This window comes from Podarcis raffonei, chromosome 8 (assembly GCF_027172205.1).
Source record: "Podarcis raffonei isolate rPodRaf1 chromosome 8, rPodRaf1.pri, whole genome shotgun sequence".
NCBI lineage: Eukaryota > Metazoa > Chordata > Lepidosauria > Squamata > Lacertidae > Podarcis > Podarcis raffonei.
Window position 1 is genome coordinate 18,986,848 of NC_070609.1, and position 276,134 is coordinate 19,262,981.

General features: G+C 45.0%; 9 protein-coding genes across 21 annotated transcripts; 8 read left to right on the forward strand and 1 right to left on the reverse strand.

The window, feature by feature from the left end:
• The first annotated feature begins 9,538 nt into the window (after window positions 1–9,538).
• On the forward strand, window positions 9,539–23,993 carry LOC128418565 (FXYD domain-containing ion transport regulator 5-like). Of its 3 annotated transcripts, none has more exons than XM_053398355.1 (10): window positions 9,539–9,756; window positions 12,484–12,541; window positions 15,527–15,601; window positions 17,766–17,840; window positions 19,059–19,136; window positions 19,270–19,317; window positions 20,097–20,138; window positions 21,944–22,018; window positions 22,688–22,733; window positions 23,648–23,993. In XM_053398355.1, the coding sequence occupies exons 1-10, from the start codon at window positions 9,709–9,711 to the stop codon at window positions 23,670–23,672; spliced, it is 570 nt and encodes a 189-aa protein (XP_053254330.1). In that variant the 5' UTR covers window positions 9,539–9,708; the 3' UTR covers window positions 23,673–23,993. The 3 variants fall into 3 exon arrangements, with proteins under 3 accessions (XP_053254330.1, XP_053254328.1, XP_053254329.1); XM_053398353.1 differs by lacking the exon at window positions 9,539–9,756 and adding an exon at window positions 9,954–10,059; XM_053398354.1 differs by lacking the exon at window positions 9,539–9,756 and adding an exon at window positions 9,954–10,059 and having other exon boundaries at window positions 19,062–19,136.
• Window positions 23,994–26,579: 2,586 nt separating this feature from the next.
• Window positions 26,580–39,115, forward strand: LOC128418563 (membrane-spanning 4-domains subfamily A member 4A-like). The gene is made up of 7 exons (XM_053398344.1): window positions 26,580–27,332; window positions 28,195–28,434; window positions 32,959–33,075; window positions 34,621–34,677; window positions 35,830–36,003; window positions 36,461–36,580; window positions 38,217–39,115. The coding sequence occupies exons 2-7, from the start codon at window positions 28,225–28,227 to the stop codon at window positions 38,301–38,303; spliced, it is 765 nt and encodes a 254-aa protein (XP_053254319.1). The 5' UTR covers window positions 26,580–27,332; window positions 28,195–28,224; the 3' UTR covers window positions 38,304–39,115.
• A 1,039-nt stretch (window positions 39,116–40,154) lies between these two features.
• On the forward strand, window positions 40,155–56,376 carry LOC128418564 (membrane-spanning 4-domains subfamily A member 4A-like). 7 transcript variants are annotated; one of them, XM_053398347.1, is made up of 9 exons: window positions 40,155–40,300; window positions 40,665–40,822; window positions 44,997–45,112; window positions 46,188–46,346; window positions 50,653–50,769; window positions 51,665–51,721; window positions 53,292–53,471; window positions 54,796–54,915; window positions 55,810–56,376. In XM_053398347.1, the coding sequence occupies exons 4-9, from the start codon at window positions 46,233–46,235 to the stop codon at window positions 55,888–55,890; spliced, it is 669 nt and encodes a 222-aa protein (XP_053254322.1). In that variant the 5' UTR covers window positions 40,155–40,300; window positions 40,665–40,822; window positions 44,997–45,112; window positions 46,188–46,232; the 3' UTR covers window positions 55,891–56,376. The 7 variants fall into 7 exon arrangements, with proteins under 7 accessions (XP_053254322.1, XP_053254320.1, XP_053254323.1 ...); XM_053398345.1 differs by having other exon boundaries at window positions 40,155–40,267; XM_053398348.1 differs by having other exon boundaries at window positions 40,155–40,267; window positions 40,668–40,822.
• A 3,970-nt stretch (window positions 56,377–60,346) lies between these two features.
• Window positions 60,347–69,444, forward strand: LOC128418566 (membrane-spanning 4-domains subfamily A member 4A-like). Of its 4 annotated transcripts, none has more exons than XM_053398359.1 (8): window positions 60,347–60,559; window positions 62,989–63,081; window positions 63,382–63,533; window positions 65,708–65,827; window positions 67,004–67,060; window positions 67,618–67,719; window positions 68,814–68,933; window positions 69,195–69,444. In XM_053398359.1, exons 3-8 carry the CDS (start codon window positions 63,417–63,419, stop codon window positions 69,273–69,275), a joined length of 597 nt encoding a protein of 198 aa, XP_053254334.1. In that variant the 5' UTR covers window positions 60,347–60,559; window positions 62,989–63,081; window positions 63,382–63,416; the 3' UTR covers window positions 69,276–69,444. The 4 variants fall into 4 exon arrangements, with proteins under 4 accessions (XP_053254334.1, XP_053254332.1, XP_053254333.1 ...); XM_053398357.1 differs by having other exon boundaries at window positions 60,348–60,559; window positions 63,362–63,533; XM_053398358.1 differs by lacking the exon at window positions 60,347–60,559 and adding an exon at window positions 60,599–60,756 and having other exon boundaries at window positions 63,362–63,533.
• Window positions 69,445–72,291: 2,847 nt separating this feature from the next.
• Window positions 72,292–83,236, reverse strand: LOC128418562 (alpha-tectorin-like). The gene is made up of 7 exons (XM_053398343.1): window positions 83,135–83,236; window positions 81,073–81,108; window positions 80,403–80,533; window positions 79,209–79,490; window positions 78,521–78,658; window positions 73,524–73,693; window positions 72,292–72,449 (listed from the first exon to the last, which is right to left on the reverse strand). The coding sequence occupies exons 1-7, from the start codon at window positions 83,169–83,171 to the stop codon at window positions 72,446–72,448; spliced, it is 798 nt and encodes a 265-aa protein (XP_053254318.1). The 5' UTR covers window positions 83,172–83,236; the 3' UTR covers window positions 72,292–72,445.
• Window positions 83,237–101,713: 18,477 nt separating this feature from the next.
• On the forward strand, window positions 101,714–119,513 carry LOC128418560 (IgGFc-binding protein-like). The gene is made up of 11 exons (XM_053398339.1): window positions 101,714–102,187; window positions 104,268–104,321; window positions 106,382–107,620; window positions 109,085–109,698; window positions 110,389–110,950; window positions 112,191–112,786; window positions 113,469–114,039; window positions 114,768–114,967; window positions 115,212–115,592; window positions 116,567–116,853; window positions 119,235–119,513. Exons 2-10 carry the CDS (start codon window positions 104,270–104,272, stop codon window positions 116,846–116,848), a joined length of 4,497 nt encoding a protein of 1,498 aa, XP_053254314.1. The 5' UTR covers window positions 101,714–102,187; window positions 104,268–104,269; the 3' UTR covers window positions 116,849–116,853; window positions 119,235–119,513.
• Window positions 119,514–125,375: 5,862 nt separating this feature from the next.
• LOC128419242 (IgGFc-binding protein-like) lies at window positions 125,376–187,136 on the forward strand. The gene is made up of 32 exons (XM_053399676.1): window positions 125,376–125,558; window positions 127,108–127,158; window positions 127,704–128,930; window positions 130,602–130,814; window positions 131,533–131,733; window positions 133,571–134,184; window positions 137,541–138,102; window positions 139,554–140,161; window positions 140,830–141,400; window positions 141,954–142,156; window positions 143,296–143,682; window positions 146,952–147,225; window positions 159,255–159,305; window positions 160,075–161,301; window positions 162,130–162,473; window positions 163,551–164,124; window positions 164,644–165,245; window positions 166,511–167,078; window positions 168,077–168,666; window positions 169,879–170,458; window positions 171,048–171,247; window positions 172,616–172,757; window positions 173,411–173,739; window positions 174,620–175,193; window positions 175,975–176,594; window positions 177,146–177,710; window positions 178,922–179,499; window positions 180,630–181,200; window positions 181,909–182,108; window positions 183,208–183,588; window positions 185,237–185,523; window positions 186,935–187,136. The coding sequence occupies exons 2-32, from the start codon at window positions 127,110–127,112 to the stop codon at window positions 186,942–186,944; spliced, it is 13,902 nt and encodes a 4,633-aa protein (XP_053255651.1). The 5' UTR covers window positions 125,376–125,558; window positions 127,108–127,109; the 3' UTR covers window positions 186,945–187,136.
• Window positions 187,137–195,321: 8,185 nt separating this feature from the next.
• On the forward strand, window positions 195,322–222,191 carry LOC128419247 (IgGFc-binding protein-like). Its single transcript, XM_053399690.1, has 17 exons — window positions 195,322–195,331; window positions 197,028–197,108; window positions 201,744–202,964; window positions 203,674–204,014; window positions 205,039–205,612; window positions 206,606–207,207; window positions 207,947–208,526; window positions 209,522–209,721; window positions 210,672–210,813; window positions 212,099–212,427; window positions 213,584–214,157; window positions 214,745–215,343; window positions 216,540–217,104; window positions 217,583–218,160; window positions 218,913–219,483; window positions 219,775–219,974; window positions 222,171–222,191. The coding sequence occupies exons 1-17, from the start codon at window positions 195,322–195,324 to the stop codon at window positions 222,189–222,191; spliced, it is 7,188 nt and encodes a 2,395-aa protein (XP_053255665.1).
• A 27,720-nt stretch (window positions 222,192–249,911) lies between these two features.
• On the forward strand, window positions 249,912–270,452 carry LOC128418559 (IgGFc-binding protein-like). 2 transcript variants are annotated; one of them, XM_053398335.1, is made up of 14 exons: window positions 249,912–250,148; window positions 252,354–252,419; window positions 253,355–254,626; window positions 255,410–255,738; window positions 256,736–257,417; window positions 258,484–259,085; window positions 259,593–260,154; window positions 262,178–262,773; window positions 262,858–263,428; window positions 264,533–264,732; window positions 265,793–266,173; window positions 267,192–267,478; window positions 269,304–269,339; window positions 269,948–270,452. In XM_053398335.1, the coding sequence occupies exons 2-13, from the start codon at window positions 252,377–252,379 to the stop codon at window positions 269,308–269,310; spliced, it is 5,532 nt and encodes a 1,843-aa protein (XP_053254310.1). In that variant the 5' UTR covers window positions 249,912–250,148; window positions 252,354–252,376; the 3' UTR covers window positions 269,311–269,339; window positions 269,948–270,452. The 2 variants fall into 2 exon arrangements, with proteins under 2 accessions (XP_053254310.1, XP_053254311.1); XM_053398336.1 differs by having other exon boundaries at window positions 258,487–259,085.
• The last annotated feature ends 5,682 nt before the right edge of the window (window positions 270,453–276,134 follow it).

Sequence of the window (276,134 nt, forward strand, 5' to 3'; positions counted from 1 at the left end):
TGAATGAGCAGCTGCCTGGGCCGCGGCCTGGTAAATTGCCATGATCAGAAGAAAGAGGAACAGAACACATACAGAAAGAGGCAAATTGAGAGGGTGCGTGTGGCTGCCGTGCTTCCAACAAGGGCCAATCCACACTTCCGCTTGTCCTGTGCCTAGAAAACAAGGATCTGAGCAGTTTCCTGCTTGTCCTGTACTTCCTAGGCACGGGTCTGTATGCAATTTGCCTAAAATAGAATAATAGAATTGTAGAGTCGGAAGGGACCCTTAGGGTCATCTAGTCCATCCCCCTGCAATGCTCCTGCAGGGAGCGAACCTCCAAGCTTGGCGTTATCAGCACCACGCTCAGCACCAACTGAGCGGTTTTGCCTTTGCCCTGCCGCTTAACCACTGAAAACCTGCTCTTTAGTGATAAATCAGAACAAACAGCAATCTGTGGGAGAACCCAATGGACATTTACTCCAGTTCAGCAGACAAGAGCAGGTTTTCCCAGAGGGGAGGGGAGTAGTGGGGCAAACAGAAATGTGGATGAGCCCTCAGTCTGTAAAAAAAACTGGATTCAGGGTCTGAGCCATGCCTCTAAATATATCCAGCGATGTGGGGCCTCCTCCCCTGAGATTGCAAGAAAAATGTGCTGCTCTCTTTAGCGACCAGGGAAAACACAGGGTCTCGCGTGCTTCCCTTTAGGTACCAATTTCCAACTATACTTGGGACTTTATATGATGGGAAGTAATTCACAAATCCAATAAAGCTAATGCTCCATATTCTGAATGATCTCACCTGCTGAGCCAGGCGTAGAAACCCACGTTGTGAATGCAGCCGTGGCTGCCAAGATAACGCGTACCGTAATTCCGGTGCTTTGGGGGAGTAGAAATATGAGATGCTGGTACACATATCTTGATAAAAGCGCCATGGGTGCCCACACACAAGAGTTGCCATGGGTAGCAAGAAAAGAAACGATGGGCAGGATTGTCATTTGGGTCCCCTTTAAAGGTACGAAAATAAGTCAAGCATAACATTTCACTTATTTCTATACACAAGGTTAAAATGAAAGCAAGGCTGATTGTATCACAATACGTTCCATCATGGTCAATTTTTTATTACAACCGGGGTGGAGAATATCACTTAATGCACTCTAAATACATGAATGCAAGTCACGAAAAGAAGCAAGCTGTGACCTTCGCATGTGGTACTCGTACGTAAACAGAAACAGCCCCCCCCCCCAAAAACCCAAACCTCTTTAAAAATCATATTAGTAGGAGGAGCATATGGAGAGTTGTTGATAACCAGTTCACTGATAAAAATTGCCATAGTGATTAATCCTATACAAGTACAGTGGTACCTCGGGTTACATACGCTCCAGGTTACAGACGCTTCAGGTTACAGACTCCGCTAACAGAGAAATAGTACCTTGAGTTAAGAACTTTGCTTCAGGATGAGAACAGAAATCGTGCTCTGGCGGCGCGGCGGCAGCAGGAGGCCCCATTAGTTAAAGCGGTGTTTCAGGTTAAGAACAGTTTCAGGTTAAGAACGGACCTCCGGAATGAATTAAGTACTTAACCCGAGGTACCACTGTAAATTCTCTAGTTCCCTATTTAATGAAACGAACTTTTTTGAGCCTTCTTGGAAGCAAAGCCCTCAGCCAAATCATCATGACCCAAACTTTCCCCAATTTTATGTTCAGCTGAAACCAATACTAATCCTGCTAGACATTCTCACAACGTTTTGGAGGGCTGTTAGAGGCAGTCCTTTGCTTGAAGATCTCCTCCATTTGAGGCCTGCCGAGCCCAAGACTAGTTTAAAAATAAGGAACCACCCAAAGGGGAGCAGAAGGGTCTTTGAAGTTTCCCATCCTGGTCAACAGACCAAAGAGGCAGGTGCAAACGTCCCCTGGTGCCCCCCCCCCCCGCTATGGCGAGATGCACTCTGCTTCTCCTGAAAGCACAGCCATTGTTTCTTAAATTTAAATATTTGCATGTAAATTACCACATGCAGATATTATGCAAATGGGCACTCTCTTTTGTCCTTGCGGCTGGTGATTCAAATCCTCATAATTGGCTACCCTAAGCACACAGCGTCCCCTTATCGGCTCAGCTGAATTTTGGAAGAAGGAAAACAGGCAGGGCTCTCTGTGTCCTTTCTGGGAAGAAGTTCCGGGCTTAAGGAGAAGCAAGAAAAAACGGGCAGATTCTTGTGGGCGACTTTTGCATTAAAAAAAATAAATGATGCCACACATATGGCGTCGCCAGATGACCTGTTCAGCGAGCATTCATGCATCCAGACAAATTCATTCTGATTTGCTTGCTGGGTTTTCATACATCTTTCTGTTAATCCTGCGCTCAATGCAATTTTAGTGCATTTACCCATTGCTGTGCATTGTTGCACACTGCAATTCTGTGCTGCTGTTTGGTTATTCTCACACTGGCTATGCCTGTTCTTTTTGTTTTCCTTGCACCATACAGTGGTACCTCGGGTTAAGTACTTAATTCTTTCCAGAGGTCTGTTCTTAACCTGAAATTGTTCTTAACCTGAAGCACCGCTTTAGCTAATGGGGCCTCCTGATGCCACTGCGCTGCCGGAGCACGATTTCTGTTCTTATCCTGAAGTAAAGTTCTTAACCCGAGGTAATATTTCTGGTTTAGCGGAGTCTTTAACTTGAAGCGTATGTAACCTGAGGTACCATGTATTTTCATTTCATTTTTTCGAAACCAGTCCTGGGACCATTCAGGAAAGGGGGGGGCAAAGGCAAGAGTGGGCGGAGCAACAGATTAAAATGTCAGCTTTGTACAGTAGGCAACTTTCTGTACACACACACACACACACACACACACACACACAGCTCTCTGCCTCCCATCCAGGCAAGCAAGAAGCATGGGGCACATTCCAGCCAGGCAAAAACACTCAAGGAGGGGCCAAAGCAGGGCCAGTGAGGGGTATGGCTTGGGAGCATCCTGAGGGCCAGGTAGTGGGGCTTGGAGGGCCACATCTATCTCCTGGGCCTGAGGTCTTCACCCCTGCTGTGTCCCCAAATGCTTCCTGCCCTACTGGCTTGCTGATCTCTGGTGCTGATATAGAAAGGGCTGCAGAAACTTCTGCCACATCAGGGAAGGGGAGCAATCAAAGGTGCCCTCGTAATGCATTTATACTCCCCAGAGCCAGCCCATCGATTAGGTAGGTTGAAGCACCCGCCTCAGATGGTGGAAATGCAAGTGTTTCACCTCAGGCGGAGAAATGGGATGGCCCCCCCCCCCCGTGCCCAGAGAAGTCCAGAAATAGGGATCAGATTCGGGGAGGAGGGGAGTGTCTTCCTTGCTGTAATAAAGATTTGTTCTGACTTTTAGCCACCAGAGGGCAGAACAACTCCAAAAAAGTTGGGAGTTACTCAAAACCTTATAAGAACACAATGAGGTGCCTTAAACACCATCGTATTATTCAATGTGCTTTTAACTAAAGTGCTTATGAAGTTGTCACGTGCCTTCCGATAGCAAAAGCACCCAATCTGGATCCCCCCCCACTGTTTTCCTGTGAATAATCAACACACACCACTGTGGGCTCCCCCCTCTCCCAAACACTATTTGCTGCAAAAGAACCCATACCTTCAAAAGGGGAAGAGATTTTCAGTGGGGAAACGGCACGGGGGGAAATGGCTAGCCCACTCAAATTCATGTGCTATGGGGCTATGTATCTAGTACATTCACCCTGATTTCCTTGCATGAAGCTCACACAGAAATTATACAATTCCTGGTTTGTATTGGGCATTTGTTCTGACTTGTTTGTGGAGAGGTTACACATCAGGGAGCCTTCATTCTAATCAGCCTGCACAGTGTTTATATATAGAATCATAAATAATATACAGTGGTACCTCGGGTTACAGACGCTTCAGGTTACAGACGCTTCAGGTTATAGACACTTCAGGTTACGGACTCCGCTAACCCAGAAATACTACATTGGGTTAAGAACTTTGTTTCAGGATGGGAACAGAAATCGTGCAGTGGCAGCATAGTGGAGGCGGGAGGCCCCATTAGCTAAAGTGGTGCTTCAGGTTAAGAACAGTTTCAGGTTAAGAACGGACCTCCAGAACGAATTATGGTAAGTACTTAACCTGAGGTACCACTGTAATTGTAGAATTGGAAGGAATCCTCAGAGTCATCTAGTCCAACCCCCTGCAATGCAGGAATCTCAGCTAAAGCATTGATGACAGATGGCCATCCAACCTCTGCTCAAAAACCTCCAAGGAAGGAGAGGCCACAGTCTTCTGAGGGAGACCATTCCACTGTCAAAAGCTCTTACCGTCAGAAAGATCTTCCTACCCTCCAGAGCAGGAGAAAACAAGCTTGCTTCATCCTCTATGTGGCAGATATCTAGCTTCATCCCTTGCTCATTGGTTGCAAAATAATGGGCTTGTGCGGGTAAACTGCAAGCAAATTTTGAAACAGGGCACAGTAGCAGAACCTTCCAATGAAACCTGAAACAATTTAGGGAGGAAAGGGGAGCCTGTGATCAGTGGCAGAACTTGATGTCTCCAGTTTCAGTGGCCTTTTCTGTGATCAACCTGTGGGTCCCTAGATGTTGTTGGACTACAACTCCCATCATCCCTAACCACTGGTCATGCTGGCTAGGAATGATGGGAGTTGTAGTCCAACAACATCTGGGGACCCACAGGTTGAGAAACACTGCGAGTGCTCCCGTAATTCCTGACCATTGTCTGCACTGTCTGGGGTTGATGGGAATTGGACTCCAGCAATATCTGGAGCGCCTAGGTTTCCCTTCCATTTGCATCATCAAGAGACTTTCAAATCAATCCAGTTGCCAAGAGGGTCCATTTCTCCGTTTCAAGGCAGGCTGGAAGATAGTGCACAAGTCATTTCTTTCTCTGGCCCCTTGTGCACTATACACTTTAAAATACCACTTTAAACATTTCCGGCTTCCCCCAAAGATTCCTGGGCACCATAGTTTGTGGCAGGTCCTGAGAGTTGTGGGGAGACCCCAGTGCCCACCTCCACTCCCCTGCCCAGCTACCATCCCCAGAGTGTGAAGAGAATAGTACTCTCTTCCTCACAACTCTCAGCACCCCCACAAACTACAATTCCAAGGATCCTTTGGGGGAAGAGGGGGAACTTGTCCGATTGGATCAGGGCTTCCTAAAGTTGGGTCTCCACCTGTTTTTGGACTACAATTCCCATCATCCACTGGTCCTGCTAGCTAAGGGTGATGGGAGTTGTAGTCCAAAACCAGCTGGAGACCCTGGTTTGGGAAACCTTGGTTTGGATCCTATCCCAAAAGCTTCCCCAGCCAAGACGCACCAACCTGGGCGAGTGCCGATTTCTTGGAGCAGAAGGCACCCCCGCCGACCTTTTCCGACCGCCGTGTTCTCGCCCGAAATCTCACCGCGGAGGGTCGCACGCTTCCTCCCGCCAGAGACCAGATCCTTTTCCGGGACAATCAAGAAGCCCAGAACCGGGAGAGCGGGTGATGGGTGGATCTCCAACTCTGGAAGTCCCGGGACTAGGAGGAGCAATACGCGCAAAGTTCTTCCGCGCCATTGGAGCTCCCCGCTAGGATAAGGGGGAGCGCTGCGGTGATGCAGCTTCCACATTCCCTTGTTTAAAGTCCTGGAACAACGAGGAGGGGAAGCGAGAGAGAGAGATCATAACCTGCAATAGGGGATCTGGCTTCCCAGCCGCGCTCTGAACCCATCGCAAGGAGCGGAATCTCGCTCCCTTTCCAGTGCAACCCCTTTGGCGACCTGCACCGGCGCCGGAGGTTGAGATCTTTCTCCTCGCCTTTCAGTCGCCCCGGAGGAGCACGTGGCGCTGCCTGGAAATTTGAGATGTCCTGTTTCGCTCTCCTCCGCCCCCACACTTCTTTCCTAGCCTCGGGCAGGAGCATCTATGCCTCTCTCTCCCCTTTACAGCTTTGTTTATTGGGTTACTTTTTTCCCAGGCAACACCAGATTCATGGGGTGCCGGAGTCTTTCTTGCAGGGAGGGCGGGATTGTGGCCCGAAAAAGCGTTGCTATACTACAATTCCCATCACCCCTGGTTATTGGCTTTGCTGGGTGGGGTTGCTGGGAGGGAGTTAGGGGCTCAGCAACAATGAGAGCGCAACAGGTCCCCCAAAGCTGCCGTTACATGCTGTGCCTCATTTATATTTAGTTATTTAGCAGATTCGTATCCCACACATTTAGGCTATATAACAGCAACATGCATACACGGGGGTAGCCGGGGGGGGCTGAGAGGTGCAGCTGCCCCCCCAATTATCAATAAGAATACATAGCTAACTGAAGTTCTGCCCCCTCCAAGCAAAAGGCCTGCCCCCTCCCACAAAACCCTGGCTGCGCCCATGCACACGCACACACACTCTGCCAAGGCAGTTTGCAACATACTGTATATAGATGGCACACAGATGTAAATAAATCAGGGGGCTATTTTGCCCACGAGATGGCGCCCTTTCCCATTCTGTGCTCAAAAGCCAACCCAGTTGACAATCGCAGTGGCAAGAGGATAGCAGCCCCCACTGCTTCGTTTTCAAGGGAACTTCTTCTCCCCCTCGGCTCTTGATGGCGGCCTGGACCCTGCGATCAATCGCTGACCCTGTCACTCGCACCCCCCTTGCTGCCGACCCCTTCCCACTGCAACCTGCTCGCATGCCCCTCCCCCCTCCTGCCTTTGTTGTCTTCCATCTCCTGCTCCTGGAGAGACACCGCACAGATCGCATGGACTGGAGCAGCCTGGGGAAGGTCACTGCACAGTGTCGGATCGGGGCAGCCTACCAGAAGGTTGCCCGGGTCTGTTTTGTGTCAGCTAGCTGCCAAACTGAGGACTGCCTCTGTCAAATACACCTGCAGCGAGATTTTGGGAAATGAGCCACAGCAGAGACTGCAGTGTCTTTATGATATATGGTTTATTTACACATTTCTAAAACCTGTAGAATTAACCTGTAGAGTTAAAGCTATGGTTTTCCCAGTAGCTATGGTTTTCCCAGTAGTGACGTATGGAAGTGTGAGCTGGACTATAAAGAAGGCTGATCGCCGAAGAATTTATGCTTTTGAATTATGGTGCTGGAGGAAACTCTTGAGAGTCCCATAGACTGCAAGAAGATCAAACCTATCCATTCTGAAGGAAATCAGCCCTGAGCGCTCACTAGAAGGACAGATCCTGAACCTGAGGCTCCAATACTTTGGCCACCTCATGAGAAGAGAAGACTCCCTGGAAAAGACCCTGATGTTGGGAAAGATTGAGGGCACAAGGAGAAGGGGACGACAGAGGACGGGATGGTTGGACAGTGTTCTCGAAGCTACCAGCATGAGTTTGAGCAAACTGTGGGAGGCTGTGGAAGACAGGAGTGCCTGGCGTGCTCTAGTCCATGGAGTCATGAAGAGTCAGACATGACTAAACGACTAAATAACAACAACAACAACTTGAGGCTATAATGGCAGGGTTCACAGCATGAACACCTCAAGAGGTTCTGGCTTCTCCCATTGCCACAGCAGCCATGGTCTTAAGCAGACCTCGGCCGTTGCTCTCAAACATTGCTATCTGCAGCACTCTGCTTATTAACTCTGTTGCAAACTCCTAATTGCAATCCTAAAACTCTAAACTAAAACACTTGCAATGTCTTTTAAGCCAACTCTCAGTTGAGGACTCTCCTTTGCAGATAAGGTTTGCCCTTGATCCTTTGTGTTGTCCTAACGGCTCATCCCCAGGCAATCGCTTCAAAAGGAAATTAGGCTGACTTAATTAGCTATTAAAACGTGATGATTCCCTAGGATTAAAGAGGTGTCTGATGCACAGCTTAATATACATGGGTCCATACCCTCCAATATTTCTCCAATGAAAATAGGGATGATCTATTTAATAATAATAGGGACACTGGTGGAGCTGTGGTCTAAACCACAGAGTCTAGGGCTTGCCGACCAGAAGGTCGGTGGTTCGAATCCCCGTGACAGGGTGAGCTCCCGTTGTTCGGTCCCAGCTCCTGCCAACCTAGCAGTTTGAAAGCACATCAAAGTGCAAGTAGATAAATAGGTACCACTCCGGCGGGAAGGTAAACTGCATTTCCGTGCGCTGCTCTGGTTCGCCAGAAGCGGCTTAGTCATGCTGAACGCATGACCTGGAAGCTGTACACTGGCTCCCTCGGCCAATAAAGCGAGATGAACACCGCAACCCCAGAGTCGTCCGTGACTGGACTTAATGGTCAAGGGTCCTTTACTTTTACCTTTTTAATAATAATAATAATAATAATAATAATAATAATAATAATAATAGCTCACCCATCTGACTGGGTTGCCCCAGCCAATCTGGGCGGCTTCCAACATACTGTATTTTTCTGTGTATAAGACTATATTTCCCCCACATTTCTAAAGTTTAAAATTGGGGGTCGTCTTATACACAGAATGTAGCAATTAATTATTTCTTAATTTTGGGCTCAAAAAATAGGAGTCATCTTATACATGGAGGCATGTTATACACAGAAAAATATGGTATACATAGAAAAACATAATAAAACATTAAACATTTTAAATCTTCCCTATACAGGACTGCCTTCAGATATCTTCTAAAGGTTGTACTGTACAGTGGTACCTCTGGATGCGAACGGGATCCGTTCCAGAGCCCCATTCACATCCTGAAGTGAACGCAACCCGCGTTCACGGGTCGCAATTTGCCACTTCCGCGCATGCGCGTGACGCCTTTTTGAGTGTCTGTGTATGTGCGAGCGGCGGAAACCGGAAGAACATGCTCCGTTACTTCCAGGTCGCCACGGAGCGCAACCCAAAAATGCTAAACCCGAAGTTACTTCAACCCGAGGTATGACTGTATAGTTATTATTTCCTTGGTTCAGGGGTTGCATAACTGCTTACCCTCCAACATTTCTCCAATGAAAATAGAGACCTCCTAAGTGGGACATTCCAGGATAAAATCAGAAACCGGGACGGCTTCTGTAAGTCCAGGACTGTCCCTTGAAACAGGGACACTTGGAGGGTCTGCGCATCTTGGTTAGATTCTAACATGAGTCTGACACACAGTTTTAACAAACAGACCTTAGTTAAATTCTAACTCTACCTTGATCAGGAATTTAGGGAGTCTTGCACCTACAAACTCATAGCAATACATAACTTGCTCAGTATTGCTTTCATTGACTGACAGAGGATTTCAGCCATGGGCCTCTCCTGTCCCAGCTGTGCCAGAAGTTGCCAGGGACCAAACCTGGGACCTTTGTTAGTTTTTCTATACTTTTCCTGCCACAAGTGTCCAACGCCCATTTCAAAAAAGAGAACCTAAGAATTTCTCTGCCAGGCTAACTGTTCTCAGTGTTCTCAAGTTCCTCTTTGAAACGTTCTGCCCCTCCAAGTTGGCACAATATTCTGGGCAAATTATGTGAATTAATGTCCGTGAAGGAGCCACGGCCTTTGTCTCACCGCTCTCCTAGCCGTGCAGAACAAAAAAATAAAAGTCTGGGTTGTGGTTTCTTTCGTTCCTCATTTGCTGCTCTGGGTTCGGTTACCGTGTCGTCATTTTACAGAGGAGCCTGTTACTTCTAAGGGAGTGCGCCATCAAAGTTTGAAACACACACACGCGCCGATGGACTCGACGTATATATACCCACACACTCAGAAATGTAAGAACACGTGCCCATGACTCACACCGCTCCCCAGGGCCAGGAAGTGGCAAGAGGAGGAAATGACTATTGGGGCCTTTCGCTCGCTTGCAGATGCCCGGCAAACGGAACGCCTGGTGGACTGTAGCATCCGCCATGAAGGTGAGTGATTCCCCCCCTCCAACTCTCCAGCATAGACCACCCAGCTCTCCCTTTTTTGTCATAAGAACCTTCTCTCCCCCTGCATCCTGTCTCTGGAACAATTTGCCGGCCAGAAAAAAATTCCTACCAGGGATTAACCCTTTGGGGTGTTGGAGTTGCCAGAAGAACCAGACCCTCTGGCTCAGGGGAAATGAAAGCCACATGGCAAAAAAAAACAAAAACAAAAAACCAGAGTCGGGAGGAAGGGAGATGGTCTCAGCGGTCAGCGAAAGTCTTGGGATTTATAGTCCAGAATCCGGACAGGCAAGCAGACACTTTTTCCTAGTTTTCACCAGCTTGCCTTTTTCATTCCATCCTTGTTTGGAAGGGTTTATTTTTTACAGAAAACTTCTTTGCTCTACGGACTTTGCCTTATATAGTTAGCAAGCTGCCTGTCTGTGTGGCCAGGGATGTCCGGCTTTCAAAGCCGTGGTTTTCAGAAGCAGAAGTCTGAGACCGGCCGGAAAGCATCAGACTTTTGGAGTTTTGGCATGTGTGCGTGCGTGACTGCGGGAGAGAAACAAACAAACAAAAAGAATTAGGTTTCCCTGAGACAAAGCTGAAAGCGTGGGGGAAGGTTGTCCGTTTTGGTGATGTTGGGACTACAGTGGATTGGAAAGGATCCAGGAGGAGAGGTTTCAAAAATAAACACCCCAAGCCAGGCTTGGGACGCAGATGGAGTGAGAGCCCCCCCCCAACTAGGTTTTTGGTAAACTCCCAATAGGCTCCTCTGTAGGACGTTGGCGGGCTGACAGCCCAGAGCTGCCTCCTCAGGCGGCTGCATCATGGCTCTCACATCCTTTGGAGCAGTGTGAGCACAAGCCACAAGGTCTTCGGCAGTTGGAGGGGAAATGCCTGTATATTTCCAGCTCCACAGACGGGATGTTGAGAGGCCTCAAAACCTCAGCAGAGCTTCTGAATTTAGAACAGTGGCGGACAACATGTAGGGTTCTTTCTCTCTCTGGGTGTGGTGCTTGTATTGTTGCTTTATTCCCTGAGGCCTTTTTATCAATTATTTTCAAAATAGTGGACGTGTGCCGTGGGACATTTCATTTGTATTTGGTGCTGCTGCAGTGAAATCTTAAAACTTGGGCAGGAGGGAGAGGTACCGGTAATTGAATTTGTTTATGCTGTTACAGGAGAATACATTTCCCCTATACTCTGTGGCTGTTTTACTGGGAGATCTAAATTGTTGTTATCATAGTCCCATATGTTAAAGTTTATATTGCTAAAGTTGCTAAAGTTTATTTTGATGTATCTACTTGTTATCAGTGCTGGTCTAAAATGTGAGGTTTTTTTATTTTTTTTAAAAACCTGTTTCTTTTGTAATGGACTTTTATATTTGTGGGCTGTTGTGAACCGCTTAGCGATTACAGTGGTACCTCAGGTTAAGTATTTAATGGAGGTCCATTCTTAACCTGAAACTGTTCTTAACCTGAAGCACCACTTTAGCTAATGGGGCCTCCTGCTGTCGCCGCGCCGCCAGAGCACAATTTCTGTTCTCATCCTGAAGCAAAGTTCTTAACCTGAAGCACTATTTCTGGGTTAGCAGAGTCTGTAACCTGAAGCGTATGTAACCTGAAACGTATGTAACCCGAGGTACCACTGTATCTTTGAAATATAAAGTGCTGTATAAATTAGCAGAGGAAAGAAATAACAAAAAATCAGTTTTAAACATGCACAAGATGGCATTTATTTGTTTAAAGAAACATATATACTCTGCTTTTCACTTCATCTGGGTCTCAAAGCAGGTTATACAGAATAAAAATGTAAGATCTACAAACTTCAAAACGTAGTTTGAAACGTTGGAGGAGCAAGCATCAGAACAACACTCATAGTGCAAAAACCTCCTGAAATAAAACAGTTCTAACTTGCTGCCTGAAAGTTAGTGGGGACAATTCTAATGTGAAATTATGAATGTGTACACACTCTCTCTTTAAAGCCTGTTTGAAGCACCTTCTTTCCCTCAAAGATTTCTGGCCACTGTAGTTTGCTAAGGGGTGCTGGGAGTTGCAACTCTGTGACTACGGTTAACTACAGTGCCCAGAACTCTTTGAAGGAAAGTACATCTTCCAAAGGCATTTTATAGGTATAGAGAATACACAGCATAATTTGCCTGTTAAGCCACTGCAACACTCAGGGGTGTATCGTTCCTCACCCCCGGTTGGTGGCTATATTTATCTCTGTTGTATGAAAAATAACGTGGGAGTTGATTTTAAGCTGGGGAAATGACAGAACCCTGAGTCTGATTCTATGGCGTAAAGAAGCTATGGCCATCAGTGAAAATAATGAAAATAAATGGCAATAGATCTAAAGAAGGTTGTGTGCTTTTTGTAGAATTAGATCCTGGTTCATTGGAATGCTAAATGCATAGTAGTAGTAGTAGCAGCAGTAGTAGCATTGAATCTTCTACAGTCCATCAATCAAGCCTCACCACAAGAGCAATGAACGCACGTGTCCAGACACATGCCTCTCAAACACTGGTATGGTTTCCTTGGCCTCTGTAAGGGTAATTGAGTCAGTGTTTTGTTGGCTGGGGGATCTGTGCATCAGTTCCAGCTGTGACTCTGTCCTGTTTTGGTTCACACAGTGGAGAAGCAGTTGCTACTCAGAGCATTCAGTGTTGGTGCTATGGGGCACAATCTGAACTAGGGTCACGATGGCTGAATTTGTGTCTGTCTTTTCCAGCTCTTTGTCTTTCTGCTGCTTGTCTGTGTGAGCCTCAGTGGTCCTGTAGATGCTCAAGGTAAGATTCTCCCTCTTCAGTGTGTTAGTCCAGGTGTGCATTCAAACTTCTGCCTCCATGACATTATCCAGTTGTGAGTTTACACCCCCAAAGTTCTCTATGAGCTGCAGCCTTTCCACCTTAGCACCTAGTGTCCTCTAGGTGTTTTGAACTACAGTTCCCACCATCCCCAACTAGTATGGCCAGAGAAGAAGGGAGCTGTGGTCCAACATTATATGGAGGGCATCAGATTGGGGAAGGCTGTCCTAGCAGAAATGCACAAGTCATCTGGAGTTATGGTTTAGCAAATCCATCATTTCTGCCCATTGCCTACATTGGTTGGGGCTTGTGGGAACTGAGGTCTAACAGCACCTACAGAGCACCCTGTTGCCTAACCCTGGTCTGGAGGCACAAGTGGCCTCCTAGAATATGGAAGCCATCCTTTCCCACTTTGCCCATCAGCTGGCAGATTTCAACATTAGCGCCACCCCTATCTTTTGGAGACAAATGACTGGGACATTTGGGCAAACGTAGCGAAGAAATACTGTTGTGAAATATTTCCCCCTGCCAATTAAAAATAATTATCCTCAAATAAGGCAAAACATATGCCGGCATTTCCGAGAATCCAGAAATGCCATGGCGACTGTTTCTCAGCCCAGTCATCCCTTCCTGCATGTGCTGCGGAGGCAGAGCAACAGACCCTCCAGCTGCTTGGGCGCTTTCAGTCGCTGCAAATTGCAACAAGCTGCTTAAGGGAACTGCCAAGAGCGACGACTTCCTCTAAGCTTAGCTTCCATTATCTGAATGTGTCAATAAAGGTGCTCCAAGCTAGGTTTGGGCCTTGAAGTAGGCACTGATCCTTCTGGAGGGACCTCCTCAGACGGTGCTCCTGGCGGTTTTCGAGTTCTGTAATCCAGGGTGAGGGAGAACAAAAGCTAATCTTCCCTCCCCCTCCCCTTTTTATGAAGATTACCTGCTCTGGATCCCACAGCTAATTCTCCCCTGGTCTCCTCGCTGGCCCAAATAGGACTCATTTAGCCAGCTAGCCCTGGTGGTCATCTAATGTTTATTGGATGGATTCCCCCTCTAAATTGATTTTTGAATTCTGAATTTATTGTCATTCATGTTTTATACTGTATTTTATGCTGTTTTTTGTTGCATCAATTAAGTGTTTTAAATTTGTTGTTAGCTGCCCTGAGCCCAGTTTTCTGAACTGGGAAGGGCAGGGTATAAATAAAAATTTATTTATTATTATTATTAAATAAATGACATGTGAGAACAAATCATTAAAGTTCAGGGAATGCCAATTGTGGGGTGTAACATAACTGAAGCAGTCAAATACAACATTTCCTGTTTGCCCAGAATGGACACACAGGAGAATGTTGCTCCAGCCAGGAGGACTTCCTGTCACACCTGTGTGACCAGGTAGATGGGTGTGACCCTGGCAGACCCTATAAAAGGGCTTGTCACGCAGCCATCTTCCTCTTTTGGCTGTTTTGCTCCTTTGCTTCTCTTTTGCTCTTTTACCATCTTCTGCTGGCTCTTAGCCAGCAGCAAGTGGCTCATCCTTTCAGAGGATGTAAGCCACAAGGTGGAAAGTCTGAGGCCTAGCTCAGACTTCTTTTCTCTACAACTGTAAATGTAACCACAAGATGAAGCCTGCCTTCAGGACAATACTGTGAACTGAATGTAAGCAAAGTTTACTGTTACCTTTAATGAAGACTGTTGTATTATTGTTTTAAGAGGGAAACATAAGAGGAAACTGACCAGGAACAATCCAGATTGGACAAACCAGACTGGATTGCTTAACTCAAATGATTCTCACAAATCCATCAGCTAGCTTCCAGCAATGTGCAAGGGAACATGCTCTGCTACTTACTCACAAACGTGAGTGAGGAGAGATAATATTTAAACAACATTTCTTCTCCTACCTTTCCTCAACATTCACACACCAATATGGTGCCTGTCTGAAGTTTGGGATTACATCTCCCATTAGTGCCCACCACTGGCCATGTTGGCTGATGGGGATTGTAGTCCAAAAATGTTGGATACCCCTGTTTTAGTTCTTAAGTTTTATCTTGTAGCTGTTACTTTATGTTACTTTATGCTATTTTGAAACCAATCAAGTGCCTTTATTTATTATCGTTGCAAAGTGTTTGCGGTGAGGAAAGCAGAGAGATGTAGTAATGCCTTGCCATGTTCAATTGCATGGGCTGACTTGAAAACATTGCTGAAAAACACGTGGAGGATCCAGACCGTGGCTGGCTTCTGCCTAGAGAGCAGGGAGAAGCTGGATTCAGTTTGCAATTAAAGGCAAACTTAACTGATTCATATTTTCTGAAGCAATATGGGACCCAAAACACAGCCATCTTTCAAAATTCACATTTCTCTTGATTTTGCAACGCAGTTTTCCAGCCAAGTATCATGTACAAAAATCTCAGCATAGAAGCCTGCTGGATGATATTGGGCCAGTCACTTAGTCTACCTCACAGGGCTGTTGCAAGGATAAAATGGACTGCAGGGGGTGGGAGAACCACTTCTGCGAGCTTCTTGCAGAAAGCCTGGGATAAACATGTACAAAAGAAATATTTTGCTGTTCATGCACGGAAAGGACTTCAACCCACTGCATTCTTGCTTTCATTCCAGCAAATGAAATGGATCTTGGGTTTGGATTTTGCTGAGAAGCATGCACTTTCAAACAAAAATTTGTGCATTTCCTTTTTGGTCGGTCATCAACAACTATAAGTCTGAAAACCAGTCTTTGTTTTGTTGAACGCAGCCCTTGGCCCTTAAGACTTTAGATTTTGCTTAAACTGATGTCAGCCAGTTGGTTGGACTCCAACTCCCATCATCCCTGACCTTTGGCCATGCTGACTGTGGATGATGGGAGTTGGAATTGAACAACATCTGGAGGGGCCCCAGATTCCCTAGCTATGCTGACACATCATCAGGCTAACTCTGCATGCTCAGAAGGATATTTATGCAAGCTTGTGGCTTTGGTTTCAGGTACCTCATCCCCACTTGTAGGGCAGGAGGCAGATGGCAATAGAACCACAACTGAGTCCTTTTTGCCTTCCACAGGTAAGTTTTGTTTGTTTAGTCATTTAGTCGTGTCCGACTCTTTGTGACCCCATGGACCAGAGCACACCAGGCACTCCTGTCTTCCACTGTCTCCCGCAGTTTGGTCAAACTCATGCTGCTAGCTTCGAGAACACTGTCCAACCATCTCATCCTCTGTCGTCCCCTTCTCCTTGTGCCCTCCATCTTTCCCAACATCAGGGTCTTTTCCAGGGAGTCTTCTCTTCTCATGAGGTGGCCAAAGTACTGGAGCCTCAGCTTCAGGATCTGTCCTTCCAGTGAGCACTCAGGGCTGATTTCCTTCAGAATGGATAGGTTTGATAGGATAGGACAGGTAAGTTTTACAGTTCTGCAAATGACTAGCCATACCTGGACCTTCCCAAAAGGCGTGGTGATGCATTCATAATGCAGCCAAACAAACAAACAAACAAACACCAAATCACTTTGCTGCCAACATCTGCCTGCCCCTTCAAAAGCACTTATGTTCTTTATTAGTTAAAGGTCAACAGTATCAGTTTTGAACCCCCTGCCCCTGGGAGGGAAATAAAGCTAATGTAGTATGTGTGACTTTGAACAGAGAAAAATAGCAGGCAGGGCAAGGGTTAAAGGCTCCCTCCTGATGCTCCTTCTCCATTCTAAAAGCTGCCCCCAAAGCTGCTTTTCATTTTATTAAAAATAAATAAATAAATGCAACCAACAATGGTGCAGTGTTGTAGTTTTAGACTTTTAACTAAATAGTCTTCTGAGGAGGACCAATGATCTTCTTCTTTTTCTTCTATTACATTTATTACCAGCCATTAAAGTCCCATCATATAAAAGAATAGATAAATAGATAAGGAGGAAGTGTAGGTGTTCATTTCAAGGGTTAAGCTAATACTTTATTGAAATATACTCAGAGTCGAGTGTGGATTTCATGCTCTTTATTCAGCTCATAGTAGTGAGGAATGGGGATGTTTCCCTGAACTGTCTGCTTTATATACATTATTTACATAACGGGCCCCACGTGATTGGCTAATTCCGGGATTCTCCTGTAGGCCAATCAGGATTCACTTCCACCTAGAGTTGGATTGGGTGGCTCCTGCGGACCAATCAGACTGCTGCATTCTGGATTCTATTGTTCTAGGACCAATCAGACTGCTGCAATTTGGATCCTATTCAACTCAGTACATAACATTTATATTAGAGCCGAAGGCAGGAAGGGTAGGGAGATGGCAAGTAATAAGAAACTTGACCTCCTTTACTGAGCACAGTAAGAGAAACTTGCTGTTCCCAAATAAATATAATGGCTTTACAAAGTATTGAAATGATTGACTATTTGGATTTTTCTGATGATCTTTGGTTAGAATTAATTTTATTGCTTATACTTGCTTTTATCATTTCATTACCTTGTATACATACCAAATGCAATTTACAATGTTTCCCCATCCTCCTAAAGTTTTGTGGGTTTTGTTTACATGTAAAGAAAGTGAAATTTGGAATGTTACAAGTCTTGGTTGCATAGCTGATTTGCACTTCAAGGGGGAAATACCTTGGTACGTTTTTTTTCAGTTGCTTGTCAACTTTGTTACGGCTGCTTGTTGATTCTTACTGTGGACTCGCAACTTGCAAAACATACCTAATTTATAACAGCATATATATTGTCGCATGCAACCCCAACTGGTTTCCTTAAAATGAGGGACAGTCTTTAGAAGACATGGTTTATTTACACATATCGACAACCTGAGCCTATGATGGAAGGGCTCATGGCATTAACACCCCAAGAAGATATTTCTTCTCCCATAGCTGAAACCTGGAATTCATGCAGAAAACAAATTGTAAGGTGTTGTGGAAATGTGGGAGACCTGAACTTAAGATTTGGAAAATAAGACACCAGGAGAACCTGAAAAATGCCATATTCGCCCATCCCATTGTCGCTGTGGGCCCGGTGGTTTTTGGAAGGTTCTTGAAACAGTATGAAAGTCTGCAGAACTTGTTTGGCCAGAGGCATAAATGGGATGTGTGTACAAACCACCAGCTTCAATCGGTTGTTATAAAGACATAGGAGTTCTGCCCTCCATGTTGACATCTGGCCACCTGCAATCGGTAGAAAGCAGTGTAGCACTCGAGGGAGAGGACTTGCAGATCTTTCTAACCCAACATTTCTTCTCTATATCCTGGTCTTCTATAGCAGAGGAGCCAGAGGCTGAAAATATGACGGCAAGCCCTCTGAATTTCCAGCAACGGGAGAATGCATCACTAAGGGGTATGTGGCTGAGATCATCCTTGGGTTGGAATCCTTCCATAATTCCATGGATATTTGTGCAAGATAAATAAGACAAGACCAGAACTTCTACCTGCAAATATTGTCAAATTTAAAAGGATGTTTAATTCCACCCTATTGGCATGAAGGATGACTGTGTGTGTGTATATATATATATATGTGTGTGTGTGTGTGTATGTATATATATATATATATATATATATGTTGCAATACAATAGTGCAATAGTGGTAGATTTATACTGGACCATCCACACATCATTCCAATTTATCAGTTGTGCTGTGGTGCTCACAAAACCTCCCTGCAAACAAATCAGAATGAATGTTCACTAAATACCCAATGAATGAATGTTCACTAAATACCCAACACCATCTAATCTCCCGGTAGCGAAATCAGGATGAATGTTCAATAAACCACTTGCCAGGAAGGGAAAATCTTAGACAACATTTATGCTTGTATGTTGCAACCGGGATGGGGGACTTGTGGCCCTCCTACAGATGTTGCAGGACTTCAACTCTCACCAGCCCCAGCCAGCATGGCCTGTGTTTGGGGATCATGGGAGTTGTAGTCCAACAACTGGTCAGGGTGGGTTCAGGCTCACCATTCCCACAGCCTGTGTGTGAGTTGTAAATCATACGTAATAGTGAAAATGGCCTACCCAAATTCTCCACCCTTGTCGTGAGCAGAGGGGGGACATTTCAGTCAGTAGAGAACGTGACTCTTAATCTCAGGGACATGGGTTCGAGCACGTTGGGCAAAAAGATTCCTGCATTGCAAGGGGTTGAGCTAGATGGCCCTTTGGGCCCCTTCCAACTTGACAATTCTCCACGGATGGGGCAGAATTCTCCCAACAGTTCAAACAACATTCCCACTCTGCCCCTGGCAACCTCTGTTTCTCAAGCCCATTGAAAAAGGCATAAGTCATTCTGCCCAATAGCTTTTGGGGTAGGGTGACCATTTAGCATTTGCTGGGCAAAGGGTCTTATGTTTTGCCAATGACTCACCATTATCAAACAAACCAGGCCATTATCAGACTTTTGCTTCTTCATGACCCACCCCCAGAGAGCCATTGCTAGTCTGGTCTCATGAGGAAGCTAGCAACATCAGAACTGGCAAGGAAAGTTGTAGGGCCAGGAGACTGAAATTATCTACAAGGGGATTTCATCCTAGCTCCAATGTAACACTCTTTTCTTAACATGCAGTAGAAGAGACGTCTGTAGCTGAAGTGGAGAAAACTAAAGGCATCACCCCTAGCAGTGTGAGCTTCACCAGTGCTGCAGGTGAGCATAAGAACCATGGACCACCCATGAGGGGAGGTGGGCAGAGAGAGGGAACAATCAGAAAGAGTTTGCTTTGCCACATCCAAAAGAATGGAACCAGCTCACCTGTCTCCTTCTGCGTTTTCTTTTCCAGAAGTTACCCAAGCTCAACAGCCATCTGTAGACCAGAGGAGGAGAACAGGTATGTAGAAGGCAAAAGACAAATCCATGTTCCGTGTACAGAAGTTGAGGGACTGGAAGATGAACCTTAATTCAACACCAACAACAGAATAGTGTCCTTTAAGTGAGGGCAGCAGGATAATTATGAGGGTGCAGGACAGGCTATGTGGCACAAACAGTTCCTGCCCCAACCAAAGGCTATGGCCAGTGGTTCAGGAAGGTGCCCTTTGCCAGTATTTGCTGCTTGAGCAGTCCCCTCATTCTGCTCTCCTGCCGTTAATCCCCATATTACAGGAATATAATTTTTAAGTACACAAACTTCTGCAAATATCAGGGATTTTGCCAAGACGAAACCAATGCCTTCAAGGAACTGCAGGCCAGCGGTGGGCAGGGCTGGAGTTAAAAGTGGGTAGGACCAGAAGCAAAAGTGGGCAGTCACTTGGTGTGACTCTCACTTCCGTACAGAAGGCTATATAGCCCAGCCACACAAAAGCTAGAGATTTCCTCATGCACTGCAAACACTTTTCTCCATCCTTCCACCAGGCAAGCAAGAGGCATTATCACATTTCAAGCACACATCTGAAGCAGACAAAAGTACTCATGCAGGGTGCAGCGCAGGGGTGGGGTGGGGTGTGGCCTAGGAGAGGGCCAGATTGAGGGGCTTGGAGGGGCACATTTAGCCTGTAGGTCTGAGTTTCCCCACCTCTGCTGTGGCAGGAGGAGCAAACATGACCTCTCCTTCCCCATAATGGCAAGCCAGGCTTATTTCTCAACTATCTCACATTCCTTCTTTTTTAACAGATGTTTGGAAGGTAGATTACCAAGAGAATGTTTTCCATTATGGTGAGTCTCAACAAGCTGGAAACAGACCATTGTGTTGCATGCCACCCCCATTTCCGAGTGGTGGGGATTCTAGGGGTTCCAGGTGCTAATCCAGGACTTGTGTTTCCTTTTGGGAATGAGGCATAGCAGAAACACTGGTGTCTTTATCATATATGGTTTGCTTACACATGTATACAACCTGAGCCTACACTGGAAGGGTTCACAGCATTAATAGCCCGGAAGGGTCTTGTTTCTCCCATAGCCACAGCCTTCGATTTAAACAGAAATGAAACATTTCCCTCTGATCCTCCCTCCAGTTTGTTGCTTTACTTCTAGGTTACATCACTGCAAACTCAACTCCAGACTCAGGCTTTGTCTTTCTAACTATCTCTGATATCACCCATTTGTCTTCTCGCAAAGAGCCTCCTTCTTTTGTTCTCTTAATGGCCCATCACCCAGGTGATCACCCCAGCACAGGAAGCCAGCCTGGCTTATATTTTAACACTTGCTGAATCCAGGGGTTAGAAGGATCTCGCAGACAGCCTACTTCCTCCCCCTCAAACTCATAACAATAGATACTTTTTCAGATACTTAAAAGGGGCTTTCAGTGAAAGTTGGTTTCTCCTGAGATGTTTACTCATCTCACTATTGTCATCCATTAAGAGGTAATGCAGACCTTCGCACCTTTGGAAAACTTGCACAACTCAACTGAACAGAGGAGACAGTGGGACAAAAGAAATAGGGGTGTACACCATAGGAAGAAGTGCTTCTCTCTTTTGAGCTCTCTTAAATTCCATTATCTGGTTGTGTACACAGTAGACCTTTGAAACACATTTGAGTACATTTCCGCGCCTCAGATAATTCTGGGTACCAGTTTGTCAAGAGTTGCTGGGAACTGCACCACTGTGAGAGATAAATTATGGTGCCCAGAATTCTTTGAGGGAAAGAATGTGCTTTCCTTAGAAGAATAGTTTGCACACAGCTGTAGCCAACATTCCCTGGTCACTGAGCATGCTCAGATTTCACTGGCCTGTTTAGGGTTTGCTCACCCCTACATTCTTTTTGTATTTATGGAAACCTTGGGGGTTCTCCCAAACCTCCTTGATCTTCTTGTTTGTGGCTAGAGCAGTTTTGGCTACTTAAAGAAACAACACTCATCTCCCAACTCTGGAAACAGAGTGAAGGAATGGCGATGTACCCATTCCTGTTTACACCCAGTGCACTCCAACTGCTACTTTGGCTTACATTGTGTGTACATCATTTCCCAAAAGAATAAGAGGTGTGCTGGCTGCAGATTAAACAGGAGTGTGTACACTGTTGCACATGGCTTTTTCAGGGGGAACTCACAGGAACTCAGTAGAACTAGGGAGGGTTTCATGGTGAGTTCCGGCACTTCTTTTTCTAGGGGGGAAAAAAGCACTGCTGTTGTACTATATTTTGGTTCCTTCCTGCTCCCCACCAGCTTTGATCCTAATTGAGAAAAAGAACAAGCTTGCTGTATTTTGAGCTGCTAATTTGTACACAGCTTTAGTGTGTACAGTGGCGCCTCGGGTTACATACTCTTCAGGTTACATACGCTTCAGGTTACAGACTCCGCTAACCCAGAAATAGTGCTTCAGGTTAAGAACGTTGCTTCAGGATGAGAACAGAAATCGTGCTCTGGCGGTGAGGTGGGAGCAGGAGGCCCCATTAGCTAAAGTGGTGCTTCAGGTTAAGAACAGTTTCAGGTTAAGTACGGAACTCTGGAACGAATTAAGTACTTAACCTGAGGTACCACTATACTTCAGGTTTGCATTAAATGCCTGCTTTTCTTAATACCCTTGCAGATTACTATTCCCTGCGCAAGGGGGGCTTGATAGCTGCTGCCATCCTCTTCATTCTTGGCATTCTCATTCTCACCTGTAAGTATGAGCAACTGGGATGAGTGGAGCTGCTTTGAGTTCTCTCCCTAAATGTGGGTGGCAAAAGAGTGGAGAAGTAGAAGAATAATTGTGCCTGGATATTCACATAATCGCCCCTCTCCTCTCCTCATCTGAGACTTTATTAAGGGCTCATCCACACTTTGCTTGTCCCAAGCCTAGAAAGCACAAGACCATGCAGTTTTCAGCATGTCCCATTCTTTCTAGACACAGGTCCAAGTGGTTTTCTGTTCACCCTGCTGCCTTCCCAGGGAAAACCTGCTCTTTACCACTGAATCGGAGCAAATATCAATCCACGGAAAACCTGGCTGACGTTTGCTTCGATTCAGCAGTAAAGAGCAGGTTTCCCGAGGGGAAAGTGGCGGGGGAAGTCGAAGTGTGGACAAGCCCTAAGTAATAAGTGCACGACTGATAACTGGGATCTGCAAAACTCAAAGCAAATCCTGCACTCAACAGCTGCTTAGAGGCACTGTGCTTCCTCCAGCCCTGCCCGCCCCCATGCTAATAGTATGTCTTTTGTATCTGGCAGCAGGATCTGGTAGATCTTAGGAGGGGGCTAGAGAGGGGAGGCTGAAGGACTGGGTTCAGAAAATGGGCCTTTACACTAGGAGGAAGAGTTCAGAAAACGGTTTGTTCTCTCTCTACTTTCAGGTGGGAAAAATGGAAAATCTCGATGCAGAGGGAAGAAGCGGACAAGGTGAGCGACGCCTTCCCACCCACCCATTCCTGTTTCCTTATCTCTAATTAATTCCATCTTTTGAAAGTCCAAATGCTGGAATATGAATGCAGCCCACGTATTTGTAATTAAGGTGTCACTATTTGTGGGAGGGATCAAAATGCATACTGGAACTTTGGGGCTGCCTACACACTAATCTTATATTTATCTAGATTGATTATGGATGTACAAGGGTGGTTGGGGCTACTTGATATGCATTTGAAAACTCTCCCCTTCATTAGGTTATCCAAGCCTTTTCTCCCTACCCATACCCCAGGTGAAAAAAGAAGAAACTGGTGATTGTCATCTTGTTCACTGGTCCACCAACGCTGTCATTGGTCGGGGGGGGGGGAGACACCCATCTCCCCGTTGCTGGAACCATCTGCATCTGGTTTTTTTAATGAACAGGAAGTGAAAAATCAATCTGCAACAAGCTTTTATTTTCAGAATGAAAGCAGTTTCTCAAGAAGCGCAAAGAAATCCGCAATCGATCTAGATTGTGCATGGATTTTGCAGCAAAGGCAAGCCCTCGGTCTCCATTGATTCTAGAATGAGTTGGCTTGGCCTGTCATTAGCTGTGGGGCAACCTAATGTTGGGCTCCCTGATTTCTGCTCCCCCAGTCCCAATGGACACCCATAAACACTGGGCGCAACATTATCTAACATTGCTGCACACAGATCAGAACAAAAGCTCGTTAAATAGCCAATGCCATCTCATCTCCCTGTAAACAAATCAGGAGGCATGTTCAATGAAATGGCTGCTTGACAGTGCCTGAACCTCTGCGTATGCTTTGTGCAAGCGAATCAGGATGAATACTCAGTAAATAAATCACCCCGAGGAGCCTAACGTGTATTCTCATATTCCTTGCCCTGATCCCTGTTTCCTTTCTTTACAGGAACTACGACGTGACACCAGCCTGAAGCCATCTCCTATCCTCTGGAGGACTGCACTGATTGGGAGGAGCAGGGCGGGGTGGGTGGGGCTGCTTTGATTGACAGACCTGCTTTGACAGATCGTAATGTAACCCGTTATCCCCCAATAGGGGAGCACTCCCTTAGCTCCCCCACCCCAAATCCATCCATCCTCTGCCTGACACATCCTGGTTTGTCCTCCATTTGCTCCCACAACCTCCGTCCATTTTTCTTGGCCTACAAGAAGTGTTGCCTTTTCTCGTGTTACAACTGCAACAAAAGTTGCGTTTTCATTACATTAAACCAGCCTCGCTGTAGAACAAGAACATTTGTGAATTCTTTGTACTTTCCCTTGTGCATCCTGAGGCTGGGGAGGGAGATGCTGCCTGTATCTGAGGGCCTGGCTGTCGACACTCCAGGCCAAGAAAAACCCTACGGTCCTCCATCTGCGCCAAGAAGTCTCAAATTCTGTACTTGCAATAAATTTTTGGCGTGGCTTGTTTTTTCTACATTTACTGGCTGTATTTGATTTCATGCTTTCGTTGGCATCTTATATGCAGCCATGTTCTAAGAGAAGTCATCGTGCCAGAGGGATATTGCTGCTCCCAGTGCCATGAACTGTCAGCAAAATATTCATGGTGTTGCAACTGGCTCCATTTACCTGTGAGGACCCAATTTCCTGGCTTTGTAAAGACCAACATTACACTGCTGCTGCTTTTTTGTTTGTTTTTTGTTCTTCGTAGAGAGAGAGAGAGATTTTTTAAAATAGTTTTTATTTGATTTTACAAATTGATTCACACAGATAATATTATTACAAGTATTAAAATTTGCATATGATTCTTCTGAATCTCAAGACTTCCCTCCTTCGTTCCGTGGGTTCTTTAAATAACTATATATATATTTTTAAAAACCTGTATATTATACGTCCATCAATTTACCATCCTCCATTATATCCAAAATCTCTGTATCATTGCAAGAGTTATTTAAAGCCTGCCAAAGAGTTCAAGTGTTTACAGTGGTCTTTCAAATGCAATATAAATTTGTTCCATTCCTTGCTGAAATTTTGATTCTCCTGATTTCTGATTTTCCCGGTTAATCTTGCCATCTCTGCATAGTCCAATAATTTCATCTGCCAGTCCGCCCTAGTAGGTAACTTGTCGTCTTTCCAACTATGGGCAAGAATCATCCTTGTGGTTGTTGTAGCGTACAAAAACAGTCTTTATAGTTCCTTCGGTATCTCTGCACCTATAATTCCTAACAAAAAGGCTTCTGGCTTTTTAACAAAAGTTATTTTAAACATTTGTTTTGCAGTTCATTATATATAATTTCCCAGAATTCCTTTATCACTTTACAGTTCCACCACATATGATAAAATATGCTGCTGCTGCTTATGTTTGTTTTCTTAATCACTTTTATTATTTATTCGCTTCCATTATCACTGCATTTGTATCCTCCCCAGAGCTCAAGGTGGCATCTAAATTATAACAACTATGTAAATCCCTGAGTGGGGATTTGAACCCTGGTCTCCTCCTTCTTCATCCAGCGCTCTAAACATTCAAGGCTGTGAACAAAGGAGCTGTAGAAAGAAGGCAACTGACTACCTGGGGGGTTTTTTGATGCAGGAAAATGCATCCATCATGACTGGAGCACTCCCTCTTGAGGCTGCTTGAGAAAGCACAACTTGAAAAATAGTGATAATTCCTTGCGAGAAGATGGGATATTTTGGTTACTTGACATCTTTTTGTCTCCCCCTGGTGGGAGCAAGAAAAGGAGAAAGGATTGGGAAGTTCTCAAGAAATATCTTGAGAATATTTGTTGTGATTTAAATTCTGTAATAGCCTTTGAATAACCTCTGTAAACAATTGGTACAAAAAGAGAATGATATAATTGTCTGTAATTTAATATTAAACAAATAGACAAATTTGTGCGATAGGTTTCAATAGAACAAAATATGGAAAAGATGGGAAGTCTGACACTTTGGAAGAAAATTTATTGTTAAAATGTTAGGGTTTTTTGTATCAGTTTATTGGTAACAATGAACTCAAGTTTATGTTGTACAGTTGTAAGTAAGTATAATAAAGCAAAATGAAATTGGAAAAGAAAAGAAAAGAAAAGAAAAGAGGAAAGGAAAAAGGTAGGATTTTAGCATACCCTTCGAAGTTAGTAGCAAAGGCGGGACTTTGTGCAGAAAATTTGCTCGCCTTTCTGCCTGTGAAAAGGGTAGGGTTTATTTTATTTTATTTTAAGAAGAATCTGTCCAAGTAAATCCATTCTTGACTCCCAAACTGGGAGGGGTAGTTAATGCCACAGAAGACAGAATCGGGATTCAAGATGACCTTAACTGATTGAAGAACTGGGCCAAACTAACTAAATGAATTTCAATAGGAACAAATGTTAAGTTTCTACACTTAGGCAGGAATAACCAGCTGCACAAATATAAGATGGGGATACCTGGAATGCCAGTAATGGGGTCTTAATAGACCACAAGCTTAACATGAGTCAACACAGCAGCAAAAAAGCTAATGCTATTCTAGGCTGCATCAACAAAAGTATAGTGTCCAGATCAAGGGAAGTAATAGTTCCACTCTATTCTGCTTTGGTCAGACCACACCTGGAATACTGTGTCCAGTTCTGGGCACCACAATTTAAGAAGGATGTTGACAAACTGGAACGTGTGCAGAGAAGGGTGACGAAGACGATCAAGGATCTGGAAACTAAGCCTTATGAGGAACAGTTGAGGGAGTTGGGTATGTTTAGCCTGGAAAGAAGGAAAGTGAGAGGAGATATGACAGCCATCTTCAAATATCCCAAAGACTGTCACATGGAAGAGGGGAAAAGCTTGTTTTCTCCTGTTCCAGAGGGCAGGATCTGAAGCAATGGCTTCAAATTACCAGAAGGGAGATTCTGACTAAACTTCTGACAGTAAGAGCTGTTTGACAGTGGAAGGGTCTCTCTCAGAAAGTGGTGGACTCTCCTTCATTGGAGGTTTTTAAGCAGAGGTTGGATGGCCATATGTCATGGATGCTTTAGCTGAGATTCCTGCGTTGCAGGGGGTTGGACTAGATGACCCTCAGGGTCCCTTCCAACTCTACAATTCTATGCTTCTAATGATAATAAGCACATTTATAAATTGCTACGCTGTGGTGTATTTGGTAAAAATGGAACAAAATATAGAAACACAGGCTCTAAATGCAATAAAATCAAGTTAAACTTTTTTTAAAAATCCCTACAAATGCCAGAAAAATGAAAAAATCAGATATAAAACTGATTTTGCACAAATGACTAGCTTGCATTTCGGGGAAAGCTTTCCTAAACCAAATATGTCTTCAGTAGGTGCCTAAGCACCATTATGCTCGGCCCCTGCCTGATTTTGGCTGGCAATTAATTCCAGAGAGCTGGAGCAGCAACACTAAAAGCCTCCATTCTCACACAGGCTAAGCGCGCCCCTGGGGCCATCCCTGTATCATCTACAAAGCCATTAAAGGCAGACGCTTAAATTCCCCAACTGCATGCTTTCAAGGGAGGTGGGTAAGATGTTGATCCTGTCTTTCTGTCTCTGCTGTTGCAACGCTCAGCCAGCAGCAGCCTATTTGGCCGAGGCAGCTCTTCAGCTCGCTCTCTTCGTGCAACCTCTCCAAGATCCGCGTCTGCTGACACGACCCGGAGGTGGTAAGGGAAGGGAACAGGGTGCCCAACGCTCAGGGCGCGCCGGGGTGCAATTTGTAGGGGTTTCGTCCCTGGCTTTTGCAAGATGAAGGAACTGTCTCCCGGATTCTCTTCCATAATCCAGCTTGCTTCTCAGCCCCATCTTCTGGCAAAAGGAGTAACGCACAGTTAAGGGAGGCGCTACAGAAGCCTTGGGGCTTATTAGGGGGAAAGTGGAAGGTGCCGGAGGCTGGGATTTGTGCCGGCTTTGAGGCGGGGGAGACGAAAGCCACGCCCTCCCTGTTCTCAAACATCCTGGGTTGCCAAGCAGCCGACTCACCCTTTGCGCAGCGTGTAGATTATTTGAGGCGCACTTTTTTAAATGATGGAAATGATGGACTTCCGCTTGTCCTGTGACTAGAAAGAATGGTTTCCCCCTTGCCCTGCTCCTTTCCCAGGGAAAACCGGCTCTTTAGCTCTAAATCAGAACACATTCATTGCTGGGGTTGGACTAGATGACCCTCGGGGTACCTTCCAACTCTGCAAATCTATGATTCTTTGAAAATGCAAATCCGTGGAAAACAAGGCAGGTGGGTGGGGTATAGTAGTAGTAGTAGTAGTAGTAGTAGTAGTAGTAGTAGTAGTAATTCATGTGGGCCAAGGAGGAAAGCTGGGACCTAGGTACAAATTGTTCTGGAAACATTTCCAGAAGCCCTTATGATGCAGTTTGCCTCTCCATCTGGAGAAAAGCTGAACCACTGCTTTTCTAGATCCAGGCTCTAAATACTCTGCCGCTTCCAAAATGTGACTTCACCATTTATTTCTGTGTGCCTTGCTCTCCTTTCCCACTCTATCCTTGCGTCTCTTTATCTTCTCTGTTTCCCAGAGAGGCAGTTAAGACGAGAAATTGGCCTCCATGGATCCAGGGGGCTCGAGAACTATTATTTCAACTCAGATCGTGCCCCACAAGCTTTCTGAGACACCCATAGGTCCAGAGGGCTCTGGAGCAGGGCCTCCGACTCAGATTGTGACCCAACAACCTCAGATTTTCTCCAGCGTTGGGGCCAGTCCTTCTCTGCAGAGGCCACTGAAGAAATTTTATGCCGGGGAGCCGCTGGCACTGGGGGTGAGTGCAAACAAACAGGAGCAGCAGTGTTTGAGTTCACCATGTCTGCCCTGTGCCAATAACTGTCTCTTTTGGGGGCTTTCTTCCCCAATCAGCTTGAGAGTGGTGCTTCTCAGACAGTATCCAGGGCACCTTTGGGTTCCTCTGGAGTAAGATCAGAATGGTGAATTAGCTTGCAGCACTGCTGAGAATGTGTAAAATTGGATTGTGGACCATCCAGATTTTGCTGGACCGGAACTTCCATTATTCTGGCCATTGGCCATGCTGACGGGCTGATGGGTGTCAGAGTCCAGCAATGTCTGGAGGGCTGCAGGTTCCCAGCCTTGACTTAATGGAAGGGAAGCATGTGCATCCCAACATGCAATGAGGGCACTGCTAAGAGGTGGGCTTGCCCATTCATGAAAAGGAACATTTTGGCACCAGCAGGGGGAATAGACCTCTGGCTTAGGGAATGGAGCCAATTATTCCCACTCCTTATAAGTTTTAGGGTTCCGTAAAGGGGTGGGGTGAGATTTGTGGGAACAGAGCTTGCAGAGTTATCTGTCTGTGGGGCAAAATACAGTGGTACCTCTGGTTGCGAAAGGGATCCGTTCCGGAGGCCCGTTTGCAACATGAGCAGAACACAACCCGCATCTGCGCAGGTTGCGATCCGCCGCTTCTGTGCATGCGCGTGACGTCATTTTGAGCGTCTGTGCATGTGTGAGTGGTGAAACCCGGAAGTAACCCTTTCCGGTACTTCTGGGTCGCTGTGGGATGCAACCTGCAGAGATTTAACCTGAAGCAAACGTAACAAGATAATAATAATAATTATAATAATAATAATTTATTATTTATACCCCGCCCATCTGGCTGGGCCTCCCCAGCCACTCTGGGCGGCTTCCATAAAAACCAAAAATACAGTAAAATATCACACGTTAAAAACTTCCCTGAACAGGGCTGCCTTAAGATGTCTTCTGAATGTCAGGTAGTTGTTTATCTCTTTGACATCTGCTGGAAGGGCATTCCACAGGGCGGGCGCCACTACCGAGAAGGCCCTCTGCCTGGTTCCCTGTAGCTTTGCTTCTCGCAATGAGGGAACCGCCAGAAGGCCCTCGGCGCTGGACCTCAGCGTCCGGGCAGAATGATGGGGGTGGAGACGCTCCTTCAGGTATACTGGACCGCGGCCGTTTAGGGCTTTAAAGGTCAGCACCAACACTTTGAATTGTGCTCGGAAACGTACTGGGAGCCAATGTAGGTCTTTCAAGACCGGTGTTATATGGTCTCGGCGGCTGCCCCCAGTCACCAGTCTAGCTGCTGCATTCTGGATTAGTTGTAGTTTCCGAGTCACCTTCAAAGGTAGCCCCACGTAGAGCGCATTGCAGTAATCCAAGCGGGAGATAACCAGAGCATGCACCACTCTGGCGAGACAGTCCGCAGGCAGATAGGGTCTCAGCCTACGTACCAGATGGAGCTGGTAAACAGCTGCCCTGGACACAGATTTGACCTGTGCCTCCATGGACAGCTGTGAGTCCAAAATGACTCCCAGGCTGCGCACCTGGTCCTTCAGGGGCACAGTTACCCCATTCAGGACCAGGGAATCCTCCACACCTGCCCGCCTCCTGTCCCCCAAAAACAGTACTTCTGTCTTGTCAGGATTCAACCTCAATCTGTTAGCCGCCATCCATCCTCCAACCGCCTCCAGACACTCACACAGGACCTTCACCGCCCTCACTGGTTCTGATTTAAAAGAGAGGTAGAGCTGGGTATCATCCGCATACTGATGAACACCCAGCCCAAACCTCCTGATGATCTCTCCCAGCGGCTGCATGTAAATGTTGAAAAGCATGGGGGAGAGGACAGAACCCTGAGGCACCCCACAAGTGAGAGCCCAGGGGTCTGAACACTCATCCCCCACCACCACTTTCTGAACACGGCCCAGGAGGAAGGAGCGGAACCACTGTATGACAGTGCCACCAGCTCCCAGCCCCTCAAGACGGTCCAGAAGGATGTTATGGTCGATGGTATCAAACGCCGCTGAGAGATCCAGCAGAACTAGGAAACAGCTCTCACCTTTGTCTCTAGCCCGCCGGAGATCATCAACCAGTGCGACCAAGGCAGTTTCAGTCCCATGATGAGGCCTGAACCCCGACTGGAAGGGATCCAAATGGTCCGCTTCTTCCAGGCGTGCCTGGAGTTGTTCGGCAACCGCTCGCTCAATCACCTTGCCCAAGAATGGAAGATTTGAGACTGGGCGATAGTTGGCCATCGTGGCCGCATCTAAAGATGGTTTTTTAAGAAGCGGTTTAATAACCGCCTCTTTCAGCGGGTCTGGGAAGGCTCCCTCACGGAGGGAAGCATTCACCACCCCACGAAGCCCATCGCCCAGTCCTTCCCGGCTAGCTTTTATAAGCCAGGATGGGCAAGGATCCAGGAGACAGGTGGTTGGTCTCACTCGTCCAAGCAGCCTGTCCACATCCTCGGAGGTAACAGATTGGAATTGATCCCACACAACTTGACTAGACAGAACTCTAGCACTCTCCCGCCCCGGCCCTGCTCCCACGGTGGAGTCGACTTCTTCCCGAATCTGAGCGATTTTATCTGCAAAAAACTTTGCAAAATCATTGCAGGAGAACATGTGGCCCATACTGGGCCCCGATGTTGCAGGTGGTTCCGCTAAATTGTGAACCACCTGAAAAAGTCTCCTGCTGCTGTTTTCTGCAGATGCAATAGAGGCGGCGAAGAAATTCTTCTTCGCCGTCGCTATCGCCACTTGGTAGGCTCGACGTTGAGCTCTAACCTGTGTCCGGTCAGATTCGGAATGAGTTATCCGCCACCGGCGCTCTAGCCGTCTCAACGATTGTTTCATTGCCCTCAGATCCGTGGAAAACCACGGGGCTGTCCGGGCTCCATGCAATCGGAGAGGGCGCTTCGGAGCCAAACAGTCAATAGCCCTGGTTAACTCCACATTCCAGCGGGCCACCAGGGAATCAGCTGAAAGGCCATCAACATGGGATAAAGCATCCCCTACCACTCTCTGGAAACCATTTGGATCCATTAAGTGGCGGGGGCGGACCATCCGAATTGGTCCCACCTCCCTGCAGAGGGGATGGGTCGCAGAGAAGTCCAGTTGCACCAGGAAGTGACTGTACTAAATTTGAAGGTTGGGGTGAAGCCCCATGAAAATATGCCTGTTCATGCAAGGGGGTGAGAGAACAAGGTGGAAGGCAAACAACATGGCTGTGCTCCTTTGCTTCCTTTGCCCAATATTCAGACTGTCAAATGCACAATCCTCAATTTGGTTTTCAATGTGTGCATTTTTTTTATTTGGTTTTGTCTATGGTGGCATTGCCCACAGCAGCTGGGGCAACCCAGTCTGATGGGCAGGGTACAAGTAATAAATCATCATCATTTCCCATGAAACATCCCAAAGCAATGGATAATAAAATCATCAGAAAAACAACAGCAGCAGCAGCAACAACAAAACATTTTAAAGCAATTCCAAATGCAATACAGATACAGTGGTACCTCGGGCTACAAACACTTCGGGTTACAGATGCTTCAGGTTACAGAGTCTGCTAACCCGGAAGTAGTACCTTGGGTTAAGAACTTTACCTCAGAATGAGAACAGAAATTGTGAGCTAGCGGCACGGCAGCAGCGGGAGGCCCCATTAGCTAAAGTGGTACCTCAGGTTAAGAACAGTTTCAGGTTAAGGACAGAGCTCCGGAACGAATTAAGTTCTTAACCCGAGGTACCACTGTAAAGGGTGCGGTGAGAATCTCATCCTAAAAGGTTTGTTTGAAAATGAAATTAAAAATTAAAAAAGGGAAATGAAGGTCCTCAGAAGCGCCTGAAAAGGCCCTAGGGATGGTGCCTGACTGATATTTAATGGGAGGAAGTTCCAAAGGGAAGTGCCATCACACTAAAGCTTTGATCTGTACATGATTTGGAAGATCTCCAGGTGTGATGGTACTCGCAGGAGCAGAATGCAGAATGCAGTGATTGGTTTGGTATATAATGGGCGGGGCAATCCTTTAGGTCTCCTGGTATCAGTACCTTGACTGTAGCCAAGCAGCTAATATGCCACTGGGACAATTGGTGAGCAATTGTTGTGTGAGCAAAGGCTGAGATGAACATCCACGTATCCACTGTGATAGGTAACAAAATGCATGAAACAGACCTAAGTTAAGGTGACCTGTGCAGGATCTGAATCTGTTTTCTTGCAGCAAATCAGATCATTTTCAGAGGGGCAGATGCATTAAAACTATTGCAGCAAAAACGAGAGTCTTGCGGCATTTGTAAGACACATTTATTACGGCACAAGACTTCCGTGGATTACACCCTATGCCATAATTAAAGTGTTGAGCCTTGAAGGTTCCACTAGTCAAAAAATGTTTCCGTATTTCAAAGGGGAAAATGTCACCCACCTCCCCACCCACCTGCTGAAGTTTATCATCATTTAGGGAACTTGTCATGGGCAAATTGTACTTATATCGTCAAGGATGAACAAGATCAGGGTAACATCATGCTTAATTCTCTCTTTGCAGATCACTCAGATACTCATAGGCATCACGGGAATGGCTTTTGGGCTTGTGATGAATGTGGCGTCTAATGACTTCTTGCTTTATGCAGTCATAATGACCCCGTATTGGACAGGAATCCCGGTAATTCTTCATATTTGAGCCTAAGAGAAGTTTGGCAGGATTCACCTTTGCTCTGTCAAATAATTCCTGTGCTAGTGCTGTGTTTTGAAACCTGCTTTCTGCTCCGCGTTTGCTGAATGGCTGCCCAAAGCAGGCAGGTCTAACTAAGGACATAGGAAGAGTGTGCTGGATCAGACCAAAAGTCTATCCAGTCCAGTGTCCTGTTTGCCACACTGGCCAAGGAGATGCCTCTGGGAAGCCTGTAAGCAGGTCATGGAGGCAATAGCTATTGGATACTTGAGTCCCAAACCATTAGGGCCCTAAGAACCAACACTTCGAACTGTGCTTGGTCATTGAACTCAGCCACATTAGTAAAGAAACAATGATTTGAATGTGCTGTAAACATGCCACACCAGATGGTGCCAGAGAGCAGGACATATTTAAATGCGATTTTCCATAGTTCCACCCCCCTTAGTTATACAGTGGTACCTTGGGTTACATACACTACAGGTTACAGACTCTGCTAACCCAGAAATAGTACCTCGGGTTAAGAACTTTGCTTCAGGATGAGAACAAAAATCGTGCTCCGGTGGCGTGGCGGCAGCAGGAGGCCCCATTAGCTAAAGTGGTGCTTCAGGTTAAGAACAGTTTCAGGTTAAGAACGGACCTCCGGAACGAATTAAGTACTTAACCCGAGGTACCACTGTAATGATCTAATTTTTGACTTATTTATAGCGTCCCCCTCCCCCCGTGTGTAGATCCACCCCAATATCCACCAATAATCCAGCATCAGAACATTCTCTCAGAACAGCTGATGTTTCTGCCAGGCTTTCACAAGCAGCCCAGTGTACATTGCATTGCTGTAGTTACCAGAGAGCATGGAAACAGTTGTTTTGTTGAACACAGACCCCTGATCTGAATGGGGAAATCTCCTGATTTATCGTATTTTTCACTCTATAAGACGCACCAGACCATAAGACGCACCTAGTTTTTGGAGGAGGAAAACAAGGAAAAAAAATATTCTGAATCTCAGAAGCCAGAGCAACAAGAGGGATCGCTGCGCAGCGACAGCAGCAATCCCTCTTGCTGTTCTGGCTTCTGTGATAGCTGCGCAGCCTGCATTCGCTCCATAAGACGCACACACACATTTGTCCTTACCTTTTAGGAGGGAAAAAGTGAGTCTTATAGAGCAAAAAATACGGTAAGTGGATCTGTTAACCCAAACAGGTCTCCTGGATTGAATGGCCTTTGTACGAGGGATGTCAGGTCAAGTATTAGTGATTTTCATTTGAAGAAAGTCAGATGATGCCCAATCTAACAGTTCTCTGATCAGAGGCGGAGCTAGCTGCTCTGGTACCCGGGGGCGGGGTGAGCATCCCAGGGGGGTGGCACGGCGATGTAACCCCCCCTTCAGGGATGACACCCAGGGCGGACTGCACCCACCGCACCCCCTTCCTCCGCCAGTGCCTTTGATTATGATCTAGTGGACAGAACCAGACAGTCAGTCCATTTGAGATTCGTTCATTGCCCCTTATCTCTCTCTGTCTCTCTGTCTGTCTCTTGCAGTACCTCATTTCAGGATCCCTGTCTGTGGCAGCTGCTAGCAACCCCAAGAAGCCGCTGGTGACTAACCTCTTATGGGGTGGTGTGATGTGAGGAGTCTGATGAAAAAGAAAGAGAGAATTTGTGACTTGTGTGGCTTGCCGTTTAAGGACATTTCCTAGACCTGGGGTTCTGAGGCTGCCTTGTAAAATGTAGTTCATTGCTTAGAGGTTGCTATCTTAATGGGGCCTGGCAACTGGGGTGGGCCAAAGAGACATGTTGGAGTGATACAGGTCAAGGATGGGGAATCTGTGCCCCCCCTCAATGTTGCTGGACTTTAACTGCCATCAGCCCCAGCCACTCATCAGGAGTGATGAGTGCTGCGTTGAGTGACAACATATTATCCTCCCCCACCGTGACATACATAACATCCAGAGATTGTTCCAGATAAAGACCCGTGTTCATGCATATGTAAATAGGCTGGCTATAGAAGAAAACCAGTTTAATGGGTTCAGGTGCCAAAAGATCTCCCCCAAGTTTTTATAAGCCAGAAACCAGAGGGATCTTCTTTGAAATCCTCCTGGCACACACAGAGAATGGGCCTGGGTTAAATACCTTAAGGCTTGGGTTCCCAACCTTTCTGGGGCCTGGGGACACATTTGAAAATCCAATAAATTGTCATGAACACCACAAAGTACCCATTTCACAGAAACACTGGTGATGCTCAGAATTCTGGCCCTAAACAACAACAACAATTTCATTATTTAGACCCCGCCCATCTGGCTGGGTTTCCCCAGCCACCCTGGGTGGCTTACAGCATGTCTACAAACACAATATTAGCATCAAGCATTAAAATCCTCCTGATACAGCGTTGCCTTCAGATGTCTTCTAAAAGTTGTGTAATCATTTATCTCCTTGGCATCTGAAGGGAGGGCATTCCGCAGGGAGGGTGCCACTACTGAGAAGGCCCTAAACAACAGCCAATGTACGTCTACCCTGCAAACAAATAAAACAGTGAGTGCAGGGGGAAACAGGCAGCCCTGTTCTGTCCCCCAGTGAACAATAGGCCAAATAACCTAACTGTAAAAAAAATACAATCTGGAAAGGACGGGGGCCTTGGCAGGTGTCTTGAGGGCACAGTGGGGACCTCATCTTGAAGGTTGTTCTTAAAGGGGCTCCTTCTCATCAGGGTCTTTGCCCAGACACACAATGGTTTTTCTTCTCCATCTGTAGGTGAAGAGCATGCTGGGATTGAATGTGGTGAGTGCCATAGCTGCTGGCCTTGGGATTATCATCCTTTCTTCATCTTTGGCTATTTCAGGCCTGGGGTCTCATGCCAGGTATTGGTGCAGGAACCTTGATACAAAACTGGCTCATAGGTGTTACGAAACCAAAGTCATCCCTGAGGTGAGGACACGTCCTGGCAAGATGATGATGGTGATGATGATGATGATGATGATGATGATGATGATGATGATATATTGATACCGTGCCCATCTGTCTGGGTTTCCCCAGGCACTCTGGGAGGCTCCCAACAGAATGTTAAAAATGAGATAAAACATCAAATATTACAAACTTCAGAACCACTTGCAGAACCATTTGTGCCCTGAAAGAAAGGTGCAAGGGGCCAAGGTGGAACAGCAAGCATTCAATATGGTGTTTCTAGTACAAAAACTCACAGGAACATGGCCGAGGAGCAAGCGGGGGATCAATGGAAGCTGGTCCATTAAGTGGAACAAAGCACTGGCCCACCAGCCTGACTTTACCCTCAGCCAGCCTTCACCTGCCTGCCTCCTTATTTACATAGATATATGTGGTAAAGAAGAGCAATTCCTTACGATCAGGACATATCTTTCATTCACAGAACATACTGTCTGGAATGATGGCTGTTCACCTGGCATTCACCATCCTCGAATTCTGCATCTCCATCTCCACTGCTGCCTTTGGGTGCAAGACGGTGTGCTTGAAAACCCACACAGAAACGGTAACATTTGAAAGGGAGTGGAATTTGGCAATCAAAGCAGACGAGTGGGGATTCTGGAGGTGGGATTGCTTGCTCTCCTGTCTCGTAAGGCGTAGGGGTGGTTGTCCAAATAGTATTCCACATCAGGGTTGCAATTCTTCATCTGGGATGCTCATAGAATTTATCCTTAGCTTCGCACTGCCAGCTTGCCACTGTGGAGAAGCTAGCATTTAACCAGAAATTAATGCCTTTATTCTCAGAACTGTGGAACTTAAATCCTCCCACCTGTACTCTGAGACGTGTGTCTATTTGCACACATTTTTGAAACAACAAGCGCTCAGTTAAAATGAAGGCATTTCAGATTGCACTTCCCAGTTCCTCATTGTAGGGGAAATAATATTTGAGCCAAACCTCTGAGTGAATGACTCCTCTGCAGGCAGCTTTCTAGGCTGTTGCCATTCTGGGCAATCAGTTGATTGTCAGGCTTGAACAGCTCCACATGCAGAGCTCTGCAAATCTTTGTGATCAGCTGATTGTCCAAGCAGGCAAAAATGGGTCACCTGACATTTTGACATCATGCCATTGACAGGTGGGTTACCTCGCTCACCTGTCAAATGGGGCGGGAGAGGTAAGGATGCAGTTTGTCACCCCTTTTTTAGCTCATAAAACTGCCTAGATAAGACTGATGGTGTGTGAGTAATGCTTAAAAAAAATGTTGAGGCCAGAAATGAGGTTCAACAACATTTCTGGTGTTCAGAGATGGGATGCCCTCCCTAGTCCCTTGCCTCTCCCCATGAATAGCAAAAATTATGGAAAACTGCATAATACTATGCAAAACCTAAGAAATTGTGCAACATTGTCATTCAGAATTTAGACCTTTTAGGGGGCAAAATGGCAGAGTCCATAGTCTGGATACCAGCTCTGAGATTTACACATGATGTCAACTATGATATTCAGGGCTGGCGGGTGACGGTGAGGTATTGGAGGACATAGCTATTTGTCATGCTTCAGAGAATCAGCTTCCTCTCCACCTTGGCAGTAGATGAGCAGAACAAAGGAAAAGGAGTCTTCTTACCACTTAGAAACTTTAATAATCACAGCGAGAGAACAAAAATCCCATCTCCTAGAAATGACAGTGCTCCCAATTAAGAATTCCACCCCCTTTCATCCCATGTCACTTCTACTTCTTGTAATCTGATCTTGCACCCTCTGTGCTTTGTGTGCTTTCTGCTCTGCCACTTTCTTAGCTCTTCTTGACCTTGGGCTGAGCGGAGGAATGCTTTCCAGAGACAGTGAATCTGTTAACTCTCTCCCCCCCCCCCAGTGTTTCTTCTCCTAGCTCTTCCCCATCCAGTATTTCCCAGCTTCTGCCTTCTGAACTATGTCCCTCTGCAAACCACTGTTCCAAATCTATACTGTCCTCCTGCTCTTGGGAAGATTCAGGATCTGGATCAGGAGCAGGGGGATGCTTCCACCATTCCTCCTCAGTGCAGCCCTCCTCAGCACAGTCCCTGACACTATTTGGGCTACGTAGCCTGCCCCTGCCCCTACTAAGCAGCCCTGTTATCCTCAGATAGTTTGCCAAACTCTGCCCCTTTATTCACAAGTTGAGCAGCAGACTGACACCCTCCCAGGCTGATTTTCTTCCTTTCTTCAGGTTGTGGTGGTTTACCAGAACACGATTCTGGACAGTGCTAATGCTGCCAATCTCCCGGCTTCTGGCAAGGATGCAGAGAACACCTGAATTGTCGCTTCCTCCATGCAATGGTTCTGGAGTCCTGCCTCAAAATCAAGAGCAGAAAGATTCAGACTTCTTCATCCCTGTACATAAATTCCAAACAGGCTTCTTAACAGATCTCCAATGAAAAGGATAACATGCCCAAGTCAACATATACCATGAACTATACAAAACAAGATAAATAGGCAAGGAGAACCCTGATGACAATGGGGAATGGCCTTGAGCCAGCAGAACTTTAAAATTTTGGATCAAAATCTAAACTTGGTGTGATATATGACATGCCTAAAGCCCAACTAGGGAGAAATGGGAATCTTTAAAATCAATTCATATCTACCAAAGGGATCTAGGCAAAAGTGGTTTTCTGTTTTGCAAGCTGTCTGGAACCCTTAGCAATTGACTTTTGATAGATTCTCAGTAGTGCTAATTACTGACATTACTAATCTGAAAATGGTAATTAAGAGGAATATACATAGTGTTACCTTGACGCTACTGCTATAATTTATAAAGTATCAATCGCAATTTCAGTGGGACACTTGGGTATGTTTCGTCTTCCAAATTCCATTGCAGGGAGGTGTTTTTTGAGGGTCACCATTGTTGAGAAGCCTTGCTCACAAACTGTTAATAAACCTATGACCCCAGTAAATTTGCTAATATGTCATTGCTGTCATTTCTTCTTTCTCTATGTTTGATACTAAAAAAAACCTGTAGATTTGACAGAGAGGATTTATTTCTGTATATGATTTTATTTATCCACTCAGATATTGTGAATAAGTTGCATATCATATCTTACTATATAATAAAATTGGAAGGTGTCACCACTCTGTTTTCATTGGCTGTTTTTCAAGATTCTAAAGGCAAGGGCAGCATGAGGTTGCTTTGAGAAAACATTGTGATGATGCAGGGTAGGGAGAGAATTGAGCCAGAGCAAATGAAAAAGTACTATATCTCTTAATTCTCGGGGTGCATTTATTCATTTCATAAAATCTATATATACTGCTTGACGGGTTTTTTGTTCTTTTTTAAAAAGTGGTATATGAAAGTGTGTTCACGTTACCACTTATTCCGCATCCAATGTTCTCCTGCTGTTGATTTTTGAAATCACATTCCCATCATGCTGGTTACAGTCATCATAGTGATCCTGTAGTTTCTTCACAAAGACTTCTGTCTGATCCTGTCTCTCTCTCTCTCCCCCCTCCCTCCACCTCAAAACATCAATCTGACTAGGAAACTGGATGCGGAGTAAACTGTGATGTGAACGCTTTCTAAGAATGGCATTTGAGTCAGGGGCAGACAGCTTCATGAAAAGGAGTTTTTTTTTGGGGGGGGCATTGCAGGGCCCAGAATCCAAAAAGGTCACACGGGTCAGGTGAAGCCATCCCCACTCCCCCTCTGATGTGAATAACACCGTGCAGATGCAGTTTTTAAAAAAGAAGCAGGGGGGTCCACGACCTTTTAAGCTGCTAACGTAAACAGTACCCTTAGAACCGGTTCGTTTGCAAAACTCCGTTCAGAGTTCTCCCACGCAGAAAGCCAGTCTCGTCCCCCCACCCATCTCCTCTTTTGAGCTGCTTTGTTTTCAGTGGGGCGGTGGGACCGTTGCTGCTGCTGCTGCTGCTGTCGTTGGGCATGTGGGAGCCGGCAACTTTTGCTGCGACCTGCCTCAAATTGCGCAGGGGTCGCCCTAATCCCTGGATGGGGATTTCCCTCCCACCCTCCACCTCCTGACCAGCTCCCGATTTACGATGCCGCCTACGATTTCTTCCGGCAACGAATCGGTTAATAATAATGCCCACTTGCCAGGAGGAATGTGCTGGCAGAAGAGTAGCAGCCGCAGCTTTTGCGCTCTGGGTTCTCCGCACACGTGACGTGTGCTTGACCATGGGCATCGCGGGCGGAGAAGCAGATCAGACCTCTCTTCTGTCAATCGCCCTCGTTCTCCGGTGGGGTCCGGCTCAGAGGAGGGCTGGGAGGTGCGTGCAAAGGGGGTGGGGGCTTGCGGAGCGGTGAGTCGGCTTTGCAGCTGGCAGCAGGGCTGGGGGTGGGTAAGCCCATCCCCGATTTCCCTTCTGCCGTCTGAATCCTCCCACCAGCCGGAGGAAAAAACGAGGACAGCATCTCTCCTCCTGCCCGTTTCTACACTTAGCCTTGCCAGGGGGAAATCTCTGGCCTCCCAGTTACCAGGACGACCAACACAGTTGCCAATTTTTTGTTCTGGCCCCTGTGACTTTGACCTTAACCATAGTTTTGTTGGTTTGCGATTCGTCGGCTTCTCCCCGCCCCCCTCTTCATTTTTACCCCATCGCTGTGATAAATCATTAGACCAGGGGTAGGACTGGAAGTGGAGACATTCAGATCATGTATCCACAGCAGAGGAACAACGGCTGGGAGGAGTGCAGAAGGCCATGGTGCACCTGTAGTAGCAGAATTGGACACCTTCATCTGACTCACCTGCAATGAAATAGGTCTCTGCTGTTTCGGTCTACAGCCACAGCAGGCGTTGTAACTCTCCAGCTTCATCCTCAAAGGTACACCCTTCCATTGTCTCCTGAGACAGATAGATGCCAACAACAGGAATGTCCAGGGATGATGGGAATCACCCACTCTTTGCTAGTCCTGCAGATGCAGCTGTCTTTGATGGCATCTTCCCCCCTCCCCAACAGAGATGATTGACCTGTGGCCCTCCAGGAGTTGATTGAACAAATAATCATAGAATTGTAGAGTTGGAAGGGGCCCTGAGGATCAATTAGTCCAGTCCCCTGAAATACAGGAATTTGCAGTTTGTCCCATATGGGGCTCGAACCTACAACCTTGCTGTCATCAGCACCATGCTCTACTAACTGAGCTCTCCAGGCTGAAGGCCATCAAACAATCCATTTCTATGCCACTTAATTTAGTAAAAAATATACCTATAAGCGATGTACAGAAAACGGAAGCAGCAACAGACAACTTAAGATATTACAAAAATGCAGTTACGTATAAAGGTAAAGCTAAAGGGACCCCTGACCATTAGGTCCAGTTACGGACGACTCTGGGGTTGCAGCGCTCATCTCGCTTTATTGGCTGAGGGAGCCGGCATACAGCTTCCAGGTCATGTGGCCAGCATGACTAAGCCGCTACTGGTGAACCAGAGCAGCGCACGGAAACGCTGTTTACCTTCTCGCTGGAGTGGTGCCTATTAATCTACTTGCACTTTGACGTGCTTTCGAACTGCTAGGTTGGCAGGAGCAGGGACTGAGCAATGGGAGCTCACCCCGTCGCAGGGATTTGAACGGCAGACCTTCTGATCGGCAAGTTACTAACATATATTCATTTTCCTTCTGACACACATCCTCTCTCTCAGCCTCCGGGTTCTCACTCAGGCTCCAGACAAACTCTCAGCTCACCCACAAGTCTCACAATGAGAATTGCTACTGGAAACAGTGGACCTCACCTTTCGCTCTCACCCTAGACTTGCATTTTTATGGGCAGTCCGAAGGTGGATGCTACTTCCTCAGCTGGCCCACAGCCGTGCCCCATTCAGCTGCACCCTTAACACCCAGTTCTAGGTGTGGCAGGTTTGTTTTTCAGGGAGTAAGAAGGATGGGAAGAGGGCCCCCTTCCACTCACAGCTCTTTCTTCCTCCAGTGTCCTATCCTCCTCCAGCTGCCTGCAGACTCTACCTGGCAAGTAATTTGCAGTGAGCACCAAGGCAGTTCTTACTAGCCCCATTTGTCTGGCTCACCTGTTGCTGGACTCCAGCTCTCCCCAGTCCCGGGCAACATGCTCATTGGTCAGGTGGGATGAAGGTTCTAGTCCAGCAGCACCTGAGGGGGGAGGGCAGACAGGAGCAGTTGCCCCAACCCTCAGATACAAGGACCAGTGGGATGACTCCCAGAAGCAGAGGGAAAATTCTTTTTTAAAATGTTTTTATTTATATTTTTCAAGTTTATAAAAGGTAAAGGTAAAGGGACCCCTGACCATTAGGTCCAGTCATGGATGACTCTGGGGTTGCGGCGCTCATCTTGCTTTACTGGCCGAGGGAGCCGGCGTACAGCTTCCGGGTCATGTGGCCAGCATGACTAAGCCGCTTCTGGCAAACTAGAGCAGCGCACGGAAATGCTGTTTACCTTCCCGCTGGAGCGGTACCTATTTATCTACTTGCACTTTGACGTGATTTCGAACTGCTAGGTTGGCAGGAGCAGGGACTGAGCAATGGGAGCTTACCCCATTGCGGGGATTCGAACCGCCAACCTTCTGATCGGCAAGTCCTAGGCTCTGTGGTTTAACCCACAGCGCCACCCATGTCCCCCTTTCAAGTTTATACATTTCATTAATTTTACAATCAATTTAACATTTCAAAATTTGACTTCCCTCCCCCTCTTTCTGAGGTTCCTTAAATTAATTTTTTAATGTCTTCTGCATGTCCAAATTCATTTAACTCGCTCATTTAATTATCTACTGTAAATAGATACTCTTATAAAACTACAGGATATTACAATAGCCCTGCTGATGTTTTTATCTATTTACAATTTGTTTGTAAATATTCAATAAGCCATTTCCATTCTTTCATAAACAATTTGGTATCTTGATTTCTTATTCTTCCAGTAAGTTTTTGCCATTTCTGCATATTCCATAAGTTTTTGTATCCATTCTTCCTTTACTGGGACACCTGCTTCTTTCCACTTGTGGGCAAGTAACATTCTTGCAGGGGGCAAATTCGTGGAGGGAGAGCTCTATCAATTGTTACTAACCACAATTGCTATACAGTGGTACCTCGGGTTAAGAACTTAATTCATTCCAGAGGTCCGTTCTTAACCTGAAATGGTTCTTAACCTGAAGCGTGCTTTTGCTAATGGGGCCTCCTGCTGCCGCTGCGCTGCTGGCGTACGATTTCCGTTCTTATCCTGGGGCAAAGTTCTTAACCTGGAGCAACCACTTCCTGGATAGCGGAGTTTGTAACCTGAAGCGTCTGTAACCCGAGGTACCACTGTAGTGGCAAAGCTTCTGAATACCAGTGGCTGGAAACCACAGGAGGGCGAAGTGCTCTTGTGCTTGAATCCTGCTCCCACCTGGTTGGCCACTGCAAGAGCAGGATGCTGGACCGGATAGGCCATTGGCCCAATACAACAGCCTCTTCTTATAACTGCCTTATACTGAGTCAGATGAGCAGAGACCAGAAGAGATTGCCAGTGGTTCTCAATGGGTTTCCGACAGGGATCTCTCAGCCTTACATGGAGTGGTCAAGGATTGAACCCGGGACATTCTGCGTATATTGCAGGGGGTTGGACTAGATGATCCTGGGGTCCCTTCCAACTCTACAGATCTATGATTCTGTGCAAAGCAGATGGCTCTACCACAATCGGAACAATTTTGCTTTGCCTCCCAAACTTGCTTCTCTCCCCCGACCCCATGTCCCTGGTTTCAGTTCTGCATTTCTAATGGAAAGTTGGTTGCAACATGACACACAGCTGGCACGATGCTATGTAAGCCCAGATTACACAAGAGTCCCGAATATAGTGTTGTGCACAAATTAACCTTCGCAATAATTTTACACATTGTTCTTTTCCCGGTAAAGAGGAAGAAGCTTCTAGTTCTGTTGGCTGAGACACACACACACACACACACACACAGAGAGAGAGAGAGAGAGAGAGAGAGAGAGAGAGAGAGAGAGAGAGAGACTGGGTGATGTGCTGCCAATAACAGCTGAAACCAGAAGGGTGGGTTCTCTCACATTTCCTGCAGCTGTGGAACAGGACCTCGGAGTCCCGAAGACCCTTTCTCCTTCCCACAACTGACAAAAACCAGAATGAATGATGCAAAATGCTGTGGGTGGGTGGCAAATCGTGCAAAATAAGGGAGACCCTTTTAGAAGTTACTGTTTCAATGAACTGGAGCAGCGAAAAGAGTGTTGCATCTTAATGTGATGCAGCTGGGATAGTTAAACAAGAGAAAAAGCCAGTGTCTGCTCATGTCCCATGAGGATATGTTTGCTTCAATAAGCAAGAGCCATTTTCAATCCAGTGCTAGGCCTGTGTAGAGCTTGTGTGAGGCTTGAGGTGGGGATCTTGCTAGAATAAAGTTATAAACTCAAACAAAAAAGCAGCTAGTCCCTAGCAGGGTCCTCCCAGCTGGCCTGGCCCTCCAAAGCCCAGTGCAAGTGTACCCACCTACCACCCCCTTGCACTTTTTGACATTAAGAGCTGTTCGACAGTGGAACAGACTCCCACAAGAGGTGGTGGACTGTCCTTCCTTGGAGGTTTTTAAGCAGAGGTTGGATAGCCATCTGTCCTGGTTGCTTTAGCTGAGATTCCTTCATTGCAGAGGGTTGGACTAGACCTTCCAGGTCTAAGATTCCATGATTATATTCTATGAAACCTGAACTGAGCAAAATCTGCCCTATTGCTCAACATCTGTCCGGATCTGGTCTGTAAGCTCCGAGGGGCTCACTTGGGACTTCCTTTTGAGTAGGCACCCATAGGACTGTGCCACCAGCTTCAGTCAAGCTGTGGGGCTGGCAGGCAAAGATAAGGAGCCAAAGCTGGTTGCCCTCGATGGCCCTTTTCATTTCTAAGAATTGCTGCCTTTGATGGAGCTTTTCATTTCCAAGAATTGCAAGTTTCTGGATGTGAGCTGCTGTATAGTTCTTTTGTCTCGTGCTAGGGGGAATGTTCCTCTGGGCTCCCTTTCACTTCCCTTTCCCCCCTTCTTCTTCTTCTTCAGGTTCAGTCCTGCTAGCTAACCAGCAGCCCACTTGGCCAGGCCTCCTTTTACACTGATCACAGCATTCCTGGTGTCCTATGACACAACTGGTGCTCCTGGATGCAATCCAGAAAGAGGTATGGGATCAGCTTGAGGGGTGTGTGTGTGTGTCAGCATTGTCAGGGTTGGCAAAACATTGCCTTGGCTGCAGGGGAGGCAGGTGGGTGGTTTTGCAAAGAGGAGTCTCTGCCCGCCCTGTTTGCTTCTTCATTTTGGATCCCAGAGAACTTAAACACCAGCTTGCTTTACTCCAGCTTCTGGTGTGTAGGATTGCATCCAAGTCAGAGCAATGCAGGTGCCTGGAAACAGAATGGGAGAGTTCCAAATCTGCAATATCGTAAAGCCTTTATCATTCAGCACCCCCTGCCCTCACCCCAAGCAGAATGAATATCCTGTTTTTGAGCATTAAGAGCAGAAGGAGGTTGGGCAGTTTGGACTCCCAAGTTTGCTTGGGAGCATAGCTGTCAACCGTCCCTTATTTGGCCGGAAACTCCCTTATCCCAGCACTGTGTCTCGCTGCTGTCCCTTATTGATGATGTCCCATAAAATTCCCGGGTTTCAAAGGAAGCAGCTCCTCTCCCTCCCTCCCTGCCGGCCAGGGAGGAGGGAGGCTCCAACTGTGTTGCCTGGCTGCGTTGCTCACCCAATAAGGAGTCTAAGAACGACGGGGGAAGGGTGGAGCTTGCATGCCTTGTGCTGATCAAATTGGCCGCGTTGCCTGGGGACTCGCCTTTGCTCAGTGCTTCCCAGCGGAGAGGTGACGGTGGTTTTCCTTGCTGCATCCCCTTTGCCGGGTTGCTGCGCTGTGGGAAACACTGCTTGAGGTTTTGTTTGGCTGCTGGCTGGGCTTTCTGCCTTTGGCTCGGAGGGACTCAGAAGTCAAACATACCTGTGCTTGGAAAATCCCTTATTTTGACTGCTGGTCCCTTATTTTCAAATCTGTAAGTTGACAGCTATGCTTGGGAGGAGAGTGCCAAGTTCAGTTGGTGCTCTCGTTATCACTGCTCTCCATTATAGGGAGAAAGAAAGCCACCCTTCAGGTTATTATTATTATTATTATTATTATTCCTCCAAAAGGGGGCAATAATTCACTCCCCGCTCTCCCTCTCTTATTTTATCTTTCTCCCTTTTGATCTCCTCTTCCCGACACAGTTGCTGTTTTGAAAGTCTACAGAAGCCCACTCCCCAAACACCATCATGGATTCAACTCTGACTGCGCCACCATGGCCCTCCTCCTTGAGGGATGAGTCTGATGCTTCTGTGCCAAAATCAGTGAAGAAGTTTTATCGGGGTGAGCCATTGGCACTGGGGGTGAGTACAAAATATAGTGGGGGGGGGGAGAGATCATATTTGAATATACAGTGGCTAGTTAATGACTGCCTGCCTCCTTTGGCAGTTCCTTCCGTATGCCATATCAGAAATCCTGCTGTTGTTGTATGAGTTGCTGTCTACACAAACATCTGCTGAGGTATTTTTTTTTTTTGCAATGTAACAAGCTTTATTAATAGTCTTACAATACATTACAGTGGATGTTCGCAACCCGCAGCAGTCGCAACCCGCGTCTGCTCACGCCTGAATCATAGAATCATAGAATCATAGAATCATAGAATCATAGAGTTGGAAGAGACCACAAGGGCCATCGAGTCCAGCCCCCTGCCAAGCAGGAAACACCATCAGAGCACTCCTGACATCTGGTTGTCAAGCCTCTGCTTAAAGACCTCCAAAGAAGGAGACTCCACCACACTCCTTGGCAGCAAATTCCACTGTCGAACAGCTCTTACTGTCAGGAAGTTCTTCCTAATGTTTAGGTGGAATCTTCTTTCTTGTAGTTTGGATCCATTGCTCCGTGTCCGCTTCTCTGGAGCAGCAGAAAACAACCTTTCTCCCTCCTCTATGTGACATCCTTTTATATATTTGAACATGGCTATCATATCACCCCTTAGCCTCCTCTTCTCCAGGCTGGGTTGCGATTCAGTGCTTGTGCGTATGCGCAAAGCATGATTTAGCGCTTTTGCGCATGTGCGATCACCGAAACCCGGAAGTAACCCATTCCAGTACTTCCGGGTTTCGGCGGTCCGCAACCCAAATAAACACAACCTGAAGCGTCTGTAACCCGAGGTATGACTGTACATATATATAGTATATCTCATAGAGTTGAGATTTCAATCATATACACGCGTGCGCGCACACACACAAAACATATACTTGTCTTTTCTTACATAGTTATAAACCTCAGGCTGTGTTTATGCTACTTTTTATGCGGTTATTAACAAAGATTATTAACAAAAATTAACATCTGCTGAGTTCTACGTGACATGCTCACAGGTAAATGGGGATTGGACTGCAGCCCACATGAACATTAAAAAGAAGAAGGAAGATATCGTTTTGACATAAGCCTTCCTTAATCCTGAGGCAACATAAAAGTTTATAGGATTCCCCACCCCTGCTTTTTTAAAATAAAAAATAATAATTATTGAACAAGCAGAGTCTTAAAATACATGCAATACCAGCAAACATAGAAATTATTGAGAGTATACATACAAAAGAACAAAAATAAAGCAAAAAAGAAAAAGGGAGGGAGAGAAAGAAAAAGGAAAGAAAGAAGAATAAAAGTATGAATAGAGTAAAAAACATAGTAATATCTCATATTTCAGTCAGCAAAGAAAAGAAACTTCCGACTATACCCATTGTACTAATTTTCAAATAAACTATTATTTACACAGTTACATAACATTGTTTTTTGTTAACTTAATTTAACTTTATCTAACATGTACTTTGTATTACAAGGCTCATTCAACATCTGTCAGAAAACTTTTACTATTGCAGTACCCTTTGAGATATTCCTTAATTATAAACCAACCCTTATTTACTTCTTGTATTGTGTTTCCTCTTATTGAGCCCGTTCTCCTTGCTAATTGTAAGTACTCTATCAATTTGGCTTGCCATTCGATCTTTGAGGGGATGGTGTCGCTTTTCCATTTGCTATTAAAATCCTTGTTGCAGTTGAGGCATACATGAATAGCCCCACCCCTGCTTTAAACGCAGAGATGTGGCACTATTTGGTCTATGTGGTTAAATACACATTGTGCATTTATGGGACAATGCAACACTACACTCTTCATTACTGCATTTTGATATTTTCTTGGAAGCTGCCCAGAGTGGCTGGGGAAGTCCAGTCAGATGGGCGGGGTATAAATTAATAATAATAATAATAATAATAATAATAATAATAATAATAATCTCATTTCAGAACAATCTCCCCTTGCTTCCCTTGCACACTGTTTTAGGGGGTTTTCCAGAACCCTTAGAGTCAATGGGGGATGTGGAGGGCGAGTGGGCAGGAGAAAACCCCATAGTATTAGTGGGAGTCCCTGCACTGGCTTCCACTAGCACCATTGCTCCCCCCCAAAAAAAAAATATCATGAGAAATGTAGTTTACCTCTCACAGAACAGCGTTAGGAACTGAGATATGAAAGCAAGGAACTAAATGGCACCTTAAACCTAGGTTATGGGCGCAACAATGAAATGCCTAGGTGCGCTTTTTTATAACAAGAATTCAAAGCCGAAGATGAACTGCAGCTAAAATTTTGTGCTCATTTTTCACATGGTCTAGTCCTTTTCCTTCCTCCCACCACCCTGATATTCTTAAGAGGGTCTCTTCCCCAGTCTTCAGAGAGCGCAGTATCTGAAAGTGGGGAGGCAGAAAAAGCTCCTCCTTTCCTTCCACTCTGCAGTTTTAATCCGATATCTTAGGCATGGTACTGTGCCCAGAGCTCAGAAACTGCTCATGCTAATGAAATTCCATGTCACGGAATGCGCCTAGAACAATGGGAGCTTTGAACACTGTCACAGAACTATAATTCCCTGCACTCTTCAACTTGGCTTCAAATGTATGGTGCTTCTTTATGCCGGAGCAAATAATCCTTCCATGTGACGAGTCAAACAAGAATCTGAGTCTGAGAAATGGGCTGGAAAGGTGCTCCACTGCAGTTGCTGTATATGTTGCTAATAATAATAATAATAATAATAATAATAATAATAATAATAATAATAATAATTCTGCCCTGACCCTGGTACATTTCGTTAAAAGGCCATGCTATGACCACAGTTACAGCTGACGACTGTCCACTGCTGCATAATGAAGCACAAAGGACTTAATGAAGCTTAAAAATACTGAAGGACAGGCAGGGGTCAAACTTAGGTCAAACACTGGTGGGTTTGTAGTGGACCTGTGACCTCAGTAACTGCCCCAGCAATTCAGCCAATATCTGGGACAGTCCTGTGCCTAACTTGGCAAAGCTTGTAAGAGCGCTCAGCCCTGCCACCCTGGCAATTAGACCAGTGCCTCTGTTTCCGTTTCTGAGCAGAAATTCCCTCCTCATCTCCCTGTTGTTTGCTTCACACAGCCACCAAACGCTTCCCTCCCTCCCTTTTTGGCTTGGGGGCAGCTGCTGCCAAGGGTGACCCTGCATGATTGCAAATTTGCATCTCCACCCCCCCCCATCTTCAAGGCTAACATCAGTACAGGGGGTAATTTGAAGCCTGGAGCCAGTAGGCAAACTAAGGCCCAGGGGCTGGATCCGGCCCAATCACCTTCTCAATCTGGTTCGCGGATGGTCACCATGTTTTTACATGAGTAGAATGTGTGCTTTTATTTTAAATGCATCTCTGGGTTATTTGTGGGGCATAGGAATTCATTCATTTCCCCCCCCAAAAAATATAGTCTGGCCTCCCACAAGGTCTGATGGACAGTGGACTGGCAACCTGTGTGTCTTAGTAAGCAACTTGTGATATTTTAAGGGTTTAGGATAAAAACCCAAGCTAGAATGAGTTGGCTCTGCCTGCCATTGGCTCTGTGCAAGGTTGGAATGGATGACTTTCAGGCTCCCTTCCAACTCTACGATTCTGTGATCCTGCCTGCACCTGCTGTGGCCTGTCCACCTTCTGCCCTACCAACCACCACACCCCAGAGCTGTCCTCGTGAGCCTGTTTATTTGCCTTCCCCGGTCTGATGTTTGAACTGCAACCACCAGGAAGTCCAAAAAATCTACTGCCTGTCTCCTCAGACTGAGTTCAGAGGGACTTCCTCCCAAGTAAGTGCATTGAGGATTGCAGACTTTGGTCCTGATTTCCCTGGCCATGAGCTGTTGGTGGCTCCTTTGAGCATTTCTGTTTTGTTCCAAAGACTCAAGACTACCTTACACGTTATCTTAAGTTTATCCAGTGGCAAACTTTGGCCTTTAAAATTTCAGTGTCGCCCAATGTCGTGCAATGCTAAAATTCAGCTCCCTGCTGCCTCTCATCTTCCATGGCTTGTTATTGTTGCAGCATCCTTTGCGGGCTGCCTCTGGTTTGGCCCTTGGAAGCTCTCAGTTGTAGATATGTGATGATTATAAGGATATTGCTGGAGTCCATTGATGTTTATAGGCACCCTGTAGGTTAGTTATCCTATGGGCAGCAAGCAGGTAGCAGCAGCAGAAGAAGATTCACGCCTCTTCTGCACCCCTTGGAGAAGGCATTCATGCCAGAAAAACATCAAGATCTGAAGTGATCTTTATTTGCTCTGTGGGTAGAAAGTGTGGTGATGCTAAAACCTGGTTTTATGTTTTCTTTGCAGATCACACAGATCCTCCTCGGAATCACGCACATTGCATTTGGAGCTGTGTTTAACCTAATGGACGATCACAGAGGATCTTACATTGCTATAGAACAACCACTCTGGGCTGGAATCTTGGTAATTCTACATATAATATCTCTCTGTGTTAACCCCCCCCCCCAGCAACATTAAAAAAGCAAAACAGTTCCTTCAGGATTCACCTGAGAGTAAGGCAGAGATGAAAATATCAGTGACCACATTATTACATGAGCACTGTTCCACAGCATTTGATATTTTCATTTACATATTCATTCGAAATAAGTTGGGTTTATGAAGCAATTCTATATCTTCCCACCACGCTGACGAAGAATTATACGAAACAGTAGTCAATATCCGGAATCACTGTTCTTCACTTCATTTAAAGGTTTTCAGAGACTTTGAGACTAAAGATTTCATTTTGGACTTGTTATGGTTTGAAGGAATTCTATAAAAGATTGACTAATGCGTATGTACATGGTCATTGTGTTGCCTAGACATTGCTGACGTTCTCTTTGCAACACAGGGGTTTGTTTGGTTACTTACCGGTACATCTTGCTTTCTAGGCAGGGACCCAATGAAGAAGCAGGCAGTGGCATCTGGTGCTCCACCCTCTCCCACTCTCTGTTGTTTGGTCCAATGTGACAGGTAGCTGGATGCAGCAGTGGTGAGGAGGAGGAGGTCCAGGGGCCTTGTTCCGACATGACCCCTGCTAAGATAAGAGCTCTTGGAAGATGCCTGAACTTGCCAACCCTTGATACCAACTATTGATGCCTGCCGTGTAAGGAAGTGTGCTGAGTTAGAGGCAGAGAGAGATTGGAAAAGGCCCACAATGGGGAACTGCAAACTACAAGAGCCTCCCTGCCACAGTGATTAGTGTGTTACACTAAGACTGGGAAACTGTGGTTTGCATTCAACTTACCGGTACCTTCTACATATGAGAAAATGCCTTGTAATCTTGTTCATTGTTTCTGTCTTCCTCTCCCATGTCTTACAGTACATCATTTCGGGATCTCTGTCTGTGGCAGCTGCCAGGAACCCCAAAGTGCCAATGGTAACTAATTTGTTTTCGGGCACACACATCTGTGTGACATGACGGGAGGTGAAGCACACAGTTGGTGACGTCTTCTGCTTGCCATTTAAGGCTCCCTCCTGGAATTCCTGGTCTGAAGCTATCATGCCCAACCTCATGCGTTTTCCCCGAGGAAGTTCTGTGGATTACTTTATGAGGTTTAGGAACTTGGCTCAGGTGAAGCGTCAGATTGGATTGACACAACGTTAGAAACGGAGGGGAAATTTGATTCAGTATGCACCAAAAGCTGAATGTATAAAATCGGCACTTTCTGAAATGATATGCATTTGAAAGCTACAGATATCCTTTTAAATCTGCACTTAGTTGAATTTTGCAATGCGCTTCTCCAACCACCCAGTGTTTAGGAAAATGCATTTATTAGGAGAATGTGCATAAAGATGAAGATATTAGGACATTGTCAGCTTTTCTATCGCACACAATGATTTCCCTCTACTCCATATTTTGGGTTCAACTACACACTTAAAAAAAGAAGTCCTGCCCCAATCTCAGACAACTCATAGCTGGTCAGCTGCAGCTGGTTAGAATCTGATAGTTTTTAACATTGTTTTAAAAAAATATTGTGGGATATTTCCAAAGCAAAGGATATCTACCCATATAAGTCCAAAGCTGAAATGGGTGCTATTGTCCCACAATGGAACCTGCCCTCCCCACCTCATGTGAAACTCAAGGGGTGGGGCTCTGCATCAGTGTATTGCGACACCATAGGATGTCCCCAGAAGCCCCATCTGTGTCCTGTTCTGGGCGCCACAATTTAAGAAGGATATTGACAAGCTGGAACATGTGCAGAGAAGGGCAACCAAGATGATCAAGGGTCTGGAAACCAAGTCTTTTGAGGGAGTTGGGTGTGTTTAGTCTGGATAAGAGGAGATATAATACCAGGCAGATTGTTGTTTAGTCGTTTAGTCGTGTCCGACTCTTCGTGACCCCATGGACCAGAGCACGCCAGGCATTCTTGTCTTCCACTGCCTGCCACAGTTTGGTCAAACTCATGCTGGTAGCTTCGAGAACACTGTCCAACCATCTCGTCCTCTGTCGTCCCCTTCTCCTTGTGCCCTCAATCTTTCCCAACATCAGGGTCTTTTCCAGGGAGTCTTGTCTTCTCATGAGGTGGCCAAAGTATTGGAGCGTCTCAGGGCTATTGTCACCATTGTAGAGGTCAACAGAGCTAGAATTGCTTAATGCAGGAGTAGTTAACCTAAGGTCCAGGGGCCCGATGCGGCCCAATTACCTTTTAAATTTGGCCCGCGGATGGTCCGGGTATCAGTGTGTTGTTACATGAGTAGAATGTGTCCTTTTATTTAAAATGCATCTCTGGGTTATTTGTGGGGCCTGCTTGGTGTTTTTACATGAGTAGGATGTATGCTTTTATTTTAAATGCATCTCTGGGTTATTTGTGGGGCATAGGAATTCGTTCTCTTTCCCCCCGCAAAATATAGTCCGGCCCACCACATGGTCTGAGGGACTCTTGGCTTAATTAAATAATGTTATATCATTGCTTAATGAAACAATGTTATATGTCACCCATTTTTAGGTGAAAGGCATGCTTGGAATGAACGTGGTGAGTTCTGTGGCAGCCAGCGTTGGAATTATGTCTCTCTGTTTCCAATTGGAATTTTACTCACCAGGATGGGAAGCAGAATACTTTTGCCATTATGAGTATTCAGGCAATACTACACTGTCAGAGTGCATTAAAACTCACATGCTCCCTTGGGTAAGTGCAGGTCTCACCAATACTGAGGGTGCTAGCAAACCGTTGTTATTTTGGGGCGATATTCCAGGAGCACCCCGGCCAATTGAGGTTGTACCATTAAAGTGGATTTAGAGTTCACAGGCCACAAACCCACTTCCTCCAAAGATGATACTTTGCAAGAAGGAAAGCAATGGATAAACGTACTGGGAAGTGTGGGGAAACGCTTGAGGCAAAGTTTGAGTGAATGCTGAATAAATGGCCAACATTGTCCAATCTCCCTGCAAAGGGAGGAGGAGGAGGGACACAGAACAGGGTGAAACAGGGTGCCTTAGCTCCTGGAGGGTCCTGTCCGTGAAGAGAGGAAGTAATTTGTGTCACTAATATAATCTCTCGTAATCATTAGCAGAAGTGAAACTAGGCTTTCTTTCACCCAGGTCAAAGACCCAGTTTGGCACACACAGACCCCACATGCATTTGTTTACACACACAGGCTGGGAGCCTCTGGTGGCTTCAAAAAACCTGGCTCACTGCCCTGTAGCTACAGCACTGGCTTTGAAATAACCAGAACAACAGATGGGGAATAGTGATTACTTTGATTTTGGAATTACGTACATTTGGTGCATTTTGCATTGTCCCAGCGACACTTAAGCAATTGCAAGACTTGTGGGTTCTTGAGGTAGGCAGCCAAGTTAGTCTGCTGCCCCCCCGGTGTCCGGGGGCACTGGGTATCTGTGTGCATTATTATTTTTGCTCTTGTATCCCACCTGATCACTAATAACAACAACAACAATAATAATAATTTATTATTTATACCCCGCCCATCTGACTGGGTTTCCCCAGCTACTCTGGGCGGCTTCCAACAAAACACTAAAATACAACAACCTATTAAACATTAAAAGCTTCCCTAAACAGGGCTGCCTTCAGAAGTCTTCTAAAAGTTTGGTAGTTATTTTTCTCTTTGACATCTGGTGGGAGGGCGTTCCCCAGGGTGGGTGCCACTACCGAGAAGGCCTTCTGCCTGGTTCCCTGTAACTTGGCTTCTCACAGGGAGGGAACTGCCAGAAGGCCCTCGGCGCTGGACCTCAGTGTTTGGGCAGAACGATGGAGGTGGAGACACTCGTTCAGGTCTCCAAGGAGCTCGCGGTGGTCTACATCCTCACAACAACCCTGTGGGGTTGAAGGGCTGGGCTGAAAGAGATGACTTGGCCAAAGGCACCTGGCAAGTGGGGATTTGAACCCCGGACTGCCAGGTCCTAGCCTGAGACTCTTTGAAATACACCTATAGACAAGCATACACCTTGCTGGAGGGTAATTCCCTTTGCTGGGCTCTCTGCTTCATCGACAGAACATGTTGTATGGAATCCTGGCTGTCTTCCTGGTATTCAACATCCTTGAGTTTTGCATCGCTATCTCCACCGCTGCGTTCGGGTGCAAGACTGTTTGCCAGGACAACTACACCGAAACGGTAACATTGAAAAGAGAGTGGGGTTTGGTAACCAGAGCAGGCAGAGATTCAGTGACAGGGTCCTAAAATAAGGGGTATTGTAGAATAACGATATTCCATGTTGGGGCTGGAAGTCTGCCTCTAAAACTCTTAGCTCATTGTTCCTGAAATATACTCAGAGTCCTGTAGTGATTTCATGCTCTTTATTGCAGCTTGTAAAACAGTGATTGAATTGCCCCCCAAACCTCAGGCTTTTATATACATTATTTACACAATGAGTCCCATCTGATTGGCTGATTCTGCTTCCCTCCTGGAGCCTGATTGGTCTTCTCCTGCAAGCCAATCAGTTGTTGCATTCTACGATCCTACCAGCCTAATTAACTTCTTCCTGGAGCCTGATTGGTCTTCTCCTGCAAGCCAATCAGTTGTTGTATTCTAGGATCCTACTTGCCTATTGTTCTAGGATCCAAGGTTAGTACATAACAGCTCCTAAGCTCCCATTGCAGTGTGAAACAGATGTATCTAGCTAGAGAGAATTGGTTTGCTGTCAGCACTATGGACTAGAAAACCACCTAGCAGCACCATCAAGATCCTGAAATACTCGGGGAACCTCCATGGATGCAAAAGGCTTCCTGCTGCAGATTGTTACCTTGAAGGCAGCTGAAACAGTGATGGAACTGAGGGCTGAGCTAGCAGACTCATCCTGACAGCCTCCCTAGGTGCTGATTGTGGGTGGAAGGGCTGTGGCTCAGTGATACAGCATCTGCTTTGCATCTAGGAGGTCCCAAGTCCAACCCCCCACAGCCCTTCCCTTATTTATCAAGAGCCAAACTTCGTTGTTGTTATTCAGAAGCTGAGCATCACAGTAAATGCACAGCAAGGCTGATTTTACTCTTGGAGTATTCTTTTCTGCAGGTTGTGGTGGTTTACCAGAATGCGACCCCAGGCGATGCTCTTGGTCTTCCAGCTGCTTGCAAGGATCCCGATTCCCCCTGATTTGCTTCCTCTTCCACCCTCCTTGACTGCAATCTCCTTCTGCAATGTTAAGAGCAAAAAAAGGATGAATGTGTACTTATGCGCCAAGCAGCTTTACTGGCTAGAACAAGATTGTTTTCGTAACCAGAGGAATACAATGGAACTATTTTGATAATGCGGCGTGGACATTTCTTTTTTGATAGAAGGGCAGCTTTGTAACTTTGAACTGACCTTTTAAAAGTAGATCAGGGGACTATAAGAAACCGGTCAATGGGAGCCCTTAAAACAAAAGGGGTCATTTTTAACAAATACAGTAGTAAAGATTTTCAAAACAAACTATAGCGAATGTTGCATTGCCTAACTATTCATCACCTGAGGGGAAGAAGAAGAAAGATTGCAAATAAGATGTGGGCTGATTGGACGAATAAATACCATTGAAATTGCACTAGATATCTTGCAGCAAGATATGAATGGGAAAAGGAAATATTATACGAATGTATTATGCTTTGTTCACTGTTTCTGGTCATCTGTTTTCAGATAGCTTTGTGTGTTCCCAGCATCTAACACAGGGATTCTGACATGCTAGAACAGAGGTGTGGAAGCTCTGGTCTGTAGGCTGATGTGGCCCACCAGAGCTTTGAATCTGGCCCTCAGGACTTTCCCCAGGCTACTCCTCCCCTCCTCTCTTCCTACATCACCCTCAGCGTCAGCCCGGCCTTGCAGAGTGTTTTTGTCTGGCTGGAATGTGACAGCAGGGGTCGGCAAGGCTTACCGGCCATGGGCCAGATGACTCTCGCAGAGATCCTCCATGGGCCGGACCGGTGTAGTGCGAGACCAGAAATCGCGTCTGTGCATGTCTGTGGCACCAGAAATAGCTTCTGCACATGCCCAGACACCGAAAACTATGCCTGCACAGAAGTGATTTTCGGCATCTGGGCATACGCAGAAGCTATTTCCGGCACCACGGACATGCCACAGACACGTTTCCGGTGTCTGGGCATGCGCAGAAGTGATTTCCGGAGCTGCGGAAGAGAGTCCCCACGCCATGCTGCACCGGTTTAGTGGAGCATGTGAGACTCATCGAGTGGGCAGCTCGGTTCAGGGGTTGCTCACAGGCCGGTTAAGCGACCCTCATGGGCCACTTCCGGCCCATGGGCCTTAGGTTGCCGACCTCTGCCTTGGAGCTTTGTTAGTGCCTCTTTTGGTGTGTGATCCCGTCTACACATGGACGCGGGTGGCGTTGTGGGTTAAACCACAGAGCCTAGGACTTGCCGATCAGAAGGTCAGCGGTTCGAATCCCTGCAACGGGGTCAGCTCCCGTTGCTCAGTCCCTGCTCCTGCCAACCTAGCAGTTTGAAAGCACATCAAAGTGCAAGTAGATAAATAGGTACTGCTCCGGCAGGAAGGTAAACGGTGTTTTCGTGTGCTGCTCTGGTTCACCAGAAGCGGCTTAGTCATGCTGGCCACATGACCCAGAAGCTGTATGCTGGCTCCCTCGGCCAATAAAGCGAGATGAGCACCACAACCCCAGAGTCGGTCACAACTGGACCTAATGGTCAGGGGTCCCTTTACCTTTACCCGTCTACACTATTTATTTAATGGAGCATAGTAGTGTTGTCTATTTGCAGTATGGTAGCGCTGCAGAGAGCTTGCTGGGGAGACCATGCATTAAAAAGGGACTCAAAAATAACTTAAACAAGGTTTTAACAACAATAACAAAAACAAAAACTCCTTATACACTAAATACATCAACAAACATGACCCAACCACCAACCCATCCCCCAGGGTAATGGGAGAGCTAGGTGCTGCTCCTTATATACTACACCCAATTGCTGACACAGCTTAATCAACACAACTCAGCAGCACCTGCTATGTTTCACAGCTGAAAAACTGGGTCTCGTTAGTTTGCTCTGGCCCTTGCTCTGGCCCCGTAAAGACATACACATCGGGTGGAACAATGATGAACCTTTACATTTAAAGAAACCATTCAACAAGTAGCACTTTGCAGCCTGCTACCACCATGCAAATATATTGTTCCCAAAGTTGGGTGCCCCTCTTTCTGCCTAGCAGTGGCAAAAGCCCATGGAGCCCAGGCACCCACACAGGGTCTATGTCCCTTTGGAGAATGGAAGATGCAGCAGAGACTGTTGTGGCTTTAAGAAATTTGCTTCATTCACCTATTTACACCTTCAGTGTGCATGGAGCTAGTCCAGATCTTATGGCACAGTCATTCCAAGAGGCATCAGTGCAAGCTGACTGCAGGCAGCCTCTCCTATGATCTACCTCTGCTCTCCCTACCACTTCTTCTTCCCCCAAACGCCCTCCCCTAGAGCGGTTACCCAGGCCACCTCCCAAATCCCCAGTCTCTGTTCACACCTGGAGCAAGAAGGAAAGGATTTCCTTGCATTGCTAATGTCCCTCGATTGCTGCCTATCATTCATAGCTCAGCCACAGGAATTCCTTTGCAGCTTGCATTCTCCTTTCATATCACAAATAACTGAAATCACAGTGTAGTGGAAAACACACAGGAAAAATGGAAGATTTCGTCTTGCACAGTCAACCCTTCCTGCGAGTCCTTGCTGGAGCACCCCTGCCCTTGAGGGAGGCCCAGCTGGGGTTCAATTGCCCAGATTAGGAAACCTAATCTGCACAGGTGGTGGCTCGGGAGACATCCAGCCCCATCTGCTTGGGGCAGGTACAAAGTAGTCAGAGAGGATAAGGATGATGGCCCAAATGCTGCTGAGGCTCCCTATGGCTGGATCTGGTGCTGTATGTGGGTGAAGTTCTGGTGGGGGAATTGTGTCTTTGGAATTGTTCCTTTGGGGTTATTTCTCAGTGTTATAGGGTTTTTTTATTGCTGTTTAAGAAGGTTTACTGTTTGGGTTTTGTTGTTGTTGTTCAGATAAAAATACCTTCCCCCTCATATATTTTCTACCAAAGATCCTTTTGAAGAACCTGCAGTGTTAACTGGCAAAACACCTAGCATTTATTAATTTCTAGGGCTTGCCTTAAATCTATAACAATATGGTAAATAAGATTAAGAAATTGGTCCCCAAATGCATGCTTGGGTCTGAGCTACAGTTCCCAGAGGGGTTTAAGCATCCATGCCTCATCCCAGAGAGCAGTGGTTAGGAGCTGTGTTGCCCACCCTCCTTGAGTGCCTTTGCCTGGCTCACAGCATATCTGATTGTAATAATTTTGGTAGCTTGACTGGATGGAGGATGGAGAAAGGGAGGTGTATGTGCACATGGAAAGCTCCAGCATTTGCAGGGCCACAAGGAAGTCTGCCCATTTTTGTGTCTGGCCCTGCCCACAGTGGGCAGGAGGCCCCTGGAAGATTCCCCACCATGAAATGCAGCCCTCAGGCTGAATAACATTGTGGGCTAAGTCCTAAGAACCAATCTGAGGTGGCTGTGTGGGAGCTTAGCAAATATTTTCTAAACATGTCCTCGGTAGGTATGTTGACATGACAGTCGTGCTGTTTCTTCTCTCTCCATGATTCTAAAATAACGCGGCAGCTTTGGCTTAGGAAATCTATTTAACTTACCCATGCATTCAGGACAGATCCTGAAGCTGAGGCTCCAATACTTTGGCCACCTCATGAGAAGAGAAGACTCCCTAGAAAAGACCCTGATGTTGGGAAAGATGGAGGGCACAAGGAGAAGGGGACGACAGAGGACGAGATGGTTGGACAGTGTTCTCGAAGCTACCAGCATGAGCTTGACCAAACTGCGGGAGGCAGTGGAAGACAGGAGTGCCTGGCGTGCTCTGGTCCAGGGGGTCACGAAGAGTCGGACACAACTAAAGGACTAAACAACAACAGCAACAACATGCACTTAAATAGGGTGAATAAGCTGCTATTACTAAGAAATGTTAATGTTGGGAATAGATACTATATCTACCTTCCTTCCTTTGTTCTGAATTATATTTGGAGTTTTAATCCCCTCATCCCATATAAAATCTAATACGACTTTCCCCCATTGGTTACAACACAACAGCGTTCTGACCACATTTTTAGATTTAAGCAGGAGGGTGCTATGTGCTCCCAAATAGCATAAGGGCATTGAATGTGGTCTTGTGCATGAAATACAGCTTCCTAAGAATATTGCCTTCTTTCTTTTTGAAAATGAAAAGGAAGCTTCTTGTTTTGTTGGCAGAGAGAGAGAGAGAGAGAGAAACTGGGTGGAGTGCAGCCAATACAGGAGGAATCTTCAGAAACCAGAAGGGTGGCTACTCTAACTTTCCTGTAGTTGGGGAACAGGACCTCAGAGTTCCGCAGACCCCTTTCCTCCCCACAGCTAACAAAACCGGACTAAACGATGCAAAATGGGGCGGGTAGGTGGCAAAATCTAGCAAAATAGGGGAGACCCTTATAACCCTTAAATGGACAAATGCAAAGTGCTTTGAATCTTGATGTGTTATGCAACTGGGAGAGAGTGGGGCGGATTCGGAGTATCCGGAGAGGAAACGTTGACGTGAACAAACAGAGCCAATTAAAAGCCCGCGTTCTCATCAAACTGGAATTCAGCAAAATCTAAACTGTTACCCAATATCTGTCCGCATCCATTTCTGCAAGCTCTAATGAGATCAGCTGACACTTCTTTCGAGTAGGCACCCCTAGGACTGCACCGTCAGGAAAGGAGCGGTAGCTGCGAGGCAAGAATTGCAAGCGAGATCTCTTTCTGAGCAGGTCCGTGATAAGTTCGCACTTCCCCCCATTTCCCGCCCGCCCCTCCCCTCCCCAATCTTCTCCCCAAAGTTCAGCCCCGCTAGTTAACCATCATCCCGTTTGGCCGGGACTCCTCTACCATCCCGCAGATCCCAGCGGCGCAGGGACGTCTTTTCGCGCTCTTGGGGCCAGAGGAGGCGAGGGATCCTTGCACCACGGTCTGTATTCTGCGTGACAGCCTTGACGGGTGGTTGCCTTTGCCTAGAGGGGAACCGGGTCCCAGCCAGAGGAACCAGCTCATTCCCACTCCTTTTTCTCCGAGGCAGAAGGAAGAACCTGTCGCTGAGGAGGAGGACGGGCAGTTTGGAGTCCCGGGTTAGCTGTCATGGGCGTAGCCAGGATTTATGTTAGCTTTGCCAAGTGCGCCTGCTGCTCTCAGTCTCTCCGCTCTCCTGCAAGGGAAGGGAGGGAGAACGTCTCCTGTTTCCGTCCCTCGCCATTGGGATGCCAATTTAGGACACTTCCAGCCTGCCACTATTTTCAGCTGTCGTAAATTTAGGGAAATCCCCAGCGCAATCCGAAACCCTCTGGTTCCTAACCCTGCTCATCCCGAGGGGCGGCGGCGTGTCTTTCTGCAGGATTGCTCCCTGCTGAGGTCCTTTGCAGCTGACCACTTGACTGAGAAATCATCCTGATTTGATGGCACAAAGTTTTCAGCCTGTCGTAAATTCAGCGCGAGCCGTTAAGGGTCACTTCTGAACGAGTCGTTTTATGGAGCACGAATCCTGATGCGTTTGCACAAAGCTCGCGCGCGAAGGTTAGGCAATGGCTGTCCGCGCACACACGACACTCTGCCCCGGATGGCATGGCACAACTGGGATCTGAAGCCGAGTGCGCAGCACGACTTCAACCCACCCTGCGTGAGATGCTAAAAGCAACACGAGCCATTGGTGCCCTCGCCGGACACCTCGCCGGACACATCTGAAAAGTTTTTATTTTTATTTTTTTAATAATCTGCAAGCCTATTCATTAGCCCCAATTGTTCCTGCCACACCAACCTCATTCAGCCTGAGAAAGAATTCTGTGGAACTCAAAAGTTTGCTCACAAACTTTGGGACATTTTGCTTGGTACAAAGTAACAAAGTTATTGCTATATTGTGGCGTTTGGATTCTCCCGTTCAGTTTCAAGGCACCTCCATTTCTCTTACTTTGGGAGCATAGCCCAGGTGTGCTGGGAAGTTGGCAGAACAACCAGGGATCCTCTGGATCCTACATCCCTGTGCGTCTTCCTCTAGGACAGCTCCCTAATTAGTTTATTCCCAGCTGACCTATTTCTCGAGATTTCATCCTGATTTGATTGCACCAACTTTTCAAAGGAGTCAGATGCCTGCTGTTTAGCAATCATTCCCACTCTCTTGTATGAACTCCCCACAAATAATTTTGCAGTTGTTACTCTGGACTTTCCAGTGCATTTTCCGCCACTTTCCTTACTGTGAAATGTAAGATTCTTATGATCTGAAATCAGTTTTCTTGTGCAAGCTTGCCAAACCCAGTTTAATTCCATTACTGAAACTTGCAAGTATGTCCTGGAAGCCCACCCAGAAAATAAGGACAGTCTGCAAGTGGTCAACAGAGTTGGGGTGTCCTTTGCTTCCCAAAGGGGGCAGTAATTCACACTCCCCCCTCTCCCTACCCTCTTTGTGGGAAATCCAGAAAGAGGAGTCAGCTTCAACATTTTCTGTTTGCTGGAATGGGCACTCAGAGAAATGTGGATCCAGCAGGGAGGACTTCTGGGCATAACTTACCTATATACTGTGATACTGATCACATCTGCATCTCTCACTTACTCCAGCTTGCTCACTTGCCATCGTCGTGCATCTTCTGCCACTGCATCTCTACTCTACAGAGATGTAGCGAGTTGTTGAGTCTGAAGTCCAAAGTCTCAGGACTCAGCTAGATTGGTAAAGAAAAAGCGATTTATATGTGTTGTATAGGCGATGCAATGTGGGTGGCGCTGTGGTCTAAACCACAAAGCCTAGGACTTGCCGATCAGAAGGTTGGCGGTTCGAATCCCCGCGACCTGTTGCTCGGTCCCTGCTTCTGCCAACCTAGCAGTTCGAAAGCACGTCAAAGTGCAAGTAGATTAATAGGCACCACTCCAGCGAGAAGGTAAACAGTGTTTCCGTGCGCTGCTCTGGTTCACCAGTAGCGGCTTAGTCATGCTGGCCACATGACCTGGAAGCTGTACGCTCCCTCGGCCAATGAAGCGAGATGAGCGGCACAACCCCAGAGTCGGTCATGACTGGACCTAATGGTCAGGGGTCCCTTTTTATAGGTCATATAACATTGTGCCACCAGATGGCGCTGTGTACTCCCGTTTATTTCTCTACCTGTTTTCCCTGTTTAAATTTACAAGGCCTTTAACTGAAACGCTCCTTTGATGTGTCTAGATTCGGCCTCAGACTCCATGGTCCTTTTGTACATACAAATGCACCTGTAACTGCAGCATAAGACTGCCTCCAGATTGCTACTGCATGTGAACTGTGAGTAAACTGTATTTTATTCAAAGAAGACTGGTTTTTTGTGTGCTGCTGTTGTTTTAAGGGGGATAAAAGGGGGAAACACCAGGAAAACCCAGTCTACACATCAAGGCATCCTGGATTGCTTCATCAAAAAGGCTGCAACAAGCTGAAGCAGCAGCTTCCTAATTTTGTCGCAAAAGGGGTGTGCTCTGCTAAACTCACAAACGAGTGTAAGGAAGGGTAATATATCCTTTCCTAATTTCTATACACATCCCCACACTATTTCCCTTGTCCCATTTAGATCTCCTCTTCCTGATACAGTTGCTGCTTTACAAAACCACTCCCCAAACGCCATCATGGATTCCAATCCGATCTCACCACTGACCCCCCGATCCTTCTCGAGAGATGAGTCAGATGCTTACATGCCAAAAGCAATGAAGAAGTTTTATCGGGGTGAGCCATTGGCACTGGGGGTGAGTATGGAATACAGGGGAAACCTAGAGGGTCTTTGTTCCCCTGCCTGTTCTATTTGAGCGCTCTCCCACTTCCTTCCCCATAACATTTTAGACCTGCCTATGCTTAGGCAACTGCAAAACCCTCTTCTCAGCTTCCCAGCCCTGCTTCTGAAGTCAGTTCTGTCTTCTCTTCTGCACCTTGTGTAGCCCCAGCTAACGTGGGAGTTGTAGTTCAGCAATGTCTGGAGTTTAGCATCCTACATTCTAATGCCTGATTGGTTTCAGCGAAATACATACTCATCTTTCTGAATGAAACCTTTGGATTTTTGAAGTGCTTAAATGTTGACTGCATCATGATCTATTCTATTCATTTTTTTAAAAAGTTCTATACTGTAGGAAGAAAATTCAGTTTGTATACATAGGAGTAAATCTCACTGAACTCAGTGGGAATGGCTTTTGAGTGGATGTGCGTAGAGTTGCGCAAGACAGGTCCCTATCTCCTGCCCTCCCACATACAAGTATTTTAAATAACATAAATAACTTAGGTTTGTCAGGGTCCCCAGGGAAGGCAGAACCACTGCTATGAGGAGACGGCTAGCCACACTCTTCCTGCCTTTCCTATGCCTATCCAAAGAGATTTTTAAAGAATTTGGGATGATACCTTGCATGGTGTAGTGGTTAAGAGCGGTGGACTCGTAATCTGGTGAACTGGGTTCGCTTCCCCACTCCTCCACATGCAGCTGCTGGGTGACCTTGGGCTAGTCAAACTTCTCTGAAGTCTCTCAGCCTCACTCACCTCACAGAGTGTTTGTTGTGGGAGAGGAAGGGAAAGGAGATGGTTATCCGCTTTGAGACTCCTTAAGGGGGAGTTAAAGGCAGGATATCAACTCCAAACTCCTCCTCCTCCTCCTCTTCTTCATCTGAGGTTCAGAATGCAGACTATATTCTCTGCCTCTTATTCTCTCTCTGGTGATATTCTGAAAAATAAGCAAGCGTCAACAGTTGCAGCAAGATGCATGTCTGCCATGTTCTGAGGACATGCAGCCCAGCAGTGCTGTTTTTCTAGAAAAATAACTTCCAGAACTCACCATGAACACCTCAGTTCCTATGAGTTTCCCTTGACAAAAAGCCCTGCAGCCGAGAAATAAACAACACTCCACGTACTCACAGCTTGCATGTTGAATGGCTGTGCGCAGCCATAACCCTGCCCGACATCTCTGCATGCATTGGTCTCCTTTGCTTCTTTCCCGGAGGCAAGACCTTGAGCATATCCAGTGCCGATTTACGTATAAGGTAAACAAGCTATAGCTCAGGGCCCCACTCTCCCCCCCCCCATTATACCGAAAGAAAGAAATACCGTCTTTTACACTCACTAAGTGTAACAGGGTACAAAGGTCTGCTGTCCCAATGAACAGTGTGGACTACTATGGGGATATTGATATTATATTAAAAATGCATTGTATTAACTACAATTGCATTTTACAGGTTAAAACACCTAATTTCATATTAATAAAGCTATTATTATTAGCAGTTTGCACCATATAATTATAATTATTAGCAGTTTGACCATATATTTACACCTATTATTACCGTATTTCATGTTATAGCAAGTTTCTAGAGACTAGATTATGAGTCTTTGCAAACTGTGTTTCTAAAGGAACTTTGGTTGTTTCCAAATGCCAATGTGTTTGCATTATTAAGTTTGTTATGAATAAATTTTTTTTAAGCTAGAGCTTAATAATTATTTCACTATTAATATACTTCTTCTTAATTGTATTTCATTATTAATATACTTCTTCTTGATTGTATTTCAGTTCAACAATTACTTTGATAAAATACATATTTTGTTATGTGCAAATGGCTTTAGATACCTATTAGGTCCATAAATTACCATATAGCATATATTCAACACAAAAAAATACCAGTGGCAAAGTGTTGTTGACAAAGGACAGCTGGACATATAAAGGGCCCCATTACCTTCATTAGCTTTGGGCCTCATCAAACCTAAATCTGGTCCTGAGCATAGCAATGGTTTACTATTGGATAGCATTGCATTGGCTCCACCCATTTAGGCCTTCAGCCCTGCTCACCTCAACATGTGCCCACCCCCACCATGTTTGAAGTAACTTTCAGTTGGTCTGCAGCTAGAATGTGTGGTGATAATGAGACCTGGTTTTATGCTGTCTTTGCAGATCACGCAGATACTCATCGGAATTATGCAAGTTGGCCTTGGAGCTGCCTTTCACACTGTGCCTTATTATTATTATTACCCTTACATTGTAATTGAAGTACCAATCTGGAGTGGAATCTTGGTAATCCAACACACATCTTTGTGTAAAAAAAGAAAAAGAAAAGTTCCTTTGGGATTCAGCTTAGACTAAGGGAGAGATGGAGAGGTTGGGAATGTCCCTGGGTGATTGGACTGCAACTCCCATCAGCCCCTGCCTGCCTGGATAAAGTTCAGGGGTGATTGGAGTTGTAGTTCAGCAAAATCTCTAGGGCTGAAGATCCCAAAGCTCTGCAACAGTTGAAGACCAGAAGGCAACACCGACCAAGGCTGAGCATCACTCAAAGATCCTACAACTGCTACTGTGTAAAGGGGGGGGGGCTCAGAATTATGCCTCGTGAATTAAGTGGAAAATAGAAGCCACTGGGGAGGGGGAAACCACACACCTGACCTGTGGGCAGAGAGTCAGTACTGCTTAATTGAGTGTGTGTTCTGGGGTGTTAGTGGCATGTGGGTGCAACACCAGGAGCACAGGATTGGCTCTGCACAGTGCCAATCTCCATACCACCTGACCTCACTCTCCCAGTAAGAGGCAGGGACTCCTTTGCCAGGAAATCGAGTACAGTCCTGCCACTTCCCACCAGGCACTACTATTGAGAAGTTCAGCTTTTTTGGGAGGGGGGATAGACAGTTTCTCGTCCTCAGGAGACATGAAGATGGCATGTATGTGGGATAGCTGGTGAAAATGTCAGAAGCTGAAGAATGGCTGAAGAGGTGTTCCAGTCATTATGGGATGGGGCTTCATTGTTCTGCATAGGCCTTTGCCCTTCCATATTGCTTGTGGAAGCTAACTGTCTGTGCAGCTTTGCACACCCTCGGATCCTATTTCAGAGTGTACATGCAGTGCTGACATGGGGCCTTGGAGGTGGTTGTGAAGGGGTGACCATTCTAGGGAGCAGGCAAGGCACAGCAACAGTGCCAGATCCAGCCTTGGACTCCCCTTGTGCCCTGGACCTCCTCCCTCAAAGAGTCCACCAGAGAGTCTGTTGGGCAGAATTTGTATGGACAAATGCTATGATAGTTATGGAGCTGTCCAGCAGAAAGGGTATCTTTGCTTCAGTACTTTTGCTTGAGAAACATCAAGTAATGCTCCATTAATATCGTTTTCTGTTTATGACCTAATGGACTGGAAGGCAAGATGTGAGAAAAATCCCTTGGAATCTTGTTCCCAGCTTCTGACTTCCTTTTCCTTCTCTTACAGTACATCATTTCAGGGTCCCTCTCTGTGGCAGCTGCCAGGAACCCCAAAATACCACTGGTAACTAATTTGCTTGTTGGGAAATTGCGATGAAAGATGGAGTGCAGAATTCATGGCGCCTGCTGCTTGCCATTTAAGGGTCCCTCCTAGAATTCCTGGTCTGAAGTTACCTTGTCCAACTTCATGCATTTTCCAGAGGAAGTTCTGTGTATCTCTTATGGGGTTTATCATCTCAACTCAAGAACCATATTGGTCTGCAGCTACCATGTCCAAAATCATGCATCAATTCAGATATGGCTGGTTAGAATCCAATAGTTATTTAACTCTATATATAGCTTGAATTTGTGAAACTCAAGGGGTGGTGCTCTGCCTCTGTGTATTATGACATTATTGGATGTCCCCAGAAGCCCGTTCTGCACTATACATTTAAAGCTGCATCAAAGCACTTTAGACAATTATGACTTCTCTCCAAAGACACATGAGAACTGTCATTCAGGATGTTAGGAGACCTCTATTCCCCTCACAGAATTACAGCTCCCGGGGAGGTTTATACCAGGCAGTTGCTTCAGGATTGCTCAATGAAGGCATGATATCTCATTGTTTGTCGCCACTGTTAGGTGAAAGGGATGCTGGGAATGAACGTCGTGAGTTCTGTAGCGGCCGGCATTGGAATCATTTTCCTCTGTTTTTCACTGGATAGCTACCATTTGCGTAGGCAGGTGAGAGAGCTGCAATGAGCATCATCCGAAAAAGTATAGTGGGTGTAATAAATCCCCATTGTTCCCTTGGGTAAGTGCTGGTCTCATCATAGGGAGGGCTCTTCCAGACTGTTGCTATTTTGGGGCGGGATTCCAGTTGCATCCTGGCAAATCCAGGTTGTGAGATTAAAGTGGATTCGATACGCCCTTGTGCAAGAAACACCACTCCCCTGCTGAAAACAGACCCTTTTTGGATAAGGAAAATGACTGGAAAATGCACCAGAAAGTGTGTTTAGACAACCTTGGCAGGACAGGATGGAAGGATGAACAGAGCAAGTCATGGTGTGAGCAGAGTGACGCTTTGACATAAACAGAGCAATTATGGGATTACTTGAATTGCTTAAGTCTGCTGCGTTTGGCTTTGACCAGGGGTCCCCAAACTAAGGCCCGCAGGCCGGATAAGGCCTGAGGGACTTGTTTATCCAGCCTGCAGAGACCCCCATCTCCCACTGCCATTGCCTGCTCTTACCAGTGCTGCGCTGCGCCACTGCCCACTTCCTGGTTGGAGGAGCACTGGGAATAGCTTGTGCACATGAGCAAGTGTTATTTGTGCATGTGCAAACGTTATTTCCGGCGCTCATCTGGGTCGGAGGAGGCCCGTGCACATGTGCACAAGCTATTTCTGGTGCTCCTCTGAGCCAGAAGTACACCAGAAATAACGTGTGCGCATGTGTATGGGCACGTGCTCCCCTGCCCTCTGGCCCGCTGTGCAATCAGCGCTGGAGACACCAGCCCAAGGCACAGTAAGTTTGCTGACCCCTGGCTTTGACTGAGGGTCTTTTAAGCAAGGGGAGCCCTTGAACACTTCAGGGGGGGCAGCCAAGTTAGGCAGCTCTGCCTGGTCTCCCAGTGTCCAAGGGGCACTCGGTGTCTGTGTGCATTATTATGTTGTTTTGTATCCTCACAACAACCCAAAGAGGCATCTGGTTGTCAGCAATGGGAACAGGGTGCTGGACTATCTGGTCCACTGGTCTGATTCAAACTCTGTTCTTCTCACATACACATTTATAACTGGATAATAATCCCCTTTGCCGGGCTCTCTGCTTCATTGACAGGGCATATTGTATGGAATCCTGCCTGTCTTCCTGGTATTCAACATCCTTGAGTTTTGCATCACTATTTCCACCGCTGCGTTCGGGTGCAAGACTGTTTGCCAGGACAACTACACCGAAACGGTAACACTGAAGAGAGTGGGGTTTGGTGACCATGGTAGACAAAGATATTCCGGGGTGGGGCCTGCTTCCTTGCTCCCCAAATAAGGTGTTTGTTGTCAAAACAGCATTTCACCTTGGGCCTAGAAGTCTCCCTCTAAGTTCAATGGTCTAGAGCTCATCCCTTAATACTGATAGCAAGCAGAGTTAGTTGCTCAGGAGCTGAGCAGCACTGTAAATGCACAGCAAGACTGATTTTTCTCCTGGGGTGTTCTTTTCCTGCAGGTTGTGGTGGTTTACCAGAACGTGAGCCCAGGCGACTCTGTTGCTCTTCCTGATGCTTGCAAGGATGCCAGATCTCTCTGACACTGTTCCTTCATCCCATCCTCCTTGACTGCCATTTCCAATGTTATGGGTAAAAAATACTAAATGTGCACTTAGGCACCAAGGAGGTTTCTTGGCTCATCCTAGATCATCTTTGAAGAAATCTATGTCTGTCATGACCCATACAAATAAAACACTGGGATTTTGATAAGGCAGTGTGGCCTGTTGTTTGTTGGGAAGACTGGCAACTTTTAACTTAAGAGCAACATTTTAAAAGTAGATCGGGGAAATGTAAGAAGCCAATCAATGGAAGCCCTGAAAATGAATAGGACCATTTTGAACAAAAATAATGAAAAAGATTTCCAAAAGAAACTGCAATGGATGCTCAGATTGCGAACGTGATCTGTGTGGGAGGCACATTCACAACCTGCAGCGTTCGCAATCCGCAGCGCCATGTTTGCACATGCGCGGGTCACAATTTGGTGTTTCTGTGCATGCGCAAAGCGCCGAAACCAGGAAGTAACCTGTTCCGGTATTTCTGGGTTTGGCATGGTGTACAACCCAAAAATGCGCAACCTGAGGCGTCTGTAACCCGAGGTATGACTTGACTGTATAGCAAATATAATGTTGCTGAACTAGGCCTTGCATGAGAATAAGAAAAAGAAAAACTGCAAACAGGATGTGGGTTGACTGGACCAATAAAGATCCCCCTAATTGCACTAGATATCTTTCAGCAAGATATGAATGCAAAACAAGAAATATTATATAACGATATTATACATTACTCAAAATTTCTGGTCTTCTGCTTTCATATAGCTTAGTGCATTTCCGGGGCTTCTGACATGCTAGAACAGAGGTGAGGAACATCTAGTCTGTAGCCTGATGTGGCCCCCCAGGGCTTTGAAACTGGCCCTCAGGAATTTTTCCAGGCTACTACCCTCCTCCTGCATCATGCCAGTCACCAGTCCTGCCTTGCAAGGTCTTTTTGCCTGGCTGAAATGTGTCTCTGAACTTCGATAATGCCTCTTATTTGCCTGGTGGGAGAAGTGTGTGGTCCCATCAGAACTATGCACTTAAAGCAGTATCACAGGACTTCAAACAATCATGGCTGCCCCTCAAGCACTGGTCTTCAGCTGATGGATTGGGACCCACTAGAACATCACAGTCTTATCCAAGTTGGTTTGCAACACGACCGGAGCACTACCACCATGTGAATATAGAGTAAAAGGTTAAGAATTGGGTCCCCAAGTGCATGTTTGGGTAGGGCTGCCATATATCTGGAAAATCCCAGAGGAGTCCTGAATTTGGTTCCTTTTGGGGGCAGTTTTTTAAAAAAATAAAACTGTAGCTAATGTCTGGGTTTGGGTGCTGTGTTGGTGGCGCAATTGGCGGTGGTGCGGGGGTTAGTCTGAACAACTTTTTGGGGTGGGCCTCCTAAGAAAAGCTCAACAAATTTGTGGTGGGGTCTGGATTTTTACCTTTTGAAATATGGGAAATCTATGTATGGGTTAAAAGCGAGACCTGGGTCTGGGTCTGAATGCTTGGACATGGAGTGTTAAAGTGTGGACTTCTGCCTGGGATGATCAGGGCAAAACGTTACCATCATTGCCTTGTGTAGCAACCAATCGAGATCACATGACGCCTCCCATTTCCCACAGTGTATTTCTCACCAGTACCCAGGCAGTGGCGCTGTTGCATCACAGATAGATTGTAGCTGGAACAAAATTTTAAAAATTCCTTCCAACAGCACCTTGTTGTTGTTTTGTCATTTAGTCGTGTCCGACTCTTCGTGATCCCATGGACCAGAGCACGCGATTTCTGGTGTCATGCTGTGCTGGCCTGGCCCACAGAGGATCTCTGCAGGAATGATCTGTCCCATGCCCAGTAAGCCTTGCTGACCCCTGTTGTAGGTGCTTCCATTCAGACCGTCACTATTTTGGGGTGGGATTCAATTACATAATGGCAAATGGAAGAAAAATATGGTATGTATTCGGCCACAGAATTAGAGTTGATGGGGAGGTCTTGTGCAACAAAGTGGTTCTCCGAAAGACTCTCTTTGCTAAGAAATAAGGATGAGTCACGGATCAGAGATGAGTGGAAGTGTTTTGAAGAGTATCTCAGAGGGTATAATAGTCACTTTAACCTACAAGTAGGAATGAACATGTGAGCAGCAGATAACATTAAATAGAGGAGGATTTGAGATGAAAATGGGTAGAATAATAGATTATGCAGCAGACAAAAGACTACCCAGAATGCCACGGAGAGATGGATTGGAAAGTCTGAGCATAAGAGATAATGATGAATATTGTTTGGTGTTTCTTTAACTTGCAAAAATGCATTATTATTATTATTATTATTATTATTATTATTGACAGCAACAACAGACTCTTTGCAGAGAACAGCAGCTGACAACATAATATCCGCCACTGGCTTTAAACATGTGAGGTGTGGCTCATTATTTATCTCATGCACCTCGTATCTGGTCTTTGCACAGCGGTTGCACATCCTGCTTAATCTTTACATGCTCTGCAATGTAAATGTTAGCACATTGGTGACTTTAAAACACACACAGAGGCCACACATCCAATTCAACTGGAGCAGAATGATTTGAGTTTGTGGATGCTGGTGTGGCTGACTCAGCACCTGGAACCAGTTTTCAAAGCCAGAGTTCATAACCTGGAAAGAACTGGGCCTTTCACACCCTGACTGGTGTTGTCTGCTCTGCATGACAGGCAGAAGCTCAATAGGTGCAGCTTCCCCATTACAGGGAAAAACTGCATAGCAGTGTCGAGAGGAAAGTGCCATGGTCTGGATTTCTGCTGCTGAGGCTGTTGCTGCTTGAGGCATCAGGGCACCGCCAGAAGAGTCTTTGCTTTCCACTGTGACAGTGAAGGGGGTCAAGGTTCAGAAGGCATGACTTTCATGTAAGATTAAGCCTCAACACCCTCTGTTCATCAAAGGCACACATGCACACACGCATGCACACTCACATTCCTGCATTTCTTGACTTCATAAAGCACGTTCTGCTCCAGTCACTCAGGAAACAGACAAAGGAGAGTAGCAACGAGAGCACAGCCATTTTATTGGTACGCCATAATCAGCCATGGCTCCAAGCCTAGAGGGGGCAGCAGAGGGATCTTTGCAAAGATTTGAGTACATCCTGTCTTGACACGGGTGGATGAGGAGGGGGCTCTCTTGAGTAGCAGGTGGTCTCATCTAGTGAAAAGAGACAGAAACATTTGTACTGAAAAGCAGGTCCCTACTCCTGCCCGTTTTAGCAACTTGCTAATTTTTTCTTAACAGCCTCTGCCACATATCCACCCACACATTATTAAGGGAACATTGTGACAGCTTGGAAGATTAAAACACAAGCCTAGAATGAGCATGTCACCAGCAGACGCAGCTTCCAGTATCCTTGTCCATAAAGAACAGTGCATGTGTGTAGGGATCTTTTAAAAAATGTAATACAGTGCCGGATTTATGTATAAGCTAAACAAGCTATAGCTTAGGGCCCCACTCTCTTGGGGACCCCCCCAAAAAAGTAAAGAAAAAAACACCTGGATGTACATTTCCAAAATATAAGATAAAAAAACCCAATAAAATAAAATCTACACACAGCAACAGTGTTTTGTGTTGTGTAGGCTCCTATGATGTAAGTAATGGGCCCCGCCTGCTAGCCTGCTCCCTAAAATGTCACTGGTTTTCTCATTTCTATATATATGGTGCCTACATTCTGCTATTTATAATTATTAGTAGTTTGCATCATATATTTACACCTATTATTATTTCATGTTATAGCAAGTTTCTAGAGACTAGATTATGAGTCTTTGTAAACTGAGTTTCTAAAGGAACTTTTGTTATTGCCAAATGCCAGTGTGTTTGCATTATTAAGTTTGTTATGAATAAAAAAATCATTTTAAGTTAGAGCTTAATAATTATTTCACTGTTAACATACTTCTTAATTGTATTTCACTATTAAAATGCTTCTTCTTAATTGTATTTCAGTTCAACAATTACTTTGATAAATTTTGTTATGTGCAAATGGCTTTAGATACCTATTAGGTCCACAAATTACCATATAGCATATATTCAACAAAAAACAAACAAACAAACAAAAAAACAGCGACAATTTGTTGACAAAGGACAACTGGACATATAAAGGGCCCCATTACCTTCAGTAGCTTAGGGCCTCATCAAACCTAAATCAGGCCCTGATGTAATATAAGTATTATTAAAACAATCCAAACAAAAACCACCCCTCTCAAAGGACAGGGGTCTGCTGGCACTTACTCCAAGCATTTGCTCTTCTCCGTTGTGTCTCCAATCACAATCTCATCCACTTGGAACACCCATCGCCCTGTAAACTGCACGTTGGTGGTTTGTGTGATATTGAGGACACTGGGGGTGCGTGATGCTGGGATGTTGTAAAAGTTTTTCATGTCTCCACTGTCAAATCCAGCCTAGGGAGTGAAGAAAGGAGAAAAGCAATGTAGTGTCCAGCCCCACAGCATAGGAAACATTCTGCTCAGTCTTGATCCCTTTCTGCATATTCATGTATGCGTGGAAATGTTTGGTTGACTTTAACTCCTAGTAAATTCACAAAAATGTATAAAACATGGACTTTAACTCCTAGTAAATTCGCAAAAATGTATAAAACATTGCTGGAAATGTAAGGAAAAAGAAAGCACCTTTTATCATATGTGGTGGAATTGTAAGGTAGCAAAAGGATTTTGGGAAACGGTATATAATGAGTTGAAAAAAAATATTTAAAATAACCTTTGTTAAAAAAGCCTGAAGCCTTCCTTTTAGGAATTCTAGGTGCTGAAATCCCAAAGGAGCAGAAAAGGCTATTTATGTATGTGGCCATGGCTGTGAGGATGTTACTGGCCCAGAGATGGAAAGAAGATAAAGTTCCTACCAGAGAAGAATGGTAGATGAAGTTAATGGACTATGCTGAAATGGCTAAAATGACTGGAAGAGTCAGAAATCAGGAAGACGAAAATTTCAATAAGAAATTGGGAAAATTTATAACTTATCTTAAAGACCATTGTAAACAGTTAAAGTCGTTAGTAGGATGGGAATATCACTTGTAGTTTAAGGTTGAATGCTGCACATAATGGAGAGGTAAAAGATTTGGATTATCATAAAATATGTGGGAGGAAAGGATTTATAATAGGACCCACCAAGGGGAGGATGGAAGTCCAGGAGATTCCTTGGAATCTTGTTTTTATGATTGATGTTTGATATATTTTTGTAAAATTTTAAGTTGAAAAACCAAATGTATATATATTTTTTAAAATGTTGGGTTTACCCCCTGCCGTTGCCTTTTCCCCGCCTCACGGCTCAGACGTACTACCCGTATGCATAAGAATGTAAGGTCAGTGGCTCATCAAGTCCAGCAAAATGTTATCACACTGGCCAACCAGATGTCTATGGGAAGCCAGCAAGCAGGTCCTAAGCACACAGCACCTGCAGTTCCCACAAACTGGTCTTTGGAAGCAAGAAGTGGAGGTAGAAAATAGCCATCAGGCTTAGGAGAGTTGCTGATGGCTTTGCTCTCCATCAGAGGCCAACTTGTGAAGGAGATTTGGAGGGGGGCGATGACGCATGCATGTGATGTCAGGATGTTGGAAGGAGCTAGGAGGTGGAGCTGAATGGCCTCACTGGCCAGTGGCTCCTCCTCTCTGGTGCTCAGCCTCCTCCTCCTCCTCTTCCGACTGCTGCCAGTGGCTGGGGGCTGCTTCCCCCCGCCTTCTCCTCCTCCTCCTCCTCCGCAGCAGGAGGAGAAGAGTCCCAACCAAAGAGGAGTGGCAGATTAAATTAATGGATTATGCTGAAATGACAAAATTTACTGGAAGAATAGGAAACCACGGAGAAACAACTTTTAATAAAGAATGGGGAAGATTCAAGGACTATCTGATAAACATCAAGCTCATTAGCAGGATTAATCTAAAACAACTGTTAAATAATAATAATATATAATAATAATTTATTATTTATACCCCGCCCATCTGGCTGGGTTTCTCCAGCCACTCTGGACAGCTTCTAACAGAATATTAAAATACAATAACCTATTAAACATTAAAAGCTTCCCTAAACAGGGCTACCTTCACATGTCTTTAAAAAGTCTGAGTGTTGTTTTTCTCTTTGACATCTGGTGGGAGGGCGTTCCACAGGGCGGGTGCCACTACCGAGAAGGCCCTCTGCCTGGTTCCCTGTAACTTGGCTTCTCATAGCGAGGGAACTACCAGAAGGCCCTTGGCACTGGACCTCAGTGTCCGGGCAGAACAATGGGGGTGGATATATTTGTTAAGGAAAACACAGGGAGTAACTAATAAATAGAATTAATTGGGAGGTGCAGTAATGAAAATTAAAGCATAAGAAACCACAGAAGGAGTGGGGAGGGAAGTCAAACGATGTGTTTTTATTGGAAAACTTATTTAATTTGTATGATTGTTAACAATTTCAGAAATTGAAAAATAAAATTTCTTTTATAAAAGGAGGAGGAGACACGACTGGCCTCCCTCGGCCCCTGAATTTTTTTTTAACAATTATTGAGGGGTCCTCAAAAGAGTGAGGATTAGACACTCTTTGAAAGCCATCAAAGCTGGTGGCCATCACTGCCTCAAACAGGGATAGAGAATCTGGAATGTCATGTTGAGCAGCTTGGAAGAAGGGCAGGACATATCTGTAAATAAGAACCACCCATGCTCCAGATCAGGGCAAATATCTGTGTGACGGCGGAATAACTGCAGCAGAATCTTCAAGAGTGGGTTTTTAGGTTTGTTTGTTTTTGCACTGGCAACTGAAAGCTGATTTAGCAATAGCCAGATGTGATTGTGTGGTTGCTGTGAAATAGCCCTAAAGCACGTTACAGCCACAGGAATATGGAACTAGCTGCAGAATTCGGTTACTGAGAATTTCAGCTTTCATTTAGAAAACATAGAAACACCACAAGCAAACCCTCAACTTCTCTTATTGTTCAATGCCTGCTTCCTGAAATTGTTCAAGCAAAGCTTTGCACATTTCAGAAGCTAGAAGCATTAATGAATCAGATTTCCAGCGATCAGAGGTCAGAAATGCCATGCCCTTGTTCCTTGTTCCTCCTTCGAGTTGCAGAAGCAGAATAAATGAAAAAGCAAAACCTTCAGAATAAATTCATGGATAAGGTAAAGCTAAAGGGACCCCTGACCATTAGGTCCAGTTGTGACCGACTCTGGGGTTGCAGCGCTCATCTTGCTTTATTGGCCAAGGGAGCCGGTGTACAGCTTCCGGGTCATGTGGCCAGCATGACTAAGCTGCTTCTGGAGATCCAGAGCAGCGCATGGAAACGCCATTTACCTTCCCACTGGAGTGGTACCTATTTATCTACTCGCACTTTGACGTGTTTTAAAACTGCTAGGTTGGCAGGAGCAGGGATCGAGCAACAGGAGCTCATCCTGTTGCAGGGATTTGAACTGCCGACCTTGTGATCAGCAAGTCCTAGGCTCCATGGTTTAACTCACAGCGCCACCCGTGTCCCATTCATCGATAAGAGGAGCATGCAATTTCCCTCATTCTGCGTAATTAAATTTGGGTTGTGGAATCCAAGTTCATTGCCACTGCATTTGGGGTGCAAAACAGTTACAGGAAAAGTAAAGCCCTGGCAGTAGAGACCCCTCCCTTGCCAAAAAACCCATCACAATGAAAATCCAGGACCTGCCCCCCAGATATCAGCAATTAGTGCTGGGCCAATCTTTGCCATAACTGCTGATATAACTGGAACAAAAATACAATAACACCTCCAATTTCTTTCCAGTTAGTGAGTTAATGGGCTGACATTCAGATAGTATTTTAAGACAGCCTTCCTTAACCTGGTGCCTTCCAGCTGCTTTTGGATCGCAACTCCCATCAGCCCTAGGCCACATGGCCAGTGATCAGGGGATGATGGGGGCTGTAGTCTAGTGGCACGTGGAGGACACCAAGTTGGCGGAAAGCTGCTGTAGGTTATGCATTGCACCTTACAGTACAATTTTGACTTTCATGAAATCACTCTGGATGGAAATATTGATCTGTTGGACTGTTCACATGGCAGTTTAACTCTGTACATGGATAGCCTGCTGTTTCTGATTTCAGCAAGGCAGCTTATACCCATCATCTGCAGGTGGTTTCTCCCATCTGATCGCTTACAAAGCCAGGCCTGCTTAAGAGCAGAATCGGCTCAGATGCATACAAAGCATATATGGATATCATGGTGAAGCATCCTTTGCAGGGAGTTGGGTCCCTTCCAACTCTACAATTCTATGATTCTAAAGTTAAACGCTAAGGGCTTAGCCACACCTCCGTTTTCTCCACTTCTGAATTGGAACAAATGGCAGGTTTCCCATGGATTGGTGTTTGTTCTGATTTAGTGCTAAATACAGGGGGGGGGGGTTTGGGGGGAAGCTTTGGGGCAAAGGCACTACCACTTGGACGCATGCCTAGAAAATGTGAGATAAGCAGAAAACAGCTCAGACCCATGCTTCCTAGGCATGGGAGAAGCAGGAATGCAGATGAGCTCTTAATCTGTCCATTAAGAAAAAGGGGGGGAACTGTCCCCCCCATTAATACTTAAGGGTTGTATCCAAGTCAAAGTCACTTGGCTGTATACTTGTTCCCCTGGCAAAATATTCTGCAGCAGCGGGAAGTTGTTGCACAAGAGAACACAGAAGCAAGTTGCTGGTAGTTTTATTGAGCAACAAGTTCTCACTAACGCAACTGTTTCACTGGAGTTCTCCCTTGTGTTGCGGAGTCCTCCATTGCACAGAATGAAAACTTGCCCACCTGCTTGTGCAGACAGAGAACATTGGATGCAATCCATAATGAGTATCCCAAACACCTTTTCTCACAAAACAAAATGTGGTTTTGTTTTAATCTCAGTTTAAAACATATACAGTGGTACCTCGGGTTTCAGACGCTTCAGGTTACAGACTCCGCTAACCCAGAAATAGCACCTCGGGTTAAGAACTTTGCTTCAGGATGAGAACAGAAATTGTGTAGCGGCAGCAGGAGCCCCCATTAGCTAAAGTGGTGCTTCAGGTTAAAAACAGTTTCAGGTTAAGAACGGACCTCCGGAAGCAATTAAGTTCTTAACCCGAGGTACCACTGTATCTTGATACTTTTGGTTTTGGCCAAAAGCTCTGGAGAAGCATGAAACCCAAAGGATGTTCTGACCCACATGTTGGTCTGGGAGGTGAGAGACCAGGTCAGTTTCATATCGGAATCTGCAAAGGTCAGATTCCCTCAGTGTTCCTATTCAGATCAAATACCTGTGCAGGGGTTCCCCCAAGGCCTGTCCTGGGGTGCCCACCACTTGCTATCCCGGTTGTCCACTGGATGTCGGCATAATTCAAAATGATGAAAGAGATTTCGTTATTGGTGGTCAAGACAGCCTGGAAAGTGTTGGTCTGCAGCAGAAAGAAAAGAGACATGGGACTGTGGAGCTACGGACAGCGCAAAGAGATGCAGCTCTGTCTCTGGGGCACACAAAGTAGGAGGGCTACATGGGGAAGTCTTCTTCATCAAGAGTGATAGGGAAATCATCTAGATTAGGGACAGAGGAACCTGCGGTTTTCCAGATGTTGGTGGCTGGAGTCCAACAACAGGTTCCCCATCCGTTCCTCTTGTTACCACATTTTCACATTGCATATTAAGGGTTAGGGCAGGGGAGGAACCTCAGACCCGGGGACTGAACGTTACAAACCTCTGACTTTTGTGTGGCTGTGTCATGGACTGGCTGGATGCAGAGGAATGGTGGGAGGCACCAGATGGGGAACCCCCAAGGCGAAAAGGGTCAGAGGGATGGTGGTGGGACAATGCTGAGTGGTCAGGGAGGGTAGAGGCATTTTTGGCAAGTGTTGCCCTTGTAAGTTTCATCTGCTGAAAGTCCCTTTTCTGCGCCACCCAGGGCCCTATCATCTCCTGCAGCTGGCTACTATAGGTCAGGGAGAGGCCTACCTTTTTTGAAGCACTTCCAAAGTAGGCAACACGGTCCCAGGTAGCAACCAAGGCCCAGACAGCCGTGAAAGACATCTCTGGGAAGTACTGGTTGATGTCTGCGGTACAGCGGCTAAGCACTGCAGAGTCCTGAGTCTGTCTCCAGAGGACATCCCCGCCTCTAGTATTGTCAACATCCCCCCAATAGGGGGCGACAAAGGGTGACCCTAAATCCAGCGGGAAAGGGTCGGGTGTGTACTGTGAGACATTCACACCAAAGGAGACCACCCCGTTGTTGTTGACCTGAAGAAAGGAGAGAGATACAGGTGTGAATGACAGCAGGTAGGTAGACTGAGAGATATAGGGTTGGTGTCATAGGAGCCAACTCCTAGAAGCTGAGGTCCCTTCAGCCCCCCATTAAAATATTTGAGGGGCTTAGGTAAAGGTAAAGGTACCCCTGCCAGTGCGGGCCAGTCGTGTCCAACTCTAGGGTTGTGCGCCCATCTCACTTAAGAGGCCGAGGGCCAGCGCTGTCCGGAGACACTTCCGGGTCACGTGGCCAGCGTGACGAAGCTGCTCTGGCAAGCCAGCACCAGCGCAGCACACGGAAACGCCGTTTACCTTCCCGCTATAAATCGGTACCTATTTATCTACTTGCACTTAGGGGTGCTTTCGAACTGCTAGGTGGGCAGGAGTTGGGACCGAAAGACGGGAGCTCACCCCGCCGCGGGGATTCGAACCGCCGACCATACGATCGGCAAGTCCTAGGCACTGAGGTTTTACCCACAGCGCCACCCGCGTCCCCAAAAGTTGATGGACATTGCCATTCAAATGGTGTGTGTGTGTGTATGTATGTGACATCATGTGATTTATCATGCAGGATGGGGCTTACTCCCCCCCCCCCAATATTTTATTCAAGTTGGCACCCCTTGTTGGTGTGATTGAACACCTGCCAACACTGACCTCAGAAATGAGGAGAATCAGTAGGTGGCAACAGTGATGGTGAGGAGGTAGAACCTTGCCGAAGGTTCCTTGAAACCTGGAACCATCAATGGATGGATGCACAGATGGACAACTAGATTAGATAGCAAGACTGAAGATGGGCCAGTACAAGGCAGCCTGCTAGATCTCAATGACAGGTGAGCAGAGTTCTGTACCACCTGCCCTTCTAGTCAAGAAACATGTAGACTGGGGCTTTGGCCAGGCATTACGTACGTAGAGTGAGCTGTACTTTTTGCCATAGAAGCTGAAGGGCACTGCAGTGATGATCTTTGTAGATGTCCCATCATCTGACTTGGGGTTCTTTGTGTCACCCTGTGCAGTCCCATAAGGGTACATCAATGATTCTAGAGGAGAAGGGAGCATCTTGTTAGAGCCCAAGCCAGCAACTCATTTTACAGAAGCCCCTTGGGGAGGAGGGAGGGCTATGTGTTTGGCCAGCCTCTCCTCCCTCTATCTGGGTCTGAGGCTGCATAAAGCGCACAAACATCTCCCAAAGGATCTTGGGAACTATGGTTTGTTAAGGGTGCTGGGAACTAGCTCTGCAAGGGGGTGAACTGCCATTCCTAGGATTCTTTGAGGGAAACCACGTGCTTTAACATACGGCATGTATACAGCCTGAATGTGTCCTTTATAAGAAAACGCTTAGGATCTCCCCCAGGATCAGGAAGCCTGCAAAATTCTCCTTCAAACCTTCCCACTGAACATGGGAATTGGGGGTGGAATCGGTGGGGGCGGAGGTCTTAAGGTGCCTGGAATCCTCCACCACACATTCTTGCAGTGTTTGGTGGAGTAATGCCTGAATGTTTTATAAGTGCACTGCCATTCATTTGTTCAAGGCAATTCCTCAGCCCAAATTCAGGCTCACGAGTCAAGTGGATCTTACCATTGGAGGCATCGGCTGGAGAGGTCAGGGTCGACCCTAAAGAGCAGCAAGAGAGAAACCATCAGATCTGTTCCATGTTTACAGGCATACACAGGGACAGAAAAGAGTTTTTAATGCAGATGCCAGAAGTGTTCCACTGAGTTTCAAATCGAGATTTGATCTAGGAGGTCTTAGCTGACCACAAGCTTAGCCTGAGTCAACAGGGTGATGCAGCAGCAAAAGAGAGAGAGAGAGAGAGAGAGAGAGAGAGAGAGAGAGAGAGAGCGCCAATGCTATCTAGATTGTACTGTGCTTCTGCTGGTGCATTTCCACCACCCTGACCTTTCTGCCCCCCTGTTCCTCCTCTTCCTCTCTCTGCTGGTAAACAGTAGCAATAAGATTGATGCCCTCACTACTGAATATGCTATTTCATCCAAGGCTTGCCAGAAGACAACGCAGCCATCTAGCCCTGTAACAAATCAGTGAAGCCCAAGCTACCCTGGCTGGCAAGAGAACATTCTCAGTGTACTTCACAACTGTGGGACATATGACTCAGATACCTAAAACATTGTCTCACCCCTTATATACCCAAACTAGCCTCTGTACTTTGCAGGAGAGGGCCTTTGCAAATATTATCTCATCAGGAAGCCCATCCCATAATAGTAAGGAATTGGTCTTTAGTGCAGTTTCGCCTACCTATTGGAACTCCCATCAGACAGATGATGTTGTTAATTGTCTTTTTGACCCTTCCTTTCCCAGCGAGATTTTTCAGTGGCTATTTCTACCGTGTCTTAATTTTGTGGTAAGAATGTACCTGTAAATTCTTACCATGGTTTTGAAATAGTGTTAATATATATTTATTATTGATGATGTTTTCGTGGTTAAACCTTTTGGGGATGTTGTATTGGAAGGGATAGCTCAGTCCATACAGTACGAGACTGTTAAACTCAGGACTGTAAATCTGAGCCCCACATTGAGCAAAAAGATTCCTGCGTTGCAGGGAGCTGGTGACCCTCGAAGCCCCTTCCAATGGTTCAATTCTATGATTCTATAAAATGAAATGATAAGAAGAGCCCCATCCTTCACAGGGTTTGAAGAAGACCTACCTTGATCAAATGATTTGATCTGAGACACAAAACTAGATGGGCTCGTCAGCAGGATCACGCCAGAGTGCCGAAAGTCCAGCACCTTGGATCAATCCTGCCGATGAGCACAACATGCCTTTCCATCCAGCACTGGTACTCTGGGCTCATGGAGAAAGGCAGCAGTCAGGAAGGCTGACGGACATTGAGAAGGCCCAGCCCCTTGCCCAGAGATTTTAAGGAGGCTAAAGACGCCTTGGCCCCCTGCGGGTGGGGCAAGGAAAGAACAACCAGGAGACTTGAAATGTGTTCCCAATAGTTCCATGAAAATCAGGGCTTGTATTCAAGTCCTTTTAAGTCTGGCTCCAATCGCAAGGCCATCTGGGATTGATTCCACACTCAGGAGCTTCTGATCAGAGCTCTGGAGTGGAGATGATCCCTGCCAAAAGCATGGCTTGAATTTAGTGCCAGCTTCTAGACCCACTCGGTGGTCGAGCCCCACTGGGATCAACTGGGATCCACCACACTGCAAAGGAAGAAATGTCTCACTGGACATTTTGGTGACCTTAGGTGTCTGTCATGCATTCCACCTGTCAAAGTGGCCCACCAAGGGTGGGGGAGCTAAGAAATTGGCCCACCGGGCTGAAAAAGTCCCTCACAACTTGGTTTCTGTACTCCTGATTTTGTACAATATCCCTACCCCACCCCCAGCCACTTCCACAATTGCTGCATTTCCTTTTTGTAAAATTGTTCTTCTCAAAATAAATTGATAATTATAAGTCACCTTGTCTATTTTTAACTGAAAAGCACGGCACAAACATTGAATGAAACAACAAGCTTTTAATATTCCTCCACACATTGTGAAGGTAGCTGTAGTAGACTGCTGACAGGTCAAGTCAACCCAAAACTGAACCTACTTTTACAATAAGATGAGGCTTGATCTGCCATTAATGGAGAAAACAGCCCAAAGCAAAGAGCTGGCTTCTGAGTCTCCTACTTACCCACTGCCAGCAGAAGGAAAACAGAGATAGTTTCCATCCTGGCTGCACCTTTGCCCTGGAACTGCAGTATCTTAAGCGTATTTCAGGTGCCTTCTATGCCTCCTCCAGCCAAGAAAGGATGTGTGGGGTGGATCTACACCTGATATTTATCTTGACCCTGCCTTCCACACCTAGCTTGACAAAAAGAGAACAAACAGTTCTCAGAAGGAAAGGGGACCTTAATCAAATAGCAGGCCGTTTCAACAGTCTAATCCTGCTGAATTTCTTTGCACAACTTTTTTTCGGGTGAGAAATGGGCCAACACCACAAAAGGCACAATAGTCTCCTGGGTGGAGTCGGAGTGGGGGTGGGTGGGATACGTCCACAATTGTGTGCATAGGCAAACAAACCTAGCACCAAGAATGTTCTAGGTGCTGCTCAGTGTGGCAAAATGATGCAGAGCATTTGAGCATCCGGTTTATTTTTGATGGGCAGAATAATGATGGGTGGTGAGGCAGTGTTTGGAACAGGGACGCCACACAAACTTACATTCCACCCCAGCTAAGTTTGGAGGCTTCACATATGGGTTATTTGAATGTGTTTTCCCAATTCTCTGACTTCCTCTATACTAATCTGCCCTGAACCACAGGTTTAGCAGGTGGCACTGTGGTCCAAACCACTGAGCCTCTTGGGCTTGCCGAACACAAGGTCAGCGGTTCAAATCCCCACGACAGGGTGAGCTCCTGCTGCTCCATCCCAGCTCCTGCCAACCTAGCAGTTTGAAAGCATGCCAGTGCAAGTAGATAAAAAGTTTCAGCTGCGGTGGGAAGTTACATGGTATTTCTGTGTGTTCTGATTTCCGTTACCGTTCCATTGTGCTAGAAGCAGTTTAGTCATGCTGGCCTCATGACGCAGAAAGCTGTCTGTGGACAAATGCCGGCTCCCTCGGCCTGAAGCGAGATGTGCGCCACAGCCCCATAGTTGCCTTTGACTGGACTTACCGGTAACTGTCCAGGGGTCCTTTACCTTTACCTTTTTTTAACCTAAACCATAGTGAAACCATACTCTCCAACATTTCTCCGGTGAAGATAGGGATATCCTATTCCACATCAGGAAGCTTCTCCTGAGTTTGATCTCGCTGCACACATACATGTCATATACATGTCACCTTGAGCCAATGACAACCTCTCTGCCTCCCTTACCTCGCAGGATTGTTGTAAAGAAAAGAATATGAAAGGAAAGGGATAATGCTCAACACCTTTGACAGATAAATGGAATGAAATAATTTTTTTAGCTGTAAGCTATATTGAGTCCCTGTCAGAGAAAAAGATGGAATGATGATGATGATGATGATTAATAATAATAATAATAATAATAATAATAATAATAATAATAATAGAAACTGGGAGAATGATCAGGAACAAACTAGAGAGTAAATCCTATTGAACTCAATGGGACTTAGTTCTGAGTAAAAATGCTTAGGATTGCTGTGTAAGCAGGCTGCCTAGTCTTTACGCAGTTACCTGGCAGTAAACTCCATTGAATACAGTTGGGCTTCCTTCTGAGTAGACAGTGTAAGGCTCCATTTACAATAAAGGAATCAACACTCCATGTGTTTCCTAAAAGATTGCTGGCCACTGAAAAATTGCAAATAGAGAATTTAAAGTGGATTGGTGACGTTTTCCTTCAAAATGATTGGAAGGGCTTTCTGCGCCAGCTTCACTATTTCCTTCATTCATTGGAAGTATTTTACTTTCAGTAGAAACAGGACTCCACTTTTGCACCTCTAAATACCACTTTTAATTGTTCTCCAAAACCTGGAGGGGAGGAAAAAGGAAAAAAAACGAGACATTCTGGGATGAAATCAGAAACCAGGATGGCTTCTGTAATTCCGGGACTGTCCCTGGAAAATAGGGACACTTGGAAGGGTATTGGTGAAACGTGAAAAACACGTTACCTCATTCACGTGCCAGAACATCTCCCAAATACTGGAGCAAAAGCGGATGACAATATCACTTCTGCTTTGAAAAAAGTCATGGACCTTTGTTCTTCTGCTACTGTAGACCCCACCGCCACTGTAGTACTGCAATGGAGTCAACATCCAAATGCAAAATGACCCTAAATTTACTAAAAAACACCCCCCCCAAACCCCATGCAAATTTGCAAAACAGCTGGCAGGTTTGGTAATGCAAAGAGTTTTATCTTTATTTATCATCAGCCTAGATCTTTACATTTGAGGATCCTGTCTAGTCGTTTCTATCATCTGGATCTGTTTGCCAGGAAAGCAAATTTGCCTGCTTTCTTTTCAAAAGAAAGAAAAATGAAGCTTGTTTGATCATGTCATCACATGTGTTGACACATTCTTAGTCATCAGTGAAGTTTTTGTCCTCATGTCTCACCTGACACCTGGACTTCAATCCCCAGCTTGTTCTTTGGTTAGCCCTTAATGCAAATTCAATTGAACACCATGAAAATCAGTGGACCTTATCTCAGCTGAGCCTCAAAACCTTTATGCTAATATTAACCAACATTTCCCTAATTCTTGCAAGGTGATAGATGTGCCTTTATCCCCCAAATGCCATGATGTCTCCTTGCCCGAGACATAGGAGGTTTTGCATGCCGAGAGTCCAGTAAATGACATCACCAGGTAGGGCTGAGGAAGATTCCTGTCAAAAACAGAGCTGCTACCAGTTGTGATGGAAAAGTTTGTTTTTTCTGGGCAGGTTGGTTCACCAAGCGTTTTCGTTTTCTTTTTCCCTGCCAGCAAATGGTTAACGAACGGCAGCTTATGATTGACCTGGGTTCCAGGAGGGGGAGTTGAAAAGGAGGAGATTTTGAGAGACAGTTTTGTAGGTTGGGAGAATAGGTTGGGAAATAGATAGAGTTGGTTCTGGGTAGAAACATCCACTCTGAGGAATATATCACAAGCTAGAGAAAGGAGTCTCTGAGCTTAGTGTGAAGGACAGTGTGTGGTGTCCTGTTAGAGAAATTAAAGGTAAAGGTAAAGGGACCCCTGACCATTAGGTCTAGTCGTGGCCGACTCTGGGGTTGCGGCGCTCATCTTACTTTACTGGCCAAGGGAGCCGACGTGCAGCTTCCGGGTCATGTGGCCAGCATGACTAAGCCGCTTCTGGCGAACCAGAGCAGTGCACGGAAACACCGTTTACCTTCCCGCTGGAGTGGTAGCTATTTATCTACTTGCACTTTGACGTGCTTTTGAACTGCTAGGTTGGCAGGAGCTGGGACCGAGCAACGGGAGCTCACCCCGTCGTGGAGATTCGAACCGCCGACCTTCTGATCAGCAAGTCCTAGGCTCTGTGGTTTAACCCACAGCGCATTAGGCCAGGAATTAACTGGAAGGCTGAGCCTGAGCCAGGAGAAGTAGAAGCTGGAAAGCTGGAAAGATACAATCTACTTATCATTCCAGTCAAGAGGGAAGAGATTCTTCTACAAAAAGAGAAGACTCCCAAACCAGTGATCCCTTGGGTCTCTTACTTGGAGTACTTCAGGAGTAGGGTTGTCTAAGGGGTGTATAACTGACAGGAAGTAACACCTTATTTAAGAACCAAAGTATTAAGTGGCAACAGCTGTGCAACAACTGAGAAAGCACTGAAGTGAAATAACATTATAATCTGAAGTATCCTATATTTTGCCCACTTGTGTCATAAACTTCTTTTGTTAAATAAACTATTTATTATTTATTTGATCAAATCCTGCCTGAGACTCCAAATTATTAAGTTTTCCCTCACACAAGTCCCTCACAAGATAATCTGGGGTACTTTGTGGGAATTGGTGGAATTGGTGTTCTGTGAGGTGGGTGCACTATATTTAAGTGAGGGCGGGCCCAAGGGTGCCAGGGGGAAAAGTGCCGTTGCACCAGTCAGTAGTAAAACCTGTAATTTCTCCACGGACCACTTGAAAAGTGTCTTGACAGATCTGCCTGTTGTAGCAATTGTGGCACACTCTGCTTGATGCTGTATGATCTTTAATGGTGTTTCTCTTTCTTCTTTTATTTCTTATGTTGCATTTTACCATATTTGCAATTTGAAAACCACATCCTTCAAATTGTAGGTAAACTTCATAGACATGCTTGCACCATATGCACCGCTACATATCAGGAACTGGGGAGGATGAATAGGTCCATTTTACAGAATCATAGAATTTTAGAGTTAGAAGGGATACCAAGGGTCATCTAGTCCAACCCTCTGCAATGCAGGAACCTAAAATGAATCATTCACGACAGATGGCCATCCAACCTCTGCTTAAAAACCTCCAAGGAAGGAGAGTCCACAAGATCCCAAGGGAAATGGTTCCACTGCCAAACAGCTTCTTGTAACCTGAAGCCATTGGTTCAAGTCCTACCCTCCAGAGAGGGAGAAAAGAAGCTTGTTCCCTCTTCCATGTGACAGTCTTTGAGATATTTGATATTTGAAGATGGCTATCATATCTCCTCTCAGTCTCCTCTTTTCCAGGCTAAACCTACCCAGCTCCTTCAAGTGCTCCTCATAAGGCTTGGTTTCCAGACCCCTGGCCATCTTGGTTGCCGTCCTCTGTACATGTTCCAGCTTGTCAACATCCTTCTTAAATTGTGGTGCCCAGAAGTGGACACAATATTCCAGATGTGGTCTGACTAAGGGAGAAGAGAGTGGTATTATTACTTTCCTTGATCTGGACACTATACTTCTGTTGATGCAGCCTAGAATAGCATTAGCTTTTTTTTTGCTGCTGCATCACACTGTTGACTCATGTGAAGCTTGTGGTCACCAAGACCCCTAGATCCTTTCACATGAACTGCCAGTAAGCCAGGTGTCCCCTCCTCTTATATTTTTGCAGTAGAGTTCCAGAAAAGTTGATCTTATAGGTCCTGTTTTGAGCAAAATCTCAAAATTGTCCCTATCTATAACCAGTGAAGGGACGCAGGTGGTGCTGTGGGTTAAACCACAGAGCCTAGGACTTGCCGATCAGAAGGTCGGCAGTTCAAATCCCCATGACAGGGTGAGCTCCCATTACTCGGTCCCTGCTCCTGCCAACCTAGCAGTTCGAAAGCACGTCAAAGTGCAAGTAGATAAATAGGTACCGCTGTGGCGGGAAGGTAAACGGCATTTCCGTGCACTGCTCTGGTTCGCCAGAAGCGGCTTAGTCATTTGGCCACATGACCCGGAAGCTGTACGCCGGCTCCTCGGCCAATAAAGCAAGATGAGCGCCGCAACCCCAGAGTCGGTCATTGTATTGTATTGTATTGAACTTTATTACGGCCATTGGCCCATCACACGACAGTTTCCCATACCAACATAATGTACTTAAAACTCCAAATTTAAAACCGCCAAAACTTACAAAAAACAGACAAGAACCAAAGCAAAACAAAAACAAAAGACCAACATCATACATTACAATAAATTTGTAACATAAACATCGCCCTCTACTCATAAATTAGTAGAAGACATCAATGGTGATATCACCTAATTACATCCTAAAACATAGATCATAGTTTAGAGGGATTATCCGAGCCGCACAGGAGTCCATTTCTCTTCTTTAGGGATAGAACACTGATCAAGAATCTGGCAACCATGAGTGATCTTAGGGGATCATCATCATTTAATAGATATCTCAGTTTGGCTTCATTCGTATCATCGGCAATTCCCTTTAGATATTGAGCAAGAAACTTGCTCCTGGCCGATGAATGAAATGCACAATCAAAAATTATGTGATGCAACGATTCCGGTGCCCCACAATTACAATCACATAAGAGCGATATCTGTCCATTGGAGAATCTATTTCTCAGCACGTTCGATGGGAAGGTGTTGAATCTTGCCTTTACAAAGGCATATCTATGAGCCGAAGAAGTTAAGGAATTCAAATAGTTTGGGAGCCTTAAGAGGGGTAATAAACCAAGGTTTAGAGGTGAGCAGGTACCATTGCCCAAGACCATTTTCTGCTGCAAGTCCATCTCCTCTAGTTTACAGGTTACTGTTCTTTTAGCTGGAACTATATCCTGCTCTAGTAATTTGGATGGGGAGATTCCCATTGCCGTAATTTTCAGTTGTAAATTTTTTACCCATGGGCTCTGGAAATCATCTCTCCACATGCATTGTATCAAGTACAAGTTTGGGAGATTGTGCCATAGAGATAACCAGTGACAAAGTATGTGCTTCCACAGAGCGTTTTCCAGGGATACAATATTAAGTTCCATGCGTAGCGCTGTATTACTTACACAGTTGGGCAGTTTCAATATCCCTCTTAAAAACTGATTTTGAATAACCTCTAGGTGGGATAAGTTGACAAAAGTCCCCCAAATTGAGATGGCATAAGCAATTGTCGGGATCACCTTGGCCTTGAAGACTTTCAACGCCGATGGGCCCCATCGGTGAAGAAAAATCGCAAGATCGCCAAGGAGATAGCTTTGGCTCTATTTGTAACATAGGCTACATGGGCCTTCCATCTAAGGTTATGTTGTAACCAAACTCCCAAGTATTGGAATCTATAGACTTGTTCGATGACTCTCCCATCAATTCTCCAATTATGGAGTTTCCGGCTTTTTGAGAAAATTAGAATTTTAGATTTCTCATAATTAATTGTAAGGGAATTTGCATTACAATATGATCCAAAATTTTTTAAGGCCCTCATAAGACCTACTCTAGAAAAAGAAAGGATGACTGCGTCATCCGCATATAGTAACAAAGGGCAGCGATAAAGTGCTAGGCGGGGTGCATGAATCCTTTCTTGAGCCTCTATTAGGGGAGTCCTCATGTCGCTTATGAACAAATTAAACAGGAATGGAGCCAATATACAACCCTGTCGGACACCTCTGTTAATGGGAATTGAATTGGTGAGATCGCCCTCCGGGGTGAGTCTCACTCTAGCCGCTGAGTTCTCATGGAGTTTGATTATTAGCCAGAGAAGCTTCTGTCGATGCCCCAGCGGGTGAGTTTTTCCCAGAGGATGCTCCTGGAGATACTATCGAATGCTGCCTTTAGGTCAATGAATGCCACACAGAGTTGGCCACCCTTTGGGGTGGAATATTTCCAGGCAAGATGCTGTAAAATTAGAATATGATTTATTGTTGACTGTTTTGGGCGGAATCCAGCTTGTTCGGGCCCAATTAATTTTTTCTCTTCGGCCCATTGAATAAGTCTGTTCAACAGGAAGCGGGCATACAGTTTCCCCACTATTGAGAGCAGACTGATATTTCTGTAATTCCCCGGGTTATCTGGTGAGCCCTTTTTGTGGATTGGAACGATAACAGCGTCCTTCCATACTTCCGGGATCATTCCAGAGTTGTTAACGTCATCGAAGATGGTTGCCAGGGCTTTGGCCCACCAGTCCGCGTGGTATTTTATAGCTTCTGCCGGGATCAGGTCTGGTCCAGGCGCTTTCCCTGTTTTAAGTTTAATGATCAAGTCATGGATGTCTTCCGGATCGGTGGGGGGCCAGAGGGGAAGCTGATCTTGAGATTCATCTCTTGTGTTAACAATACAGTCAGTTGTGGCAAAGTAGTTTTTTAAGTAAGATTCCCAAACCGGGGCAGGAGTAATAGTTAAAGGGTATCTTTTAGTTCTTTTATTTACCAGGAGCCAAAATTGTCTGGAGTTCCGTGATGATGAGGCTTCTATGATTGCCCGCCATTGATTCACTTAGTCATTTGGCCACATGACCCGGAAGCTGTACGCCGGCTCCTCGGCCAATAAAGCAAGATGAGCGCCGCAACCCCAGAGTCGGTCATAATTGGACTTAACGGTCAGGGGTCCCTTTACCCTTTACCTTTATAACCAGTAAAGGGGAAGTAATTAGTTTCAGTTTGCATTCAAAGGTGTATCTACCAGATTTCAATTTTTATATACCTTATGGCACTATTCCAGCAAGTCTCTCCTCTCTCCCGGCTGCTCCAAGTCCATTTTTTTTAATGTACTGTACTGAGGGACTTTGGGCCTACAGGAACGTTAATTTCAAACAACAAGCTTTTGCAGGCACTCTGTTCAGAAACAGACAAAATAAAAGTGAAAAGTAGCACAAATCAGAAGAATTCTGCAGATAGGCCAATTGCCTTTGGACTGCAGAACCAAAGGGAGACACACTCTGCCCTCTGCAAGTGACCAGGGCAGCAGGGGCCACTGGAGACCCAGCAATACAACTGCAAATAAAACATTTTAAATGTGTTTGTAAAGTGCATTATACAAATGTGACACTAGATGGTGATGGTGAGCTATTGCAAATTCAATATACAGTGGTACCTCGGGTTAAGTACTTAATTCGTTCTGGAGGTCCGTTCTTAACCTGAAACTGTTCTTAACCTGAAGCACCACTTTAGCTAATGGGGCCTCCTGCTGCTGCCACACCGCCGGAGCACGATTTTTGTTCTCATCCTGAAGCAAAGTTCTTAACCTGAGGTACTATTTCTGGGTTAGCGGAGTCTGTAACCTGAAGCGTATGTAACCCGAGGTACCACTGTATTTTTCAAAACTTTTTTTCAAAAAACATTTTCACAACGTTTTTTATATGTGACTAGATTCCTGGGACGTGGGTGGCGCTGTGGGTAAAAGCCTCAGCACCTAGGGCTTGCCGATCGAAAGGTCGGCGGTTCGAATCCCCGTGGCGGGGTGCGCTCCCGTCGCTCGGTCCCAGCGCCTGCCAACCTAGCAGTTCGAAAGCACCCCCGGGTGCAAGTAGATAAATAGGGACCGCTTACTAGCGGGAAGGTAAACGGCGTTCCGTGTGCTGCGCTGGCTCGCCAGATGCAGCTTTGTCACGCTGGCCACGTGACCCGGAAGTGTCTCCGGACAGCGCTGGCTCCTGGCCTCTAGAGTGAGATGAGCGCACAACCCTAGAGTCTGTCAAGACTGGCCCGTATGGGCAGGGGTACCTTTACCTTTACCTTTAGATTCCACCTGGGAGTCAGTGATAGGAGTCAACTCCAAGGGGCTCAGTCCTCTTTGCCCCAAATTGACTGTGCCAACCCCCCGCCCCAGCCTTCTCCTCTTCTGCATGGGAGTGCAGGTAAGACTCCCAATCAGCCACCTGCCTCCCTCTCTCTTGCCCCCACTCTTCTCCTCCCCTCAGGTGGCCTTTGCCTGGATCCGAAACCAAGGAGGGGAATTGGCTGCCGCCACCTGCTGGCATCTGGGCAGGAAGAGGAGGGGCAGTGTGTGGGCTGGCCTGCCATCATCTGAGCCCCCTGGATCAGCCCCTCAGCACTGAACCCAGCCCAGGAAACATCACCTCCTGTGCCCAGACCCCAACTGCTTGGGCCTAGAAGCACCAGACGAGGGAGGAAAGTGATGCAGCCTCCACCGGGCCGGGGGCCCTCTGGATTTGCTCTCTCCATCTTAACTTCCAGCGACCTTCTGGCTGGGGTGGTGGGATGGTAGCCCCCCCCCAATATTTAACTCAAATTGGTGCTACTGGAGCCAATATACCTCGGTTCCCAGGGAGAACATGCCAAAGGAGAGACTAAGATGTCCTGATCCATAGTTGGCTGGGAGTCATGAGAAACCATATGGAAGAAAGGTGGGATATAAATTTAAGATGTCACTTTTAAAAGGATCAGCTGCAAGGACCTTCTCTCTCTCTCTCTCTCTCTCTCTCTCTCTCTCTCTCTCTCTCTCCCCCTCCCTCCCTCTCTTTCTCTCTTTCTCTCTTTCTCTTTCTCTCTCTCTCCCTCTCTTTCTCTCTCTCTCTCTCTCTCTCTCTCTCCCCCCCCCAGTTCTGCTCTCGCTACCAGAAAACAAAACTTGATGGAAGAAGAGAAAGTGCATGCTAGTCCAGGGATGGGAACTCCTGACCTCTTTATCTAGTCATTTTGCATTCTGTCCAGACCCCTCCCTTCCCCAGACATGCTCTGTCCATCCTTGAGCTCTTTGGCCTTCATGGAATGTATCCTCGAATTATGATAAAGCCTCTTGCTTGCCCTGGCAGAGGATGGAGTGAAGTTAAGTGTGTGAAGGGAGAGAGAAAGCTCTGGCTTCTTCCTGGCTGGAACATAGCCCACTCCTCGAAGGGAAAAAAGTCCCATTCATTGTTTCACCCACTTTGCCTCTAGCCACACCACTGGGACCCCCCCTCAGTTTTTCATTTGGATCATGGGATGAAAAGTCCCCTCTCCCAATGCTCTAGTCTTTGCCCACAGCCAGAAGGCAAGCAAGACCTCCAGTATCAGAAGATGAGCCAAGTGGCCATATGGGGATATAAATGACTCCTTATAACGTCACCACTTTGTCAAGCTTATCTCTCCATCTTTCCCACCTGCTTCCTTTTCCTCCTGCGATTTCTGTGTTAACTTGCAAGCCTTTGTTCAGTCGGGTTGTCATGCTTGCCTCTTGCAGCAAAACCAACAGAGAGTCCTACAGCATTTGCGGGATGTGGGGCAGGGGAAAGAGAGTTGGTTTGGTTCGCATTTTTATGCAAATCTACCTAATCTGCACGTCTGGAAACAATATGAACTTAAACACAGCTATCTTTCGAGATATGAACAGGGAAACATTTTTGGTGGGATGCAGTTCTCCAAACAAAGAAAGCATATGCAAATAAGTATTTTGACTGGTGACCCCTATCCCTGCCAAGCCGTGCATGGGATTCCAGGGGTCTTGGCCCTCAACCAGGGACTGTGCTCCTTTAGAGAAATGAAGATGTGGTGGAGGCTGTCGTACCTTTAAGAAATAGGATTTATTCACGTAGTTACACCTGAGTTTAGACGGAGAGGAGTCCAGATCTTACAGCATGGTGTCTCAAGTGGGGTTTGTTCCCCACAGCAGTGCAGCACTGGAGTCCAAGGCATCTCTACCAGACAATCTTCAGCCAACCTGCCCAAAATGGATCTCAGTTGTTGCTCTCAACTCTTTTTCTTCCCAGCACACCTTCCGAATGACCTTCTTTTTCCTGCCACCTCACGCCCAGTTACTCTGACAACCTTCTAAACCCCCTATCTCTGTTCACACCTCAGGGCAAGGGCCCCCCCGCAAGGACAGTTCTTTGTATTGCCAATGGCCCTCAATGGCCCTATATTGTTTCTTAATGGGTCTAGCTTGGCCAGGTCATTTATTTTTTTTGCATAGGCTAGCCCAGGAATTCCTGCTTTCATTTCTCCCTTCACATCCCAAATAATCAAAATCCTACCATTTATTAATTTCTAGGGTTTAGGGCACCCCTGCAAACTTATAACAGTATATTAGGGGAAAGTGCACATAAAAATGCCTATATCCCTATTATATTAGGGGAACTTAGGTCAGATTGCAAAAAAGAAAAAAAAGGGAAGGGACAGATTTTTTTTTATAAAAAAAACAAATTTGTCAAAAAATGCTGACAAATTTCGGTGAGGACTTAGACTGAGAAATAAGAAAAACAAAAACTGACCTATTCCACTACCCCTAATGGCACCTTAAAAGACTGACAAAATTATCATGGTGTAAGCTTTCATTGAGTGCAGTGCATTTAATCAGTTGCATGAAGCACGATCCTGAATTGCAAAACAAGCGCACATATACAGTGTGCATGAAATGGTCAGAAGGCGATGAACTGCTGAAAAGTACAGATAGTGGTTATTACAGAAGTCTTCCTAAAAAGAAACGAAAAAACAGAAACTGTTACCATGAAATTGGAAGGGGGGTGAGAGACCTGCCCCCCCCCCCCAATGAGGCTTGCCTCTCCACACTATGAGGCAAAGGCAAAGAGCCTCTGCTGCACATGACCAAATGTAGCAATTCACTGATAAATGTGTCTATGTATTGGCTCAATGCGAAAACTTTAAAAATTCATAAGAAATCTGAAGTTATCTGAAGAAGTGTGCATGCACACGAAAGCTTATACCCCGAACAAACTTAGTTGGTCTCTAAGGTGCTACTGGACATTTTTTTTAAAAAAAATAAGAAATCACATCGTTGTGTCAATCATCTCAGTTCCAATGGCATTTAGGACCCAGGGAAGTGAGGTATAAGGGGAGGGGTGAGTGATCCCACCATAATCCCTGAGATGTACAGTCCCTTTGGCAGGGCCTTCCTAAGGAGTCATGTCCAGTGATATCCTGCCCCAAGAGTGTCAGGCGGACAACCATCTCAATCACAATGCCTACCCACCCCATGGTGAGATGAAGCCAGGAGAAGACAAAGGGGTGTATTTGACTTGACTCAGGGACCAGGGAATTGTAAATGATTTCCTTTGTACAGCGGTACCTTGGAAGTTGAATGGAATCCGTTCCAGAAGTCTGTTCGACTTCCAAAACATTTGGAAACCAATGCTCCTGCAGCCAATTGGAAGCCGCGAAGCTGCGTTTGGGTTCCAGATAAGGTCCGCAAACCGGAACAGTCACTTCTGGGTTTGCAACGTTCAGGAGCCAAAATGTTCAGCTCATAAGGCGTTCAAGATCCAAGGTACAACTGTACTGTGATGGAGTATGTGTGAAAGACTATATTTGAGTGACAGGGGTATGCCTGGATCTCAGGTTCTACATGAGACCATAGCTGTTCAGTGACATATCTATGATATCTTGAGGATGCTTTGGGAAATGTATTATGGAACTCCTTCCCAGGGGAAACCTGGCAGTCTTCCTCTTTAACTGCCTGCAGGAGAGCTGCCAAGACCTTTTTGTATTTGTCCAGGCTTCTGGAAGATACTTTAATGAAGGTTTTGCACTATGAACTGCTTTTTGCAGTATGGCACAGCAAGGACTGGGGAACATCCTCAGCCTGAGGGCTGTGTTTTCTCATGGGCAACGTTCTGGGTGTGTGTGGGCAATGGATGCAACTTTTAATGCCAGCCACGCAAGAGTTGGAGGCATCAATATGTGCAGCTATCCACGTAGGTAAGAGACACTATTACAATGGACACATTCCAGCCAAGCGAAAGAAATAGAGGCAGATAATGCACAATCAGTGAGGGAAGTGACTTGGGGAGAATCTTGAGAGCCAGAATGAGAGGCCTAGAAGGCTGCATAGGCACCCAAAGCCTGAAGCTTCTCACCCTTGCATTGGCCAGTGTGGTGGTGTGGTTAGAGTGTTGGGTTAGAACCTGGGAGTCCAGGGTTCAAATCCCCACTCAGCCATGAAGCTCCCTGGGTGACCCTGGGCCAGTCTCTGCCTCTCAGCCTAACCTACCTCACAGGGTTGCTGTGGGGATCAAATGAAGAGGGGGAGAACTATGTACGCCATATCAAGCTCCTTGGATGCAAGTTTAACACATCCAAAAACACACTACTTGCTTTTATGTAGTTTAATTATTGTTATGTGCTTTGGGGAGAGTCAGGCTGGGATACAAATTTAAATAATCATGCAACAATTAATCTTGATTTGAACTAACCATCCAGAACTTTGGCTTCAGGTCCCTGGTCTCTTCCTAAGAAATGGCAAAGGTTCCCGATAACGCAGTAGTCCTCTGAACTGGATATAGCACGTCCCCCAAACCACACCACACTTCTGAAGGTGTTGCACAATGCCAAAAACTGAATCAGCCCTTTTGCATGAGAGACATGGTCCCCTAAGACTGCTCCAGCCCCTTCACAGGGATTTGCACAAACTCTGATGTTGCAAGAGGCCAACGGAATCTGAAACATTTACTTGAACTACACAATGCCCTACGGTTCACCCTGCTGTTAAGTGCCATATGAAAACGTGCAAATTCATATTCTGTATTGCTTTCATCTGCAACCTCCGGTCCTGCACTGGCCTGCACTGCAGATGCTAATGAGAAGGTCAGCCTCCAATTTTGAAAAAATTAAGGATGATTAACAGAATATTTAGTTGCACAGCAGAGCTCTGAAGCAACAGTGGAAGAGGATTGATGGCCATCTCAGTCTTTGAGTCTGTCTCCCTCCTCCTCACATCTCCAGCAAATGAAACACTGCTAGGTCCATATGCACAGGCAAAGACAAGTAGGGACCACAATCAAAGCAGGTACCAGAAAATAGTTTAGTAACATAGGAAGCTGCCTTATACCCAGTCAGGCCATTAGTCCATCTGGCTCAGTATTGCTCACACTGACAGGGAGCAGCTCGTGTCAGGCGGAGTGTCTCTTTCCACCCTATGTGGTGATATCATGAATGGAACCTGGGACTTTCTGCATGCTAAGCATGCGCCTTGCCATGGAGAAGCACAACCGCAATCCATTGCAACACACTCCTGAAACGGACACCACAGTTCCCCAAAATGGAACCACAGGTCGAAATGAACCACCGCTGCCTAAAGTTGCTTCATCTCCACAATGTACAGTTCCCTAAAACCATGCCAGTCCTTTTCAAGCAATGGATTGAGCAACCCCCGATGTTGCAAAGAACTGAAATCAGAGGTGTTTTCCAATGCACACTGTGTCCTAGAGACTTGTGCCTATGCAAATCCAACCTCGCAATCTGCAGTAAAATGGCACAACTCTTTTATTGACATGTGCACAAATCTGGGGGGTGGGGCATGAATATATTGTCCTCCAGATCTTGTGGATGACAAGACCTGTCGTCCCTTACAATTGACCATGCTGGCTGGGGCCAGGGAGTGTTGTAGTTCAATAGATACCAAGGGGAGCTAGAAATTCCCGATTGGAACTTCCAAGAGGAGCCCATTGCTGCACAGTGCAGCTGATGCCCTGCTTTCATCAGGAATCTACAGTATGCTGCCACAGCTTGACTTCAAGCCAGGACTGCAAAGGCAGAATTTGGAGTGCAGCTGGAGTCCGCGTCTGATGCTTCCTTTGAAGTCGACTCACCTGATGTCAAGGCTTCAGGAGACCCTATCCCTCTCACGGTGGGATGCCAAGAAGCAGAAAAACAAGAAGAGTTCTTACCATGTAGTTTATTCAATATTCACAGAGAGAGAGAGATGAAGGAATGCTGCCTCTCTTAGATAATGGCGTTGGCCCAAGTATAGTCCCATCCCCTCCATCCCTCCTATTCTATGTCACCCCTGTGCCGGCTGATCTGTGCTTTCTGCCTCTCAGTTTTCTGTTCTATTACTCTCAAGGCACGCCTTGTTCTGGGGTGGGTGGGTCAGGAATGCTTTCAAGGGACACTGAGTCTGTTAGCTGTCTCTCCCCAGTGCTTCTTCTTCCTGCTGCTCTCCCAATATTTCCCAGCTCCTCCCCTCTGCAGCCTCTGAACTATGCCCTTCTGCAAACCACTGTTCTAAATCTATACCGTCCTCCTCTTCTCGGGAAGGTGCAGGGAGGGGGAGGGTGGTTCCCACCATTCCTCCTCAGTCCAACCCTTGACACCTGACACTATATGCATGGCATTGACAAATGGGTGACGCCATGCATAGCTAACAGAGGGTGAGCAGAAGCAGGGCTAGCTGTTCCAGCACCTGGAGTGGTGCACATGCTGTGCACCTGGGGGGGGGGCTAGCCATCTGTGGGGTTGGGGCTATCATCCCAGGGGGGCGCTGCCCATGGTGACCATCCTGGGGTGTGTGTGGTGATGTCACCCCGCTCAGGGATGACACCCGGGGCGGACCACACCCACTGCATCCCCTTCCTCTGCCAGTGAGGGTGGGCCAGTCTCCCATCAACTTGAGAGCAGGGTGGGAAAGTTCATTCCTGCAGTGTTGAATACCCTGTGAACCAGTGTGGTGTAGTGATTAAGAGCAGTGGACTCGTAATCTGGTGAACTGGGTTCGCTTCCCCGCTCCTCCACATGCAGCTGCTGGGTGACGTTGGGCTAGTCACACTTCTCTGAAATCTCTCAGCCTCACTCACCTCACAGAGTGTTTGTTGTGGGGGAGGAAGGGAAAGGAGATTGTTAGCCGCTTTGAGACTCCTTAGGGTAGTGATAAAGCGGGATATCAAGTCCAAACTCTTCTTCTTCTACCCTGCCCAGCAGCTGTTGTGCAGAGGCATCAAGGCCAATAGGTGCTGCTTCAGGGGTGGGGCATTGCGGAGAAAGGAGTCTCAAGTGGCATCAGGCAGGAAAAAGGAGAGGTCAGGCGGAAGAGAGCACCCTGCCTCCCATATCTAAAGCATCCACTGCCACCCGCCTCAACCCACCTCCAGAGAAGACACAACTGACCTTCTTGTGGTTTCTCCTTTCTTCCTAACTTCTCCTTCCTGCCTTATGAGAGTCCCAGATCACTCTGGGTACCCAGCCTGACCTATAGTGCTCAGTCTGAGTTGGCCAACACCCAGATCACCCCAAACCTGCCTGATTTGGTTCAGGCCTCGGGCAATTCCGGCGCACAGCTCTAATGGTTTGTTAAACGTATGGTCCCCCAACCCATCAAATGTACTGTGGAGAGCAGGAGGTTCAGTCCTGCTGGGTGCTGCTTTCCCAGTACATTCCCATCTGCCTGTGATGGAATGTGGCACTCAGGGTGAAAAAGAGTTCTGTACCCCTATATTAAGGTCATGCCCCCCCTGAAAAATGATGCACTATAACCCCCTCTTTCTGCACCTGACCCCGCACACATTTGTACTCAACCCCCATGGTGGGGAAAGGGAAACCCAGTAACATTGCAGATATATTTCCTGAGAAACTCCTGCTCCTTTTGTTTGCCAGGGGGAAAACAAAAGCTTTCCTATTAAGCAGCTGGGGAAATCCCCCACCAAGGACCACTTAAAGATTTGTACTCTAATCTCAACAACTGCTTTGTTGCACAAGAATTCCCCTTTGTTATTTTTCACCTCCAAAGTTCCTGCTTGCCCTTCATAAGAGCCCCTCTTCCATTTCCCACCCTCCCAGTCCAATCCCCACATTCCTATGTTCAAGAGATCTCGGCTGAGGTCCACTTCGCACCTCTTGAGCAACAGCTCCTTTCTACAGACTCTGGATCAAACCCGAAGGAGGCTGGTAAAAAAATATTTTTTCTTGGTTTCCATTAAGCTCCTCTCCCTCCCCTGTCTTTATTATTTCCCCACTGGTTGTTGGTTTTTTTTAAAACCATCTGCATGATCCATTTAAAGCGCACCCAGTGCACTTTTAAAGCACTTATTTTCCCCAGAGAATCTTGGGAATTGTAGTTTGCCAAGTGTGCTGGATATTGTAGCTTTGTGTTACTTCGGAATGCTCAACATGTCTTTTATTGCCTATATTGGCAATATGGTATGCATTCAGGTACTTGAAGTTCTAATCTGGTGCCTTGTTGCCCATTTGCTGTCCAGGAAATCTGAATTTTGCCCTGAAATTTTGCATAGATGAGATCACGTGTTAAGTGTACAGTACAGTGGTACCTCGGGTTACATACACTTCAGGTTACATACGCTTCAGGTTACAGACTCCACTAACCCAGAAATAGTACCTCAGGTTAAGAACTTTGCCTCAGGATGAGAACAGAAATCGTGCTACAGCGGCGTGGTGGCAGCGGGAGGCCCCATTAGTTAAAGTGGTGCTTCAGGTTAAGAACAGTTTCAGGTTAAGAATGGACCTCCAGAACGAATTAAGTACTTAACCCGAGGTACCACTGTATAGGACAGGACACGGCCCATGGCCAGAGATTATATGAGTTATAGTTGCAAACATCTGGAGTTGGAGAAAGCCAGTGAAAGGTGATATTAGGATTGTTTAGCCACCAGTGGGCACTTCAGTGACTCCCATGCATGCCTAGTGTGAGGGTGCAAAACAATGGCTAGTAGCTTCAAGTAGGCCTGTCTTGGTGTAAGGCAACTTCCTGGTTCACCAAAAGTTGAACTCAGTTCCCACTGTAATTGTTATGGTAAGTGAGTCATGACATAAGCCCCATATGTTGCAATGGGAACAAAGCTCAATGAACTTAGTGTGGATCTAGCCTGGAGCATTTACCAGTGTTGCTATGATCTCTCTTCTTTCAGGTGGCATTGTTTAGTTTCCTGTTTTGCACATGGAAGTGTGCAGGTTGACTACACACACACACACACACACACAGAGAGAGAGAGAGAGGGGGGGGGGTGGCCCTTATAAGAGGGTGGTGCTGAGGTCTAAACCACTGAGCCTCTTGGGCTTGCTGACCAGAAGGTCAGCGGTTCGAATCCCCATGATGGGGTGAGCTCCCATTGCTCAGTCCCTGCTCCTGCCAACCTGGCAGTTCAAAAGCACGTCAAAGTGCAAGTAGATAAATAGGTACCGCTCCAGCAGGAAGGTAAACGGCGTTTCCGTGCGCTGCTCTGGTTTGCTAGAAGCGGCTTAGTCATGCTGGCCACATGACCCGGAAGCTGTACACTGGCTCCCTCAGCCAATAAAGCGAGATGAGCGCCGCAACCCCAGAGTTGGCCACGACTGGACCTAATGGTCAGGAGTCCCTTTACCTTTAAACATACACAAGATCAGTTTTGGCCCCTGAAGATGTGTTTTGTGAGATGTTGGCCACCATGGTGAATGGTTTAGAATCTGCAACCACAGAAGACCTTGTTGTTGTTGTCATCGAATATATACCCTATGATATGCAGTGGCACTCTGGTTAAGAACTTAATTCGTTCCAGAGGTCCGTTCTTAACCTGAAACTGTTCTTAACCTGGAGGACCACTTTAGCTAATTGGGCCTCCTGCTGCCACCGTGCGATTTTTGTTCTCATCCTGAAGTAAAGTTCTTAACCCGAGGTACTATTTTTGGGTTAGCAGAGTCTGTAACCTGATGCGCATGTAACTCAAGGTACCCCTGTATTGTATTGGGATAAGCTTTCCAAGAGGTTGGCTGTTTAAATTAAAACTGAGCAGCTTATCTCTTGACAGGCTGCTGGCTCCTGGTACCCTTCTTCTGGAACAGAAGTGACTTCTTGAAGCTGGAATCACGCAGGGCCTGCATGTGTTTAGGTCAGACGGATGAGGTGGATGGAGGAGCAGAGAGGCGGTTCTTCAAGATCTTACAGTCAGGTGGAATCTGGAGGACTTCAGTCTTTCAAAACTCTCAAGCTGTTCTTGACAGTTGCATAAATCAATCAGAGGAGCCAGAAATACAGATTTATATAGTGGTAGCTCACCGTCTCTCGCTTGGCTCCTTTGGGAGGGAGAGTGGGGGAGAAAATCAAACAAAACAAACAGATAAAATAACTGCAGCTGCCTTCCTGGCACAGACAGAGCTTTCAGACCAGTTCTGTGGAATTTCACTTTTTGAGCCCTTCTCTCTATATAAAGGGGAACAGCAGCAGAGAAAGAGTTTTCCTCTCTCCTACCGCAAGCCAAGTTAGCATTGCTGAAAAGTGGAAGGTAAGAGGCTGCTTTGGATTCAGAGTGTTTTTATTGTGATCATTTTCCTCCATTTCTCCCCTATTATTCCTCTAAGGAGCTCAGGTGCCTTATTCTTCTCCATCGTCCCATTTTATCCTCACAGCAATCCTGTGGGTTTGGCAGAGTGAGTCTATGTAGGGGTGGATGAATCTGTCAATTTTGGTTTCTCTCAGTTTTCTGGTCTTCTCTTCTCCACATTTCTGCATCAGTGTGCAATTTCAGTTTATTTTTTTTAAGTTCCCATGAAAATTCGGCAGCATTTCAGTGCAATTTTTTATATGCCGTTTTGCATGCAGTTTCCCCATATATAATGCATTTTTGCATGTTATTTTCACTAATATATGCAATTTAATGCACAATTTCCCCTAACATATGCATTTTTTTATTACACTTTGCTTGGTTGGAGAACTTCAATGCAAAATTCAGAGGTACAAATTTCAACAGGGAGCTGTGATTTGATTATTTAGGGGAAGTGCAAATTAGGCAGGTTCACATCAAAAATAGGGCTGTACACTGGATTTGGCAGAAGTCTGAAGTCTGAAGCTTGAACTGAATCAGGCCAATTTGGTGAGATCTGTACTTTGGTCACATCAAACAGCCCCCTTGGCTGAGCCTCCCAGAGTGATTTGAGGCTGTCAAGGGTCAAGGCATTGGGCAGGAAGAAGGAAGTTTGGCTGTGCATGCCTGTTCAGTCAAAATGATTCTGTCTAGTCTTGCCCCAGTGAACAACTTCGTCACTGAATTCTGCACCAGCTGTTTTGACTAATAAATTTGCATCTGCCTTTAGTATGTCAACATAATAGAGCCTCTGCATGTTGTAAGGGGTCATTATGTACATAGAATTCCCCATTTTTTAGTTTGATTCTGTCTAGTATCTCTCTCTTTTGGAGTAGGAGTGGGTTAAGTCTCCAAGTAGATCTCTGTTTTGTTTCTAGTTGGTAGTGCAGGGTAGCGTCTAGTGTACTGGGGCCAGAGATTACTATTGGTTCCATTGAAACCTGCTTAATATTTGCAGTAAGATCCAATGAACTTATTAAATAACCAGTTCTATTATATGAGCTATTACGGTTTGAAAAGAAAGAAAAAGAATCCTCTAGTGGATTTAGCAAGGTTCAAAAGACATTCTGAATTACCTGGATTGTATACAGAGGAGCGCCTTAATTTCTCCCTCCAATCTAGTTTCCAATCTAGTGGCCAGTTCAAGTCTCCATCTGATAACAATTTGCCTTCCTAAAAGTCTTTTAAGGTATTTAACTGTCCTGAGCACACCCAGCTCTAGGAAGACAAATGGCTGGTAGTTAAATTCTTTAATTCTTTATCGACAAAGCATGAACTTACAGTAGCTCCTGATGTGCACTAAGCGCGCGCACACACACACAATGAACCACAAACACTTCTGGTACCTAAGTAGCTGTCGCACCTCCCTGGGCTTATGCTCTGAGCTGAAGTAATGGAGCAACAATTGGCCACTCCTACACTTACACTTAAGTGCCCTTGCCTGACCACCACCCACTTTTTAATAGAACCTCAAGCTACGCCAACTACAGCCAGCTGCAAAAGACAGACTGTCAGAATTAAAAGAACAGGGTGCTTACTGTATAAGCACATTATGAACCTAGGGATTTGTTTTCAGTACCTGAACTGAACCGAGCTCACAGTCCTTTCTGGTGGAAGTCCCCTCCTGGCTATCTTTCTTCATTTCAGCAGCCCAATTTAGGGATGGGTGGGAAATTATTTTGTTGTTGCTGTTAAGCAATCAGAAGACAGGAGCCCCTTGCCCTTCCGCTGCAAATCAGGCAGAGATCTACCTTTTTCGGTCCACTGCTGCTATATGGGCCTTTGGAGTTCTTGCAAGAAACAAAGTCCTTTTTCATCACTGCACCTCCATGCTGGGAAAAGCTGCTGCTGTTGATTTTTGTTATAGGTGCAGTGCCTACTTCAGCTCAAAGGTTATGTTTCTTCGAAAATCTCCATCATTACGACCATAGCTTTCTGAATCGAGAAGACCCCAGTCCTGAAATCATGTTTAATATTTATTCCAAAATTCCTTGTTTTGCAGCCATGGCGATGCTGAGGCTCCTTACCCTTCTGGCTGGTTTGATGCTCCTGAGCGGTGAGTAACTGGGATCAGATCCCTTTTCCTCTTCAGGTTATACATGCAATTATCAGTATGCATTGTTAGGCAGCACAGCGATGAGGAACCTGATCACGCTCCACATATTTACTAGACTACAACTCCCATCATCTCTCACCATTCACCATGCTGGCTGAGGCTGATGGGAATAGGAGTCCAGTAACATCTAGAGGGGGGCACAGGTTGCCTAGACCTAATGGCCAAATTACACCCCACATTAAATACAGTATTACACATTAACTCAGAAAAAAGCAAGCTATGACCTTCACTGCAATTAGTAAAAACAGATGCACCATAATGAGAATCAAAATATTTTGTAGAAAGAAGCAGTTTTATCGAGACGCCTCCCTCCCTACATCACCCTTATCTCTGCTGAACAGAATGCATTTGTTTAATCACTACCAGAATTCCGCAAATATTGTGAAATCTATTCTTCCACTGAAAACCTTTGAACAGTTTCCCAGCACTGAGTAATCCGCTGCAGCCGCTGGATGTACCTGAATCTGGCCACAACTTAAGCACATACAGCAGTGGCCTGTTTTCTTTACTTCACTTCCCATAAGCATTCCACAGTGATTTAACAATACAGTGGTACCTCAGGTTACATACGCTTCAGGTTACAGACTCCACTAACCCAGAAATAGTGCTTCAGGTTAAGTACTTTGCTTCAGGATAAGAACAGAAATCGTGCTCTGGTGGCGCAGCAGCAGCAGGAGGCCCCATTAGCTAAAGTGGCGCTTCAGGTTAAGTACAGTTTCAGGTTAAGTATGGAGCTCCAGAACGAATTAAGTACTTAACCTGAGGTACACTGTAAAGCTTCTTAGATTAGAAAGAAGCTGCGTATGGAGTGTTTTTCTGCACGCCTGAGATTCCTCCACACAGAGCACACAGCTGATTGCAACACTCTGCTATACGTCCAGAGCAGAGCTGAGGCGCAGCTGAAGTGTGTCAGACTTTCAATTCCACATCATGCACTTTTTTTAGAGGAAGAAATCACGAGGACACAATCTAGTCCGTCAATTCCCAGCCACCCCCCTTTTTTTTGCAAAAGGGGTGACCGACAATAGTACAAAAGCAATTAAAATATATATGCATTCCTCGCTTCAGCTGCTGGGTGTTTTCTCTCTCTCTCTTTTCTATAGCTTAGGAAACTGCACATAGAGCACTCATATTGCTCCTGCTTCTTTCTCATGTGCTGATGATGCACATACAGAACATTCATATCCAGATTGGGGATGCATTTATTTCTTAATCTGCACCCTATTTTTTAAAAAGACAAGCAACAACAACAATGCAATTTATAGCCTGCCTTTCACCAGCAGGTTCCAGGACAGGTTGCAAGAATCTAAAATTCAACATTAAAACAAACCAGGAACAGGCGAGTGCAACCAAGGGAAACAGAGATGTTTTTCCACATGCATTGGCTGCAAGAATGATTTCTCACAAATAGCAGGTTTCTTTTCCCTCCCCCCACCCTCTGCCCACATCAGTTGATGGGGAGGTGAGAAAGAATCACTTTTCCAGTCCCATGCTGGGCATTTTCCAAAGCACTGAGCATAGGGTTGGCAATGCCCCTTTCACTGCACTCCCCATGCGCATGGGCACTTCAGAACCCTGCGCAAGGGATTTTGACAGATGGGCAGGACCACTCACCTGCCAATGCTGATGTCATAATGACGTCATATGATTGGCATGTGGGTTTTCTCCGAATCCAAAGAATAGACTGAAAGAAAACCAAGCAGAACCAGGGAGGTTTTGCTGCAAAGCAGAATGTGGTGTCGTGGAGCAGATAGTAGGTCAAATGTTTTGGGCTTAAACCAAAGGTGGGGAGCCTGTTTCTTTTCAAATGCTGTTGGGCTCAAATTCCCATCCAAACCCAGACAGCATGTCTAATGGTCAGGGGCGATGGGAATTGCAGTCCAACAGCACCCCTGATATATAATAAGTTTTCTTCTCATCTGATTTCTTTTTTGCTTTGATATTTCATTGCTATCGTTTGCCAAAATCACTTTGTATATTTTATGTCCTAACCGCTTCAGGTCACGCTAGCGCAAGGTACTATGGGAAAAAATTTGTCACGGCCTTCATGCAAAATTTTGAGACGAGCCGAGCCTCCGAATCAAACTTTCAGCTGCTCCTCACTGGCCACCACAACCTGACTGAAGTAACTGTGTCAGTGAGTCGATCGGCCTTCCGGAAAAGTTATTCAGTTGCAGAAGGTGAAATGGTGCCTGTTCAGATCCCAGTGACTGCAGAGATGAAAGGCAGCACCACATTTGATCAGTCTGTTCTGATTCAGGCTGACAAGGACATTTCTGCTGTCTTACTGTACCGGAAGTTGTATTCCGTGGCAAGCACAGCTCTGTATCCATCCCATGAGCTTGGCACAACCTATTATGTCGTAACCCCGTCAAGTACCAGACCGCCCATCTACTTAAAAGAATTCGCAGTCATCGCTTCACAGTCTCCTGCCACAGTTCGTATTTACCTAAAAGGGAATGTGATCTTTGGTGGGACATCATACGTCGCGGGGACAAGAATCACAGTTTATCTCCGGGCATTCCAGGTTGCCCAGCTGCAAAGCTCAAATGATTTGTCGGGCACCAAGATCGAATCGTCAACACCCGTGGCCGTCTTGAGTGGGCATGTCTGTGTGGTGCAAAATTACCAGTGTGACCATGTTGTTGAGCAGCTGCTGCCGGTCTCCAGCTGGGGCAGCACCTTTGTCGTCCCCCCAGTGTTTTTCCAGACCAATAATGACATTGTGTATGTGGTGGCTTCCCAGGACACTCATGTTGACTATCAGCTGGGAGCACAGAAAGGCTCTCAAGACATGGTGGCTGGTGAAGTTAGGCAGTTTGAGATCCAGTTCCCTAATGCCTTTTACATCTCTGCTAATGCTGGGATCCAGGTCCTCTTCTTCTTCACTGGCCTCAAGTCGGGAAACACAGGCTATGACCCATTCCTCATCAACATCCCAGCCATAACAGCTTATGGCCTATCCTACCATGTTGATGGGATAAAGAATTTTGAGAACTATGTCGTTATCATAGCAAAAAGCTCTGAAACCCAGAGGATTACCCGAGATGAGACCGCTATCACAGGTGTTCAATGGAGAATGATTCCCAGCTCACCTTATTCATGGGCTGTATACAACTTGGGCCCCAGGCATCAGTCCATCTCTGTAGCACATCCTCAAACTCCTTTTGGCGTCTTGGTCTTTGGTGGCCGAAACTATGAAGGCTATGGCTTTGCTCCACCACCTTTTGTCTTATCAGGTAATTTAAGTTTCATGTTGGGTTTACATCCTATGTAGATGTATTGGGGTTGGTGGGGAACCAGTTTGCAAGGATAATTTCTCCAGGAGATCCTTAAACTGTATTTGCCACCCATCCAGTATAAGTTCCTTTTACAGATATCTCCTGTGCTATGGCCAATCATCTCTTTGCACAACACAGCCAATCATAAAGCATCACTATAGACAGGTCCCTTCCACATCTATCTCCATGCAGGGGTGAATGTGTATATTTGCGTCTCCTCCAGAAAAGCTCATCATAATCTGGCACTTCTTTCTTCTTGATTGCCTAACCGTAACATTGCAAATTTGTTTGTGTATTTAGAATAGTTTTTCTAAAATTTTACTTTTTAGGAAAAACTTGTCACATAGCAAATGTAGCATAAGGTAATTTAAAACATCATACTTAAAAAAACACCCCGAAATACATTAGAATTAGAAACAATAATCTGTCATAAAATCACAATTATCAACAGAATAAAAGCAGTAGCAGCTGCAAGCCAATAACCTGCTTAAAATCACTCCATAAAAGTGATATGTACCTCTAGGGCCCACTGAAAAATTTGTAGAGATCTCACTTGGAAGCAAATTCCACTGATGTGTGGCCATCACCAAGAAGACCCTGACACATATGCCTAGCAATTTTATTTCTGTCACAGGTGGGCACACAAATGAGTCCTCTGATACAGATGTATCAAAGCATACGTGACTCTCCAAAGTTCTTGGGATGGGAGTGTTTACAATAAGATTGCTTTTCCGTGATTTTATTTATTTGATGCATTTATATTCCACTTAATTCTTGGTATTTTGAAGCAGTATACGTAACAGCAACCATACTTAAAACGAAACCATAAAAGAATAGCAAATTATCAGAAGGGCCTGTGGGTAGCCATGTTGGCCTGACGTCCCATTTGGTGGTCCAATCACTTAATTCCAGGTCAGTTGACAATAAAACAACTCATTCCCTCCTTAAGTGCACTTATCTCAGGAAGCAGGTGCCTCTGGGGTCTAAACCACTGAGCCTCTTGGGCTTGCCGATCAGAAGGTTGGCGGTTCAAATCCCCACAATGGGATGAGCTCCTGTTGCTCTGTCCCAGCTCCTGCCAACCTAGTAGTTTGAAAGCACGCCAAAAAAGTGCAAGTAGATAAATAGGTACCGCTCCAGTGGAAAGGTAAATGGCGTTTCCGTGCGCTCTGGTTTCCGTCACGGTGTCTCGTTGCACCAGATGTGGTTCAGTCATGCTGGCCACATGACCCGGACAAACTCCGGCTCCCTTGGCCTGAAAGCTAGATGAGCGCCGGAACTCCATAGTCGCCTTTGACTGGACTTAACCATCCAGGGGTCGCTTACCTATTCCCTTTACTTATCTCAGTTAGCAAAGACATCTTGATAGACCTACAGGCCCGAGAAATGAATTGAATGGGTTTTAATCCTTGTTTCATTCAGATTCTGAACTGGCCCCAATATCCTGCCCTGAGAACAGCCACTACGAGTCCTGCGGAAATGCCTGCCCAGCCACCTGTTCTGACCGAACTGCTCCTGAAACGTGTGATGACACCTGTGTGCCGATCTGCCAGTGCGATGAGGGCTACATCCTCAGTGATGAAACATGCATCCCAGTGGAGAATTGCAACTGTACTCATAATGGCAAGATCTATGGTCCGGGAGAGGAATTTTGGACTGATGAAAGCTGCAGTAGTCGCTGCAAATGTAACCCCAGATTAGGGAGGGCTGTGTGCCTGCAGGATTCCTGTAAGGCCAGAGAGAGATGTGCCCTAGTTAATGGGAACTGGGACTGTCATACCATCAGCTATTCCACCTGCATAGGAACTGGAGACCCTCACTACACCACCTTTGATGGAAAGAGATTTGACTTCATGGGAACCTGCATTTATCAAATGGCCGGAGTCTGCTCCAAGGACCCCACTCTCACCCCGTTTTTGGTCACGGTGGAGAACAACAACCGAGGCAGCAAGGCGGTGTCCTTCACCAAAGTGGTGACACTAGAGGTTTATGGCATGACCATCAGCCTGAGCCAAGAACATCCACAGAAGATTAAGGTATATATGCTAGGCGACAAGAGGATATTGGGGGAACTGTTAATTACATACTTTGCTGTGAGAGGACCAGCTGGTACAAGGGTAGGGAGTCATTCATTCATTACCAATCATTCTCCTCCCTCCACCCTTGCAGACTCATTTCCATGGCAATAGTTTAGGGATGGGAGCTGAAGAATTACTCTGTGCTGAGTGGCTGCTATGTTATATCTCATACACATGCAATACTGGATGTCACTCAGCTCCTATCTAAAAGTGTCTCTGCAGCCAACTACACAGGGCCAAGAGGGGAAGAGGATGAGTGAGCAGGACTTTGCAGCTGCAATGCAGCTGAGTGGCTGAAATGGCAATGCTGTCTGGGCTGTAGGCAGGATAGCTACCACCCCTGGCATCTGGTGCAGAGCCTGACCCGAGGGGAGCACAGTAGAGGATTTAGGAAGAGATGGCCATGTCTGCCTAAAAGCTAGTGGAACATGGAGGCTCTACCTTCATACAATAGATTTCTGTTTTAACTGTCCATAGGAGAAATGTGTCCCCTTGTCCCCATAATTTTAGCCCTCTCATCTGGCAACTAATCTCTTTCACCAGCTTCAAAACCCTGTATAACACATTTCTACATATGTTCATCAGTTAATCACCATCCTTTTCTGATTTAACCGAAAATCCCTGGATGGTCACTTCCATGTTTTCCAGGTGAATGGAGTCTTTGTGGACCTGCCCTTCTCCTATGAAAATAGACTAAAGGTCTACATCAGTGGAGTCCATGGCTTCATCAAAACAGACTTTGATCTGAGAGTCAGCTTTGACTGGTACAGTTATGCCAGGGTCATTATTCCCAGCACTTACGCCAATGCTGTGTGCGGACTGTGTGGCAATGCCAACCAGGACCCCAGTGATGACTTTGCTATGAAGGATGGAGCTCAGACAACAGATGAAATCCAGTTTGCAGACAGCTGGAAGTTGAAGGAGGTCCCAGGATGCTCTGCAGAATGCATTGACTGCCCAGTATGCAGTGAGGCAGAGAAGCAGACCTACAAGGGGGACCAGTTCTGTGGGATCCTCAAGAGAAGGGATGGGCCGTTCAGGCAGTGCCACGAGACCATTGACCCAACACCTTACTTCGATGATTGTGTTTTCGACACCTGCCAATACAAGGGTCATCATAACACTCTCTGCAGTGCCATCAGTGCCTATGTGACAGCTTGCCAAGCTCTGGGCATTGAGGTTGGGAAATGGAGATCAGACTCTTTCTGCAGTAAGTATTACTTCCTGAATCTCAGTTTTATTTTTGCTCCAGAAATGAGTGTGGAAATCCTCTGTGCAGATATTCTGCACAGACAGAATGCATGGATTTCAGGGCATTTCAAGGGATCCAGACGACACCAGAAATTGGGCAAGCAGAATCATGCCGTTGCTCCTTCTACGTGGGGAGCTTTCTTCAAGTGGCTACTGTGAGAGCGGGGTAAAATTAATGGCTTGTCTAGCTCCCTAAGCTCTTGGAAAAGGACCGTAGCTCCACAGTAGAGCTTGTCCTTTATATAGAGAAGATCCCAGGTTCAATTCCCAGCATCTCCAGGTACCACTGGGGGAGAACCGTGCTTGAAATCCTAGAGTATTTTTGCCAGTCCGGGTAGACACTGCAGAGCTAGATGGATCAGTGGACTGGCTCATAGGAATGTAAGAAGAGCATGATGGAACCAGCCAATGGCCCATCCAGTCCAGCTTCCTGTTTTTGCAGTCATGCACCTATGGGACACTCTAAAGTAGGACTTGAATGCAATAGCATCTCCCCACTTGTGATTCCCGGCAATGTACACTGTCTCTGTGTCAGGGACTGGGCAGAGGAGAAATGGTGGAGACTACCACCCCCCCCAATCTCCCAGAACCCAGCAAGCCTTGAAAGTAGGAGAGCAAAGAGCTCAAAGACAGAGGGCATGTAGCAGCACCCATAGAAGTGACAAATGAGGAAGTGGGAGAGGTGGGGGGAGGGGGGAGATTCACTCAGGACAACAGCATTATCCAAGCGGCTGGGCTTTATAGCAGCTCTGTGTAATAGTGAAATAAAAAAGGACGGTAAGATACCTTTCCTTTCCGTTATACCTTCCTGAGCAGCCTGCTGGGAGCCGCTGACAGTATCCCAACACTCTGACAGTAGAGGTACAATAGAGCCACAGTGCTTAGTAGCCATGGCTTGGCAGATACGAGGCAGTTTGTATTACAGTCATACCTCGGGTTGAAGTAGCTTCAGGTTGAGCATTTCCAGGTTGCGCTCTGCGGTGACCCGGAAGTAACAGTGTGTGTTACTTCTGGGTTTTGCCGCTCGCGCATGCGCAGATGCTCAAAATGATGTCACGTGCATACACGGATTGCGTTCGCTTCAGGATGCGAACAGGGCTCTGGAACGGATCCTGTTCGCATCCAGAGGTACCACTGTATATTACAATGGTCAGGGGGAAAGAAAATAACACACCTCTCTACTCATTCTCTCCTTCCAGGCTTTTCCTGTCCACACAATTCCCACTATGAACTCTGTGGAAATGCCTGCTCTGATACATGTGGGAGCGTCTCCTCCCCAATAATGTGTGATGCTGCATGTACCGAAGGGTGTGCCTGTGATCCTGGATTCGTGCTCAGTGGAAATCAGTGCGTCCATCTTGCAGAGTGTGGCTGTGTGCACCAGGGCAGATACTACAAAAAGGGACAGGAGTTTTATCCCAGTAGCTCCTGCCAGGAGAAGTGCCGCTGCCTGGACAATGGAGCCACCAAGTGTCAGCAGTTCTCCTGTGGAGCGCATGAGGAGTGCAGGGTGGAGGACGGCATCCAAGGCTGTCACCCTGCAGGATATGGTACAGCTATAGCACTTGGTGACCCCCTTTATATTTCCTTTGATGGACAAAGCTTTCGCTTCCATGGCTCCTGCACTTACACTTTTGTCAAAGTCTGCAGCACAGACCCTCGGCTACAGAATTTCTCCATTTTGGTGGAGAACGAGAAGCTTGGAAATGGACACCTTGCTCAGATAAGGAAGGTTGTGGTCTCTGTTCATCAGCACACTATTGTCCTTGAAAGGGGAAGGAAATGGATAGCTATGGTATGTATGGGCCACTCATATCAGATTATTATTACTATTTGAAATAAAAGGGATGCGGATGGTGCTGAGGTCTAAACCACTGAGCCTCTTGGCTTGCTGATCGGAAGGTCAGCGGTTTGAATCCCTGCCATAGGGTGAGCTCCCTTTGCTCTGTCCCAGCTCCTGCCAACCTAGCAGTTCAAAAGTATACCAGTGCAAGTAGATAAATAGGCACCGCTCTGTCAGGAAGGTAAACAGTGTTTCTGTGTGCTCTGGTTTCCGTCACGGTGTCCCGTTGTGCCGAAGTGGTTTAGTCATGCTGGCCACATGACCCAGAAAGCTGTCTGTGGACAAACGCTGGCTCCCTTGGCCTGAAAGCGAAATGAACGCAACACCCCATTGTCGCCTTTGGCTGCACTCAACCGTCCAGGGGTCCTTTACCTTTTACCTATTATTTCAAATGAATAACATGTCCTTCTTATGCAAAGAGAGTCCAGGGCAGCTTGCAGTCATAAAATTACAGGAAAACCATTTGGTATAATAATTAAATTGCTTTTAAATAATGATGACATTTCTTTAGATCACTGGAATGAAAAACAGCATGTGCAAAAGGAGATGTGTGTCTTTTGTATATGTGTGTGCTTGAGAATTTGTGTGTGCTCAGAGCTGACCCTCATAAATATGCCTCTTTCTGCTGATGCAGGTGGATGAAGAATTCTGCACTTTGCCAGTGAATAGAGACGAGGGGAAACTCTGGATCACTCAGGAGGGGATCAGTATAATTCTTCAGGCGTCCTTTGGCCTCACAGTTCTTTATGATACCTCTTCCTATGTCCGTGTGTCTGTCCCCAGCACCTACCAGGGACACATGTGTGGTTTGGGTGGCAATTTCAATGGCGACGAGAGGGACGATTTCATGCTGCCTAGTGGGGAATCTGCACAAACGGTGGATGAGTTTGGGGCCTCCTGGCAGGTCCCTCTGGATGGTGCCATCTGCTCCAATGGCTGTGGTGAGGAATGCCCCACTTTTGATACAGTCCAGACAGCACCGTATGAGAGTGACGACTCCTGTGGAATGATCACGTCTGAGACAGGGCCATTCAAAGACTGCTCCTCATTAGTAAGCCCCTCAGATTACCTTGAGCAATGCCTGTATGACTTGACTGCGGCCAAAGGGGAGGAGGAGTATCTCTGCCGAAGCCTTCAAGCCTATGCAGCTGCGTGCCAGTCTGCTGGAGTCAAGATTGGAGCCTGGAGAACAAAGTCCTTCTGTCGTAAGTTGGATGAAAAGGTTTCTTCATCTCTGCCTTTTCGGTAGTGAGTCTCTCCAATACCCAAAGTAATATGAGCCTTTGATTGAGCTATGTTGGTTTCAGTGCTATGAGTTTACTTGTCTTTCTCTCCCACGTATCTTTCTATCCATGGAGAGGACACAAAATAGACGAGTATATTAAAACCCGATGTGAGGAATGTTCAGTTCTCAAGATGTTGCTGCACTACACCTCCCACCATCCCCGTGCATTGGCCATCCTTTCTGTGTCTGATGGGCATTGTAGTGGAGCGACATCTGGAGAAGGTTCCCCATCCCTGATAAGAAGCAACAAAGGAGAAAGGAAAAGTGAGAAACAGAGCTTTGAGTTTTGGAAGTCTAGAGACATCTTGAAGGGAATGCGTACCTCACTGGGTATCTGATGAGGGCAGTGGATTTCCAGCTTTTTACAAAGACTTTGCTGTCTCTGACTTCACCTATGCTTGACGTGCGTATTTGTAAAGAAACCCAACTATTATTTAAAAGCCATAAGTCTTTGGTGACCTCTCCTCCAAAGGAAACCTGCTGTTCCTGGAACTTCTCATAACTTGGTGAAGTGGTGTGTGCATGTATAACAACACAATACAGAGAATAGAAAATAGCTGAAAAGAAAACCTGCTTCTTAAGAAGACTCTTTCCTATTTTATGTAATGAAGAATGTCTGGTAAACATGGCTTTGATTTGTCTTCTCAGCCCTCACCTGCCCAGCCAACAGCCACTATGAGACTTGCACTGGATCTTGCGATTTCACCTGTGCCAGCTTGTCCACTGTTGTGCAGTGCTCAAAGAACTGCTTTGAAGGCTGCCAGTGCAATGATGGCTATGTGTCTGATGGGGATGCATGTGTGCCTATGAACAAATGCGGCTGTGTGCATAATGGTCTGTACATTAAGGTAAGGCCAGCTTTGCTGGTGGAGCATCATGAACGTTAAATGAAAATGGTGTGCCTGTGGTACAAGCATTTGCTGTAGTTAGATCACTGTCTCTTTCTATTCCTACATGTAGATCTTGGAAGGACAGCAGGCTAATTTTCACAAATAAATAAAATAAGCAACAACAAAAAAGCAGTGTATTTGAACGTTCAGACTCTTTTCCAGCTCTCACAGCTATGTCCCTTTGTCTGGGATTTCCCTACAGGTTGGAGAGGATATCTTCTCAAGCAACTGCACGGAAAAAATAACTTGCAATGCCACAGGTCAACTTGTTTATGAGAAAACCAGATGCCAGGCTGAAGAGATATGCACGCTTAGAAATGGAGTGCGCAGCTGTGAAAGCAAGGAATACCAGTGCAAACTCACTCCAGGAGCCCGACTCTCTACCTTCGATGGTGCTTCGCGCAAGTACCTCTGCAGTGGGGTTTATGACATTGCCACCGTTTGTGATGAAAGTGTCCCCTACTGGTTCAGGGTGTCAGTGAGCATCGGAAAGGACAGCGACGATGTCTTGGTAGTTGGGAGAGCGGTCCATGTTTTCTTCCAGAATGCATCCATCACTCTTAAAAGGGACCACAGGACATGGGTAAGAGAAAGTCAGGAGGAACAGTGTGTTAAGATCTGAGAGCCATTAGTAAAGTATTGGGCTCGATTGCTGTCCCCTCCCGTTCCTGCACAGCCAGGAAGAGGAATAAACCTTGATTCAGTTGTATGTCCTGCTGTGCCTGGCCTCTCATTATGTACTAATTGGGGATCAATATATTTTTGCTTAAGAAAAAGATTCTTGGCAATTGCAAAACATGCCAATTTCAAACAATGGATGATGAAGCTGGCTTGTTTAATGAATCTCAATTCCTGGTGAAAATTGCAGGTGAATTTATTCCTTCTCCTGAATGAATGTGGGAGAAGAGGGTAACACTTCAACATGAGGCTTAAAAGATCTGAGCACAGTTTAGCATTACATGGGAACTGGTCCAGTGTGGGAGGAATCTCCTGATAGTTTATGCCAGGGCTGTAGATTCAGAACCGCCGAGAAACCCTCGTTTTTTAAAGAAGCATTTCTTCTTCTTTATTGTAATCAAGTGTTGTGCTTGCTTCTTCATCCAATGCATGGACTGATGGGGCACCAGCAGATTCTGTGCCTCAGAGTTGCCCTATGATTCTGTGGAAGGATCTCTATCATTGACATTTGCTCTTTTGCTCTGCAGCAGTGTTAAAGCGAATCAATGGAGAGAATTCATAATCATATAAGACTTTTGTTCTCAGAACTTTTCATCTCATTTCTCCAAGACCAACTTCTGTGGGAATTCAAAGGCAGCATCCATTGGCAGTTTCTCTTCATTGTATTCATTTAATATTACCTGAGCTAGAGCATGCAACTTCTGTTTATTCATAACAGGCTCCAGTGTTTTTTGACTTCCAGTTGCAAAGTTTGACAGCCTCTGGGGTGTTCCATCTGATAGCATGTGGGGTTGTCATGGATTTTGGTTCTCAGGCTGCTGCTGGCTTCTGGCATTCACTCGGCGCCAGATCTCATGTCCCCTTCTTTATGTGTTCCAGGTAAATGGACGCCTGGTAAGGCTGCCATACAGGATTTCCCAAGCCATATCTGTGAGCGAAACTCAGGACGGGATCCTAATTAACCAGGCCTCTCAGGTGCAGGTTCACCTTCGCTCTGATGGGGAGGTGACAGTGGGAGTCAAGAAGACCCTCGCAGGAAAGCTGTGTGCCCCATGCGGAAACTTCAATGGGAACAGCTCTGATGACTTGAAGCTGCCCAATGGGATGGTTGAGACAAACATTGCTGAGCTCCTACATGCCTGGGAGGCCAAAGACTTCTAATATTAGTAAGATCGCTGTGACTGTTTGTTGTTGTTGTTGTTGTTGTTGTTGTTGTTGTTGTTGTTGTTATTATTATTATTATTATTATTATTATTTAATTGATATGCCACTTAATGCCAAGATGGCTTCAAAGAGATTTGCCAAACTTAGGCTGGATCTGCACTGACCTGTTTAATGTTACAGTGGTACCTCGGGTTACATATGCTTCAGGTTACATACGCATCAGGTTACAGACTCCGCTCACCCACAAATAGCACCTCGGGTTAAGAACTTTGCTTCAGGATGAGAACAGAAATCGTGCTCTGGCAGTGCGGTGGCAGCGGGAGGCCCCATTAGCTACAGTGTGCTTCAAGTTAAGAACAGTTTCAGGTTAAGAACGGACCTCCGGAACGAATTAAGTACTTAACCCGAGGTACCATTGTATTAGAATGATTTTAGATATGTCGTTCTAAAACATCACAGGGCACACTTGTAAATTAAAGCATTTTTAACCCCTTTTTTTGGTCAAAACACTGTCTCCCTACTGCTGGTTGCCGGTTGCTCTGCAGTGCCTTCCGGTGTCGCATTTTAATAGCACATTATGAACATTAAAAGTAGGACATCACATGTCCATATACATCATCAAAACCCTTCCTTAATGTGAAAAACCACGAGTGTAGATCTGCCCATAAGAACCTACATTGTACTGCATCATTAAAATAAAGAATAATTAAAAATACACTGTAATTAAAACCTAAAAGAAAAAAAATCCCATTAAATATAAATGTCCATTTATCTTTAGATAAATGTGCTAATCATGGACATTTATAATTAACGGGATGTTTCTTTCTTTTTGGTTTTAATTACGGTGTAATTAATTATTCTTTATTTTAATGATGCATGATTAGCATATGCATACCCGCTAAGTGTCCAGGAAAAAACAGGACATCCCATTTGTTGTGGAAGATCGCAAAAGCCATTTTGGGTGCTGTGATCTCCCATGCTTTCATGTTGCGCTCTCATGCAGCATCCCAAAATGCGCTCTGGAAAAGCACTTTTTCCAGGGTGAGGTTGCGGCAAGGGTCAAGTGACTCACCTGGGAGCGTGTCCCGGAAGATGTGTGTCCTGGTTTTTGAAATGAAAAAAATGAACAGTATGCATATGCAGCGAGGCAAACACATTAAAACAACGCAGCAATTAAAGCAGGAGGCCCAGGCAAAGAGATCAAGGGAATGCCGGTGTAAACAGGTGTATTTTGAAAAGCTGGCAAAGTGCCAGTACAATTGGGTCTGTCGTATTTAAGCAGGGAGTTCATTCCACAATGCCAATGCAGCCAGTGAAACCCACCTCTTAGTCACCACAAGCTGATAATTACTGGGCTAGACAAGTTCCATTTGTTGATCTTAATTCCCTTAATGGGCAACAGAGGGGAAGGACTGAGCCACAATTACCTTTTGCCTTGTGCTTTCCAGGTACAGCTCTGTGCTTTAAAGCTCCAAGTCTGAGTGCGCTCTCTCTCTCTCTCTCTCTCTCTCTCTCTCTCTCTCTCTCTCGCCCCAGAACCTTTCCTGCTTTCACCCATCCATCATCTACTGGAGGAGGCTGTTTCATAGCCCAAGCCTAGTCATGTTTATTCAGAATGATTTCAGCTGGAGTTGCTTTCACATATGTATGTTTAGAGTGGCAGAGCTTGCACATCACAATACGTCTGAATTTCTGGCTTGTTGTGGTTTAGATCAAAAAGAGGATGTGGGTGCCCATGGCCCAGTCACTCCTGCTTTGCTTTTCCACTGGTGAGAATGGGGTAAACCAGCCAGAAAATCTGGGCTTCCTATTAACGTTCAAATCAGGGATTGTGGTTTGTTGCTCCCACACTTAGTAAGAGAATGGCAAGTCATGGTTTGTGTTTGGCTAGTGGTTGTGGCTTACTGGAGAACAACAAACGATGACAGATGAATTGGATGTTATAGGAAGTCAAAGTTTCCTGGTTTATTTATCCTGCTCAAGCCAGCAGAGGGTAAAGTTGGAGCAATTGGGCACCAGAACACCACTTGCTCACAATATACTATGATGTGTAATGTCTCTCCTGCATTGGTTTCTACAGCCACAATGTATTCCCCTGGGAGTGGGCCCAGCCAGTGCTCATTGGCCAGCTGGGCCTGACCCCTAGCAAATGTCCACAGGTTATTGGTTGGCAGCCCCATTTTAGCCCACCCAGCTGCCAGATTACTAGCCTGGCCCGTGGTCTGGTCCAAACACTGCCCACCTTCAAAGGTGTGCAGACATGTCAGCATAAAGACAACCTTTGCTTTTGGGCAGTATAAGCCAAAACAGTATAGGCAGTGTAAGCCAGTGTATAGGATCAAGCTGTAAGCCTTTTAAAATCTCCTTTCTTTGTGAACTCCAGAACCGCTGCATCCTGGAATGATTCCATGCGCATTTCCCACCCTCTTCTCTGACCTGGACCTATCTCCTGAGTCCAACACACGAAGCAGAGTGAAGGGACGCCATTTTGTTCAGTGTAATCACAGGAGCAGTGAAATTATTCTAAACCAGTAAACATCACATTCTTGCTCGCCTCAGCCCCCTGGATGCTGCTGTATGGAAAAGAAGATTATTAACGCTCCTGCAAACCGAAGAAGAAAATATCAGAAGCCATAAAGTTCTCAAACTGTGAACTTAACAGCCATCTTGTCCCAAGAGCATCATTTCTGGAACATTACGGCATTTCAAGGGCAATAGCAAATATCTGAATGCAATAAAGGGAAAAGTTAGCCTCCAAACAACAGAAGTAAAATTGTCTGGAGCTATTAGTAGCAGTGCAGAAAACTGCAAAGACTTTTAATGTTTTGTATTTTTTTAAAAAAATAATTGTTATTTGATTTTACAAATTCATTCACATCCAAAATCAAAAATAATGAAAATTAAACAAGATTCTTCTGAATCTCGGGACTTCCCCCCTCCCCTCCAGGGGTTCTTTGGTTAACTTTTTCAACTGCATACCATAAATCCTCCTAATTTTCAGGCTTCCATTGTATCCAAAGTCTATGTAACATTACAAAAGTCCTTTAAGACCTTCCAAAGAGTTCAAATGTTTACAGTGGTCTGTCAAATATAGTGTAAATTTCTCCCATTCTTTGTTGAAGTTTAGATCCTCCTGGTTTCTGATTTTCCCAGTCATTCTCGCCATCTCTGCATAGTCCAGTAGTTTAGTCTGCCAATCCACTCTGTAGGGAACTTGTCTTTTCAACTTTGGGGTCATCTTGGGGCCCCAAGGCCTTCAGCCGCTTTGCTCTGATTTTCCACAAAAATAACCCATGACAGCAAATTGCCTGCTAAATAATTACCACTGTTTGTAAATAGGCTGTATTTCCATTCAAAAAAACATTGCTAAAAACTTAATCATTTTTATTAACTGTATTTGCATACAAGAAACGACAGATAGATTTAAAAGGTGTTTTAGTTTCAGAAGATGCATGGACCTCAAAAGAGGTATTCCCTTCCATCTGGGAGAAGCAGGCAGACCTCTGCTGAGGCAATGCCTGCCACCCATAGATTTATTGGACTTAGATTAAAAATAATTAACATTTTAAACTCTTTTTTTTAATGGCATGATTAATTGGAGGCACATTCTTAATTCAACAAATGTGTTGTGAATACCTCCACATGTGGTCGGAGTGCCCCAAAATCCAACTCTTCCGGCCATCAATCAAGAAATATGCAAAATAACTAAGCAAGTATTAGAAATCACCCCAGAACTGGCCCTACTAAACATCCCACTCACATCACAAAGAGCTCATAACCCACCCACTCTCAGCACCCAGAAGCATCATATGCAGACACTGGAGAGACCTGTCAGGAGTAAGCATGGATCAATGGTATCACATAGTATGGGAAACAGCCTTATTAGAAAAACTAACCAACAAACTGAAACTGCCACAGGGACAAATAGACAAGACAACAACAAGAAACTGCCAACAGCATACAAATCAATCTGGCTAAACTGATCCAAACACACACACACACGAAAACAAATTTTACTACAGCCAATCAAAGACAACCAACCACACTCTAGGCCTAGGCCACCCTCAACCTCTCTCATCACCAAAGAAATACAACAAGCGAATAGTAAAGAGAATCCACACAAGTGACGCTGACACAAAACACCACACATACACTAAGTAGAATAGAAACATTGCCACCGACCCCACCCAACTCTCATTCCCCCTCCACCTCTTTCCCCCTTTTCTTCCTAATGTAACACTAATGTCTCACAGCAAATGAAACTGATCTGTAGAAAATGCAACTTGAAAAAAGAGACAAATGCACGTACTTTTGTAAACTAAGAAATCTTTAATAAAAATATATTAAAAACAAACAAACAAATATGTTGTGAAGTGTTGTGTAGATCCCAAATTGTTGTTTCGAATGCCAGTCCTATTCAGTACATGCCCATTGAAGTTAATGGACATGACTAACTTTTAGATCCTTTAATTCCAGTGGGTCTACTCCAATTTCTAATAGCAAGACCAGACACCTTCATCTGTCCCAGCTGCAATAAAGAATATATCCCCTGTATTGGTCCAGTGTTTTGTCCAACTATGCTTTCCTTGCCTGTTGTGATCCTACTTAGGGTGACTCAACTCAGCCCTACTGAATGTGACTCTGCTTTTCTGGATGAGACCCCTGTCCTTCTAGCAAGTGAGGATGTTGATAGACATAATTTCCTTTCCACTCTGTAGTCATCACTTGCAGCACTGCTACTGTGCATCTTCCACAAAAGCAGTGCTATTTTTCTAGAAAAAGGGGTGCCGGAACTCACCAAGAACGCCTCCCTTGTTCCCTCTCTCTCTCTCTCTCTCTCTCTCTCTCTCTCTCTCTCTTTATTTTTTTAAAATAATTTTTATTAATTTTTCATTAATAACAATCCAGTGGAGGCCACATGAATACAATGCCAAATCATGCCAAATCACAATACAACCAAAAGTGCCAATTAAACAGTTCCGAATGACACATTTTTGGATGACTTCCTGTGTTCCGTCTATCAGTAGTTGATGTTATTCCTTGATCCTGTGCCAATTCTCTTAATTAGTCCAAGTTCCACAATTCTGATCTTACTCCTTTGTTCTAGCATCCACTGTTGTAATGACTATTGACTGTATTTTTATAAATGCATATCCATTAACTTGCAGAGGAAATTTATATCCTGTAGCTTTGTGAAATATTTCTTCACCTTCTTCTTTGCTTCATGTTGCAACCAGTCAACTTTCTTCAACATTGCCCCTCCTTTGAGAACTCATTTATAAGTACGCCATAACTTCTCCATTTTGCTTTGAAACCGAAAGCAATCCAGGGCCCAGCCGAGACTTCTGTACCACTTCCAGTGTTTATCTCCTTGTATCTTCTAACAAGCTGGCATCTCACCAAAACTGTAATAAATCAGAACTAGAGCTCTCTTTGGGTGGCGCTGAGCCTAGGGCTTGCTGATCAGAAGATCAGAAGATCGGCGGTTCGAATCCCTGCGACGGGGTGAGCTCCCGCTGATTGATCCCTGCTCCTGCCAACCTAGCAGTTCGAAAGCATGTCAAAGTGCAAGTAGATAAACAGGTACCGCTCTGGTGGGAAGGTAAACGGTGTTTCCGTGTGCTGCTCTGGTTCACCAGAAACGGCTTAGTCATGCTGGCCACATTACCTGGAAGCTGTACGCCGGCTCCCTTGGCCAGTAAAGCTAGATGAGCGCCGCAACCCAGAGTCGTCCACGGCGGCACCTAACGGTGAGGGGTCCCTTTACCTTTTAGAGCTCTCTTAAGTTGGCAATGTTTACAAGTCATCACAGAATTTCACACAGTCTGTTCTTTCAAGCATTCTGTAAAGAAAACCATAAGTTCTTGTTAAATCCCTCTGTGTTCCATAGATAGCTGTAATCCATTAGTAATTTCACTCCGTTAATTGATCATTTTTCATTGAAGGCTTGCCGATTCATAGCACAAAAGCTCAACAAAGGGTCCCCTTGCTCTCCAGATCAAAACCTTGGCACTCAGTGGCTGATTCATTTCACAGGTTATCTTTCTCTTTCTTCCAAAACACATCTGTTTCTGAAGTCCAAATTCAGATATATCTTAGAAGAAACAGATACGTCTGCTCATGGCAACCACATTGGGGATGCATACATGCATTCACTCTGCATCCCTGCCCCCACATTCCATCGGAGTGAGAGGCAGTTATCGAATGATCTGCAAGAGAAAGCTCTCCCCCCCCGACCTGGGAGGGGGGGCTTGCAAGGATAATTACTCCCAAATTATCCTTAATTAACTGCATGGCTGGCATCTGCTACCATGGGATTGGCAGTTTGCCATGGCGGCTGCGCCAGAAGCCCTCCCTTGTTCTCTTATAATGGCAATGGTGCCCACCCGAGAGGTGCCAGAACTTAAGTTCAGGCTGAAAAAAAGCCCTGCACAAAAGCCCTGTTATTTGTCTTACATAATTATGGAAGTTCCTTTGTAATTACCTTATCAAAGTCCATTCAATGAAAAGAAAGGCAATGCAAATGGGGAAAATACATAATCAATTATATATCACTTTCAGACTCAAAGCGACAGCAGCAGCAAGCACCAGTCATGTCTGCTGGATTGATTTCTCTTCCAGCTATCACCCATCATTTTCTTTATAAGCTGCTTTCCCATCGCTAAAGCTATGTTGAAGGTGGCTTACAGCAGAAAAAGATTTACATAATTACAAAAGTAGCCATAAAATAAATAAGACACAGCAAAATCGAACCATTTCCATATAAATCATAACAACACTTAAAAATAAAATAATATATATAAATAACAACAATATATCAATAACTCCCTCAATAATACCCCAGGCCAAGAGTCTGTTGAGCAACCTCAGCTTTTGTAGCTGCAGTCAGTCAATGCCCTGCCCTCCCAGACCAGGTGAGAAAAGGCTAGCAAGGCAGGGAACAGATCTTCCAGGACTTGCAGCTAGGATGGTTGATGGATATAGGATGAATAAGCGAAAATTAGCAATTTCAACTGCCATTTCAATTTTTGTCAGATTTCTCTAACAGGCAGGCCCAATACATTTTGGCACCTGAGGCGAACTACAGAATCACGCCTCTCCCACCCCTCAGTTTAGGATGCATAGTTGTCAACTTTTCCCTTTTCTTGCGAGGAATGCTATTCGGAATAAGGGAATTTCCCTTTAAAAAAGGGAAATGTTGACAAGTATGTTAGGGTGAGATGCAGGTGATGGTGTGGAAGAAATTTGCTTTATCTGAAAAAAGTACAAAGCCAGACTTCTGAGCACAACTCCAGTGCACACCGCTCTGTAGCCAGCACACAAAGAAGCACACAAAAGTAAAGCTGTAGTGTTTTGTGCCCTCAGGAACTTTCAAGACGTCACCTGCTTTTAGCATTCCAATTTTCAGACCCACCCCACCTACCCAATGCACCCAATAACACGCTCAGATATCAGGTTCAAATCCCAGCTTGTAAAGCTCACATGGTCGCCTTGAGCCAGTTGCAACCTCAGCCTAACCTAGACCACATGATTATTGCGAGGGGAAAAAATGTGCAAGCGAAGGCACCCTCTCCACGAGCTGCTTCTCTCCCCTGAGCCACAAGAGAGGCAGCTGACAGGCAGAGAGTAGGCAAGCAGCAAAGGATGTGCACAGGAGAGCTCACAGACAGAGAAAGAGGCAGCTATGGCAGAGGCAGCAATGGGTGGATCCGCCGCCACTCACAGGGGGTCTAGATCTGCCACTGAAGCAACATGCTTCATTCTGTGTCATGCAAAACATCCCTGCTAGTAAATAGCACTGATTTTAAACCAGGCTTCCCGGACAGCCTTAAGCTGAACTGGGCACGGCCCAGAGAACTTGCAGTTAGCTCCACATGCCCAGTGGTGCATTGGCCTTCCTCTTTTGCAAACAGCAGTCTCCAGTTCCCAACTCAGGGAAGTTTCGAAAGCAGTCTCAGATACGGTGATAAGCTGTTCAAAGTGGGAAACTAAAATGTCCCATTGAACTGTTCCCTGAACTAGCTCTCTGGATTTTGGCCGAGAAGAGCATTCCAAGGTCAGTTTCACTTACTTTTTTCTGATTATGAAGAAAATTCCCAGAGGTCAAACTCTGCTTCTCTGGAACTTGTTAGTACATCTGCCTGACAGTAAGATTCACAACATGTTAGTTTCCTATCCAAACAACAAGTCAGGTCAAGGACACTTCGGTCTTCTACCCCTGAGCAGCAGAACTGCACAAACAGAAAAAAGCTTGCTGTCTAGCTTGCCAGGTTTTGTTGATAGCAAGTACCATAATTTTTACAGAATAATGTCTAGGTAAAGCTGCCTCTTTCACTGATGTCCTGCTAATTATGAAGAACGACAACAGCAAACAGGAGAAAAAGTTTGGCTTCACCTATTTCAGTATTCAAATACATTTTAGAAACATTTGTTAAATGCTAACCTATAAGGCACATTGCCCAATCCAGTCAGTTGCATTTTTTTCTGGGGCTGAGAGGATAGGCAAAGGTTCTCTCTTTTTTTTATTTGACTCTTGCATTTTCCCAAAGCCCAACCCTTATGGACTGTTGCTGCTTTCCTAATAGTTAATCGGGAGATGGGCTTTGACTCCTTCAGCCTATAAAAAGGGAAAGAGCAGCTGAGAGAAAAGGAGGGAGGACCAAATTCTTCTTCATCCAGCCAAGACAAGCTTACTTAGGGGCACAAGGTAAGATATTGTTTTGAACAGTGCCGTGTGATTCTAATCAGCTGCTGATCAAGGGAAGGATCTGTCTGAGATAAACAAGGATCCTTCTTGCCTTTTGTGCTTTTGGTGCCGCTAGTATAGTGTTGGATGAATTTCTCAATTTTTGTTTCTCTTTCCTTTCTTTTTAAAAAAATCTTCATGAAAGGTTTTATTTTAATGCAATTTCCCTCGAATATACATATGCTTGAATGCAGTTCTGCCTCATATACATTTCCCTTAATGCAGTGCACTTTTGTATCTTATTTTCACTAATATATGCTATTCTTATGTACACTTTATCCAAGTATATGCATTTTTTTGTACATGCCCCTTAGCTAGAGAAGTGCAAAATTCAAAGAATGGTTGTGCTTTGGTTCATGTATTGTTTTGGAGAGTGACAATTTAGTCACCCATAAATGCAAACTGAATCGAACTTCTCCCCCATTCCTGCACTGGTACTGGTTAGTCCAGAAGACATTTAACTGAAGAGGGGTTGCAGTGGGTGGGCGGGCCTGCAAAAAGCTGCTTTAGGGGAAAAAAGATCTGCCAGCTCTGATTGCTGTATCTTCTGCTTTGCTATTTTAAATGATGTCTGGGTGCAAGCCTCTCTGGGGTGAGCCACCAAGAAAACTTTTCTCTAGTCACCATTTGCTTTAGCACAGATAGTGAGGGCTTAGAAGACTTTATCTGAGAAGAGGCAGAACAAAGTTGGGCAAAGTAGTCCTTCAGAAATGCCTCTAGGTTCCAAACTGTTTGGTGCTTTAAAGGCAAGCTGCACTATTGGAATTGTGCCACAAACCAGACTGGGAGCCACTGTTATTGTTTACACACAGCCACAAAATGTTGCCATCTGCTGAGCATGGTGGCTTAATTTTGAACCAACTCCAGTTCCCTTCATGCAACGCATTGCAGTCAGTTAATGAATCAGAGGCAGTTTTAGGGCAGTAGGACCGGTTTGGATGCACTGGGTTGCAGGTGCCACGGGGGGGGGGCAGGGCACAGATCCGCAACAATGATATCAAATTGAGCATGAGAGGTGGGGGGCACCAAATCTTAGCACTACAAAGGGCGCTGCTGAAATTTGAGAGCCCAAAGTTTGCCACTGAATGAACGCCTGATGCATAGTGTTCTGAAAAAGGACTGTTAAAGGACAGTTCACACTCTTGTCAAGTTTCTGAAAAGTTATTGTTGTGACTGCATAGTTGAAAGTTCCCAGTAGAATTCAAAGCAGTGTTACGTGAATATCCTATCAGTGCAAGGCTTTCTGCTTGTGCAAGGGAACATTTCCCCCCTCTCCTGCCCCTGCCCCATCCCTCACAAATCTGTTCTAGGCATTCATCCAAACCTCTAGGGCAGATTTGTGGGGAGGAGGGGAGAGTTTGGTTGTACAAGCATTAATCTGTGTGGCGACGGAGGAAGTGCTTTGGAAACTGCCCTGTGTTTTGTGTTGTAGGAAAGGCAACATGGTCAGATTTGTATTTAGAGTTGCATAAAACAATCTGCCTTACTTCTTTCCTATATTCTTTTGCAGCTATGGCAATGAGGTTTTTGTTCCTCTTGACTGGTCTGGCACTATTGAGTGGTAAGTAAACTGGACCAAAGGCCACCTCCTCATTTTGGGGATGGCCAGTAAGGGAGCATGCGCTTTCATATGGCCTGGCACCGTGAAAATTTACTACACAAATGGATGTGAAAAGGGGATGCTGGTATTCGTTCATTATGAGCCACTTCCTTAAAAGTTATTTATTTTTTTTAAAAAATATTTCTTATATAGAGCTACACAGTCATCAATGAAAGACATTTGCATTAACCGTCCCCTCTTATTGTTTATACTAATTTGTTGCATACTGGCTGCCAACATGGGGCTCAAACTCATGGGCCTGAGAGTAAGAGTTTCACACTCTACCAACTGAGCTATCTCTCACGACAAGCCTGGGTCCTAGTTTCATGAGAGAGGGAAGTAAATTTCACTATCCACTTACTCCATGTGATTATTCAGATGCTCATAGCTGTATGGGGTTCTTCCCCAGTATATATTATTCCAAATGTGGCCACACCATTCCATATATATTTGTGAACAAGACTTGCGATACTATTTTCGATCCGTTTCTATTTTCCTCCTCTCAGGGCTGTGTACAGCAAGTTCCCAAGGAAAGGAATTTGTCACAGCCTTCATGCTGAACATCAAACAGAATCGACGCAATACTAAGCTTGAGTTGCTCATCACTGGGTACTATCCTGCAACCACCGTCATGGTCACATCAAACAAAGCTACATTCCAGAACACCGTTCCTGTCAATGAAGGGGAAACTGTGTCCATTGAGCTTCCAGCTTCCACAGAGATGGTGGGGACAGACATCTTTGACAGGGCTGTGACAATCCAAGCAAACCATGACATCTCTGTCTTTTCCCGCAGCCACAAGGACTATTCAACTGGTGCCATGGTAGTGTACCCAGTCGAGCAACTGGGTACGTTGTATTATGTGGTAACCCCAGTGGGTGAAATGGCAGACACTTTCAAGGAGTTTGCGGTTGTGGCCTATCAAGCAGCCACTAGGGTCAACATCCATTTGACAGGGTCTGTGACATTCAAAGGACATGTTTATCCCGCCGGGAGCATTCTGGTTGTTAACCTCAAGGCCTTCCAAGCAATCCAGCTGCAAAGCTTGCAGGATCTATCTGGCACCAAGGTTGAATCAAGTGGACCTGTGGCTGTCTTGAGTGGGCACAGCTGTGCCAAGAACCACACACACTGTGACCATGTTGTCGAGCAGCTCCTGCCCGTTTCACGCTGGGGTGCCGCCTTCCTTGTGCCCCCAGTCTCCTTCCAGAGCAGATACGATATGGCATATATCGTTGCATCCCGAAACACTTCAGTCATGTATCAATCCGGACCCACAGCAGGAAACTATAATATGAGAGCTGGAGAAGCTATTCAGTTGAGCATCCAGCCCTCTCGGGCACTTTACATCTCAGCTGACAGAGGAATCCAAGTCCTTTTCTTCTTTGCTGGTGCATCAAGAGGAAGGACGATCTATGACCCATTCCTCATCAATATTCCTCCACTGACAAGCTACTGTAGGTCATACCGCATTGAGGGAATGGCCGGGTTTGATAATTATGCAGTTATGATAGCCAAAACCTCAGAAACCGGTGAGATCACATTAGAGAAGAGGGCCGTTGAAAACATCCAGTGGAGACCAATCCCAGCCACAGAATACTCCTCTGCTCAGCTCAGCTTGGGCAGAAAAGCTAGTTCCCTCTCCCTGGAGCACCCCAGCACTCCTTTTGGACTCTTCATTTTTGGAGGCTCATTCCGCGATGGCTATGGCTCCATAGCTCTTTGCTCATCTGGTAAGTATTTAATAGGCTGCTAGGGAATGAACAAATAGTTGACAATAGTCTTGACCTGGCTTCCTCAACCTTGGCTCTCCAGATGTCTTTGGCCTACAACTCCCATGATCCCTAGCTAGCAGGACCAGTGGTCAGGGATGATGGGAATTGTAGTCTCAAAACATCTGGAGGGCTGAGGTTGAGGAAGCCTGGTCTTGACTCTTGGATAGGAGAACTTGCAAAAAAATTCTGTGTTGTTTTTCTGCTCAGAAATGCCCCCCACAGCCACTGCTTCTCCCTTCTACAGCAACTCTTTTCTTTTCCTGCCCTATTCTTGACTGTAATCTGTATGTGGCTCCTTCGCTTTGGAATCCCACAGATGACACTATTGCCACATTTGTACTAGTGATGGGGGGAGAAATTCAATTTGATCACATTCAAAGATGAACCCACATAATTTACACTTTCCAGAACAATACATGAACCGAAACACAACCACCCACACTTCTTCAGATTTTGCATTGCAGTCCCCCGACACGTTTACAAAAATGCATAGGGTAAAGTGTGCACAAAAGTGTACACATGCTTTTGATGACACAATATCATTCCCGAAACCTTCATTTGTAGATAGGTTCTGTGGAAAATGCGACCAAATTTACATAATACAGTCATAGGTAAAGGTAAAGGTACCCCTGCCCGTACGGGCCAGTCTTGACAGACTCTGGGGTTGTGCGCCCATCTCACTTAACAGGCCAGGGGCCAGCGCTGTCCGCAGACACTTCCGGGTCACGTGGCCAGCGTGACATCGCTGCTCTGGCGAGCCAGAGCCGCACACGGAAACGCCGTTTACCTTCCCGCTAGAAAGCGGTCCCTATTTATCTACTTGCACCCGGAGGTGCTTTCGAACTGCTAGGTTGGCAGGCGCTGGGACCGAGCAACGGGAGCGCACCCCGCTGCGGGGATTTGAACCACCGACCTTTCGATCGGCAAGCCCTAGGCGCTGAGGCTTTTACCCACAGTGCCACCCGCGTCATACCTCAGGATAAATACGCTTCAGGATAAGTATTTTCAGGTTGCGCTCCGCAGCGGCCCAGAAGTAACGGAGCGTGATACTTCCGGGTTTCGCCGCTCGTGCATCTGCAGACTGTCAAAATGACGTCATGTGCATGCACGGAAGCAATGAAACGCAACCCGCTCATGCGCAGATGCGCTGTCGCATCTTACGTTCTGTTCAGGATGCGAACGGGGCTCCAGAACGGATCCCGTTCGCATCCGGAGGTACCACTGTAATACTAAGGGTGAAAAAGGTGCAGTGAACTGTCCAAACAGTTGCCACAAATATTCCCATGCCACAAAAGCAGACATTACATAAAAATAAGGCTAATGTCAAATTTGAAGACTGCTAATTGGAGCCTATCTGGCAGTTCCTGTTTGTACCCAGTTTATTTCCTGTGCCACTGGGCTACAATGAATTAAAGTGCTGGGGCACAAAACTACAAGCCAATATGTCAATAGAAAAATGTTCCTCATAAGTGAAGGAATTATGAATGACTAATTGTTGTAAGCCGCCCAGAGTGGCTGGGAAAACCCAGTCAGATGTGCGCAGTATAAATAAATAAATTATTATTATTATTATTATTATTATTATTATTATTATTATACTGAGAACTCGCCTGACCATTTTTTTATCAGTGTTTGATCTAGACACAACCGTGGCTCCATTATCCTGCCCTGAGAACAGCCACTTTGAGGCCTGTGGAAGTGCCTGCCCAGCCACCTGCTCTCACAGAACTGCTCCCTCTGAGTGCACAGAGACCTGTGTGGAAATCTGCCAGTGCAATAGAGGCTACGTCCTTAGTGCCGAGAAGTGCATCCCAGTGGAGAGCTGCACCAACACTTCTATGGGTATGAACTGCAATGCAGGGCGGGAGTCCTGGGCTCATGAAGACGGCCAGACTCTCTGCAAGCGTTACGCCAAATTACATAGGGAGTATAACGTTTGACTGCTGAGACCATATAACACCAGTCTTGAAAGACCTACGTTGGCTTCTAGTACATTTCCTAGCACAATTCAAAGTGTTGGTGCTGACCTTTAAAGCCCTAAACAGCCTCAGCCCCGTATACCTGAAGGAGCGTCTCCACCCCCATTGATCAGCCTGGACACTGAGGTCCAGCTCCGAGGGCCTTCTGGCAGTTCCCTCCCTGCAAGAAGTGAAGCTTACAGGGAACCAGGTAGAGGGCCTTCTCGGTGGTGGTGCCCACCCTGTGGAATGCCCTCCCATCTGATGTTAAGGAGATTACATAACATTTAGGAAACATCTGAAGGCAGCCCTGTATAGGGAAGCTTTTTAAGGTTTAAGGTTTAACTGTGTTTTTATATATGCTGAAAGCTGCCCAGAGTGGCTGGGGCAACCCAGTCAGATGGGTGGGGTGTATAAACAACAACAACAACAACAACAACAACAACAACAACAACAACAACAACATTATTGACTGGAAGGAAAGAGGGACTTTTACTCCCTCAATCTTTCTGTCCTTACTGGAGCCTTGAATTACTTTGCTTTTCTTGATTTTTAAAATATGTAATCACACCTGACTACTTTTGAACATTGCTTTCCTTCAGGTCCCACTGACCCCCCAATAGCCTGTCCTGAGAACAGCCACTTCGAGACCTGTGGGAATCCCTGCCCAGCCACATGTTCAGACAGAACTGCTCCCGATGAATGCACAGATGGCTGTGTGGAAATCTGCCAGTGCGATGAGGGATACATCCTTAATGATGAGAAATGCGTCCCAGTCAAGAGTTGCCCCAGCACTTCGACAGGTATGGACTGCAATGCAGGGCAAGAGTTCTGGGCTGATGAAGACTGTCACATTATTTGCAATTGCTACCCCAAATTAGGGACGGTTGTGTGCAGAAAGACTTTTTGTGAGGCCAAGAAGAAAAGCCTCAAGCACTGCAGGGGATGGAGGCTGTGAGCATTCAGAAGTAGCTCTGCTGCCAGAGCTGGGTTAGGAGATTGAGGTGTTCAGAGAATCAAGTGAGGCCAATTTGAGCCCTTGCAGGTGTCAAGCCTAGCCTGCGATTTAGCTTGATACCAGTGGCTCTCACGTTTTCAACTCAGTTGCTGCCTCGCAAACCAAGACACAAAGGACTTTTTCACCCTGCCATCCTTAATTAGAACAGCAACTGCAGGCAAGGGTTTTGCGGGTGGCAAAAAAGAATCAACTTTGAGGTCATTCTGTGGGTGAAGATGCAACCTTTTCTTGCAAATCCTTTCAAGGTCAACAGGCTTCATTTTGGGAAGGTGTCAACTCATGCCTGCATGTGTTAGCTTCGTGGTCCGTGGGCCCCTGTTCCTGAGGTCACATGGCTTCCTCTGCCCCCAACCTCCATGAGTAAGGTATGAACATCTGTCTGATGCATGAAGATTGTGGTGTTCTGTGACCACAGGGGAATAAAGCAATAGGCATTCCACTATCCCTGCCTAAATCTAATTGGTTTTTTTACAGTCCTGAGCCACATGCAAATCAATTTCATTGAGAAGGCCTACCGTATTTTTCGCTCTATAACACGCACCCAACCATAACACGCACGTAGTTTTTAGAGGAGGAAAATCCGTAGGCATGCCACCCGTAGGCATTCCATCCATAACACGCACAGGCATTTCCCCTTACTTTCTAGGAGGAAAAAAGTGAGTGTTATGGTGCAAAAAATACGGTAGTTTCACTAACATGGGAGATATTTTTTTCTCCCCACTTTCCCTGCAATTTAAAAATACCAAATATATCATGTCCTCCTATGCAAGGTGCTTCTGACACTTCAACCATTTCAGCTGCTGCTTTTGTCCTTTTCCTTGCTCCAGGATGGCCCTTTTGCGACACGGCAACTAGAACACTATTATGCATTAAAAATCTATCCCACCTATTTCTCCAAAGAGACCCAAGAAGCCTAAGAAACAATACAAGAAACAGAGCAGAACAAAGTTCCGAATATTCATTTCAGTTAATAAATTAGCAACCCTTTTAACAAATCTCAATAACCCCAAAACAATGTAGAATGGAGTTAGGAAATTTTACGTAATTTTTTCAATGGCCTGTTTAAAAAGCCAGGTTTTTACCTCATGCCTGACACAGTAGAGCGATGGGACCTAATGGAGCTTCCTCGACAAGCCATTTAATAAGGTAGGTGCCGCAACAAAGATGACCTTACTAATAGATCTTTAAGGGACTTGGAAGAAGGCCCTAGATGATTGCAGTACAGTTGTACCTTGGTTGTGGAACAGAATCCATTCCAGAAGTCTGTTCGACTTCTGAAAATGTTCGACAACCGAGGTGCAGCTTCCGATTGGCTGCAGGAGCTTTCTGCACACAATCGGAAGCTGTGGAAGCCGCATCAGACATTCAGGTCACAAATAACATTTGCAAACTGGAACACTCAATTCTGGGTTTTCAGCATTCAGGAGCCAAAAAGTTCAACTCGCAAGGCATTCGGGATCCAAGGTACGACTGTATAATAAAAGGTTTGACTTGGAAATTTGCTGCAGAGAGTGTGTGCCCCAGAACCATTTCATTCCTGACTGCAGCCTTGAATAAGCTTTGTTTTTCCTTAACTTTTTAAAATCACACCTGACCAGCTTTGATCATTCTTATTCCTCCAGTTCCCACCTCAGCCCCAGTACCCTGCCCTGAAAACAGCCACTTTGTGTCCTGTGGAACTCCATGCCCAGCTACCTGTTCCGACAAAACTGCTCCCGAAACGTGCAATGATACCTGTGTGGCGGCCTGTCAGTGTGATGAGGGCTACGTCCTTAGTGCTGAAGCCTGCATCCCAGTGGAGAAGTGCCCTTGCATTTACAAAGGTGTGAGCTACAGCGCAGGAGAGGAGTTCTGGGCTGATGAAGGCTGTCGTACTCGCTGCAAGTGTGACTCCAAATTAGGAAAGGTTACGTGCACCAAGTCCTCCTGTAAGGCCAACAAGAAATGTGCCCTAGTGAATGGCATTTGGGGCTGTCATCCCATCAGCTATTCCACCTGCATAGGAACTGGAGACCCTCACTACACCACCTTTGATGGAAAGAAATTTGACTTCATGGGAACCTGCATTTATCAAATGGCCGGAGTCTGCTCCAAGGACCCCACTCTCACCCCGTTTTTGGTCACGGTGGAGAACAACAACCGAGGCAGCAAGGCGGTGTCCTTCACCAAAGTGGTGACACTAGAGGTCTACAACATGACCATCAGTCTGAGCCAAGAACATCCACAGAAGATTAAGGTACATATGCCAGGTGATAACGAAGATTGGGGCAGATTTAAATGCAGCATTTGATTTTTGGTTCAACCAGCTCTTCAACGTGCAATGAAGTCCTCAGGCAGGGCCATTGCATCTGATTCTTAATGTTAGAATGCCAACAGTCTTTCTGTTGTGGTTTACAAGGCTAAAGGATGTGAGGCTAGGACAGGAAAATGTGCTGAATGAGGAAATTGTGTTCTGTATTGTGTTATACTGGATACCAGCAACAAAGAAGAAAGGTACAAGGCGGTAGCACCTAGGGATGCAGAAATGGTTTGAATTAGTTCACATTTAAAGGTGAATACCAAATTAGCAGTTTCCAAAACAATATCCAAACTGAAGCACAGCCATCCTTCAGAATTTACACTTCTCCAACCATATACAGTGGTACCTCGGGTTAAGTACTTAATTCGTTCTGGAGGTCTGTTCTTAACCTGAAACTGTTCTTAACCTGAAGCACCACTTTAGCTAATGGGGCCTCCCTCTGCTGCTGCGCTGCTGCTGCAGGATTTCTGTTCTCATCCTGAAGCAAAGTTCTTAACCTGGGGTACTATTTCTGGGTTAGCGGAGTCTGTAACCTGAAGCGTATGTAACCTGAAGTGTACGTAACCAGAGGTACCACTGTAATGTCTTTAAAAATGCATTTACTAGGGGAATGTAAATGCAGATAGTATTGAAAATAACATATGGAAACACATCGCTTGAAACTGTGTACATTATTCAAAACTGCAAACAAAAATGTGTTTATTGGGAGAAGTTGGCACTAAAATTAGCTCTCTCTTTTTTTTAAAGATCACAAATTGCTGCAGAAATGTAGACAATTTGGCATGCCAACCCTGCAGATGTAATGAGGGCCAAAAAGTTATGTGAGGGTGGAACTACGATTGATATTTTACTGATGTGATTCATAGAATCATAGAATGATCTAGTTGGAAGGAACCACCAAGGTCATAGAATCATAGAATCATAGAATCATAGAATCATAGAGTTGGAAGAGACCACAAGGGCCATCGAGTCCAACCCCCTGCCAAGCAGGAAACACCATCAGAGCACTCTTGACATATGGTTGTCAAGCCTCTGCTTAAAGACCTCCAAAGAAGGAGACTCCACCACACTCCTTGGCAGCAAATTCCACTGTCGAACAGCTCTTACTGTCAGGAAGTTCTTCCTAATGTTTAGGTGGAATCTTCTTTCTTGTAGTTTGGATCCATTGCTCCGTGTCCGCTTCTCTGGAGCAGCAGAAAACAACCTTTCTCCCTCCTCTATGTGACATCCTTTTATATATTTGAACATGGCTATCATATCACCCCTTAACCTCCTCTTCTCCAGGCTAAACATGCCCAGCTCCCTTAGCCGTTCCTCATAAGGCATCGTTTCCAGGCCTTTGACCATTTTGGTTGCCCTCCTCTGGACACGTTCCAGTTTGTCAATGTCCTTCTTGAACTGTGGTGCCCAGAACTGGACACAGTACTCCAGGTGAGGTCTGACCAGAGCAGAATACAGTGGCACTATTACTTCCCTTGATCTAGATGCTATACTCCTATTGATGCAGCCCAGAATTGCATTGGCTTTTTTAGCTGCCGCGTCACACTGTTGGCTCATGTCAAGTTTGTGGTCAACCAAGACTCCTAGATCCTTTTCATCTGGCCTAACCCCCGTGCAATGCTGGAATCTTTTGCCAAATGTGCAGCTTGAACCGACTGAACTACCCCAGATCTAACAAAGCAATTTATAAGCTGCTGGTCTCAGGTTCAGCTCAGACATGCAAATCGGCACCTCTGGTTGCTGTCCCATCTCTTGTAGAAATTGCTGATTTTAAACGACTCCTTCATATGGTGATTATAATGTTAGAGACATATCAGCTTTCTGCCTCATGGATGCATGCTACTTTCACAAGCTGAAAAGGCATTATACCTAAAATCTGTTTTCTGTGCATGTTCTTAATAGGCAGGCCATTCCATGGCTTCTTGAAATTGTCATATGACAAATTTTTCCCTGTAAATCTGTCTTAAGTGGGACGGTTTTTCCAAGAGCCCAGAGGTACTGGAGAAGAGCAGTAGATAATCTTGGGTTGGGGAAGTTCAAGCTTTCTAAAAGTCAGTGGCAAAGTGAAATCAGCAACAAGGGCCTGGAATCTGCTGATGACCCACAACTGAGCCTGGCTCCACTGACAGCAGCCTCCTGGACCTTCTCCACCTCCTCACAACGGCTGCCTACTTGTACACCCACCTCACTGTGTATCTGGCCGAGACAATAGTGGTGATTGTTAAGAGGAGCAGTAGACACCACTGCCTGCTTGCTCACTGGCTCTCTGTCAGACAAGCAAGGGAGAGGAGCAGCAGTTGGCAACAACGGAGATCAGGTCGAAAACTCATTGAAGGAGGACACACTGAGGGAGAGGGGTCTGAGGAGGCCATTTTGCCTAAGAGCCTGTAGAGCCTGGAACCAGCACAGTGTAATAGAACACAGAGGGTTTACAGTGGTACATCGGGTTACAGACGCTTCAGGTTACAGACTCTGCAAACCCAGAAATAGTACCCCAGGTTAAGAACTTTACCTCAGGATGAGAACAGAAATCGTGCGGTGGCAGCGGGAGGCCCCATTAGCTAAAGTGGTACCTCAGGTTATGAACAGTTTCAGGTTAAGAACGGACCTCCAGAACGAATTAAGTTCTTAACCTGAGGTACCACTGTATCTCTAAATGACAAATTCCTGTTTGAACATTCAATAGTAGAAGCAGTTTTCTTTCTTAGCCTCAGGGTTCTGATGATGTCATATGGGGGCAAGTCATTTCCTTCTCATTGTAGGGCCAGCAAAAGTGAATAAAACCCATAGATTATACAACATATAGCAAGGGTGGAAAATAAGTGGCCTGCCAAGTGTTGCTGAACTACATCCCCCATCATTCCTAACCACTGGCAATGCTGGCTGAGGCCACATACTCCCCACCCCTGGCATACAGCACAGATTGTGCCTCTCAATAATAATAATAATAAATTTTATTTATATCCCGCCCTCCCCAGCCGAAGCCGGGCTCAGGGCAGCTAACAACAATAAAATAGTGCCACATTCTAAAAACATTTCATTATAAAAATTAATTAAAATCAAATTGATGACAACCATTAAGCTTAAGTTCTGTAAAGATTGCCAAAGGAGGGAGTCAGGCTGCGCCATGACCAAAGGCCTGGTGGAACAGCTCTGTCTTGCAGCTGCAATGCGGAAAGATGTCAAATCCCGCAGGGATTTTTTCCACTAGTGAAAACATGTGCAAGTTGGTTCCCCCCCCCCCTGAATTTGCTGAACTCTCAGTGTGACAGTCACTTCCATATATTTTCCAGGTGAATGGAGTCTTTGTGGACCTGCCCTTCTCCTATGGAAAGAAACTGAAGGTCTACATCAGCGGAGTCCATGGCTTCATCAAAACAGACTTTGATCTGAGAGTCAGCTTTGACTGGTACAGTTATGCCAGGGTCATTATTCCCAGCACTTATGCCAATGCTGTGTGCGGACTGTGTGGCAATGCCAACCAGGACCCCAGTGATGACTTTGCTATGAAGGATGGAGCTCAGACAACAGATGAAATCCAGTTTGCAGACAGCTGGAAGTTGAAGGAGGTCCCAGGATGCTCTGCAGGATGCAGTGACTGCCCAGTATGCAGTGAGGCAGAGAAGCAGACCTACAAGGGGGACCAGTTCTGTGGGATCCTCAAGAGAAGGGATGGGCCGTTCAGGCAGTGCCATGAGACCATTGACCCAACACCTTACTTTGATGATTGTGTTTTCGACACCTGCCAATACAAGGGTCATCATGACACTCTCTGCAGTGCCATCAGTGCCTACGTGACAGCCTGCCAATCTTTGGACATTGAGGTTGGGAAATGGAGATCAGCCTCTTTCTGCAGTAAGTACTGTATTACTTTCTGAATCTGGATCTGAGTTCAGTTAAATATTGGGTGTTGATGGCCGCAATGCAGTCTTAGCATTTGGGAAAAAACCCAACCCACCATGAATCATTTGATAAGGATTTCAGGGTACTGTGTAAAAGACAAGATTGTATCAAGGATTGCTTAGAGAGTTGCAACTCTGCAGGAATACTAAGTGGAATGACTCGCTGTGCTTTGGTTTTTTCCTGTAGTGCCTCACAGACCTGGGGCTGTACAGTGGTACCTCGGGTTAAGAACTTAATTCATTCCGGAGGTCCGTTCTTAACCTGAAACTGTTCTTAACCTGAAGCACCACTTTAGCTAATGGGGCCTCCTCCTGCTTCCGCATCGCCGGAGCACGATTTCTGTTCTCATCCTGAGGCAAAGTTCTTAACCTGAGGTACTATTTCTGGGTTAGCAGAGTCTGTAACCAGAAGCGTCTGTAACCTGAAGCGCCTGTAACCCGAGGTACCACTGTATTCCACATAGCATTAAGGAGACCGTCACGTCAGCCTGATGGAATGATCTCACTTCTTTGCCCCAGGGTTCTCCCAACTCCCTAGAAAAGATTTGGGGAGAGTGTGGTGGCATGCAGGGGGAGGAGAATGGAGAAAAGTCCCATTGTCCTAGCAGGCATTGCACTAGCACAATGATTTATTTCTGCACATCCCAAGATGCCCAGTTTGTGCACATTATTTTCCAACGCCAAATCGAATGGGAGTATGGCTTTTTTTAAAAAAATGAAAGATCTCTTGACCTGCTGCATGAGCACAAAGAAGGTATTGCATTGTTAAATTAGCAGTTACCATTCCCCCAAATACATATGGGTGCTTCATTTTCACTCATCTCCAGAAATGAGTGTCAAGGAGGGGGTCACTTTCCCAAGTCCTCCCTCCAAGCTACTAATCAATCACACACAGGCACTGAACAGGTTGCCAAGCTTTATTGGTTTCTGCTTTGGCACCAGCCACAGAACATCAAACAGCAAGTTGAAAACATGGCATGTTCTCTCCCTTAGCCGGAAGGTTAACTCGAAGATTTATAGGGGTTGGGGAATGCTGGTAAAAAGCCAGCCCCTTCAAATGCTCCCACTTCGGGAACCAATTGTTACCACCTGCCTGAGGGGCCCCACCCAGCTCACAGGATCACTACTTCATGACAAACCTACGTTTTTTGTCCCTCATCCAGCCCACCACTGAATCTAGGCACCAGTCATAACAGTCACAGCCCCTCCTGACTCAGATGCAACAGAATAAGCACTAGAATAAGCAAACCACAGGTATTTTTTTGTGGTGTGTGTGTGTTAAGAGGACATTTTGAACCACATGTTGCCCAAAAGTCTTCACATAATAACACTTTGGTGGTGCTTTTGCTGAGCCTTAGTTATATTCCAAAGGCTGGTATAATTGTCTTTATTCTTTACTTCCAGGACTTCCCTGTCAACCCAATTCCCACTATGAGCTCTGTGGAAGCGGTTGTCCCAGCACATGCCAGAACCGTTCCTCCACCATAAAGTGTGGTGCACCATGCGATGCACCATGTACTGAAGGATGCTTTTGTGATTCTGGATTCGTGCTCAGTGGGGATCAGTGCGTGCGTCTTGCAGAGTGTGGCTGTGTGCACCAGGGCAGATACTACAAAAAGGGAGAGGAGTTTTATCCCAGTAGCTCCTGCCAGGAGAAGTGCCTCTGCCTGGACAATGGAGCCACCAAGTGCCAGCCTTTCTCCTGTGGAGCTCATGAGGAGTGCAGGGTGGAGAACGGCATCCAAGGCTGTCACCCTGCAGGTTATGGTACAGCTATAGCACTTGGTGACGCTCTTTATATTTCCTTTGATAGACAAAGCTTTCGCTTCCATGGCTCCTGCACTTACACCTTAGCCAAAGTCTGCAGCACAGAGCCTCGGCTACAGAATTTCTCCATTTTGGTGGAGAATGAGAAGCTTGGAAATGGACACCTTGCTCAGATAAGGAAGGTTGTGGTCTCTGTTCATCAGCACACTATTGTCCTTGAAAGGGGACGGAAATGGATAGCTATGGTATGTATGGGCTACTCATATCAGATTGTTTCAAATAAAAGGGACGTGGGTGGCGCTGAGGTCTAAACCACTGAGCCTCTTGGGCTTGCTGATCGGAAGGTCGGTGGTTTGAATCCCCATGATGGGGCGAGCTCCCATTGCTCTGTCCCAGCTCCTGCCAACCTAGCAGTTCAAAAGCATACCAGTGCAAGTAGATAAATAGGCACCGCTGTGGCGGAAAGGTGACCAGCATTTCCATGCACTCTGGGTTTTGTCACGGTGTCCCGTTGCAGCAGAAGCAGTTTAGTCATGCTGGCCACATGACCCGGAAGCTGTACGCCGGCTCCATCGGCCTGAAAGCGAAATGAGCGCCACACCCCATTGTCGCCTTTGGCTGCACTCAACCGTCCAGGGGTCCTTTACCTTTACCTATTATTTCAAATGAATAACATGTCCTTCTTATGCAAAGAGAGTCCAGGGCAGCTTGCAGTCATAAAATTACAGGAAAACCATTTGGTATAATAATTAAATTGCTTTTAAATAATGATGACATTTCTTTAGATCACTGGAATGAAAAACAGCATGTGCAAAAGGAGATGTGTGTCTTTTGTATATGTGTGTGCTTGAGAATTTGCGTGTGCTCAGAGCTGACCCCCATGAATATGCTTCTCTCTTCTTTGCTGACGCAGGTGGATGAAGAATTCTGCACTTTGCCAGTGAATAGAGATGAGGGAAAACTCTGGATCACGCAGGAGGGGATCAATATAATTGTCCAGGCATCCTTTGGCCTCACGGTCCTTTATGATACCTCTTCCTATGTCCATGTGACTGTCCCCAGCACCTACCAGGGACACATGTGTGGTTTGGGTGGCAATTTCAATGGTGACGAGAGGGACGATTTCATGCTGCCTAGTGGGGAATCTGCACAAACGGTGGATGAGTTTGGGGCCTCCTGGCAGGTCCCTCTGGATGGTGCCATCTGCTCCAATGGCTGTGGTGAGGAATGTCCCACTTATGATACAGCCCAGACAGCACCGTATGAGAACGACGACTCCTGTGGAATGATCACGTCTGAGACAGGGCCATTCAAAGACTGCTCCTCATTAGTAAGCCCCTCGGATTACCTTGAGCAATGCCTGTATGACTTGACCGTGGCCAAAGGGGAGCAGGAGTATCTCTGCCGGAGCCTTCAAGCCTATGCAGCTGCGTGCCAGTCTGCTGGAGTCAAGATTGGAGCCTGGAGAACAAAGTCCTTCTGTCGTAAGTTGGATGAAAAGGTTTCTTCATCTCTGCCTTTTCAGTAGTGAGCCTCCCCCAAACCCAAAGTAATCTGAGCTATTGGTTGAATTATGTAAGTTTCAGTGCTATGCAATCACTTGTTCTCTCACCTTTTTCCTCAACCTTTTTCTCCCTCTTATCTTTCTACGGGGTTCATGTTTTTCAACCCACTGCCTTATTTTGCAATCTTCCTTGACTCTAAGTTCCTTGTAAGAGGGCCTATGAATGCAGCAGATCTGGTTTACATTGTTAAGTAATGCACATTGCCACTCTGCCTGGCATGGGATATCTCAAGCCAACATAGGATACCTCAAAACAACAATTACCTAATATTACCAATATTTATGATTTACATATTTATTCCCTGAGAGGTTGGAATGTTTGCGAACACTTCCAAGTCAGCTATAGTGTCAGAAGCATCTGTGCCATAATACTGATGAAGCAAAATGGTTGAAAATAATTGTTTTCATTTTGGAAAGCCTCTCTATTCCATGTTTGTCAAACATTACTTTTTCTGCTCTCTCTCTCTCTGTAGCCCTCACCTGCCCAGCCAATAGTCACTATGAGACATGCACAAAACCAGTTTGCGATTTCAGCTGTGCCAGCTTGTCCACTCCACTCCAGTGCACCAGAAAATGCTTTGAAGGTTGTCAATGTGATGATGGCTACTTGTTTGATGGGGATACATGTGTGCCTACAGACAAATGTGGCTGCGTGCATGATGGTCTCTACCTCAAAGTAAGTCTTTGTATCCCAGTTATTGGGGTTCCCATATAGAGGGGCCAGCACAAGTGGTTTATAAGGACAGGAGAGAAATTTGATTCAGTTCACATATAAAGGTGAACCTACTTTCCAAGACAATGCGAGAACTGAAACATTGCCATCTTTTGAAATTCGCACTTCTCTGAATTTTGCAATGTAGTTCTCCAGCCAAGTAATGTGTGTATAGAAATGCATATATTTTTGAAAACAACATGCAAGATGCGTGCTTTGCAAAGTTGTATATATTAGGTAAAACTGTGTTAAAAATGTATAAGGAGAAATTTTCACTAAAATGCTGATGAATTTTCACAAGGCCTTTTATAATAAACATTCACAAAGTGATGTGGAAGTGTGGAGAACTGATTGGGAAATGGAGAGAAACTGAAACAGATTGATCAACAATGAAGGATATGATTTTACAAATAACACACATACCTCTAATGGAAGGGATCATGCGACTGCGCTCATGTCATGCTTATGGCCTTCCTGTGGGCATTTGGTTGGCCACTGTGAGAACAGAATACTGGACTAGATAGTTCTTTAATCTAGTAGTGATCTTACATTCTTAAATAAATAAAACACATTTTTATAAGATGAAGTAGTTGTTACTGCTCTGAATCCAATGCTGAAAACCCTCTTGAAGGCACAATCTAAACCCAGGATCCATTTGGATGAGTGAATTTGGAATAGGCAGATCTCCAGCTGAGCCTCAGCTAAGCCCAGGGCTGGCTAGGACATTTTGCTGCTTGAGATAAAACTTCCCAGCGCCACCTGGTCAGTCACATGGCTAGTGTAACCCTGTGCAACTTAACGTTGACGAAAAGGGTGGTGTAAATGAAACTCTGCTTCAAAGTCTTGTTTTCTCTCTGTCAATCTCAGGCCAGCTCAGCCATCAGTAGCCTTGCTACTGAGTGGAGTTTGGAATAGGGGTAACGTACACTGGGTTAGTTTTCCTTAGGTCAGAAATAAACTTGTGCATCTTTTACATGGGAAATCAGCATGTGAACATTCTAAATAAGCTAACACCATTAAATAAAAAGAAATTGCTGTTGGAATGTTTGCTTTATTTTCCAACTCCCCTAACTTTCTTTCTTTATCCGGGAATTTCCCAACAGGCTGGAGAGAGCATCTTCTCAAGCAATTGCATGGAGAAATGCACCTGCGGTGACTTGGGCAAACTTACCTGCGTTAACAGCAGCTGCCAAATAGACACCTGCGCACTTCAGGATGGTCGTCGTGCCTGTGAGAGCATGGAAGTTCTGGAGGGCGAGTGCAGACTCACCCCTGGAGCCCAGCTCCGTTCATTTGATGGTGCCTCAGGGAAGTACCTCTGTGATGGAGTTTATGACTTGGTCTCTGTTTGTGACGAAAGTGCCCCCTTCTGGTTCAGGGTGTCCGTGAGCATTGGAAAGGACAATGAGGATGGCTTGGTAGCTGGGAGGGCAGTTTACATTTTCTTCCCTGATGCATCCATCACTGTCAAAAAGAACAACAGGACATGGGTAAGTAGAGTTCAGGATGGAGTATGCCATGGGGAAAAATATATCTAGTTTCTAATAATATATATTTCTTCTTATGACTTGTCTATGTGTTCATCACTAGTCACTGCAGCTTATTATTTGCTTACGTGATGTGTGGGCTTATCATAAAAGGTAAAGGGACCCCTGACCATTAGGTCCAGTCGCAGACGACTCTGGGGTTGCAGCGCTCATCTCGCTTTATTGGCTGAGGGAGCTGGCATACAGTTTCCGGGTCATGTGGCCAGCATGACTAAGCTGCTTCTGGCGAACCAGAGCAGTGCATGGAAACGCCGTTTACCTTCCCGCTGGAGCGGTACCTGTTTATCTACTTGCACTTTGACGTGCTTTCGAACTGCTAGGTTGGCAGGAGCAGGGATCGAGCAATGGGAGCTCACCCCGTTGCGGGGATTTGAACCACAAACCTTCTAATCGGCAAGTCCTAGGCTCTGTGGTTTAACCCACAGCGCCACCCGCATCCCAGGGTTTTTAAATGAACAGAGAGGAAGAAGCCCCCAAATAACTTGGACCCCCCCTAAATGTCTTAGTTTTTAAAAGTCAGTTGTTCAACTCTGATTGTTTGTGAAGTCTGAAAGTATACATGAGGGATGGTAGTTCTGTGGCCCTCCAGATGTTATGGGATGACAACTCGCATCATCCCTGACCACTGGCTTTGTTAGTTGGGGTTGATGGGTTGTTCACAGGGTCCCCACCCCTGGGACATATCCACAATAGTTTGACTATATTGGGGAGTTTAGAACTTACAGGAAATTCACAGTATTTTCAAAATGACCTGAGCCAATTGTCATGTGATATACCTCTGAAGCCACAGCCCCTGAAATAGCTACAGATAATTCAAAGTATTCCTTGTTTACAATAATCCTACTTGAGGCTTCCTTCACAATAAAATGCAGGACCACAGCTCAGTGGCTGTCAGGCTTGAGGAATCCTCCCCTCCCCCCCGATGGCACCAAGGGGCAGGGAGAAAACAAGAAAGTTCTTATGTATGATTTATTCAGTCATAACGGTAAAAGACAAAGAATTTCGGTTATAATGGAGCTGCTCGCACTGAGCTCCTCCCCCTTCCCTCTCTAGCAACAACACCTGCTTCTACGATGTCTGTCCATGGACAATTGTCTATGTGCTCTTTGTTCTAGCACTCTTAACAAACACTGCATTTTGGGAGGGGGGGTTGGGTATGCTGTCCAGTGATGTGTCAGCTAGTTTCTCTGCCTCCATCCCTCCTTCTCCTAACACAACATAACTCTGCTGTTTGCCTGTCTCTGAGCTGCTGTCTTCCTCAAAGCCCTGCTGTAATTCAAGGCTGCCTTCCTCCTCTCTGGATGCTACAGGAGAAGGGGGGGGAGATCTCTACCATTCTTCCTCTTCTTCAGTACAATCCCTGACAGTGGCAGGGCATTTGCTTGGCATGCAAAGTGTCCCAGGTCCAGCCTGAGTTAGAACTGGGAATATTCCCTGCCTGAAACCCTGGAGAGCTTCTGCCAGTCATTGTGGACAATAATGAACTAGATGTCCCCAATGGCCTGGCTTGGTCTAAGTCACCTTCCTATGTTGCCAAGTGGATTGGCTGCTTCACATCATAAAAGAGATTCTCTGGACTATTACACAACCCCTTTTTATATACTAATTGGCATTTGCTTGGTTGGGGAAGTATACGGTAATTAATCCATGGAAATAATTAAAAGTTGTGCAGTCTGACTAGCTGGAAGATTAAGGTAGGTCCTCTTAAATAGTCTACCTCTGATCTTTCCAAGACTATTTTTAGAGGCACTCACAAGACTGAGTCCCCAGCCAATGCGAAAAATGAAATCGCCCAGTGCCTGCTCATTTTTAATAATATGATGCTGAAGAGTAATGGGGGCAATCTCATGGTTTATGACAGGAAACCATCATTTTTGGATAGCTGGAGGTTTTCCATCACTGCACCTCCTTGATGGAGAATTACATTTTTCATCAATTTTTGCCCGCTTAGCAGCTGTTAAGGCACAGGGCCTAATTCAACCAAAAGGGCGTATTTCTCAAGAAATCTTCCATCTCATTCAACAGTGGAAGGCTAAAGCAGAGATAGCTTCCAGATGTTGTTGTACTGCAGCTCTCATGATTCATTCGCCATGCTGGCTTGGGCTGATGGAAGTTGAAGGCCAGCATCTGAAAGGCCATAGGGTTATGATGATTTCTTTGCTGATTCCTTTGCTCTTCAATGGTGGATGAAATTCGGCTTCTCCACATATACCTTTGTGATCTTTTAATTGAGATTAAAGGACGACTGCAGAATAACTACGTGTCCCCAGTTCTGTGCTCTCATTCATTATAAGAATACCTGCATTCCTGCCAGTCAAAGAGTTGGGGCAATCTATCCTTTTGTGGTTGTTGTTGTTTAGTCGTTTAGTCGTGTCCGACTCTTCATGACCCCATGGACCAGAGAATGCCAGGCACTTCTGTCTTCCACTGCCTCCCACAGTTTGGTCAAACTCATGTTTGTAGCTTCGAGAATACTGTCCAACCATCTCGTCCTCTGTCGTCTCCTTCTCCTTGTGCCCTCCATCTTTCCCAACATCAGGGTCTTTTCCAGGGAGTCTTCTCTTCTCATGAGGTGGCCAAAGTATTGGAGCCTCAGCTTCAGGATCTGTCCTTCCAGTGAGCACTCAGGGCTGATTTCCTTAAGAATGGATGGGTTGGCTCTTCTTGCAGTCCATGGGACTCTCAAGAGTCGCCTCCAGCACCATAATTCAAAAGCATCAATTCTTCGGCCATCAGACTTCTTTATGGTCCAGCTCTCACTTCCATACATCATTACTGGAAAAACCATAGCTTTAACTATATGGAACTTTGTCAGCAAGGTGATGTCTCTTTTTAAGATGCTGTCTAGGTTTGTCATTGCTTTTCTCCCAAGAAGCAGGCATCTTTTAATGTCGTGACTGCTGTCACCATCTGCAGTGATCATGGAGCCCTTTACCATTATTTAACTCTGGTTGTGAATACCTAGGGAGTTACTAATAAGTGAATGGTGAAGTTGACTTGGTGTTGTTATTTAGTAGATGTAGCTTAAGTTTATTTAGAGTTGGTTCCAATGTTTTGTTGAGTTTAGATGCATAATGCAAAGTTAGCCTCTGGTGTATTCTACATGTTAATTGGCTTTTGCCTTTATTAGTCAGTGTGAATTCTGAGGTTCTTGCTGGCTTCTTGGCCTTCATCAAAACAAGATCTCATGCCCCAATCTTTACGTGTTCCAGGTAAATGGACGTCCAGTAAGCCTGCCATACAAGGTCTCTAAAGAGGTGTCTGTGAGCAAAGTTCACGATGGGATGCAGATTGACCAGGCCTCTCAGGTGCAGGTTCTCCTTCATCCCAGTGGAGAGGTGAGAGTGAAAGTCAGGAAGTCCCTCGCAGGGAAGCTGTGTGCCCCATGTGGAAACTTCAATGACGACAGCTCTGATGATCTGAAAATGCCCAGCGGGAAGGTGGAAACAAACGTTGCTGAGGTCCTACATGCCTGGAAGGCCAGAGACTTCTAAAAGGAGCATATTTCTCTGTGGGCGGCTGGTCTTTCTTAATACACAAGGACTGCAGATCTGCTTATTTTCAACTTATTTCTGAGCAGAGATGTAGGCAATTACACCATAGTTTCTCCTTTGGAAAACAACAACAAAAAACACAAAAATGGATTTTGTAGAATTATATTGTGTAGAAGCAATCCTGAGCTGACAATAACAAGGCTGACTCTTCAGTGACCCATTAGTTACATTAATACTTAACTGCATTGTTTGTGATGAACACTGTATTATTATCAACTGAAAAATAGTCAAGCAATGAACGTCAGATATAAAATTGTTATCCGTGGCAGTGTGGGGAAACAGTTTTGTGGTACCTTAAAGACTAAAGCGGTGTATACACAAGTATGTTATTGCACACATGGGTCACAAAGATCATGTTTTTCTGTGTGGCACTTTTGTCTACAAAGGAGCACCTCCATTTTAAACCATTCAAATATTTATTATTATTTTTTTAGAAACCCTATATTTAGCTCTATTGAGCTTGCTTCAGCATTTTAGTGTGAATTTCTCCTAAAAACAGATTTTAATATACACTTTTGACTGGTGTGTGCATTTTTGCAAGCATTTCCCCATAATATAATGCATTTGTATGTTATTTTCACAAATATATTCATTTTTATGCACAATTTGCCCTAATATATGCATTTTTATTAACATTGTGTATGAACTGCGTTTGCCAAATTTGGTTGAGTGTGAATTTTGAAGGACAGTTGTTTTTTGGTTCTCATATTGTTTCAGAAAGTGTGGATTTGATAAATTCAGCTTTAAATGTGACTGAATCAAATTTCTGCCTCGGCCTTGGGTGAGTTAGCAGTGGTAACAAGAAAGGACCTGAGTCAGAACAAAAGTAAGAATGATATGTCATAAAATTTTATTTAAATCACTGCGGAAAATAATAAAATCATATCAACTCAGAAGGAACTGAAATGTAAGAATAAAAACAATATATAAATAAAAAGGGCAATACAGTGGAACCTCAGTTGTCGAATGCTTTGGAAGCCGAACAATTCAGAACCTGAACACCGACAACCCAGAAGTAAATGCTTTCATTTTTTAACACGCCTCAGAAGTCAAATGGCTTCCGAGGCGTGTTTCTCAATTTCTTCAATGAATTTTGCCAATTGGCAATTGCCCCTCAGTTGTTGAACGTTTCAGAAGTCGAACAGTCTTCCGGAACGGATTACGTTCGACAACCGAGGTTCCACTGTAGTATGTGGCAGGTGAAGGTGTATACCATTATGTACTATTGTACATAAATGGAAAAGTACAAAATGAGATGAGTGCCTGGAGACAGGCAGTGAGGTTGGGTATCCATAGAAGTGGTCAGAGGAGGAATGTCCGCTGGGAGGAGTACAGAGAGAAGAAACACCATGATGCACTTGCATCTGCACAACCAGACGCCTCCATCTGCCCCAGCTGCAACAAAGCATGTCTCTCTCGCATTGGTCTCTACAGCCACAGCAGGTGCTGACACCTTCCAACAGTTTGTCTTCTCCTGAGACAGACAGATGTTCACAAAATGAGACAAACAATTTTTTTACCTGGAACAAAAACAAGTTGTGAAACTAACTGCAAATACAATTGCTTTTCAAAAATGTGCACATTGGGCATAACTGCACGCCAACGTGTATATTAGGAGAAAAATCGCACTAAGATGCCGATGAATTTCCACGAGACTTTGATTTTTAAGAAAATCACAAACTGATTTGGAAAGGTGGAGAACTGAACTAACAACTGGAAAATTAGAGAAATGATAATAGACAGATCCAGCCTTTCCCAGTCTGTTTCCAAAATGCCTTGCTAAGAGGAGGACACTTCAGAGCCACTATCCTCCTCCATTTCATTAATTCTTTAAAGTCTAGTTCTCAGTATTGTCATTTGGCCCTTGTCACATGCCAGCCCTGCTCATATTAAGGGGGAAAGATAGTGGGAGATGGTGTCACAATTAAAATGCATTTTGTATCTTTGAACATGGTTTCAGTAAGCTGGCATCCCTAATAAACAGAAGCAATGGGTTAACCTGAGTATCTGGGAGCCTAGTTGGAATCAACACACATATAAAAAATGCTGTGGGTTTTTTTGTGTGTGTTTTTTAAAAGTTTTGAAAAATACATTGAATTTTGCATAGCTCACTGTCACCATCTAGTCTCTCATTTGTCTATTGCAGCACATTTTAAATGTTTTATTTGCAGCTGTGTAGCTGAGTCCCTAGTAAGTTAATCTTTGTTAGAAGCATTGATGCTTATGATATAGTCATAAATAATGATGTTTAAAAATATGTATCAAACCTCTTTATTCTGTTCTATTATTTTTTAAAAGTTAAATAAAGTTCTGTTTTTAACCCAGTTAGATTAAATGTTCACCTAATTTTCAGAAGGATCTGGCTGCGTTTTAAGAACCTTCCCTGCTCCTCTGGATTCCTGTAAAAACAGTACCACTTAATTTCAGCCTGATTTACAAGGCAAAGTTTTGCATGTGTTTGATGACTGCAACATAGCATGTGAAAGTCTGGTTTTAAAAACGTCCACCAGAGGGCTGCTGCTTTGAATGCAGTGTTTTCACTTTATGCAAAGAGCAGGCAAAAAAGCTCAACCCTGATAAGTTTATCATATTAATGACATGAGCTGCATTTATAAATCCACACAATTTCATAAGGAAGAGCATAACTAAGTGGATGGTTTTTGGAAGTGCATTTCATACGGCATAACTAGTTCACCAGTTTATTTTAACCAACACACATCCTTTACTGAATTCACTGAAAACCCTTGGTAGTCCCTTTCACATGCTTTCCATGTCAACAGAATCTTTGTGGATCTGCCACTCTCCTATTGAAAATAAACTGAAGGTTTACATCAGCGGACTCCACAGCTTCCTCAAAACAGATTTTGATCTGAGAGTCTGCTTTGACTGGTGCAGCTATGCCAGGGTCATTATTTCCAACACTTGTGCCAATGCTGTCTGTTGACCTTGCGGCAATGCCAATCAGAATAACAGTGATGGCTTCGCTATGAAGGATGGAACTCAGGCAAGGAATAAATCCCATTTGCAGGCAGCTGGAAATTGGAGGAGGTCCCAGGATGCTCTGCAGGATACAGTGAGACAGAGAAACAGAGGGGGACCAGTCCTGTGGCATCTTCATCAGAAAAGATGGGCCATGCAGGCAGTGTCATGAGGCCATGGACCCAACTTTCTACTTGGAAGCCTGTGTTCTTGACACCTGTCACTACAAAGGTCACCATGACATTCTGTGCAGGGCCATCAGAGCCTATGTGGTCACCTGTCAAGTTCAGGGCATGCAGGTTGGTCCATGGAGATCAGTTTTCTTCAGCGGTAAGTGGTGCTTTCTACTAGTGGTGGATGAATCTGTCAATTCTGGTTTCTCATTTTCCCAGTCTGAAATTCAGTTCTCCACATTTCTACAATGGCTTGAGAAGCGTCCTTTTAAGAATACTCGTGCTAATTTATCCTTATGTGCAGGCAGTTTTGACTAATAGACACATTTTGCAAGCAGTTTCCCCTAACGCTTATTTGTACGTTGTTTCTTCAAATATCTGGATTCATATATATTCTAATATATGAATCTTTCTACACATTAGTTGACTGGAGAACTGCATTGCACAGTTTGGAGAAGTGCCAATTTTGAAATACAGCTGTGTTTCAGCTTGCGTAATGGTTCAAGAAGTGAAAATTAGGTAGCTTCTCATTGAAACAAAAACAAAATCAAATTTTGCCTCCACCTCTCATACTCAGCAAAGTGTTTGCTGAGCCAACTGCAGCCACACCTGCAGTGAAGCAAAGATGGCAGCAGATGAACATGGCCAAGGTGCTGCCACAGAACTGACTACAGTGGTACCTCGGGTTACGAACTTAATTCATTCCGGAGGTCCATACTTAACCCCAAACCATTCTTAACCTGAGGCGTGCTTTCACTAATGGGGCCTCCCGTTGACACTGCGCCACCGGTGCGCAATTTCCATTCTCATCCTGAGGCAAATTTTGTGACCCAAACTTCTGGGTTAGCGGAGTTTGTAACTCGAAGTGTTTGTAACCCGAGGTGTTTGTAACCTGAGGTACCACTGTACTGCTGGCAAAAAAGAAAAGAAAAAAGAACTCCAGACCTTACTGGTGTCAGCTGACTGGGGACAGGGAGGATAAAAATCAATAGCGTTTATTATTTCCTCAGCACCACCACTTAACCAGGCACCAGGAGGGGTGGGATTCACATTATTTAGAATTAATAGCCATCCAAATCTCGAGCTGCACGCCTCTCATTTCCTCGTGATCAATTGCAGTTTCCTGTTATGACAGCAAATACCTGAAATGATGGCCACATCCTAAATGAATTGCACTTAAAGCTGAGTCATCTCCAACCTTCCCCCAAAGTGCCACATTGCCTTTTGAAAGGAAAGAGGAAAAAGCACAAACTCCAGTGCTGCAACAGAGCCATGGAATTGGGCATGTTACTCTAAACTGCAGAAATCCCTCTTAAATTATGACAGTGAATGAAACAAAAATGCAACGACTTTTGATTGCAAACTAAATTTATGTGTTCATTTATTTGGAATATTAGCGCCTTACCAACTCAACAAAGTTAAAATGCAACAAAATAGACAATAGTTGCTAGGGAGGAGCAAAGGTGTGTAAACATTTCCAAGCTGCATACTTCAGATGTTCCAGATGTTATAAAGAATGGTACTCAACTGGGAGGGGTAACTAATGCCACAGAAGAGAGAATAAGAATTCAAAATGATCTTAACAGATTGGAGAACTGGGTGCAAGCTAACAAGATGAATTTCAATAGGGACAAATGTAAGGTTTTGCACTTAGGCAGGAAGAACCAGATGCACAAATATTGGATGGGGGACACCTGGCTTACTAGCAGTTCATGTGAAAAGGATCTAGGGGTCTTGGTGGACCACAAGCATCACATGAGTCAACAGTGTGATGCAGCAGCAAAAAAGCTAATACTATTCTAGGCTGCATCAACAGAAGTATAGTGTCCAGATCAAGGGAAGTAATAGTACCACACTATTCTGCCCTCATCAGACAACACTTGGAATAAATAATAATAATAATAATAATAATAATAATAATAATAATAATAATACCACAAAGCCTAAAGCTCCTCATTAAAGGGCAATGATGCCTACAATATCAACAACCTCAGATATGCAGATGACACAACTTTGATGGCAGAAAGTGAGGAGGAATTAAATAACCCTTTAATGAGGGTGAAAGAGGAGAGTGCAAAATATGGTCTGAAGCTCAACATCAAAAAAACTAAGATCATGGCCACTGGTCTCCTGGCAAATAGAAGGGGGGGAAATGGAGGCAGTGAGAGATTTTACTTTCTTGGGCTCCATGATAACTGCAGATGATAACTGACAGCAGCCACGAAACTAAAAGATGCCTGCTTCTTGGGAGAAAAGCAATGACAAAGCTAGACAGCATCTTAAAAAGCAGAGACATTACCTTGCCGACAAAGGTCCACATACTTAAAGCTATGGTTTTCCCAGTGGTGATGTATGGAAGTGAGAGCTGGACTATAAAGAAGGCTGATCACAAAAGAATTGATGCTTTTGAATTATGGTGCTGGAGGAGATTCTTGAGAGTCCTATGGACTGCAAGAAGATCCAACCTATCCAACCTATTCTGAAGGAAATCAGCCCTGAGGGCTCACTGGAAGGACAGATCCCGAAGCTGAGGCTCTTCAAAGCCCATGACACCTTTGGTAAAGGCTGTTCTCCCATTGGAGTGCTCTCAGGCCAGTGTTTCCCAATTGTTGGTGTTTATACTACATTTTTTTTAGGTTTGCCTTGAGATAGTCTTTAAACCTCTTTTGTTGACCACCAGCATGATGCTTTCCATTTTTAAGTTCGGAATATAGTAATTGCTTTGTAAGACGACCATCAGGCATCCACACAACATGACCAGTCCAACAAAGTTGATGTTGAAGAATCATTGCTTCAACACTGGTGATTTCTGCTTCTTCCAGCACAGTGGTATTAGTTCGCCTGTCTTCCCAAGTGATGTGTAAAAATTTTCGGAGACACCGTTGATGGAATCTTTCAAGGAGTTGGAGATGGCGTTTATAAATGGTCCATGTTTCACAAGCATACAGTAAGATTGGTAGTACAATAGCTTTGTAAATAAGCATTTTGGTTTCCCTGCCAATGTCCCGGTCCTCAAACACTCTGCACTTCAATTGGGAGAAAGCCGCACTCGCAGAGCTCAGGCGATGCTAGATTTCGGCATCAATGTTGGACCTTGTGGAAAGAGAACTGCCCAGGTAGGAGAAGTGATTGACATTTTCCAACGTTACACCACTGAGTTGGATTGGTGGTGCTGCAGAGGGGTTATTTTGTACTTGCTGGTGCAGCACTTTGGTTTTTTGGATGTTGAGCGATAGGCCAAACTTTTTGTAAGCTTCTGTGAAGATATTTAGAATTGTTTGGAGGTCATTCTCTGAGCATGCACACATTACGCTGTCATCAGCATACTGAAGCTCTATGACGGAAGTTTTGGTAACCTTAATCTTTGCTTTCAGCCTGCTCAGATTAAAGAGCTTTCCATTTGTTTGATATATGATTTCTACTCTGGTGGGGAGTTTCCCTTCGACAAAGTGCACACCATATAGGAACTGGGTATGCATTCTTTGGAATCCCGCCTCCCCCCATTATATATTAGTCATTCTCTGCTCTAGCAATTGTTACTTTACTTCTGAGTGGAGATTCGAAGCTTTGTGTCCCAGGTCCTGCCAAGGCAGCTAAGAAGCATAAGCCTACAATAAACAATATGTAAAAAATAGCAAGTTGTGCAAAAGAACCAAAGCAAGCTACCTAAATTAGAAGCTGGGGGTGGTAGTGGAAAGAAGAAGAGAACATTTGGAGGGGGGTTTGACAAGGATCACCTATATTTTGCAATTCGGTTGAGAAACATGTCACTCTGTGTTCACGCTCTTTAATCTTGTGCTATCTGACTTCCAACTGCCATTTCTAAAGAGTGGACATTTCCTGGATGGTTTGGTGGAACTCAATTTGCATAAGACTCATTGACCCTATAAAAAGGGAAAGGACAGCAGAGAAGCAGTGAGGTGGGTGGGCAGAACCCACCTTTGCTCTCCTCTGTTGTGCCGTGACAGGTCGACTCAAGCGCTGAAGGTAAGAGACTTCTCTGAGGTTCTTTATTGTCAGCCACATCTGCTGAACAAAGCCAACCAAGGGCAGAGTATACATTTATCAGTATAAAGACCCCATTCTGTTATCCGTGGAGACCACTCCATTAGGCCTCTTGAAGGAGAGTCCATTTGACTCTCCTTCCTTGGAGGTTTTTGAGTAGAGGTTGGATGGCCACCTGTCATGGATCCTTTAGTTGAGATTCCTGCATTGTGGGGTGGTGGTGGACAACTCTACAATTCCATGTTTCTACGAAATGGGGCCCTACCCCACCACACTCAGTCTCCCCTCAGCCAGCCCCACTTGCCTAAAAGAAAAGAAAAGGTAAAAGACCCCTGGATGGTTAAGTCCAGTCAAAGGTGATTATGGGGTTGCTGCCTACCTACAACCAATCTGGGGGGTGGCCCTGTCTGTCAGCTTCCTCCCCCTTAGTCTCAGTGTTGCCCCTTGTAGAACTCTGCTGAGAAGAAGAGGACAAAACAAGAATTAGTTGGCTTCCCCGGGCATGGGCTCTGGTTCCCCCATTACTGGGTTTCTTGCCTTCTGTTCCATAAATTCCAGTGAGCATCAGCTACCACTGAATAAAAGTTGTTCTTATCTTTGCACAGCAGCAAAGGTCAAAGGTTTCTACATGTGCATGTCTCTACACGTGGGCAAGCCAGAGACAAGCACATGTATGTGGGGGGTATCATATGAGAGCAAGGATTTGCCTGGCAGAATTGGCGGTTGTTGCATCAATTCTTCCCTGGGCACCCCCCTTACGCCTGCATTTCCTTTATCTTGACAAATGCAGATTTTGGATAACCTTCTAAGTTCTGCCCATTGAACATCTTAGTTTCTCTGGATTTGCACTTTTGCACAGCTGAGCCCATTTCTATCTCAGTACAACAAGTTCTGCCCTGTTTTACAAGGCTTCTGTCAATATCCCTTACGAGCCCAAGTGCCTTCCATATGGAGATTGTTTATTTGCACAAATATTTGCACAATGATTCAAATGGGCATTCCCTGAGTTGGGATGTGGGGTGGAGCCTCTAAATGTTTGACCAGATACTAATCAAGTAGGTAATAAACCTCTGATTACCTCTGATTCACCTTTTAATTGTATCTGAGATAACACCAGGAACTCTTAGCTCTGAAACTGCCCAGTTTGTTGGCTGATAGCTATAGCAATTTAAATTATGATGATTTCAGGAGGCAGTCCCAGTGGAGGCTTCCATTGAAATGCAAATAACAGCTTCAAAAAAGTGGTTTCTGTCAGAAAAATGGCAGGGAGACAAAAAAGAAAAAAGAAAAAACCTCCTCATAGTTTCAAGGCTGCTCAAGGCCTGGCTCCACCAGTCATTTATATAACAAAAAACCTCAACTGCATAATGCAATTAACAACACATCTAGCTTAATTAGGAGGCCTACCTAAAAGATAGACTCACCCCTTATATTCCCAGTCAGCAAATGCACTCTGCATTTAATGGTTGGATAACTTGTATGTTTGCTGCCCACCTATGCAAAACGCAAACCAAATACTCAAAGTGAAACACAGCTTAGACATTGACCTTTCTTTTGGTTTTCATTTCATTTATTAGACTTATCTGTCGCTTGTCACCCGAAGGTCTCCAAGTGACTTACAGTAAAAAAAAAAAAAAAAAGGCAGAGGGCCTTCTCGGTAGTGGCACCCGCCCTGTGGAATGCCCTCTCACCAGATGTCAAAGAGAACAACAACTACCAGACTTTTAGAAGACATCTGAAGGCAGCCCTGTTTAGGGAAGCTTTTAATGTTTGATGAATTACTGTATTTTAATATTCTGTTGGAAGCTGCCCAGAGTGGCTGGGGAAACCCAGCCAGATGGGTGGGGTATAAATTATTATTATTATTATTATTATTATTATTATTATTATTATTATTATTATTACTGCTCCTCTCCTGCAGCTGGTGGGGGTGCAGAGCAGAGGCATACCTGCCTGGGAATTTATCTTTCCACTAGATGTCAAGGCCAGCTGTTGCGAATCAGTGGTGGGTGGGTCCAGGGTCCTCCAGGGGTGATCCGGCATCTCTCCTCTCCCAAAGCAAAGCAGGAGGATAGTATCAAAAGTTTTACCAGGATTTGAGATGTAATTCACTACCCAAACACACAAATGTGCATATATTCAGGAAAACAACGCACAAAAACGCAACACGTTAGAGAAAGGAACTTGCAGAAATGCATATATTAGGCAAAATTCTGTTTTGAAAATTGCATATATTATGAGAGGTGTGCATGACAATGAATAAGAATTACCATGCAGGTGGTTTGTTTGTTCTTGAAAAGAAAAACCCTAAAATTTCAAAATGGGACTAACTGCATTTAAGATTTAAGAGAGAAGTAGAAATTGACACAGTTTCACCAAAAACCCACCAAAACCTCAGACTTGCCTGGTTTCTTAAAGCTTCCCTCCTCCCTGACCTCTGCCCTCATTCCACTTCCACAATGTGGGTTATATATTATAGATTTTAGTTATCATCATACCAGGGCTGTCAGTTCTTTGATAAATATTGTTATCAGTGCTTGCTGCCAAGAAAGATCAGGCAAAATGCTGCCCTTTCCCCTGCCCACTTTTAGGGCTCAGAGAGCCACTAGAGAGTAAGCTGCTTATATAAGCCCAGCTATTTGGTGAGCTGAACTAGTCAGGTGGCTTCAGCAGGTAAGCAAGATGCTTTTTCTATTCTTTGCTGAGTGAGCAATGCTTTTATATGGGGAGAGATAAGTAACCTGTATGTCAGCAGAAAAGCCCAGGCTTGCAGAAAAGCCATTGGGAATGAAAGCAAGCTTAACCATATAGCCCTTGTGTGCAGCTGGGAAGCACACCTGGTTAGCAATGGCAGACACTCCAGTAAGTCCCTATTTTCCAGGGACAGTCCCGGATTTATAGAAGGCATTCCTGTTTCTAATTTGATCCTGGGATGTCTCACTTTTCCTTATTTTCATCAGAGAAATGTTGGAGGGCATGCAATGGCTGCAGAAAGGCATGGGCATGTTTTTTAGCATGCAAATTCTATTCCTGACCCAATGCTGGTCTTATCAAATGCTGTTAGGTAGCCCTTGTGTTTCAGAAGTCCAGCTGCCTTCAACCAGAAATCAGGCATTTAGTGGCACCAGTTCCATGCTATGGAATGCAGAACTCTTTCAGCAGAGATTCAGCAAGTCTCCTTGCTGTTGGTTTTCATGTTTCTTGAAGACCTTTTCTTTTCTTTTTTATAACAATTTTTATTAATTTTAACATATAAGTTATAATACGTACCACAAAACTTTGTCACTTCTACAATCATTTTGGACTTCCATCAGCACGTCTGATGATCCACCGTTTTAACCACTTCTTATGCATTTCTTAAATTTATATTACTTTTAAATATCTTAACTAATCATCCTCCCCCTTACCCATTTTTGCAATAATTCCAATAGTACTCCTCACAAAACTTCTTGCAAACCTACAAACATCGTCTGATCTTCACAAATACTTTTCAAATAGTCCGTAAATTTACTCCAGTCTTCTGTGAATTTCTGGTCCCGCCGATTTCGAATCCTTCCTGTTAGTTTATCCAGTTCTGCATAATCCATTAATTTCATCCTCCATTCTTCTTTCGTTGGTAATTCTTCTTGCTTCCATTTTTGGGCTTCTTGAAGACCTTTTCATGCCAACAGGACCCTCTATTCAGTCCAAATTGTCTTAAGGCGAGCCTGCCATTTTTTAATGAATATTTTTATTGCTTTTACACCCCCCCAAAAAAACTGTTGTTTTTGTGGTTTGGACAGGGTTTGGATCTGGTGCAACTTTATCTTGGCTTACCTTTCACTGGCTTGCTTCCACCAGCTTCTTGCAATGGTATATGTCAGATGGCAATGGTGGTTGCTCGTGAGTAACCAGTGAGGACTCCGACTTGTCTTTTACAGGTTTTATTTTGGTGCAAAACTATTTACAGTGCAGAGCCACAATCGCTAGCAAAATCCGGGAGTGGTCATTTCCGGGTCCTCCCCCAACATAAGAGCTTAGTCACCCCCAGCCTTTTCCTTCCTTCTTTTTGTTTTACACCTCTGCACAGGGTGGGCAACAGAAGAGGCGTGCTTCCCTCCTGGCCGGCTTGGCCAGGAACGGTGCTGAGGCTCCCAGCAGCATCCTCTGGTCCCTTCCCCTCTTCCCCACTGGAGGTGTGGCTTTCCCCACCACAGGAAGAGGAACTGCTTCGCAAGATTTTCGGAGGTTCCCTGTAACCCTACTGCCCTTCTGCTTCCCTACCCTGTTCCGATGGCAGTACCCTGACAGTATATATCTTTTTTCTAGAAAAAGAGGCGCCATAACTTGTTGACCTTTTTTTAGGGGGCGCACCCCTTCTGACTCCATTGTGCAGCAGGAATGCACCAAATAGGTGCAAGAACTCAATTCCAGTGAGTTCCTGCTGAGAAAAAGCCCCGTTTTCAATAATTTGCACATTTTTGCAAATACAATGCTTCTGGTGTGTTATTTTCACAAATTTTCCCATTGTTTCACACACTTTCACCTAATGTACGCATTGTTGGGTTGTGAAACTACCTCCTTGCAAGATCTGGAGAAGTGTGAATTTTGAAGAATAATTGCATTCTGTATTGTGCATTGGTTTGAATTGTGTGACGTCCACAGTTCCTTGTGGAAATTTCAAACAAAATCAATTTTCTCCCCATCCCTACCCAGGTGAGACAAATGGTCAGAGCAGAAAAGCTAAAGAAAATAAAAGAAAACTCATTCACACACACACAGAATCTGCAGATGACCTGAACTTCTTTCTTTTGCTGTTTTGTAGCCATGGCCAAGAGGCTGCTGCTGCTTTTGACCGGACTGGCGCTCCTATCTGGTGAGTTTGGTACTTAATTAACCTGCAGGTTAGCCCCACAAGGGAGACACTTCTTGAACTTTGTCTCTATGGAGCAACTAAAGATGCTGACAGAACAGGGACTCACTCAGAGCCTGGCAAATTTCTCTTTGACCAAAAATCCCACACTGTGGCTTTCAGACACACAGCCCAATGTAGTGTTGGCTGAGTCTGCAGTAACACATGCCACAGGTCATCATCACCTGTCTTATATCCTAAACATTAATCAGTCAGATTTTCCCCTGTATTTGGCAAACTTATGGGAGCCTCTCCCACAGATGAATATTCCTGATCTTCCTGAGATACATTTGCCTTGATATAACCAAATAGAGTTCTTAAAAAGTCCCTCTGATAATTTTCAGTCAATTATCGAGATAGATTATTTTTTTTGGAAGTTGCAAAAGTCAGATCAGTATAGAGTGTTCCGAAAGCTATCACACCAAGTGATTATAGCACAGCATTGAGATGCCTGCATTGAAAAACTTCCTTCTGGGGTGCAGGCTGTCACAGGAAAAGCTGGATATTCTTAGGGATGCTTAATAGCATGTCAATAGATGAATAATCATTTATTGAGCTTTCTCAGATGCCACCTCCTTGATATAACCAAATAGAATTATTAATGGCTTCCTTTAATTTCTGTCTGTTGCAAGATATAAAGTAACAAAACTCTAATTGCTGCCACCTCATGTGATTAGGGCACAGCATTGAGATACTTGCACTTTACTAATTATCTGTTCCTTCTGCCTTTCAGGGTTCTGTGGAGCAGATTACCGTGGGAAGGAATTTGTAACATGCTACCTGCAGAACTACTTGGCAAGCCAACAAAGTCCTAGGCTTGAGCTGCTTATCACCGGGTATCATCCTGCAACCACCGTCAAAGTCACAGTGAACAAATCTTCATTTCAGAAAACGGTTCTAGTCTATGAGAAAGAGACAGTGTCTGTTGTGGTCCCGGCCTCTTCGGAGTTGACGGGGAACAATATCTTTGATGGGGTTGTCAGGATCCAAGCTGACAAAGATATCTTAGTCTTTTCCTACAACTACAAGCTTACGTCAAGTGCTGCCACAGTCGTGTACCCAGTTCATCAGCTGGGCAAACAATATTATGTGGTAACCCCAGAAGGGCATCTCTCAAACACTTTCAAGGAATTTGCAGTTGTAGCCTATCAGTTTCCTACTCAAGTCACTATTCACCTGAAAGGGGCCGTGACATTCCAAGGGAAAGTTTATGCTGCAGGGAGCAGGCTTGTTGTTGACCTCAAAGCCTTCCAAGCAATTCAGTTGCAAAGCTCAGTTGATTTGTCTGGCAGCAAGGTTGAATCAGATTCACCCGTGGCTGTTTTGAGTGGGCACAGCTGTGCCATACAGTTCTCAGAATGTGACCATGTCGTTGAGCAGCTCTTGCCTGTTTCCAGCTGGGGCACCACCTTCATAGTTCCTTCACTGTCTTTTCAACCTAGAATAGACATTGTGTATGTCATCGCTTCCCAAAATACTTTGATCCAATACCAGTCTGGGGTCAACCAAGGCTCCCGTCATGCGGTGGCTGGAGAAATCATGCGGTTTGAGAAGCAGCCCTCTCAGGTCCTTTCCATCTCTGCTGATGTAGGAATCCAGGTCCTTTTTTTCTACACTGGTACCAATAATGGAAATTGCCAGTACGATCCATTCCTCATCAATGTTCCAGCCTTAACAAGCTATTGCACGTCATATCACATTGATGGGATTAGGGACTTTGATAATTTTGCTGTCATCATGGCCAAAACCTCAGTTTCTGGTGGGATCACATTGGAGAAAAAAGCCATTACCAATGTTGAATGGGCACCAGTCCCTGGAACAGAATATTCATTTGCTCTACTCAGCTTGGGCAAAGAAACCAGTGCCCTCTCTGTAGAACATCCCACCACTCCTTTTGGGCTCTTCATCCTTGGAGGTGCCAAAAGCAATGGTTATGGCTCCGTGGCCATTTGCTCTTGTGGTAAGTATCCAGATCTGAGCATATGGTTTAAGGGGTTGTTGTTGTTGGTTTTTTTTTTTTGCTACAAATGAGTCGTTAGACTATACAATTATAATTTGTTACATCTTAATGAATATCCCCATCCTTATTTGTGGTTTCTTCCACTTCCAATATTTTCATCTTTTTGCCTTCCAGCATTGGATGCTGTGTTTTAACATTACTGTCTGCTCATTTGTAGATTGTGAAAGAAAGTGGCCCCTTATGAGCGGTAACTGGAGGACCACAGTAGATCTCAATGGACATTGGAATGGAACTTTAGCTGCCACTATTTCATTGTCCTAGTTTCCAGTATACTTTCCATATATAGAATAAAGGACTGTAAAATGGTCTAATTTGATGAATTTTGATTTTCTGTCTCCCACTCTCAAATCTGCCCCCTTTTGTCACAGGTTCCATCTCCTTGCCTGTGTCCTCCAGCCTCTTCTTCATTTGTCTCCTCTTTCTAACTCCGTTACCTAATCTGTACCATCCCTGCAGCCATCTTGTATTTCCCTGCTCCTCATGTTTCACTGTCTCCCATGGCCTCCTTCTGCCCCTCAGGCTCTCTGAGAAACCTACTCTCCACTTGGATCTTAATTCCAGTGTACTCACAGCTTTCCTTTCTTCCTGAGAAGGCAAATTTAAACCATATTGATTGCCTTATTGCCTGAGCAATCAGAATGTCCATAAGGCAACCAGATAAGTGGCTATTCAGAAGCCTGTTTCCTTTGTTTTGTCTGTCTGCAGCATCCTCCCCTAGTTACTAATGATGCTTGCTTTTGCAATGACACCACCATTGTTCTGTTCCAGACAAACCAGTGTCTCCGTGCAGCTTGATCCAGTGCAGGAAGAAGGAGAAGTGTGAAATCATAGGAGGTGATCCAGTGTGTGTGCCAGAGTCTGAATCCAACTGCTGGGCCCAAGGAGATCCTCATTATCACACCTTCGATGGGAAGAAATTTGACTTCATGGGCACCTGTACCTACACTATTGCCAAGACTTGTGGCTCGGATGCAACTCTTCCTTCCTTCAGTGTTGAAGCCAAGAATGAGAACAGGGGAGGAAATACTCGTGTTTCGTACATTGGCTCTGTGACAGTCACAGTCTATAACACCATCATCAAGGCGGTCAGAAATGAGAAAGGCTTTGTGAGGGTGAGAACGAAAGATGACCATATTTCTATTTCTTTAAAAAAGCAACCTATTTTCCCCAAGAGTCCATCAGAATCTACTCTGCTTGCTTCTTGTCTTGTCTTGTAATGCAGGCATGTGGAACAGAGGATCTGGCAAAGTCTCCCTGCCCATGTTTGCTAACATGGACTGTTCTCTGGCCACCCCTCCGCTCCCTCCTTCTTCCCCTCCCCCCACCAGCCAGTGCCCCACTTTTTTAGTGTTTGAGGGGGAGCTGTTTTCCTTTTATGCCATAGCTACTTTGCGGCTGGCTGTATCCGCCTGCCATTGGGCACTGGGAACGATAGCACTGCCCAAATAGATGAGGCTTCGGGGGCTTCTCACCATTTTTAATTTAAACAAGTTCTCCCAAAATAAGAGCAGTAGTGAGACAGAATTAGCTACAAGCCTAGATGGCTCAGTAAACTGATCTGGTGAGATGCCATCTTTGGGATCAATGATCCAGTGAGTGCCCAGGAGCAGCACCTACCTCTGCTTGGTCCTGTTCTGTCACTTAGCTCATGAGATTTTTTTTTGCAGGGGAGGGGGGAGGGATCTGGATTACAGGGTTCCAGATATTTGCCTGGCAATCCACTCTAGTGACTGCATTTTCAATTATTCCTTCTTGCACTGTACTTTCCAGCCACAGGTCTGCAGTTAAAAGCTCTGTGTCCAAGTGTTACTTTTTCTTTTTCTTTTGCCCTGGAACTTCCCCTGGGAAAACCTGTTTTTTACCACTGAATCAAAAAGCAATTGACAGAAAACTTGCTTTTCAATTGCTCTGATTCGGCAGTAAAATGTCGAATCAGAGCCAAGGAAAGTGTGTGTGTTGGTCTTTTTCATATACGTTCCTATTTTACATCCATCTCATTCAGCAGGCTATATGATGTAACAAACCCAATAGGTTGTATCCAACCAATTTCTACTCTGGGCACACCCACTGAAATTAATGGACCCAAGTTAGTGCATTAATTTCAACAGGTCTGCTCTGAGTCTGACTGACATTGAATACAATCTACAGTCTTGTCCTGCTGTTTGTTGCATCTGAGTTTTCTCTTGCAGGTGGACAACCTGCGGTTCCGTCTGCCCATCTCCCTCCATGAAGGAAAACTCCGTCTCTACCAGAGTGGGAGCTCTGTCTTCATTGAGACAGAATTCTCCCTGAAGGTCTCCTATGACTGGAACACCTACCTGGTGGTGAAGCTCTCCAGCAGCTTTTATGAAAATATCTGCGGACTTTGTGGCAACTACAATGGAGACCCCACTGATGACTTCAACAAACCCGATGGGGCCTTGGCTCCCAACCCCAATGAGTTTGGAAAGAGCTGGAAAGTAGACGATGGCGACAGGTTGTGTTGGGATGACTGCCATGGGGAATGCAAAACCTGCTCCCCAGAAATGGCCAAGAAGTATGAAGGTGAACCATTCTGTGGCTGGCTCATCAAAGGAGAGGATGGCCCATTCAGCAAGTGTCATGCTGTGATCGACCCCAACCCCTATCTGGGGAACTGTGTCTATGACCTCTGCTTGAATGATGGGCTGAAGGAGCTTCTTTGTGATGCGCTGAATACCTACGCAGTTGCTTGCCAGGAAAAGGGAGTTGCTATATCTGACTGGAGGACCCGCACCGGTTGCCGTGAGTGTCCCTGGGTGCTGAGTAGAGCACAGCAGATTTTATTTTCATTATTTGGCTTAAAAAGTATGTTCTCCCTTATGTCATGAGGTACATACTGTCAAGCCAGGGCATTTCATGTTCTGCAGATCTCTGCACGAAGACTTTTTCACTGAGCCTAGCATTCACTATTAAGGAAGATTCTTGTCCCCACTATGACAGAGAGAGATGGTTTGAAGGGACTCTAGGAATAGAGTGTGACAGCAGAAGCAGAATCTCTATAGTTTTTTTTTTAATTAAAAAATCAGTTCCATGTAACAGCTGAATAGGGATGGGCTAGGAAGGCAAATAGTGGATGTATTATTTCACCTGTATTGAACACTTCAAGGCGAGAATTGCATATGAGGTTATCCTGTTTTATTTCTGCAGTGCTCTAGCAGGGATTTTAGGCTAGCAGAATCTAGAACACGTTGCTTCTGGCCCGCGCTGTCTTCTAAGCTTTTAATCTTGTGCTATTGATAAAGATCTTGTCTCTTTTGACAGGTGCATCCTGCCCCGAGAACAGCCATTATGAGCTCTGTGGGTCTCCATGTCCTGCCACCTGCAATGACCAAGCTGGGCCCAAGAATTGTTCCTCAATGTGTTGCGTGGAAGGCTGCCAGTGTAACGAGGGCTTTGTGTTGGATGCTGGGAAATGCATCCCCAAGTCTGCCTGTGGGTGTGTGTTTGAGGGGAAGCACTTACTTCCCGGCGAGCACTTCTGGGGAGACAAGACATGTACGAAAAGGTGCTTCTGCGACCCACAGACAAGACAAGTGAGCTGTCAGGCAGTGAGCTGCGGAAAGGGAACGGAGTGTAGGGTCGAGGGTGGCATCCAGAACTGCTACCCAACCGATTTTGGCAACTGCTCTGCCTCTGGCGACCCGCACTACATTAGCTTTGATGGCCGGAAGTTTGACTTCCAGGGCACCTGCGTGTATCAGTTCACTGGGCTGTGTGAGAAGAGGGAAGACCTGGTCGATTTCCAGGTCCTTGTCGAAAATGACCAGCGAGGCGGCCAGTCTGTGTCCTATACCCGGACTGTAGAGGTGAAAGTTTATGGGGCCTCCATTGTGATGAGCAGAGGGAACCCTGCAAAAGTCATGGTGAGTTTATCATAGAGGTGGGGAACCAAATGCAGGGGCAGAGGAAGGGGGGTGCGGTTGGGTGCAGACCACCCCAGGTGTCACCACTGAGAGGGGTGACAAAATGCTGGGCGGCACTCATCATGGGGCCTGCAGCGCACCTGAGCCATGTGTCTCTCCTGGGAGAGTCGCAGTGGCTTGGGCACGCACAGGCTGCCCAAACGGTCCGCCCGCTGCCTCTCCCCCCAGCTGTATGGCAGCTGAGTGGGAGGAGGCAGGCAGACTCCAGAGGCCCCGTGGTGCATGCCACCCCTATGGGCGGCTCGCCCTGCCCCTGGGCGTGCCACCCCAGGCACCCAAGTGGCTTCCCCACCACTGACCATCTCCCCAAGGCATCTCCTTGCTACACTGGCCTTGCTTTGTACCCTCCTTGCATGACTTGAATGTGTCCTTTGAACCCTGATCATGCTTGCCTGGAAGAAAGATAGAGAGGCATATATGATTATGCGTTAAACTAGCCTACTGTACATAGGTAAAATTAGCATTTATTGCTCTGCCCACTTTTGCTTCTGACCCCTCTCACCTGTGGCATGTGGCCCCCAGAAAGTTGCCCGGAAGGGAATGTGGCTCTCAGCCTGAAAAAAGTTCCCCATTCCTCATCTGGAACATCACAGTTGGAAACTATTGAGAATTGGAGAGGGGATTATTCTGATAATGAAGGTACCTGACATGGTTCCTTTCCTCTCCATGGCTAGTGCCCAGAAGAAAGATGAAGTTTTTGAAAAGAGACCATTCTGTGATCATATGAAATCTATTTTCCAGCATTATTATTATTATCATTTTAAAGGGAAACTTTACTTCAATAATCTAGTACAGAGGGTTATCCTTTTTTTGGTTGCAGAGCTGAGAGGAACAAAACAGGCAGGGGCAAATTTCCCAGGTTGTGTGTTACCAGAAGTTTCACCCCTAACAGAAAGCTAAGATCAGCAAGTGAATTCTTTGTGGTACTTGATACCTAACACAGAATTTAAAAAGAGTTAAATTTCCCCTCCTCCCTGCAAATGGTAAGTTTTGCTGCTGATCTCTGTGCTGTGGAGCAGCCTTGCTTAATCTTACGTATCCCAAGTGTTACTGGTCTTCCAACTCCCATCAGTCCTGGCCAGCACAGCCAAGGGACAGGGATGATGGGAGCTGTAGTCCAAAGTACCTGGAGAGCACCAGGTTGGGGAAACATCATGGATTACAAAGGCACTTCTGAAATGCCCCCTGTTTTGAATGGGCTCTAGGTGAACGACTTGCTGACCAACCTGCCCTACAGCATCGACATCAACAGAATCTCCGTATTCAGGAGAGGGCAAGGGGCAGTGGTCCAGACAGACTTCCAACTGACCGTCATCTTTGATGGGATCAGCCGGGTCACTGTGTCTGTGCCCAGCAGTTACCGTGGCGCCTTGTGTGGTCTCTGTGGGAACTTCAATGGCAACAAGCAGGACGATCTTACCATGAAAGATGGCACAGTGGCTCCACACCCATCAGACTTTGGTCAGAGCTGGAAAGTGCGGGAGGTGCCAGGCTGCAGCAAAGGGGGCACGGAAGAATGCCCTGCTCTGTCAGCCATTGAGAAGAATCAACGGAACCTCAACAAGGAGTGTGGGCTCATCCTAGCCAAGAGCGGCCCCTTCAGAGAATGTCACAGCAAAGTGGATCCAGAAGGATACTTCCAAGATTGTGTGTACGATTATTGCTTCTTTGATGGCCAACAAGCTGTGATCTGCCAGGTCATTGCCAGCTATGCTGCAGCATGCCAGGAAGCTGGGGTGACCATCTATCCTTGGAGATCAGACACCTTCTGCAGTAAGTGCTAATGCCCTGAGCTGTTTTCTGAAATTCCTCAGATTTTCAGAGTTACAGAGAACATGGTAATCTATCTAAAATGACATGCAAATATATGAATGCTTATTTTTCTTCTTAAAGTATATATTCAAATTTTGTCCCTGTACCATTTCAGGTAAAACTTCATGTAAAACTTTTCCCAGCTGAGAAAGTCTCATTGTCCCCCCCACCCAAGTGATGGACAGACCTGCCCACTCTCTCAGTTTCTTAGTTTTTCTAATTTGAAATTCAGCTGTCCACATTTCAGAAGGAATCTGCCATTTTTGAAAGTGGGGGAGAAATCCCCATTAAAATTTGTCAGCATTTTAGTACCCATTTCTACTAACAAACACATTTTTGCAAGTAATTTCCCCATAGATAATGTGCTTTGGTATGCTATTTTCAATAAAATGTTCATTTTAATGGCCGTTTCCCACCAAATATAGGCATTTTTTGGAAATACTAGTTGGTTGGAGAATTGCATTGTGATTTTGGAAATTATGAATTAAGCAGTTTCACCTTTAAATGAGAGCCGAATTGTATTTCTCCCACACCCCTATTTTCTCCCAGTCTAGGCATTCAGTTATTGTATGTTGGGAGGCAAAGAAAGATGGGACTTCTTAAACCAGGTGGGGGTGTGTGCAGTGTAAACACACACACACACACACACACCAGGCTACCATTGAAAAGTGGGGATTCCAAACAGGTGTAGGAATAGGTCAAAGACCAGCTCTCGGTTGGAAAGCTGTCCATGGCATATTTGGGAATCAGGAGTGGAAGAGTGCTGTTGTGTTCATGTCCTGCTTGTGGACTTTCTGTAGGTATCTGGTTGAGAGCAGAATGCTGGACTACATAGGCCTTTCATGCGATCCAGGAGAACTTTCCTTATGCTTATAATAACCCCTTTCAGCATGCCATCCTAGAACATCCTGGCCCTTTCCTCCCTCTCAATGTTTCTTTGTACTGGTTCCAATTGACAGGTCTTTCCTGCGCTCCGAATAGCCACTACGAGCTCTGTGCGAGAGGTTGTGCTCAGACCTGCGGCAGCTTTTACGCTACAGTCCCTTGTTCGGCTACGTGCCACGAAGACTGCGTGTGCGACGAGGGCTTTTTGCTGAGCGGTGATCAATGTGTGCCCACGTCCCGGTGCGGCTGTCACTACCAAGGACACTACTACCCGGCAGGAGAGACTTTCTATCCAACCTGTCAGGAGCGTTGCATGTGCCACGCTGGGGGGAGTATTGGGTGTGTCTCATTCTCCTGTGGCCCCAATCAGGAATGCCGGTTGTCAGATGGTGTCCGGAAATGCTACCCTGTGGGCAATGCCACCTGTTCTGGTTCAGGTGACCCTCACTATCTCTCCTTCGATGGACGGGCCTTTGACTTCCAAGGCACCTGCACCTATACCTTGGCTACAGTTAACACAGGCAACCGGCTTTTGAGATCCTTTACTGTCAACGTGGAAAACGAGGCCTGGGGGAATGGGAAGGTGTCCGTTACCAAGATGGTTTCTGTCTCAGTCTACGGCGTTACACTTACATTACTGCAGAACAAGCAAGGTCAAGTGATGGTGAGTCCAAGCTATAAGGAATGGGCAATTGGATGGCCATCTGTCATGGATGCTTTAGTTAAGATTCCTGCATTGCAGGGGGTTGGACTAGATGACCCTCGGTGTCCCTTCCAACTCTAAAATTCTCTGATGCTATGATTTTTAGCCATTCATCCTTTTTCTCTCTCATTAAGACATTGTCTTTGCTCAGTCATTCAATTAGTCCTAAATGAATCTGAGAATTTATGTTTGGTTTCTCTTTCTTCCAGCCCTAATTTCAGTTTTTCCATATTTCCACTTTTTTTAAAAAAAAAGAGAGAGTCCTGAAAATTTGTCTACATTTTAGTGCAATTTTTATTGCAAATTTATCCTAATCTACTGAGTTTTGCACGCAGTTTTGCCTAATATACACAATGTGGCAAGTGATATTTTCTACTTCAGTGCATTCTTATATGTCAGGGGTCGGCAAGGTTTACCTCGCGTGGGACGGTTCACTCCAGCGGAGATCCCTCTGTGGGATGGAGCGTGTGTGCATGAGCATGCACGACCATAATTTCCAGCATCTGCTTCTGCGCAGACACAATTTCCAGTGTCTGCGTCTGTGCAGATGCGATTTCCAGGTCTTAGCATGCGCAGACGCGATTTCCAGCACGGCGGAAGTGAGTCCCTGCACTGCGCTGGTGTAGCGCAATGCGTGGACACTCACCGAGCAGGCAGCTCGGTTTGGGGGCAGCTCGTGGGCTGGTTAAATGACTCCTGTGGGCCGCTTTGGCCCATGGGCCTCAGGTTGCCTACCCTTGCTATATGTCATTTTCACTAATATATGCATTTTTATACAAACATTACTTTGCTATTGTATATGCAATTTTTGTACAGGTTACTTGGCCAGAGAACTGCATTGCAAAATTCAGAAAATTTCAAGGATAGTGGTGTTTTGGTTCTCATATGGTTTCAGAAAATGTAAATTCTTTTAAATGCAAACCGAATCAAGTTTCTTCCCTCTTCCCATCTGGAGGTTGAGAAGGGTGACAGCAATGAGGGTGGGGTGAGGGCAGAGCTAGCATCCTCAAGTACACACACTCTTCCTCACACGCCCTTTTCAGCACACCTGTTTCAGGTTATCAGCACTGAAAGGGCTAGGATAAAATATGTTCCTCCTAGGAGCTTTATGGTTATCTTTCCACTGCGAACTCAAAAAACCAACCCTTCTCAAACAGGAAATCCTTCTTGCAGGTGAATGGCTTGATCTACACCGTCCCTATATCCTTGTCTGCTGGGCGGATCAGAGCCTATCAACACGGCACAAAAATCCTGATAGAAACTGACTTTGGTCTCATTGTGAGCTACGACCTGGTTTACCGTGTGACAGTCACAGTCCCAAGTACTTACCAGAGTGAGATGCGAGGCCTCTGTGGGAACTACAACGGGCAGAAGGATGACGACTTCCTGCTACCCGATGGGAGCACAACTTCCAATGCAGGTGACTTTGGTGCTTCCTGGAAGGTTCCAGTCCATGGGGCAGCTGGATCTTGCTCAGATGGATGCTCTGGAAACAGCTGCCCAGTCTGCGATGAAAGGAAGAAGGAGATCTTCAAACAGCGCCACTACTGCGGGATCCTCACTGCGTCTGATGGCCCCTTCAGGGCTTGCCATGGAAAGGTCGATGCCAACGTATACTTCAACGACTGCATCTATGACCTGTGCATGGGCAACGGGGACAGCCAGATCTTGTGCAACAGCATCCAGAGCTACGTATCTGCCTGCCAAGCAACTGGAGTCTCTGTTGAGCCTTGGAGGAGCCCTTGCTTCTGTCGTAAGTACTGGCGATTGAAAGTTCATGGGGATGTGAAATGGGAGAAGAGAAATGGGAGCAGAATCTGAACTGGTTCCATGTCACTTTGGGGCTAAACTAGAGGGGTGTGCTCATTTGCAAAGCCCTAAAATGTCTCAGGCTCTACAGAGACTGAATTCATTTGACCTTTCCAATTACACGCGATCACCCTCTTGACTATTTCTGACACACCAGCTACGAAATTGTTTGCAATGGGTTCCTGCCAGAGCCAGAAGTCTAAGGTAGAGATGGGGAGCCATTTTTCAGTCCTGGGACCATGTTTCCTTCTTGGTAACCTTTTTGGGTCCGTATGCCAACAGTGAGCAAAGCCAGAGCAAAAATGGGTGGAGCAATTGATGTCATTTGTTATCTTTGCACAGTGGGCCAGTATCTATCCCCAATCTTTTATACCCCTCTCTATCCTCTATCCAGGAAATTAAGAAGCATGATCAGAGTTCAAAGATACCTTCTAGCCAGGAAAAAGAACTAGTCCCTCTTTTGGATTTCACAACCATTTTAAGAAGCACCGGGGTTCTTTTGGTCTAATATCTTTTTTTCTTTTCCAATTTAGCTCTGCGCTGCCCTGCCAACAGTCACTATGAGATCTGCGCCCAGCTCTGCCCCACCTCCTGTGCCAAGATCACAGACCCTGCACCCTGTCCGAAGACTTGTGCTGAGGGCTGCCAGTGTAATGATGGTTTCTTCTTTGATGGTGTTGGCTGTGTCCCCGCAAAAGACTGTGGGTGCATAAAGAATGGACGCTACTACAAGGTAGATGGTCTTCTGAACCTGATTTTCCTCTCCTCCTTTTAAAATTAAAATACATTTTTTATTTTTACTGTCCCCAGTCATTATGGATCAAGTTGTTTTCATCTGCTTTTACCTCTGTGCTTGCTCAGTTTCACGTTCTTTCGAATCAGAAGTCACAAGCTGTTGTGATAATTTCTAGGACTTAGAGAATTCCACAGCCTTTGTATAATTGAGTCAAGTTGTGTGTGTGTGTGTGTGTGTGTCTTGAGGTGTGGTTTTCTTTTGTAATCTGAAAGTAACAAAGTCCTAACAAATGAACTGCCCTTGTTATGAGGAGGTGCAGCAAATGGCAGAATAATGCATTTTTAAATGTAAAGATATGACAGAATTAGAGCCAGTGTGGTGTAGTGGTTAAGAGCGGTAGTCTCGTAATCTGGGGAACCGGGTTCGCGTCTCCGCTCCTCCACATGCAGCTGCTGGGTGACCTTGGGCCAGTCACACTTCTTTGAAGTCTCTCAGCCCCACTCACCTCACAGAGTGTTTGTTGTGGGGGAGGAAGGGAATGGAGAATGTTAGCCGCTTTGAGACTCCTTAAAAGGAGTGAAAGGCGGGGTATCAAATCCAAACTTTTCTTCTTCTTCTTCTACTAAGGCCATGTTTATAAATGAAACAGAAGAGCCCAGACCTTAAGCCTATCTAATCCAGCATTCTGTTCTCAGTGCAGAGGCTAATAATAATAATAATAATAATAATAATAATGTTATTATTTATACCCCGCCCATCTGGCTGGGTTACCCTAGCCACTCTGGGCAGCTTCCAGAGTGGGGTGCTTGGAAGCAGGGCATGAGCTCAATAGCCCTCTTCCTTAGTTGCAGAGTGGCTCGGGAAACCCAGTCAAATGGGTGGGGTATAAATAATAACAACAACTTCCTCTTCTTCTTCTTCTTCTTCTTCTTCTTCTTCTTCTTCTTCTTCTTCTTCTTCTCATCACCACCACCACCACCACCATCATTATCATTATTTTTACAGTGGTACCTTGGTTTATGAACTTAATCTGTTCCGGAAATCCGTTCTCAAACCAAAACCGTTCTTAAACTGAAGCTCGCTTTCCCTACCAGCTCTGGTGACTTGACCAATTAATGGGTTTCTCCTTGAAATGTGATACCTGTTAATGTTTTCATGCCATCATTTGTTGCTTCAGAGCATTTAGAAGCTGGCATGTATTCATAAATAATGTTATTGACTTCAGGTCCAGTTGCAACAGAGAACCACATTCAGAACTCTTGGCTGGATGCTATTTGCCACCTTCACCTACACCTCTAGTGTAGATCTGATTCTGCCCTAATTCTGTTGTTGCTATATTTTATTGTTTTCCAAATTTCCCACCAGCCCAATGAGAAGGTTCTGCTGAATGCATGCCAGGAGATCTGCCACTGCATCCCAGGCCTGGGAGTGATTTGTGAGGCCCACAACTGCGCTGCTGATGAGATGTGCAAGATCCAAGATGGAGTCATGGGTTGCTTTAATAAGGGTAAGGAGAGATTAATTAAAGAATGAGATGAGGAAACTGTGATCCTTCAAGGTGACTCATTGTCCCTGATCATTGACTAGGGCACAGAGGTGCTTGTAATATGATTCCCTTTGTCTTTAATATGGTCCTGCTGCCCAAGTAGTGGCTTTTGAAAGATATGGATAGCTCAGTTGGTTAGAGCATGGTGTTTATAATGCCAAAGTTGCAGGTTCTATCCCCGTATGGGACAGCTGCATATTCCTGCATTGCAGGGGGTTGGACTAGATGATCATTATGGTCTCTTCCAACTCTACAATTCTATGATTCTATGACTTATCCACACTCACACATCTCTATCCTCTACCCAGACAATCAAGAAGCATTTTCAGAGTTCAGGGACATATTCTAGCCCAATAAAACTGGGACAGGAAATGAGGGTTATGTGCTACTCTTGCCTTTTTTGCTTCCCCCTATTGCCATGAGGCCATCATGGTACTATCCATGTGTTCTTGGACTACAGCTCCCATCAGTCCTGACCATCTGCCATATTGGCTGAGGCTGATGAGAACTGGAGGGCAACAGCATTTGGAGGGCACTGTACTGGCTACACGCAATTAGATATTCACCCCAAATTGCATCTAGCAGTCACTCACATTTCGCCCCTTTCATTCCAGATCCATGTAAATCCCTGAAGTGCCGAGAAAAAGAAACATGCAAGATTGTGAACGGCCAGGCCAAATGCATCCCTAACTTCTCAGGAATTTGCTGGGCCTGGGGGGACCCACACTACCAAACCTTTGACAAAAAGAAGTTTGATTTCCAGGGCACTTGCTCTTACACTATTGCCAAGTACTGTGGGAATGATGCTACGCTGGTGCCTTTCACTATCGATGAGAAGAATGACAACAGGGGCAACCAAGCTGTGTCCTACGTGCGTCTGACCAACATCTATGTCTATGGGTACAAGATCTCCATCCACAAACAGGAAACTGGAAGAATCCGGGTATGTCAAATAGTCAGGGGGGGATGACCCCACTGAGTGTAATGGATTTCATTCTGATATATAGCCAGAGCCCAAAAGTTTAAAGTAGCATTAAAGAGTAAGGAAAAAAATAGTATATACGTATGTCAGGATGGAGAAGAGAAACAAATGATTGCAAATCAGATTGCTATACCACTCTGAATAACTGAGGTAATGACCATCATGCTATTACGTAACTAAAAGGCCCTCATTATCCAGGAGTCCTATCTCATTTTTCTTTCTTTTGGAAAATTTTCTGTTTTACAATTTAAAATACTCATTTTACATCCTTTAGATATCATTGACTTCCCTCCTTCTCTTTCCATGGTTCATTTTACATAACATAAATCCCTGCATATTTACAAAAAAACTATACCATTCAGTATTCCATTATTGCATCCAACAAAACTTATTTACACAGTTGAATTTATCTTAATGCTGCCAGGATGTCCTATCTCATTTTCCTGAGCTTGTGTCACTGTGGCAAGGGGCAAGACAGTGGCAGGGTTGGTGCAGTGCAAATGCTTCAGCAGAATTGGCTCTGCTGGTGTGTTTGCCTCACTACATCCTCGCTGCTGCCTTGCCTCTCCCCCTTTTGAAAAGCCATAACAATGATGGTGATGGGAGCCACGACTCCTTAAGTGGTACAGTAACAACACAGTTCCTAACCATGTCTGCTGATATACAAGTCCAATTGAATTCAGTGGGTTTGCTGCCAAGTAAGTGGGGTTATAAGGCTAGGATCAACCTGGCTGTACCTGTTTCCCGCAGTTGTGACTACATGGGATTGTGTGGCACAATCTCCAAAAAGCCTAAGAAAACCAAAGGAATTATGTGTGTTGTCTTGCCTTTCTGCCTCTAGCTGAATGACAACATTGTCAGCCTGCCACTGACTCTTGAATATGGCAAGATCAAGCTGTACCAGAGTGGCACCAATGCTGTCCTGCAAACAGATTTCGGCCTGCAAGTGACGTACGATTGGAAATGGCACCTGGTGATCACTCTCCCCAGCAGCTACTATGGGACCATCTGTGGGCTGTGTGGAAACTTCAACCAAAACCCTGCAGATGACATGGCCTTTCCCAATGGCACCAAGGCTGCCTCCATCATAAGCTGGGCCAGCAGCTGGAAAGTCAAGGACCGGGACCCCTTTTGCTGGGATTACTGCCGAGGGAATTGCCCAACATGTGATGAGAGCAAGAGGGCGCTGTATGGAAAGGAAGAGTACTGTGGGCTGATCAGCAAACCCTCAGGGGGCCCCTTCAGAGAATGCCATTCCACAGTGAATCCAGATGACTTCTTTGACAGCTGCATTTATGATGTGTGTCTCAATGGAGGAGCCAAGAACATCCTTTGCCAGGCCTTGGAAGCCTATGCTAAAACCTGTAGGAAAGAGGGTGCCACCATATATGATTGGAGGACAGCCTCTGGCTGTGGTGAGTACTTTTCCTTTAGACACACAATGTATGTAATGACACCTATGGCTTAGAGCAGCAGTGATTATTAATAGTCCACAGGCCTTCAACTTCCAACCCTCCACAAATATCTGACACCACACAAAGAGGCAGGGAAAGAAAGCCACAGTGCACAAGATAGCCCACTAAGTGCATGCTTTTTCATTGCTAAAAGCATAAACAAGAGGAAAACCTTGAATGAGATACCCTGTTTGCTTTGTATATCAGTTTGTGGTTGAGAATAGCTGTATCTGAAGCAAACAAATCCATGAACTACATCACTCCTCTAGCAGCAGAGCTTCATGAATCTGTTTGGCTATTGGAATGAATAGAAGCATGGCTGGACCAAGACATTTTGCTACCTGAGTCATAAGAACACAAGGTCTAGCATCCTGTTTTCGCAGCAGCCAATCAGATGCCCAAAAAAATTCACAAGCAACCCATGAGTGCAACAGCACTCTCCCTACTTCAGAGTCCCAGCAAAGGGTATTCAGAGGCATTCTGTCTCCCACAGTGAAGGTAGAACATAGCAACCTATTCGCCATGAATTTGTTTAATCCTATTATTGTTTAACCCATCTGACCATGTGGCTGCTGGACCTTATGTTATCCTGGGAAAAGGATAGTATCTTTCATGTAAGTGCACTTTTAAACTCCCAGTGTTCCTGCTTCCACATACAATATCAGCAACAAGAGCTCTTGCGAAGTTGAGACTTCAGCACGTTTTATCAGTTCTTAAATTCCTGATGTTCTCCTCCTTACAGCCTTGCCGTGCCCTCAGAATAGCCACTATGAGTTCTGTGGCAATGCCTGCCCCGCCAGCTGCTCCGACCGCACGGCTCCCTCTTTCTGCACGCAGCCATGCGTGGAAGCCTGCCAGTGCAATGATGGCTACATCCTCAGCGTCGACAAGTGTGTGCCTGTCGGGAGCTGTGGCTGCACCTACAATGGGCTCTACTACAAACCCGGAGAGGAGTTCTGGGCTGATGAAACCTGTGGCTTCCGCTGCACATGTGATCCCACCCTGGGCTTTGCGGTGTGCAAACCAGCTGGCTGCAAAGCCAGTGAGCAGTGCACTGTGGTCAACGGAGTCCGGGGCTGTTATCCCGTAAGCACTGCTACTTGCTCAGCAACTGGGGACCCTCACTATACGACCTTTGATGGGAAGAAATATGACTTCATGGGCACCTGTGTCTACCAGCTGGTTGGGCTCTGCTCTAAGGACCCGACTCTCAGGCCTTTCAGTGTCAATGTGGAGAACAACAACCGAGGCAACCCAAAGGTGTCTTACACCAAAGTGGTGACATTGAAGGTCTACGATGTAACCGTGATTATGAGCCAGGAGCATCCGCGCAGGATCCAGCTATTGACACAGGAAATTGATGTATGTATGTATGTATGCATGTATGTGGAGGTTCTTTGCGTCCTTTCAGGACCCCTAGGGAGGGTGGCTGAGGCTCTTGGAATAGTTTCTGTATCTTTGGACATTGTAGCTTTAACTACCTGGGCTCTTCTTATGCAGAGTATAGGCTACGTCACGTAGAGATGTTGCACAATTACAATCATAATTCATTGTGGATTATATGCAGCTGGTGGCCCACTGAGGGCTGTCAATTGCAGCTCCTGAAGATGGAACTAGGCAAAGGTGGTTTGTAGTCAGTGAGAGCAGGATCCCCAGCTGCTCAGCAACGGTGAGTTAACCTGCTTTTACTCTGAAAGAGTGCTTCAACAGTCAATCCTTCTTCACAGAGAACTCTGAGTATAGCAGTTCCCCAACAACTTTCAGCACACTTTGCAAGCTCTGGCTTCCAGGATCCTATTGGAGAAGCCACAATTGTTTAATTTGCTATCATACTGCTTGAAATGCATGGTGTGAATGTAGCCTTCCATTAGATATGGCTTTACGGTAACAATTCCTGTTGCATCACATTCCAGGTCAATGGCGTCTTTGTGAACCTGCCTTTCTACCATGAAGACAAGATAAAAGCTTACATCAGTGGGAATGAGGGCGTCATCAAGACTGATTTTGGCCTGACGGTAGCCTTTGACTGGAACACCAATGCCAAAGTCACTGTACCCAGTACGTACACCAATGCCGTTTGTGGCCTCTGTGGCAACAACAACTTGAACCCCAATGATGACTTGACCATGAAGGATGGGAGTCATGCGTCCAGCATCTCCCAATTTGCAGAGAGCTGGAAAGTTGGAGAGGCCCCTGGGTGCACACCGGGTTGCACCACTGATTGCCCGCCATGTGGAGATGCGCAGAAAGAAACCTACAAGGGTGACCAGTACTGTGGCATCCTCATCAAAAAGGATGGGCCATTCTGGCAATGCCATGATGTCCTTGACCCAACACCCTACTTCACAGATTGCGTCTTTGACACCTGCCAGTATCATGGTCAGCATAAAATTATGTGTGATGCCATCAGCATCTACGTGGCAGCATGTCAGGCTCTGGACGTTGAGATTGAAGAATGGAGATCAAACTCTTTCTGCAGTAAGTGTTGCCTCTTGAAGCTTCAATAAGTCACGTCATCTATTGTTTACACTGACTGGCATTGGTTCTCTAGGATCTCAGCCAGGGACTTTTCCCAGTCATACCTGGGGCTGCTGGGGGTTGAACCAGCAGTTATTTGCATGAAAAGCATGTGATCCACCACTGAGCTGCACTCCCTCCCCTAGTTCAGCTTTAGGGATGTGCATGAGTTGAAGGGAAGTGCTGCATAAACTTGACATTCATCAAATTTTGAAATGTGAGGTTTGCAATTAGATTCTTTTCTCCCTAAATGTATTTCAGCATTCATCAGAGTATTTGAATAGGTACCAGATCATTGTATAAAAGCAAATAGTAATAGGCTTCTCTCTCTTTCCCAGCAGAGACAAGGTCTTAACTCTTATGGTCTGTTATTCAATGTTAGTCATGCTCAGAGTACACCAGTTGAAATGAATGAACATGACTACCTTAGCTTTATTAATTTCAATGGCTCTATAATGAGTAAAACTTAGTTGGATACAGCCCATAATGCTTAAGATTATTATTTTTTAAATACCCTTGGATTTTGAAAGACCAGTTGGAATCTTTTTGTTTAAGCCTCTTGACTTGTCAGCAACATCTATGACTTGATACATACAGGTCACATCAGAGCTAAGATTCTCCTGAAAAATTCAGTCGGAATCCAATCTGCATATAACAATTTTGACATTAGATGTGAAGCATTTTGCATTTACTGATCTCCACATTCAGATTGAACATTTAAGTGTCAAATTCATTTCAACCTTGATAATTCAAGTAGCGGGGTTTCACATCTATCCAATTTTAAATGTTGATCCTGGAGAGGGGCAGGGAAGCAGTATCATTCTTAGTCTAAACCATCCAGGCATTTAAAATGCTGTAACATCTTTTAACAGGCTTCGTTTTGAATTTATTCAGCAATTGCAAGTGCTGCAGGGCAAAGCGATATGATGATGATGATGATGATGATGATGATGATGATGATCAATGAGATACTTCTATATTCTCTAACTATTCCATTAATGGATTTAAATATGAATTCAGATGACAGCCTTCACTAAAAACTAACCAGTAGATGGCACTGCATAAACAGAATAGGCAAAAGAGTCCTGCAGACCTCTTCCTGTCGATGTCTCTGAAACAACCTCTGCCCTAGCTTGAAATTCTCCACAGTCTGTTTTTGTCCTTTCTTCCAGGCCCTGCTTGCCCACCCAACTCTTACTACAAGCTCTGCGGAAACGGCTGCCCTGCCACTTGTCATGGTCTCTCGGCTCCTGATTGCTGTGAGATGTCCTGCAAAGAAGGATGCTATTGCAATCCAGGGTTTATCTTGAGTGGGGACCAATGTGTTTCCATTGGCGATTGTGGCTGTGAGCACCAGGGCAACTACTACAAGAAGGGAGAGGTTTTCTACCCCGGTTCCTCTTGCCAGAAACGATGCCAATGTGCAGACAATGGAGTTGTCCAATGCGTGGACTTCTCCTGTGGGCCCCATGAGGAATGTAGGATAAAGGACGGTGTCCACGGCTGTCATCCTGTAGGGTCTGGTACATGCAGTTTGGCCTCAGGCTCCCACTACCTAACTTTTGATGGACGGGCCTACGACTTCCAAGGAACCTGCACTTATACTTTAGCTAAAGTTGTCGGTGTGGGTTCTCAGCTGGCAAACTTCTCAGTGATGGTGGAGAATGAAAAGTCTTTTACCAAGATAGTTGTGGTCTCTTGTCATGGATATACCGTTGTCATTGAGAGGGCAATAAAGTGGAAAGTCAAGGTAAGTTCTGTTCTGGGTTTAGCCTCCTTGAAGTAGAAATGCCAGCAAAGTTCACTAGCAGTTTCTACAATTGCAGGAGTCCCTGGGAGAACGTCGTCTCCCAATGTCCACTGCACCCCATCTTACAATCTGGGTTTGTCTCAGTTTCTCATTTTTTCCAATATTAAATTCAATTCTCCATTTTTTTCTGCAGCAACCTGTTATATAAATGCTTTAAACAATAAAACATGATTTTGAAATTAAAACATGCAAGTGATAATGGAACTGTATAGGAAATGTAGGGTGTGTTGATTTCATTTTTTAGGGTTTTAGGGAGTTTAGGGGGGTCCACTAGAGAAACAAGCAAGCTGCTTGGATCTTAGACTAGGATGATGCTGCTGGGAGCTAGCCCTGATTTCTCCACCCACTTGTGTTTAGGTTGAACTGATGAGTGCTAGGTACCGGCTCAGAAAACTTTTGAAGCATTCATTTGGGGCATCCCAAGTCCCCTCCCAACTGGACAGCAACTACCAGAGAGTAAGACCCACTGGCAACACTGCAGGGCTGTTCTGTTGCAAACCCTTGATCCCTTTTGACTGGTCTTTAGGTCTTTAGTGACTAACAAATTATGATTTGCCCTGTAGTAATGGTATTGTGTGGTCTGGCTCTGAGATACTAGTTGTGCTGGTATTTATTGTATGTTTTATGCTTGCTTTTGTCTTTTTGAAGGAAATTAATATTTAAAATGGTTTTAATATTATATCTTACAGTGTATATGCTAATACATTTCTATCTTCTATGCAAAAAAAGCCTGTGGATTTGTTGCCCTAAGGAGACAGGGTGCTTGAATCCACTTGAATGGCACAAACCTAAATTTTTGCTGTGTGTTTGAATCCTTCCAGAATAGTGGGAGTCTAGAGGAACCCTTAATTTGTAAACTGCTTCGAGAGGCATTCTATTATTAGTAGTAGTAGTATTTTATTATTATTAATATACCACCCTATATGCACAGGTCTCAGGGAGGTTCACAGAATAAAATCAGAATATAAAACCACAAAATACATTCTTTGCCTGAAAAGTGGTATATAAATCCATTAAATTCTGACAATTTTAAACTGTGTCCATGGTCACCTTCTCTGTGGTTAATGTAGGTGAATGGAGAGCTCTATACGCTGCCCATGAAGACAAACGATGGGAAACTCTGGGCCAACCAGGAAGGCAACAATATCATTCTCCAGTCCAACTTTGGTCTCCAAGTCCTTTTTGACACCTCCTCGTATGTTCTGGTGTCTGTCCCCAGTAACTATCAGGGACTTGTCAATGGCCTATGTGGCAATTTCAATAAGGACAAGACTGATGACTTTACTCTACCCACGGGGGAAAGAACCCAGAATGTGATCGAATTTGGGGCCTCTTGGAAGGTTCCCATTGATGGTATCAGATGCTCTGATGGTTGTGGAGATAAATGCCCTGTCTGTGATGCAGCCAAGACAGCGCCATACCGACCGGAGAGTTCCTGCGGAATGATCCAAGCCCAATCCGGCCCCTTCAGGAACTGTCACTCCATGGTGGACCCTGCTGAATACTTCAACCACTGTCTGTATGACATGTGTGCAGCCAATGGTGCAGGAGAAACTCTCTGTAGGAGCATCCAGGCCTACGTAGCAGCATGTCAGGCTGCAGGAGTTACAATTGGAGCCTGGAGAACAAACAACTTCTGCCGTAAGTTTGTACAGGAATCTGCAGTTATTGTTATTTATTATTATTTATTAAATCTCTATGCCACCCTTCAGCCGAGGATCACAGGGTGGTTTACAATATAAAAACACAAGAATATGTAACATAGTAACCAATAACGGCAATACCGCCCCCCCACAGTTTAAAAGGCTCTCTCTCTCTCTCATCCATCCATCCATCCTGTTATATTGGCCAACAGATACTTCAATGGTATCTGTATTTGGATCCCATAGAACATAAGCTATTTCTTTAAAATTAAATTAAAAAAAAACTAATTTCTCCAGCCTCTGTTTGTGAAGATGCGTTGCCTATAGAAAATGGTTTCACCTTCAGAATTTAGATCAGGGTGGAGAACCTCCGGCCTGCAGGTCAAATTAGGTCCACCAACACCCTTCCCATTTGGCCCGTGAGGCCATTGTGGTCAAGCCACATTTGCCTACCCTACATATACAAAATCAGGTGTGGGGCAGGCATAGGTGGGGCTTCTGCATGTATGGGTGGGCAGGATTCCACAAATTTTAAAAATGGTGTTTCATTGAACTTCTATTTTATTTTGCCCTTATCATACACCCCAATGAATATAGGTGATCTCTCCCCTGCCCCCTAACTTAAGAATGCTTAGCTAATGTTCTATATGTGTCTGAACCATCGCTGTCTCCTTTCATCACTTGTCTCCTCTCCCTTCCTTTTCAGCTCTCACTTGCCCATCCAACAGCCACTACGAGTTGTGTACAAAGACCTGTGATTTCACTTGCACCAGCTTATCCTCTCCAGGCCGGTGCACAAAACAATGCTTTGAAGGTTGCCAGTGTGATTATGGCTACCTGTTTGACGGTGACAGGTGTGTGGCAGTGGGGAACTGTGGCTGTTCGCATGATGGGCGCTACATAAAGGTAAATACAGTGAAAGTGGTGGTGTCCATGAATAACACTCTAAGCAAACCAAAAGAGCTAGTTTGTCTTACCTCCTTAAGATGGCTGCTCATGCATTGGCCACCAGAAAAAGAAGACATGTCTGTGGCACCTTCTCATTCTCACCCTAGGGTCACATAGAGTAGATGAGGAGAAAGGGCTGCTGAGAAAGGCCAAGCCTGCAGAGTGACGGAGAGAGAATGAGACAAGTTGGGGAGAACCTCTGGACCAGCAAAGCTGATGGAGCAGAGCAGGAAGGGACATAGGGAAACAAGTGCAATATATGAAGAGAGAACATAGCATAGTCGGGGTTGAAATTGATTTAATGCTAATGCAAGTAAATGTGACCTCTTTTAGTATCTATTTTATTATCAGTTTATCATTTATGTAGCATTGACATACCCTTATGGATATAGTTGTATAGTTGTATGTTGTTGTTGTTTAGTCGTTTTGTTGTGTCCTACTCTTCGGGACCCCATGGACCAGAGCACACCAGGCAATCCTGTCTTCCGCTGCCTCCCGCAGCTTGGTCAAACTCATGCTGGTAGCTTCGAGAACACTGTCCAACCATCTCGTCTTCTGGCGCCCCCTTCTCCTTGTGCCCTCAATCTTTCCCAACATCAGGGTCTTTTCCAGGGAGTCTTCTCTTCTCATGAGGTGGCCAAAGTATTGGAGCCTCAGCTTCATGATCTGTCCTTCCAGTGAGCACTCAGGGCTGATTTCCTTCAGAATGGATAGGTTTGATCTTCTTGCAGTCCATGGGGCTCTCAAGAGTCTCCTCCAGCACCATAATTCAAAAGCATCAATTCTTTGGTTATCAGCCTTCTTTATGGTCCAGCTCTCACTTCCATACCTCACTACTGGGAAAACCATAGCTTTAACTATACGGATCTTTGTCAACAAGGTGGATTAGTTGTATAGCTGCATGTTTTAAATGCTTTGGTTCTGTAAATATACATTTTGAATGTTTGCTTGCAAATGGAATTCTAGTAGCAATCATATATAATTGTGCATTTTTATTCTTAATTTAACCACACTTTTCTTATCTCCCTCTCCCTTTTGTGTGTTATAAATCTTCCAGGCTGGCGAGACTATTGTTTTTGAAGGTTGTTCAACCAGCTGCACTTGTCGCCCAACAGGCCAACTGGTGTGTGAGGGAACTAGCTGCCAGTTAGGAGAGATTTGTCGCCTCCACAATGGTGTGCGTGGTTGCAGGGGGCAGGAAGGCGAGTGCATCATCGTCCCTGGAGCACGGTTGACCTCCTTTGATGGCGTCTCTGGGGGAATCCTTTATGAAGGAGCTTACGAGGTGGCTTCCCTTTGCAATGAAAATGACCTCTTTTGGTTCAGGATCATAGCAGTGGTCAAGAAATGCAATGAAATGGATTTGCCATCGGTGTCGATAATACACATATTTTTCCAAAGGATGCTTATCACTGTAAAAACAAACAAGGAAGCATGGGTAAGTTCTGAAGGCAGGCTCTGGGGCAGGCATCTCCTGTGTAGGTCATACATAATAAACATTACTGACTTCAGCCCATTGATTTCAGTGGGTCTGTTCAGAGAAGATGCTAGTTGGAGACAATCCATTATTTAATTGTTTGTTTCATTTATGTAGTGAAATTTCATTAAAATTCTCAAGGTAGCTTACAATATAGAGGTAAAGAAAACAAATAAAAGAAAAAGAAAACATAACACCAATAACTACGTAAGACAGCAAAAAAACAAAAGTAAGCCTAAATCACCTTTCATTGTAATTACCTCACCCATGGTCTCTCCTGGCTTTGGAGGTGGCAATGCAGCTCCTTGTCAAGGGTGCAAGGGAGCCTACAATAGATATGCCTCTGGCCCTGGTCTAAAACAGAAGTGGAAAATCTGGGGCCCGGAGACAATATCTCATCCAGGCCTCTTGGTATGGCCCTTAGTACTTGCTCCAGACTACTCCCATAGCCAGGCCACACCCCTCACTGGTCTGCTCCATTCCATTCCCATTAGTGCTTTTGCTTGGTTGGAATGTGCCTCTGAGCTGTGATTCTACCTGTTGCTCACCTGGGCGAGTGGTAGAAAGGTTTGCATGTTTAAAGGACTTACTTTTGTGTGGCTGCTATGTATCCTACCGTACAAAGGTAAGAATTGCATGCATTGATTTGCCCACTTTATTCCTATGGCACTGGCTGCCATGTAGCTCCCAGAATGCTGCCATGAAAGAATATGGCTCTAGAAAAGCATTCCTCGCTCTAAAGGATTATGAATAATGGACAATATGAGGACAGAAAGAGGAAGGTGGTTCAGGGCCCAGCTATCGAGAAGTAAACGGTGGCGGAACAAACCAAAGTCGTACAGCAGTAAAAGCAAAGACTGAAAAGGGTACTGTGTTCTGTGGAGGAAAATTGTCCCTGAGGGGTTCAAGTATGGAGGCTCACACCAAATTCCCAAATTGGTCAGACTTTAATCTGTTGCAGGAAAGAAAAAAGACCAGATAAGAAAATAGGCTGTGCTCTTGGATTGGTTCTCTAGTCCACCAAACACACACACTCACACACAGGCTTGCCTTTCATGTTGTTTGTGCTCAGTGTGTGATAATCAGTTACATAGCTTCTGAATTTGGAGTAATTTTGGATATGATGAATCAGTAGGAATATGCAAGCTGTCTCTGCATACTAATTCCTCTTGACCAAGGGTGGGGAATCTCGAGTCCAGGAGCCAAATGCAGTCCTCCAGGCCTCTCCCTTTGGCCCTTGGGACTTTCCCCTAGGGCACACCTCTTACCAGTCCTGCTCCATATGTCGTCACATGCTTTTGCCTGACTGGGATGCTTTATTGAACTGTGATAATGTTTTTGCTTGCCTGGATGGATGGAGGGTGGAATGTTGTTTGTCCATGTCTGTGCAGAAACCTTTGGGTTTTGTGAGGCTGGAAGGTCACCTACTGTACAACAGTAACAGTCCACCCATTACTCCATCCACTTTGGCTTCTGGTCTCACCCACCAGTGGCATGTGGACCCCAGAAAGTTGTCCATCAGGGAATGCAGCCCTCGAGCTGAAAAAGGGTCCCTCCCTTACTCTAACCATTAACGCAACACCTTTCACCCTCCTTTTCTGAATTTCAGGTCAATGGGCACCAAGTGACGCTCCCGGCAATGGTATCTGCAGGTGTCTCCATAAGCGTCTCTCAGAATGGCGTCGTAATTAATTTGGCCTCCGATGTAAAAGTTCTCCTCAGAGCCTGTGGGGAAATGACAGTGGAAGTCAGCGAAAGCCTGGAAGGAAAACTCTGTGCCTCCTGTGGCAACTTCAATGGAAATGGTATTGATGACCTGAAGCTGCCCAATGGGAACGTAGCAGGAAATATTGCTGAGGTCATTGATTCCTGGAAGGCCAAGGACTTCACTAGCTGGTGAGTGGATCTGGGGGAGGTTTTTGCCTAAAGAGGATAAAAAAGAAGTACTTTGTTGTTCGATCCTCTTAGGGACTGAGGAGTTGTTGAAGGAGTCCACATCATGGACTAAACATAGTCTGCTCTGAAGCCCCCAACCCATATTGCAAGTTGGAACATGGCCTGCCCTGGAACCTGTCTCCCAGACAAATCTCCTGAAGTGGTCTGCTACTTGTCTCTTTGTTCTGAGTTGCATCTAACATTAGACATTTCCAAAGCAGACTCACTGAAATTAACGGACATTACTCCGTCCAGCTCTGAGGGCCTTCTGGCAGTTTCCTCACTGTGAGGGAACCAGGCAGAGGGCCTTCTTGGTAGTGGCGCCCGCCCTGTGGAACGTCATCCCATCAGATCTCAAGGAAATAAACAACTATCTGACCTTTAGAAGACATCTGAAGGCAGCCCTGTTTTGGGAAGTTTTTAATGTTTGGTGTTTTATTGTGCTTTAAATATTCTGTTGGGAGCCACCCAGAGTTGCTGGGGAAACCCAGCCAGATGGGTGGGGTATAAATAATACATTATTATTATTATTATTATTATTATTATTATTATTATTATTTAATTCCAATAATTCTACTCTGGCTAGAATTTAGTTGGCTACAACTCAATGCTTCACTAACTGGTCCCAGGGCAGAAATAGAGCAATAAAACAACAGCAAACTGTTTAAGCAATACTCATATATATGAAAACATCCTTAAAATGTAAGATCAAATAGCAACAGAGAAACAACTTCTATCTGAGTGGCTTGTGACAGTTTTGAGTTCTCAGCTGCCTCCCAGAGGCCAGGCTGAAGAGTTGCATCTTCACCGACTGATGAAAAGTCAGCAGTGTCAGAGCTGTGGGGAGATCTACGCATAATATGGGGGAGGGATCTGTGTGCTCCATCAGCACATGGGGGAAGCCATCTCACCTCCACCACAACCAATACAAAGTCCCTTAGGGCAGGATGTCATTGGTCAGTCATGATGCACTGCCCCTCCAAGGGGAAGTTGCCCTAGCCTATTCATAGCCACACATTAGTTGCTGTGCTTGCTAGGTGTTTCAAGCTACTAAGATTATTATTTTTTTTAAAAAAAAATGTAAAACAATGCCCAGGCCAGGAGGACAAGGCAGTTCATGCCACATGTTCTTCCTTCAGACAGCTGGCTGGCTGGCTGGCAGTCAGTTGTTCCCTATAGACAGCATCTAGCATCTGGCAGCAGTCAGCAGATTGTAAAACCAGAAGGATGAGTTACATTCAGGCAGTAAAATACCCATAAACTGAGCCATTACTATTCAATAAAATTCTACAGTTGCATGGGAAGTATTGGAAAGTTTCTCCCTGATACATAAACAAGATCATATTGACTTCTTCAAAATTTTCTATTCCAGTGATGTCTGATCCAAAGCGAGCGACTCTCTCTGCTGCTTAACTGTCGGTGTCAACTATTTGCAACTGAACTCGGAGCAAAACTGTTCTGCATAGAGTATCCCTGGCTTCACATCTTCGTGTTTTTCAACCTGCTATCTGATTGCCAAACAAAATGATGACACTTTTTCCTGAGAATCAATAAATCCTCTCTTTTTTTGGAAAGCTTTTCTTTTTTTTTAAAAGAATGTTTATTAAAGTTTTCAATAGTAATACAATAAAAATCAAAAATAAAAAATAAAAAATAGCAAAAATACAAAAATAAAAATAATTAAAAGCACATAAAGTTTCCATTACCTATTTTCCATTAACTTATTTCCCAGACCTCATACCTCCCTTTTTTGTATTCCAATTCAAATTGTTAGTTCAGCAAATCCTTATCAATAAATTTTAACCTATTTCTAAACCTTTTTTTCCCCATATTCTCTTAAAACATTACAGCTGGAAACCACTTAATTTCTATCCGACATCATTCTAACATTCATTAATTTTACAATATTTCTGTAAATAGTCTTTAAATTTCTTCCAATCTTCTTCCGCCGACTCTTCTCCCTGGTCTCGGATTCTGCCAGTCATTTCTGCCAATCCCATATAGTCCATCACCTTCATCTGCCATTCTTCCAGAGTGGGTAGATCCTGTGTCTTCCAGTACTTTGCAATGAGTATTCTTGCTGCTGTTGTAGCATACATAAAGAAAGTTCTATCCTTCTTTGACACCAATTGGCTGACCATGCCCAGGAGAAAGGCCTATGGTTTCTTCAGGAAGGTATATTTAAATACCTTTTTCATTACATTAGAAATGAAAGCTTTTCTACACTGACTTCATTGTGTCAGCATGATTGTAATACTGTAGATATGCAAATAAATAGGATGGGTGGTGGGAAACTCTGATGGCTATGTTCAAGCAAAGAGGCAAGGAAGCCATCTTCTTCAGCCTCCAGATGTTTGACAACAATTCTCATCATCCCTGACCAATGGCTAAGAGGGCTGCGGACGATGGGAGTTATAGTCCAACAACATCTGGGAACCTAGACAAACAATGTTTGAGAGGCAAAGGGTGTTGAATTTTGAACTAGACTCCAGTCAGTGCTCAGTCCCTCATATTCTTATGGGAGCGGGTAGGTGTTAACAGAGAAATCTGAGGGCTCCCTTGAACAAAAAAAAAAGGACACCAGCCAGGAATACCAGAGCAAAACAGCAGCCAGTAAGGCTTGGTCTTTATTGAAGACTGTCGCGACAGGACTCCCACCTGCCACAAGGTGGAACAAGATGGAAGCCCCGAACAAAAGAGAACCCAAACTTTTATTAGCTGGTAATCCCCATGTTACACCCCCCCAACTACATCACTAATACAGTGGTACCTCGGGTTACATACACTTCAGGTTACATATGCTTCAGGTTACAGATTCCACTAACCCAGAAATAGTACCTAGGGTTAAGAACTTTGCTTCAGGATGAGAACAGAAATCGTGCGGCGGCAGTGGGAGGCCCCATTAGCTAAAGTAGTGCTTCAGGTTAAGAAGAGTTTCAGGTTAAGAACGGACCTCCGGAACGAATTAAGTACGTAACCAGAGGTACCACTGTATATCATGGTTACATCATGAAAGTGGAGGTCTGGTGGCAGTAATCTGAGCATCCTGGACCTTGCCCCATGGTTCCCCTTGCCCTTCACCAAACACCCATCAAGTGTAACAAAAGGAATATTTACATTTCCCTGTTTCCCAGCCAAGTTAATCACACCCTTTTGCCTCCATCTGGGTATGTTATTTCTGGAATGGCTATCTGTCTGGCACTCAGGTATCAGGATGCCAGGAATTATCACTCAGGCAGAGGGAATGTTGAGTAGCTGAGCTCACATCTCTATATGAATTTCTGAAGTTTTCCCAGTGAGCCAGTACATAGATACATTTATCAGTGAATTGTTACATTTGGTATTGTGCAGCAAAGACCCTTTGAATAGATAGGAAGAAACTGTGGTGAAGTGTTTTGTGGGGACAAATCACGAAAGCCACAAAAGTGATTGTGGTGATTTTGGTATTGGGCTGCATGTGCATGATATCTGCTGGAGGGTCAACCCCCCCCCCACCTATACATAAATTCCTGCAACATAGGGAAAACTTGAAAGAGAGAAATCAGCAGGTGAGAGAGGGGGCCCTGGCTGCTTGCAATTGATTTTGTCCTCAAGCTGGGCTCAAAAACAATAGCATGCCCAGTGTGTGTGTGTGTGTGTGTGTGTGTGTGTTAAATTCAGTTCACATTTAAAGGGAATCTACCGAACTCATACATCCTGAATCAAAATGCAAGCTAAAACATCCATCAAAATTTCCACTTCTCCAAATTTTGCAGGGCACTTCTCAAACCAAGTAAAATGTACAAAATGGCATATCAGTGTGCATTAAAATGCATATGCTTGCCAAAAAGCATATATTGCTTACAAAATGTGTATATTAGGATAAATTCACACTGAAATGGCGATGGACTTTCATGATTTAAAAAAAAAAAGCAAACTGAAGACGGAATGTAGAGAACTGAAGATAGATTGCAAACATGAGAAAGGGAGATGAGAAGAGAAGACTCCCTGGAAAAGACCCTGATGCTGGGAAAGATTGAAGGCACAAGAAGAAAGGGACGACAGAGGACGAGATGGTTGGACAGTGTTCTCGAAGCTACAAACATGAGTCTGACCAAACTGCGGGAAGCAGTGGAAGACAGGAGTGCCTGGCATGCTCTGGTCCATGGGGTCACAAAGAGTCGGACACAACTAAACGACTAAACAACAACAACATGAGAAAGGGAGAGAAATAGAAAAGGAGAGTCACTCATCCCTATCTGATATGTAGGATTTGCATGGCTTAATGGGCAGACTTGGTGGCAAATGAAGGTTGGGATAGGCTTTAGGCCAGGCTTCCTCAGACTCGGCCCTCCAGATGTTTTGAGACTACAGTTCCCATCATCCCTGACCACTGGTCCTGCTAGCTAGAGATCATGGGAGTTGTAGGCCAAAAACATCTGGAGGGTTGAGTCTGAGGAAGCCTGCTTTAGGCTCTGCCTTCTGAACAACATCACTGGAGTTGCTCTGTATTTGTAATATTTCATATCTGAATCGATTTCCGTTTCTGCAAAATGAGTTCTGCCCTATTTTACAAGGCTACTGTCAACATCCCTTAAAAACCCAACATAAAACAAAGTGCCTTCCATATAGACATAATTTATTTGCACAAATACTTGTACAAATATTTGCATGATGGTTGAAGAATGAATCCTGGGCTGGGCGTAGGGGTGGAGTCTCAAAATATCTGTTTCAGTAATCAAGCTGGTAATAACTCTTATTCCCTTGTTATTGCCTTTTAACTGAAGAAGAAGAAGAGTTTGGATTTGATATCCTGCTTTATCGCTACCCGAAGGAGTCTCAAAGCGGCTAACATTCCCCTTTCCCTTCCTCCCCCACAACAAACACTCTGTGAGGTGAGTGAGGCTGAGAGACTTCAAAGAAGTGTGACTAGCCCAAGGTCACCCAGCAGCTGCATGTGGAGGAGCGGAGACGCAAACCTGGTTCACCAGATTAGGAGTCTACCACTCTTAACCACTATACCACACTAGCTCTCTGAGAGAAAAATACAAGGAACTACTAGCTCTCAGACTATGATTTAACCTTCAAAGTCTATTCTTCTCCCACAGGGGAGCAGGACTGACCACTATCATCCTAGATATTTTGTCTGTACCTTGTTGTTGTTGTTTAGTTGTTTAGTCGTGTCCGCCTTTTTGTGACCCCATGGACCAGAGCACGCTAGGCACTCCTGTCTTCCACTGCCTCCCGCAGTTTGGTCAAACTCATGCTGGTAGCTTCGAGAACACTGTCCAACCATCTCATCTTCTGTTGTCCCCTTCTCCTTGTGCCTTCAATCTTTCCCAACATCAGGGTCTTTTCCAAGGAGTCTTCTCTTCTGATGAGGTGGCCAAAGTATTGGAGCCTTAGCTTGAGGATCTGTCCTTCCAGTGAGCACTCAGGGCTGATTTCCTTCAGAATGGATAGTTTTGATCTTCTTGCAGTCCATGGGACTCTCAAGAGTCGCCTCCAGACCATAATTCAAAAGCATCAATTCTTCAGCGATCAGCCTTCTTTATGGTCCAGCTCTCATTTCCATACATGTCAAAAGGATAAAGGTGCTGTGCCATTTGTTCCACTTGGCAAGGGGTGGGAAACAGACCCAGAGGAAGAAGGTTTCTTTCTTTAGCCCTTAGGACTCTTCTCAGTATTTTGTTCCATATGTTAGCAAAGCCACTTACATAAAGCAGATAGAGTCCAGAGATAAATCCTGGTAACACCTTACTGAACAAACTGGGCAAAATATATAATTTGAGGAGAAAGGTACATAAAGGATTTCTCTTTTAGGACAGGTTTCGTACGCAACAAGGGTAGATTCAACTTAATATTCACATGAAAGTTCCCTCAGGGCTACACAGCCACTCAGAGAAAATGCTATCTCACTAATTGGGATTGATTTGAGTTGATTTGGGATTCTGTCAAATTGGGTTGAAGCACATAAGTCCATCTCGGTCAAAATGGGGGATGGACTTCAAAAGGAGGGGCAGTATGGTGGTGAGGAGAGTGAGTGAAATTCCTTCTGAAACCCTGTAATGATGGATACAGGATCAGCTCATCAGAGAGCAGATGGGGAACCATCACAGAAAAGGCCCCGTCACAAGTCAATGCCAATCAGGCAGACCCTAGTGGTGGCATGATCAAGAAGACCTCTCCTACCAACTGTAGGGTTTGAGAGCCTACCCCCTACTCTTCTATGATAATAGTGCCCAAAAGCCCATTCCACACCTCCTCCTTCCCTCCCCCCTTCCTGCTTCCACCCCGGACCATGGTAATAGCAACTCTCTGTATCTCTCCCACTTGCTCCCTCTGATGCAGGTGCAGAATCCCTTTTATTGATTTTCGCCATCCATCCCAAGGCTGTAGCTCAGTCACTCGACAGGAGAGCTCCGTAACTTGTGACCACCCATAAAGCATCCTGCATATGCACACTGTCTGCATGTAATTCTGCAGAAGCCCAACATTTCTCCTTAAAATAAATTCCTTCCAATGAAATCATTGTGTGACCTTTTATTTCAGAGTCAGTGATGGATGTGCCATTAAGCGTTTAGCAGCTGGTCGATTGCTGGTTCCTGGGAAAGCATTGCTGCCTTTTGTGAGGTGGATAAACCTTTCCCTTTCCCCGCACCCAGCAATCCAAACAAAGATTTCTGTGCCAGATCAGCTAAAATAGTATTTGCTGAAAGGGGCTGGGAATAGAGAGCTGCTGGGCCAGGGAGTTGGAGGAGAAACTCTCGAAAGGCTGTCTTCTCCCCAACACTGGCCCAAGACATTTGGCACCTGAAGTGAACCAAAAATGGCACCTTCCCCACCCAACCAGGGAAGAAGGGGTGAGTGAAGATCTGCATCAGGAACAAGGGGAGTATAAAGAGCTACACTGGGAACAAGGAGGGAATGAATGAAGGAGTCTCAAGTTTATATCAGTTTGCAATTTAAACAAACAAATCCTCGTGAAAGTTCAGCAGCGTTTTACTGCAATTGTCTCGTACACATAGAATCATAGAATCTTAGAGTTGCAAGGGACCCCAACGGTCATCTAGTCCAACCCCCTGCAATGCAGGAATCTCAGCTAAAGCATCCATGAGAGATGGCCACCATACCTCTGTTTAAAAACCTTCAAGGAAGGAGAGTCCACCACTTCTCATGGGAATCTGGGTTCCACTGCTGAACAGCTCTTACTGTCAGAATGTTTTTCCGCATGTTTAATCAGAATCACCTTTCTTGCAACTCAAAGCCATTGGTTTGAATCCTACGCTCCAGAGCAGGAGAAAACAAGCATTGTCCCACCTCCATGTGACAGCCCTTAAGGTATTTGAAGATGGCTATCTTATTTCCTCTCAGTCTCCTTTTTCCCCAGGCTAAACATACCCAGTTCCTTTATAGCTCTTCAGTTCCTGTCTACACACTCTGCCACAGTAGAGTATCATTATTGCAGATTCCTTAAGTAGAAAGAGTTTGCCCATGTGGAGGTAATGTGCCTGAAGATTTACCCCACTACTTACTGGTTTGCCCAATCAATGAGAAGAGCAGCATAGCTCAAAGATTTAAATCTCCCAATTAAGAGATTTATTGGGTGTTTGATTAACTTTTTATTAGGCGACAGGTCCCCCACACTTCTGAAAAGGTGGCCTGTTTTCCCTTTAGAGCATGGGTAGGCAAACTAAGGCCTGGGGGTCGGATCCGGCCCAATTGCCTTCTAAATCCAGCCTGCGGACAGTCCAGGAATCAGCATGTTTTTACAAGAGTAGAATGTACCCTTTTATTTAAAATGCATCTCTGGGTTATTTGTGGGGCCGGCCTGGTGTTTTTACATGAGTAGAATGTGTGCTTTTATTTAAAATGCATCTCTGGGTTATTTGTGGGGCATAGGAATTCGTTCATTTCCCCTCCAAAAATATAGTCCGGCCCCCCACAAGGTCTGAGGGACAGTGGACCGGCCCCCTGCTGAAAAAGTTTGCTGACCCCTGCTTTAGAGTGCAATGTTAAGGGGAAAAGTTTGTGTGGACCAGTGGGAAAGGCTTTGGCGCATAGACATTAGGTTCACTGCTTGATATGAAATAAAAGAGAATATTAAGAAAATGTTTTTAGGTGGTACCTAATGTCATCCATGTTAGCCAAAATCTACAAACAGAAGTCCAACCTATGCTGGAAATGTGGCGAATAAGAAGGAACATTATTTCATGTCTGGTGGACATGCGAAAAATCAAAAGGATAGTGGGGTATGATTCACGAAGAACTCAAAAAAGTACTAAAAGCATCTATACAAAAGAAACCAGAGGCATATTTATTAGGCCTGTTGGGAAAAGACATACCTCAGAATAAGAAATGAATTTTTCTATATGCTACAGCAGCTGCCAGGATTGTATTTGCCAGCAAATGGAAGAGTGAGATAATACCTACAAAAGCTGACTGGCTATATAAATTAAGCAAGTTTATGAAAATGGCAAAGCTAGTTGCATTTATAAGAATGCAGTCAAATCAAAAACTTAGACAGGAATGGCAATGTTTCGGAGAATATATGGATAAACACTGCTCCAAAAAGAACATGCTGATATGCTTAGATTAAAGGAGTAAAGTGAAATAGAACTCACTAACAAACTATATTATAAAGAGAATAAAACACAATAACTCAAAAGATTGCAATGTTTTGTATCGAATTTATACGGAAGTCGAGATGGGGTGGAGGGAAGTCATGGGTGTGGTGGGAGGTAGTCACGGGGGCGGCTATGATCTTTGTTTGTGTAAATAGCAGTTTATTTTTTGTTTGTCTATGTATTTCTTCTTTTCTATTTTTTGTATCTTCAAAATTCAATAAATAATATAAAATCTTAAGAAAGAAAGAAAGAAAGAAAGAAAGAAAGAAAGAAAGAAAGAGCGAGCGAGCCCTGGTGGGGATGATAAGATAAATTCTTCAGAGAAGCAAACTCTTATCTGATAGATCATCTGGTTTTAATCATTATTTTACCTGTGTAATGTATTTCATCCTGTTTTTATTATTATGTATTTTATCTTTTGTAATGACTTTGGCTATACATACAAATAAATAATATTCGGAGTGATTCACACCAAACACTAAATACAGTAAGAGCAGATTAATCAGAGATTAAAAGCCTGCTACCCTCCCTGTCTGTTCCTGCAACTATTTCACCTAGTTTCAAATACACTGAAACACCACTACAAGTATAGCCCTTAGGATTATGATTGTCTCTAACTCTGAGCTCAGGGTCACACTTATACTGCAAATTTGGACTCTCAAAGGGAATCTAATATTGCTACCAATCATTTTTGACCTTTCAGAAATTGCCAAACAATAAAACCTATTTTGCATGTCCTAGCTATGTAAGCTACTAAGTTTTGTGTGGCAATTTGAATATTAAGTTCTAGGAGAAACCAAATATTGACCAGACAGCATAACTTAGATAAGAGCCTGCTGAAGATAAGAACCAGCTGGATCAGACAAATGGCCAAATTTCCTCCAAATTTCCTGGTTATAATCACAATGAGGGCTATAGAATATAGATTTTGCATATTCACATACTAGGTCTGATGATTATGTGACCGTGTTATCAGTATTTCCTGCTTAGAAAGTGATATTGCCCTTTTCCCTGCCCCCTTAAAGCATTGGCTGGGCTACTAAAGAGTAAGCTGCTATATAAGCCCAGCTACTTTGAGTGCTGAACTAACCAGATGCCGTCAGAAAGTAAGCATGGCCATTGCCTGTTTTTGTTGACTTGGTGATGCTTTGATATGTGGACAGGTAAGTAACCTGCATGCCGGGATCTCCTTGGTGAGGGCCGTAGCTCAGTGATGGAGCATTTTACCTTGCAAGTAGAAGGCCACAGGTTCAATCGCCAGCATCTTCAGGTAGGGTTGGGGGAGACTCCTTCCTGAAACCCTGGAGAGCTGCTGTTGGTCGGTGAAGACAATACTGAGCAAGACGAACCAATGGTGTGACTCAGTATAAGGCAGCTTCTTATGGTCTGCAGAAAAGCCATTTGGAATATAAGCAGTCCAACTATACAGCCTGTGGATGCCTTTCAGATGTTCTGGACTGTAAGCACAGCTGGGGGAAGCTGTAGTCCAGAACACCTGGAGGACACCAGGTTGGCAAATGATGAGTAGGGAGTTTCCTTTACTTACAGGAGAAAGAGATTTAGATTAGTCTCAGAGAGTCATGTACAGGAATTATTGGAAAAACAGGGTAAAGACCCAGAGTTTCAAAGCTCGGAGAGAACCCCTTATGAAATGCAAAGAGATGAATTGGAAAAGACTGAAAGAGCAGGGCAAAAAAGCAAATCTTTCTAAAATGAATCAGATAATGGCAAATCTTAAATTATTAACCTGGAATGTTAACGGCCTTAACAACAATATAAAAAGGAACAGGGTGTGGCATGAAGTTTTAAAACGGAATTTGGATATAATTTATTTACAGGAGACCCATGTTGCAAGAAAACATGAGAAAATTTTGAGTAATGAGAGGTTAGGGAGCCATTTCATTGCATCAGATGTTTCCAAAAAACGTGGAATTGTTTTGTACCTAAAACCTGCACTTGAACCACAACTAATTCAAAAGGATGAGAAAGGGAGAAAATTAATGGTAAAATTAAAGTTGAAGGAGAAAAAAATAATTCTAGTAGGGATATATGCACCAAATGGAAAAAAAATCAGGATCTAGAAACAGAATTGTTAGAATTTGCAGATGACGAGTTAAAGATCTGTAACAGAACATTTCTGTTCCTTATTAATATCGGGATCATGCTGGTCTGTCAAGTACTGTTAGTTGCCCCCCATGTACCAGAAGCCCGACTGGCTTCAATTAAAAGTTGGGCATTTATTCCCATGCTGTGGAATTCTCTTGCAGCAGACATTTGTCTGGGATCCTTGGTGTTAGTTTTCAGATGTGTCTTGAATATCCTTTTATGCCAACAAGACTTTATCTATTCTTTTTAAAAACAACAACAAAAAACACACGATTTCAGTCAATCAATCAATCAGTTTATTACAGTCATAGACCAGCAGTCAGAGAATAGAATATTAAGTGGATAATAAACAAAACTGATAATTAAAACAGATAAAAACTAAAAACAAATAAAAGCATTCAGTAAAACAGACAATTAAAACAATGTACAACAGTGAATTTAGACACACTGTGCAACAATAAACTATCCCAGGGAGTTGACTCAGAGTCACCCATGGAACCGGGTTTGGGGATTTTCATGCTGGACTATTTTGAATTGGGCGATGGTCTGCGTCTACAGATTTGCACACAGAATCTGGCGATCATCCAGGTCTTCTTCTGGTCTTTGCCTAACAGCAAAAGGTCAAATTTTTGCTTTTGCGGGAGGTCGGCAAGCCTCACCAGTAGGGGATCAATGAACTTACTGCGTGCCTCTTTGTAAAAGGGACATTTAAAGAATAAGTGTTCTGGGCTTCCTATCTCTCCCAATGGACAGGTGCAAAGTCTCTGGGCATAGGGGACTTTTCTAAAGGCTCCATCCAGGACCGGCGAGGGAAGAGCCGCGCTTCTGGCAAGTGTAAAGGCCCTTCTTGCATTTCTAGATACGAGAAAGGAGAGATATGCTGCTGATGCGGCTATGTATCTCTTGATTTCTCCAATTTTATAGCTGGGGCACCTTGTGCAGTCCTGTTGTCTCTCGGTATCTAATATTCTTTGCCTGACCGTGGCTTTTGCTGGAGGGTGTTCAGAACTGCAGTCTGCCAGCCTGACTGGAATTGGTCGCAGAAGATCAGTGGGGCTATCCCTCGGGGGAGCAGATTCAATGTCAGGCATTTGTATATTGATGTTAAGCAAATGCTAGCCTCCACTCTCATCATCCCTGTTTCCAATCTCACCCATGCGTTTGAGACACATCTGGGGACTTGGAGGAGAGCTCTAAGAAGTCTAGATTGAACTCTCTCAAGGGGGTAGAAAGCAGAGGAAGGCGGACCCAAAAAGGAACCATACAGGAGTTGTGCCAAAGTTTTGGCCTTGTATACTTTTAGAGCTGTGGGGACAAAGAAGCCCCCTTGTGCTCTGAAGAATTTAAGAATACAATTTGCGGTTTTTTCTGCTGAACTCCCGATGGAGTTTATGTGTAGTTTGTTGGTTCCTGAGGCCTGTACCACCATTCCTAGATACTTATAGTTTGTGACTTGTTCTAATTTATGGCCTTGGAGTTCCCAGCTTCTAAGCTTTGGTTTTTCCCCAAAAGCGAGTATCTTGGTCTTTTGATAGTTGATTTTGAGACATTCAGATTCACAGTATGCTGCGAGCTTTCTTAGTCCTCTTTTGAGTCCAATGGGGGTTCTAGATAGAATTACCACATCATCGGCATATAGCAGGACCGAAATATGCCGATTTGCAAGCTTCGGTGGGTGGAGTTCTGAGTCATTGAGTGCAGATACTAAGTTATTTAGACAGAAATTAAATAGTAGAGGGGCCAGTAGGCACCCTTGCCTGACTCCTTTGAAGGTTTTAATTGGGTTCGTTAGGTGTCCTAGGCGGCTGCACCTGACTCTAAGGGCCGTGTTTGCGTGCAGTGCCTGAATTAAGAGCAGGAGCCTTCTATCTATATTAGTACCCTGTAGTCTATCCCAGAGTCTGGTTCTGGAGACTGTATCAAAAGCCGCTTTTAGGTCAACAAAAGCCGCTTTTAGGTCAACGAAGGCAGCGTATAGTGAGGCCTGCCCTCCTGATTTGTATTTGTCGATGAGATGTTGTAGTGTTAGGCAGTGATCTGTCATGGGTCTGAAGCCCGCTTGTTCTATTGCCAGGATATCTTCATTCTCTAGCCATTCTGTAAACTTATTAAGGAGGTGCTTTGCGTAGAGTTTACTGATCACACTTACTCTACGCAAAGCACCTCCTTAATAAGTCATTTCTGATCATCATCTGTAGGCTCAGCCACCCATCCACTTTCCCTGAGGGAAAACCTGCGGTTTAGCACTGAATCAGAGCCAACAGCAATCTGGTATTTTGCAGATTGACATATGTTCCAATTTAGCATTAAACAATGGGTTTTCTCAGGGAAAAGTTGTGAGACAAATGCAAAACTTCTCAGACTTCTCATGCAACCATAGTTTGAAAGAAATGGAGAAAGATGGTTACAATTTGCTGAGCCAGGTAAAAGGGGCTGTGGGAGCCAGGATTCATATTTGTTGCCATGCAGACTCTAGAAGGCATGTTGTAGATGTTCAAGAGACAAATGATCAGATCGGAGGATGGGAATTTACCTTGAATCTGCAGATTACTTGAAGTACTTTCTTCTGCTGTTTTTTTTTTAGCCATGGCAACGAGATTGCTGCTGCCTTGGATCTGGCTGGCGCTCCTATTCGGTGAGTTTGGTGCTAATCGGTAACCTGCAGGTTGGCCCTACAAGGGAGACACTATTTGCACATTTGTCACTGTGGGGCAAATGCAGATGCTGACAGAACAGGCACTTGCTCACAGCCTGGCAGAAACTTTCCTTTTTGTGTCTATGGCTATCTGGCACCCAGCCCAATGTATTGTTGGCTGAGTTAACACATGCCCAGTCCCTACCATAGTGGGGAACCTATGGCCGATGTTGTCGGACTCCATCTCCCATCATCCCCAGCCATCAAAGATAATGGTCAGCGATGGTGGGATCTGGAGTCCAACCACATCTGGAGGGCACTGATTCTGTATGTCTAAAGTCAAAGATTTACAAAATGCAACTTACAAAAGGCAAGCCTGTCTATTTTTATCAGCTCAGCTAACACTCTGCTAACAACCTAAAATCTTAATATATGAACAAAGGAGCCGTTATTCTTTCTCTCCATTCTCTCCACACTGTTTAGACCTCAAACACTGAAGCCTTTATGCATAGATTCAGTTGCTGTTCTCAGTGACTACACCCCAGTCTACGGTAGCACCTTCCCCAGAGAGTCCTGCCTGGCCCCTGCCTTGTATTCTTTCCAGAGCCAGCAGCACTAAAATTCCACCTGGCTTTTAATGACTTTGGGGCTTGAAAAGTTTTGATGGCATGTTTGTATTTAACCCTATTGCTTACATACCCTATTTGCTGTGTTGCACCTTATGTTGTTGTTGTTTATTTAATCATCGTATTTTTATTTGGTAAGGTACCTAGAGAACTTTTGTTATGGGGTAGCTGAGAAATACCTTTGATTCATTAATTCAAAGTTTTATTTATTATTTTCCTTTTTTGAAAAAATAATAATACATGACCTGTTCATATAGTACATAAGTCAAATTTGCCGATATAGCTACGGTGGGGGTAGGGGCAGTACTGTTGCTCATTCACCCTAACAGATCCCCCACCCCCTCACCAATTCCATTCCTTAACACCTGGTCAAACTCCCCTTCCTTTACACCCAGCCATTCCCATTCCTCCTCCCTATACACCTTATGAAGCCCTTCTCCTCCTGCTTTTACAACTCCACCACCTTTCTAACTCTGCACTCTCAGTGACCTTGCTAATGCCCCTTACAGCTTGCCTAAACACAGTGCCTTCTTCCACTCAGAGCTCACCTGAACTATGTCCCTTCCCATTAGACATTCCACCCAACTGCCAGGGCCATTTCACACTTAACTGCAGAGGGTGAGAACGAGGGAAGTCATGGACAGCAGTGGGAGAGCAGGACGGTTGCTGGTGAGCTGCCTGCCCAGCCCTGCCTGTTCCTCAGTGCCTCACCCGGGACACATGCCCACATCCATTTCCCTCCTCCTTGGCTTCTGAAGCTGCTGAGGCTGAAGTGGGCAAGACAGTCACAGGGAGCTGTCTCAGTCTGTCCTCATTGTTCTTCTGCAGTTTTGCCTGGACTGCTCTGCCACCATCTCTGTTTGCTTGGGCTCCCCACTGTCAGCTTCAGCCATGCACACACTCAGCCATCTTCCTAGGCCGCCCACTCACTCACTTGGACCACCTGCATTCCTGCATCTGCACTCCAACACTCTTGTTCTGTTCAGTGGCGAAGCTTCAAGCTCCAGTGTGTGTGTGTGTGTGTCTGAGAGCAGGTGGGGGCATGGCTGGCATGCACCCCAGGGGTGTGATGCACGTCCCAGGGGCATGGTGTGCCACCGTGGGGGCATGGTGCCCAGCGCGTGGGGGTGGCAGCTGTGATGTCACCCCACCGGGGTCGTGCTGTCGGGGGTGGTGCGCTTCCCCCACACCCCTGTTCCTCCACAGTGGTTCTGTTAAAGGTAAAGGGTAAAGGGACCCCTGACCATTAGGTCCAGTCGTGGCCGACTCTGGGGTTGCGGTGCTCATCTCGCTTTATTGGCCGAGGGAGCCGGCGTACAGCTTCCGAGTCATGTGGCCAGCATGACTAAGCCGCTTCTGGTGAACCAGAGCAGCACACGGAAACGCCGTTTACCTTCCCAACGGAGCAGGACCTATTTATCTACTTGCAGTTTGACGTGCTTTCAAACTGGTAGGTTGGCAGGAGCTGGGACCAAGCAACAGGAGCTCACCCCGTCGTGGGGATTCAAACCGCCGACCTTCTGATCGGCAAATCCTAGGCTGTGTGGTTTAACCCACAGCGCTACCCACGTCCATTATGTGGTTCTGTTATCATGCTGCAAAATGCTGATCAGTAATTGTGAGGGAATGGGAAAGGAAGGTGTGGCATGTAGATGACCATATCTTGGTTCAATACTTCTAGGAGGAGTTGAACAAAGAGAGAACAAATTTACCAGGTGCTCTTTCAATTGTGTTTGCTTGGAGCATGCACACGAAAGCTCATACCAATAACAAACTTAGTTGGTCTCTACGGTGCTACTGGGAGGAATTTTTTTATTTTGTTTCGACTACGGCAGACCAACACAGCTACCAACCTCTAACTGCTTGGAACATGACAGCCTGGGTAACAGAGTCTCACTAGAGGCCTCTCCAGGCTACAATCAAAACTTCCTTCTGGGATGCAGGCAATCATAGGAAAAGCTGGATATTTTTAAGGGAGGGTTCATAATGTATTAACAGATGAATAGTCATTTGTTCCCCAGAGACCACTTCCTTGGTATAACCAAATAGGAATATTAATAGGTTCCTTTGAGTAATAATTTTCTTACTGCTGTAAGATAGACTAATCAGATCATTATACAAAAACTCTAATCGTTGTCACATCAAGTGATTAACGCCCAGCACTGAGATACTTGCACTTGGCTAATTACCCATTCCTTTGCCTTGCAGGGTATGGTGGAGCAAGTTCCCGAGGGACGGAATTTATCACAGCCTTCCTGGAGAACTCATTCGAAAGTCAGGGCACTCCTAAACTTGATCTGCTTATCACTGGATATCATCCTGCAACCACCATCACAGTCACAGTGAACAAGTCTACATTTCGGAAAACGGTTTCAGTCAATGAGAAGGAGACTGTGTCAGTTGTGGTCCCAGCCTCCTCAGAGATGAAGGGGACCGACATTTTTGATCAGACTGTGCGGATCCAAGCTGACAAAGATATATCGGTGTTTTCTTACAATGACAAGCTTTCAACAAGTGCTGCCACAGTTGTGTACCCAGTTCAGCAGCTGGGCACATCATATTATGTGGTAACCCCAGCGGGGAATGACGCAAACACTTTCAAGGAATTTGCAGTTGTAGCCTATCAGTTTCCCACTCAAGTCACTATTCACCTGAAAGGGGCTGTGACATTCCAAGGGAAGGTTTATGCTGCAGGGAGCAGGCTTGTTGTTGACCTGAAAGCTTTCCAAGCCATCCAGCTGCAAAGCTCAGCTGATTTGTCTGGCAGCAAGGTTGAATCAGTTGCGCCCGTGGCTGTTTTGAGTGGGCACAGCTGTGCCAAGCAGTTCTCATATTGCGACCATGTTGCTGAGCAGCTCTTGCCTGTTTCCAGCTGGGGCACCACCTTCATAGTTCCCCCAGTGCCCTTCCAAACTCAGACTGACATTGTGTATGTCGTCGCTTCCCAAGATGACACTTTGATCCAGTACCAGTCTGGGGCCACTCCAAGCTCCCGCCGCGCGGTGGCTGGGGAAGTCATCCAGTTTCAAATGCAGCCATCTCAGTCCTATTTCTTCTCTGCCAATGCAGGAATCCAGGTCCTTTTCTTCTTTGTTGGTAACAGCAAGAAATACGACCCTTTCCTCATCAACGTTCCTGCTTTAAAAAGCTATTGCATGTCATATCACGTTGATGGGATTAAGGCATTTGATAATTTTGCTGTCATTGTAGCAAAAACCTTAGATTCAAATGGGATCACACTAGAGAAGAGAGCCATTGCGAATGCCAAGTGGACACGCATCCCTGGAACAGAGTATTCTTTCAGTCAACTTAGCTTGGGCAAAGAAGCCAGTGCCCTCTCTGTAGAGCATCCCAGCGCTCCTTTTGGGCTCTTCATCCTTGGAGGTGTACATGCTGATGGCTATGGCTCTGTGGCCCTTTGCTCTTGCAGTAAGTATCTGAATCTGTGCATATACTTTAGGTTTTTATGCTACAAATGAGTTTTTGGAATAAATAATTAAAGTTGGCTACATCCTATTGAGTACCCAGTCCTTGTTTGTGGTTTCTTCCACTTCCAATATTTTCATCTTTTTGCTTTCCAGCATTGGATGCTGTATTTTAACATTACTGTGTGCTCATCTGTAGATTGTCAAAGAAAGTGATATGGGTGGTAACTGGAGGACCACAGTAGATCACATTGGACCTGGGAATGGAACTTTAGCTGCCACTATTTTAGTCTCTAAAATCATCTCCTAGTTTTCACTATTCCATTCTGCCTGGAATACTTACCATAATATAGGTTAAAGAACTGTAAAATGGTCTGATTTGATGAATTTTTACTTTTTGTACCAAGTTTGGAAAATCTTATTGAGACCCAAGTTTCCCATTTTCCAGAGGGAAGGAAACATGACATGAGAACTACAAAGTCCTAGACTGCAGTAACAGTCTGATTGGTTCAAGTCAGTATGTGAAATTCAGCCTCCCACCATCTTGATTTCCTTATTCCCTGAGCAATCGGAATGTCCAAGTGCCAACCAGATTAAGTGGTTATTCAGAAGCCTGTTTGTTTTTCTTGCCTTGTTTTGTCTATCTGCCACATCCTCCACTAGTTACTATCAATGCTTGCTTTTGCAATGACACCACCATTGTTCCGTTCCAGACAAACCAGTATCTCCATGCAGCTCGATCCACTGCAGGAAGAAGGAGAAGTGTGAAATCATAGGAGGTGGTCCAGTGTGTGTGCCAGAGTCTGAATCCAGCTGTTGGGCCCAGGGAGATCCTCATTATCACACCTTCGATGGGAAGAATTTTGACTTCATGGGCACCTGTACCTACACTATTGCCAAGACTTGTGGCTCAGATGCCACTCTTCCTTCCTTCAGTGTTGAAGCCAAGAATGAGAACAGGGGAAATACTCGTGTTTCGTATGTTGGCTCTGTGACAGTCACAGTCTATAACACCATCATCAAGGTGGTCAGAAATGAGAAAGGCTTTGTGAGGGTGAGAACAAAAGATGACCATATTTCTATTTCTCTCTGGCTTAAAAAAAAGCAACCTATTTTTCCCCAAGAGTCCATCAGAATCTACTCTGCTTGCATCTTGTCTTGCTTGCATGCTGTAATGTAGGCATGTGGAACAGAAGATCTGGCAAAGTCTCCCTGCCCCCATTTGCTAACCTGGACTGATCTCTGGTCACTCCCCCTGCTCCCTCCTTCTGCCCCTCCCCCCACCAGCCAGTGCCCCACTTATTTAATGTTTGAGGAGGAGATGTTTTCATTTTATGCCATACCTACTTTGCAATTGGCTGTATCCGCCTGCCATTGGGCACTGGGAACGATAGTACAGCCCAAATAGCTGAGGCTTCTGGGGCTTCTCACCATTTTTAATTTAAACGAGTTCTCCCTAAATACGATTGGCAGTGAGATATATTTTTTTAAAGGAGTTTCGGTATTACTGTTTGTGAAAAACTTCAAAGGTATTTTAAAAGAAATCAAGAGAAGTTTTGGTGAGATTTATCAAAACTCTTCAGGAAGATAAGAACATAGAAAGCTGCTTTATGCTTAGACCATTGGTCCATTCCAGCTCAATATTGTCTTTACAGACTGGCTGTGGGTCTCAAGGATTTCAGGCAGGAAGCTTTCACAGCCCTTACTGGAAATACCAGAAATTTAACCTGGGACCTTTTGCAAAGCGTGTGTTCTGCTACTGAGATACACTCCATGTGCTGCAAAACATATGGTCCACCATTGAAGTATGGACTCTGCAAATTCTGCACATTCCTGTTGAATCAATCTACCTTTATTATTGCATGTGTGTACTTGGTCTTTTTAGAATCATCATCATTTTATGTCCACCTAGCTGAGTAGAATAAATAACAAAAAGAGTTGGTTGTATCGAAGTTTTAGTCTGAGTAGATCCAACATATGTGCATTAATTTCAACAGGTCTACTCTGAGTCTGACTGACATTGAATACAATCCACTGTCTTGTTCTGCTGTTGGTTGAATCTGATTTCTCTCTTGCAGGTGAATGACCAGCGGTTCCGCCTGCCCATCTCCCTGAATGAAGGGAAACTCCGTCTCTACCAGAGTGGGAGCTCTGTCTTCATTGAGACAGATTTCTCTCTGAGGGTTTCCTACGACTGGAACTTTTACTTGGTGGTGAAGCTCTCCAGCAGCTTTTCTGAAAGTGTTTGCGGTCTTTGTGGCAACTACAATGGAGACCCCGCTGATGACTTCAGCACCCCCGATGGGGCCTTGGCTCCCAACCCCATTGAGTTTGGAAAGAGCTGGAAGGTGGACGATGGTGACAGGTTCTGCTGGGATGACTGCCATGGGGAATGCAAAAGCTGCTCCCCAGAGATGGTCAAGAAGTATGAAGGCAAACCATTCTGTGGCTGGCTCAGCAAAGGAGAGGATGGCCCATTCAGCAAGTGTCATGCTGTGATTGACCCCAACCCTTTTCTAGAAAACTGTGTCTATGACCTCTGCATGAATGATGGCCTGAAGGAGCTTCTTTGTGAGGCACTGAATAACTATGCAGTAGCTTGTCGGGAAAAGCAAGTTGCTGTCTTGGACTGGAGAACCCCCATCGGTTGCTGTGAGTGTCAGAATCTCCCTTCTTGTAATTTGAAGCCATTGGTTCGAGTCCTATCTTCTGGAGCAGGAGAAAACAAGCTTGCTCTATCTTCCATGTGACAGCTCTTGAGATATTTGAAGATGTCTATGATACCTTCTTTCACTCTCCACTTTTCCAGGCTAAACATACCCAGCTCCTTCAACCATTCCTCATAAGGCTTGGTTTCCAGACCCAGAATAGACTGGATCTCATACACACACACACACACACACACACACACACACACACGCCAAAGGCCAGGGTAAAGAAAGGAGTCTCCAGCATATGATGAAAGCTATACAGTGGTAATTCGTTCATGAGGTCCGTTCTTAACCTGAAACTGTTCTTAACCTGAAGCACCACTTTAGCTAATGGGGCCTCCCGCCACCACCACTCCGCCGCCACGCAATTTCTGTTCTTATCCTGAAGGAAAGTTCTTAACCCAAGGTACTATTTCTGGGTTAGCGGCATCTATAACCTGAAAAGTCTGTAACCCAAGGTGCCACTGTGCAATGAAAATGCCAGATGTTCCTCTATGGGAAGGGAATGCCCGAGTTTGGCAGCTGCCACAGAGAATGGCCACTCCAGGCCACCACAACCCCAAACTTCCAAGGGTAGCAGAACTACCAAGAGCGCCCCCTCTGCAAACCTTAGTTTAATGTTACATCTGTACTGAATACATCTTCCTGGCAGCTTAGGGTGCATCCATTTGATTCGCACAATACTCTGAGAGGCAGGCTGGGCTAAGGGCATCTTGGTCATGGCTGTTGTTGTTAATTAAATTTATATACCACCCTATACCTGTAGGTCTCAGGATAAAATCAAAATATAAAAACCACAAAATACATAATCAAAATAAAAACATGGTTCAGTACACTTTCCCTTGTCCCACATTAGCAAAATATAGCTTAACTCTCAGATTCCCTGTGTCTTCTAATCGTGCCTTGTTGACAATCATCTTGTCTCTTTTGACAGCCAAATCCTGCCCCGAGAACAGCCATTATGAGGCCTGTGGATCTCCTTGCCCTGCAACCTGCAACAACCAAGCTGAGCCCCAAGACTGTTCCTCAATGCCCTGCATAGAGACTTGCCAATGTAATGAGGGCTTTGTGTTGGATGCTGGGAAATGCATCTCCAAGGCTGCCTGTGGGTGCGTGTTTGAGGGGAAGTCCTTCTCGTCCGGTGAGCAGTTCTGGGGAGACAAGACGTGCACGAGACGCTGCATCTGTGACGCACAGAGCAAGCAAGTAAAATGCCAGCCCGCCAGCTGCAAGAAAGGGGAACAGTGCAAGGTAGAGAAGGGCATCCAGAACTGCTACCCCACCAGCCGCGCCACCTGCTCTGCTTCAGGTGACCCTCACTATCTCTCATTTGATGGACTGGCCTTTGATTTCCAAGGCACCTGCACTTATACCTTGGCTAAGGTCAGCACAAACAACTGGGTCTTGAGAGCCTTTACTGTCAACGTGGAAAACGAGCCCTGGGGAAATAAGAAAGTAGCTGTTACCAAGATGGTCTCGGTCACTGTCTATGGCATTACACTCACATTACTGCAGAGCAAGCAAGGTCAAGTGAAGGTGAGTCAATGCAGAAAGGAGAGGCAAATCATTAGATCTTTAGCCATTCATCTTTTTTTCGCACTAAGACATTGTCTTGGTTTGAGAGGTGTGTGCTGCCAAAGCCGGCATAGATAAAACTCCAGGCTCGCTGCCAGTTACAGTCTTTTTGATTTATTTACAAAGTTCAAAAGAACATTTCCAGAGCTTCAAAGCATGTCTGACTATGTCGGCAAAGATGCCTCGTCTGGTTTTTTTTTACGTTTTCTTGCCCAACATGCTAGTCGGCGGAAACCCCGCCTCTGATTTCCTCTGTTCAAAGAATAACTAGTTCCGGGCTCAGCCTCCCCGCTCCCTGCCTCTTCTTTGCTGTTGGACGACAGACTACTAATTATCTCTTTCGGCTCTCTATAAGTGCTGGTCTCTCCCCTTAGCTCTTTTGCCGTTTGCCTCTCCCTGACACTTGGCTCACTCATTTAATTAAGGATGAACAAGTCCATCAGCTTCTTTCTCTCATATTTCCTGTCCTAAGTCCAGTTCTCCACATTTCTGTATCAGCTGGCATTTCTCCCAAGAATTCTGATGAAAACTTGTTAGCATTTTATTGCAAATGTCTCCTAATATAGGTTTTTTTTAAGAGGCAGTTTGCCCCCTAGCTGCCAATCCTTGGAGTCTGAGTTTGCAACATAAGGCCAATCCTACTCAACCAGCCTTAGGCCAATCCTACTCAACCAGCAAATGTTCTGTTTTCTTCTTCCAGGTGAATGGCTTGATCTACACCGTCCCTATATCCTTTTCTGCTGGGCGAATCAGAGCCTATCAACATGGCACAAAAGTCCTGATAGAAACTGACTTTGGTCTCATTGTGAGCTACGACCTGGTTTACCATGTGACAGTCACAGTCCCAAGCACTTACCAGGGCCGGATGCAAGGCCTCTGTGGGAACTACAACGGGAAGAAGGAGGATGAGTTCCTGCTACCCAATGGCATAATAACCTCTGACATAGCTAAATTTGGTGCTTCCTGGAAGGTCCGGGTCTCTGGGGCAGATAGATCTTGCTCAGATGGATGCTCTGGGAACAGCTGCCCAGTCTGCGAGGAAAGGAAGAAGGATGTTTTCAAACAGCGCAACTACTGTGGGATCCTCACTGCGCCTGATGGCCCCTTCAGTGCTTGCCACGGAAAGGTGGATCCTGGTGTGTACTTCAGCAACTGCATCTACGATGTGTGCCTGGGCAATGGGGACAGCCAGGTCTTGTGCAACAGCATCCAGAGCTACGTTTCTGTCTGCCAAGAGGCCGGGGTCTCTGTCAAGCCCTGGAGGAGCCCTTCCTTCTGTCGTAAGTACTGAGGACTGAACATTCAGGGGGAGAAGAGAAATGGGAGCAGAAACTGAACTGACCCCCTGTCCCTTTGGCACACATCTAGAGGTGTGTGTTTATTTGTAAGGCTCTAGCTGCCTCAGGCTGTGCAGAGACTGACCTCACACTTAGACGCTTGAATCCAGGACTGTGGCTATGGGATAAGCAAGAATCTTTGGGATGTTAATGCTGTGAGCCCCATCATAGGCTAGGGTACAGTCGTACCTTGGTTGCTGAATGCCTTGGAACTCATATGTTTTGGCTACTGAACGATCAAAAACTGGAAGTGAGTGTTCCGGTTTTCAAACAATTTTCAGAGCCGAACATCTGCCGTGGCTTTCGCAGCTTCTAATTGGCTTCAGGACATTCCTGCAGCCAATTGGGAGCTGTGTCTTGGTTTTTGAACAGTTCCGGAAGTCAAATGGACTCCTGGAACACATTCTGTTTGAGAACCAAGGTACGTCTGTATGTGCAAATAAACCATATATCATAAACACATCACAGTCACTGCTGACCCTCATTCCAAGGAAATCAAACCCTGGGTAAACTCCTGGAACCCCTGGAATCTCACATTGCTGGGAGATTGGGTTTGTCCCACTGCTCAAATTGCTTTTACAAGATCTCAGAAGCATTTTACTACCCTCATTGCTTCCTCTCCCTTTGGAAACCTAAGCATTTTAATATATAAAAAAAACACCTCCATTGTCTTGAATTGGCAAGTTTTCAATGGCTGAAGCAAAAATACATGAGATAAGTGAAAAAATGATCAAAACAGTGGGGTTAAGGAACATAAATTCATTCTAGCATCAGCTTTCTGTTTTCGTCTTTTGCAAAAACAACAGCTGTCAAAGACATTTTCTGCCCTGTACTGGCCACTCTTTCTGCATTTCACTTGCCAGCTTCCCAGCCATCCCAAATAGTACCAGGGAGCCTTTCACCTAACATGGATGCTTTTTCTTTCTTTCCTCATTTAGCTCTGCGCTGCCCAGCCAACAGTCACTATGAGATTTGCAGCAACCTCTGCTCCACCTCCTGTACCAAGATCACTGACCCTGCGGCCTGTCCGGAGACCTGTGCTGAGGGTTGCCAATGTAATGATGGCTTCTTCTTTGACGGCCTTGGCTGTGTTGCCGCAAAAGACTGTGGGTGCTTAAAGAATGGACGCTACTACAAGGTAGCTGATCTTCTGAACCATTTTTCCCAGAGCATGCTTTCCCAGTTTCACATTCTTTGAACCCCAAATCACAAGCTGTTGTGATCATCTCCAGAATTTCTCAGGTCTTGAAATGTTTTAATGGCTTTCTTTTGAAATATGGAATAAATAAAATGAACTGTTATTGGTAGGAGGAGGTTCATCAGATGGCAGAATTGTGCAACTTAGGTGTAACGATAGGACAGATCTACTAACAGCTTGACTATGCAGTCGACTTAATGTGATTTTACTTACTCCATTGCACAAATCACTGAAAAATAAATAGAAAGGGGTGGGATAATCTGACTTACTGGGCACTGGAGCCTATTGTGAGATCTTGCAGGAGCCTCAAGAACACTCATGTGACCATCTCAGAACCCAGTAAGCAAGGTGCAGGGCAGGAAAACTCTTCGAAGAAAGAGATTTTGATCGTTCTGCTTTGTTTACCAGGCTCTGAGAAAGACGTACAAGGCCTCTGGGAGGCTCCCACAAGATATCACTGGCCATCCAAGAACCTACGAGATCTCGGACAGTGGGGGCAATTCCAGGGGTCATCTTGACTTTGTGTGATTTTGCCTTTACATGCAACCTCAAGGAACATAAACCCAACATAAGCTGAAAGTCATCTGTAAATGCATGCAAATTATTTGACCTGGCTGCTTGCTGTGGAATGGGCAAATTATCTCAACTGATAATTTGAGGAGTTGTGGCATTGGGAGCTGAGATGGGGGGGGGACCCCATGGTGGGCAGTTGGTGGCGATTCATTCATGCACCCATTTCCCCATTTCTGCTTAACAGCCCTTTCTGTGAAAAGGACTGTCGCTCCTCCTCCAATGCTCAGTCCTTTCCCATTCAAGCTCAATACCTCAGAAAAGCACTGAAGGGATTATTGTTGCTGCTCTGTTTTATTGTTTCCCAAATCTCCCAACAGCCCAATGAGAAGGTTCTGCTGAACGTGTGCCAGGAGAGCTGCCGTTGCATCCCAGGCCAGGGAGTAATTTGTGAGGCCCACAACTGCGCTGCCGATGAGAACTGCAAAGTCCAAGATGGAATCATGAGCTGCATTAATAAGGGTAAGAAGAGAGTCAATCAAGCGAAGGGTGGGGACCCTGTGGTCCTTCAGATGTTGCTGGATTACAATTCTCATTGTGCCTAACCCCTGGTCTTGGCACAGTTATGCTGGGAAATTATAGCACCTTCTGTGAGGAATGTAGTATGTGAGTCTATAAATAATGGGCAAGGTACATTTTTTAAAGCTCTAGGGCAGCATTCTCTTCTGGGCAGACTTCTGGAGCCACATGCTGGGTGGTGCCAGAGGCAGAAGTAGACAGAGCTACAATTGTACATTTTTCCTTTGTACAGCAGGCAGATTTTCCACAAACTTACCTGCACTTCTCTGTCTTCCATTCCAACAAGCAAGAATCAATATCAGAGATCAAGGGCACATTCCAGCCTAATAAATATGAGGCAGGGTTGTGTGTTGCTTCCCCCATCACATAGATAGCCCCACTGTACATCGGGAAGGGCTATGTGGAGAGAGTCTCTTCCTTTAAATTCCTAGGAGTTTATCTCAGTGAAGACCTTACTTGGAAAATAAATACAACCCAGGTGGTTAAGAAAGCCCAACAGAGACTCCATCTCCTCAGAATATTGTGGAAGAACGATGTCAATCAACATTTGATGATCTCCTTCTACCGGTCAACAATAGAAAGTGTCCTTTCATATTGCATCACGGTGTGGTACGCTGGTTTGACATCATCTGATAGGAAGTGCCTGCAGAGGGTGGTGAATACAGCACAAGATATTATGGGCTGTCTCGTGAATCCGCTGGATGAAATAGCGGAAGAATGTTGCCTCAGGAGAGTGAGGAAAATTCTCAGAGATGATTCACACCCTAGCCGGCACTTTCTTGATCTCCTGCCCTCAGGCAGAAGATATAGAAGCATGCTTAGTCGCACCAGCAGGGTAAAGAACCGCTTCTATCCGTGGGCTGTTAGGCTGCTGAATGAAAAGATAACAACAGGGCAACTGACTTTCAGGTTTGGTGGGTGTGCGTCAGTAAATCAGGGAAATTAAGACTAAGAGAGCTGAGTGGGGGGTGCTCGTGTAATCTCACAAATTGTACAAGTGACAATAAAGTATTTCAATTATGTTACCCTCCAGATCTTCTTGCTCCTATCACTTTTGACCATGCAGGCTGAGGCTGATGCAAATTGGACTCCAACAACTTCTAGAGGGCACCATGTTGCCTACCTATGCCCTTTTGCTAATGGAGAAAACTTCCCTCCACCTCTGTACCTTTAGTTTTTTACTGAATGACTTCTAGCCCTTGCTCACGTTTCCTGCCTTCCATTTTAGATCCATGCAAAGCCCTGAAGTGCCGAGAAAAGGAGACATGCAAGATGGAGAATGGCCAAGCCATATGCAAACCACAGTTCATAGGAACCTGCTGGGCCTGGGGGGACCCACACTATCACACCTTTGACACCTTGAAGTTTGATTTCATGGGCACCTGCTCTTACACTATTGCCAAGTACTGTGGGAACGATGCTACGCTGGTGCCTTTCACTATCGATGAGAAGAATGACAACAGGGGCAACCAGGCTGTGTCCTATGTGCGTCTGACCAACATCTATGTCTATGGGTACAAGATCTCCATCCACAAACAGGAAACTGGAAGAATCCGGGTATGTTAGATTGCATGGGGATGGAATAACCTCCATGAATGTACTGGAATTCATTCCAATATATAGCCACTTTGAGAGCCCGATATTAAAGTAGCATGAAAGGAATAGCTATATCAGGAGGGAGAAGAAATACTAGTGCTTGCAGGTCACTCTCAAGAGTTTATTGAACCTCTATACCATGCTGAATGATGGAGGTTATTGACCTTCATGCCACTTCGCATGATTAAAAGACCCTCATTATCCAAACATCCCATCTCTTTCTCCTTTGTGGCTTGCAGAATATAGGGAATGGGGGATTGTGATGTGCTTAAGCTGCAATCCTGTTTGGCATAATATTGATTTTCAAAACTGGTCACAAGAAACCATAGCAGGATCTAATGATCTTGATGCTTCGGCATGGCAAATGTGTGCTCTAGATCTACCCAATAAGGATCCAATGAGGAGCTTGTTTTGTGATGTTTGCGTTTAAAAAAGATTCTGTAAATATTGCAAGTTGGCAACCGAATGGTGTACAGATAAACACAATCTGAGTCCCTTTCTTGGGCTCATGGTTTGAAACCAGAGTATGAGCAGCTGCTAGTGCAATTGGATTTGGCTTGGTTACACCTTATAGTTGACTTTGACCCTCCTATGTGACTGCACTGCCCAAACATAAGTGATCACTTGGGCCACCTAAGCCCAACAGACTTGTCTGCACTGCCAACTAATATTCCCAAGGACCACTAAAAAACTTAACCTATCTAAAGTGATGCTTGCTCATGTGAAACAGTACCATGGACAGAGGTAGGTGGTGAACGTGTAAATTCCTTGAGAATCACCTGCAGTAATAGCTTAGGGAAGGGGCTGGGAATGGTTTACAACTTCTGTCATCCTTGATCATTGACCATGCTGGCTAGCACTAATGGGGATTGTAGTTCAACAACACCTGGATGGCCCATAGATTCCCTGTCACTGGGTTTGTGATCATGGCTAAAATGCCTGCTGATTCCCCAGCCTTTGTCTAAAGAATTCATTGAAGCTTACTCCCTTGGGTTAGAATTTCAGCCTAAGGCTAGGATCAACCTGTCTGTTCCTGTTTCTTAGACACATGGCTGCATGGAAACAAAGGAAAAATAAAACAATAATTCATATGTGTGTGTTGACATTCTGTCTCTAGTTAAATGACGCTATTACCAGCCTGCCACTGACTCTTGAAGATGGCAAGATCAAGCTGTACCAGAGCGGCACCAATGCTGTCCTGCAAACAGATTTTGGCCTCCAAGTAACGTACGATTGGCAATGGCACCTAGTGATCACTCTCCCCAGCAGCTACTATGGGGCCACATGCGGGCTGTGTGGAAACTTCAACCAAAACCCTGCAGACGACATGGTCTTTCTCAATGGCACCAAGGCTGCCTCCATCATAAGCTGGGCCAGCAGCTGGAAAGTCAAGGACCGGGACCCCTTTTGCTGGGATTACTGCCGAGGGAATTGCCCAACATGTGATGAGAGCAAGAGGGCGCTGTATGGAAAGGAAGAGTACTGTGGGCTGATCAGCAAAACCTCGGGGGGGCCCTTCAGAGAATGCCATTCCACAGTGAATCCAGATGATTTCTTTGACAGCTGCATTTATGATGTGTGTCTCAATGGAGGAGCCAAGAACATCCTTTGCCAGGCGTTGGAGGCCTATGCTAAAACCTGTAGGAAAGAGGGTGCCACCATATATGATTGGAGGACAGCCTCTGGCTGTGGTGAGTACTCTTCCCTACTTTGGAACTAAGCCAAGTTTTACTGCCTGTGCAACTTTCACATGACTCTGAGCTTTGCAAGTAAACTCTCAAATGTGGGGTCTTTCTCCTATGCTGGAGGAAGAGAGAAATAAACTTTTGAGGGGTGGGGGTTGGAACTCACTTGGAGGAGCACATTTAAAAGTGTTTATAGCCTATATTTTCACATTTGGCGTTGCTGCATGTTTTGTGATTTTTTGATGATTGATGTATTACAGTATTTTAATATTTTCTTGGAAGCCGCCCAGAGTGGCTGGGGAAGCCCAGCCAGATGGGCAGGGTATAAATAATAATAATAATAATAATAATAATAATAATAATAATAATAATAATAATAATAATTTTAAATCTCTGCTGGGGTTCTCTCACCAAAGAATACTTGCTCCAAACTTGGATCTTGTGACCTAAGAATTCATTCTTAAACACACACACACACACACACACACACTGTATATGACATGTACAATATTAGCAGCATCAGCTCTTGCCAACTTAAGCTTTAGCACATTCTATCAGTTGTTAGATTCCCACTGTTCTTCTCCTCCTTACAGCCTTGCCGTGCCCTCAGAATAGCCACTATGAGTTCTGTGGCAATGCCTGCCCCGCCAGCTGCGCCGACCGCAAGGCTCCCTCTGCCTGCAAACAGCCATGTGTGGAAACCTGCCAGTGCAATGATGGCTACGTCCTCAGCGTCGACAAGTGTGTGCTTGTCGGGAGCTGTGGCTGCACCTACAATGGGCTCTACTACAAACCCGGAGAAGAATTCTGGGCTGATGAGACCTGTGGTTCCCGCTGCACATGTGATCCCACCCTGGGCATTGCGGTGTGCAAACCAGCTGGCTGCAAAGCCAGTGAGCAGTGCATTGTGGTCAATGGGGTCCGAGGTTGTCATCCCGTAAGCACCGCTACTTGCTCAGCAGCCGGGGACCCTCACTATACCACCTTTGATGGGAAGAAATATGACTTCATGGGCACCTGTGTCTACCAGCTGGCTGGGCTGTGCTCTAAGGACCCGACTCTCAGGCCTTTCACTGTCAATGTGGAGAACAACAACCGAGGCAATGAAAAGGTGTCCTACACCAAGGTGGTGACATTTGAGGTCTACAATGTTGTAATCATACTTAGCCAGGAGTATCCACGCAGGATCCAGGTATAGACAATTGGTGAATGTATGGTTGCTTTTCCCCTTTGTGTCATTACAGGGCTGTTTCAGAGGGTGGCTCTTGGGCAGGGTACCTTGCTAGTTTTCTAAGTAAGCATTGAAGCAGTTCCTGCATTAAACATAGGGGGTGGTTTATCTGTGACAAATGGCACTATACCCCATTGGGCATTGTAACTTGAACTACAGGGTCTGTTGACATGCAAAGTATAGATGAAGTAAGCTCAATGTGCTGCAAAATTCAGCATTAGATATGTGCTGTTGACGGTCACAAGAGTTGTCAGATCCAGTTCCTAAGTATGGGACAAGCATGGTTTGTGAGCAGTGAGGGCAGGGCCCCCAGCTGCCTAGAACAATGAGTTTATCTGATCCAGAAACTATTATGGGAGCCTAGGACAATGATTAGATTTTTCACTGGCCCTTTTTTCATATATATGGGTAAGAGGTGTGTTTTCAGCACATGACAAAATCGAACTTATGAATGTGTCAAATGAAGCTCAGCAGGGAGGGAATTTCACAGCTTAAGGGCTACCACAGAGAATTCCTGCTCCCAGATCCCATCCACCCACAAACTACCAATCTTTGCCAATCTTAACATCTGAGAGGGTCTGTAGGGAATGAGTGAGTTGGTCTTCCCAGATTGGGGATAGTACTGGCTACCAACAACCCTGTTGCCCAGCAATACCACCGATCAGGCTGGCCAGGGTCATTTCTGTGATATTGTTGGAGGACCCCAGGAGAATAATCCTAGGTGATTTCAATATCCATGTGGAAGCTGCTGTTGGGTCAACTCAGAAGTTCATGGCCTCCAAGGAATGGGAAATGGGGGTTCTGTGTTACAGTGGTGCCAATTCTACCTCCAGGACTGAATTGGGACAGTGCTTTTTGGCCCTCCAGTGACTATGTTATGGGATGCTTCAGGGCACTATTTTATCTCCAGTGCTATTTAATATGTATCTAAAGCCACTGAGAGCAATCATTAGGAGTTTGGGGACAAGTTGCCATCTGTTTGTTGATGATACTATACTCTATTTTTCCAGAACATGTGAATCAGGAGAAACCTTATAGTCTTTATGTTATACGCTTCTTGTTCATTAATTTCAATGGGTCTCTTTCTCTAAAACTAATACTGAACACAACCACTTGGCAAGAGTAGTGGTAACAATTCCTACTGCATCACATTCCAGGTTAATGAAGTCTTTGTGAACCTGCCTTTCTACCACGAAGACAAGATAAAGGCTTATATCAGTGGGAGTGAGGTCTTCATCAAGACTGATTTTGACCTGACAGTAACCTTTGACTGGAACAGCTATGTCAAAGTCATTGTACCCAGTACATATGCCAATGCTGTTTGTGGCCTCTGTGGCAACAACAACTTGAACCCCAGTGATGACTTGACCATGAAGGATGGGAGACAAGCACCTAGCATATTCCATTTTGCAGAGAGCTGGAAGGTGGCAGAGGTCCCAGGTTGTTCACAGGGTTGCACCACTGATTGCCCACCATGTGGAGAGGCACAGAAACAAGCTTATAAGAGCAACCAATACTGTGGGATCCTCATCAAGAGGGATGGGCCTTTCAGGCACTGCCATGAGATCATCGACCCAACGCCCTACTTCAATGATTGCATCTTTGATGTCTGCCAGTATCATGGCCTGCACAACATTCTGTGCAATGCCATCGGCTTTTACATGGCAGCCTGTCAGGATCTGGACATTGAGCTTGAAGAATGGAGATCAGAGTCTTTCTGCAGTAAGTATTGCCTCTTGAAGCTATTTTAGCAGAGGAACATAAGCAGTAACTTGAGACCTGTTCAGATCATCTACTGTTGACATTGAAATTGACACTGACATTGACATTGGCTCTCCAGACTCTCAGTTATGGACATTATCCCAGTCATACTTGGAGATGCCAGGGATTAAGCCTGGGACCTTTTGTATGAAAAACGTGCTGTTTACCAGTGAGCTAATCCTCTTCCCTTACAATGTTCTGCTCCAAGGATGTGCATGCCATATGTTGCGGGCTTATGGTATATGGAAATACAATTTAATCTGACGGCAACCTTTGCTAACATCTGCTCTAACCAGCAGATGACACTCCATAGACATACTTTATAACAGAGCACACCAGACCCATTCTACTCCAGGTGACCAAAGAACCAGACGTCTTCTGAAAAAACTTCTATACTAGCTTGAAATTCACCACTTTCTGTTTTCGTCCTTTCTTCCAGGCCCTGCCTGCCCACTCAACTCTCACTACGAGCTCTGTGGAAATGGCTGCCCTGCTACTTGCCTTGGTCTCTCTGCTCCTGATGGGTGTGAAATGACCTGCAAAGAAGGATGCTATTGCAATCCAGGGTTCGTCTTCAGTGGGGACCAGTGTGTCCCTATTGGGAATTGTGGCTGTGAGCACGGGGGCAACTACTACAAGAAGGGAGAGGAGTTCTACCCTGGTTCCTCCTGCCAGGAACGATGCCAATGTACAGACAATGGAGTTGTCAAATGCCAGGAAATCTCTTGTAGGCCCCATGAGGAATGTAGGGTGAAGGATGGTGTCCAAGGCTGTCATCCTGTAGGGTCTGGTACTTGCAGTTTGTCCGCAGGCTCCCACTACCTAACTTTTGATGGACGGGCCTATGACTTCCAAGGAACCTGCACTTATACTTTAGCTAAAGTCCAAGGAGAGGATGCTCAGCTGGCAAACTTTGCCGTGTCAGTGGAAAATGAAAGGTCATTGACTAAGATGATTGTAGTCTCTTTTCATGGACACACCGCTGTCATTGAGAAGGCAACAAACTGGAAGCTCAAGGTATGTCTCTCTGAAGTAGAAATGCCAGCATAGTTCACCCACAATTCCTACAATTGCAGGAGTTCTTGGGAGAATTTCATCTCCCGCTGTCCCTTGTGCTCCATCACTGGGAATGGACGAATCTGACAATTTTGATTTCTCTCAATTTCACATTTTTCCAGTACTGAATTCAGCTCTCCAGATTTCTGTGGCAATTCGAAATTGTTTTTTCCCCCGTTAACCCTCCTGCTTTTAAGTGCAAATTTCTCCTAACAACTCTCCCCCTTTTTACCAGTTAAAGATTTGCTAAAACATTAAGCAGTTTATAAAAGCTATAAACAAACAAATAAACAAACAAATAAATGATGGACACATTTTTGAAGAAAGCAATTTTCTCTAATATAATGCATTTCTATTTTTCATTTTCATCAACATGTGGATTTTAATGTACATCTCCAAATATATGCATTTTTATCCACTTTTGGGGTTGGAGAACTGCAATGCAGTTTTGGAGAAGTTAGAATTTTGGTTGTTTTTAAGTAGATTTGTCACCCTGAGGAGACAGGGTGCTTTAATCCTGTTCGATTGCATAAACCTGCATTTCTGGAATGTGCCTGAATTCCTCCCACAAAACAGGAGCAATTTAGAGGCACCTTTTGTTTGTAACCTGCTTTGGGAGTAATTTCCACCTGAAATGGAGTCCAAAACACCATTAAAGAAACATTTATAATTATTATTATTTAAAACTGTCACCTTCTCTGTGGTTAATGCAGGTGGATGGAGAGCTTTATACGCTGCCCATGAAGACAAAGGATGGGAAACTCTGGGCCAACCAGGAAGGCAACAATATCATTGTCCAGTCTGACTTTGGTCTCCAAGTCCTTTTTGACACCTCATCTTATGTCCTGGTGTCTGTCCCCAGTAACTATCAGGGACTTGTCAATGGCCTATGTGGCAATTTCAATAAGGACAAGACTGATGACTTTATTCTGCCTACCAGGAAAAGCACCCAGAATGTGGAAGAGTTTGGGGCCTCTTGGAAGGTTCCCATTGATGGTGTCAGATGCTCCGATGGCTGTGGAGATAAATGCCCCATCTGTGATGCAGCCAAGACAGCGCCGTACCGACCAGAGAGTTCCTGCGGAATGATCCAAGCCCAATCCGGCCCCTTCAGGAACTGTCACTCCTTGGTGGACCCTGCTGAATACTTCAACCACTGTCTGTATGACATGTGTGCAGCCAATGGTGCAAGAGAAACTCTCTGTAGGAGCATCCAGGCCTACGTAGCTGCATGTCAAGCTGCAGGAATTACAGTTGGAGCCTGGAGAACAAACAACTTCTGCCGTAAGTTTGCACAGCAGGAACCTGCAGTTACATCTTCTAATCTTCTTCTGCTCCTTCCAGGACCTAATCAATAGAATCATGATTAATAATAATAGTTTATGCCAGTTAAAAACATGGAGTAAGCCTTTAATTAACTTTTATTATAATTTCCCCCCGTACTTCGCATCCAAATGAATAGGGATGAAATGCTTTCCTAACTCCTTCTATAATTAAATTTTGTTATCCAATACACCATCCCTGCCTGGACTGCTTTTGACTCCTTCAATCACTGATCTTCACTCTCATTTTCAGCTGTCACTTGCCCACCCAATAGCCATTACAAGTTGTGTACAAGGACCTGTGATTCCACCTGCACCAGCTTATCCACTCTGCCCCGGTGCACCCAGAATTGCTTCGAAGGCTGCCAGTGTGACGGCGGCTACCTGTTTGACGGTGACAGATGTGTGGCAATGGGGAACTGTGGCTGTGTGCATGACGGACGCTACATCAAGGTAACTGCAACAGCTGTGAAAACAGCGATGTTTGCGCATTCTCTTGTGCCTCTTGTAAGTCAGCCTGCAAGGCCTCATGTTTTTCATGAATAGACCCCAGAAGAAGCAATGCATCATCAAGAGAAAAAAAGATTCCACAAGGAGAGAGCCATCACAAAAAAATACCCTTCTCATATTGCCATCCTCTACTGGATGACGACTCATGAAAGTCACTTGTCCACTGATGAACAGAGTTTCCTTTTGGGAACAAGTGAATTAGCAATAGGATGGTTTTAGACTGAGTCCAGACCTGCAAACAACATTTGTAGAGGTGGAGTTAGGTTTTTTTAAAAACTCTATTTTGGACTCTGAAAGCCAGAAAAGTTTATTGGAAGTGGTATACTGCTGCTGATGTTTGTGTTGGTAACAGGGTTGGTTATATTAGTCTATTTTTGGCTCATCTGTTTCACATGCAGTGATTCATAATTCATAATTCTATTCCATGCCCTTACTACATTAATCCCCAATTTTGTTTATTTGTATTGGCACAAAATATTTAAATATGTCCTTCATGCACATTTTACTGTTTTCCCCACACAAAATTCATGGATGACAGAAAGGCCATTGCTTCTATACTATCATAGAATTACATTCAGGATCCTGTTCTCATTTTATATTTTTGTGAATTAATAGTTTAACAAAACAAAACAAAACCCCATATGTTGATACATGTACTGGCATAGTCTCCCCCTCCTTCCTTTTATTCCTTTAGTCTAGGAGTAGCAACATGATGCTCTCCAGATATTGTTGGACTGCAATTCCCATCATTTCTGACTGTTGACCATGCTGGCTGGTGCTGATGGGAGTTTGGGGGGAGGGTCCAACAACATCTTGAGGGCACCATGTTGGCTATCTGTGCTTTAGATATAGCCGGGTATGTTCATGGAAGCTATAAACCTCGCTGACAATTAAGAAACATTTTCAAAGGCTTGGAAGGATAGCTATAAACTGAATAAGAAGGAATTAGCTAGGAGATTATGGGGAAAGGTGGCATTTATCAAACTGACAATAGTGTTAAAGAAATATGGAAATTATAAAGAATAATGACACAGGTGGAAGCCGGTGGTGCAATATATATATAAAAAGAGAACTTGGAATAAATGTCATACTAATATAGTATGAATGAATATATTAAAGTATAAAATGTGACCTATTTTGCTATTGATTTATCAACTATGTAGCACTGGTGTACTAGATTATAGTTGTGCAGAGGTATTTCTAAGTACACAGTTGTATATGTTGAATGTCTGTTTCTAAATGATTTCTTTTTTACCTTATTAAAAAGAATTAAAGTTTGCATTTAAATTTTAACTTTTTCTACTCTTCTCTCTCTCCCTCCCTCCCTCCCTTTGTGAACTGTAAATCAACCAGGCTGGAGAGAATATTGTCTTAGAAGACTGCTTGAAAAAATGCACCTGTAGCCCATCCGGCAGACTGGTTTGTGCAGAAAACAGTTGTCAGGAAGGAGAGATTTGTGCCCTCCACAACGGTGTGCGTGGCTGCATAAGGGAAAACGGCGAGTGCGTCCTCACCCCTGGAGCACAGCTGACCTCCTTTGATGGAGCCTCAGGGGAAATTCCCAACCTAGGAGCTTATGAGGTTACATCCCTCTGCAACGACAACGACCCCTTTTGGTTTAGGATCGTAGCAGTTGTCCAGGAACACGACGGTTCGAATTTGCCAGCTGTGACAACAATACATGCGTTTTTCAAAGGGATGTATTTTATCACTGTAAAAACGAACAAGGAGACACGGGTAAGATCCTCGGGCAGGTTCTCAGATTTCATCCAATGGCATATTTGCATAATGATTAAACTATGTCCGTTAATTTCAAGACGTCTGCTCTGTGTAGACATGAGTTGGACACAACCCCTTATTTATCTGTTTGTTTATTTTCAGCATTTGTATGCTGGCCCAATGCAATAGCTTGCCAAGCTCTCACCCACAGGGCAAAAGGGCTTCCCCATTTTTAAAAAGCAACTTGCTATCCGGGCCAATAGTCAGTGCTGTTGGGAATTGTTGCTTGGCTACATTCAGAGATTACCATGTTGGCTACCCCTGATCTAAAGGTAGGGAGCCTGAGCCCAAGGGCCAATGTGGCCCTCTGAGTCTTTCTGTCTGACTCTCAGGTTCTCCCCTGGACCTCCCCCTTCCCAGGCCATACCCCTTGAGGTGTGAAAATACCTCCTGGTTGCCTGGATGGATGAGAGAGTCCTATGTGTTTAGAAGCCTGACTTTTGTGACTCAGTTCAAACCCAGAAATGCCAGAGAGAGTTGGAGAGTCCTTGTGACTTGTGGGGAGACCATCCCCGGAGCCCAAAGAGGACTTCAGTGAGGGCTAAGTAAGCCCCGAAGAGACCGAAGGCGTAACAGGGCTTTGTTTAGGCTGTTCAGCCTCCCTGCCTAACAGCTGACATGTGAGGTAGTGCACTTTCCTGCGTGTCCTCCAGCCTTCTGCCGGCCCCAGAGCTTAAACACTAGTTGTGCATATTTCTGGATATAGCTATTTTGGTATGGATTGGAGAGAGAACGGCAGAGAGGGCATCGAAAGGGTATTTATTTATTTTTATTTTATTTATTTATTAAATTTCTATACACTGTCCTACACCCGTAGATTTCAGGGTGTTTCACGACATAAAATTGTGATATAAAAAAGACAAAGTACACGATAGAAATAAGAACAGAAACAAACCAATAATCACCCCCCTCCATTCCACAACACATTTAAAAGGGCATCAGATGTCAATCAGCCAAAGGCTTGGTTTAAGAGGAACGTTTTCTCCTGGTGTCTAAAGGTGTGTAAGGAAGGCACCAGGTGAGCCTCGCTGGAGAGAGCATTCCACAAATGGGGAGCCACTGCATAAAAGGCCCATTCTCGTGTTGCCACCCCCTGGACCTCTTGTAAAGGAGGCAAATGAGGAAGGGGCTCAGAGGATGATCATATGGAGAGAGGCATTCCTTGAAGTATTGCAGTCCTGAGCAGTTTAAGGTTGCTCCCCATTTTATGTGATTTCACTTATGTGCACTGGGCCTTAGAGGGTAACCCCTGTGTAAATGGGGGGGAACACGCCTATTCTAGCTCAGCACCTTTCACCCTCTTTTCTGCATTTCAGGTAAATGGGCGCCAAAGGACACTCCCAGTGACGTTTTCTGAAGATGTCTCTATAAGCCTCTCTCAGGATGTGATTGTGATTAAATTAGCCTCTGTAGTAAAAGTTCTCCTTGAACCCAATGGGGAAATGAAAGTGCAAATCAGTAAAAGCCTGGAAGGAAAAGTCTGTGCCTCCTGCGGGAACTTCAATGGAAATGGTGCTGATGATCTGAAGTTGCCCAATGGGAAGATAGCAGGAAATATGGCTGAGGTCATTGATGCCTGGAAAGCTGAGGACTTCTCTGGCAGGTGAGCAATTCTGGGAAAGGTCTTTGCCTAAAGGCGACATGGGGTAAAACAGGCACATTACAGCATACTCCTCTTGGTGTTGGAGGAGGAAATCAGGGAACCAGCAAACAATTTTCCAGATCAGAACACGGCCTTGACCAAATTAGGTTGGGGTGCTGGGAAGGAAAAAGGGCAGCCAGGCAGCCTCTGCAAAGAGCAAGATAGGGCTGTTTGCAAAAGGGCTTTCAAACAGCCCTGCATTGCACTTGGGCTGCACATGCCTGTTCCTAGTAGGGGAACACAATCACACAGTCAAATTATACAGGACTGAATTCTCCACTTACCAGCTGGTGAGCAGGGGATGAAATTCTGCTGGCTGCCCAGGACTGCTTCACAAACATGTTACCTGCAGGCACTACACTGGAGAAGCTTACCCCAGCAGTATTGAAAGAGGGGTTGCCAGCGCTGCAGAGGTCCCAAGGTAGGAAGAAGAGAGCTAGTCCTGTGACCAGTGAGGTAGAGAGGAGGCGAGAGATACTGGCTACTGCCCCTGTGTTGTGCCAGCAGTGGTGATTGGATGGTTTCTCACTGCCAGGAGTTATGGTTTCCACAATCTTGCTGATGGCTGATGGAGGAGTCAATTTGGAAGGTGATAGTGAGTGAAGTGGGGCTGGCTCAGGCAATGTCTCTCCATAAATGCAGGTGGCAGTGGTTGCAGCAAGTGAGATCAGCCTGGAGTGGGACATTGTTGTCAGTGGTAAGGGTGGCTGGGACCTGTACTCCAATGAGCTGAGATACATTGGGGGCAATGATGCAGGAGGAGGAAGGGGAAAGAGGGTATGGTTAGCAGGCATGTCATGGCGATCGAGAACATGCTATGACAGTGCAGGAGCAGCCCACCAATGGTGCAACACTGCTGGCTGCAAGAATCTGCTTTGCCGTCATGCTCTGTGCAGAGAACATTCTTGCAACATACAGCAGGACTGAGACTTTCTGTTTTCTGCAGTGTGGTTGAGGGACAACGACACAGCACTTTCTTCCCCTGCCCTTTTCCCAATCATATAGGATTTTAAAAAGCTATAAATTGCATCAGCCCCATCCCTCAAATTGTTCATGGTTGGGCATTCCATGAGTCGTTCAGGGTTGAGTTGGGGAAGGAGATCAGGCACAGCCCTCAAAATGAACAAATGACACTATCCATTTCTATATCTCTGTATTTTTTTGGTTTCTGAGGATTCCTGAGCAATGCCGGGCACTTTCTGCTAGTGTTAAATAAAAATCTACAGTGGAGAGGGAAGTGTTGTGAAGATTCTCACAGAGTCATAAACAAGCTCATGTTACATTCTTCACAATCTTATTTTACAGGGATGTCTAAAAGCTGTCTGAGCCAAAGTGGAACCCTCCCTTTTCTGCTCAATCATCAGTGGCAACTATTTGCATGCAAGTTCTTGAGCAACATTCTTCTGTGTATAACATCCCACCTGCAAAACATTTTTATATTGCTCAAACCTCTATCAATATGACTGATTACAAAAAAGATGATGACACTTTCCCCTAAGAATCAATAAATCCTTTGGATGTGCGAACTTTTCAGGACTGACATTACTTTGTTCAGCATGATTTTAGCTCTGTGGATAGGCAAAAAAACCTGTGGGGTGCGGGAAGCTCTAATAATGGTTATATTCAAGCAAGAAGTCAAGGAAACAATATGGTCTAGAGTGGTATCCAGATGATGGGTCCCCAGATGTTGTTGGATCACAGTTCGGATCGTCCCTGACCATTAGTTAAGCTAACTGAGGATGGTGGGCGTTGTCACTCAAGACTATCTGGGGGCAAAGAATGATGAATTTTCTTCTAGACTCCAATTGTGCTCAGCATCAGAGTACTAAAGGTATGGATTTGGTGCTCGTCCTCACCTAAGAACAGCTCTGTTGGATGAGACCAAAGTCCTCTAGTCTGCATTCTGTTCTTACAATTGCTAAGTAGATGATCATGAGGGCAGTAGCTTTCTTCTACTAGTTCTTCTGGTATTCAGAGGCACATTTGCATCATAGATTTGTGAGGATTATATGAATCAAAGTTCATATTATGTGTAACACAGCCAGATTTCAAAGAGTCCTTCTTTGATTTATTCCACAGAAGCAGCAAACAGGAGCAAGACAACTGGCTTTAGGAGACACATTGTCATCCTCCTGGGTTGGCTGGGCTGCCATCTAGTATTAGAGGTCCTCAGGGCCAGCTCCAGATATTTTGGCACACCACCCCAATCATAGTTTGTTAAGGGTGCTTCTATACATACTGTTGAGGCTCATCATGTGCCCCCAACCCAGATGCTGATGCTCACTCCTGCCTTCTTCCTGATGCTGATCTTCACTTGGGATATATGGAAATGAGGGGAGTGTAGATCAGCATCAGAAATGGGAGGAAGGAAGACTTATACAATGATATCAGACAACAAAAGGAAAGTCCCTAGGGTATACAGCAAATGATGGATTTGCTAAATGTTTATTTTCTCTTATTAAAAAAAATAAATACATGTGCAGACAGACACATCAGCTAACCCAGGATAAGTTCCTGCTTAATGTAATGCAAATAGTTGCAATGTAAACTTACCTAGTGTCTTAACAGCAGTGTAAATTCTGGAGCCAGGTGCCAAGATTAAGTTCCAGTTAGATTGCTAGTCCAAGATGAGTTCCTATGTCAATCCATCCTCCTCTGAGTAAATTAAATATATTTCCTTTACTGTGTGTGTCCTGCAGCAAAGCTGCATTATACTGAATCAGACCATTTGGTCCATCTAACTCAGTATTGTCTACTCCAGGGATGGGTAACCTCTGGCCCATGCACCAAATTTGGCCTAGCAGGAGTCCCAGTTTGGCCCATGAGTCCATTTCTCACAAACCATGCCCACCTGCCCCACACTTGATGACATATGGGTTGTCAGGTGTGTGGCCTGGCTACAAAGCAACAATCTGGCCCAACTACACTCTAGTGGGTTCCCATCCTCCATGGGTGGGCACTGGTGGGCTTACCCAGCAGCAGTGATAAGGATCATTAATCTTGATAAAGGTCATTAATCAGGATAGTCGAGGTTGTTTCACTTCTAAACCAGACTGGAGTGGTTCCAGATTATCTGCTTCCTCCACGAACTTGCACCTGGATGGCCACCACCCTCTCAATCACTTTGCCAAGGAAGCGAATATAAGAGACAGGGTGTTGGTTTGCTAAATCTCTGGATTCGGGGAAGGCCTTTATAAGAGGAGCCGTATCTCCTCTTTCAAGGCAATGGTCATAACCTTCTCCTTTAATAAAGCATTGACCACTCTCTGGCCCCATCCTGTCAATCCTTTCCCACTATATTTTACCAGCCTTGACAGAAAGAGATCAAGAGGGCCTGTTGTTGGCCTGGCTACTACAAGTGTCCATTCTTGGGATGCAGCGATTTAAACCATACCCCACAAGTGTCCTGGAAAAATGGGGACATCCCACTTTTTATTACAAGAGGATGGTGATCATTTTGGGTGTTGTGACCTTGTGCAATTTCATAGTTCGAGTCTCCCCCCCCCCAAAAAAAAATGCAGGGTTTTTTAGAGCTGCAATCTTGCATGACACACCCAAACACACGCTTTTGGGCACCTGTGGCATAAAATTGCGGCAACCAAAAAGTTTGTTGAGCTCTCACAATAAAAAACAGGAAGGTGACATCCCAGATTTTGGCTTCAAAGTGTTGGAGGGTATGCTGAAACTGATGCCAAGGTATAATTCAATATTGCTTCAGGGAGCTCCACCCAGCCTGATTCAACTGTGGCATCAAAACCAGCATTGATCTGAGCGATTTCCTCCTCCAAATGATTTGCAGGTGTTTTGCAACTAGCTACAGAGTGGTCCATTGTTAATGATGGAATATTGGCCTAGACCAGCCAGTTTAACACTCTGAACTGCTCAGTTACAATTGCAAACATCTCTGCCTACTGGCCATGCTGGTTAGGAACAATGGGACAGTATCAGCGAAGCTCAGATGCTGACAGGAGGAGAAGAAGCAGCCTTTGATAATATTTCCTGGAGTTTCATGAAGAAAAATCTTCAGGGGATGTGGGTTGGTCAAGGGTTTGAAAATGGTATAAGTGCAATTTATTCAGAACAAAAGGCTAAACTTATAGTTAACAACGTGGTGACAGAGGAATTTAAGATAGAGAAAGGGACACGACAAGGCTGCCCAATTTCCCCATTGCTTTTTATTTCGGTCCTGGAAGTTTTGCTAAATATGATCAGAATATGATCAGAAGGGACGGTTTGATTAAAGGTATACAGGTCGGAGCCAAACAATACAAATTGAAAGCTTTTGCAGATGATCTAGTACTGACGTTACAGGAGCCAGAATCTAGTACTAAAAGAGTATTAGAACTGATTCAAGAATTTGGTCATGTGGCAGGATTTAAGTTGAACAAGTCAAACACTAAAGTTCTGGAGAAAAATTTAACACCGATAGAGAAAGAAAGGTTTCAGAAGGAGACAGGGTTAACATTGGTTAAGAAAGTAAAATACCTGGGGGTAAATATGACCGCTAAGAACTTAAATCTATTTAAAGACAATTATGAGAAATGTTGGTCAGAAGTGAAAAAGGATCTAGAAATATGGTCAAATTTGAAGCTTTCCTTGTTAGGTCGAATTGCTGTTATAAAGATGAATGTATTGCCAAGAATGTTATTTTTGCTTCAATCATTGCAAATTTTGGACAAAATGGACTGTTTCAAGAAGTGGCAGAGAGATATTTCTAGATTTGTTTGGCAGGGCAAGAAGCCCAGAATAAAATTCAAAATACTAACTGATGTAAAGGAAAGAGGTGGATTTGCCCTGCCAGACCTTAAACTCTATTATGAATCAGCAGCATTTTGCTGGCTGAAAGAATGGCTGCTTCTTGAGAACACAGACATTTTGGATTTAGAAGGTTTCAATAATGTTTTTGGGTGGCATGCATATTTGTGGTATGACAAGGTTAAAGCTCATAAAGCATTTAAAAATCATATTGTCAGGAAAGCATTGTTTAATGTCTGGATAAGATATAAGGACTTACTTGAAAATAAAACCCCAAGGTGGTTGTCACCGATGGAAGCAAAAGCTCAGAAAAGCTCAATATGGAGGCCAAATGGCCGAAATATTGGGAAATTTTGGAACAGGAAGGAGACAAATTGAAATTGCAGAGTTTTGAGAAATTAAAAAATAAAGTACGAGACTGGCTTCACTATTATCAAATAAGGGAGGCTTACAATTTGGATAAAAAAATTGGCTTCCAGGTGGAAAAATCAAAATTGGAAACAGAACTGTTAGATCCCAAAACAAAGATACTTTCGAGAATGTATAACTTGCTGTTGAAATGGAATACTCAAGATGAAATGGTTAAATCTGCTATGATTAAATGGGCACAAGATGTTGGACATAACTGTTGGGATACTGCCAGGGAGATAAAGTCCATCTGAGCTCCCAAGCTCGGTGCCGGACGATCCATCGACCTCCTGTAGTCAGGCAATATCAGCAATTCAGCGACACTAAGCCTCAGGCTTAGTGCACACTCTAACAGCAGAATTCACACAGCAGGAAGTTGCACAAGCATGAGAGCAGAACATGCATATTTACAGATTTATTCAGCGTTGGTCAGAACAAAGAAGACATGACTGTCTGCTCCGACTGCTCAGGCAAAACAGCCAAAAACGAAAGGAACTTACAACATAAACATCCTGTGAGACAGGAACTTACGCAGGCTGTTATACAAACATCCTGCTCCCTTTTTTAAGGTGGAACGGAAATATCCTAACATCCTCCCCCTTTCCGTGTAACCTGTAGTACCTGTGGTTCAACCCAATTGCAACCTTTGTGCGTAAACCTTCAGTTGTTCTCTGTTAACAACCTTAGACAACAGATCAGCAGGAATTTCATTTCCTGGCATGTAGGACACCTGAATGAGTCCTTTCTGAATACACTCTCTTGCACGATGTAGCTTAATCTGCAAGTACTTGGTCCTTTGCTTGCAACTCTCCAAGTTCAGCAAAGCCAAACAAGATCTATTGTCTTGATACACTTGTATAGGACATTTCACAGAAACCCCAATGTCCTTAAACAGTTGCATCAACCATTCACAATCCATGAGTGAAAATGACAGAGCATTGAGTTCTGCTTCACAGGAACTTAGGCTAACTGTCGTCTGCTTTTTGCACAACCAGTCAAACAGGCAGTGGTTGTACATGTAGCATACTCCAGAAGTGCTTGTACCATCCGTGGTGTCACTTCCAAAACTTGCATCTGCAAAGATTTCAAGACCTCCAGTCTTCTGACTGGTGAACCTCAGCCTGTAGTGCATAGTCCCTTTCAAATACCGGGCTATGCGCTTCAGAGCTTTCCAATCCTGAACAGTAGGATTGTTAGCATGTCTGCTCAGCAGGTTAGTGCTTACAGCAATGTCAGGTCTCGAACATCTAGCAATGAAATTCAACTTGCCTAGAATGCATCTGTACAGCGTTGTGTCAGAAAACGCTTCAGCAGTACTATCTACCTGGTAACCTGTCACCATCGGTGTGTCTGCTGGGTTTGCATCAACCAAATTCAACCTGGTTAATACATCAGTAATTTTCTGTGTTTGGTGTACCAGAAAATTACCTGCTTGGTCCCTCTCCACCTGCAGAGAAAGATAGTTGGATACCTCACCAAGATCCTTCATGTCAAAGTGCTCCTTCAGCTGAGCTAGGGTGCTTTGGTAAAAAGCCTGATTCTTCCAAAACATCAGAAGATCATCAACAAAACATAAACAATACAGTTTGTTTTGCCCCTCCTCCTTGACAAACACACACGGATCAGCTTTGCCCTGGTGAAAACCTAGAGAAAGCAACGTTTCAGTGAGTTTTGTGTTCCAACACCTGGCACTCTGCTTGAGACCATACAAGGATTTCCGCAGTTTACAGACCATTCCCTTCTGTATCTGCATTCCATCAGGTGGAAGCATGTACAGCTGCTCGTTCAAAATCCCGTACAAAAAAGCTGTATTTATGTCATGATGGGAAACATGTAGTTTCTCCTCCGCAGCGATCTTGAGCATCAGCCGAATGCTCTCATATTTGACCGTGGGTGAGTAGGTCTCGTAGTAATCCTGTCCTGGTACCTGTGAAAAACCTCTGGCAACCAATCTGGCTTTGTGTCTGACAACCTTGCCATTCTGGTCTGTCTTGGCCTTGAAGACCCATTTGCTGCCAACCAGTCTCATCCCTGGGACTACCGGTACCAGCTCCCAAGTTTGGTTCCTGTTCAAGGAATCAACTTCAGCTTTCATGGCATTAAGCCAAGGCTCAGCATCTTTAGAGGTTAACTCCTGGACCTCTTTGAAGCTTGAAGGTTCCCACACCTTCTCTGAGCTACTAAGAACAGCAGTTGCCGTCTTAGCAAACTCATCAGCAAATCTCTTTGGAGGTTTGCCTTTGGTCGCCCTTTCAGACCTGCGAACCAGACGCAAGTCTTCTGGACTCATCTCCTCTTTCTTAGGAGAAAAGTGACCAATGGTGAACAGTGGTTCTTCCAGTTCATTGTCAGACTCATCAGATGGTCTGACTGAGGCCTTTGCGCTCTTGTAGTCTGCTGTGTCATCACTGTCACTGACAGCAGCAGCAGCACCGCCCACTGAACTGGAATCCGAACTCTGATCATCATCATCATCATCATCATCATCATCCTCAGTTTCCTCAGCTTTCTCAGCATGATCTGCTTTCTTCACATCACCTTCATCCTCCTCTGGGTAACTCTGGAAAATTCCCACATTTTCCCCCCACTTAGGATTGTACTCAACACTCCTTGTGAACTTTATGGATTTAGAGTTAGTCATCCATACCCTGTATGCACCTTTTTCGTACCCCATGAACAAACCATGTGCCCCACGCTTCCCAAGCTTGTTGCTTTGTGGGGTGTGCACCCACATGTCAGAACCAAAGATTCTCAAGTGCTTGACATTAGGTTTCTTACCAAACATCTTCTCATAGGGAGTGCAACCAATAGGTGATGACAGTCTGCGATTAAAAGTGTAAACAAAATTCGAGAGAGCCTCCCCCCAAAACTTCTCAGGGAGGTTGGCATCATGCAACAAGGTTTTTATCCCTTGCAGCAACGTTTGATTTGCTCTCTCCGCAAGCCCATTCATCCATGGCGATCTAGGCGTTGACAAATCATGCTGGATTCCCTTCTCAGTCAGGAAAGCTTCAAACTGCTGAGAAGTGAACTCCCCGCCTCGATCAGTAAACAGACAACCGATACGTTTACCATGAGCATTCTCCAACCAAGCACAGAATGCCTTGAACCTAGGAAATGCTTGCGATTTTTGCTCGAGCATAAACACATGAATGTACCTGGAAAAAGAATCAATTAGAACCATGAAGTACCTTGCTCCTCCCAAAGAGGGCGCTAGAGGACCTACCAGGTCTGCGTGAACTAGCTGGTAGGGTTTGGAAGCCTGCCTGCTAGACTCCTTGCCTTTTGGAGCAACCTTCACCTTGTTCTCTGCACAAGATACACATTTCATGTGATATTTGCAAGGTTTGATGTCCAAACCTTCAACCAACTCAGGCATCTTGGCTAGCGCTTGCCAAGAGAGGTGACAAAATCTGCGATGTGCATCATGAATGCATCCTGCATGAAGAACCTTGTTAGTTTGTGCAACACAACAAGAATCAGCATTAGACATAACAGCATTGTCATCATAAGTTAGACTGAACAAACCATCCATCAACTTTGCATGCAAAATGTCCTCTTTGCCTTTTCTGATGACACAGACAGTCCTCTTGAAGGAAACCTCAAAACCACGCCCAGTCAGCTGTGGTACACTAATCAAATTGTCCGCAGCTCCTGGAACAAAAAGTACATCTTTGATGGTAGTATTCAGACTTGCAAGTTTCACAGTCCCAACTCCTGCAGCTTGCAAAGTCCTTCCATCAGCCAGCTGGACCTCTCCATCTTGAGGTGTGAAGGAGATAAACAGATGGCGGTCTTTGGTGAGATGGCTCGTGCACCCAGAGTCAATAACAAATCTGGCCTTGGCCTTGTTTCCCACCGGTGTGGGCTTTTGCAGCTTGCCTTTAGCCTTTGGTGAAGCTGTGCCAGCAAACATAGCCTTGTTTTCCACTGGCGAGGGCTTTTGCAACTTGCCCCCCTGCTCCTGGCCATCAGACGTGCCTTTAGCCTTTGGTGGAGCTGTGCCAGCAAACATAGCCTTGTTTTCCACTGGCGTGGGCTTTTGCAACTTGCCCCCCCGCTCCTGGCCACCTGCAAGCATCTTGCTCTGTTTACATCTGGTCTTCCGGCCTCTGCAAAGGCTCTGACCTTGGTTCTCACGAGAAACAGAGCTCTCAGCTGCCGACTCCTTGGCTCCCCCTGGAGGCTGGAATGCTGCCTGGGATGACGTAATAGTCTGCTCCCCCTGCAGCTTGCAACCAGTGCCCTCAGCATCCCTGCATTCACTAGCATTCTGGGAAACAGCCAGGACCTCCGATGCATTCAAACACTGGGCTGGGATTATTGGCTGGTGGGCCTTTTTCAAAGCATCCCACATGTCACGTGCCGTGAGATTTCCAGCAAGCGTCTTTATTTCCTCCAGAGAGACGGATAAGACTATTATATCCACGGCCCTCAAATTCTGGCCCTGCCATTTCTCTGTCCGAGGAACTGGAGTGGCTTTAGATACTGTATGCCAGACTCCAAACTGACGCAGCAAACTCTCACACCATTTTGCCCAGGTCTGATAATTGTGCCGATTTAACTTAGGGCACTCAGTGGCCTCCGAAGCTTGGAAAAACTCCATTCCAGCTTTTTACGTGAGCCGTTATGCCTCCAAAGACTTCTTATCTTGGCAGCTCATAAATCACGATGCCTCTGGCTCGGCTCCCAGGCCAATTAGTCTTTGCCGGACATCAAAAACGTATTCCGTGGCAAACAGAAAAGCCTCTGCTTTCGCTTTTCCAACATACCTTTCAGCAGTCTGTCGCTGTCTTACTCTCCTGCAAGTGCTGTGAATCTGGGCCCGAAACCTGTTGTTGGGATACTGCCAGGGAGATAAAGTCCATCTGAGCTCCCAAGCTCGGTGCCGGACGATCCATCGACCTCCCGTAGTCAGGCAATATCAGCAATTCAGCGACACTAAGCCTCAGGCTTAGTGCACACTCTAACAGCAGAATTCACACAGCAGGAAGTTGCACAAGCATGAGAGCAGAACATGCATATTTACAGATTTATTCAGCGTTGGTCAGAACATGACCGTCTGCTCCGACTGCTCAGGCAAAACAGCCAAAAACGAAAGGAACTTACAACATAAACATCCTGTGAGACAGGAACTTACGCAGGCTGTTATACAAACATCCTGCTCCCTTTTTTAAGGTGGAACGGAAATATCCTAACATCAACATTATGTTTGCTGACTGGGAACAGTTGTGGACCACAGGTATGAAATTTACGGCATGTAATGCCTTAAGAGAGAATATTATGAAAATGATATACAGGTGGTACATGACACCAGTCAAGCTAGCAAAAATCTACCATTCGCCCGATAATAAATGTTGGAAATGTAAAGAAAATGAAGGTACGTTTTTTCACCTTTGGTGGACGTGCCCAAGGATAAAGGCTTTCTGGGAGATGATATATAATGAAATGAAAAAGGTATTTAAATATACCTTCTTGAAGAAACCAGAGGCCTTTCTCCTGGGCATGGTCGGCCAATTGGTGTCAAAGAAGGATAGAACTTTCTTTATGTACGCTACAGCAGCAGCAAGAATACTCACCTCAAGGTATTGGAAGACACAAGACTTACCCACTCTGGAAGAATGGCAGATGAAAGTGATGGACTATATGGAGCTGGCGGAAATGACTGGCAGAATCTGAGACCAGGGAGAAGAGTTGGTGGAAGAAGATTGGAAGAAATTTAAAGACTATTTGCAGAAACATTGTAAAATTAATGAATGTTAAAATGATGTTGGATTGAAACCAAGTGGCCTTAGCAACAAGGTTAACAAGAATATGTAAAAATGGATTGATAACGGATGAAAACATAAAGTTACAAGATGTTGAGATATTGAGTTAAGATAAAAGAAAGAGGGTAAGGATTTGCTGAATTAATTATGTGAATGGGAATACAAAAAAGGGAGGTGTGAGGAGGTCAGGGAAATAAGCAAAGGAAATTCAAAATATGAAAAATTGATTTGTTTTGTAACTACTATTTTGTTTTTCTATTTTTTTCTGTATTTTTTCTATTGTGTTTTTTGTACTTTTGTATTTTTTGTATTTTTTTTCTTTTTTTCTCTGTTTTGTTGTTTTCTTTTTACTGTGTAATCTTCTTCTTTTTGTAAAACTTTAATAAATATCTTTTTTTAAAAAAGAAGCAGGCACAGGGAGAGGACAATTAACAGCAGAAAGCAGGGAGGAGGGGGAGAGCAGCTGTAATCTGAGCTCTGACCAAAGGGACAGACAGATGTGTTAGAACTACGATAGTGGGCAAGACGTTGGAATGCAGGAAATACGCTCTGCCAAATCTCGTAGGATTTCAAAAGTGGCAGAGACGCGCGAAAGATACTGAAAGAGAAGATGGGGGCTTCCGTGCTGGGGAAGGAGCTCAGTCCGGACAACTCCATCTTCTGGGGAGGACAGATGAGTAGAGGAGCTCCATCTTAGTTTGTTGTTTTAGCAGTAAATCTGAAATAATTAACAGCCAGAGTTGTCTTGCGTTTGTGGGAGAGACCAAGCCGTAACAATGATGCGAGGTAGTCTGTGGCCTCAGGATAAAATTTTGGGGACGGCAGGCAGGGACTGGTACGGTGAGGTGGGGTCAGTGATGACATGGTTGGTGAGTAAAATGAGACATGAAAGTAATATACAAATGGGAAGGCAAAACAAAATAACTAAGGAAGACAATAGGTAGGACAAAAGTATAAAAGATCATTTAACAATGTGAACAACACAACAGACACATCCCAATTCTTTTTTATTAAAAAATAACAGTAACAATAACAAAAAAGAATATCCCAGAACATTGTAGCTATCAAAAGACACCAAGAATGGTCCTTTCAAGTTGAGTGGAGCAATCAGTCTTTAGAGGAGGAGGAGATAGGAAGGTGTGACTCCTGGGGGAAGTGTAAGGTGAGAACTTTGTTTTTCTGAGAACAATGACAACGCAAGACACTGGGCACAGAGAAACACCACCTATGGAGTTGGCAGCCAAGAATGAATGATTAACATTAGTCAAACTTACCGTAAGTTGCACTTTCAATCATGAAAGGAGTTTTGGGGACAAATAAAGGTCGAGGTCCATTGCAGTAATTTCACAATAAACTAGTTGGGGTTTGGTCGTAAGGTGTTTGGCAAACTGAATAATTTAGCAAGCCGATTTTGCACAAGGTGATTTCGAAAGCCAACGAATTCTAAAATTTCAAGAGCTCAATTCCTACTCCCATCAGCCTTAGCAAAGCATGGCCAATGGCCAAGGTTGACAAGAGTTTAGAGTTCAAAAAGTGAAATTCCGGACACAAAAGTTGTTGAGCTTTTTTCTTACTGCTTCCAACTACAAGCTTGTAATTCTGCAACATCTTGAGAGTACCAGCTTGATGGAAGGCTAAACCACAGCTTTGGCCTTCGGGGGTAGCAACGTGGGGAATCCTCGCTCAACACAACTAGAAGTGTGGCTGAGATGAGTTGGACCTGCTTCACATTCTCAGACTCCATCCCTTTCTGGTATCACCTGGCTGGGCAGAGGTGGGGGAAAAGCAAAAATCACTGGCATTTATTATTCTGCCCCACCCCCACCCCACCTTACCAGGATTCTGGTAGAGCTGAGGTTTGTATGAATTTAAAGGATCCGCCCAAATCCCTGGCTGCTGGTCTTTAATCTCTTCCAGATAAATTGCAGTTTCTTAATATAACAGCAGTTTTCTGAAATCATTACCACATCCTGGATGAATTCCTCTTAAACTTGCCTCATCTCCTTTAGCTATTCCCTAAAACGATATCAAACATTTAAAAAGGAAAAAGGAAAAAAAACAATTGCAGAGGCTCTGTGCTGAAATAAGTAGTTTCTCATTAAAATGGAAATGTTATTTTAAGCGCAATGACCTAGGGTTAACCCTGCTAATGGAAATTCTATTAGACTGCAGAAATCCCTATTAGTTCATTTAAATTTTCCTGGCTCTTGATGGACAAAGGACTCGGATCCAGATCTCATTTTCTAATAAAAAACCTTACAGAATTGTAGAACTGTAGAGTTGGAAGAGACACCAAGGGTCATCTAGTCCAACCCCCTGCTAGCCAGTAATATCACTCATATCCATAGGATGCACAGACAAAGCAAGGAGCACTGGTGCAGCAGGTGCAGGACATGGCTATGCGAGTGGAGGCACTGATCCACCAGCTGACATGCCCCCTGCATTCCTGTTATAAATGAGTGGGGCAAATGGGGCTTTAGCAGGGAGGCAGCTTTGGATTGAGCAAGGAAATGAAAACCCACATGGGGGTTGGGGTTGATTTCATGCCGAGACTGGCATTTCCATGCCCCAGGCAATGGAGGGGGTGGCCATGCTGGCTTAGAATCGGACCGGGCATCCATCATCTCCTCAGTGGGCAGAGGCCAATGCCATACCCTCCAACATTTCTGTGATGAAAACAGGGGCGTCCCATTCCACAATGATAATTTTACTGTTTATACCCTGCTCATCTGACTGGGTTGCCCCAGACACTCTGGGTAGCTTCCAACATATATAAAAGCATAATAAAACATTAAACTTTAAAAAACAAACAGAAAACCCCCTTCCCTATACAGGATTGCCTTCAGTTGGCTCGGGGGTCGGATAATTCCATAACCTCCAGCATCTCTCCAATGAAAATAGGGACATCCTAAGGAAAATTGGGACATTCCGGGATCAAATCAGAAACTAGGACGGCTTCTCTAAATCAGGAACTACCCTGGAAAATAGGGACACTTGGAAAGTCTGAGATGCAGATGAAGGCTCTGGCGGCGGAACAGGCCAGACTGGCAAACAGCTACAGCTCCCTCGCTTAATTAAAAACAGGAGCAGAAATGACGGCTTAGCCCAAGTTGCCTAAGGGAGTGGTGTTGCAGTCCGACACGGCCGCAGCGAGTCAGGGTGGCCTCTTTATTGGTGTTTCGCAACTTTCTGACTTGTTGCAGGACCTTAGCCAGACCTTAGCGGAGTATACGCAGAGTTCACGAAAGCAAATGGCAATTGGCTGCAGACAGGATGGACAAAACAGGAACCAGTAACTTGCACTTAAAGGTGTTTATTATATACAGTGGACTATTTACAGGAACAGAACAGAACACGGATCTTTAACTTGCTCTCTCTTACACAACTCACAGCTCTCAACCTCCAACTCCTACTCTCACTGACTGAACACATTCAAGTTAGTAGGCCATAAATCAGCTTCCTGCTTCCGGCAGTGGGAAATGGCGGATCTCACACAATAATCCCGTTCCGATAATTCAGGGCTGATATGGGGGTCATTAGCCCTGGCAGTCTCCCCAGGGCAGGGGAGGACTGTCTCGATGACCCACAGTTTGCCCCAGATTGCTGATGTGGCAGACAGCAGGGGCACTGGGTCATGGAGCAAGGGACGGACTGACACTCCTGTGATGTCACTCCATAGCCAGACACATCTGTTTGGGAAAATATAAAGATTTGAAAAACAAACAGACACGCTCTGAACTGACGAAGCTGGGGAAAAGCCTGCAGTATGTACAGTCTCTGGTGCAAAAGATCGAACTTCAAAGAGATCCTCATCATGATGTTTGGAATCTGGAGGGGCTTGGTATGTTTTTTCTTCTTCCTCTAACATTAACAATCCGTATTGCATGCCAAGCCTCATTAAGAACCTAAATTGCTCTTCAAAAAGTGAGTACAGATGGACTTTTGAGGCATCTGATCAAAGCCTATATTCTTGATCAAGGCTTATATTTTTTGATCAAGGTTGTATCTTAAAAATTAGCTTAAATTCACAAATGTTTCTTTCGAGGCAGGAAACCAGCAGGCAGCTGGCAAGCTCTTGGGCAGAGGGCCCCTCTGGTTTATTGCGGTCATAAAAAGGCTGAGGTCACTGACCCTACATATTACAGAATATAATTAAGCTGTAATAAAAGCTGCTAAATTAAGAGTTGGTAAATAGTAAGGTTTATTGTTTAACAGAAAATAATACCATTTGGCCTCTCATCAGATATAGAGCCAAAAGGTCAAAGCATCTGGCTGGCAAGAGGGGGAGTAAAAGAGCCGTTTTTTAAAGCTGTTCCTTGTTCCTTTTAAACTGAGTCTTTTTACTCTGCAAAGGTCTTTTCCTTTTAAAAAGTTATTTATCTTATGTTATGTATGATATTTTGTTGTCTAAATGCAGTAAGCAAAGTGATAAATGTTAGATTCTTATGTTAGATTATTATTTCATTGATGGAGTGTGAGAAGATGAAAACAAAAGATCTGTTCAGATAAAAATACCCCACCATCTGTTTTAGCCATCTGCTCTATTTTAGAATGAAGGGGGCAAAGGTGATCTGGTAATTAAGGTGCCTTGTCGAGGCTAATGTAAGATGTATGGCTACTTGTTTGCCATTTATAAATAGAAGAAAATATAGCTCTCTGTCTCCCATAAAAGGTAATAGGAAATGGGTGTATCTTTTATGATTGGTTCTAGTAAACAGCCAATAGGAATTTCAACCAGGCTGATTGGACAGAGGCAGCCAAGGGAGGAGAAAGGGGGCTGGATTGAGGAAATATAAGTGCTGGCCATAATGGCAGGAGGGCAGGCCAGAGCTTGGTAACCATATACCACTGTGCCTCTCATTTATTTGTCTGACAAATAAATTATTATTTTAATTTCTCTATTGCTGCGTTGAATATTTCATTCCAGCTAAGCGTTAACCACAAGCAGGGTGCTACATTTTCATATATAATTGGGACCTATTCGCAGCCGCTTTTCTTCTAAGATTTGAAATGTCTGTTAAAGACGAAAACAAAGAACAAAGTGGCTTCTACCGACTATGCATTTATGGAATATCTGAAATACTTCCCTGATTAAGAGAAACAGGAGCTAACTGATGGTTGGTCATAAAGAATGGAAACAATATTATATATATATCTGTTTGCAAAATAAGTTTTTTATTATGAGCGAGAGAGAGGGCTAAATGGATGTCTGGCAGCCCCCCTCTAGGGCCCGGAGGGGGGATTGGGTGGATTCCAAAGGGCAATTGTTAACTGTCTGATATATACATTGCAAACAGTCTGTCTAAGAATAAATCAACAAGGAGTTTTAGAAGGAGGTTTCTCTTCGTTTCTTTGATAACACCTGGACGGGAAAGATTAATGATTTGGGAGCTGCCAAAATAACAATTCTCAAAGAGCTGGACAGAACTCTGGATTTTGATGCCATTAAATGAAGCGGTGCGATGAAAAAATAAAAACAGCTGAAAGAGTACAATATATGGACAAATCTGCACTCCATAGAAAAAAAAGTATCTGTCTTCTGACATAAATGAGGATCACAGAACCAGAGTCAAAATGTGGAGGAAAAGATTGGATAAGGAATTATGAAAAGCATTGATGATGATGAGAGGCAGGACTATGATGTTGAAAGCGCTTTGGAATTCAGACCGTGGGAAGCCAAAACAAAAATTATTACAATTTGGAAGACAATTGGACCTTTTTTTATTTTAGTTTTTTGTTTTTATTGGATTTGATTCGATATGTTAATTAGATGTTTTTATTGGAAAATTAATAAACGCTTAAAAAAAAGTTAGTAGGCTATAAATCATTATTCCCGTGAGAGAGCTTGACCAATCAGGGAGCTGTCTCCATGCCTCTGTATCACCAGGCAGACTTTACTCCTTAACATTGCCTTGGCTGTCGGCCAAACCCTAATTGACTCTGTGTGAAGCTGCATGTATTCAGATTCCCAACACTCTTGACTTCACCACAGCCAGGGAAGACATCACTTCCTCTTCTACTGGCCATGCTGGCTGCTGGTGCTTGTTCATGGTTGTAGCTCATTGCAGGTGAGCCAGAGGGCAGGGTTTTGGAAGAAGACCAGAAGGAAACAAGATCCTCTCTCCGGTTATACAAGCCCAGGCCTCAGTTGTCGCTGGATTCCAGAGGGGCTGGTCAATTTAGGATACACACCCAATGCCTATGCTACAGCCTGTTAACATCTATAATCAACAAAGTTGTGACCTGTTGAAGTCCCGTTTAGTTGCCCTGTGCTGCAGCATCTTTATCATGCCTTCACCCAGGGGCATAGATAGCTGATCCAGCATGCGGAGCGGCAGGGGCAGGGCGATCCATCCATGGGGGCACCATGGCGAGCTGCCCACAGAGTCTGCCTGGTGGACGCAAGCCCTACGTTGCAGTTTCGGGCAGCATGGGGCCCTGAGCCACTGCGTCACTCCCAGGAAAGAAGCGTGGCTTGGGCGTGCTGCAGACCAAGCCCTGCAGTAAATGCCGCCCCCTGCGGTGTGCCATTTTGTTACCCCCTTAGGGGTGACACCTGGGGTGGACCACAAACCCCCCACACCCCTTTCTATGCCCCTGCCTTCACCCCACTGCACCTGGCTCCCCTGTACCTGGACCCACAGGTAGAGACTGCCTTTCATAAATAGGGACACGTACTGGGGAGGGAGAGGGAAAATCATTTGAATTTCGCTTACTGATTTGAACAAAACATCCAACTCTTGGCTGTGGGTCTCTGGTCTAATAATGCATTTCAGCAGGCCCTTCCAATGAATACCACAATTTCTGCAAATTGGACCACAATGTCTCAAGTTTCAACATCTCATTCCAAAGAAATGTACAGTCCCTAAAACTGCACCACAGTTCCGCAACTTAGCAGCTGCCCCAGAGAAGGCCCTCTCCTAGGTCACCATACCCCAAGCTTCTGAGGGCAGTGGGACAACCAAGAGGGCCCCATCTGCTGACCTTAGCACCTGTGTGCTCCACCTGTAGGGAAGGAGGTGGCCTTTTAGGTATTTGGGCCCCGAGTCTTCTAAAGCCCTAAACACGAATGTGAGTACCTTGAATTGGACCTGGAAATTGGACCTGGATGTTTTAAAACAGGGCTTGTGTGAGATGGGCCAATAATCTGATTGCTGCATTTTGCACCAATTGAAGTTTTTTTGAGTCATCTTCAAAGGCAGCCCAACGTAGAGTGCATTTCAAAAAAATAAAAAAATGCCTAGAAGTTACTAGAGCAGGAAGTACAATGACCTAGTCATCTCTGTCCAAATAGTGTCACAACTGGCGAATCTGCCGGAGCTGAAAAAAGGCACCCTTAGCCACTGAGCTCACCTGAGCCTTCAGTGATGGTGTTGAATCCAGAACTTGGAACTGTGTAGGACATTGCAGAACATCTCTATCTCCATAGCTAGTTCCTGGAAGTGGCCCTGGAGGTAGGAATGGAATCACTGAAGCACAGTTCCCACAACCCCCAAACCCTGGAGATGCACCCATAGGATACAATGGTCAACAGTATCAAAAGTCGCTGAAAGATCAAGGTGAATGAGCAGTCCCTGCCATCTCTTTCCCAATAAATGTCATTAACCAGAGCTTTTCAGGGAGTTTTAAAGTACAGACCTGTGCCTAGAAAAGTGGTTCAACCAGGGTCTGGATAAGCCCTTAATTACATAGACAGTCGTACCTTGGTTCCCGAACGGCTTAGTTGCTGAACAAATCAGCTCCTAAACACCGGAAACCTGGAAGTAAGTCTTCCGATTTGCGAAAGTTTTTGGGAAGCCAAACTTCCAATGCAGCTTCTGCTTGAGTTCAGGAAGCTCCTGAAGCCAATCAGAAGCCGCACCTTGGTTTTCGATCGGTTTTGGGAGTCAAACGGACTCCCAGAACAGATTAAGTTTGAGAACCAAGGTTCCACTGTACATTGAAGGATCACCTCTCCTGCTACTGCAGGATTATGCTTATGACTAACTCTTACTTCGAGTCATACCTACACCACAAAATGCTCTCTTTCCATTGCTACTAATAATTTTGCCTTTTAAGAAATTGCCTAATAAAAAACACATATTGTACCTCATAGCTATGCAAGCTGCAAAGTTCTATGTGGCAATTTGAATGCTTGTGAAGTTCTGGAGAAAGAAAGTAGTTCCTTATTTACTAAGTTCTAGGAGAAAGCAGATAGTTCCTTATTTACATTGGCTGGATTATAGATTTTGCACAGTGTCATACTAGGGCTGTCAGTTAGCAGGATTTCCTGTTTAGAACTATCAGGTATAACATCTTAGGACACTGGCTGAGCCATTAAAGGATAAGCTACTATAGAAGCCCAGCTCCTCTGAATGCTGAACTAGTCAGATGCGTTCAGTAGGTGAGTGAGATCACTTCCTTTCTTTGCTGAGTTAGTGTTGCTTTGATGTTGGGAGAGGTAAACAACCTGCATGCCTGGTGCTCCTTGGCCCGCAGAAGAGCCATTTGGAATGGGATTTATTTTGTAAAATTTACATGCCACTTGGTAGGAAGATAAAAGTTCAAACCTCAGAAGTATACAGCCAGTGGAAGTGACTGGAGAGCTTTGCCAACCTGGTGCCCTCCAGATGTTTTGGACTACAGCCACAGCTGGGACTGATGGCAGCAGTAGTTCAAAGCATCTAGAGGACACCATGTTGGCAAAGAATGAGTTAAGGTGTGATCAACTTTTGGAGTTCTATAGCACAACACGACAAATTAAGGGCAAATGTCTGCACCTTCATTCTCTTACACCTGCTTTTTCTTTTCTTTTAGCTTTAGGCTTTTTTTGGCCTTTAAGTTTAAAAAACAGAATTGTTGAACAAAATAAATTAATCAGTTCACATTCCACTGTGTATGTTGACGTTTTACTAGTCTTCTTAAGCATATCTTATAATTTAGCAGAGCCGCTTCTAGCATTCTGAATGCTGGTATCTTTTTGACGACAATCATTTGAAGGAACCTGAGCTGAACTGTCAACTCAATGGGAACTGACTAACTTTGTTTTGTAAAGCGATGAGAAAAAAGTGGAATTAATTCCTTGTGAAACATCTTGAACTAGCCAAAAGAGCTTTTTGTATAACCGTAGTTGTAGCTGTTTGAAAGAAATGGAGTTAGAATGATTACAATTTGTTGGGCTGGGGGAGCCAGAATTCATATGTCATCATGCAGGCTCTAGAAGGTATGTTGTAGATGTTCAAGGAGCAAATGATCAGAGTGCCGGGGGAAGGGGGAACTTATATTGAATCTGCAGATTACCTGAACCACTTTCTTCTGCTGTTTTGTAGTCATGGCAAAGAGGCTGCTGCTGCTTTGGAACTGGCTAGTGCTCCTATATGGTGAGCTTGGTACTAACCAGCAACTGGCAGGTTGACCCTACAAGGGAGATTTTTCTTGTACTCTTGTCTCTGTGGGGCAGTTGCAGATTGACTTAAAAATCTACTCCATGACTGTGGCTATCTGGCACAGAGCCTACTGTAAGGTTACCAGTTTTTTTCAATGAATCCAGGGACACTTTTCAACTTCAATGGATTTTGTATGGGGACTGATTTGTAAATCTGGGGACTGTCCCTGGGAAACGGGGACGTCTGGTAACCTTAGACTGTTGGCCATGTTAACACATGCCCAGTCCCTACCATGGTGGGGAACCTATGTCCAATGTTGTTGGACTCCAACTCCCATCTCTCCCAGCCAGCACTGCCAATGGTCAGGAACAACAGTGCCAAGTAAAGGGGGCCAAGAGGAGTGCCCCCCCAAAAAATTCAGCGAAGGGCCTGAGACCCCTCAAAGTTCCATGTATCCACACCAAACATCAGCATGCTCCGTGACATCAGCATGCACTATGGCATGTGACACAGGACAAGCATGCGGCAGGGCATGCTGATGTCATGCACATCTGCCATGGGGCGTGCTGATGTCATTTGCACATGCCGCATGGTGTGCTGACATTGCACAGCCTGTGGCTCATCTCGGGCAAATTGCCACATCTGTTTCTGTTTTCCGTGGCCTCTGAATTTGCTGAGGTCAAAACAGGTATGAGGTGAACAGCAGCAGCTTCAGTTCCTGGGGAGCTGCCCTGGTCTGGCTGTTGCTCTGCAGCTTACCTGGGGCACCTTGCTCACCTGCCTGTCTGGGGCACTTGTTCACTCACTGAGCTCCTGCCTGCCTCCTTGTCCTGTCTCCTTCCTCCTCCAACACTGCTGTCCCATCATCATGCTGCAGTTTGTAGCACCACCTGTGGGTAGCTACACAAACAGCAGCATGACAACTTCCTTACATTTTATTATTTAGTAAATATCAACCTGCTCTTTAAACACAGGTTTGCTAGTTAAAGTTAAGAAGTTTCCAGCAAATTAAGTACACCCCCTGCCCCAGAATGCTTTGGTGACAGCAGTCACCAAATTAAAAGACACCTGCTTCTTGGGAGAAAAGCAATGACAAACCTAGACAGCATCTTAAAAAGCAGAGGCATCACCTTGCCGACAAAGGTCTGTATAGTTAAAGCTATGGTTTTCCCAGTAGTGATGTATGGAAGTGAGAGCTGGACCATAAAGAATTGATGCTTTTGAATTACAGTGCTGGAGGAGACTCTTGAGAGTCCCATGGACTGCAAGAAGATCAAACCTCTCCATTCGTGAAGCTGAGGCTCCAATACTTTGGCTACCTCATGAGAAGAGAAGACTCCCTGGAAAAGACCTCAATGTTGGGAAAGATGGAGGGCACAAGGAGACAGAGGACGAGATGGTTGGACAGTGTTCTCGAAGCTACCAGCATGAGTTTGACCAAGCTGCGGGAGGCAGTGGAAGACAGGAGTGCCTGGCGTGCTCTGATCCATGGGGTCACAAAGAGTTGGACATGACTAAACGACTAAACAACAACATATTTTAAAACCTCATTTTTTCAATAAAACAATAGTCTCTTTGCCAAATATTAATCAGCCATGTTTCCACTCTCGTTTTTTCTGATGTGTGACATAAAGTTATATAAACTGCTGTTTATTATAAAATGTCTAGATGTGAAAGATGAGGCTTGTTTGGTATCCAAAAGACGCCTAACTAGGAAGGAGAGAGCATCACATCTTATGGCTAAGTTTGGCTTTAAAATTAACATAGAAACAAAAACTATAAATACTGCCTTCCTGACAGTGAATGAGTGTTCAAAGTTTTTAAATGGTGCCAGCCACGAAAAGTTTGTCATTTTATTCTTCTGTGAAATAGCTTCTGGAAAAATCTTATTCTGTTGTCCAAGTGCGATGGGGGAAAGAGATTATTTTGAATTCTGCTGGCAAGAGTGCCAGACAATTGAAACTTAGAATCATAGAATTGTAGGGCTATAAGATATATTGAGGGTAATTATGAGGATTGGGTGGTATAGAAAGGAGTGGCATGTAGATAATCATATCTTGGTGGATTATTTCTAGGAATTGTCAGATGCTCTTCTGTTTACTTTTAGGTTTACTCATGATAAGGGAAGATGGCAGAGGTTTATAGTGAAAGGAAGGAACACGTTTACCAGATGCTCTTTCAATTCAGCTTGTTTAGAACAAGAGGGACTAGGTAGTGAAGTTTCTCTTCAGGCCTCTCAAGACCACAAACAAAACTTCTTAGAGCACAGCTTTAAGATGTTTGCACTTGACTGATTATCCCTTTCAATCTGCCTTTCAGGATATTGTGGAGCAAGTACCTGTGGGAAAGAATTTGTCACAGCCTTCCTGAAGAACTACTTGCCAAGCCAGCACAATGTTTCATTTGAGCTGCTTATCACTGGATATCACCAGTGCCACCACCATCACAGTCACAGTGAACAAGTCTACATTCCAGAAAACAGTTTCTGTCAATGAGAAAGAGACTGTGTCCGTTGTGGTCCCAGCCTCCTCAGAGATGAGGGGGAGCAACGTTTTTGATCAGACTGTGCAGATCCAAGCTGACAAAGACGTCTCTGTCTTCTCCGTCAATTACAAGGCTGTCACAAGTGCTGCCACAGTTGTGTACCCAGTCCAACAGCTGGGCACATTGTATTATGTGGTAACCCCAGCAGGCAATCACACGCCTCACAATTTCAAAGAATTTGCAGTTGTGGCCCATAAATCTCCCACTCGAGTCACTATTCACCTGAAAGGGGCTGTGACATTCAAAGGGAAGGAAGCAAGCTTGTTGTTGACCTCAAAGCCTTCCAAGCAATCCAGCTGCAAAGCTCAGCTGATTTGTCTGGCACCAAGGTTGAATCAGTTGCGTCTGTGGCTGTTTTAGTGGGCACAGCTGCGCCATGCAATTCACAACTTGCGACCATGTTGTTGAGTAGCTCTTGCCTGTTTCCAGCTGGGGTACCAACTTCATAGTTCCCACCCCCTCGCCTTCCAAACCAAATTTGACATTGTGTATGTCATTGCTTCCCAAAATACCTTGATCAAATACCATTCTGGAACCACTCAGGGTTCCCGTCAGGCAAAGGCTGGGCAAGTCATCCAGTTCAAAATGCAACCCTCGCAGCCACTTTACTTCTCTGCCAATGCAGGAATCCAGGTCCTTTTCTTCTATACTGGGGCCAAAAACCAAAACGTCATGCATGAATCATTCCTCATCAATATTCCATCCTTAACCAGCTATTGCACATCGTATCGCATTGGTGGGATAAGACGGTTTGCAAATTTTGCTGTGGTCATAGCCAAAAGCTCGGTTTCCAGTGGGATCAGATTAGAGAAGAAAGTCTTTACAAACACTGAGTGGAGACCAATTCGTGGAACAGAATATTCTTTTGCTCAGCTCAGTTTGGCCAGAAATGCTAGTGCTGTCTCTGTAGAGCATCCCAGCACTCCTTTTGGACTTGATCTTTGGAGTCTCACCTTTCCTTGGCATTGGTTCCACAGCCCTTTGCTCCTGTGGTAAGTATCGCAATCTGTGCATAATATATGGCCAGGGAGGGCGGCATATAAATAAAATTTATTATTATTATTAGTCTTCTGTGCTACTAGACTGTATGGTTAAAGTAAGCTACGTCTTATTTAAATATCCCTATATCCTGTGGCTTCTCCCACTCCCAATATTTCCACCTTTTTGCCTTCCAGCACAGCATGCCAGCTTTTAACATTACTGTAGCATCATAGAATCATAGAATCATAGAATCATAGAGTTGGAAGAGACCACAAGGGCCATCGAGTCCAACCCCCTGCCAAGCAGGAAACACCATCAGAGCACTCCTGACATATGGTTGTCAAGCCTCTGCTTAAAGACCTCCAAAGAAGGAGACTCCACCACACTCCTTGGCAGCAAATTCCACTGTCGAACAGCTCTTACTGTCAGGAAGTTCTTCCTAATGTTTAGGTGGAATCTTCTTTCTTGTAGTTTGGATCCATTGCTCCGTGTCCGCTTCTCTGGAGCAGCAGAAAACAACCTTTCTCCATCCTCTATGTGACATCCTTTTATATATTTGAACATGGCTATCATATCACCCCTTAACCTCCTCTTCTCCAGGCTAAACATGCCCAGCTCCCTTAGCCGTTCCTCATAAGGCATCGTTTCCAGGCCTTTGACCATTTTGGTTGCCCTCCTCTGGACACGTTCCAGTTTGTCAATGTCCTTCTTGAACTGTGGTGCCCAGAACTGGACACAGTACTCCAGGTGAGGTCTGACCAGAGCAGAATACAGTGGCACTATTACTTCCCTTGATCTAGATGCGATACTCCTATTGATGCAGCCCAGAATTGCATTGGCTTTTTTAGCTGCCGCGTCACACTGTTGGCTCATGTCAAGTTTGTGGTCAACCAAGACTCCTAGATCCTAGATCCATCGCCCATTGTCAAACAAAGTGTCCGCTTCTGAGCAGTAACTGAAGGGCATTTTATCTGTTGTTAAATTCTTGCTATTCTCCTCCTCCTCACAGCCTTGCCGTGCCCTCAGAATAGCCACTATGAGTTCTGTGGCAATGCCTGCCCCGCCAGCTGCACCGACCGCAATGCTCCCTCTGCCTGCGAACAGCCATGCGTGGAAACCTGCCGGTGCAACGATGGCTACGTCCTCAGCGTCAACAAGTGTGTGCCTGTCGGGAGCTGTGGCTGCACCTACAATGGGCTCTACTACAAACCCGGAGAGGAGTTCTGGGCTGATGAGACCTGTGGTTCCCGCTGCACATGCGATCCCACCCTGGGCTTTGCGGTGTGCAAACCAGCTGGCTGCAATGCCAGTGAGCAGTGCACTGTGGTCAACGGAGTCCGGGGCTGTTATCCCGTAAGCACCGCTACTTGCTCAGCAGCCAGGGGCCCTCACTATGCACCCTAGGCTATGAAATGTGCAATTCTCTTTGGTCATTATCTTAGCTCTGTTGATCTAGGATTCAGAGCTGAACATTTGTTGCAAATTTTATGATTCTATAAATGTATGGTGTTCTGATTGTTTTATTGCATGCCACCGTAATTTTTGTGTGTGTGAGTTGGTGGTGCAGAAACATTGTTATAAACAAACAAACAAACAAATCAATCAATAAGATTGGTATGAGATTTGCATACCACTTCCCTGACAAAAAAACTTGTAAGCATATTGTTTGCTTGTTTATAAGATTTCTTTGCTGGCATCCAACATAAGGTCCCGGGTTGGGTTACAAAAATAGAATATAGAGCTGTAAAAATAGATAGAACCATTGCAATTATTAAATGAGTAAAACTGTTCCAAATGGAAGAGAACAGTGTAAAGTTAGCAAGAGATGTGGGCCCCACCAAACAATGCTTTATTGCATAAAGCAAGAATATAAATAAAGCAACATAAAAATATCCATATAGGTATATACACTCTGGCTTTCCCAAAGTAACATATGCAGAGACATACAACAATACATATTGCTATATCAAAATGCTTGTGTATTAATAAAACAGAGGATCCATCTGTAAATCCCCCAAATACCCTTTGTCGCCTTCATCCATTTCTTCCCCTGTGCTCATAGTTTCCTTTAATTTCCTTACAACTTGTTTTGTTACGATAAAAGGATATCATTATTTGCCAGCTATCCTGTTCCCTCAGGGCACCATCTGCTTCCACTCCCCTTCTTGCAAACAATGATGAGCGAATGTTGGCTTTTCAGGCTCTAATGGTCCAGGCAGGCCTCAGACTCCTAATCTGGGCACAGTCCAGGGCGATCCCGAACCTCCTTTTACACAAACACATGAAATTTGGCTTCCCCATTTGTTTGTTTAACTTGGCAACCAGCTCACTGGAATGTGCTGGTTTGGAGTGGGATGTTCAGACTTCAGACCTATGTCCTGCGGTTTCTGGTAACCCTTTGGGGTCTTGCTCATTGCACCAGATTTGCTAACTATGTCACCGCCCTGACACCCAATAAATAATTTATCTTCTGTCGTTGGCTTAGACATGGTCGATTGTGAGCAGGTTGGTTTGGGGGATGCCAGAATATGTTATCATTTCTTCCTATTAATCACCAGTGGCTTTCCCATGGCCAAAACATTTCACAACCAAAGACATGACTGTTGCAGTCTCATCAGGAAAAGGGCTGGTCCAGGAATCTCAGGTCCCAAGTTGGTTGTTATCTTCACACCCCATTATAATTTAAATCTATTCTGGTAAAAAAAAAAAAAGAATCCATCAACCCTCAAGTCCCATAGGGGAGTTCTTGGAACTGGCATCTGTTCCCTATATAAAGGGAAACTATGGAAGAGGGAGAAAACAGAGGAAGGAACCCGGCAGCAGCAACTCCCTCTGTTCTCAATTCAAGTGCATCAGAAACACAAGCAAACTGAAGGTAAGAAACAGTGGGTTTCCTTTATGAATAACTCCATATGAATCACTCCAGCAAAAACTGTTCTTAAATCTGGTGAGAGGGGAAATCCCCGTTCCCATATAGAAACAGCAGATTTGATAGCAGGCCACTAGGGTTGCCACCTTTGGTAGGGCAAGATAAAGGACAGGTTGGGTGTGTGTGTTGGGAATACACTCTCTCTCACAACACCAAATCCTTCCCTGCTTTGTGGAGGGGGGGGGTTCCCCGCGTTCAGCCTCCTGCCTCCCTCACCACCCCTGGTCACACTCTTCTCCTTGACTCATGTAGACAGCCACACACAGAAAGAACAAGGATACAGTCTGAGTTCCTCCCTTGTAGTTTCAGAAATCATTTAATGTGTCAATACAAGTAGAAGTTATTAATATTGCAGTTGTTGTATAAGGGATTGTTATTATGACCGGAATGCAATTGAAATTAATAAGATTTTGTAACACAGAAATAAAGAAAATAATCAAACCATCAAATCTAGCATGCAGGGGGGCCACTTTATCTAAATTACATAATTTAGTATTTGAATGATTGATATTAATAATTGTATTATAAATTGGCATTGTTATAATGAGGCTACTATTGGACTGCAATTGAAAACTGATTTAAAAAAAATGTAAGAGAAGTGCTGTAGTCCAAGAGTATCTGGAGGACCACAATTTCCCCACTCCTGCAAGACAGTCCATTTAATTCTGAACCATGCCTATGTTCTGTTTTGACATAAGAGGGCAAGGTCACAATACTTCCTGTAATTCTGGGTTGCTATCTCCCCGCCAGCCTAACAAAACTGGAGGAGGAGGGTGTTTTGCAGATGTATGTTGCAGACTAGGACAGTGCTCTGAGTTGCAGCCCAGAGAAGACCTGCTTCATCAAACCAATAGGGTCCACTTAATTCAGAATCCTGCTTTTCAGTATTGGCCATACTTGAAAACACCTAGGAACATAGGAAGCTCCCTTATACTGAGTCAGACATTGATCCATCTAGTTCAGGGCTGTCTACGCTGAATAGCGGTATGTCTCTCCAGGGTTTCAGACAAGGGTCTCTCCAGTCCTTACCTGAAGATGCTAGGACTTGAACCTGGAACTTTTTGCATGAAACACAAATGTTCTCCTACTGAGCTACAGCACAGAACCCTGGAGGTGCCACAGGGGACGATGCAACTGTGATTTAGAGTGGAACCTTAAAAGCCGGGGTGGGGGGCTAATTTTGCATCACACAGGGTGCCAATGAAATTTGAGGCCCCAATGTCCATCACTGGTATGACATCCTCCCCCCCTCCGATAAGCTTGAAGCATGTGTAAGAACATTAGAGGAGCCTGCTGGATCAGGCTAATGTCCCATCTAGTCCTGCATTCTGTTTTCACAATGGCCAACCAGATGCCTGTGAGAAACCTGCAAGTAGGACATGAACCCAACAGTGCTCTGCCCACCTGCAGCTGCCACCAGATGATATCCAGAGACAGGCTGCCTCTTATAGTGGCAGTGGAACATGGCCATTCTGGCTAGTAGCCATGACTATGTACAAAATTATTAAAATGTGCTAACTCAAAGAGAAGAGAAGAGGCTCTTTGGAGTGAGACTATGTTCTGTAGATTTGCAATGTGCCAAACAAACAAACAAAACTTGTGACTTGTTTGTGAAGCACTTTGAGAATAAAATTGCTTGCATCCACCAAAATCTTGGCTCTGCTGTTATAGCCGATGAATCTCATTATGAGCGGCATCTACATCTGCAGACATGTCTAGATAGAAATCTACACTTGCTGGTTTCTGCAGATCAAACCACAGGAGGAAGCCAGGGCATTAATTATTATCTGCCCCTGGCCAGCTGGCACTATTATAAATAGATCTAACTGCTAGGAGCAGGGTAAGGAATCGATGCAGTGGGCCAGTGTCTCTCTCCAGATTTCAGGGAAGTATGGCTGCATTCATCCGCATACCTGTGTGGAGAAAGCCCATTATTCTTACTGGGATTTACTCACCAGTATATGAAGAGCTGCAGCTTCTGCATCACGCAGACCCCAGTTGAACTTGACTCACTTGCTCTCAAACACAGTTTGGGCTGACAACTTGTGTTGCGAAAACCTCCAGCTATTTTCATCTGGCAAATGTTGGGTGGGTGGCTATTGTCTTGGAAGGACCAAGTGTTCCAATCTAATCACAAAATGTATTTTGCAGCCTCTGTTAGTGCGTTGTCAAGCATGGGGATGATCAATCTCTGGACCAGGTTCTGTTTACTATGGGGTGAGTACTCTGTTGCATAACTGATGCTCATTGGTCTCCTTGTAGGGTGTCAAAGAGGGAGGGTAACTAGACAAAAGTCTTAACACCTCTGCCCCTTGTGAATACAAGCAAGATCCTTTCGTTTCTCCAAAAGCTGGCAGCAAACCCCCAAAATCCTGGCTGTAAACATATAGGAATCTTTCCACATCAACGCAGCACAAATCAGCAAAACTCTGGAGTCTGTTCAATACTATTGGCTCTAATCCAGAGAATGAACAAGGCTGTACACTTGCTGTGCTTTCTTCTGCCTCCCCCTTTCCCAAATCTTCTCCTTTGTGAATGAGATTGGATTCCCTGACCTGTTTACCAATGACTTTATTTACCGTGCTGACATCAAACATCCTTGCAACTCTTCCCAGTTCATGAAGCTCTCTTTCACTTCCCATGCAGTGTCATACCCTCCAAAACCTTGGGGACCAAAACTGGGATGCTCTCTCTTTTTTATCCCAAGCGCTCTGGCACGAGCCACCTGACTTGTGCCAGAGCAAGCATCCTTTGGTCCAGAGTTCTGCCGCAAGTCAACTTGGTGAAGACTGTTATGCAAAAGCTGAGCTCACAGCATACTCTTTAACTGAGATGTGAACCTCCTGGTTTTGCAACTGAAGTGCAATGCATGCTGCCTTTTTCTTGCATTTTGCCTCTAAATGCCATTTACTGGGGTTTTGCAATCAGGATTGGAGTATCACACCCAATTCCTGCTTTGGGGTTTGCCACAGACGTCTGATTGGCCACTGTGAGAACAGGATACTGAACTAGACATTCAACAGGGCTCTTCTGAATTCATTTAGCAATTTGCAGTTAATGCATTCCGCAAGGAGCCCTACTTTAATAGTTTTTAGGCCCCAATGAAAAGTTTCACTGACTTTCTCAAACTTCCTCCCCCCCCCCCTACTTAGGCATTTCAAGTGGCCCTGCCTGGATGATGTTCAACATGCTCCCTGTCACAGTCTCCTCTAGCCCCTTAGGAAAAGAGTTCATCACAGCTTTCATGCAGAACGGCTTGCCACGGATGTTCCAAGGAGATTTTAAGCTGCTCATCACAGGGTATGCTCCTGCCACATCCATTACTATCTCTATGAAGCGGCCTGCCTTAAGAGTACAGACCAAGGCGAATGCTGGCCAAACACTGTCAGTGAAAATCCCACCAGAGGCGGAGATGGTTGGAAGCACTGTATTTGAAAACACGCTCACTGTCCGGGCTGACAAGGACATATCCATTCTTTCTCTGAACTACAAACCCCAGACAGCCGACACCGCCATTGTCTATCCCGTAGCGAGCTTAGGTACTGAGTACTACGTCGTTACCCCAAACGTGGGCACAGATCGCTACAGAGAGGTAGCCATCATAGCTTGGGAAGAACCTACAGCAGTTGAGGTCTACCTGAAAGGGGCTATTACATTCCAAGGAAAAGTCTATCCCCGAGGGACCATGCTCCCCATCTCACTCCAACCTTATCAAGCTGCTCAGCTACAAAGCCAAGTGGACCTCTCAGGCACTAGAATAGTCTCCCAGAAACCAGTAGCCGTCTACAGTGGACACACATGCGTCTCCAGGCAAGTCCATGCTTGTGACCATGTTTTTGAGCAGCTTTTGCCTGTTTCCAGCTGGGGCACCAACTTCATCATCCCCTCTTTGCCCTTTAACATGGAATATGACATGGTGTTTGTTTCCACTTCCCAAAAGACTCATGCCAATACTCAGATGGGACAGAGCAAGAGAAGCAGGAATTTGCCTGCTGCCCGGGCGACAATGTATGGCATTCAAGGGACAACTGCCATGTCCCTCTCAGCTAGTTCTGGCGTCCAGGTGATGTTCTTCAGTGATGGCGGAACCTATAGAAACCTCCAATATGACCCCTTCTTCATGGCAATCCCTGACATCACCAGCTATTGTCAGGCCTACCACATCTATGGGCACGACCATTTTGAAAACTATGCCCTTATCATTGCAAAATCTTCAGAGACTTCCGGGATCACTTTGGATAAGAGACCACTGAGTGGTCTTCAGTGGAAGCTGGTGTCTGGCACTGAATACTCCTGGGCATCACACAGCTTGGGCCAGGGATATACAGTCCACACAATAGAACATGCCTCTTCCCCCTTTGGGCTGCTGAGTGTCGGAATTGGAAATGAGAAGGCTTATGGCTCCCCAGCTATTTGTGCAAATGGTAAAATGGGATTCCTTTCCCCCTCCTTCTCCCCACCTCTTCTTCCCTCTCGTCTCTCCTTTCATCCTTCAACTCAGGGATAGGCAATGTTAGCACCCTCTAGATCTTCTCATCATCCCAAACCATTGACCATGTTGTCTGGGGCTAGGTTTGGAAGAGAAAGTCAGTCCTGCTTGCATGCTAATGAGAAATGACCTACTTTGCACTTCTAAAACCAGTATGCAAACTGAAACAACTGCCATGTGATTCAATGATGCCCAGCTCTATTACGGTCAGTCACACACACACACACACACCACTTTTATAGAAAATATAGCAAGGCAGTGTTGAAAATTGGGTCCCCACATGCTTTAAAAAGCACTATTCTCATATATCATAAATTACAATAAATAGACTATAAGAACTTTTCAAAACTAGGAAAGATAGCACATATTTTCTCCTTTTCTCTTATAAAATTTTATAAAAACCATAACTTATCCTATAGATCATTTAAAACACTCTTATTGATCAATTTCTATGCAATTTTTTCTGAGCACCTAGATTTAAAAGTATTATACTTTGATCTTATTAAAAGATTATAGGAAAGGAGAGGGATTACACTCCTCCCCATGCTCTTTATTTTGCATTCCCCAAACCTCCAAATGGTTTCCACTCCTACTCATAACTTTTCATGTTAGACTTCCATGGTCTAAGTGAACTTTCTTGTATTACTTTATCTTAAGGTTCAAGCAATTATCTACCCGAACCTACTTAAAATGACTTGGTTGCTTTTTCCTCTCACAGATCCCTGCAAAAATCTCCAGTGCAGGACAAAGGAAGCATGTGTGACGCAGAATGGTCAAGCGAGATGTGTCCATGAGTACATGGGGACCTGCCAGGGCTCCACTGCCCAGGATTTCCAGACTTTTGATGGTCTGTTGGTGGACATTCAAGACTCCTGCACCTACACCATTGCAAAGTACTGTGGCAGTGACTCAACACTGGTCCCTTTCTCATTGGAGGAGAAGAGCAGCAACTTGAACAGTCAGGACGCTGCCAAGATGCAGCTGAGCCATCTCAAAGTGTATGGTTACACGGTCACCATTAACAAGGGAGAAAGTGTCCAACTCATGGTAAGAATCCAGGTTCTTTGGTTTGGGTCATTTTCATTCATAACTATAGTGGGGGTGGTGAGAGAGACCACATTAGAGTTCGTAATTTGGATATATTCCCTTATTATTAAGAAGCTGGTTATTTGGGTACCTGAGTCCTGTGACCCAGGTACTTCCAAATAGTTCCTCACATCTGTCTGCGGACCCAGAATTGTTACATGGTGTCAGAAGTGTATAGTGGGCTGCAGTAACGATAGTGAAAAAACTTGAGGGATCTCAATGAATCAGTAGTCATCCCTGCCCCAACCTCCATATAATCTGTTAAATGAGCCAGCAAATAGCTCCAAAGATCTTGTGATCTTTTAAGTGCTAAAAGTGGGGCTTAAGGAGAGTCGGAGACCACAAGTGTTTCATCCCAATGACTCTTTTCAGTACCAGCACTAATAGGAATCAGGACAACAAGGGCACCTCAAAATGTGTTAATTCTCAGAGTGGTTTAACAATAAACCTTGCTTACTGAAGAACTCCGGAAACTGTAGCTCTGTGAGGGGGAATAGTGATCTCCTAACAACTCTCAACAAACTGCAGTTCCGAGGATTCTTGGGGGGAAAGCCATGCATGTTTAAAACGATGTAAAAGTGCTTTAAATGTATGGTGCGAATGTATCCATAGTAAGGTTGGAAGCTACAGGCTGAGGAGATGGCCACAAGCCTAGGTGTGATCATGAAAAAATATTGACACATTCATGGAGTATCTAGAGGGAGAAGGGGTCAATTGGAAAAATTGAGCCTCCTCATCTAGAGGAAACCTCAGTGCCCCATGGTGACCCAGGCACCAAAAGAGGAAAGGGTTATTTTGTTACATGGAGGGCATACTTCCCAAACAGCCTTGGGACCTATTTTTAAGGATATTAACCAATGGCACGCAGTGATGACTTATCCAGGGGACAAAGTTTGCTGGAGAGGACTATAAAGTGTGTCTCTTCCTTACCCTGCCACCCCTTCTTTTTTCTTCTTAGGTGAATGGTGTGGCAGCCAGCATCCCTGCGACTCTGGAGGGTGGAAAAATCAAGGTCTTTGAGAACAGTGGATTGCCCATCATTGAAACAGATTTCAGCCTCCGTGTGATGTATGACACTGATGGGGTTGTAGTGGTGACTCTCCCCAGCAGCTACTATGGAGCCACCTGTGGGCTTTGTGGGAACTTCAACACCGAACCCCATGATGACATGACTTATCTGAATGGTACCTTTACCTCCTCAGTGGTGGACTGGGCCAGGAGCTGGAAGGTTGATGATCAGGACCCTGCCTGTTCAGATTCCTGCCAAGGAGATTGCTTGGCCTGCAGTGATAGTCAGGAGGAACTGTTTGGCAGCAAAAGGTATTGTGGGGTCATCAGCCAAGTTTCAGGAGGCCCTTTTGGAGCATGCCACCCCACCATCAGCCCCACCAGCTACTTTAATGATTGTGTCAGTGGGATGTGCTTAAAAGGAGGGGACAAAGATGTGTTGTGCCAAATAGTGGAGACATACGCCACCGCCTGCAAAGAAGAGGGCATCGCCATTGATGAATGGAAGGTGACATCCGGTTGTGGACGAGCCCAGCCTGACCAACAGGCAAATGAGACGTACGCTGAAGAAATCACTCCCCAAGAAAATGTCCATCATTCACCTGGTGAACCCATCCACAGCAGCACTGCATGTATGAAATGAGAAGTGGTCGCAAACCTAGTTTAGGGTTGGGGTTCAAGGGAGCAGAGGCAAGGAGTTACAGGAAGAGCCCCCTTAGAGCATGCCTTAAGGGACCCTGTGGCTCTCCAGATGTTGGGATCCAACTCTCAACAGCCTCAACCACCATGGCCCATGTTGAGGGGTGAGGGGAGCTGCAGTTCAAGCAATATATGGAGGGCCACAGGTTCCCCATGCCTGCCCTACAGAGTAAAGCAACCCTCAGCTAATCTCATGGCTTTCTCTTCCTGCATTGCTCTGCCCCATGAAAATGTACAGTCTCTGTGGATGCTCTTGAAGCAACCAGAGCCACTGGGAAAATGGAGAGGGGCCAGCAACAGTTCTTTAGGCTCATGTCCCAGGGTGTGCAATGATTACCTGCAACTGCTGCCCCCATTATGGATCTAGACAATAATTATTGAACTGCTGGGATAGCTCAGTTGGTAGAGCATGAGACTCTTAATCCCAAGGTTGTGGATTTGAGCCCTGCGTTAGGTGAAAGATCCCTGCATTGCAGGAGGTTGGATTAGATGACCCTCATGGTCTCTTCCAACTCTACAATTCTATCAACAGACTTGGTCCAAGTTGGATTTGGTCCATCAGCAGGTTAGTTATCTTTATGCCAGGAGTGGGGAACCTTCTTCATTCTGAGGGCCATATTCCTTTCTAGGCAAGCTTCCAAGGGCCACATAACACTGGTGGGCAGGGCCAGAGGCAAAAGTGGGTGAAGCAGCATAGTAGCACACCTCTCTGTACCCTCCATCCAGACTAGCAATAAGAATGATCAAAGTATACATTACAGTGAGGCAGAAATGCCCAGGGTGCAAAGCAGGGCCATATGAAGAGGGTGTGTGGTCCAGGGAGGGCTTTGTAGACCAGATAGAGAGGTGTGGAGAGCTGCATTTAGCCTTTGGGTCCTTGGTTCCCTTCCCTATTTTATAGTTTCTAAAAACTGACTATGAGCCCCACGTGCTGCTTGTCTAATTGATATGTAAAAGTAATATCTTATCAAATCTAATCCATTCTTCCCCGCCACCCAGCAGCCGACACCTGCCCTGATAACAGTCACTATGAGGCCTGCGGAAATGCCTGCCCAGCAACCTGTTCTGAACCGTCAGCCCCCTCTGCTTGCAAAGATCCTTGTGTGAAAACCTGCCAGTGCAACGATGGGTACGTCCTCAACGGCGGCAAGTGTGTCCCTGTTGAGAACTGCAGTTGCATGCATAACAGCCTCCGCTACAAGGCTGGAGAGGAGTTCTGGGCCGATGAGAACTGCCAGTCTCGCTGCAAGTGTGATCCAAGCCTGGGCCAAGTGAGATGCCGGAAAGCCGCTTGCAAAGGCAACGAGAAATGCGCCCTGGTGAATGGTGTGCGCCGCTGCAAGGGGACGACATACTCCACCTGCATAGGAACTGGCGACCCTCACTATACCACCTTTGATGGGAGGAAGTATGACTTCCAAGGCACCTGCATTTATCAGATGGCAGCGGTCTGCTCCGGGGACCCCACCCTCACCCCATTTTTGGTCACAGTGGAGAACAACAACCGAGGGAGTAAGGCAGTGTCCTTCACCAAAGTGGTGACTCTGGAGGTCTATGGCATGACCATCAGTCTGAGCCAAGAGCATCCACGCAAGATTAAGGTACCAAAGGGAAAAAGAATTCTGGAGGGTGGGAAAGTGTGATGAAGCTTTAAATTAGGGAACCTCAGGGGGTTGGACTTACCATTAGCACATTTTTCCCCTCCCAAGGGTTTGTTTGTTCATTGCTGTTGCCTAAAATGACAATAGCAGCATCTGTGGTAGCAACTTGGACACTATTTTTCAACTTTTGCAATACCCCAGATCTAGTGTCATTCTAAGGCATTGTAGGAATCAGGAGAAATAGTGGCTGGCTGACACACATATGATGGGGAATATTCAGAATATTCCTAGTAGTGTGGGAAAGAAAGATCTCAGAAGTGTTCTCAATAGAATGTCTTCTGAGCATAGGAGGATAGGAAGCTACCTTATACTGATATTGACCTTTGGTCCAACCAGCTTAGTATTGTCAATAGTGAGTAGTAGCATCTCTCCAGAGTTTCAGACAGGGAGCCCTACCTGAAGATGTCTCACTGAAACCGTATGGGTGGTCACTTTAATGTTTTCCAGGTGAATGGAGTCTTTGTGGACCTGCCTTTCTCCTACGAAAATAAACTGAAGGTCTACATCAGCGGAGTCCATGGCTTCATCAAAACAGACTTTGATCTGAGAGTCAGCTTTGACTGGTACAGTTATGCCAGGGTCATTATTCCCAACACTTACGCCAATGCTGTGTGTGGTCTGTGTGGCAATGCCAATCAGGATCCCAGTGATGATTTTGTCATGAAGGATGGAACTCAGACAACAGATGAAATCCAGTTTGCAGACAGCTGGAAGTTGAAGGAGGTCCCAGGATGCTCTGCAGGATGCAGTGACTGCCCAGTATGCAGTGAGGCAGAGAAACAGACCTACAAGGGGGACCAGTTCTGTGGGATCCTCAAGAGGAAGGATGGACCGCTCAGACAGTGCCATGAGGCCGTTGACCCAACATCCTACTTTGAGGACTGCGTTTTTGACACATGTCAATACAAGGGTCATCATGACACTCTCTGCAGTGCCATCAGTGCCTACGTGACAGCCTGCCAAGCACTGGATGTCAAGGTTGGGAAATGGAGATCAGCCTCTTTTTGCAGTAAGTTTGGGCTCTCCTGCATCTGTGCATCATGTGCTCATGTGCCTTTGCATGAGCATGTGTCAAATATCCACTGAATGCTAAAAATATATGCACCAGTCCAAGGTACAAAACCATGATTTTGCTTCATGTATCAGGAGTGGGGAATCTGAGGGTCTCCAAATGTTCCTGGACTCCACCTCCCATCAGCCCCAGTCAATCAGGGATAATGGGAGTTTTAGTTAAGTGACAGTTGAAGACATGGCTGGTCCACCCATGAGCCAAGGTGAGACAACCGCCTCAGGCAGCAGGATCCACAGGGGCAGCAGCTCCTGATGTAGATCTTTATTCGCCACCTTGTTCCTGATATAGATCTTCACTCACTTCTTCTTCCCTGGCAGGGAGTGATGGTGCTATTCTGTGGTTTGTTTCAGGTACCAAAGTGTTTCGAGCCAGCCCCCCCCCCCCGAAGGGTATTGTTCTCCCCACCCCTGTAAGTGGAGGGCAGATGCCTTGTCCCTCCTTGAAAATGTGGTTTGAACAGAGGGCATCACTTTTGTGACCTTCCAAATTTATGCTATTTAAAAATAATAATAATTAAAGATTCTCAGGAATAAACATTGCATTAGACTATGTAGAGTGGCATATCGCAGCCCCAATATTTCCTACAGTTTTTGAGTTGAAATAAATACTGTATTTGACTTTTGATAATCTAAACAATTGCATACAGGCCATCAAAATTCACCCTCAAAGCCAATTTAGCCTCAGAACTGATCTGAGAAACCTTGTTTGAGATTCCTTCTGTTTCTGTTTCAAGGCGAGAAGGAAAGGTTGGTGACAATATTGATCAGTTCAATGACCAGTTCATGAAGACATCTTTTGGAAGCAGATTGCAGACTTCTGAACCTCATTGGGACTGAAATGCCCCAAGAAAAATCTACATCTGCAATTAGCAATAACACTTAGCAAGCAATGTTTGGGTGGGAACTCATGTAGTACATTGGGATAGCTGACATGTTGCCCTCTAAAATTTGCTGCCCCCTCATCACTGACTGTTGTTCATACTGACCAGGACTGATGGGAGCTGGAGTCCAACATCATTTGGAGGCCACCATAAGGCATGAAGCTCTAATTAAACATGAATGCTGGCTTCTTAATCAATTTAGGACCCAGATCTGGGCCAGCCTTAGGCCAATCCCAGACACTCCAAGTGTCCCTCTTTTCCAGGGACATCCCTGATTTAGAGAAGCAGTTTCTGATTTGATCCCAGAATGTCTCACTTTTTCTTAGGATGTCCCTATTTTCATTGGATAAATGTTGGAGAGTATGGAGTTATCTGACCTCCGAGCCATCTGAAGGCAACCCTGTATAGGGAAGTTTTAAAAAATGTTTAATGTTTAATTATGGGGGCTTTTTTATATGTTGGAAGCTGCCCAGAGTGGCTGGAGCAACCCAATAAAATATGTGGGGTATAAATAGTAAAATTATCATTATGGAATGGGGCATCCCTATTTTCATTGGAGAAATGTTGGAGGGTATGCAATCCAAAATGCTGGATTGGGCCCAGGATGCATAGCCCTATTGGCTATGCATTACATTAATCATTTGTTGTTCAGTTGGGCTGTGACAACTGAACACAAAATCCTCTGTTGAAAAACAGCTGTCTACTAGCTTAATAGTCTCCTCCCTTCGGCAGTAGCGTCCTTCCCTTTTCTCTTCTTTACTGGAAATCCGTCCCAGAACAGCTTGCCTCTAATTGCAGTGTACTCTGGGAAGTCCTATTGCACTATCGCTCTGAATGATACTTACACAATACAGTCCTCATGTAGGCCATTTGTTCTATTCCGGCCACTCAGTCCCATCATCCTTCCAGAAAACATTAGGAATCCCAATGAACACATCTCTCTTCCTGGATGAGTGTTCTCACTATTCAAGACCACTGGAATTTCCATTAAAATAACTTTTTTTTGAAATGTAGGTTGGATGCATCCTCACTGTTAATCTGCAATGGTTGTCATTCTCCTCTCCTTTCTTCTCTTTCCAGGCACTCCCTGTCCACGCCATTCCCACTACGAGCTCTGTGGAAGTGGCTGTCCTGCCACCTGCAACAGCCTCTCAGCTCCGGAAGTGTGTGAGGCTCCATGCACAGAAGGGTGCTTTTGTGATACTGGCTTCATCCTCAGTGGGGATCAGTGCGTCCCTCCAGAAGAGTGTGGCTGCATGTTCCAGGGCAGATACTACAAGAAGGGAGAGGAGTTTTATCCCGGTAGCTCCTGCCAGGAGAAGTGCCGCTGTCTGGACAATGGAGCCACCACATGTTGGCAGTTTTCCTGTGGAGCACATGAGGAGTGCAGGGTGGAGAATGGCATCCAAGGCTGCCACCCTGTGGGGTATGGCACAACTATAGCATCTGGTGACCCCCATTATATTTCCTTTGATGGACGAAGTTTTGATTTCCATGGCTCCTGTACTTACACCTTAGCCCAAGTATGCAGCCAGGACCCTAATCTAGTGAAGTTCTCCGTGTTGGTGGAGAACGGCATGCTTGACTATGGACGTTCTCCTATTACAAGGACAGTTGTGATCTCTGTTCACGGACACTCCATTGTCCTTGAAAGGGGGATGAAGTGGAAAGCTATGGTATGTACTTCCTAGTGATGACCACTTGTGTTTGAATTTACAACCAGACCTCCATCCAGCTAATATGATTTATTGTTTGCACAGGTTGATGGAGAGCTCTACACTTTGCCAATGAATACAGTGGATGGGAAACTCTGGATCACCCAGGAGGGGAACAATATCATTGTCCATTCATCCTTTGGCCTCACAGTCCTTTATGATACCTCCTCGTTCGTCCATGTGTCTCTTCCTAGTACCTACCAGGGACATATGTGTGGACTTGGGGGCAATTTCAATGGTGATACGAGTGATGATTTCATGCTACCTAATGGACAAGTCACCCAAAGTGTGGATGAGTTTGGAGCCTCCTGGAAGGTCCCTGTGGATGGTGCCATTTGCTCTGATGGCTGTGGTGTGGAATGTCCAACCTGTGCTGCAGAGCAGACAGCACCATACAAGGCCAAGAGCTCCTGTGGAATGATCCAGTCCAAGACAGGTCCATTCAAAGACTGTCACTCTTTGGTGAACCCTGCTGAGTACTTGAGGCAGTGCCTGCATGACATGTGTGTGGCCGATGGAGCTGCAGAGACTCTCTGCCGAAGCCTTCAGGCCTATGCAGCTGCATGCCAACTGGCTGGAGTCAAGATTGGAGCATGGAGAACGACCTCCTTCTGTTGTAAGTCAGCAAATTTTAACCCTTTCCTCACATGTTCTATCCCTGAGGAAAATCACTCCTCTAAAGCTGTTTTGTTCTTGTCTTTCACGAGAGAAAGGTCTCCTATTGGTACTATTGACTGAGAACAGGTCTAATGTCCGAATGGTGAGAGATAATTTGTAAATCTCAGTGAAGTTGGGTCACAAAAGTATGTACTGCAGACCTTTGCTTGACTGTTCCAACTCTATGAAGACACATCTTATAGCGATTTGATCTCTCTTATACAGCTAAGGGCACAAGTAGTGGGGGGGAAATCACATTAGGAAGTACCAGATCTGAAAGACCATTACAGTGGTACCTCGGGTTACAGATGCTTCAGGTTACATACACTTCAGGTTACAGACTCCGCTAACCCAGAAATAGTACCTCGGGTTAAGAACTTTGCTTCAGGATGAGAACAGAAATCGTGCAGCAGTAGCACAGCGACAGCAGGCGGCCCCATTAGCTAAAGTGGTGCTTCAAGTTAAGAACACTTTCAGGTTGAGAACAGACCTCCAGAATGAATTAAATTCTTAACCCGAGGTACCACTGTACTGCACATTCCCAAGTCCATACAGTATATCTTGTGTCTGAGGAGGGATTAGGGAGCCTAACATGGGTCTCTCTTATCAGATACATCATGTTGCTTTACAGTAGCTCTTGAAGTATTTTTAGAGAACTAGAGAGAAGAAGAAGAAACAACTGTTCTGGGCATAATTCTATTTGCTGAATTTCATTTCCATTCCTCCTTTCCTCCAAGAAGTTCAGCATGGCATGCATCAGTGCTCATCAGCCTTGGCTCTCAAGCTACTGTTGAACTCAACTCCCATCAGCATAGTCAATGATCAGGGATGATGAGTTGTAGTCCAATAACATTTGAGAACCCTAGATTGAAGAACACTGGCATACATCATGGGAGCCAAGTCTTCAGATGTTGTTGGATTCAAACTCCCATCAGCCCTCCAAAGCCAATGCAGTCAGAGAGCTACAAGGAGCTGATAGATAACACAGCTCTAGCATAGGCGAAGGAGAGCTTTAGGTAACCCGTGAATGCAGATCATCTCATTCTGTACATCTTCCTTTCAGCTCTGCCTTGCCCAGCTAACAGCCATTATGAGTTGTGCACCCGATCCTGCGATTTCACATGTGCTGCCTTATCTGCTCCATCTCAGTGCACCGGAGATTGCTTTGAAGGCTGCCAGTGTGACACCGGCTACGTGTTTGATGGGGAAGACTGTGTGTCTATGGACAAGTGTGGCTGTGCTTATGATGGGCGCTACATCAAGGTTGGTGATAGTTTATGAAGCAGAAGGTTCCTCAGCAGTGCAGTGATTGTGATACAGTTTAGAGAAACCTTTTGTATGTATACACATACACACACACACACATGTATATCTATTTATATCTATGTGTCTGTCTGTCTGTCTGTCTTGCTCCAATGGCCAGATTATGGTGTATGTGCTGATTTTATGGTGGTTGTTGTATAAAAGAGGAGAAGGCCTCTTGTTTCTCAGTCTTTGCTTCCATTGCAGCAGCTGCCTATTTTGCATTAAAGTTTGATCACCATGGATCTATACAACCATCATTGGACACATGGCAGGGCCTTCTTGGTGGGAGCTCCTTGCCTGTGAAATGCATTCATCTGGAGATGTCATCTGTCTTTTTTAAAACAAAAAAACCCACCATGTTTATGCTCATTTCATGGCTGAAAGATACTGTTCTCGGCCCCATTGAAATAATCAGCTGCAGGGATATGTGGTTGGTTTTAAAATGTTCTTAAGTAGAGGAGCAGGTGGTGCTGTGGTCTAAACCACTGAGGCTCTTGGGCTTGCTAATCAGAAGGTCAGCTGTTCGTATCCCCATGATGAGGTGAGATCCCGTTGCTCTATCCCAGCTTCTGCCAACCTAGCAGTTTGAAAGCATGCCAGTGTGAGTAGATAAATAGGTGCCACTGCGGCTGGAAGGTAAATGGAGTTTCCATGCACTCTGGTTTCCGTCACAGTGTTCCATTGTGCCAGAAGCAGTTTAGTCATGCTGGCCACATGACCCAGAAAGCTGTCTGTGGAAAAACACTGGCTCCCTCGGCCTGAAAAGCGAGATGAGAAGTTCTTAATTTTTAATAATGTTCTTCAATCTTCTTAATTTTTTTAAATGTTTCAAGTACATTTTTTTCTTTGTTCAGAAGAGGGGGAAAGAAATTTAATAAACAAATAAAATAATTTTGATTCCATTTCCTATCCTTTCCTTCAACCCATCCTTCCCTCCTGGATTTACGGTATTGGTTTTGATATCTAAAAGTTGATTTTCAACAGGAAGTATTATCATCTTTCCGGGATTTCTTTCCAGGCTGGAGAGACCATCATCTCCAATAACTGCACAGAAAAATGCACCTGTCGTCCCTCAGGCCAGCTCACCTGTGTGGAAACCAGCTGTGCTGCAGGGGAGACCTGTGTGCTCACAGACAAGGTCCGCAGCTGTGTAAGGCAGGAAGGGCACTGCACACTCAGCCCAGGAGCCTGGTTCACCTCCTTTGATGGAGCCAAAGGGAAACTGCTCGCTAGTGGCATCTACAAGATTGCCTCCTACTGTGATGAGCAGTCACCATCCTGGTTCAAGGTGCTGGTGGATGTCAGTGAATGCAATGAAGACACTGTGCCAGCTGGGACAGCCGTCTATGTCTTCTTCCGAGAAGCGTTCATCTCAGTGACCAACTTCAAGGAGACTTGGGTAAGCCACTGTCGGCCACAATAGTTCAGTGGAACCTGCAGCCCAAATGTTATGGGTGTCAGTTCACATCCAAAGGCAAAACCCACCTACACTGCACTTTCAATAATAATAATAATAATAATAATAATAATAATAATAATAATAATTAAGAACTTAAGTACAGCCATCATTTGACACCTGCAGTTCTCTGAATTTTGCAGTGCAGTGCACAAGAAATGTGTGCACAAATGCATGTACTGGGGTAAAGAGTGCATAAAATGCATATAAGTTGAAAGAGCATACAAAATGCATTATATTAGGGGAAATGGCTCTGCAAATATGTGTATATGAGGCAAATCTGCATAGAAACACATGTATATGAAGAGAAATTCATACGAAAATGCTGGTGAATTTTCACAAGGACTTAAAGAGAGTTGCAAAATGATGCAAAAATGTGGAGAACTCAACTTTAGCCTGGAAAAATGAGAAACTGGGTGAACCCAAATTGACAGATTCACCCATCCCTACTCTAAATATCAGTTGCTGGGAGATAAAGCATAGAAGAGCCTTGCTTCTGGCCTTCCCAGAAGCAATTAGCTAGATGCTTTGTAAAGCAGGATGCTAGGTTAGGGATGGACCAATCTCTAGTTTGTATCAATCGTTTAATGAAAGGGCTGGTGCCGTGCTGTTTTTATTGTAATTATTGATGTGGTTTTTATAGAATTCATATATGCATATAATTTTAATTCCATCAATGTTTTAATTGTTTTTAATGTTTATATTTTCTATGTTTTTAGCAGTTCTTATTTTTATCTGTAAGCTGTATTGAGCCAAGGAGAAAGGCAACATAATAATAATAATAATAATAATAATAATAATAATAATAATAATAATAATTCAAAAGTTTGTTATGCATGTCCTGTTTCTGCTTTGATCTGCCCCTCTTTTTCTTCTCCTTCTGGAATTAGGAAACAAATCCCATTCACCCCCAATGACTCTCAGCATGACTCTGCCTCAGCCTGTCCTCTTTGCCTTTCAGGTCAACGGGCTCTTGGTGCAGCTTCCAGTGAATGTCTCCAATGCCGTGTCTATCACGGAATCTCAGGACACCACTGTCATTGACCAAAGCTCCCAGATGCAAGTTCTCTTCGGTTCCAATGGCAAAGTGACCGTGAGAGTCACGGAGAGCCTGGCAGGGAAGTTGTGTGCCCCTTGTGGGAACTTCAACAATCAAGTCTCAGATGACCTGCGGCTGCCCAGTGGTCAGATTGCAGGAGACATTGCTGAGGTCGTTGATGCCTGGAAGGCTAGGGACTTCTTAGAGTGGTGAGTAGGTCTGACTGTGGCTCTTGGCTCTTTGTGATAAGGTAAAACAGCCTCCCCCAGTTCCGTGCCCTCAAGACGTATCGGGCTCCAACTCTCAACAGTTGCTTCCCATGGCCAGGGATGATGGGAGTTGTAGTCCAAATCATCTGGAGGGCATCAGGTTGGGGAAGCCAGGAGTAGCTTTAGGCTACAGAACTAGCCTACACTCATAGGAACGTAGGGCAAGTTGCCTTCTTTCAGGTCAGAGGATCTATCTAGCACAGCACTGCCTACTCAGACTAGCAGCAGCTTCCCAGATTCTCAGGCAGGGAGGTAGATTTTTAACTGGAGGTGCCCAGGATTCAACCTGGGACCTTCTGCACATGAATAATATGCTCTACCTTGCAGAAATGACTATCAGTTCTCTCCAGGGCCATCCCTAGTGCTACAACTAATCCAGAATGTGGCAGCTAGACTAGTGACTGGAAGTGGCCGCCGAGACCATATAACACCGGTCCTGAAAGACCTACATTGGCTCCCAGTACATTTCTGAGCACAATTCAAAGTGTTGGTGCTGACCTTTAAAGCCCTAAATGGCCTCGGCCCAGTATACATGAAGGAGCGTCTCCACTCCCATCATTCAGCCCAGACATTGTGGTCCAGCTCCGAGGGCCTTCTGGCAGTTCCCTCACTGTGAGAAGTGAGGTTACAGGGAACCAGGCAGAGGGCCTTCTCAGTAGTGGCACCCGCCCTGTGGAATGCCCTCCCATCAGATGTCAATGAAATAAACAACTATATGACTTTTAGAAGACATCTGAAGGCAGCCCTGTTCAGGGAAGTTTTTAATGTCTGATGTTTTATCGCTTTATCATCATCATCATCATCATCATTAATTCTGTTGGGAGCCAGCCAGATGGGCGGGGTATAAATAATAATCAATCATCATCATCATACCTCCCCAAAGGCAGCTCTGCGCCTCCCCAACCATTGGCTTCTCTTCAAATTTTCACCCCCATATATTTCACACCAGGTCTAACTCCCCACTTCCTCGCACTGCTGCCCTCCTTCCCTTTCTGAGGCTCCATCTGCACTATGCATAACAAGCAACATCATGCCACTTTAAACAGCCATGCCTCCCTAGAAAAGGATCCTAGGAAATGTAATTTGTTAAAGGTGCTGAAAGTTTTTGGGCCACCCCCTTTTCCTCTCACAAAGCTACAATTTCTAGGGTTCACTGAGAAGGATCGACTGTTAACTGGGAACTGTAGCTCTCTGAGATGAATTTGGGTCTCCTGGCAACTCTCAGCATCCTCAACCAACCACAGCTCCCAGGATTTTGAGGGGGGAGCTAAGACTGCTTAAAGTGGTATGATACTGCTGCAAATGTCTAGTGCAGATGCGGTTTCGTCCTTGTTGGGTTGAACTGGGTTGCAAGCACTTTCTGCAAGTGTTAAGCAGCTACAGTGGTACCACAGGTTAAGAACTTAATTCGTTCCAGAGGTCCGTTCTTAACCTGAAACTGTTCTTAACCTGAGGTACCACTTTAGCTAATAGGGTTTCCTGCTGCACGATTTCTGTTCTCATCCTGAAGCAAAGTTCTTAACCCGAGGTACTGTTTCTGGGTTAGCAGAGTCTGTAACCTGAAGCGTCTGTAACCCGAGGTACCACTGTACAAGGACTTTTTATTCCCCACTCCTCAGCCTCCAACCAAAACACACACATGCTATGCAGAGGGATATATACAATTAGTGTTAGAAGCAATGTAACAAGAAGAAACATTGGGCTGCCAGATGGCACACCTTGAGGGCCAGCCTCACAATTCTCTCTCCTCTGCTTGCTTCCACAGTTACTGATACCTGCACATGAGAAACTCCTTAGACTGGTAAGTGACTCTCCAGACTGCTGTTGTTTCTAAGGGCCCAATCCATGGTTTGTTTAGAGTAAGCTAAACACACTAAGCCAAACTATCGCTTGGCTTGCAGAAGCACAGTACCAGGAGTTGGGAGGGGAGAAGCAAAGCAACCATCTTTGGGAGGGGAAGTTGCTATTTCCATTCCTTCAACTTATGAGAAGACCAACCTTTTTTCTGACCCCAACCCCAATTTCTTTCTTTCTTTAATGTGTCCCGCTAGCATCCCACTACTAGACACATCCCACTTGCCCTTGAGAGCAATGCCACGTCGTGTTGTTCCCAAAGCATTCTGGGAAGCATAGCTGGCAGAAAACCAAATGACCAGCGCCAATTTGAGATCGCCAGCACACCTTCCTGATCCTCAAAGGGACACCTTAGCCCTGCATGTCCCTTTGACAATCTCAGAGGGATTGCCAGCGTACCTTCCTGATGGTCAGCCTCCTCTGCATGCATTGGGTCCCGTCAATGCTGAGTGCAACTCGGCACCTGTGTTACTGTGCAACTAGAGCATCTACGAAAACAGGCTCAGCCCATGGCCTCTGCATAACACAACTCTTCTTATGCCTTTTCCTCTCTAGATATATCTAAAATCCCAATCTGGAAGCATGCACTGGATGCACAAGCACCTTAGAACAATGCTGTATTTGGTTAAAAAAAAGAAACATCCAAAAGTTCCTGCACGAGTGGAGCATCCAGTTAATAAACAGAATGTGATTGTCTACAATAACTGAGAATGGAGCCTTCATGTACAGAGGCAGTAGCTCTGTGTACCAGGTTCTGAAGACAAACAATTAGGGGGAATAGCTCTCAGCTTCTTGTTCTCCTTGTCAGCTTTCCATGAAGATCTGCCTGGCAACTGTGGGACTCAAATGTGCTCAAGTAGATGGACCTTTGACCTGTTCTAGCAATATGAAGTCCTTTATCTTCAGCCTGTCCAAATGTTTCCTGACGTTTGATGAGAGTTCAGCATCTGCTCCCTTGGTGGCTTGTGAATCTCAGGATGTTCAGAGATGAAAATGTGTAAATCTATTGCACTCTAACCAAGCGCTATAAATTCATGTCCTTTTCTATAAAGAAGTAAACCCTTTGACAACCTTCTGTTGTTTGTACATTTTCTTGCACACCCAGGATGGATGTGTAAGCTATGAAACGTCTATCCGGTCTGATTTAGCTTGGACCACTAAGGTGGGCCTACTATGAAATGTCATCTGCACAATTTGAGATGATTAGAAGCAGGAAAATACGAATGAGTCTATTTACAGTTCATGGGTCTCCAACTAAGTTATATTTGGAGCAGACCCATTGAAATTAATGAACATATCTTAGTCATGTGTGAGCATTTAAGGGTCTACTCTGAGTAGGACTAGCATTGGCTTCTGTTCATTCATGAGTCAATTCCATCTATCACATTCCCACAGAAATGTGTGATTTTTCAAAAAAATAAAAAAGTGTGTGAACATTTGTCCTATATATATAAATATATGTCTTTTACAACGAAATACAGATGTTTTTTTCCTCAATGCATGCATTTCCAAATGCATTTGACCCTAAAATAAATGTGCTTACATATTTTAGCAAGTTTTGGAGCCAAAAAAAGCATATTGGAATATTCACAAAAGTGTAAAAGTTCATTCCAATCTAGTTTCCCCCACATGTTAGCCAAAGACATGTAGAAGGTCATTTTCATGCCATCATTACTCACATGATCTGCTCCAATCAGCTGTTATTTATTACTGGGCTGTGTGATGTAAGAAGCACTGGCTGGAAGGGAATCTAAAGGAAAGGCTGTTTCCCTGAGGTCGTCTTAAAGGATCTGGTAAACCACTGAGTCTACTGCACCTATCAATCATCTCTCCCCCACCCCTCTCTTAAAAGAAACTTGCAGGATTACATCAGCCAAGCCTCCCGATTGAGAATCTGCAAAGGCTTGTTACATATGGTCAGAATAATTTTTCTAGAGACAAATCTGCAGATATCTTTATTGACATTCACCATGCACTTTTATTTCATAACATCCTTCATGTCTTTTTGCAGCTTACTCAGCCTTGACATGTAGCCATGCTCCAAAGCAACATTGTAAAAAGAGCTGCGGGCAACTATCACTGGTGCAGCAGGCAGGTGCCAGTCACTTGATGGTCACTTCCAACTATTGCTCACTGCAACAGAGAGACAAAAAAGAATTAGGCTGTAGTCCTTTAACCACTTACCCGAAATTAAGCCCCATTGAGACTTGCATCTGAGTAGACATGACTAGGATTGTGCTGTCAGCTTGTCTTTGTGATCCAAAAACCAGAGGTACTCAGCAGGCAATACAGAAGGACCATGGTTTAGTGGATGAGTTTGGAAACTGCGGATCTTCAGTTGTTACGGGACATCAGCTTCCATTATCCTTGGCCATTAGCCAAGCTGTCTGGGACTGATGGGAGTTGGAGTTCAATAACATCTGGATGGTCACCGATTCCCCACCCCTGGCTTAGTGGCAGAGCCCTAGCTTTGCATACAAGAAGGTCTCAGGTTCAATCCTTGGCAACCTCAGTTACAAGGATCAGATAGCAGGTGGTATGAAAGACCTTTGTCTAGACATTTTTAAAAATAAAATAAAGGTTGAATTTTTATTTATTTATTGACTAGGGAAATGCTAAAGTGGGGGATGGGGCATTAGCTCTTTATTCCTAAACCGTTTAATTTCATGCAGACATCATGAAAGCACCTATATATTTTTCACCACAGGCCTAATAGCAGCATAGATGATTGCCCCTACTAGGAATAGGAATAGCAGAAATAAATGGGTGTGTCAAAAAAACAGAGACTTCTTTAAAGTAAAAAAAAAATTAAAAAATGGTGGGAGACCCATTTGTAGATCTCGCATGTCATACGTGGTTTAGCCTTTAGTAGCCAAGATCTGACAGTCAAGTCTAAAACCAGGAACACACCTGGGTGAATGTTTCCAGGTGCAGTTAAGCTCACATGGCAGTGCCTGGAAAACTGCAGGTTGAGAGAGCATTTTTGTTCTCTTCTTAGCCATTTCAAACATAATTTGGCTAGTCATTGATGGCTAGTCCAAGGAGTGGGTCAGCCAAAGACAGTGTTTGGAACCTGCCTCTCCAGCTCCCAAGGCAGCCCTTCCCCAATCTCAAGAGATTGTTGGACTACAACTTTCAAATTCAAATTCAAGGAGAAAAATTTCTGATAGTAGGAATTTATGCACCAAACGAGGGGAAATCTGAATTCTTCAAAAAGTTGCATGAGACTTTAATGGACTATATGGACTATAATTTGATCTTGATGGGAGACATGAACGGAGTAGTATCAACAAACATGGACAAGGCACAAAGACAAGTGATCACCAAGGATTGTAGACTACCGAAAACCTTTTTTGAGGTGACAGACAATTTGGATTTAGTTGATATTTGGAGAATAAAGAATCCCCTGGCTAGAGAGGGAACTTTCTTTTCTGAAGCCAAAATGACATGGACCAGAATCGATCAAATATGGGTAACTAGTGGAATGGCTCCAAAGATAAAGAAGGCGGAAATCTGTCCAAGAACTTGCTCTGACCATAATCCTGTGAAGATGGAGATGAAACTGATTTCCACTGGTTCTTTTAGATGGAGGATGAATCACACCTTATTTAGAGATGAAAACGTGATTAAGAAGGCCCAAAAAACTATGAGAGACTATTTTGAGATAAATATGAACACTGATGTTGAAAAAAGAGTTATCTGGGACGCAAGTAAAGCTGTTATGAGAGGGTTCTTGATACAACAGAATGCAATAAAGAAAAGAAGCCAAAATGAAAAGAAAGATAAAATATTGGAAAAAATAAAAGATAGTGAGAAGAAATTGAGAGCAAAACCAAAGTCGCAGAGATTTTGAAAGAAATAAAGCTATACCAAGTACAATATATGAAAATGATGAATCAGGAAATAGAATGGAAAATTAAACAAATGAGACAAAAGACATTTGAATCAGCTAATAAATGTGGGAAGTTGCTAGCGTGGCAAATGAAAAAAAGACAAAAATTAAATACTATTACAAACCTAGAAGTGGAAGGAAGGAACATACAGAACCCAGCCGAGATTAAAAAATGTTTCCAGAGGTACTTCAAACAATTATACACACAAGGGCCACAGAAAGAAGTTGACATAGATCGATTTTTGAAGATAAATGGATTACAAAAAATTCCTCAAGAAAGTAAATTAATGTTGAACTGTAAAATATCTGAACAGGAAATAGAAGATGCCATTCAGAACATGCAATTGGGCAAATCTCCAGGACCAGATGGACTGACTTCAAGATATTACAGAACTTTAAAACAATGGTTAGTACAACCTTTAAAAGAAGTCTGTAATGAAATACTGGAAGGGAAAAAGGTACCAGAGTCGTGGAAAGAAACATATATTACACTTATACCGAAAACAGAAACTGAAAAAACTCAGCTTAAGAACTACTGCCCCATATCACTACTTAATGTGGATTACAAAATTTTTGCAGATATTTTGGCTAAGAGATTAAAAAAAGTGTTGATGGAAGAGATTCATAAAGACCAAGCAGGCTTTCTTCCGAGTAGACATTTGTCTGATAATTTGAGGAATATAATTAACATTCTGGAAAAGTTAGAAGTGAATACTAACACTAAAGCAGTTTTAATATTTGTAGACGCGGAGAAAGCCTTTGACAATATTTCTTGGAGTTTTATGAAGAAAAATCTACAGGGGATAGGGGTGGGAGAAGGATTTGGAAACGGTATAAGTGCAATTTACTCTGAACAAAAGGCCAAGTTAATTGTTAATAATGAGGTGACGGAGGAATTTAAGATAGAGAAAGGGACACGACAAGGTTGCCCAATTTCCCCATTGCTTTTTATATCAGTCCTGGAGGTTTTGCTGAATATGATTAGAAGAGACCAGTTGGTTAAAGGTATACAAGTCGGAGCTAAACAGTATAAATTGAGAGCATTTGCAGACGATTTAGTATTGACATTACAGGAGCCAGAATCTAGTACCAAAAGAGTTTTGGAACTGATTCAAGATTTTGGTCAGGTTGCTGGATTCAAATTGAACAAACTAAAAACAAAGGTTTTGGGGGAAAATTTAACAGAGAATGAAAGAGAGAGGTTTCAGAATGAGACAGGTTTAACAGTGGTTAAAAAAGTGAAATACTTGGGGATTAACATGACAGCCAAAAACGTGAATTTATTTAAAGATAATTATGAAAAATGTTGGGCGGAAGTGAAAAAAGACTTAGAAATTTGGTCAAACTTGAAGCTTTCACTGCTAGGCCGTATTGCTGCGATAAAGATGAATGTATTGCCAAGAAGGTTATTTTTGTTTCAAGTATTGCAAATTGTAGACAAGATGGACTGTTTCAAGAAGTGGCAGAGAGATATTTCTAGATTTGTCTGGCAGGGCAAGAAGCCCAGAATAAATTTTAAGATTTTAACGGATGCAAAGGAAAGAGGTGGATTTGCCCTGCCAGACCTTAAACTGTATTATGAATCAGCAGCTTTCTGCTGGTTGAAAAAATGGCTACTCCTTGAGAATACAGACATTTTGGATTTGGAAGGTTTTAACAATGTATTTGGTTGGCATGCATATCTGTGGTATGATAAGGTCAAAGCACATAAAGCATTTTAAAAAAATTAACTAATAAACTGAAACTGACACGGGGACAAACAGAAGACGCCTTCACCCCGGTATGGCTCCCCTTTATCACATACACAACCCAACAGGACAATGACAATAATCCACCAACAGCATACAAATCAATATGGCTAACCTGATCCAAAACACACACACACCTCACTCACACACGAAAACAAAGATCACCACAGCCAATCACAAGCAAACAATCACACCCTAGGCCAACCCCAACCTCTCTCACCACCAAAGGAACACAAGTGAACAACACAAGCAACGCTGACACCAAACTCTACATACATTAAACATAATAGAAACACCGCCACCCGACACCACCCCCATCCATCTTCCCTCTCTCCACCCCTCCCTTTCTTTTTTCTTTCTTTTTTCTTCTCCCCCTAATGCCTCAACAAATGAAACGGATTTGTAAAAATGTTACATGGAAGAAGAAGAAGAAAAAATACGAGGCACTACACTTCTGTAAAACAAGAAAATCCTTAATAAAAAATATTTAAAAAATATATATATTTTAAAAATCAAAAAATAATAATCATATTGTCAGGAAAGCACTATTTAATGTCTGGATAAGATATAAAGATTTATTTGAAAATAAAACCCCAAGGTGGTTATCACCAATGGAAGCAAAGGCCTTGAAAAAACTCAATATGGAGACCAAATGGCTGAAATATTGGGAAATTTTGGAACAAGTAGGAGACAAATTGAAATTGCAGAGTTATGAAAAACTAAAGAATAAGGTGCGAGATTGGCTTCATTATTACCAAATAATGGACGCATATAATCAGGACAAAAAAAATGGATTCCAGGTGGAAAAATCAAAACTGGAAACAGAACTGTTAGAGCCCAAAACTAAGATTTTGTCAAGGATGTATAACTTGCTGTTGAAATGGAATACTCAGGATGAAACGGTGAAATCTGCTATGATTAAGTGGGCACAAGATGTTGGACATAATATTATGTTCGCTGACTGGGAACAGTTATGGACCACAGGTATGAAGTTTACGGCATGCAATGCCTTGAGAGAATATTATGAAAATGATATACAGGTGGTACATGACCCCAGTCAAGCTGGCAAAAATTTATCATTTGCCCGATAACAAATGTTGGA

Bases quoted from the DNA above. Each gene is read 5' to 3' on its own strand.
- LOC128418565 (XM_053398353.1), top strand. From the start codon at position 9,958: ATGGCAAAAAAAAACAAAAACAAAAAACCAGAGTCGGGAGGAAGGGAG. The intron at 12,542-15,526 runs GTAAGATTCTCC...CTTTGGTTTCAG, and splicing joins TGGTCCTGTAGATGCTCAAG to GTACCTCATCCCCACTTGTA. The intron at 15,602-17,765 runs GTAAGTTTTGTT...GGTCTTCTATAG, and splicing joins GTCCTTTTTGCCTTCCACAG to CAGAGGAGCCAGAGGCTGAA.
- LOC128419242 (XM_053399676.1), top strand. From the start codon at position 127,110: ATGGCAATGAGGTTTTTGTTCCTCTTGACTGGTCTGGCACTATTGAGT. The intron at 131,734-133,570 runs GTATGGACTGCA...TTATTCCTCCAG, and splicing joins TTGCCCCAGCACTTCGACAG to TTCCCACCTCAGCCCCAGTA. The intron at 162,474-163,550 runs GTGAGAACGAAA...TTTCTCTTGCAG, and splicing joins ATGAGAAAGGCTTTGTGAGG to GTGGACAACCTGCGGTTCCG.
- LOC128418563 (XM_053398344.1), top strand. From the start codon at position 28,225: ATGGATCCAGGGGGCTCGAGAACTATTATTTCAACTCAGATCGTGCCC. The intron at 33,076-34,620 runs GTAATTCTTCAT...TGTCTCTTGCAG, and splicing joins CGTATTGGACAGGAATCCCG to TACCTCATTTCAGGATCCCT. The intron at 34,678-35,829 runs GTGACTAACCTC...CTCCATCTGTAG, and splicing joins GCAACCCCAAGAAGCCGCTG to GTGAAGAGCATGCTGGGATT.
- LOC128418566 (XM_053398359.1), top strand. From the start codon at position 63,417: ATGGATTCCAATCCGATCTCACCACTGACCCCCCGATCCTTCTCGAGA. The intron at 67,061-67,617 runs GTAACTAATTTG...CGCCACTGTTAG, and splicing joins GGAACCCCAAAATACCACTG to GTGAAAGGGATGCTGGGAAT. The intron at 67,720-68,813 runs GTGAGAGAGCTG...CTTCATTGACAG, and splicing joins GCTACCATTTGCGTAGGCAG to GGCATATTGTATGGAATCCT.
- LOC128419247 (XM_053399690.1), top strand. The intron at 197,109-201,743 runs GTAAAGGCCCTT...TTTGCCTTGCAG, and splicing joins GAGCCGCGCTTCTGGCAAGT to GGTATGGTGGAGCAAGTTCC. The intron at 217,105-217,582 runs GTAAGTATTGCC...CCTTTCTTCCAG, and splicing joins GAGATCAGAGTCTTTCTGCA to GCCCTGCCTGCCCACTCAAC.
- LOC128418562 (XM_053398343.1), bottom strand. From the start codon at position 83,171: ATGGAAACTATCTCTGTTTTCCTTCTGCTGGCAGTGG. The intron at 81,109-83,134 runs GTAAGTAGGAGA...GCTGCTCTTTAG, and splicing joins TTTCCTTCTGCTGGCAGTGG to GGTCGACCCTGACCTCTCCA. The intron at 73,694-78,520 runs GTATTTGATCTG...TTCACTCCCTAG, and splicing joins TTGGGGGAACCCCTGCACAG to GCTGGATTTGACAGTGGAGA.
- LOC128418559 (XM_053398335.1), top strand. From the start codon at position 252,377: ATGGGGATGATCAATCTCTGGACCAGGTTCTGTTTACTATGGG. The intron at 263,429-264,532 runs GTAAGTCAGCAA...TCTTCCTTTCAG, and splicing joins GAGAACGACCTCCTTCTGTT to CTCTGCCTTGCCCAGCTAAC. The intron at 264,733-265,792 runs GTTGGTGATAGT...ATTTCTTTCCAG, and splicing joins ATGATGGGCGCTACATCAAG to GCTGGAGAGACCATCATCTC.
- LOC128418560 (XM_053398339.1), top strand. From the start codon at position 104,270: ATGGCGATGCTGAGGCTCCTTACCCTTCTGGCTGGTTTGATGCTCCTG. The intron at 104,322-106,381 runs GTGAGTAACTGG...TAACCGCTTCAG, and splicing joins TGGTTTGATGCTCCTGAGCG to GTCACGCTAGCGCAAGGTAC. The intron at 114,968-115,211 runs GTAAGGCCAGCT...ATTTCCCTACAG, and splicing joins ATAATGGTCTGTACATTAAG to GTTGGAGAGGATATCTTCTC.
- LOC128418564 (XM_053398350.1), top strand. From the start codon at position 46,233: ATGGATTCAACTCTGACTGCGCCACCATGGCCCTCCTCCTTGAGGGAT. The intron at 50,770-51,664 runs GTAATTCTACAT...CATGTCTTACAG, and splicing joins CACTCTGGGCTGGAATCTTG to TACATCATTTCGGGATCTCT. The intron at 53,472-54,795 runs GTAAGTGCAGGT...CTTCATCGACAG, and splicing joins AAACTCACATGCTCCCTTGG to AACATGTTGTATGGAATCCT.